The sequence below is a fragment of the Aphelocoma coerulescens genome, chromosome 28, assembly GCF_041296385.1.
Source record: "Aphelocoma coerulescens isolate FSJ_1873_10779 chromosome 28, UR_Acoe_1.0, whole genome shotgun sequence".
In the NCBI taxonomy this organism is placed as follows: Eukaryota; Metazoa; Chordata; class Aves; order Passeriformes; family Corvidae; genus Aphelocoma; species Aphelocoma coerulescens.
In genome coordinates, this window is record NC_091041.1 from 3,196,860 (window position 1) to 3,406,160 (window position 209,301).

Below are 209,301 nucleotides of genomic sequence, written 5' to 3' on the forward strand. Positions count from 1 at the left end.
ACTCTCCCAAGAGGTTTTTCCAGTGGCTCTCCAAAGTGTCACCATGTCCCTGTTCCTGCAGTCCCTCTGTGCCCTCGGAGCACTTGCACCAAACTTCTGTTTTCAAAGGGGAGACTGTGCCAAACACCCATCTCCCTTCATTTTTGTAGGCAGACAGAGCTTGAAAGCCCCTGGGATGGGATGTTCTTCTTTGAACAGAGATGGGAAAATCCACAAGGCAGAGGGATGAGCACTGGGAACTAGCAGGGTGGGATGGGGAGGCAGCAGGGGATGCATTGGAGGGGCCTGGAGGAGGAGAACAGGGAACAACTGCTTGGGATTTCCCATTCCAGAAGTGAAGGGCTCCCAGTGCAGCCATCAGGCAGCAGGAGGGCAAGGGGGCAGTGCCAGAGGGCAGGGCTGGATGGGATCTTGGGAAGGAACTGTTCCCTGGGAGGGTGGGCAGGCCCTGGCACAGGGTGCCCAGAGCAGCTGGGGCTGCCCCTGGATCCTTGGCAGTGTCCAAGGCCAGGCTGGACACTGGGGCTTGGAGCAGCCTGGGACAGTGGGAGGTGTCCCTGCCATGGCAGGAGTGGCACTGGATGCTTTTTAGGGTCCTTTCCAACCCAAACCCTTCTGGGATTCTAAGAGGAGGTGCTTTTCCAGCCAGCACTAACTAAACAGAACATTGCTGCCGTAGAATATGACCACAAAAATAACCTTCAAATGGCTCAGATAAACATGGGCAGGACTGGCCTGTTGTGACTGGTTAAACAGGATGGCCCAGGACCTCCAGCTAAGGAAGTATTAAATCACTGACCACCAGAAGATGGGGCAGGAGGCAAAGCTGTGCTCTGCCTTCTTAGGAACTTCCTAAGGCTCCAATTCCCCTTCCTGAAGCAGAGGCAGCAGCTCCTGCTCTCTGCCCAGTGGGGAGCAGGGAGCACAGAGAGGCCGGGGGTCTCCTCGTTGAGACCTCAGAGCCAGCCCTGCATGGAAAAGTCTCTGGTTCCCAGGGCTGGTTGCAGACTCTGCTATCAAATCTCTCCCAGGACTTGCACAAACCTCCAGGGTCTCCTGCCAAAGCTTTGCGCCACTCGGGGCAGGATTGCGGCGTGGGATAACACAGCTCCCTGGCTCTGAGCTGCTGCCAAGGCCCTGCCAGCGGGGATGGGGAGCTGCAGGCTCAGCCCCAGCAAAAAGGAACTTTCTCTTCGTCCCCTTCCATTTTCACATCTCTTCAGAGTCAGCATTCAGGCAAATGTGCCATCCTGGAAGTGTTCAAGGCCAGGAGCAGCCTGGTCTCATGGAAAGTGTCCCTGCCCATGGCAGGGGGTAGAATGAGATGGGCTTTAAGGTTCCTCCAACTCAAACCCTTCCAGGAGTTTATGAAATAAAGGTGACAAGTTGCTGGGTGCAGGGGTTTGGTTTGGTGAGAGCCTCCTCCCTGCTCTGTGGCTGCTAAATCCGAAACCTCCCGGGACTCCAGGCAGCCCTGTGGCTGAGAAAGGCCTGGCTGTGCTGTGCACGGCCAAGAATGAGGTGATTCTTCTCCCTCCTGATTTAGATGTTTTTGTCTACAAGAAGGGGAGAACAGGGCAAGTCCCTGCTCAGCCCCTGCAGCTGCAGCAGCTCCCTGGGAGTTACACAAGGCAGAGCCTCTCCGCACACATCGCTGTGTTGGAGGCACATGTGACAGATGACAGTGCTGGGAGAACGTCCTTTAATTACTCCTGTTCTCGCTGTCACCATCAGCAATTATGGCATTTGCTTTAAACCTGTCAGGATTTCAAAACAAGCCCGGGGTGGTCAGATTGACAAAGCCTCCTGGGCTGCCCGGAATGGCATCCTGCCTGGAGCAGAGATCACGGGGTGCCTGGGAGATTGCTCAGTGCTGAGGGATTGGTGGGGAATCTCTCCTGGACCCCGAGACCAGCCCTGTGGGGCCTGACAAGGCTTGTGCCGTGGCCCTGTGGAGGCTGACTTGCACAAGGTGTTGCACAGAGCAGGAGTTTCAGGCACTGGAGGCTCCAAAGCCACACCTCGTGTGGGGTGCTCCTGGCTTTGCTGCTGGTGCTGGTGCTGGTTTTTGATTGCCTGGAGCCCCTGCCCTGCCTGGTGAGGAAACACTGAGATATTTCCAGGTCTGCAGATGGGAACAGGAGTGGGGACATTGCTCCTGAGGGGCTCTGAGGCAGCGATGGAGGCAAATGCTGGGCAAGGCACATCCAGCATTAGCACATCTCCTGCTGCTCTTGTTATTTCTTCCCCACCACAATTTGTTAAACAGCTTCCCAGCCAGGCAGAGGACAAATTCCTGCCCTGTGGAGCCAGGAATGAGGGGGATTATCTGACTGTTCAGCATTAGCAAGGTTCCCAGGTCACTTGCCTGCTTTTTTATACCTGGAAGCAGGAAATTGCAGTCCTGGAGCTGAAGTACCAAAAGCTGAGGCTGGCAGTGGGATGGAGCCTATCCAGGCAGCTCCGGGGCCTTTCTGGGCATGGACAGAGTGATCAGCAGGGCAATAACGAGCCAAAATGCCTCGTTTGCCTTCCTGACTCGCCCTCTGCTCGATGTGAGAACGGAGCGAAGTCATTTGTCTCCATCCACGCCAGGGCTCTGACTCACCCGTGCTGAGCTAACAGCAGTGGGAATGTGGGATGCCAGCACTCCCACCTCATCCTCCCTGCCCTGCTGCTGCTGCCCCTCTGCCCAGAGCAGCCCAAGCAGTAAATAAACACACGTGGCCCTGAACCGCAGCTGCTGCAATTGGTATTTCTTAAAAAAAAAAAAAAAATCCCTCACCAGCAGCAGTTCGGGTGGAAATCTCCATCCGAGGTGCCACAGGACAAAGGAGGTAGGACCAGCCTCGAGTGAAGCAACTGGATTCTCCCAAACTCGCCTGCCAGAGTCCCCTGTTCGCTGGTTTTGGTGGCATCAGCAGCAGAAGTGCCTGCCCAGTACGGCTCGTGGGCACACAGCCATGAAACCCTGGCAGCTGCGCCCTGAGGCTGCTGGTTCGGCTCCTGTGAAGCCCCTGCTCCATCCCCCAGCTTGGAGGAGGCTTGGGACAACCTGGGACAGAGGAAGGTGACCCTGCCCATGGCAGGGGGTGGCACTGGATGGGTTTAAGGTCCCTCCCACCCCAAACCGACCGGGATTCTGTGATTGCACTGCCTGCTCTCAGCAGTCCCAGTGAGACCCCGGTGCCCACTGCCTGCCCCAGGGGTGACAGAGCAGCACAGGAGCCGGGACGAGGCTTTCCAGGTTAAACCCTGTCCCGTGTCACAAAGCCTGGGACATTGCCTGGGATCTGGGGTCTTGCAAGAGGGCATCAGTGCCAGGGAGCAGGAAGGGACCAGCCAAGGGGACAGGACAGTCCCTGAGGAATGCCACATGTCACCGACCTTCACAGAGCTGTGCCAAGGTGTCTGGTGTGAGGAGACAGGTGCAGAGGAGGCAGCAGGGCTCAGCAAGGAGGTGAGGACTGAGGGGGAAGCTTTGAGAGAAAGAAGTTTCAAATACAGGGAGGATTGGGACCACAGAGTCCTTAAGGCTGGAAGAGACCTTTAAGATCATCCAGTCTAAAAATCAACCAGCACTGCCACAGTGTTCATCACTGACCCCTGTCCCCAAGTGCCACATCCACACTGCTTTTGAGCACCTCCGGGGTGGTGACTCCACCACTGCCCTGGGCAGCCCATTCCAATGCTTTGCAACCATTTCTGTGGGAAAAAATAAGTCTCTAATTTTTAAATCCAATCTAAACCTCCCCTGGAGCAACTTGAGGCTGTTTCCTTTTGTCCTGTCCCTGTTCCCTGCCAGCAGAGCCCGACCCCCCCCAGCTGCCCCCTCCTGTCAGGGACTTGTGCAGAGCCACAAGATCCCCCCTGAGCCTCCTTTGCTCCAGGCTGAGCCCCTTTCCCAGCTCCCTCAGCCTTTCCTGGTGCTCCAGCCCCTTCCTCAGCTCTGCTCCCATCCCTGGCTCTAGCCCTTCACTGTCCTTCTGGTCACGAGGAGCCCAAATCTGCCCCCAGCACTGGAGTTGGGGCCTCAGCAGTGCCCAGCACTGGGGGGGGGGGTGTCTCTGTGTTACTCCCACATGAAGCCCAGAAGCTTCACCCTGTGCTCCCTGGGCACCCTCCTGTCCCCAGCCCAGCCCCATGTCAGCATCCCCAGCATGCCCAGCCTCCCAGGCCCTGCTGACCACAGGCAGGAGGATGTAAACACCAGCAGGAGCTGGGAAGGAGGACTCAGCAGGAAACCAAGCTCTCTTTATGACCTACTTATGGGTGAATCAGAGCAGATGCAGACCCGTGACACCCTCCCCAGTTATGTCCCCGCTGTGTGGCACAGGATGTATCAGGGATGCTTGGACACTTGGCTCACCCCAAGGATGCTGGAGGTTTTGGGGTGGGAAAACTCATTCTTTTCGAATGTTCACACAGACCAGGCATCACCTGTGTGGGTTCTTCTTCCCAAATCCATCTCTGCCACCTTCCCTGCCTCTCTTCCCTCCGGGATGGGCAAGTCACCGCTTGCTTCTCTGAGATTCCCTGTGGAACTGGGGAGCTCCTTCCAGCCTGGGAGCTCGGTGTCCTGCTTGCAGAGTACACTGGACTCCCCAGGATGTACCTTTGAAGGCCCTTCAAATAAATATCCACCTTTATTCCCTTATTCTTGTCTAGTCTTTGTTTTTAGGTGGCCTCTCAAGACATCAAGAGTTCAAAGTGAATAAAAAGCAAATCCACCCCCAACTCCCTCACCATCCAGGGGTGGGAGCAGCTCTCTGGCATCCCCTCAGATCCTCTGCTCCAGGTCTGTCCTAGAAGGATCCCCAGCCTGGATTTAGTGCCACGTAACGGAGGCTCCACCATGGTGCAACATCAGCTTCAGTGGTTAATTACCCTCATTTCCAAATCCGGGTGGATTTGTGGGGCTTTTGTAAGCCCTGGCACAGCCCAGATCTCCCAAGGATGCTCCTTTTCATAGGAGTAGCAAAATAAATGGCTGAGCTTCCCAAAGAGCTTCTCCCCATGGCAAAGGCTGCTGTGTGATCCCTACTCTTCAGGAAGCGCAGGGACAGGGACATGGACACGGACAGGGACACCTTGGAGCTTGGTCTCACCCTGCCTGTGGTGTCTCTCCTGCTCCACCAGGAAGCACTGGCCAAATAATAAGTTTCATGTTTAAGAAAACAACAATTTCTCTGAACTCTACACGGAGGGAAAAAATGTTGTTTTGGGGGGAAAAGTTTAATTGCTGCCAAATTTCTTGAACGCCTGAATGAGGTCCAGGAGGAAAATATTTGCGAAGCAGTCACCCAAAGGTGTCCTGTTCAGAAAGTTCTTTAACTAAATAATAAAAAAAAGAAAGGCTAGAAGGAGTGAGATTTGATAACAACATTCTTTTTGATAATAAAACATTGGGAAAAAGTTGAGAAGTGGCTTGAATTTAAATCCTGAAAGAGGCAGCATCACCTTGCTCCGCACTTTTTGGTGAAAATCATTGTGTTGGGTGTTCTCCAAGTGCAAGGGAGTTTGTGTGGATGTTCCCTCCCCTGGGAGAAGCAGGGCCAGGGCCAGGACCAGGTGCGTGCGCCTGCGCGGAGAACCTGCCCGGGGGCACACCGATGATTTCAGGCTGCATTTCCACCCCGCTCTTCCAACCCTTCCAGCTCACACTTCCCTGCCCTGCCTCCTTGCCCCTGCCCATCCAGGGGCATGGATATAAACCCCTCCAGCCAATATGTTTCCTGTTGGGGCCCAGCTTTGCCTGGAGGGTGCACATGGCTCCTGTCCCATCCCGACGCTTTCCCTAGGGACGGAGCGAGGGGATTTTCTGGCGGTGAGCTCACACTGTGGGCACTCCTTCGGAGCTAGAGCAGCAGGGCAGGTTGCTGCTCCGGCTTTGCTGGAAACCTTGGAGCTTCTGGAGCGTGTGGAAGCAGTGCTGGTCCATCCAGGGATCACAGGTAAGCCAGGCTGGGAGGAGACACGAGCAGCCAGTGCTGGGTGCTCCATCACTGCTTCCATTTTTCTGCTCCTTCTTCTTCTTCTTCTGTCTCCCCATCCCTTCACCATCTCTCAACTGACATCTCTTCAGCCATGAGGTGGGACTTGCCATCCTGGGTCCGATTCTTTTTTCACCTTGCCTCGCTGTAGAAGCGATGAGGGATGAGGAGAGAGTCCCTGTGGTGTGAAGGAGCACATGGAAACGCAGCACGAAGAGTCAGCCTTCAAACCCTTCTGCCTGCCGCCGATTTTATTTGCCTGCTGTAGCTGTGATCTCAGCTCCTCTGGGAAGCAGCCAGCTGGGATTAAGGAGATGCCATTGTTAACTTGTAGTTCTAAAGGCACAGTGGAGGTTCACCCCCGAGTCGGTTCGTCTGGTCGGAGCAGGAGCTGCAGAAGAGCTCATTGGTGTCACCCTCCTGTGTTTTCTCCCTTTGAACTGCTCGGGAAGGGAGGCAGAGGAAGCTGTGGGAGCCTCACCCCGCTGCACACCCACGGGGACTGCTGGGCACGGTGCTGGCTCAGCTCACCCCGCTGCAAACAGGGAGTTTCTCCTCAAGAACATCAGCTGATGAGTGGGTTTGGGATAAACCTCCCTTCCCTGTGTTAGAGCTGAAAAGACTTTCAAAGAGAAGCAAAGAAAGCTGTTTGCCACCAGTGCCTCGGGAGCTCAGAGGTGCCACTGAAGCGGTGTCACCTCAGCACCTGCCTGGTGTCACCCCAAACCTGCTCACTCTGCAGAGCTGGAGCAGTACGGACAGGTCTACATCCAGGGACAGAACTGCTCAGCTCCAGGGAATTTCTGTCTCTGTTTTGTACCAAAAATCCAGCTACTGTGGGTTTGGTGGTGCTTCCAGATGCCTCTAAGGTTGGTGCCCATCTTCAAAAACAGCTCTAAAGTCTCAAGGATCTGAAAAAAAACCCCACCAAATAGGAAACTTCTGATCAAAATAGAATCAGAACTTCTGGTTTTTCAAATTAATGAAAGAGTGCTGAGAAGCAATGAGGACAGGAAAATCTTTAACAGGGGGAAGAAAACCAGGCAGAAGGTTAGATTATCTTTATTTTTTGGAATTCCATTTGTAGCTGTGGCTTCTGCCACTACCAGAGGCCGGGTCTGGCAGAGGAGAACCCTCTGGAGGTGTCAAACTGCGATCCCTGTCACTGGGAAATCAGGATGGAGATTGCTGGGGAGTGCACTCCAAGTGAAATCCAGTTCAGAGTGAAGAGGCACCTCCCAGCACTCCCAGTGCCCCAGGACTCCAGTAATGCCCAGGGTCTGCGCTGGTGCTCCTGGGCTGAGCTCCCATGAGCTGAGTTCCAGCCCTCGGGAAGATGCTGAGGAACGACTGCGGAGAACAGAGCCAATGAGCACCAACCTCTGTAGGGTTGTCCACTCCCCAGAGGTAACTCAGAGCACAGGGAAGTCCTCCTGGCAGGAAGGTCTGAGTCATAAAGAAAGTGAGGAGAAGGGAGAAGACGGGGTGACAAGGACTGGGCTGAAATGGGAAAGCGCCGTGTGGCAGCGACGGCACCTGACGAGAGGTGTTAATGCCATGGCTTGGGGACCACCCTCAGAGTCTGAGAGCATTTTCTGGGGCGATTTGCAACTCCTGCATCGAGGGGAGAGAAGAACTGTTCTGCAATAAGATGTGTGTTGGGAAGAGGATGAGTCCTTGGTAGCTGGGTAAGGCTGTGCTGGGCTGGCTGGTGCCACACGCGTGAGCAGTGGGGTCCCCTTTGGGTGTGCAGCCTTCCCTTCCCTTCCCTTCCCTTCCCTTCCCTTCCCTTCCCTTCCCTTCCCTTCCCTTCCCTTCCCTTCCCCGTGCACACCACTGACCTGATCCTCTCCTTTCCCCAAGGTGCCCGACGATGCCGAGCATATTTTCCTACCAGAGTGCTGAGGTGGATTGGTGTGAGAGCAACTTCGTGCGCTCGGCGGTGATTGCTGAGTACTACAACACCGTGAGTGGCTGAGGGAGGCTGGGGCCGGCTCCAGGCACCCAGGAGCTGCTTTTGGGATCCACATAGGATGGGACATCCCTGTTTCCTTTCCTTCTCCTCACTCCTTTGAACTTCCTGGTGCTGGAGGGTGCTGATATGGGGAGCGTGTTCTGAGCTTCAGGTAAATCACGGGACTTACAACTGTCTCTCCCCAAAACGTGCTGTGCTTGTGGTGTGTCTGTGGGGTTGATTCCCAGTGAGAAAACTCTGGCAGAGCTCCTTTGCAGCCCAGATCTGTGAGATCCTGTTATACCAGTCCTGCAGCTCTGCTGCCAAGCGGGGTAAGTCCCACACAGGGCTCATATACTCGAGCTAAATGTACAGGAGTGGCAAAACAAGAGGCAGCACTTCCATGAACCGTGTCAGGCAGGTTGGGAATCCGGAACTCAGCGCAGAGGGAAGCTGGTGCATGAGCCAGTTTCACCTCCCGTGATCCTTTCTCACCCAGGCTGCATCCAGTGCCAGTGCCATGGCTGGAGCATCCATATCTGCCTGCAGAGCACTGTGAGATAAGCGGCCTCTCCAAGCACATCCTTCTCCCTCAGAGCAATTAAAGGCTCTCAGGGGTGTGAGGCATGTGGATTTACAGCTTTCCACAGGCCTTGTTTACAACTTTTGGCAATTACTGTCTAACACTAGAAGTTCTTGTTCTCATGGAAATGGCTCTTCCTCTTTTTTTAAAGCATTTCCTGCTTTTAATAAATTACCTCTAATAACGATAATTCCCCAGCCCGAGTCCTGCAGGCTCTAATTGCCCAGCCAGGGTGTCAGAGGAAGGGGCTGTGTGTAGTCACTGCTCTTTGAGGCACTCAACAAAGAAAGATCTGCCAGTCCAGCCCAAATCCTGCTTCCCTGTGGCATCCAGCTGTGTGGTTTTGCTGTTTGCTGTTTACTGCTGCTGCTGCATGAGCTCAGAGGTGCAGAGCAGGGCATAACGAGCAAGGAGATACAGAAATCACTCAATGCTCACATCAGCATCTCAGATCTCAGGGCTTGGAGCAACCTGGTTGAGTGGAACATACCCCTGCACATGGCAAGGGGTGGAAGGAGATGATCTTTAAGGTCCCTTCCAACCCAAACCATTCTAAATGCAGCTGGAAGTGCCCAAAGCCTCTGTGCTAACACCGGAGAGGGGCTGAGTTCCACCAAGAGCACAAAAGCTGAAAGTGAAAGTTTTGGTTTTGGTCTGAATTCCTTCCAGGAGATAAATTTGCCTCATAAGTTTGGTACCTAAGGCAGCTTTTTTAAATGTCTTTGGAGCTGAGACACCGTTTACACCCAGACTGGCAAAGAGCTTGGAATCCTTATCACACCAACAGCTATCTCAGGAGCTTTCAAAAGCACTTCTGTGTCCAACTCCTCTGCTGGACACCCATTGGTGTGGCCAGGTGCAAGACTAACTCTTGTAGGCACTCTTAATTCCCATAAAACATTAACTCTCAGCTGCCTGGGCCGTTTTGTGGCACAGCTTTCTAAATTCTGTGGCTATTCCTGAAAATCTTACCCGGGTGCCCAGCCCTGGATGGAGGAGTCACAGCCACCTCCCAGGTTTCCATACCACACCACTGGGCTTGTTGGGATGAATTCTCACAGTGTGGGACTCCGGCACAGCTTTCCTCCAGGAGAGGAAAACCTCTCCAATGGATGTTTCCATGCAGATAAAAACGAGTGTGACACAGAGGGACAGAGGGATGTGGACAAGCAAACCCTGCAGGATTTTTTTTCCAGTGGTTGGACTTGCCCTTGTCTCCTCTATGTAACACTGGGAACCTCTTCCTCAGCAGAGAAAAAGCTTCTTATCATGTCCTTTTTGCCAGGCTCAGGAGATCAGCAGAGTGCCTGTGCAGGAAGGGAGGGAAACAATTCTGCAGCCTGTGTCTTAGGATGTGATTCCTGAGCAGCAGGAATCTAACCCTGCCATGCCAGCTGCCTGCCTTGGGCTGCCAGGTGACCTCCTGTCCAGACAAGGGGTGGCAGATGAGCAAACCCTCCTAAAACCTGCCCTTATCTGAGCATCTGACAACAGCCCCGAGGTTGCAGTGTGCTCAGGGCCAGACATTGCCACCAAAAGTGGGCAGGAGCCTCACTGACGTGGGCATCACCCCTTCCTCAGCCTGCACATCCTGGCTGGCACTGCCTGAGTCCCATCCTCGGCTGGCACTGCCTGGCTCTCACCCCCTGCAGCAGCACAGGGACCCCCCTTCCTGCACTGGGATCTCCCCCAGGATCAGGTTCTTTGTGATGTGCCCTAAAGGGGGGATTATAGAAATCTGACCAGGCTGAGATCTGTAGCTATCCCTGCTGGCTGCATCCTGCAGATCCAGCTGGGGTTCAGGGCACTATCCCAGGTGTGAATTTAACAGCCTGCATCTTCTCCCCATTCATTTGTTCCCCATATTCAGACTGCTGCCTCTCTGCAGCAAGCTTTACGGGCCCGCCCTGAATTCATTATACCAATATTTACCTCAATGTCAATTTTCCAGAGTTTTAGACTAGCTGGGAAGCCAGCCAGCTCCTTCCCAAGCCTCCTGGATCACTAAATCAGCAGAGTTTCCTCACAGAGCATCCTCCTCAATGTCTTCTCCCCAGCCCTGCCCAGGGCTGGAGCGGAGCAGCTGTGTGCCAGCAGAAGCAAATGTGCTGCTGGGGATTGCTCTGTGCCAGCCACATTCTCTCAGGCCTGCTTGGCTTGGATGCTTTTTATTAGAAATAAGCACCGGGGGTATGAGAAAAGAATGTAAACAGTACCTTTAAGTACCTAATAATACATGGTGGCTCATGGCTGGATGCAGTTCAGCAACAAAGCTCTATTTATAGTGACTCAGTGACCCAGAAATTTATTGTCTTCTGGCTGCTCGGGGGAGAGCAGAATTGTGCTCCAGGAGGGTCATCAGTCAGGGACTTGTCTTTCTACCCTCGTTTCTTTGCTGAAATGACTGATCCAGGGTGCTGGTAATGACACCCACACCTCAGCAGTGTCACTCTGACACTGCTGCACACCAGAGCTCCTGGATGCTTCAAGTGGTGAAACAAAGGGTGCAGATCCACCAGAGCAGGGCTCAGTGGCAGTGGCAGGGCTGTGTGGGGTGTCCTGGCCCTCTCACACTCTAACTAATCCCATGGCTCTCTTGCCTGCCCAGAAGGCTGTGCTCAGGAGCCCAGCCCAGCATGCTGCAAACACTCCCCAAACTGCTGCTTCCTGCCCCAAAGCACTGGCACTGTGATGTCAGGACCTGCAGCCTCGTCCCCTGTAACGCAGACCTGACTTGCTGCACAGGTCTGGAGAGCCTCAGAGGTGTTCACTCTGTCTCTGGCCCTGTGGGTTCCTCTGTCAGCTAAAGCTCGTTCACTTTGAGTGAGAATGAACTCTCTGCCGTGAGCCCTGCAGGAATCTCCTTCCACTGCAGAAAGTGCCTGGCTGGAGTGAGGAGCAGCCCAGGCCTCTGCTGCTGTGCTCAAAGCAGCACCTCCTGCCTCAATCCATATCAGAGGCTGGTCTCACCTGTCACAGGTGAAGGTTCTGTCCCTCTGCCCCAGGCTGGAGTTGCACAAGTTGGGCTCTTCTGGATGATCCTACCAGGATTAGAGCCGTGTTGCTGATCCCAGTCTCGCTTCTCTCCTGGTAAAAGCAAATAGTTGGGCTCAGCTGAGGCACCTGGAGCAATAACTCACACTTGCTGAGGAGTGGGACAGGCTGGGAGCTCAGGCAGGGGGGTTCTCACACGTCCTGTCACACCTTGGCTCCATCACCACTCCCTTATCTCCCCGACACCCCGGGCAGAGGGAGCTGCTGCCTCCTGGCCAGCGTGACCAGAGAGGTTTAAAAAGAACCTCTGCTAGAGGGTCCCAGCCTGAGCAGAAACTCCAGAAAAACTGCTAATGGGTGTACTGGGAGCAAAACCCTCCTACCCACACCTGAGACTGAGCTTTCCACATCCCAGAGGGAAGACAGAAAGTCAGCGTTTACAAATCAGGGCTTGGAGCCGACGAGTGATGAAAACCCCATGTCCCCCACGGGGGTGGGAGCTGTCCCCTAAGCTCCCAGCTTGGCTGCTCTGCAAGGAATCCCTGTTATCTTCCTGACCCTGTTGGCTCGGTTCCCCCGGTTATCCCTCCCCTCTGCAATCTGATCTTGCACATCTCGTCCTGAATTAATGAAGTGATAACGCAGCTATCATGTAATTAATGGCACTGTTGCAATGCCCGGTGCTCAGGGATCCGGAGCTCTCCCGCGTTTCCTCACTGCCGTGCGTGCTGGCACTTGCACTCTCCTGCCTTTTCCCCAAGCGTTTTCCCTCTCCTTGCTATCCCTGCCTGCCTTCCAAAAGCCTCCTTAATCATTTCACGGGAAAAGAAATGTTTGAAGCGTAGTCGTCGCTTGAACACATGGTTTGATTTCTCGGTCGTTTCTGAACAATTTGACCTCGAGGGTGCAAGTGGGAGCAGCACTTCTCTTTTCATGGCTGGAATGGGAATAGGCCTGGATTTGGCTCTAAGCATCTATGGAAAACCGATCCATTCGGCCTGAGAACTGCTGCTAATGGGAGCATCAACTTGTCTCATGGAGGCCTTAGTGAAAATCAAGATGAATCTGCGGTGTTTAAGGGAATAGAGACCTCACATTAGGCGTGAATTGTGTTTCCCTCTGGAATACCAGAGGGTGTGTTCCAGAGAGATGACAACATCCCGGTGATTTGCAGCCCTGTTACCATAAGCGGGGATCCCAGGGGACACCACAAGCCCAGAGCTGATTTTGCCGTTTACCTGGTGCTGCTGAGGAGGGGAGGCTCCAGCTGTGGATGCCAAATTCCAAGCGTGGGGTCTGGGTCAGCATCGAGCTGGGAGATGAAAGGAAAAGGATTGTGAGGCTGAGATAAAAGTCACCCTGGTGGTTTGCCAAATGGCACTCAGCAGATGGCTCCAGAGCCCCAAAGAGCTGTCTGGCAGGTAAATGCAGCGCCACAATCCCAACCTTTCATAAGCAAGAACGATTTTCCCTGGGGAGGCCACGTTCCCCGGTGATATCCCTTCCCTGAGCTTGCAAAGTCAGGTGAAAAAGGGAGGGTAAGAAGCCACAAAGGGCAATTAAATTAGTTCAGGTTTCCCTCCCCCGTGCTGCAGGGTGGAGGGGGCCTGGCCCAGCAGACAGGTCCAGGTTTGGGCACTCGTTGGTCCTCTCCAGCTCCCAGATTTGGCCCATCAGCATCTCCTCTCCCTGAAGCACTGGCACCTTCAGCCAGTCCAGCAAGAGGCAGAGCCCCAGAGCCATCCCCTCCACCCCAGACAAATCCAAGTCCATCAGAGAAGGAATTTTGCAGCGTTGGAAACCAGAGCAGAATAATTCCTCTGTGTTCATTTGCCAGGTGTGTTCAGAGGAGGTTTATGACCTCATGTAATTACCAGTGTCCAGAACACCTCCCTTCCCCAGGCCAGGTGGCTTCACACCTGACACCACAGGATGTCACCTCACTCCTGCCTGTTCCCACCTCCTGATGTCCTGCTGCTCTCCACCACACCCACTTCCAGTTCAGGATGTTTTGCTGACCATGCCTTGCTGTGCTGGCCGAGCTCCTCACACCCTTCCAAGCCCTCACAGGGGAATCACTGCTGGCTGGAAGGGTCAGGAGCCGTCCAGGCAGCTCCTGGAGGGTCTGGGTTGAGAGGAGAGGGAGATGGCTGCAAACAGAGGAGTTGCTTGGAGGCACTGGGCAGCTGAAGATAAACCAGCATCACCCAAAAGGGACACAGCAGCTCAGCCTGGGCTTGCTGGCCCCAGAGCAAGAGCAGAGGTGTCTGCAGCCACTGCTGGCACAGCAAGAGCCTCCCTGCCAGCTCCAGCCTGGCTTCTGGAGAAACCCCTCTCCCCTCTCCCTGTGCCAGGAGCAACCCCTGCTTCCACACGAGGCTCTCCGCTGACGATCAGGATCCTCACACACCGAGACACTGAGGCACGAGGTGGGATGGGGCTTGCCCAGGACCGTGCAAGAAGCTGAGTGTGCCTCTTGTTTTCCAGATCAGCAATGTGAGCTTCTTCATCCTGTCTCCTGCGCTGCTGTACCTGAACCGGCAGTACTGCCAGAAGAGGGCCGTGCCCCTCTACTTCGTCTCGGGGCTGCTCCTCCTCGTAGGTGGGTGCCAGGGCTGTGGGAAGATCAGACAGGTTGCCAAAGTACCCAACATGAGACCTTTGGAGGGTCTCAGTGGCCAAAGCACAGGGAAAACCTGGGTGGGCAACCAAGCAATCAGGTCTATTTGAAGCCTGCAGCCCATGGTTCCTGCCAGCTGTGGATATGCAGCTTCCAGCCCTGTAAATCCCCACAGTGTGAGTGGACTGACTCAGTCTGGCCTCCCTGAACACCAAAATCCATGCCCTGCTCTTCAGGAATGGTGTATCTTCAGGAATGGCCCCCAAGAACCTCCCAGGGCTTGTGGGAGGATGGAACTTTGCCATCTCAAGTTGGATGGAGCTTTGCCATCTCAAGGTGTCCTTGCTCCTTGCAGGTCTCTTCTCCATGTACTTCCACATGACCCTGAGCTACGTGGGACAGCTCTTGGATGAGCTCTCCATCCTCTGGACGCTGGCTGTGGCTTATTCCTTCTGGTACCCACAGTGTTACTTCCCCAAGTGCATCAAGACCAGGTATGAGCCAGAGGGACATGGTGCAGGCTCTGAGGGGAGGGATGGAACACTGACACTGAGGTGTGGGACCCATAGATCCCCCGATTCCCCTGCAAGGAGTCAGCTCTGAGGTCACTGAAGGGCTTTAGGACCAGGCCCTCCTTCTTTTGGTGCTGACAGAGGAAAAGTCAAAACCCTCCTGTGCTGGGCTCCTCTCAGCTGGAGATGTTTGTGTTTGTGTCACTGCAGAGGAAGCTTTGCATGGAGAATTTCAAAATCAATTAGGAAATGAAATGTTCCTGAACATTACCATTCAATCACTCGTGCTGTCAATCTGTTCCAGCATCCTCTGCCATCCGCAGAGAGCTTTCCCTGAAGGCTGAGGGGGTTTCTCATAGGACTTGTTACACCCCTCATTTCAAGGAGGGCTGGCTGGGCTGGAGGAGCTCAGCAGAAAGGATGGGGGCACGGGGAGAGCATGGACCAGCAGAAACGGGAACCTAGCAGGGCTTTACTCAGAGGATGTCCCCTCCTGGCTGGAGCCAGCCGGGTCAGAAGCCTTGCAAAGACCTGCTCCAAATCTGCTCTTCCCATGCCGAACAGGAGGTCACCAGGAGTTCACCGTGGCAGGGGGAGAGGGAAGGGTCTTGAGAAGGGATTTGCATGTGAAAGGCCCCTCTGAGCCCTATTGTTGCTCATCAAGCCCAAATCGGTGTGTTTGCACAGTCCTGCCTGGCAGCCCTTGCCTGTGAAGAGCCTTTGCCTCAGCCCTGGCATCACCACGGAAGTGCAGGAGCCGCCTTCTGGGCTTTGCTTCGGGTCTCTCACGGACCCACTGGGGGCTGCTGCCTCAACCTTCCTGCCAGGACCCCACAGACACTGAGGTCAGCCTAGTGCAAACAGACAGGAGGTGCTGGAGAAGCTTTTCCCCTCTCAGGACAGGAGCAGGACCTTTCCCATCCTTACCCTCCCGTCCTGTGAGCCCTGGGGGTACTGACACTCACCCCAATTCCCCTCAGGAGGCATTTCTTCTGGCTGACTGGCACCACCACCGTGATCAGCACTTTGATGTCGTTCGTCAAGCCGACCCTCAATGCCTACGCGCTCAACTGCATCGCCTTCCACCTGCTCTACATGACCTGGCGGGAGCTCAAGAAGTAAGGAGGGGGCTCAGGGGTTACCTGCAGGTCCAGCTGTGCTCCTGTTGGGCAGTGACTCTGTCCACAACAGTGAATTGAGCCCGAGTCTTCAGCAGCCACGTGTACTGGGGAGGGACCAGGCAGAGGCCCAGGCAGGACAGTGGGCAGTGGGGTATAAGAAGGGCACCTGGCCCACGTGGCCGTGCAGAGTGGGGACAATCCATGGGACCATGGTGGAGGCATCATCCCTGGAAGTTTCCAAAAAGCCTGTGGATGTGGCACTTGAGGACAGGGCTTAGTGCTGAACATGGTGGTGGTGCTAGGTTAACAGTTGGACGTGACGATCTTAAAGGTCTCTTCCAACCTTTACAGTTCTATGGTTCCATGATTCTCCCCCTCAGCTGCCATCTCTGCAGCTCCTTCCCCTTTGTGGGGCATTTGGGAACTAGTGTGGGGCTGGGAGAACCCACCAGGATCTGGAGACAAAGACAAGAGTGCACTGGCATTTCCCAGCATCATCCTCACACCCAGAGTCGCACTTGCCCCGTTCCTGTGGAATTCTGAGGAATACTCTCCAGAAGGAACTTGCTGGGGTTTGCACTGCTGCATGTGCAGGCAGGAACCAGCCCTCTTTAAAACTCCCTTTCCTTCCAACACAATTACTCTGCTCCTTGTCCCTCGCTGTGTCTTCCAGGTGCAATGACAAGCGGGTTCACCGGATGGCCGCGGTCATGGTGATGTGGTGGGCACTGGCCATCACCAGCTGGATCAGTGACCGGTGGCTCTGCTGGCTCTGGCAGGCCATCAACTTCCCCTACTTCCACAGCTTCTGGTAAGGGCTCCAGGAACCCCAGCCCAAACATTTCCAGGGCTGAAATGTCCAGGGCAGAGAAACAGCAGCCGAGATGAGACACTCAGCTGCATTATTTCCCCACCCTCTGCCCCTCTCCTGTCACTATTGGTGCTGCTCCTCACTCAGCCCAAGGATTCAGCCCTAACCACTGTTTCATGTCCCTCTCCTCCTCCACACCAGCCAAGCACTGTTTTGCAAGGGAAAGTGTTCCAGGAGTCCCCCCAGGCGGGCAGCTGGGTCTCAAAGGGCCGTGGCTGCTCCCAGGGCGCTGTGTGAAGCGCAATGTCCTTGGAAATATTTTAACAGCCAAACTGAAAGGCAGGGCTTTGTTTGGGCCTGTCCAAGTGCTGCACACTCAGATCCATCCTCACAAAGCACTGGGATGGCTGGGACAGACAACTCAGCCAGGAAACAAGGAATGGTTGGAGTGAGTCCCCTATGTCACCTCAGCCCCTCTGCACCAGGAATTGTCCCCAGCCCAGCTCACGGAGCTCTGCCTGGATTTCCCTGTAGGCACAAACCCTGCAGGACCCATGCTCCCTGCAGCCCTCATGGGACCTTTGGAGGCTGCAGCCTCAGGGTGACCATGGCAGCAGGCAAACACAGCTTTTTGGTTTCCTTGGCAGGCACGTGCTGATAGCCATGTCCCTGCTGTACTGCTGCCCGCTGGTCATCTACTTCAACGTCAGCTACGAGATGCCCTCATTCAAGCCGAAGCTGGAATACTGGCCCAGCGACTCGTGGCCTGTCGTGGTGCCCTACGTCACCCTGGAGGAGCCCCACAAGCAGTGCTAGAGCTGGGTGCCCTCAGGCCTCCCTGGGGTGTGGGGTGTGTGATGCTCACCCTGGGGAATATCTCGGCTGCGTTCCTGTTCCTCGGGCAGGGGCAGCGTGGTAGCGGAGGGGGCAGGGAGCAGCTGAGGCCTCGCGATGCTGGGCATGAAGCAGGGTGGGAGCCCACAGGTGCCTTGGAAGGCTCTGCCCAGACTGGTGTTCAAGGAGCTGGAGATTTTCCTCCAGCAGATCCCCACGAGGAGGGGAGGGACACGGTGCTGCTTCTGTATCCTCTGTCTTAGTCAAGCACCAGCACCCCTTGCTGACAAGGGCACAGCGAAGTACACTGAAGCCAAACTGGTGACAGCTGGGTTTGTTGGGGCTGCTCTAATTATTATTATTAACTCTATTTATTGATATATGTGGTCTTGCTCAGGAGAGCTGTCCATTAAAGCTGTGGACACTGACTTATACTGAAGCTTTTTTTTCTTCTGACTGCACCACATCCTCTCATCTGCCAGTCACTCCCACAGACAGGGTGGCCAAAGCTCTCTCTGACTTAGGGAGAGCTGTTTATAAAGAGAAATCCTGGGTGACAGGCCAAAAGAGGCTCTGCTAGCCCAGGGCCGAGGGTGCTCTGCCCCAGGCTCTTCCCCCTCCTCAACCCCCAGTGACCCTTGTTCCTCCCCAGCTCTGACAGTCTCCAAAGGCCACAAAGGTAACTTGGAGACTCCTCCACTTTCTGGAAGGGCTGTCTGGGGGCAAGATGAGGTAAGGAGCCAGGATGGTCAAAGCTGGCTGAAGGAGGGGATTGTCCCGCTCTGCTCTGCACCGGGGCAGCCTCACCTCCAGTGCTGGGGGCACTCTGGGCACCACAAGATCTGAAGGGGCCAAAGCTGTTGGAGAGTGTCCAAAGGAGGGACACGGAGCTGGGGAAGGGTCTGAGGAGCGGCTGAGGGCACTTGGCTCGTTCAGCTGGAGCAGAGGAGACTGAGGGGAGGCTCCTGGGGGCTGCAGCTCCTCCCGAGGGGAGGCGGAGGGGCAGGGGCTGAGCTCTGCTCTGGGACAGGGACAGGAGCCCAGGGAACGGCTGGAGCTGGGTCAGGGCTGGGCATGGAGCTCAGGGAAAGGTTCTTCCCCCCGAGGCTGCTGGGCACTGCCCAGGCTCCCCAGGGAATGGTCCCGGCCCCGAGGCTGCCAGAGCTGCAGGAGCGTTTGGACAGCGCTCTCAGGGATGCCCAGGGTGGGGTTGTTGGGGTGTCTGTGCAGGGCCAGGGGCTGCACTGATGATCCCTGAGGGTCCTTCCAGCTCAGAGTATTCTGGGATTCTAGGATTCTGTGACATTAAATAGAAATGCTGTTACCTTTGCAGGAGCAAAGAGATGTAGAGCCTCAGAGAAAGACACTGCTGTTCTTTCCAGGCTGTCCCCACAGTTGCTCTCACAGCTATGGGACACTCTCCTGTTCCCTAAACCTTGCTGCTCACTGTGACAAGATGAGCCTTTTGGTGGGTCTGGGTCCTGGCCCAGCCTGCAGGGACTGTCTGTGGGGAGCACCAAGTCTGGCAGGGTGGCTGAGGTTGGCTCCCTGCAACGCAGCCACACCAGAGTAATGTCACTCCAGGGACCGCTTTTGGGCCCCTGCGAGCAAAGCAAAAGCAGGAGCACTCAGGGGTTTGTCTCTGAGAAGATGATGGGCAGTGCTTTCTCCCACGGCCGCGGCTGCCTCGTCGCTCCCTCTTGCAATGGTCCCCGGGGCCACTAGATGGCAAATTTGGCTCATGAACCCCGAGCAATATTTCATCCGGGGAGAGGGATGCCTTGCCAAGGACTGGACTCCCAGGCCTGGTCCCTCCGTCCTCTCCATCCCCCAGCACCGGGCTCAGACACCTTTCCCGCAGCACGGCCACCCATGAGACACCTGCACAAGGTGCAGGGCACTGGGAACTCGCATCTCCAGCCTGTGCATGCCCCTGTCTGCCCGTGCTGGTGCCCACCTCGTCTCTCTGCCTCTTTGTCTCCCCTTCGTGCCCCCACTCCCACCTCTCCCCTCATCACCCCGTCTCCCTTTCGCTGACCCTCCCTGTCGCTCTCCCCCCTCCTCACCCTTTCCCCGGCCCATCACATTCTTCCTCAGCCTATTAATAACTTCTGGGCAATTGCACCGGGTCCCCGCTGGGCCCGGCCCCGCCGCCGCCGCTGCCCCGCGCAGCCACTGAACGCGCCGGCAGCAAGTTCAAAAGTGCAGCGGGGCTTTCACAGCCCCGAGCCCCGTCAGGGGGTGGAGGAGGCCGCTTCCAAAGAAAAGGCGGCGTTGCCAGGGAGCCCCTGGCACAGGAAAAGGGGGTCACCTTCACCTCCGGCAGGACCCGCCGAGATGGACAGGCGCCAGCAGCCCCGCGGGCCGGAGATGCTGAGAGCGGCCGAGGGGATGAAGGGCCGGGCCGTGGGCGAGCGGGGCTAATTGGCCACCTCCGGCCACCGAGCCCCGGTGGGATGCTCGGCCCAGTGGCCAAATCCCCCCGTGCAGTATGGAAATAAGGGAGGTGTCCCCGGCGCTGCTGCCTGGAGAACAATGTTGCTGCAGTTGAGTGACTGTAACAGGCCCCGATGACAGCCGGGGCCGCGTTAAAAATGCCTATTCAAGCAGATCAAGACATTGAGAGGCCTCGCGGGGATCTGAAACCCTCGGGGATTTCTGGATGAGGCCAGAAGCTGAATCCCCAGCCCTGGGAACCTGGGGAAAAAAAAAAAAAAAAAAAAAAAAAAAAAAAAAGAGAGAGAGAGAGAAGAAAAGAAACCCACAAAGCAGCTTTAAAAGGGCGGCAGCGCCCGAGGCAGGGCCTCCTGCTCCAAGCTGCAGCCTGAGAAAGCAAAGCAGCCCCGAAACCAGCGTGTGACGGTGGTCTGGAAATCCCCAGGGCTGCACAGGGTTATCTGAGGCTGGGTCTGCACCTCCAAAAGGTCCCCGAGCTGCTGGGGATGCTCTGTCCTTCCTGCCGGGGAGCCACGGCTGCAGCTTGTGGGGCAGAGCTGAGAAACACCACTAAAAACTGCCAGGGGTCCTGCAAGGATGGCCAGAACAAGGAATGGGGGAGTCCTCAGGGGGTGAGAGGCAGCAGTGGCCCCTTCTCGACACCCTGGCGAGTTGTGAGGGTTCCCTGTGCCCCGGGACCCGCGGCCGTGTGGGTGTGACGGGTGTGACACCAGCTCAGCGCTGGAAAACAAGGCAGGGCAGGAGGGCCTGCAAACCCCGGTGCTCAGGGGGCTGGGCTGGACTGGCCAAAAAGAAACCTCTCCTTATCTTTGCCACATCGTTCCCCTGCTTTGGTTCTCCATGTGGCTGCATAAACCACAAAAAAGAGAGGCAAGAGGAGGAGCGGGAATGAGGAAGAAGGATGAAGGCTGCTCCTGTCAGCTGATGCCAGCTTGAAGAGGTTGGGAAACTACAGCATCAGTTGAGTCTATTTGGTGCAATTGCAACACAAATGAAAGAAAAACCTTGATAAGGCACCAGTCCTGCAGCATCAGGGATTAACATTTACCTGTTCTGCTGCACCAGTTGCCTCCCGCTGTTTCAGATTCCCAGGATTTGGCTCGCAGACTGGAAACTTTTCAAGGCAGAGTGATTTATCTGTAAAAGATATTGCACATTCATGGACCTGCATAAATAATGCAGAAGTAATTAATAATAACTCGGTCCCTGCTCTTAGCAATGCCAGGAAAAGAAATTGCTTCACCAGAGTGTCACTTATGCCTTTTGGAAAAGATCTTTATTTGTTAAGTGTCTCAGAGAGAAAGGATGGGGTAGTTTTGAAACAGGGAATGGATGTCACACAGTCCTGGGATTTTGGTGACAGCCTGGCAATCTTCAGGACTGATTTAAGGAACCTTCTGCTGGAGTCATGTGAAACCAACATTGGTTCAACTTTGATTTTATGTTTAGTTTTAATCTCCTGTGTCTGCAGTCAAAAGTTTGAAACCATGAACACAAAGGGCTGAGAAACCCAGGAAGAAAAGAGATAAGCTCCAAGAATTATTCCTTTTAAAAGTCTTGTCCTTTCAACTCTGAGTGTAACTTTTGAGGTTTGACACAGGATTTCCAACTCTGAATCCAGCAATCCTGTCCCAGCCACTTCAGAACTGCTAGGAAAGATATTCATTCCCCCCCCCCCCCAAGTGTTTTCCCTACATCCTTGCTGGCCACTTTTCTTAGAAGACAAAATTAACCATAAATGCCAGGATTTCCCAGATATTGGTGGCTGTTCTGGAAAGGTGGAAGCTTCAGGTCCTGACTAGCTGACAGGGAATACTGTCACTATATTCCAAGGAATACTCTGTCACTGTTTTTGCAGAGTGTCGAGGTCCCTGCCTGTGTCCTTCTGCACCCACAGCCAGGGCTGGGTTTGACCAGGGATCACAGAGATGTGGGGAAGGAAAAGCACAGCCATTACCTGGGCAAATAAACCAGTTGACCAAAAAATGAGGTTTTAATCAAAAGATCAAATAATCTCTTTGGCTGTTTCTATAAACCCCCATGGTTTGGTTCCACTTGGGAAGACATTCCCACTTCTGCTGGCAGAAGAAAAACAAGCAGCTCCCTTCTGTCTGGCAAAGTGGTTCAAATAACTTCAACTCTCTACTAACGGCTGCTATCAAAATACCTAAAATGGAAGGATTAATTTTTCTGTGCCTTCCCATTACAGCTCAAAACGTGGTTTCAATTAGGGTCAGTCTCCACTTTTTTTTTGCTCACTTTCTATGAACACTCAGTCGCTCCTGTCCCTGTTCATGAGCTCAGTTCTGCAGTGGTTCTTCACAGATGTGTTCAAACATAAAACTGGACTGTCCTGAAATGTCACACTTTGCTTCACTGGCACAAGTACTTAACAAACAACGAAGTTTTACCCGAAATGCTGAAATATTCAACATTAAGTTGTGCATGGGGTTATAAATTTCACCATCTGCAGTAGATGCTGCATTTATTTAGATAGGCCTTCAACAAGAGACCAGCTGTCTCAGCTCACTGAAATGTTTAAGCATATGTTTAATTTTAAGAATATGAATAATTCCATCGATATCAATGGCACTTACTTACACTTAAGAATATATTTTGCTGAGCTGGAGCCAGGAATAGTGCCATGTAATGCCAATAAAGTGCAAATTGCAATATCTCACTAAGTGCTTTCTGGGACCAATTTAAAAATTAATCAATGAAGATCTGTCGTGTGAAAATGCAAGAATTAATATATGTGAGATTTTGCTGTTTGCTATCCTAATATTGCCAAGTATTAACATCCACCAGAGCACTGACAAGTGAAATCAAACCCAAATCTGTGAAACAGAGCAAAAATGGCAACAAGTTGCATGTGTTGTTCATCATGAATCATCCTATCAGGCTTCACGATTTACCCATGTAACATTAAATAACATTTACCATCCTTACAGGCAGACACAGCTATAGATTAATTCTAATTAAGATTCGGAATCAGATGATCTTTAAGGTCCCTTCCAACTCAAACACCCTCAGGGATGCACAGGGTGGGATTGCTGGGGTGTCTGTGCAGGACCAGGGGTTGCACTGATGATCCTTGTGGGTCTCTTCCAATTTGGGATATTCTGTGATTCTATGACTCTTAATGATTAAAATATTTCAGAGAAAAGGGTCAAAAATAACATTATTTTCCTCTTTTTGCCTCTTACCCTCCACAAAACTTTGTTAGGAGGATCAAATAAAAATTTCCAGGCACAAACACTTCAGCCATTTGTATTTGCTGTCACAGTTTTACTCCTCAGAAGCCCGACATCCCTGACATTGCCCGTGACCTACAGAGACCTGGGCCGTGCCCCTCTTCCCCTGGGATGGTGTCACCAAATAAATAACTCTATATCCATATGCAAATGATTGCTGTTTTCAAGCTGTTCCCCAGCGACCTCACACGCTGCCCAGACGGTGCAGGAATATGTTTCCCACATATGTCAGATGTTTCGTGACACATTTCACACGTATTTAAAATAGATCTCCTGGCCTATAAAAATGCCCAGGCACCCAAACCAAGCGGCCTGCACCTGCAGTGTTTTCCAAAATTGCATTAAATGTGTCCAAATTGATTGTATCCTCCATCCAGCTCAAGTATTGATGGTTTATAAGTTTGCAAGTGCAGTGGATTCACTCATGTGAGGGTATTACCTGGCTTATTTGATGGCTGAGTAACAAAGGGAAAGAATTTGTTACAGCTCTGCATCCACAGTGACAAATCTCAGTCCTCCCTGTGTTGGTCAAAACAACATTTGTCACATGTGGTTGTCACTTTATATTCCAGCCTGACTCCCTTGGAACTGCACTGGCTGTGCTTTTATGCAACAAAATCCAGCTCCAGGGTGTTCGAGATGTGCCACGCTGCTAAAAAATGGTTTTGCTGCAATCAGGGGCACTCCTGTCTCACAGGTAATGATGGCAGTGATAAAGCTGAAGTTTCAGTGGGCTGAATTTCAGCATGGCAGGGCCAGCCAAATGCCCTGAGTCACAGCACGTTGGCATAGCCCCCATTGCAGCGTGGGGCACTATCTCAGCTGGTATCGTACCTGAACCAGGTAGAGCAGGGGTGATTTGCATACATTTGCATATGTGGCAACCCCTCCTGCAGTTGCTGTGCAGACAGGTGAAAGCTCTTTTTACACCATTCCAGAAAAATAGTTTAGTGGAATCTGTCACGGGAGCAGCTGACCCAGAATCCACAAAAGAATCAGAAATTCTTAATAGTTTCATACAATCACAGAATCAGTCACAATGGTTCAGATCATTGAGTCCAACCACCAACCCAGCAGCACCACCATTTAAACCATGTCCCCAGGGGCCACATCCACAAGTTTTTTGAACACTTCCAGCAGTGGTGATTCCACCACTGCCCTGGGCAGCCCATTCCAGTGCTTTACAACCCTTTCCGTGAAGAGATTTTCCCAGTGTCCAACATAAACCTCCCCTGGACCAACATGAGGCTGTTTTTTGTCCTGTCCCTGTTCCCTGGGAGCACAGCACCCTCCTGTCAGGGAGTTGTGCAGAACCAGAAGGTCTCCCCTGAGCCTCCTTTTCTCCAGGCTGAGCCTGGGAATGCTACAGGCTCTGAAAAACAGCTCCAGGAGCTCTGGGTTTGCCTCACAATATGCTCTGAGTGCAGAGAGCATCACACACCACCAGGCTGGGGATCCACTGCCCTTGGAAAAGGCCAGGTGCTCTCAAAGCCACCAGGCTGAATTACTGGGGTTGGAAATAGGCAGGACCACCAGATCCAAGAGGAGAAGGCTCCACACAACAGGAGAAGAGCTCAGAATGCTCAGAACCAGGGTAAGCATGAGTGTGCAGCCACTGGAGTGCCACATTAGAGCCCTAGGAATCTCCAAGCACTGGGAGTGCCTTGGGAGAGCTTCTATCTCAGTGTACTTGTAGAATCATAGAATCATGGAATGGTTTGGGTTGGAGGGACCTTAAAGCCCATCCAGTCCCACCCCTGCAGTGGGCAGGGACACCTTCCACTGTCCCAGGGTGCTCCAAGCCCTGTCCAACCTGGCTTTGGGATGGGGCAGCCACAGCTGCTCCAGGTAATGTGGGATAGCAATCCCTACTCACTTTTTGGGCTCCTCAATCCAGAGCACAACTCAGAACAGGCTCTTTGGTGCTGGTCAGACTTCCCTACTGATCTCCTTCTGTCATGTTCTATTTTTCAAGCTATTTTTTCCCCCATCTGGTATTTTTCAGTGGCCTAAAGGTCACCCTGCTGAGGGTGACAGTCCCCAGTCACAAGGTGGCCTCTCTCTGATCGTGCAGATGAGCACCTTTCAAAGACTTAGGCAGCAGCCAAAAGCCACCCTGTGCAGAGCAGACACCGATTTCAGCAGTGAATCTCCCTCCCTCCTATTGTCCCACGATTGTGTTTGCTCCAGTGGCCACATGAAGTGCCTGGGCCCATCTTCTCCAGCTGTCCTCGTGCCAGCAGTTTGCATTCAGCCTGGGACAAATCCAGCCAGGGAAATTCTCCCTGTGGCAGGTGTGGCCAGCTCTGGCACCACCAGGCCGTTACATCACTTGGCCAAAGCTGACCCCTGTGTGCAGAGCACAAGGGGAAGGTGCCCTCACCTCAATAGCCAGCCCCCGAGCATTGATGGGTGTCACTTCAGCAGCGCATTATAATGCCAACCTCACCTTTGGTGTTAATGAGGCCCCTTCATTAACAGCCTGGAGCAGAGGGGTCAGGGGCTGAATGGTGACAGGCTCCTTTCTCCCCCAGAAAGCTGGTGCTGCTCATTCAGAACTGGATCACGTTGGCGGGGCAGTTCGAGGACGCTTGTGCTGCCCATGTTGCATCTGCGAGGGACGTGACGTGTTTGGGACTATTCATCTGGCTCTTTTCACCAGCACTAAATACCCAGAAAGAATAAAATAAATTCTCATTGTGTTCCCACTTACTAAGAAAATTTTCCCTCTTCCTTCTGGTTTGGAGGGTTATTGTACATTTAAATCCTTCTGCATTTTTCAGTAGCTATAGCATGCTATAATTTAGATTTTCCTCGGGCACAAAAGAACTTAGTTAAGCTAAACTGTATTACAGTGTGGGTTGGGTTTTTTTCACAAAGTCCTTCATTAATAAGGAACTAAAGAATTTCCAAGCTGTCTGTAATTTTTCCCAGATGCAGCTAGTAGTTGCTAGGAGTATCTTTTTGGCAATCAGAGTTTTTGGTTATTAACAATCTGGGCTTTTGCTACACTACACCAGTGTTAAATATGTTCTGTGAACACTGCAGTGTGGAGTGTGAACTGCAGAAGGAGAAGGCAGACAACAGGCAAAAGAAAATCATTTTTTAGAAGAATAAACACTGCTGGGGTTAACAGCTGATTGGAACAGGCACAGGATTCCCTGCAGGGATCCCAGTGTTGATTAACAAACCAGGAGCCAGCGTGGCTGCAGCCCTCACTCACCCCTCACTCACAGCTTCTCCCTGTCACCCTGAGGTGACCCTGTGCCAGACACAGACCAGAGCAGTGCCCAGGCCCCCCCAGAGAAACCAAATCCTCTCTCAGCTTCAGGTTCAGGACATTTTCCAAGGCTGCACACAAGGACATGACGCTGCTGTTAGCAAAGCCTTGGTCCACTCCAGGAGAAAGATCTCTGCCCCTTCTTACCTAAATATCACAATTTCTGGGTTTCAGCTGCAGATTTGCTCATCTTAGGAACACCACCGAGCACTTGGCTCATGGGATGTGCTTTGCAGAAGTGGGTGAAGACCACTGTAATCACTTTGCAGCTGTAAGAGAAGGCAGTGAAGTCACTGACATCCAGAACTTGAGAATCCTTCCACTCAGGCACGTTGCACATGGGCACAAAGTGGAAGAGTGAATTTTCTCAGAGAAACCCTGCTCAAATGCGAGGTTTGTGTCTTAATCTTTAAATCCTTTAGAGCTATTACAAGATGATCGTTTTTCTACATTGCCTGATTCTTTCCGTGCTGGAATCAGCCTTGCTTGTTCCCTGGCTGGTGCCCAAGCCACTCAGAGCCCAGACTGACCACAGAAGTCATGGTCTTCAGTGCAAGAGTGGAAGCAGGGAAGGCTGCAAGTAAATTAGTAATGAGAAAATAATAATGAATATGAAAAACAGTGAAACAAACTTGTTTCTCCAGAGACAGGAAGGGCAAGCCACAAGCACAGACATACAAAACCATGACAGGGACTTGCAGTCGATGTGCAGTTGATGTACAGCCCACCTCGCAGTGAGGGAGGCTAAACCTACGGGAAAGAACTTTTGCTGAAAAATGAGCAATTCAGGCATCTCAGGCTGCATGAGAACGGTCTGGAGGGGCTGCTGGGGAGGGTGGGGGGCTCTGTGTGTGTGTTTGGGGGGTCAGTGCTGTGTTCCTGCAGAGAAAGGGAGCCAGGGGGAGGGAAGAGGTGCCTCGAGGAGCAGTTTTGTCTGCAGTTGCCTGCTCCTCAGATTATCCCAAGAGCCGGGGTGGGCTCTGCCACAGGTCCTGACAGTCTGCGGGGACTGGGGACACCTGAGTGAGGGCTGCTCTGTCCGGACTTTCCCCACTGGAGCACCGGGACTCATCTCAACGCCCCTTTACTCACACTCCCCAGGAACAGCCACGTTCGGCCTGTAAAGCATCCATGGTGTGCACAGGCAGGAGAGAGAAAGAACGTGTTGTCCTTTCCCAGGGCTGGAACCTGGGAAAACACCCCTGAAATCTTTCCCATCCCTGGCCAAGACAGGGATAAGCGCAGTGCAAAGTCTTTTTTCCACTTTATTTTCCATCATCCCCAACTCTCACGGGACAGAACCAGCCCTTGGCATGGTCTCCTACCATGGGCCAAGCCAGATTAAACACACACCTTTCAGTCCAAGACAAGGATCTTTGAGGCAAGAGTCTGGAAAGAAAAATTAAAAAATAAAACCCAAACAAAAATGAAGGAGAGCTGTCGCGTCTCATTTGCATATTTGAATATGCAAATCAGAGCTGTTTCTTATCCATTGGCACTGGCCCTACTGTAGATGGCAGCAGCACAGCGGATCTCTGCCAGCATCCAGTGCCACAAAGAAAGACGCTAATTGGATTTGCAGACGCTTATTGCAAAGCCCAGAAGTTGCTGGAATAGGTATAAAGAACCAGGAGCTCAGCCCACGGCTGCCTCGGGTGCGAAGGCACTCGGCTGACAGCTCGTTAGCTTGAGATCTCCCTGCAAAATTAGGAGTTTGGAGAAGCCTGGATGGCTGCTGGCTCCGGCGTCCCCAGCACCCGAAACTCCCAACACGCTCCCCAAGAGCCTGGCAAATTTTCTACCCTTGGCTGTGATTTTTTTTTTTTTCTGTTTGAGGGGAGCTTGAAAAGAAAACCGGGGTAGGTTTGATCAGTGGTTGCGCTGGAAACGGTTCAGGCTGGGAACTGCTAGCGGAGCAAAGGCTGGTTCTAGGAATTTCTCTCCTTGAGTGTTTTCGCAGTTGAATGTAAAGAGCCACCCCAGCACATTTTAAATTAATCCATTCACGCCACTTCATCGAATATCCTGAGTTGGAAGGGATCCACGGGGATCAGCAAAGTCCAGCTCCAAACTGCTTGTCCCAGCAGAGAGTGCTTGGAGCACCAGCTGGTGCTTACCCCGAATGGGACACTCCAAATTGTTCAGTAAAATGTGGTTTAATGCCCAATTATTGGGCTGCCAGCATGCATGTGGAAGCTGAGGCACTTGGCTCTGGGTTTCCTATCTTGGAAGTGTCCAAGCTCTTGCTCAGATCCTGCCCCTGAAAGCCGGAGGAGAGACCTGTGTCCAATCCAGAAGTGGGAAGGCAGCTGTGTCCTGCACTGGGAGAGCACAAAAACAACCATTAACACCAGGCTGGGCAAAAATAAAGGCACGGGAAAATTGCCATTGAGGGAAATTAAAACAAAAAGCAAATTCTAATGGTGTTTCAGAGGAAGTAACAGGCAATTTTTCAGGAAAAAGCTCATGGTCTGGTGTGTCTGAACAACATCTCTTGCACAAGGTGGAAATTCAGCAGAGCAACAGCAAGCTTGGGAAAGACGAAGACATTCCCAGGAAATATTCAGCCCTGGGAGCACGTAACCACCGAGGACTCTGATGAGGCTGTGAGTGAATAGCCAAGATGGGGAGGTAGAAAATAAAAAGATTTAGACCCGAGAGTCACGTGCATGGGAATAATGTTCACAATTAAAGATATCAATGAGAACTCCCAGAGAAAGAGGCCCTGTCTCAACAGAGAAGAAAAGGGACTGTCCAAGGAGATGTCTCTTGGGACTGCATCAGACAGAAACATGGAAAATTAAAACTGGAGCACTTAAAGGGACCCAAATCAGGCTCTTTTTTGTTGTTGTTGTTGTTAACTGAAGCGATTAAGCATTTTGCTTCGCTAATATCCCCTATCAGGTTGATGAGGTAAAGTGGCTCTTTAGAACGATTTGGGAACCGATTAATCCTTGCCTGTGGCGATCAGTCAGCGACACACAGAGTTATTGGCTAACACGGGGGTTTTCTGCTGCCTCGAAGAGATCAACAAACTATTTCAAACAAGAAAGTTGCACGGAGGAAAAGAAATTCTGAGCGAGTTTGCTCGGAAACAGTCACCAATTGCACTTGTAAAGATAAGTCCCGTGTTCCTTTAGGGCTGGCAAAATTGAGAGCTATAACTTGTCACTTAAAACTCTAAAAAAAAGGGTAAAACTCTCCCCAGGAGGGAGAATGATGGAGGGGGAAAGAGGGGGGAGAGGGGGAAGGAAGGCGGGAAGGGAACTGCGGGGGAATGAGGGACAAAGGGGAGAAATGAGGGAAGTGGAGGGGAAATTGGAATCGAGAGGAAATGTGGGAGACTGAGGGGGAGAATGAGGGGAAAATGAGGGAGATCGAGGGGAAAAAGGAGAGAAACTGAGGGAGAAATGAAGGAGAGTGAGAGGAAAATTGAGAGGAATGAGGGGAAAATGAGGGAGACTGAGGAGGAATATGGGAGAGTGAGGGGGGAAAAGGAGAGAAACTGAGGGGCAAAATGAAGGGGACTGAGGGGAAAAAATCGGCGGAATGAGGGGAAATGTGGGGAAATTGGAACCGGAGGAAATGTGTGAGACTGAGAGGAGAAATAAGGAAGACGGAGGGGGAAATGAGAGAAACTGAGAGGGGAAATCTGGGAGACTGAGGGGAAAAGGAGAAAAACATAAAATTAGGGAGACTGAGGGGATAAAAGGAGGAAGACCAAAGGGAAAAGGAGGTAAACAGAGGGAAATTAGGGAGACCTGGGGGGAAAATGTGTGAGACAAAGGGAAAATGGAAACTTTAGAGGAAATATGGAAGATTGAGGGGGGAAAGAAAATGAGGGGGTAAATGAGAGAAACTGAAAGAAAGTGAGATTGAGAGAGAAAATGAGAGAAAACATGGGATACTGAAGGGAAAACAGAAACTGAGGGGAAAATGAGGGAGACTGAGGGGAAAAGGAGAGAAAATGAGGGGGGAATGAGGGAAACTGAAAGAAAATGAGGGAGACCAAGGGAAAAAAAGAAACTGAGGGGGAAAGGAGAAAAACAGAAAGAAAAAGGAGGGACACTAAGGAGAAAATGGAAACGGAGAGAAAATGTGGGGGACAGTTGGGAGAAATGAGGGAGACTGAGAGAAAAAGGAAAGAAATTTAAAGAAAATAAGGGAGAGTGGGGGCAATGGAAACGAGAGAGAGCAAAGGAAAAATAAGGGAGAACAAGGGAGAATAAAGGAGTAAGGGAAAACGGGGGAGAGAAAGAGCAAATGAGAGAAACTGAGGAGAAATGAGAGATAGGCAGGGGGAAAAGGGGAGCACTGAGGGAAAATGAAAGACAACGAGGGGAAAAATGAGACGGGAACGTGAGGGAGAGACGGGAGAGAAAAAAAGCGCAGGAAGGAGCGAGGCTGCGGGAACAAGGCGAGCCCTGCCCGGCCATCCCGGGCTGCCGAGCCCGCCGCATCGGGACCTGCGGCTTCCCTCGATTCCCCTTGTTCCCGGCTCATTTATGTGCGGAATTAACACACCGGCGGGGAAACGTGGACCGAGGGCGGGATGGGAGGAGAAGGGGCGGGATGGCGCGGCCGGGAGCGCCCGACGAGGCCCACTCGCCTGGTGCCGGTGTTGGTTGTGCACTAAGAGGGACATCCCGGGGGACAGCAGCGGGGACAGCAGCGGGGACAGCAGCGGGACAGCAGCCTGAGCAGCGCAGCCGCCGCATCGCCCCACACGGGGCTGGGGGGGGGGGGCGGCCGGACCCCGCTCCCGCCCCCCGCCTGACCCACTGCGCTGACCCCGCCCACAGCCCCGCCCACTCAGCAGCCCGCCCGCCGCTCATTGGTGGAAGCGCCTGTCCATCACAGGGAGGAGGGCGAGGCCCCGCCCCGCGGCGTGCGGCGCGCGGGCATTGGCGGCGCGCGGGGGCCGCTGTGGCGCTGAGGCGGTTTCCGGTTCCGCGGGGCGGGCGCGGGGCTGGCGCTGCCTGTGAGTGACACACAATGAGGCGGGCGGCGGGGCCGTGAGGGGCCGCGACCGAGCAGGCGGCGGCCGAGGCGGTGGGGAGGGGGGTGGGGGGGACGGACAGAGCGGCTTCGCTCGTGGACAGAGCGGGGGAAGAGATTCTCTCCCCCCCGCCCCGCCGACCGGGCAGCGAAACCGCCGCGGCGGCGGGAGCGAGCGAGCGGGGCCCGCGGCGCTGCTGTGCCCAGCCATGGACAATCAGGTGAGGGGAGCGGCCGCGCCGCGCTGCCGGAGGGGTGGGGCGGTGCCGCCCCCTCCCCAGAAAGGGGGGCACGTAGGGGAGGGACTCCCTGGGAGGGGGCTCTGAATGGGGGGGGTGTCCCTGTCCTCGGGAAGGGGGGGCTGGGGGGCATCGCCCCCCTTTTGGGGGGGCATATCCCGTCCTCACAGTCTCTTTGGGGGGACACACCTCCTCCATACCCCTCGTTTGGGGGATACATGTCCTCCCCGTACCCTCTAAGGGGCACATCTCCTCCCCATGCCATTTGGGGGGGGGGGCATACCTCCTCCCCAGCCTCTTTTGGGGGGCAGACCTCCTCGTCAGTCCCATTTGGGGGGCACACCTCCGCCTTCCCACACCCTGTTGCGGGGGCACGTCTCCAATCCCATTTGGGCGGTACACGTCCTCCTCACACCCCTTTGTGGGGGCACACCTCCTCCCTACACTCCCCACTTCGGGGGCCTGTCTCCTCCTCACACCCTTTCGGGGGTGGCACATCCCCTCAATCCAATTTGAGGGGTCACATCTCCTCCCCACCCCCCATTTGGGGAGGGTGCACGCCTTCTCCCCACTCCCCTTTTGGGGGACACATACTCTTAATCCCATTTGGGGGGCATACCTCCTTGCCGCACCTTTTGTGTGGGCACATATCCTCCCCAATCCCATTTGGGGGGGGGGGCACACCTCCTCCGCACCCCCCATTTGGGGGACACACCTCCTCCCCATACCCCTTTGAGGGGGTACATTATCTCCCCAATCCCATTTGGGGGGGCACGTCACACCCCTCATTTGATGGGCACACCTCCTTCCCACCCTTCATTTTGGGGCTTACACCTCCTTCTTAATCTCATTGAGGGGGGGACACCTCCCCCCACCCTTTTGGGGGGGGTCTCAGCCCTGTCCCCTCCGTGGGCGGCCGCTGCAGCCTCGCCCGCGGCGGGGGGTGTGAGCAGCATTTCCCGCAAATTCCTGCCTGGGATTATTGCCGGGGAGGGAGGTGCCGGCGGGGCGACCCCCCCCCGAGGCGTGCCGGAAAGGGTTAATGCCACCGGGAAGGGTTAATGCCACCGGGAGAGTCCCTGCCGGCCCGGGGGGGTTCCAGGATGGATGCGGGAAGTTTACCTGAGGTGATGGGGATGGGGAGCCTTTTGTGTGCGGGGAGCGGGTAACAGGTACCTCCCGGGCTGGGGTTCGGGAACGAGCCCCGCTATCCCGGATAATCACCCGGAGGAGCGGGAATGGGAGCTGCTGATGGCTTTCAGGCAATTAGCACATCAAACAAAAACCAGAGCAGCCTTCAGAATGTTTATTGAGAAGTTGAAAGCGGGCTCCTTTGTATTATTACAAATTGTTTGAATAGGATCCTGATTTCCCTTTGTTGAGAGACACGCTTGGAAAAAAAAGGAAAAACCCTCCATTTTCAGCGGAGCAACTTTGGATGCTGGTTATGTTGGGAGATCTTATTTTCAAATGTGTTTCAACTTCTGGCTTAATTCACAGCGATTGTTAATTGGAGCGGGGTGTGAGGAGTGCAGCAAGTACAACTTTCACTCTCAGTTAAACAGTTCTCTTTTATGTTTAATTTCGGTCTCTTCCACACAGCCCCATCTGGTTCTCAGCTCCCATTTCTCAGCCGTTTCAACTCGGAAAGGCAGATTTTGTAGCCTGACAGTCATTTGCACTTCTCAGGAGAGGGGTAGTAACTGGCAACAGTAGCAGGATTTAAAGGGTAATTATGGAATCGATAACGTGAGGCTGCGGCACAGACTGGCTCAGGGGATGTGAACACTGTGGGAAGCATCCCAGATAAAGCAGGCCTGCAGGCACACTCCAATGTGAGCTTAGGATTTCGGCAGGCTGGCTCCACATAATGCTTTTGCAGCGTTGGAGGGATTGCTGTGCTCGGAGTGAAGCACACCTTGCCTTTCTTCTCAGCCCTTAATGCGACATGAAAGAACAGCCGGCCCTGGGCCTTGGTTCTTAGCGCAGGAGCGAGGTGGAGCTGGTGGAGATAAGCCTTAAGAACAGGAAAAAATGGCTTGCCAAGAGAACTTGCAGAGGAAGGTATCCCAAAGAAATGCTGTAGCAATAATGGTGGAGGAATTAATTAGATGAGCTTGTCCCCGAGCCGTAGGATTGATGCGTTTGGTGGCTGAAGGTATTTTGCTGTAAAGATTTAAACTGCCTGAAAGAGTGTGTTAAGGCTTATGGTTGAAATTGGAACTGGACTGCAATTTGGGAGGTCAGGCTTTGATGCCTGGTGCTCTGCAGACCTCCTGTGAGAGCTTTTTACAAAGACAAGAAGGCTGAGATGGAGTCACTTGTGCTTTTTCAGCAAGTATTCACCGTGCTCTGGAAAAAAAAAGTCAGGTTGGAGAGATGCAAAATATTTTTTGGGCATTAATTGTGATCACACTCCTTGCTGCAGTTTGTCAGGGGGGAAAATAAGGGTGATACTTTCCCTAAACATTTGTCTGGAGCTCGGGAAGCTTTCTCTTTCCCTGCTCATTGTCTGATGTGCCCTTGGTTTGGCTCCAGGTCAGCATGTAATATAGGTAATGACAAATAATGCTGCCTCTCCCAATGGTAGTTGGGACTTGCTAGGAAGAGCAAGACACTTATTTTTCAAGCCTGAAGTGAAGAATGAGGTAGGGACTAAAACCAGCCCCTTTTTCTATAAGCCTCCTGGTGCTGAAACTGGATTTTGGTAGGTTTAATTTGGAATCACTGCTGCTGCTCTGATTTGTGTAACAAATGTGCACAAAAGTAATGTACCTTGAGTGTTATTCTCTGTCTACAAATGTGGCCCTAAGATTTCCTTGATTTATCTTGTGTCTGAATCCCATTTGCCTTTTCCCTGTTACATCTGTTTAATTCATTTCCTTTCTCCTGGCTGTGAAGTCTGCAACACTACGTGGATTTTCACCATTAATTTCATTTGGTTTTTAAGGCACTTAATGGGATTTTTGTGCTTTGAGCCAGATATGGAGTATACCTTCTCTGTTACTCAGTGACCAGAGTAGGATTCAGGAGTGCAAATCAGAATTAGGTCAGTTTAGTATTGGACATTGTACAGGCAGGTATGTTAACCTGGTCTTTGAAAGTGTGATAATAAAATATATTTAGAACCATACAGGAAACATAATTTTCTTCTGGTGAGTGATATATTCTAGAGAATATAATAAACCACCAATTCATGAACTGATTTTTCCTGTTTCAAGATGAGTTTTCTGTCAGTGCTGTGAATTCTGTAAGCTGTGAACATCAAGTTCTGTCTCTGACACTTTCTAGAAATAAAGATTCCTCAATTAGGACTTTGCTGACAATTTAACTGATAAGTGAGGCAGAGAAACCGATCCCTCTTCTAGAGCTGCTTTCTCTGCAATGTTAATATTAGGAAGAAAATAGATATGATACGGTGCTGGGAGCTATTTTCGTGCCACCTTTGCCAGTGATAACACCGCTCTGCAGTCTGAGGCTGATCCCTCCATGGGAGCTGTTGCGTTCCCTGATGGATCTAGCACCTTCCAGCAAGGTTTTGTGTTGTCTCTGCTGACGGTCCCACCTCTGTCCCCACACAGTGCACGGTGCAAGTGAAGCTGGAGCTGGGGCACCGAGCCCAGCTGCGCAAGAAGCCGACCACGGAAGGGTTCACCCATGACTGGATGGTGTTCGTGCGGGGCCCGGAGCAGTGCGACATCCAGCACTTCGTGGAGCGCGTCGTCTTCCGGCTGCATGAGAGCTTCCCAAAACCCAAGCGAGGTCAGAGGGGTTGGGGATGTTTTATCTCTATGAAAGAGCATTTTGCAAGTCGAGGTTGTGGCGAACTGTCACTTTTCTGTGAAATATCTCCTTAAAGAGGAGCGAAATGTCCATTGCGTGCACTCCAGCTTTAACCTTTCCCCCACTGTGTTTGAGGAAGGTCAGGGAGAATGGGACCTTTCTTCTGCTGAAAGGGCAGGAGGTGAGCTGCTTTCTCCTCTTATTTAAGCATTAGTATGGGCAGGTTCTCAAGACACAAGTGACAGCAGAAGATAATTAATGTTACAGAATGGGAAAGATGGGTTTGATTTGTTAGAATTCACCAGCAAAAGCTGGAAGCACATGAGAGATGCTCTAATATTGGGCTCAGATATGTACTGGGTATGTAGAGTTTTGCAGATTCTTGCAATTTCTGGTCTCAGGTGCCAGTTCAGGTAGCTTTAACCCAGCAGAAATCAATGCTGCCAAGGGGTGATGGTGTCTTTGCTGTACATTCCCCCTGCAAGCCCTGTGCAGTCACTGTGGTTGGGGAGAGTATGGATGTTATATACTGTTATTTTCTGACTTTGTTTTCTGACTGTGTAGCAAAATTCTTGGCAAAGGGCAGCAGGAGCTCATGAGGTTGAGGAGCAGGAATTGCCCTTTTCAGGGGCAGTGCAGTTACGTCTGTGTAAGATTGTGTAACTGAAGCTGCAAGCATTAGTGGTTTAAGAAATACAAGCTGCCCGTGAGAACTGTTGTAACGTGCATTCTTGGAAATACTGCTTTGGAAGCAGGACACTCAGGATGTCTTAGGACAACCTATGACTTTGGGTATTTGTGGGAGTCCATGGTGGAAAGGAACTCGGAGGTGCTCAGCATTCACAAGGATGTGACTCTGGTCTGTGTGTTGATAATGTGTCCTTCAAACTGATCTGTTAAAACTGATGTCTGATAAGCAGGTGCAGTACTGAGCTGAAAGCTGATTTATAGAATAAAAATGCAATCTGTGGATTGTTCTTGTCTTCTGGTGTAATTAATGCATTACAAACAACTGTGTTGGGATAGTACACAGAATCCTGGAATGGTTTGGGTTGGAAGGGCCCTTAAAGCCCATCCAGTGCCACTCCTGCCATGGGCAGGGGCACCTTCCACTATCCCAGGCTGCTCCAAGCCCTGTCCTACCTGACCTTGGGCACTTCCAGGGATCCCGGGGCAGCCCCAGCTGCTCTGGGCACCCTGTGCCAGGGCCTCCCCACCCTCCCAGGGAACAATTCCTTCCCAATATCCCATCCAGCCCTGCCCTCTGTCAGTATAAAACCGTGGCCTTTGCTCAGTCAGTTGCTGTATCATCTGCCTTTACAGAGGTATTTTTTCCCAGTCCCTGGTTTTTCCATGCTTCCTTGAGCTTGCTCCTAATGCCAATGTGCCTTTGACCAAGGCGTGTCTGGGTTGTACATAAGTACTGTGGCAAATACCTGCTATTCCTAGGTTTGTTTGAAGGGTTTCTTCAGATGATCCCCTCTTGGAGCAGATCCTGGTGCTGAAGGTGGGCTTGTGCTGCTGGCAGATTGCTCTTGGAGCCCTTGGAATTTGTCAGTATAGAGTGGCAGAGGAACAAAGGCTGCTTGGCAGATAGGCTTAAGATTCCTGCTGCCATATTGGCACTGCTCTTTGGTTTGGGATTTTTCCCTCTAAATGACAGGGTTCTTATATGAAATTCAAGTTAAAGCAAGTCTAGAGGTTTTTGTTATTTTTAGTTATGCCCTTTTTTCACAGTTGAATTTGGAGTGCTGCTTTCCAGCACCTTAATGATGGTAGAAGTGCTTAGAGCTGGGTGGGGATAATACAGCTACATTAAAGGAAAATAATTTGTGTGCTTTTAGGTTTGATGTACTGTTTCCTAATCATATTAATTACTTGGAATTCTTAAGAGAAACTCAAAAGATTTGCGCTGAATTCCTCTAATTACCTAATTGACTTTATTTACATATATTGTAGTGCATAAATTATATGCAAGTGCATCCGGTTCCTGAGAGGGAGAATATCTGTGTGGGTCTCATGTTTCTCCTGGCAGCTGCTGTGTGCTGCTACGTCATGGCCAAAGAAAAGATCCTGGAATCCTTCAAGTTGGATATCCTGGAATGGATAATAGGAAGGATTCAGGAGCATGAAGCCGCACCAGGTAGCGGGACAGGGGGAACTGAGGCAGGGACATGCAGATTAATTTCTGAGAAGCAATTAACTTTTCTAATTGCTGTTTCTGCAGTAAGCAGCTCTGACCTTAGCAGCAAACTGGTTCACCTTCCTCCTCATGTTTCCTTGTGCTCACCTGCCCTTCAGGTTTGTTCACCTCTGGGGGAAGCAGCAGCCAGGAGTGTGGCCGTTACCCAATTAGGAGCATTGAGGAGTGCAGGGGAGTATTTCAAGGCAAAAATAACCACTTGGTTGTGTGTGGTAGTGTTTTGATTCACAAATATGGGCGTCAAAGTAAACTTTACCTTTCTGTGCTGTTCCACCTTTTGGGTCTTGGCCTTTCCTTGCCAAGCACTTGGAACAGGCAGTTTGTGTTGTTGTGGGACTGCCCAGGAATGTAATTGTATCTCTCTGCACGGGAGGGGAAGGATCTCAGTTAGACTCGGGCCTGGAGTGTTTTATGTTTCCGTTCCATGGGAGGAGCTAAGAACAGATTTCATGTTATTAACTGAGCCTGTGGCCACCATCTTACTCTGTGTGGGCTTTTCCACAAAGGTCAGTCTTTTAACTGTGCCCTGAGTCGACAGAGGCCCAGTTCTCCTCTTGCATCTCCTTTTTCGCTCAGAGAAAGTTGTGCTGAATTCAAGTTCACATTTATTTGTTCTCTTTCAGTGTGCAAGGAGCCCCCCTACAAGGTGGAGGAGTCTGGCTATGCTGGCTTCATTATGCCCATTGAAGTGCACTTCAAAAATAAGGTAGAATCTGATTTCTGGTCTTCTAATTGTTTTGAGCTGTGCCAGAGCCTGAAACTGCCTGACAGAAAGACTCTTAAATTATGTGACTGTTTTATGTGTGTGTTTTTTATTAGTCTAATAAATAGAATTTAACTGGGAGTTGGAAGCTCCTGCCAGACTTCAAAAGAAAGCTTTTGGCAGAAATGGAATTGCATAGAGAGGTGATAGCAGGACAGTGGATGGCCCTGGAGATTCTGAGCAGAGATTGTACCACTTGTAGCTTCTTTAACATGGAGGATATTAAAACAACTTAAAATATTTTATGTACATATGGAAGTAAATAAACATGAAACACTGATATTATAAAGATTTGTAAACACTGTGTTGGTTGTCAATATATTAACAAATCTACTTTTAAATTTGCAAGCTTATTACATTTAACTATATAGGTATGAAATTTTTAGAAGCCCAAGACAAACATTTGCATGTGTAGCACAAGTATTTAGAGCTGTGTTAAAGATATCCTTGTTCTAAACTCAGTGCTCTTCCAGAATGAAAACACTAAATATTTTAAGTCTTAAGATGCACTGCCAGCAAGTATATGAAAGTTAAAATTTGGGATTTATTGCTTGCTTTAAGTCTACCACAGAGGTCACATGCTGTAGGTTATAAAAACAGGGAATTGGGCACTTGTGTTCATATTACCTCAGTTTCAGTTAAATTGTTTTGTTAAACATGAATAATGGATGTTTCTGGGTTTGATTACTGCTTAAATAATAAAATAAAAACGAATGTTTTGCTTATGATCCCTAAGAGGGAACCGAGGTAAACTAAAATAAAAATGTTGAGCCACATCCCTGTGCTCTCCCACCCCCTCAGCTCTCCAATGACAAGCCTTTACCCCAGGTGTGTTGACAGCAGACCACATGTAACAGCCTGATTCTATTTAATTTCCCATCCTCCTTTCCCTGTCCCTCCCACAAACATCTGTCTGCTCTTTCCTTCTGTCCCCACTCCAGCTCAGGATGCTCTCCTGGCAGTGTCATTTTGTGAATAATTAGCATTTTGGGTTGGGTTTTTGGCCTACCACATTGCTCTGACCCCACTTTATGGGTCAGAGGAACAAGCCAGATAATGGGACTAAGCCACAGAAGACAGACTGCACTCCTAAACCTGGGAATGTTTTGCCCACAAGTTGTTTTTTGGGTGGGTTGGGTAGGGTAAGCGAGAAGGCTGGGAAGAGGAATAGCAGTCAGGGGCTGGGGAGGTGAATGTTGTTGATGAAAGCAATTTTTTTGGCAAACACTGAGAACTACGACTTGAGTGCAACAAAAACACCTCAAAAGCTTGAAAGTAGCTCTACTTCTGGTGGCTTTTCTGAGGTTTTAGATGGGAATCAGAAAACTCTCCATCTGCACTAAATGTTGGCTTAAGTCAGGTTCAAAGTCCTTTACACTCCTGACCAAAAAATGTGAACTTCTCCATGCTGATTCCTTAGAAGTGGAACCTCTAATGCCTGGGAGGGGTGAGCTGTGTTTTAGTTCTGCCTTTTCCTTTTATTTTCCCTTCCTTTCTTCACCCAGCCTTTCCCCACACTTCCCTTTTCCCTGCAGCTCTCCAGTGGTTTGTCTTTCACAAATCCTCAGGTCTCCCTCATTTCTGTGTGTCTTTTTGTAGGTGCTCATGTTTGCTTTGACTGCCATCTACATTCCTGTGGCTTTTTTTTTCCTCTGTCCCTCATATTCCCACGTTCCTCACTGAATATGGAGCTGGCAGCTTTTCTGACTAGAACTTGGTTTCACACCCACTGGGGTCATCACTCCTCATTGTTTCTCTACGCACGTGACTGCAGAGTTGTTCCCCAGCACTGAGCAGAGAGGTGGCTTTTATAAATAAGGGAAATAGGTGGGCTCTGTTCTCCCTGGAAACAATGGAAGGAGCTGTTAATTTAGGAGAAGGCTCCTTGTTTCTGACATTTTGGTCTTCAGGAACATGACAAATAAATAGGAGAACAGGTTGAGTTGCAGACTTGTTTTCAAATCTACAGATCTTCAAAATTTTCATTTTTGCCCTGTTTTTTAGCTGCATGTTTTCTGGAGAAGTTCTTTTCCATTTTTAAGCTGATTAACAAATTGCTAATTTAGGAGTTTCAGGCAGCACCTCTCATTATTTAATTGGGGCAAGGGGTGGTTGAGGGAAAAGGTGACAGGTTCCGTATCCCAGCACATCACGGGAACAAAGGCATTTTCTCAGATTCAACCATGAACTAATTTAGGATTGCAGGGAGCTCAGAAGCTGCTGCTGAGGGGGTGAGCAGGGACAGGACCTCAGGGGATGGCTGGAGCTGTGTCAGGGCTGGGCATGGAGCTCAGGGAAAGGTTCTTCCCCCCGAGGCTGCTGGGCACTGCCCAGGCTCCCCAGGGAATGGTCCCGGCCCCGAGGCTGCCAGAGCTGCAGGAGCGTTTGGACAGCGCTCTCAGGGATGCCCAGGGTGGGCTTGTTGGGGTGTCTGGGCAGGGCCAGGGGCTGCACTGATGATCCCTGAGGGTCCCTTCCAGCTCAGGATATTCTGGGATTCTGTGTGAAGAGTTGGGCTCCTCTATCCATCACTGCCCAGTGATGATGCCATCTGTGAGTTTTAAGAGCAATGATTATTTTCGGTAAGTGGAGTTGAAGGAAATGTAAAAGGTAAATACTTCTCCAAAGATAGAAATGCAAAGACTGGGATATAGTGAAAATTAAAAAGGTAGGGAAAGAGGAGGACGAATGGCAAAGGTTTAGGACACAGCCTGTGTTCTCCTGAATTAGAGAATATGATGTTAAAACACCAAATAAATCAAAGTCTTCATTACTTCAACACCATGATTTCACTCTGATCTGTTTAAACCTGTTGACACTGGTGGGGATCAGCTGGTGTGTGTGCAGCAGATATTGTGAATTGATTACAGCATTTGGGACTCATCCTTGAGTAATTCTCTTCAAGTAGATGTTATGGATTGATTCTGAGATTGGGGTGAAAAGGCTCTTTGGAGGTGACTGGGCAGGAGGAGTTGAATGGGTTTTGTGGCCATATGTTCCTCACATTCTGACACATTTTTGTTGATGTATGTCCTCAGCTGAAACCAGACTTGCAGAGGCTTTGGGATTTGTTTATCAATGCATGTTTAGCTTTGTGAAGGTGAGAAGAGAAAGGATTTAAAGAGGGAGTGAGCCAGTCTGTGGAGATTGATCTTTGCTATGGTTGGCTGAAATGGGTTTTTTTTCCACAGTTTAAGCCTCCTTTCTTAGCCATTTCCTTTCCCTGTTCTTATTTGTTCCTGGGATGACAAATCCTGGCTGTCAGAGCCCGTGTGCTCTTTGCTTTGGCTAAAGAAATACCAACCTGTGCTCTGGGAAGGAACAGCTTTACTAAGAATGGTTTTAATGAACTTCATCAGGGATTTTTTAAGCAGCTTGGCATAAAATTGCCCATTGACTCTTTGTGTTGGAGGACTCCGTTTTTGTTATCATTGTTGTGTGTTTGGAGCAGCAGACTCGGTGCTCTTGGTGCCTTTTTGTCAGACAGGGAAGCGTCAGCAGAGTGTGAAAAAGGTCTAAGAGCCTGTTCTTATTCTCTATCAACATCGCTGGTCTGTGTTTGTCCTTCCTGTGCTGCAATCCAGCTCCTCCATGAGTAGGTGCTTTCTCAGGGCTGGAATTTGAATTGCAGAATATGAATTGTGAATATTGCAGTGAGCCTGGGCAGTTCGGGGCTCTGAGCAGCCCCAGGACTCGCAGTCTCCTTTAACACTGGCAGAGCCTTTGCTGCTGTAACTGATCCTGAAAAACAAATGGCAGGGGCTCAGCAGGTTGATTGATAAAGCTTTTGAAAGTCGAGTTGGCTAATGACAGCAGATCATTTGGACTGGAAATGTTAGTGTGCTATTTTTGTTTTGAAATCCTTTGTGTTCCTGTAACGAGGGCTGCTGTGAGTGGCTTCTGGTGCTCAAATCGATACAAACCGGGTACAACAAATGCGTTGCTGTTTTTCTCCTGCTCTTCCCCTTCCCTCTCCCCCTCAATTTCAACAGTCTGGAGGCTTTTTTTTTTTTCATTGTTGTCTCCAAATAAATCTCTTCTAGTGGTACACGTTGTAATCTGGAGGCTGTAATACAGGTCTGGCTTTGGTATTCATTCCCTGTGACATTTTTTGCATCCTAATCAAATTAGATCAATCCTCCCCACAAAGCTAAAGGTCTAGTAGATTTTCATGTTATTCTGATATAAGGCAGATGATATTAATGCAACATGGATAAGATGTTGTATTAAAGTCTCTTTAAAGATGCTACCTCCTAATTTTAGTGCTGGAGATAAAAGCCTTCCAGGATTTACATAATGGATACATGGAACTTGGGCTTTTCCTATTAGTGAGAAGGAGATAAGCAAAGAAAGCAGAGAAATCCGTTTGATTTTTCCAGTGAGGTTCAAAAGAAAAATATGCATATTTTACCCCTTCTGCAACCTTTGTAGGTGTGATAGAGAAAACAAATAGAGAAATATTGGAAAAGGGAAAAATTATTTGTGTATCAAAGAAGGGACTCAGCGGAGACGTTGTAGGTGGGCTGCACGTATGGCAGGGGAGGTGAAACGAGATCAGCTACAGCTGGTGTCAGGACTGTGCCATCAGGAAGGGATTGGCCTGGGAAATACTCCTAGGGAAGGTTGAAGAGCCTGTGTTTGCATGAGACATTTGATTTTACTGGAATTGCCATTTGGGGCAGGATGTGCCCAGGTTTGAGAGGAGGAGTAGCTTTAACCTGTTGGTGTTTACTCAGTGTTGCTGAAAGTTGTGGAAGGAGGAGTAAAACTTGTCCTTTTGTCTGCCCTTTAAGGGAAGCAATTTAGGTCTGTCCTGTACCATCTTCCCTCCCAAACATGCAGCAATTCCTTTTGTCCTGCTGCTGCTGTCTGGTGAATCTTTTCTTTTACCTTTTTCTGTCAGAAATTAGGATGGATTATCAATTTACCCATTCCTTTATCTGAGCAGGGCCAAAACCCCTGGGCTGTGTGTGTTTGAGTAGCCATTCAGTGTAGCACACAGGCACCTCGAGATGCTGAAAATACATGTAAATATTTTTATATATATATTTGCAGTGTGTGGCAAGGATGTGTTTGCAGCTTTATCAGCCATGCCAGCTTCATATCATGTATTTGTAAGAGTTGGTAGATTATTAAGTGCTGGTCTTGGAGTAGTGAGTAGATAAAGAGATATATTTACACTCATCTATGTTATTTATACTCATGTATTTATTGTACTCGAGATATATATATATATATATGTATATAATAAAAAAAATATATTAGGAAAACCTAATTTTCAAACAAAATAATAAGCTTCTGATGGAGCAAAGTCCTAAATACTTAACCCAGGAGAATCTTCCAAAAGATAAGGGTGGTTCATGGATTCCTGAGTGGAACATAAGGCTGTTTATTTCAAAATGTGAATATTGGGCTATTGCTTTTCTAATGCCCAGTCTGGAAGCAGCTCCAGGACCAGTCAGACGGGTTGTACCAGCCTGGGAAGGGGTTTCATTTCTCCAGAGGTTCCGGATAAATGCCTCTGTCAGGCTGGATCTATGGCAAAAGGGAAGTGGTGTTAGATGTTATAGTTATTGAATAACCATGAGCCTGCTTCCTTGGTGTGCTAGATTTTTGTAGATAATTTTGTTTTATGGCTTTCTAAAAGTGATTTATGAGCTTTATGCGCACGCTACCAGTGAAATTCTTTTGATTTGTGTTAAGTGGCAAAGGGCACACCCTGCCTTAAAAACAAGACAAGGAAATTTTAACAAAAGACTTTGAAAAATTCCTCCTCTTACAAAAAGTGCCAAAAGAACTTTAACCCATTACTTCAGAACTCAAAGGAAAAATAAAGCAGCTTCAGAGCTCGTAACAGCGCAGTGGCAGGCGGTGCAGACAGGAAGCAGTAAAAATAAAACCTAATGTACCCAGCTCAGGAGATTGGAGGTGGAATAGGGGGATTCACGGGATGAAGGGAAGTTTACAGCAGCTGCAAATAAAAGCCCTGGCTTTGTGGTGCTCACTTGTAGTTTACTTCTCTGGCATCCTGGGATTTAAGGGGCAGATGTAAAGTGAGGTTCTGAGGTGCCTTGCTGAGACATCCCTGCACCAGCTTAACCATTTCATGGCTAAATGCACCACTGAATTTGAATCTGAACAATTCATATCTACCAGTTAGAAATGGACATGATCCATCTTTTTTAAGGCTTTTATTGGAAGTAGGTTCCTTTAGAAAATCTAACAGTCTTGGGAGCAGCAAAATACCCACAGAAACAGTCTTCCCTGGTCAGTTTTACTGACTGACATCAAGGAATATCAGAAGGTGGAGTTATCTAAGAGCAAAGCCTGGATTGTATGTGAGTTGCTACTGAAGCAGGAGTACATGAAGGATGTTGTAGGATTGTCTGGACCAAAGTTTGTAGGCTGAGAAAGACCCTACATGGGGGTTGCAGTTCCCAGCAGCAGGATGTATGGATTCCAACATACTGAGAGAGGCTTTGAAGTGTGGCACTGTGGATTCAGCCTGGCTTTCCATTTAAAGTTAGAGGATGGGTAGGTCTGGGTCAATTGAGGGAGATTTTCCTTGGGTTTCTACCCCCCTTCTCCCCCTTGATGGTTGTTTGGGGGAAGAACCTTTTAGGGAGGACCGGATGGATTAAGCTTTGGAGTGGCCTGAGCTGTAATCATTAGCTGGGCAGTGAGGGCAGTAAAGGAAAGAATGTTTATTTGCAGCTTTTTTGCTTTGAGACTTTTGTGGTGGTTCTTTTAGGAGTGCTGTAATCTCAACTATTCACTGGGGGGGTGGGGGGCTCCTTATGGCCTGGGGGATACAAAGGAGATTTTAATGATCAGGGCACTCTGCTGGGGCTCATTCCCAGGGCAGTTGTGATCTCTGAGCTGGAGGAATATCACATTAAAAACTGCCTTAATTCTACAAAAATTCAATCGAGACAGGATGAACATTTTGATGGTTGTGAGGCTGTATTAAAAATGGGATACCCAAGGTGAGAGGGAGCAGGATCTGCTGCCTCTCTCCTGCTCGGAAAGCAAATGGGCAAATGACAAAGCAGAGCTGGTAATGGGATGGCAAAACAGCTCCTGACCAAAGCCTGCGCTTGCTGATAGAGCCAAGATTATTTACTCTGTTGTAAACCAGGGAAAGCATTTTAGAAGCCATTATTAGGCCACATTTGGATTTCTATTCATCCTTCATTTCAGTTTATTAGACTTTGAGGGACCCTGTGCAGCTGCTGTTTGAACTACAGCGAGCGCACACGCAGAGCTCGCTAATGATTCTGTTAATGAGAACGGGCATGGAAAAGAGGCAAATGACAGGGCAGTGTACTTTGCAAGGATTTTTCTTTTTCCTCCCATCTATCTGTTTTAGTAGACTCCTTTGAGGAGCATGTGGATTATTCAGGACTTTCCCAAAAGAGGGTCTGAAGACCTGGTGCTGGCAGCACGTTAATCTGAGACTCTTCCCTGTGTCTGTTGGTGCCTGCCCCTGTTTGGGGGTGAGGATCCAAGACCTCGACTCCCAGATGAGCTCAGGGTACTGACTTTGATGTAAACCAGGTGTAGCTACCACCCTTTGTGTTATTAGAGGTGTAGTTTGTCCAAGGAATAGCCTCTGGAGCAAACAGCAGGAACTGGGGTGGTCTGAAGCCGTTTCAGCCTATTTTCAGCAAATCTAATGGCTGAGGCTGGGAGCCTGCAGCGCCTGTTCCCATCCAACAATGCCACTGCACCAGGAAATGGAGCTGCTGGATGGGAATTCTGGAAAAGACTGCTGTGCAGCTGCTCGGTGCTGCGCAGGGAATGAGGCATGTGGGATGCATTCATGGAAATACGCAGGGCACCGCCGGCCTTGCTGGGCCTCCCAGCAGAGTCTCTCTTGCCACATTGAATTTCCAGCTTGGAAATGCAAAATGCAAGAAACACCAGGCGGTGTCCTGTCTATATTTGTAATACACAAGAAGTGTATTTGCAGTTTTGGGGGGAGGGGGGGTGGGGAAAGGGGGATTTCTTCCATTCTGTGCTGCAAACACAGCAGGTGGAACAGAAGCAGTGAGGCGCAGATGATCCCCCCACCATGCATACAAACTCTGGATTGCTTGGGTGAAAGTGCCCTTGGAAAGTTCAAAAGCCTGGGATATCTTCCCATTCAGTCCCTGCAATATGCATATTGAAAAGGATTTTGCAAACCAAGCCATCCTTTTCCCATTGCGTTTAATCTTTTCTCAGTGCCTGCAGAGATCCTGGGAGTTCAGAAGTTGTTCCTTCTCTAAAAAAGGATTATGCCTTTCTTAATATTGATACTCAGAGTTTGCTTCCCAAAGGAGATAGGATCTGAATTTTGGTGAAAACAGAGTAGTGCATAAAGCTTGTGAATCTGCTTTTCTAGGGAGACTTGAGCAGCTTTAAACAGACTTATTTTCATTCAAAATCTGTGTCCATACATTGCTTTTGCATGACAAGCCTCATGCCTGAGTTCCTGATGAACAATGTTAACTTCAGGCACAAATAGTTTAATTTCCAGCTCTCTGATCTCATGGTGAAAAACTCCATGAGTGCAACACTTAGTGGTTTATTTGGGATTTTCAGGAGTGACTGTTCGGATCCCCAGATTTAGTGTGCTTGCCAAGCTTCTTCCAGTTTCCCAAAGCCTTTCTTGTTTTTAGGAGGAGCCCAAAAAGGTTTGTTTCACGTACGACCTGTTCCTAAATCTGGAGGGGAATCCACCTGTGAACCACCTGCGTTGTGAGAAACTGACTTTCAACAACCCCACCAAGGAATTCAGGCGCAAACTCATCAGGGCTGGAGGGGTAAGTGCCCAATTTGGGATCCTAAATGGAGTGAGCTCATTTTGCTCTGAGGTTTCTTTTAGCCCAGCAGGCTTCAAGCAGTTTTCTTCATTCATTTAAAAGATGAGCCCACCACTTTTGATTTGTGGTTACAGGACTGCAGCACCTGTAGCAGAGCAAACCTGCTGGTGGTGTGTGATTGGTGACACTTCATTTGTAATTTAAATTGTGAGCATTAATATCAAAGCACTGAGCCCCAGTGGAAAACGAGATCTGCAGTGGATGTTGCAGGCTGAAGTTACCTGTGACCTTCCTGGTGCCAGGAGCTGGATCAATGCAGAAAAGCTCAAGGAAAGAGAATGGCTTCCAAACTATTCCCTATTAATTTTTTCTAGCTTATTAATTTTTTGTAGGTAGTGCTTCCTGGTCAATAAATGACCTCTAAACTTGGCATCAGCTACTTGTGGCTTCGACAATAAAAAATTAATGAAAAATTGGTCAATATAGAGTGAAAAGAGGTGTGGGGGTTGAAAAATAGGTATTCTCTAGAAGGCCCAGTAAAGTATGGGTTGTTACAGTAGCTGAGCCCTTCCATCTGGGAAGGCAATAAATAGTGATAGACTATAGGATGATTCTCAAATAACTACAGGATCTGGGCAAATCAGTCCAAGCCACAACGGGCAAGAAGTTTTTAATGAGCCAGAGGATGTCAAGGCCAGGTTGGATGGGGCTTGGAGCAACCTGGAATAGTGGGAGGTGTCCCTGCCCATGGCAGGGGGTGGAATGAGGTGAGCTTTGAGGTCCCTTCCAGTCCAAATCGCTCCATGATTCCTGTTCCTCGTCGTGCCAGGGCTTTCCTGTATTGGGCACACAGAGGAAGGTGCTCATTTCAGCCCTAGGATGGCTGGAACATCATCTGCTCTCTAGGATTTTCACAGTATGTTATTTGAGTCCTTGTGTACTGAGGTGTTTCAGCTGTTAATCACTTTTGATGCCCTTTCTCTGGTGGCAGTTTTCCACAGAATTATCCTGACAATGCAGGGGAGGTAAGAAGGGAATTGTTCCATGGAGCTCAGTGCTTGGTGTTAGGATTTTGTGAAGGGAGAGACCCAAGCCCTGTTTTTTTTTCCTTTTTCCCCTGAAAGAGTGAATTCAGTTTCTCCTAAACCGAGAAAGTCTTGCTCATTCCTTCCAGATTTATCTCCCTACTCTTTTTCAGGGGAAGAGCATTTGCAGCAGAACACACAGTTCTTGTCCAGAGCTTTATTGCCTGCCTGTGCTCAGAATATTGGCATTCCCTTTGGGAAAGACACTCGATATTGCATTGCTGCCTTTCAGTTTTTGTGGGTTTAATATTCTGTATTTGAGGAGCTGCCTTGAAACTGAGCATTCCATAGACAATATCTTTTTATGGCCTTTAAGCAGGAGAGGAAAAAAACATTGAAAAGATGAATAATAGTGTGTTAATTGAGCAAGTGGCTTAACATAATCATGTGTTAATAGTTAATAGTCCGTGAGATTTTGCTCAGACATAATTTCCCTCCCCTTTATTCTCAGGTAATGGTGATGCCAGAAGGAGCAGAGACTGTTTCGAGGCCTAGTCCCGATTATCCGATGCTGCCCACGATACCTCTCTCTGCCTTCTCTGATCCCAAGAAGACCAAACCCTCCCATGGGTCAAAGGTCAGTGCAGCACACTTTTGGGTCAGCCCGAGGTGAAGGAGTCTTTCAGGCCAGGCTGCTGAGAGCTTGTTCAGCAGCTGTTCCTGGCTGCTGCTAATTCTGAACCTCGTTGTACTCTGCAGTTCAGTAGTTAATGGTCTGGAACTTCCCAGCCTTTAGGAGGCTTTTTTATGATCTGATAGACTTCTCTCCAGGGAAGTTTTGAAAAGAAAATTAAATGTGCAAGACTGGGAATTTTTGGCGAATTGTATCTTCCTTAGAGGTGGATGAAATCCTCTCTGAGTGTTCTGGTTGTGTCCTCGATGCTGAGGATGGATTCTGTGGCTCTCTCAGTGTCTGCCATGCCCAGCTGCACTCTGAGTCCCTGCACCTCTTGGCATGAAGGCTGAGTGGAAAGTCAGCCCTTCCTCTGTCCTCAGGGCAGTGCTGGAGAGAACATCAAATATGCTTCACTTGGTCAAACTGGTGCTTTCCAGATTCGATGTTTGCATCCAGCAGTAGCCAGTTCTTGAGACTTCCAAAGAACCTCAAGTTCTTTCTTTTTTTCCCTTATGTACTGAAGCTATTTTTGTATAATCCTACATGGGAGAAACGATCCCCAAGCACTGTGTTTTGGAGCAGATTACATGCATTTCATCAGCCTGAACAGTCAGAGGTATTAGCAGCAATTCATTTTCCAGTGTAATTCAATTCTGATACCGTGTTCTTCAGGGCTCTAAACACTCTGGCACTTCAGTTATGCCTTCTGATGTTATGAAACAGAGTGAAGATGACTTACCTGTTAGTGGCTGATTTCATTTTGGTCAGGAATTAAGCATTGGAAAACACAGGAAACAGCAGAGAAATAAAGGGCTCTGAGATGAGCTCTGGGGAAAATTGCCAGTTGCTAAAGAGACAACATTCTCCTGCTTCCCTTCCTCCAGGGTGCCCTCAGAGGTGCATCTCTGTTTGCATTCAGTTTAAACCTGAATTAAACATCTCTAGATGTTTCTAGACTTTTGACAGACCCAGGAAAGGAACATGTTTCATCCTTTCCTAAATGTTGAGTGCCCACTGTCAGTTTGTGTCCACCAGCTTGAGGGAAGTGTGGATGTTTACCTGGGCACGTGGGGGTGGATTTCTGCATGAAACAAACCTTGCTATGGGATTTATGAGGATGTGTTTTATCATTCTGTGCAGAGCTGCAGTTTCATACCCAGCTTGTATGTTTCTGTTGCTGAATTTTAGGATGCAAACAAGGAAAGCAGCAAAGCATCCAAGCCACATAAAGTAACCAAGGAGCACAGGGAGAGGCCCAGGAAAGACTCTGAGAGCAAAAACTCCTCCAAAGACCTTGAGAGAGAACAGAACAAGCCTCTGAAGGACTCCTCCAGAAAACCAACCGAGAACAAACTGCCTAAGGAGGAGAAGGCACCTCCAAAAGCTGCTTTCAAGGAACCAAAACTGGCCGTGAAGGAGACCAAACTGGAGAACACCTCTCCAAAGGGGGGGCCACAGCCGGAGTTAAAGTCTTCCAGCAAGAGGCCCTCCAACGTGGAGTCACCAAAGCCTAGTGCCAAAAAACAAAAAAAGAGTAGCTCCAAAGGGGTAAAGAATATCCTGGGGACATCTCCCAGAACCTCGTCTTCCTCATATCCAGAGAAGAAACAAACCAAGGAGAAGATGAATGCCAAAGTGGAAAAGGTAAAATCTGAGAGCGAGGCCAAGGAGATCAAAAAGCCCATGGAAATGGAGGAGTCAAACTCAGAGGATGAAACTTCTTTCAAGTCAGAGGTGAGTAGGGATTTATCCTTTACCACAATTTGGAAGGATGATGTTAAATCCCTGCCTGAAAAAGATGTTAAAAATAATCTCACCGAGAAGATAGAGAAGCAGATTGGTAAATGCTTAGGCTGGGTTGTATCTCAAATGAAATTCTTCTTTGAAACTCTAATCAATATTAATTGTTCCTACTGTGTGGTTTAGCTCTTGCTTCAGATACAAACTTCAAATATATTTGGATTTATGTGCAGGCAGAGTTACCTAAAAGTCAGTTTAAGGTTATGGTCCCTCATTCATCCCTGGCAGTGATATCTACAGAGCTACAGGAGATACAGAGACACTTTTCTGCCTGCTTATGGTAGCAATGTTTTTGAATGTGATCTAATTTCAGAAAAGAAGGAAATCATCTCAGTTTTGGTAATGAAAAAACCCCAGTATTAAAGTGTAAATAAAGCCCCTCTTCCTGTCATGGCCTATAAGAAATGTGCCATTGGCTGAAGCTCAAAATACAACCACATGCCACTAAATCGAAATAAGTTGTCTTGTGAAACATAAAACAAATTATGTTCTTGTACTACTATTTTTAAAAGCTGTCTAAATATTTTTTCATTTTTACAACTGAGAACATTCCTCATCCTCTGTTTTCTAAAAAGTGTTTTCCAAAAGAAGGCAAAAAAAAATGTAAGAAGGGACAGACAAATCCAAACTGTTGCTACTTTTCACTTGTATATTTGTTATAAAGAAGCCATGTATCTTGTAGTAGGGTTCACAGGATAATGTCATGGGAATTCTGGAACTGGTTCCTCCTGACCACTTTAAGAAAGGTTTATTTTATTAAGATGAATGTTCTAGGGACAGTTTGTATTATGATTTAATCAGCACTGTGATACAGCAAATACTGATGTGTTTGTCAGGAGGGGTTTTTTTCTGCAGGATTCCCAGTAGAAGAGTTGATTGGGGAAGTGTTAGTTCCACTCTGCAGAGAAGTAACATCCCTGGAAGTGTCCAAAGCCAGGTTGGACAGAGCTTGGAGCACCCTGGGATAGTGGAAGGTGTCCCTGCCCATGGCAGGGGATGGCATAGAATGATCTTTAAGGTCCCTTCCCACCCAAACCATTCTGGTATTTTATGATTTTATTTCCCAGATGGATTAAATACTTACATTGGGCATTAAGAAGAGGCAGTTCCTCCCCTCTTTTAGCCTTTTGCCCAAAGTGCAGCAGTGTACAGCAAGCCCCACATCTCAATTCCACACCCTCCCTGCAGACCCGTGTCCTGTGCTGATCCCAGAGTGTCCTTTGCTGTCCCCAAGGTGTCCCCATCCCCTCGTGAGCCCGGGCAGTGTGAGCTGATCGTGCTGCCCGGCTGTCCCTGAAGCCACAGCCTGTGGCACTGGAGCCTCAGCATCTGCTGCAGCCCGTCCTGCCCCTGTCCTCCCTGGCTCCAGCTCCTGTTGGGTGCTGGGCAGCGGGATCTGGGAGGGCAGGGACACTCTCTGGGAGGGACAGGGAGCGGTGGCAGCTGCTGCTCCCACCAGCTGAGGTTCCTGTGGAACCTGAACCCCAGGGCACAGCTGCATAAAGCACTGGCAGCAGCACCCAGCCTCTGGAGTTCCTTGTGCACCCTGGGGGCATCTCCCTGCTCCCAGCACTGCTGGTTGCTGCTCCAGGGTTTCTCCTGGCACAGCTGTGTGTGGGAGCCACATCACTAAAGCGAGGGAGCAGCTGGAGGTGGACCAGGGCCCAGAAACTCTTAAATCAGCTCTGCTGCTGTAGCCAGGGATTGTGCAACAGCTCCGGGGCTGCAGCTCCACGGTGGCTCCTAGCTGACATCTTTGAAGGCTGCTGTGCAGAGGAGCAGCCCAGCTCCCATTTGTGCTCCTGGCCTGGGAGCTCAGAGGGGGACTCTCCAGAGGGATGAAGGACTTTCTCCTGCTATTTCAGCTCTTGCTGGAAGTTACTTGGCCTTTCTTTCTTTTTTTTACCTTTTTTTTTTTTTTTTTTTTTTCCCTTCAAGTCCAGTTCCCTGAAGTGGCCTCATGCTTGGCTGCCTCAGTGCTGACAAAAGGGAGAGCAGGGATGTGAGGCAGCGTTGCTTTTTGCCATTGTCGGCGTTGCTTTGGTCACATCCCAGCGACAGTCACGGAGCACACGGAGCGTGTCCAGCTGCATCCTCCTCTGGCTGAAGGAGCTGATGGGGTTAATGGCAAAAGGAGAGATGAGTTACCTCCAACTTCTGCTGCTTAGGTCCTGTTAAGTCATTTTAAGGGAAGACCTGCAGATTACCAGGAATGAGGGATGTAGGATTGGAGCTGTGGGTCAAACACAAGAGCTGTGCTCCTAGCTTGAAAATATTCATAAAATCCTGGAATGGTTTGGGTTGGAAGGGACCTTTAAATATCATTCAGTTCCATCCCCTGCCATGGGCAGGGACACCTTCCACTGTCCCAGGCTGCTCCAAGCCCTGTCCAGCCTGGCCTTGGACACTTCTAGGGATCCAGGGGCAGCCACAGTTTCTTTGGACAACCTGTTCTCTCTGCTCTCCACTTCCGTGTTGGAATTTCCCTAAACAGCCAGGGCTGCTGCAATGTGCCAGTAGATCTGATGTTGGAATTTTTAAATTATTCTCCTTCACTCTTGAACCCTTCCCAAAGGTTGTAATACCATTTTTGACACATTTTCTCCATATTACAGTGGAATAAATGAAACTCTTACCAATACTTGGGTGACAGTGTGGCCAGCAGGACCAAGGCAGGGATTGTTCTTTGTGCTGGGCACTGCTGAGGCCACACCTCGAGTGCTGTGTCCATTTCTGGGCCCCTCACAACAAGGACACTGAGGGGCTGGAGCATGTCCAGGGAAGGGAACAGAGCTGGGGAAGGGACTGAAGCACCAGGAGCAGCTGAGGGAGCTGGGAAAGGGGCTCAGCCCCTGGGGACCTTGTGGCTCTGCACAAGTCCCTGACAGGAGGGGGCAGCCAGGGGGGTCGGGCTCTGCTCCCAGGGAACAGGGACAGGATGGAGGAAATGGCCCCGAGCTGTGCCAGGGGAGGGTCAGGTTGGACACCAGGAAGAATTCCATCATGGAAAGGGTGGTCAGGAATCAAAAGGGGCTGCCCAGGGGGGTTTGGAGTCTCCATCCCTGGAGGTGCCCAAGGAAGGCCTGGACGTGGCACTCAGTGCTCTGGGCTGGGGACAAGGTGGGCATCAGGCACGGGGATTCTGTGATGAGTTATAAAGAAGGGTGGTATTGGAGTGAAAAATTTTGCTGCCACTTTCATTTATCAATTCCCAAAGCTGCCAGTGTGCCTCTTTGTGCCTGTTACAAAGTTTTTTTCATATTAACCTTTTTTAACAAACTTTATTTATCAGTGGGAACGTGTGATCGCTCCAGTGTGAGGATTTGGCAGCAGTAGTAATAAGTTGCTTCCTAGGAACGAAACAGTGAAACTGAAATGCTGATTTCCAGGGAATTACTTTTAAAAAGGCAAGATATTACAGTACGTTGAGAATCTTCAAACTAGAACCTGCCTGAGCGCCAAATAAAACCATTTTAAGGGGGATTTTAGGAGCTGTTTGGGGATGGAGGGAGTTGCCGTGGCCTCTGCTGCCCTCTGGCGGTCCCCAGGGCTATTGCAGGTGATTGCTGTGCAGTATCGGATTTACGATTAAAATTTCCCAATCTCACCCAAATTTCCTTCCTGGATGCTGCTGTTACCAGTATTCATTTACTCTTCACTTACTGCACAGGATACTCCTGGTACTTCTGCTGAGTGCTGACGGAGGAGTTGGGGTCGCAAGGGTTGAGCTGGTCTCTGTTATGTTTGCACAATGTAGTGGAGCCAGTACAGTGGATCACTCAAACTGGTGTAGAAATAACTGGGTTTAGGGGATAATAATAATTTAGAATTAATTTTGGAGTCATGTGAGCTAGTTGGGAAAGACATCTCCATGTCTGTGAGGAAAGGGATAGGGAATTGGGATTGTTCATTGGAGAAGAGAAGCTTTGGTGTGAGACCTCCAGTGCCTGAAGGAGCCTGCAGGAAAGATAAACTGTTTGTAAGGGATGGAGGGACAGGACAAGGGGGAATGGCCTCAGACTAACAGAGAATGGGGTTAAATGGGATATTGGGAAGGAATTCTTGGCTATGAGGGTGGGGAGGCCCTGGCACAGGGTGCCCAGAGCAGCTGTGGCTGCCCTTGGATCCGTGGAAGTGTCCAAGGCCAGGCTGGACATTGGGGCTTGGAGCAGCTTGGACTGGATTGGATTAAATCATCTTTAAGGTAATTTCCAACCCAAACCACTCCATGACTCTCTGAGTCGGTGATCAGTCTGAGGCTCAAGGGAACCTTGTTAGGTACAATAAATGCACTTTTTAAGAGGGTTTGGGTAATTGAGGGTTCTGTGCCTGTCATCTGTCACACTTCAAAGTAAGGGCTTTTCATTTAAATGTTTTTCAGATGCTCCATATCATCAGCTGGGGGGGTTTGAACCTTGTGGTGTGAAGGGGTTTGCTGGGGGTCCTTGATGTTGCTCCCAGGAGTGCTGAGCTGCATCCTGCCAGACTTCCATAAATGTTTTTTTTATTCACCTCACATTTCGTTTGTTTCCATAATCCCGAGAACTCCATTCAGCCATGGGTGATGTTGTAGAGTGCTCAGATGCTCCTGTCTCACAGTGCTTTGTGCTCTGCTTTTCTGGATTAGAAAGATTAAGATTCTTTTTCTTTTGTTTCCCTTTTATGGGGGGTTAAGTCTGTCCAGTCCAGCCCTTCCAACTCCAGCTCCAGCTCCGACTCCAGCTCTGACTCTGATTTTGAGCCATCTCAGAACCACAGTCAAGGTGTGTTAAAACCTTCCTTGTGTAACCTTAAAAGGCTCAAGAGAAATAAATCTGCTTTTCCAGCACTATAATAATACAGTTTCTTGCATGCAGCCATGTGTTGGAGCTGTGATGCTTCAGCAAGAAAAGGCAATAATGTCATAACATCATGAACAAGTATTTTTCTTCTCTTGGCAGCTAATTTATGAGTAGGGAATCCCTCTGGATTTGGTTCTTTCCCTTCTGGCTTTGGTTTCTGTCTCGGTTTATAAATGTGTTGCTGCTGCCTGGTGTGTAGAATCACCAGAACAGTTCTCCTCCAATCTCATTTATGTTTTATTAAAAATTATAAATGTGCCATTCATCACTTTGCCAGTGTGTAACAGCTCCTTTCTCAGATCCCTCCACTGATAACCCAGAGAGGGAAACTCTGGCAACAGTGAATGTTCCAACTGCAGCAAATGCTGTGCTGCTGCTGCTGTCTCCAGTGACATTTAAATCAGCCCCACATGCATGAAAAATGTGTCCTTTTGTTCTCATTTGGGAGGGAGGGGAGGCTTTGGGGAAGGGAGGGAGTTGTAAAGTTTGTCAGCTCTGCTTTAGCCCGGAGCCTGGGGCAGGCTGTCCTTTCCCAGTCACATCTCACTGGCAATCAGGATGTGTCTCAGCTGAGATGCAGGGGTTGGGCTGGGGCTGTGCTGGTCGTGTCCTGGTGCTGAATTCCCTTCTGCCATCTGCCCCAGGCCCCCTGCGCTCCATGGTGGAGGATCTGCAGTCGGAGGAGTCGGATGATGACGACAGCTCCTCTGGAGAGGAGGCAGCAGTCAAAGCAAACCCCGTCAGCCGGGATTCCAGGTGGTAACAAATCCGGAACAGGGATGTTTGCTTGGCTCTCAGCCCTCTGCATTTGCTATTTTAGGGTGCTCTCCATTTGGAGGGAGGAATTAAAGAGCCGGGGCTCTGTGTGGGAGGGGAGGAAGGGCAGATGTGTGGGGTCACTCAGCACAGGGTGGGGACACAGAGCTGGGGACAGCAGCGTTGGCCGAGGAGCACAAAGAGGGGAAGGCACTGGGAAGTGCTGAGCTGAGCTCCAAGTGTCACTGACTGACACCTTCAAACACCTTCACCTGATTGTGACCCTCAGATCTCTGCAGAGCTGCTGGGGTGTGGCACCTTTGATCTGCAGAGATTAGGGACGTGTGGGGGACAGGCAGAGTGTGCTGCTCTGGCTGCCTGTGACTGACAGGGCTCAGGAGTCACTCTCTGCCCACCCTGTGTCTGCTGCTCCTCTCCTCTGGACTCAGTGACAGCTGTTTCCTGCTCCAGGCCCCAGAAGGAGTGGAACTTCATCCTTCTCCCCTCAGGAAATGCTGCTACAACCCAAACCTGGAGTCTCAGTGAATTCTTGAATCCAAGTGCCTGGCCCAGAGAGTAGCTGCGAATCAGAAATTCTGCTGGTGGTTACCAAAACAAATATCCATTTTTGCACTTGTCATCATCAGCTAAACAAGGATGGAGAGACTTTGAAGGGTATTTTTGTAGACCTTTAGGGGATAACCAGTTTTCAAGTTCATCACAGGTAGGCTACCTGCCATATTTATAGGGCCAAAAGGAGAAAGAGAATAAATAGGAAATCTTAGAGGTCACACCAGCAGCAGCACTAAATGCATTTTTTGTCTGTGGAGGTGTCAGTGAGCCTTTCATGCTCTTGGTGAGACTGGGAGGAATTCCTGAACTGAACAGTTGGCTGTGTGTGAAAATCAAGTGGTGCTCAGCTGTTCTAGGGGACTCGTGTATGCCAGAGTTGAACTGCTGCCTGTGGTGTGCCACCTAAACCTCCCTGCTCTGCCTGCCCAGGGAATGCCAGGTGACATCAGCTGGGAAAAAAGGGATTCTTGGAATCTCCAGTGACCCATTCTCCCAGCCAGTGCAGGATCTATGACATAAAAGAGAATTTCACCCAGCTCTGTGTGGCTGAGCTGGCAGCTGATGAGTTTGCTGCTCCCTGGTGATGCTCATTCTCTGCTGGGGGTTTTTCAGACTGAGCCTCAGTGACAGTGACAGTGACAACAGCGCCGACTCCTGCCCTCCCAGCCGGGAGCCACCTCCTGGGCAGAAGCTGCCCCCAGCAAACAACAAGGTATGAAATCCCACCTTCCCACAGCTCTGCTTCCCCCCTCTCCTGCTTCCTGCGTTGGAAATTCTCACTTGCACCGAATTTTCCCTATTCCTGTCCTCAGCAGACAGGTGATTCCTCCCTTTTCAGTGCTCTGCTGGGACACCCCTGTGGTTCCTGAGCTAATTTTGATCCTGTTGTTGGTTTCTTTTTCCCCTCAGGCATCTGGAAGGAAAAGCCCAGAGTCTTGTAACAAGCCAGAGAAGATCCTGAAGAAGGGAACGTATGACAAGGTGTGTCCTGTGGAGAGGGACCTTTCATGAGGGACAGGACCCAGGGAATGGCTTCCCAGTGCCAGAGGGCAGGGATGGATGGGATCTTGGGCAGGAATTGTTCCCTGGGAGGGTGGGCAGGCCCTGGCACAGGGTGCCCAGAGCAGCTGGGGCTGCCCCTGGATCCCTGGCAGTGTCCAAGGCCAGGCTGGACATTGGGGCTTGGAGCAGCCTGGGACAGTGGGAGGTGTCCCTGCCCATGGCAGGGGTGGAATGGGATGGGCTCTAAGGTCCCTTACAACCCCAACCATTCCAGGATGCTCTGATTGAGGAGCTGAGTGTCACAGAGCTGCTGGGCCTCACCATGCACAAAACCACCTGAATCAGCCCAGCCTGTTCATTGTTCTGTCTCAGCAGGGTAAAAGCTTGAGTTTAACAAAAAACAGATGTTGAAAGGACAGACTTTGGAGAGTGACACTGCAGAAATTGTGTACAATACGTAGCTGAAGCCCCAGGTGGTGTTCATAGGCAAAAGGTTAAAATTGTATTTATTTGCCCTTTGTCTGAACCAAGGGCCTGGGCACTGCTGCAGTGTTGGGGCACTTCATTAAAAGGCAGTTTCACCTGGCTTTGATCTTATAAATTAAATATTATTTGCGGCTCTGCTTTGCAGGTTTAGTTGGAACCTTTGCTTGTTCAGTGAAATTCCCTCCTTCCTTGCCTCCAAGGAGAGCAGATCCGTGTTCATTCTGTGATTCACTGATTCTTGAATCAGTTTTGCTGATCCAGACCTGTTGTTGGCTGTCTAATAAAAACTAAAATTAAAAAAGAAACCCAAACCACTCTTACCTAAGAACAATGAACATGTTGAGCCTGTGAACAATCCTTCATTTCCTGTTGTGGTGTAGGTAAAACTACCTGGGACTACAGTGCACTCCAAGAATTTTTCCTTACCTAAATGCAAGTCATTGCTCAGCAGATTGCTGGGCTGTTGGTCACTGATGCACCTGATGTTTTCAGGTAATTTGGAGTTAATTAGGAGAATCCACTGATGAGGAGCTCACATTGAGGGTCACCAAGGTGAACTTCACCTCACTGAGGTCCTTAAAGGTTCTGCCCAGTTCTTGGAGCTGGTTACAGGTGTGGGTGTCATTAAATTAAAAAATATGGCCTTCAGAGTACTTGTGTTTAAGGGAAGTCTTCAGTACTTGAGGAGGAGGCAGTAAAAAAAGTAGGGAAAAATTGGGAATGTCTGAAAGGGCCTCAAGTTCTTCTGATCCCTCACTGGGGAAGTCCCTTTGGCAGCCTTCAGACACTCCACGGGTCCCTGTTTGTGTTCCAGGCCTACACGGATGAGCTGGTGGAGCTCCACAGGCGGCTCATGGCACTACGGGAGCGCAACGTGCTCCAGCAGGTACAGACCTGTGGCTGGGTGATCTGGGTGTCCAGAGGGCTCAGCCAGGCCCTTCCAGAGAGCTTCTGCTTTGCTTTGAAAGCAAAAATATGGAAAATAAAATAAAATCAGCTGTGCATGCGGTGTTTTTGTTGGAAATAGTACAGGAGTGTGGTGTGGGCACCTTCCCTTTGCCATCCTGGCAGCAATCCCTAAGTTGGGATCTCCTGGTCTGATTGACAGCTTCTTCCTCGGGGAAGGGGCTGAGCTCTGCTCTGGGACAGGAGCCCAGGGAACGGCTGGAGCTGGGTCAGGGCTGGGCATGGAGCTCAGGGAAAGGTTCTTCCCCCCGAGGCTGCTGGGCACTGCCCAGGCTCCCCAGGGAATGGTCCCGGCCCCGAGGCTGCCAGAGCTGCAGGAGCGTTTGGACAGCGCTCTCAGGGATGCCCAGGGTGGGCTTGTTGGGGTGTCTGGGCAGGGCCAGGGGTTGGATCCATGATCCTTGGGGGTCCCTTCCAGCTCAGAGGATTCTGTTATTTTATGATATAAAAGGACAGAAACGTGCCCACATCACTGTCCAGACTGAGCTACTCAGGCATGCAGGAGGAGTTGGTTTGCTTTCTTGGGGAGAGCATTCCTTTCCTGTTATGAGCCTCTCCAAGGCCGTTCCAAAGGGGTGGGAAAGGCCTGGATGGGCTCTGTGTGCCCGCTGCCCTCTGTGCTGTACTGATGTCCATCCCCCTGTCTCCAGATCGTGAATCTCATTGAGGAAACCGGGCATTTCAACGTCACCAACACAACCTTTGACTTTGACCTCTTCTCCCTGGATGAGACGACCGTCCGCAAGCTGCAGAGCTACCTGGAGGCCGTGGCCACATGACGCTGGGCCTGGGAAGCTGGCTCTGCTCTTCAACCAGAGATCCCCTCCACTGGTACAGGAAACCACCCCATGGAACTAGGCCTTCTTATCCTCCTGCCTCACCCGAAGAAGCACTGCCTTAGAGAACAGCCATGCTCTAGGAATGCTCAGCCAGCTGCACTTTTCTTGTAGGCTTCAAACCAGCGCCCGCCTTGCTGAGTCTGTCCCCCCCGGCTTCGTGGGCCAGGCCCCGAGCAGAGCAGGCGTGCTGCACTTAGGCTGCACAGCGCAACCTTTTTGGTTTCCCTTCGAGCAACTGTGTTTCAAGAGCACATTTTCCAGGCGTCTCTGAGCTCTGAAGGAGCGTGGATGCTGTTCCCTTCCCCCGGAGCTCGGGACCAGCCTGCGGAGAGCTCCGGAACTCGGAGCCCTCCCGCTCTGGGTCACATTGACAGAGCTGGCCCGGAGACTGGGGACACAGGAGGCTCCTGGGGGTCCTGCTGGTCTGCTGCAGAGGAGAGGGGCTGCATTCCAGCTGCATTCCAGCTGGGATCACCCACCGACTCCCGGTGGGGGCAGGACCCTCAGCTCCCTGCAGGGACACTCTGTGCTCGGTGAGGAGGCCTCTGGAACCTGCTGTCTCCTGCTGGGGTTTGGAGATGTCTTGTTTGTTGATCTGAGCTCCTAAACAAAGTCCCACTCCTTTCAGTCTGCTTTAACTGTAATAGGACTCCAAAACTGTAAGCTGTATATTTTATATATATATATATTATATATATGTATGTACTGTATGTATAAGAAGGGCCTAGTTGGGTCTTATGATCTTAAGGGTGTGTTTTTCTGTCGTTTTTTTATGGCTCTGGCAGGGGAAGGCGCTTAATAAGATTTGACTCGTTTTGTTCAATGCCTCTTGTGGACAATTTGTAGTGTAAGGAAGCTGGACAGCAACCTCCAGGCATCCCATGCTCCAGAAGGGGCTCACCCGTCGTCTTTCCATTTGTCAGTGTTTGATAACTTTGCCAAAACATGTGATTGGTTTTGTTCTGTGTTCTCAAAGAGGAATCTCCTTGCAGTGGCCCCTATAGTAGTGGCTGTACTTTGGGAAAACCAAAACAAGGGAGAGCTTAAATCTTTGGGAGATGCTGATGTAAAACACGGAGTGGAGTCAGGTTTGTTCCCTCCTCCCTCTCCCACCATGCTGCCTGTGCAGGAAAAGGCAGGAAACACAAACACTAATGCAACCCCTTCCCTGCATTTCTAGTTAAACTAGTATTGACCTCCAAGTGTTGTCCAGGCGGGCGTGGGGAAATCCCAGCGCCTTCCTCAAAGCTGTGTTACACTCCTGGTCCCTAAATTCAGTATTTTCCCAGGAATTGCTCGTTTTTCCGAGGGGTGTGGGAAGCTTTTGCCAAATGTCCGTGGGGCACAGGCGGTGTGGGAGCAGCGGTGCTGGGGAGCCCCTCTGCTCAGGGAGGGTTGCACCGCTCCAGGTTTGCTGTCCCTTGTTTTGGGTTCCCCCTTTCTTTATCATGGAAATGTTGCAACTAATCAACTGAAGTGGCAATATGATGATAAGCTTGTTTGAGTTGGGTCATGTTGACCCGATTCCCATTAATTTTGTCCTTGTACCACCTTTCATGTGTTGTGTGTGTGTATATATATATATATATGTGTGTGTGTATATATATATATATATATATGGAAGTTCAAGCTCATGCCAGGTGCAAACCCTGTCACACCAGTGATCTCAGCTCTTTTCTTTCGTGCTGGACGATGCCAGGGCTGGAGAGAAATGCCAGAGAAGGTGGAGGGCAGTGGGCAGAGGAGGAGGTGGCAGCAGGACACCCATGGTGGAGGCCGGCGGTCACAGCCCCTGGGTGGGTGCTGGGTGTCTCTGTGGGGCTGTGCTGGGGGAGGCAGCTCTGTGCCCACTCCAGGCACCCCCGTGCTGGGTGGGGTTGGTGACACTGTCCTGTCCCCAGAGCAGTGGGGGTGCCTGGGCTGACCCAGCTCTCCCGAGGTCTTTGCTGCCCTCTCCACCCTGGTCACTCCTCCCACAGCTCCGGCCCCAGCACTTCCGGACTGTCCACAGCCTCCAGAGCTGCCCCTCAAGGGACTGGAGGTGCCACCTCCCTCCTGCCCCTTCTGCTGCCAGTGCCCCGTGGTCACAGCTCCCAGCCAGCCCCAGGACCCACGTGGGAGGCTGTTCCTGAGCGTGGCTGGCAGCACCGTGGCCACGGCATCGTCCTGTCCTGGAAGTGACTTTGTTGGTGAAGTCTGCTGAGCATTGATAGGGATTTGGTTTGGTTTTTATAAGAAGTATTTTACACATGAATTTTTTTAGACTGTTTATAATCCCCCTGAAAACCCGAGGTAGGATTGTTCCCCAGCAATAGTTCCTCTCCATTGTGTGCACATGCTGATTTGTTACTAAAAGGTTTTTGCAAGTACTTAGTTGTTCTACAGAGTTGATGTTTTTTGGGGTATGTGGTAGCGTTGGGGAGCACAGGAGGAATGACTCTGCAAACTAAGAATGGTCACGTTTGGGCCTCATCTTGTGTCCCCTTGGAGTTCCCTGTGTAGATTCCCTCTAGGCTGGCTGAACGCTGTTCTGAACATGCCGTGTACAGGTTTTTGTGGATAAAGTGTTTGTTCTTGTGTCACTCTTGAGAGCATGGATGGATTATTGTACTCTAGGAAGGAGGGGGCAGTGCTGCTGTGGGCATTGCTTCAGGTCCTCGAGGATGTGTAGTAGCTTGCGTTGTTAAAAAAAGGAAGAAAAAAAAAAAAAGAATCCAAAATTGACTTGTAGCCATAATGGTTTTTCCAAGGAAAATGGACAGGACTCTGTTACTTTTCCATGTCCTTTGTGGTGGTGCTGCTGGCACAGACAGGTGCTGGGCAGCCCGAGGGCTTCCCGAGTTGAGTTGGAATCGTGTTGGAGGTGGGATCAGGACTCGGCTCCTTCGTCCTTGGCCCGGATCAGAGGCCAGGGAGGGGTCGGGAGCATTTTCCTGGGTCCTGGTCTGCGATGTGTTGAGCCTTGAGGCTTTGATTACTGACATGTACTATTAAAAAAGCTAAAAAAAAGAAGAGGAGAGGAAGGCTGGCTGGCTGCAAAGCCCGGCTGAGGCGTTTGGGCCACGGAGGGAGCGAGGCTGGCTGAGGTCAGGCTGAATCCATGGAAGTGCAATGACTCTGCCACCCGTGGGATCGTGGGGTGCGGTGGGAGCATCAGAACGAGCCAAGCAATTGATGCAACAATCCAGAAGCAGTTTTTTTGTCAGATCTTGGAAGGTGTTTGATGGTGAGAGAGGTTTAAACGTCCCTTACGGAGGGGCCTCTCCACGAGCAGAGCCCGGAGCGGCTCCGGTTCCGCAGTTTTCCATTGGGGATGTGCTGGAGCCGGCTCTGCTGGGATGAGGCTCCTCCCTGCTGGCCCGGGGGCTGTGGTGACGCTGTGACACCCCCGGTGCACCTGGGCCAGGTGTGAATTAGTGCTGGAAGGACCCAAATCGGTGTTGCTTTCCTGGGGCGCGGAATAGCCATCAAAAACTGACAAGATGAGTTTGCACTCCTAAAGAAAAATGTAAGTACTTCAACTTCTAGAGAATTTTTAATTGTATTTCTGCCTAGAGCCGAGGTATTAAATACCTCAGCACCTGAGGATTTTAAAAGTTGTGTTGGGAGAAAGTTCTTCACTCAGCTGGAAGAAATGCAGCTGAGCCAAGACTAACTGCAAGATTTAAAAAAAAAAACCACAAAAAAACTCATGTTTGTAATACGTTACAGGATTGTTTGTCCTGAATTTTAAACTTTTTGTTAAATTTGTGGAACTATGGAGGAATTTTCTAGAAAAAGTGAAATAAAGTAAGATGGAAAAGTAAAACTCGGAAGTGTTTTTCTGTTGTTGTGTTGTTTCTCCAGGGATGGCCCCGTGGCTTTCCCAAAACCTCTCCTCCTGGCACAGCACTGGGGCTGGGAACACCATGGGGCCTGGGAGGGGAAAAGCCAGGGAAAAGGGAATTGTTCTAAGCGTGGGATGGCTCCAGCATCCCCTCATCCATCGGAGCTTTGTCTGCTCAGGTGAGGGGTCCCTGCCCTGGGGGGAGCTGGAGCAGCAGGGCCCTGGCCTGGGGCAGCACCCCTGGCAGTTGAGGGGGCCCCGCTGCCCCAGGACGCGCCAGACCTGGGCACAAGGACAGAGCCCTGGCACGGGCAGTGCTCAGCACAGGTGAAGGGTGGCACCGTCCAGCCCCTGAGGCCGTGGCCGTGGATGCCCAGGGAGCGCCCCAGGCCCAGCTCTGGCCACCGCTGTCCCTGCCCGGGGCAAACCTGGCCCAGGCCCGGCCCCGCTGCTTCCCAGGAATGAGAGAGTGGAGAGACACAAAGGGAGGAGTTTATTACACATTCCTCTGCAAACACACACTGGCACAGGAGGAGCAGCAGTTCCAGTAGTGCATTCCCACCCTTCCACCGGGCACTGACCCAAAGCAGAGACAGGTTTAGGTTTAACCCACCCTGAGCCCAGCCCAGCCCTGCTGTGATACCAGCACTGAGCTGCTCCCACCTGCCCCTGCCCCTCCTTTCCCTGGGAAATGGTGCTGGGAATCAGCTGGGCTGCTCTGCCTGGGTGCAGGGAAGGATTCCTGGTTTGAAATAAGCCATTTACAGGCAACCCTTCATGTGCCATTGGGCCTCCCAGTGTCCCTGGGTAGCCTGGAATAAGCCCTGCAGAGAGCACCAGGAGCTCCTGGGTCCAGGTGCTGCCCTCCAGCTTTGCAGGTGGGTCATTCTGTGTCCTCCAGACTGAATTCACCATGAAGGACCCTCACAGCCCTGGGCTGGTTGATCACAGACCCTCAGGAGAACCAGCCTGGGCTCCCAGCACCACCTCCTCTCCCCAAGCACAGGGACAGAGCCTCAGCCCACCCCCCTCCACTCCAGAGTTCCCCAGTTCAGACACTACAACATTTCTGGATTTTAAGACACAGACAGATTTCACACATTGTACACAGCCTTATAAATAATCCGTGGAGTAAATCAATTCCCAGAATACCAGCCATAGATACAACTTCAACAATACAATTTATGGCTTCATTATAACTCAAAAAGGTAAAACAAACTCAAAATATTGCACAGACAAACCCAGTTCATGTGAGGTTCCACCTCCACTGCTGTGTGTAGTCACACAGCATTTGTCATCTCAGACAGGAATAGTTTGTGGGAAAGGAGATGTAAAATATATGGATGCCATCAGCATGCAGGGAAACGGGCAGCAGGGAGTGAGGACACTGCTGGAAAATGAAATCTGCCTTTCTCCCTCAGCAGGAAAAGTGCAGCTCCTGATTTGCAGCTCCTGGTTTACATTCATCTCAGGGAAAGAAAACTTTAGTTAGAACGTAACATGTCACGTGGATTTAAGGTAAACATTGTATTGCCCTTATAAAAATGGAAATAAAAAATACAAAGTTGAGATATTTGGGATATCTCAGCATGGGACACAAGACACAGCAGAACATGGGCAGGACCACGCTCACCACACTGCAGGGCCAGGACATGACAGCAAAGCAACGCCGAGGGGCTGCCTGAGGGCTGAGCCTCTTTATTTCAACAGGATCCAGGGAATCCTTCCTGGGCAGCTGGGAACGCCCTCGGGAATGGTTTCAGTCCAGGGCTCTACGGCCGGGTCGAGGGCTCCCCCGAGGGGGTTTCGATGTCCGTGTAAAACTGAGAGATTTGGTCCTGGTATTTCTGAGCCACCACCGGCCTCTTCAGCTTCATGGTGGGGCCTGTGGGGAACCAGCACTGGGGTTAACGGGGAGGGAACCACTGGCAGCACCCACCAGGCCTGGGGTGAAGCAGGGCTGGAGGGGAGAGGAAGAACACGGGAACAGTGACCAGTTCTAAACTTCTCTTTGGGTTTAATAGAATCTCCCTCCCTCCCCTGTGAGCAGAAGCAGCACAGCAGCACCCAGAGGCTGCTGGGCACTGCCCAGGCTCCCCAGGGAATGGTCCCGGCCCCGAGGCTGCCAGAGCTGCAGGAGCGTTTGGACAGCGCTCTCAGGGATGCCCAGGGTGGGCTTGTTGGGGTGTCTGGGCAGGGCCAGGGGCTGCACTGATGATCCCTGAGGGTCCCTTCCAGCTCGGGATATTCCAGGATTGCAGGAGGGTAAGCACTGCTCACTGCTCCCCTCGGTGCTGTTGGGCAGAAGTGGGAATTCACCCCAGCTCATCCCACCCCAAACTGCCACGTGGAAAAGCCACAGTGAGGAAAGGCTGGGGGCAGCTCTGTGCACTGGGGCTCTGGTGGTGTTCAATAGCCAGGGAAGGGGTGCAGGGAAAACCCCAGACACCTCCCCCACCACTCACCAAGCTCTCCACCGAAGAGGGAGAAGTCTTTCTCCAGCAGGATCCACTTCTGGACTTTCTGGGCATTGGACACAGCTCCCTCATTGACAGCAGAGATCCCTTTCTGGATGGCGGCGTAGACGGCCTTGTCTTTGCTGCTGATGATTTCTGAGACCTTGGTGGCCTTGCTGCCCAGCTTCTGACAGAATTCCAGAGCTTCTGGAGTGAGGTCATCTCCAGGCTCGCCCGTTTCTGCATCCACAACGCACTGCAGGACAGGCAGAAGGGGCAACTGTGCATTGCTGAGCACCTGAGGCCCTCTGCACTGAGGAGCCTCCAGCCCTGGAATGGTTCCCGGGCTCCCTTCCCTACCCTGCTCCAACCCCATCAGCCCCTCAGCTCTCACCCAACCCCTGGGTGCCAATGGAAACTGGGGACAAAACACAGATCAACCCCTGAGATCTCTGCCTGCTCAGGAGCCACCTTGGGGCCAAGGAGCAAGCAGGGTACAGAGCTCACCTGCCAAATTCCTCCTGTGCTATTCAAAGTTAATCACTTTTTCCAGACCTTTTCTGGAGCACAATTTACTTCCCTACACTGTGCAGCAGCATTCTTGGAAGTCACACACAGCACTCGACCATGACAAGCACAGCAGGGCCACCACCAGGGCCACTTCCAGGGCCACCTCAGGTCTCCTGCCCCAGGCCCAGGCTGTTGGCCTCGGTCTCACTAAGGGGCAATTCCAACTCTGACAGTCAGCACAGGCCACCACAGATGTGTCCTGTTGGAGTTTAAAGCCAGAGTCTGACAAAGAAATCCCTGACAGCTTTTTACCTCCCAGACTGCTCTGGAAGCAACTAAAAGAGGTGAGACCTGAAAGGTTTCCTTTTCCAGCCTCACTTCTGGGTCTTTTCCTTCTGTTTCCTCCTGCCCTGTGTGGCACAGAAAAAGCTGCCCTGAACAGCAGCAGGGCCTGACAGTCTGAGCAAGTGACAGCTCTGTGCTTTCAGCTGCTCTTTGCAGCTCAGCTACAGCAAATTGTGCTGCGGGTTCCTGGCTCCACGAGACACTAAGAGTGTGTAAAAGCTCTCCTCCTCCCTGGATTTAATGAGATTCAGCAGCACAGGTGGTGGATTCCCATCCTGTTTTCCATTACCTTTAGTGTCAGAAGCATAGCAAGGAATTTGGCTTTGTCTCCAACCAACATGGCGTTGCTGATGATGGGAACAGCATTCTTGACAGCGTCTTCGATTGGAACGGGAGGAATGTTCTCACCTCCTGCAGTGATGATGAGCTCTGGAAAACAATCAAATCCTGATTAATGCTTGGAGCTTCTTCCCTTCCCACAATCTGAAAGAACTCAACTGCTCCTTTGTGTCTGCTGATCAAACAGTGAGCCTGTGTCAGCAGAGCTGGAGGAGGCAGCACACCAGGCCTGGGAAAGTCACAGGGTGACCATCCCTGGAAGTGTTCAAAAATGTGTGGATGTGGCACTTGGGGATGTGGTTTAGTGGTGGCCTTGGCAGGGCTGTACCCAGTGATCTTACAGGGCTTTTCCAGCCTCAGTGCTGATCCCATGACTCCAGCCAGGCCCGGAGAGAGGAGCAGGAGCTGTGCACACACAGCCCTGCCAGAGCTGCCTTGGTGCTCTGCAGGTGTTTGCAGTCTGACAATACAGAGCCCCTTGGCACCCTGGCACAGACCCCTGGGGGTCTAAGGCACCTAAGTGGGCACCAAATTGTCAGAAATTGAAGTGAAAGATTTTCTGGGGCAGTGCTGGAGGTTCCCATGTGCTGCAGAGCAGAGGGGAGCCTCCCCTTCTCAGTTATCTCCTGCTCCTCAGAGCAGCCCTCACGTGACCACCTCTCTCTTTCTGAGGGCTGAAGTCTTGCATGACTTTGGCTTTGTTTGGGGTTGCTCAAATCGCTGTCCCAAGAGCCACATTGCTACAAGACACTTGCACAACAGAGTTAAGCTGCTGTTTTCCTTGGAGGGCACCCAGCAAAGCTCCTGAAACTGAGGGAGCTGCTGGTAAAACAAGCCCACAAAGCATTAACTCTGCTGGTGCTGAAATCAGAGGGCTTCTCCCTCACTCTGCAAACACACCCTGGCTCCAGAGGCTGCCCCTCTCCTCCCACCACACCCCGCAGCCACATTCACATGGAAACTCCAGGAGGAGAAGGATTTAAATGTTCTTCTGTGCAAGTCACAACCACACAACCAGCAGAGCCTCCCCTGCACCAGGGGAGGTTTAGATTGGATACTGGGAAAAATTTCTTCACTGTTCAGCATTGGAACCAGGGCAGTGGTGGAGCCACCATCCCTGGAAGGATTTAAAAGATGTGACAACTGGAGACATGGGTTAGTGGTGGCCTTGGCAGTGCTGGGGAACAGTTGGGCTCCATGAGGCCTTTCCCAACATTAACAACTTCTATAGGGCTGCACAACACCAAGGTAAAGTCAGGCGATGTGTTACCTTTAATTCTGCCTGTGATGAAGAGGAATCCATCCTTGTCGTGCTTGCCCAGGTCCCCTGAGTGCAGCCAGCCGTCCTCATCGATGGCCTCTTTGGTTTTGTCCTCCATGTTCAGGTAGCCCATGAAGATGTGCCTTCCTGAGAAGCAGATCTCCCCAACGCCATCCCTGTCGGGTTTATGGATCAGGGTGTGGCAGCCCATCAGCTCCTTCCCACAGCTGAAAGTGACACAGACCAGGGATTAATTTATTTTAAACTGAATTCAAGCAGAGGTTACAGCAGCACTTCTCAAGCTGAAGGGGTTTGAACAAAGCCCAGCAGCTTTTTAGCACGACAGCTTCAGCAAAGAGCTTCAAAGGCATCTGCTCATGGAAGGGCAGCTGCAGAAAGAGCTGTTATTGCAGAGACCAGTGCTCACACACCTGCTGGTTTGCACTCATTGTTCTCAACACCTGAGCTTTGAATGAGCAGATTTACATCCTTGGCAGCAAACTTTCACTGTGCAGACTGAACGAGCCACCCAAAGACACCCTGCACCCTTCAGTCATTAAAGGGAAGGGTAGTTGGAGTTACCAATTCTTCCTTCTTCCCACCAACCCCTCACTTTTTCCCCAGCTCCTACAGAACCCAGCCAAGGTAAATTCACACATCCCTGCTGCCTCTGCCCTCAGCAGATCTCTTCACCCATGATGTGGCTCCCCAGTGACCTTTTAGTGGCAGCAAGGCTCTGGGGATGAGCTGTGCCAGGAGAGAGGGATGTGCCAGAGGCAGAACACACCACTCCCTCTGCTCCCAGGAAGGTGCTCACCTGCCGAGCTTGAAGGCGTGAGGTAGGGAGACGGTGTGAGGCCCAGAGCTCTCACTCATCCCATACAGCTCCAGCACGGGGATGTTCAGGCTCAAAAAGAACTCCAGGGTGTCTCTGGTGATGGGAGCAGCCCCCGTGTAGCACTTGGTGCAGCGGTCCAGCCCGATGGCCTTGCGCACCTTCCTGTACACCAACTGCCTGGCCAGGCGGAAATTCACCGGCACCTCGGAGCACCTGCGGGAGGAAAAGGGGCACACGTGGAACTTCTCCCCCTTCCTCCTTTTATCTTCATCCTACTTTAGTTTATTTAATAAAATAATAGATGATTTCCCCCCTCCAGCCCTTGCTGCTCCCCCTCAGGTCCGAGCGCCACTGGCCTTTCACATGGGACATAATCCTGGATGGAATATAATCCCTGGGTGGGATATTATCCCTGATCTGACAGTAAAGTTCTCCTAAAACTCATCAGCATTCCTGAAATGTAGCTCATAATTACCCATTCATCCTCTTCAGGTTGGTCTGCAGCCCCACTCCCTTGGCCCACGATGCCACCTTCCTTCGGAACGCTGAGGATTTCATGCCCACAGATTTCATTTTCTCTTCCATTTTTTCCCAGACACGAGGAACTCCCAAAAAAGCAGTTGGCCTCACTTCCCGCAGGGTCTCCACCAAGCTGCCCTGAGAGAAGAAGGATTTAATGCAGTTTTTAGAAGTGATTCACTGCAGACTTCAGGCCAGCTCTGGTCACTAGCAAAACTTGGGACTCTGCCATCAGTTTTGAGGAATTGTTTGTTTTTTGCAGTGGCACCAAGAGAAGGGAACCCCAGGGGCGTTCCAGGGGGAACTGGGAAGGGAGCAAGGGTCGATGCTCTCAGTGCCAGTGCTGACAAAAGAATCCTTTACACCCAGGACTCAGATTTAGCTGGGGCCATTGTGCAATGTGGGCAGAGCAAAGCTGTTGCTCAACCAGATCTCGATGTGGGACCAGGTATCAGGTGAGAACTCAGCAGCTCCCAGTTGAGAAGTGCTGGGTCAGCTTCTCCCAGTCTGTGACTGAGTCAAAAGGTGATGGTCAGAGCAGCTCCACTCAAACCAACAGGGGCAGTTGGTCAGTGGACAAAGTAAACCCAGTTAGCAAAGCTGACAGAACTACGAGATAACACAGCCTTGTTTTAAGCACCCACCCCAGCTCAAGCAGGTGGATGCGTGTAAGTTTATCTTTTTTTTCTTTTACCTTCAATGCATCTGGTTGGGCAAAGTAAACTTGCACTCCAAAGGTCATGGCTGACCAAATATCAGACATTTGTGCAGCGATGTGGCTGAGGGGCAGGTAACTGACCACCTGCTCCTGCCTGTCCTGGGCATCGCTCAGCATGATGAAGCGTCCGGCCGCCGCCGCCGTCCACGTCAGCTGCAACAGGGACCCACAGGGGCTTCAGAGCAGGGACAGCACAGAACACACAGGCACAACAGAGCTACAGCATCCTGGGATCTCAACAGCAGGACTGGAGCAGAGCTGGAGCAGAGGAGACTGAGGGGAGGCTCCTGGGGACTGCAGCTCCTCCCGAGGGGAGGCAGAGGTGCGGGGGCTGAGCTCTGCTCTGGGACAGGGACAGGAGCCCAGGGAACGGCTGGAGCTGGGTCAGGGCTGGGCATGGAGCTCAGGGAAAGGTTCTTCCCCCCGAGGCTGCTGGGCACTGCCCAGGCTCCCCAGGGAATGGTCCCGGCCCCGAGGCTGCCAGAGCTGCAGGAGCGTTTGGACAGCGCTCTCAGGGATGCCCAGGGTGGGCTTGTTGGGGTGTCTGGGCAGGGCCAGGGGCTGCACTGATGATCCCTGAGGGTCCCTTCCAGCTCAGGATGTTCTCCCTCAGCACCCCCAGGGGCACAGTTGCTGGGGTGGCTCTGGGCACTCACGTTGTCGTGGCTGAGCATGACGCCCTTGGGCTGCCCCGTGGTGCCCGAGGTGTAGATGAGGGTGCAGCACTGGTTGGGTTTCTGGGCCGCGATGACCTCGCGGAGCCGCGAGTCCGGCACGTCCCTGCCCAGCTCCATGAACTCCCTCCACTGCAGAGAACAGAAGAGCTCGGTCACTTTGTAAGGTATCACCCACATGAAAAATCAAACCCTTTGCTGCACACCAGGACAAGGAAGCTGTTCTCCCTGCCCAAACCTCTGGAAAAGGCTGTAAATCCACAGTCATCCCACAGTGTTTTCTGGCTGACACAGGGAGAAGCAGAAAGGTCACAGACCCACCCCCAGTAGCTTTACAGCTCTGTAGCAACTCCCTGGAGTAACTGCAGGGCCCGAGGCTGCCTGGCAGAGGTCAGTAGGCTCACAGCCCCCTTACAACATGGATTATCCAGGTTGCACAACAGCAAACTCCTGCCCACCACAGCCAACACGAGCTCAGGGGATCACAGTGACAGAACCCCAGGCTGGTTTGGGTTGGAAGGGACCTTAAAGACCATCTCATTTAAGGTCCTGTGGAAGGTGACAGGTACTTGCAGCCATCAGCTGAACACAACCAGGACTCACAAGCAGTGAAGAGGCCCAGGACTTACTGAGTACAGATTGGGTCTCTTCTCTTTGATCTCCTCTCCATACTGGACAATCCCCTTCAGATGAGGTAGTCTATCTTCAATCTGTGTTAAGAAGAGAGATTCATGAGAAGGAGCAAATGCTGTTTGTCCCTTTCAGGCCTCTGTAACCCCCACTTAGCATCTCCTCATATTTGCCATTTTATGTAAAGCTAAGAGAATCCCATCTGTGCTCCTGAAAGAATGGGTTTGCCTCACTAGGAACAGTCATAATTTGAGCTGGGATGTCACCAGACAACCTAGAGGATGCTCAGTTGCTCATTTTGGCTTCTCCTATTTTAAGCCTAAGGCTTTAAGAAGTGGAAGCACCACTTAACCTCTTGTGAGATGTAGTGCCAGTGCCAGCTCACCCAGCTGGAGCAGGGAGCACACCAAAGAGTTTCCCTCTGCTCTCAGAGCCAGCATTCCCCCCAGGTAATGCCCTCCCACAGCATTTTACCCTCCCACATCTGTCAACAGGCTGCTGTAACCCCCCAGCCATTTAAAAAACATAATTACTTCTAAGATTTTTTGCAGCTGTTTATGATTTTCCACCACTATAACGTTGGCACTGCAGTTCTCTGCCACATAATGACAGGCCTCAGGAGAGTTTGTAGTGTAGATCCCAACAGCAAATCCCCTGCAAAGGAAAAGGGAAAAAACAAAACAGAAAAGCAAAACACAGAGTTAGAGGACAAGCAGAGCTGCTGTCAAAATTCAGACCATTTCAGAGAAAAAAAAAACTGTAAGAAGAATATCCCATAAAATGTCAACAAAGAGGGGAAGGCTTAATTCCAAGAGGAAAGATTCTGTTCTGGGGCGTGGGAAATGTCAAGAGTGGCGTGAGGGACCAAAATGTCTCACGTGGAAGGCAGATATTACAATCCAGCCCTGGGATTCTCTGGCATTTCCCACCATGTTTTAATCACTGTGTACATAAGAATGCTTTTGGATTAACCTACTGGTCATCTTATTTTGAGAGAAGCAGCTGGCTGAAAAAAAGAATTTAACTCTGGTCTCATTAATTCATTATGAAATAGTTCATGTTCTACCTACCTTCATTAAATTCAAATATAAGCAGTTGGGTTCAGGGGGTTTTTTGTTTGTTTTATTGGGGGTTTTAACCAAAACCTGCTCCTCATGACTGCAGTCACTCTCTGCCTGCCAAAGCAAAAGGCATGGCAAGAAACAAGACTCTTACCCTGCAAGGATAGCTCCAATGTCAGCAATGAACCACTCTGCAGAATTAAATCCCAGGATGCCCACTCCATGGAAACGCTCCAGCCCCAGCTGCAAACAAGAGATGACATTACAGCAGCCTGGCTTCTCCTCTGGACAAAGCTCAGAGTTCCTTGCTCTGAGCACAGCACTGAGGGAAAGAGTTCATGTTCTTACACGGGGTAATTCCCACTGAAAAACTTCCCAGGAGCCAAGATGGAACCAGTGAAAGTTTCACACCACTGTAAGTGGGCAGGAAAATAGAAATTTGCTGAGGTCTGCCCTTGGAAAGACTGGCTCACTGGCACTAACAGGAACATAAACCTGCAATCCAGGGAGTTACCAGTTCCTGGGGCTGGGAATGAGAAGGTGAGAGGTGATGACAGACAACACCTCCTGGGACATTTGGTACAAGTTGGGTATGTCAGACATCAATAATGGCCAGAGCAACAAGCTCCAGGGACAGTGACACTTGGCTATGAAATTCCAGCTCTTGGAGTCCCAGCCTAACTCCCTGGTTTTGTCCCAGAGTGGAATCCCACCACAGGAGTAAAACCAGGCTGACCTTAACTTGAAGAGATAAGACTTGATCCCAACAGTAAGAACAGGTGATGTTGGTTTCCCTCTCCAAGTCTCCTAATCCCAACAGCACAGGCAAGGGCTGGGCCACTTGGGACATTTAAGTCTGGTTTGTAAGCATTCCTTTGTTTTTTTCTTAGAAAGATGAACTTTTCCATGCCTCTGGAGGGGCAGTGTCCAGGCTTACCACACATCTCAGTTTAAATGTTTCCTTATATGCTTTTTTTCTTGGTTAAATGTGGAAGCAAAGGTCAAAAATATTAAATACCAAGGTGTCCATAGCATGTTCAGGTACTTCCCTGTCACTAAGATTCATCTGCACTCAGGGAATTTGCAGGTTTAAGACAGACCTGAATGCAGCCATTCCAGCACTTAAATGAGTGAACATCAAACTTGATTTTTTACACAGTGGTAGGAAAAGGGAGAACAGTTTTAAGTTAAAAGAAGATAGATTTACATCAGATATTGGGAAGAAATTCTTGGCTATGTGGGTGGGCAGGCCCTGGCACAGGGTGCCCAGAGCAGCTGTGGCTGCCCCTGGATCCCTGGCAGTGCCCAAGGCCAGGTTGGAGCACCCTGGGACAGTGGAAGGTGTCCCTGCCAGTGCCAGGGGTGGCACTGAATGAGCTTTAAGGTCCCTTCCAACCCAAACCGAGCTGATTTTAGGATTCTGTGAATATGAAAAAAGAGAATTCAACACACTCTTACCTTCAGAAAGCTTTTGGCTGCTTTCCAGCACTCATCATAGTACATCTTATACGTCAGCTTTATCCACTGGCCATCTTTTTTGGATGCAAGGGCATAATAGTCACTGTATTTATTCACACTTTCCTGCAAGAGCTGGTGCACAGTCTTTGGGGCCTCGCTGCCAATGCCCTTTTCTTCCATCCTCAGCCTGACCTCTCCATCACGACGCGTTGTCCACACGCAGGAGCCAGGAGGGGGGGAGGCTGCTTGGAAAGAAAAGTGTTCAGCATCTTCGATTAGAAATTTCCTGCTGCCATAACGGCAGTAGAAATACAAGTACCAAGCACATGAAAGCAAATGCTGTTACACCCCCTCCCACAGCTCTTTTTTGACCTTTTCTTCTTGGCAAGTTTGTGACCCCCAGTATTTTAGACTGGAAGCCTCTAGAGCACTTTCAAATTTTGTCAAACATCTCCCACTTACATCCCCTCTAACCTGCTCTGCTGCCCTAAGGCTCTTGTACTGGTAAGGTGAAAGCTTCCTGCATCTTACACTCTGCTATTTTTAATTCTTTTCTTTTAAGGAGGACTGAAAGCAGGACACTGGTAGCTGGTAGATGAGCATCAGGCACTGACACTGCCTATTTAATCTTTGAAGCACAGCTGGGCTCTAAAGTCTGAGTTCAAGACACTTCTGCACAGCCCATCCTGCAACCTGAGCTGCTTCTTCCATTGTCATGACAAATCCTTCTCTCATTGCAATAATAATTTCATCCACACCACAGTCACCAAACTTCCATCCACCCACCTTTGGGACCGAGTGAGTTCACCTGACATTTCTCCATCTTGGAATCTTCCCCTGGCTCGCTGTTGTGTGGCTCAGCAGTTCTGCAAGGCAAGAGGAATTATCCCTGGATGAGAACACTGAGGGCTGCCTGCCACAGGCAGGTTTGCTCCACCCCTTAATGTCACTCAGTCCTTGGATGTCAAAGTGACTCCTGATGTTCTGCAGGTGACTTTATTAATTCACTGCCCTGCATGGCCCCAGCAATGGAACAGGTCCCTCAGAGTGTGCAAGCTCTGCCTGTTTCGAACACGTGAGTGTTGTCCTAATTGCAGCTTTCATTGCAGACGAGCTGCAGAAGAAATCCATAAACATCATCCCAAAAACAGCCATCATTTAATTCCTAAGGTCTGCTCCAGGTGCCTGAAACAAAGAGCCTGCAGCTGGGAGGAGGAGAAGGAGGGGGGCAGGAAGGGACACATGGATCTGGAGCTCATCTCCTGTTTGCAGTATGTGAGTCCAACAACAGGGAGGCCCTGGGGACACTCTCAAGTCACCCCATGGGGAAACCCACAGAGATTTCCTGCAAAAGAGCAGGAAATTGATTTAACAGGAAATCTTGTTCTTAGGTATTCCTATTAAAGCCAGGGCTCCCACCAGATGCTTGGGAAGAAACGGAAAGAGGCTCATCCCCATGTGCTTCAGCCACGCTCCTCCCAGCTGAGTTTCAGCTCCCTTTCACTTTCAGCCCTGCAGGAGCTGGTGCAGCACCACCTGCCTGGTTGCAAAACTGTTCTTACTCTGCCCCTTTCCAAGCTGGACTTTCTCACAGCCCTAAGTAAGGAGGATAATCAAGTCTCATGTCCCACTTGAGAGCAGCAGTTGGAAGCCAGACCCAGTGAGATTTGGGAATCCCACCCTCCAACCAGGCAGCCGCTGCTGGGTTCCCTGCCCTGGGCAATGCCCTGCCAGGACCACGGGCACAGCACTGAGGTCTGAGTTTTAGCTGACTTAAGATTATCCTGCAGAGACCCAAACTCTCCATCCTGCCCTGCCCTACCAGGGCCCTTTTGCCTCAGCCCATCACACAGGTGTTGTTTCTCCAGGCCTGTGTTTTCCCTTCCCCACAGCAACACCTGGCTGCAGCACTAAGCCCAGGCTCTTCCAGAAGGGCTGCAGGGCCCTGACATCACAATAACCCCAACACTGCAGGGGCAGCTCTGGGGCAAACAGGAGCCCTGACTCTGCCCCTCACAGTCACACTGCACACAGGTGAGAGCTCCTCTGGTCCCACACAAACTCCTCAGCCTAAGCCAGGCAGGGCTCCCACCAAGCCCCACCTTTTCTTCCCTTTCTACCAGGCCAAAGACAAGAAAATCCAGCACAGGCACTGTGTGAATTTCAGGCTAAGGGGGAAATCTCTTCCCTCTAATTTACATTTACTCTGAATTTCTAGGGAATAGTCAACTATCACTGCTTTGGGTATATGAGGAGGTTTAAGACCATGGGAAGATCTGATGTGGCTGATCCCATGTCCTGTCCTAAAGCAGAACTGCTTCTCAGAACTAATCTGCAAGCCAGCAACCAGAGCTGAGTAAATAATTTCTTTATTTCCCCCAAAGGGATTATGAGATGTTCCCATCTCCGTGCTCCCTCCTCATTATTGAGAACATTTTTCAGCACAAATTAATCCTCAGTTGCAATAGTTCTGCATCGTTTCTCCATCATCTTTTGTGATCAAAGCATGCAAATGACCCAGTAATGTGAGCAGAAAAGCCCCAGCTATTTCCCTCACAGTCAATCAAGTCATCTTTTTCCCCCCTTACAACATGTAATTCAATGCAGCCCAAAAAATTTAGGTAAAGAGGTTTTAGACAGCTAGATCCTATTATGCTGTGGTGAGATATAGACCCTAATCTGCTCTTTAGTCTGTAAATCTAAGCAGCCTCTTACCAGCAGGAGTTTGAGATCAGTGTAGGTACTGCACATGAGCCATTCCCTGCAGAGGCAGGGCTCTTCCAAAATCACTTTAATTAATCAAAGTAAGCATGATAGAATATGAACTATATATACAGGTCACAACAGGATAAATAAAACCCCAAATTAGACAAACCTGGGTGAAGAGTTGAGCAGCACATCTTTCAGTGACACCTCACAGGTCCCTTGAGGAGCTGAATTGCAATAGGCCACGGGGACTGGTTCTGCAAGTGCCATCCTTTCGTCTGACTCACACAGCACTGTCCCTGCGAAAACAGGTTTGAAAAATTAAAATACAGTCAAACGTCAGAGCAAAGCAGCTCCACTGACGTGAGCGAGGCAACCCCAAAGACACACAACTCGAGACTGCTGCATTTGCACGAAATAGGGGAAATTCTGACAGCGGGCACGCTCCGGTCGTTGCAAAACCCCGCAGCAGAACCAGCGTGACACCCGCAGCTCCCCAAGAGCACCACGAGCCAAACAATTTCAATTCCAACTCCCTTTGCCCCAAATGCTCCCGCTCGGCTCGCAGCCCCCCCCGACCCCTCCAGCCTCACCGCGCATCGCCGGTCCCGCAGCCTCCCCTCCGCAGCCGCTCCGCACCGGCGCCGAGCCCGACGTGCAATATCCTTTATTTTTAAACTAGCGCCCAGGAGGCAGATCTGGAGCATCTTATGTCATGTGCTGCTGCCTTGCAATTGGAAGCGGCTCGTCACCCCACACCGCCGCCTCTTAAGGAGGCTCTGGCCCCACGCCTGCCCGTCAGCCTCGGCACACCGGGGATTTCAGGTCCCTCCGGGGGGACACAGCCCTGGGACACCCCACATTTAGCCTGTTCTCATCAAAATAAGCGCTTTGCAGCCGGTTTTTTTGGTGGCTCTCACGCTGCTTTCAGCACCTCGTCTTGGGGGATTTCATCGCCTAAACGAAGCGTGTTCTAAACGCTGATTTTATTTAAGGTTTACACTCATCAAAAGCCTTTGGTGCTTATGAGTTGCCAGGCTGAGCTTTAATTGTTTCAAGGGATTTCAAGCTGATTAGAGATGAATCCCATTATCCTTGATCTCTCTAAGAAGTGGATTTTGTGCTTGCTATTTTGTGCCTGCATTAGACAGACTCATTTAAATCGTATGATGCGAGCAGCATGTTTTTTAAATTTAAATCCTATGTTTGAGGAGCATGTCGATGAGGGACAGGAGAGAAAGGAAAGAGTCTTTTTATCTCATAAATGCGACCCAGCCACGCTGCAGCCTCCTGCCTCTGCCGGGAGGGGAAAGCCACGCCAGCCACAACTCAGAGACGTCCCCCTTTCCGCTTACTCATCTGCGCAAGGACACGTTGCTGCTCACGCCGCTCTCTGCTACAGCCTGCGAGTCACCACGCCAAAAATAGTTTAATTCACGAGCAGCTGAGAGGGGGATGGCTGCAAAAAAAAACCCCATTCCGAAGCGCCGAGGTAACTGGCAGACGCTGCCCCACACCCCGTTCTGGGCTGGAACACCAGAGCGCTTTATTGGGAGTGTGAGAAGAGGGTGTTGTATCAGCAGCCCCGTGCTCGGAGCAGCCACTCAGACCTGCCCAGCCCGGAGCAGCCCAAACGCACCCGTGGCAGAGCAAACGCACCCGCGGTGCCACCCGAGCTGTCCCCACGGCCTCTCTTGCTCAAGGAAAAGCCGAGCAGAGCCCAGGAGGGACGGACCGCAGCAGCCGCCGTCACTCCTGACCCCCTTTCGCAATGCTGCTCCCACTTTCCTTCCCAGCACCCCAAAGCCAGGGGTTCAGGGCACCCCAGTGCCCCTGAGGGAAGCTTTGGCCTCTGCACTAATTACAGCGTTTCTCTTGCCAGCTGTGCTTTAGTGCAGCAACGCAGTTTCAAGGGAAAGGGGGAGGCGTTCTCACTCCAGCTATCAGGGAATCACAGCATCCCGGGATGGTTTGGATGGGAAGGGACCTTAAAGAATACCCCATTCCCCACCTGCCGTGGGCAGGGACACCTTCCACTGTCCCAGGCTGCTCCAAGCCCCATCCAACCCGGCCTTGGACACTTCCAGGGATCCAGGGGCAGCCACAGCTGCTCTGGGCACCCTGTGCCAGCCTGGGCCTCCCCACCCTCACCCACCTGCCCTCTGTCAGTGGGAGGCCAATGCCCCTTGTTCTGGCACTCCAGGCCCTTTTAAAGTCTCTCCCTCTCTCTCTCTAGTTTTCTTGCTGCCTCCCTTCAGGTCCTGGAAGGCCACAATTAGGTCACCTCAAAGCTTCTCTTCTCCAGGCTGAACAATCCCAATTCTCTCACCCTTTCCTCACAGCAGAAGTGTTCCATCCCTCTAAGTTTCATGTCCATGGTAGGCTTTCTGCATCACCTTCAGTCACTCAAGAGCAAAAAGCTCCTCCCAGTGGAGACCATCCCTGTGTCCTGCCCTCACTGTGCACAACCCTGGGTACACTTGCACCAAGAACTGAAGTCCAACCTGACTGTGCAGCTTCCCAAACCAGATCCCAGACCAGACATACATTTTATCCAATAAATTCAGGTTAGAAGCAAATATTTACTAATATATACAGACTCTTCCCTAGCTCTGCTCAGCACTGCAGCTTGGCCCTTCCCTCCCTGATGCTTAGTTACAAACACAAGCCACTGGAAATCACACGTGTTCCAGGGTTGGGAGAGGATGATCTTTAAGGTCCTTTCCACCCCGAAACAGTCCATGGTTCACCAGAGCCAGGTGTAACTCTGGGACCCCAAATGCTCCTCTCCCACCCCATGCTGTTCCCTGAGGAATTAACACACCATGATGTACCATAGGTGTTCGGGAACATGGGGAACACACACCCAAACAAAAACCTGTGGGGAGAAACGTCCCTTTTAATTAAGCCTGTCTGACTCCTTAAATAATTTAAATAAAAATGTGTTCTGCTTTGAGGGAGCACCGTGACCCAGAAGAACTGGAAGAATTGGAAACACTATGGGGCTTCACTGACAAAGCAGAATAAAGGTCTGAGGATGTGCAGACTCATGACAGTGAACGGGGCAGGCAGTGGAGCTTTCATTTCTAACAGGCTTTGGACACACCTTTACCTAAAACACACAGAGCTTCAACAACACCAGTTCAAATTCAAATTACTGAATACGTTATCAGCCACTTGACATTTTCCAGCACGGCCCCACTCGGCTTCCTGTGGCTGATTTCTTTAACCAGTAAAGGCACCACATCCGCTCTGCTCCAGTTCTCGCTGTCCAGAGCGGTTCCATGCAATTGCCACATCACCATCAAAAGTGAAACTTGGGCCTCTTTGTTCCTTTGTTACCTTTAAAGATTTACTAAGCGAGGAAACAAAAGCTGAGCAACCCACTCTTCTTCCTCTTAAATAAACTCAGTTTCTAAAGGAGGCGGTGATAAAAGCTTCCTGAGCACTGAAGGTTTTGTCCTTGGCAGCACCACTGACCACATGTGCTGGGGTGGAGAAAACAGGAGGAAAAGTAACTTCAACCTCTGTAAGGACAACGAGTGACTGTCACGACTGCAGACAGGCACCTGCCTCCACCACAGCACCTTCAGAGCTGAGCTTTGGCCGGAGAAAGCTGCCCACTGCCCATCACTTGGTCAGCCAGGCCCAGCTCCCCGGCCACGCAGACAAGCACAGAACTCTCCATTTCACTGCTTCTCCAGGACAGCGGGATATTCCAGGTGAATTCCCCAGCAGTGTGACTCACCAGGAGGCTGAGCCAGGCTCCTCTTTCCTAAGCTTTTGCTCCACCACACCATCTGCACGGTCGCCGGCGGGGGGGAAATCCCCTCAGGCCGAGCAGGAAAGCACGGGGCTGTGTTTCCACAGAGGCACCAGCTGTGTTCCGCCGGCTCCCACGCGTGGCTTTGTGTCCGCTGGGAGCTGGCACAGGAACATCCCGAGCACTCGGGTCACCTCACAGCACCCAAAACTCTCCGAGCACCTCACCGAGCATCCCGAGCACTCGGGTCACCTCACAGCACCCAAAACTCTCCGAGCACCTCACCGAGCATCCCGAGCACTCGGGTCACCTCACGGAGCACCCCCGATCCCTCAGGTCACCTCATAGAGCATTCCCAATCTCCCAGGTCACCTCATAGAGCATCCCAAACTCTCAGCTAACCTCATGAAGCGTCCCCGATCCCTCAGGTCACCTCATAGAGCATTCCCAATCTCTCGGGTCATCTCAGAGCATCCCAAGCTCCCAGCACACCTCACAGTCCCTCACGATGGGTTCCTGGACGGCACAGGGGAAGGGACAGCCCTTCTCCTCAGACCACCTCCTGCCCTGACAGGGGGCTAGGGGGGAGTCGCCCCCAACCCACCCCCTGTTCATTTAACCTAAAACCACCAAGAATTTCCCCACCCCGCTGCCCAGACACCCACCCACAAAAGACACATCACGAGAAGCATCTGCCGGCATGGTGAACCCCACACTGCAACCCCCGCGGCGGGCGGGCACCCCACACGCAGCGGGGAACACCCAGAGGGCTTGTGTGGAGTGGGGATCCCCCTTCCCTCCCTCAGCCCCGGGCCGGGGTCGGGCTTTAGGACCGCGCGTTACCTCCGGGCCCGGCGGGCGCGCGCGCGGCCCCTCAGCAGCTCCCGCGCGCGCCCGCCGGGCGGAGCCCTTTAGAGCGCTCACCCTCGGGGGCGCGGCCATTTCCGTTCCGCCCCGCCCACCCCGCCCTTTCGGAACACCCCATTGGGCGAGACGGCGGTGGGCAGAGGTGAAGCCACGCCCCATTGGCGGGGGGTGGAGCGCACCGCCGCGCGATTGGAGGAGGCGGCTGTCAATAACGCCCAGGACACGCCCCCTCCCTCCGCGGCGCGGGTTACCCGCGGTCAGTGCCCGGCGCGGTGTCCGGGACAGCGGCAGTCGGGGATCGGCGGTGCGGGACACCGGGAATCGGCTGTTTCTGTGCCTGGAACACAGCCCAAACACTGCCCCAGGCTGTGCTGGAACAGCGTGAAGCTCTGGAGCACCTGGGGTGCTTTGGTGGTCGCAGCAGAAGTTTTCGGGAAGAGGAGGATGATAGTCGGGATGCTTCTGGAAGCTGTTTTTTTCCCTTAAATGAAGTGAGGTTAAGGGCGAGGTTCAATAGGACGAGAGGAAACGGCCTCAAGTTGCGCCAGGGGAGGTCTAGATTGGACATCAGGGAAAATTTCTTCATGGAAAAGGTTGTAAATCATTGGAACAGGCTGCGCAGGGCAGTGGTGGAGTCGCAATCCCTGGAAATGTTCCAAAAACACGTGGATGTGCCATTTGGACACATGATTTAGTGGTGACCACAGGCTGGCAGTTGGGTTTGATGGTTTTAGAGGTCTTTTCCAGCCCTAATGATTCTGTGATTCTGTGAAAAAGATTTTCAAATGGGGCCCTGAGCTATAACAACACTGACCAAATGAAACAGGAGATGGTTCATAAAGATGCTCTTGGGCCATTCTGGACAGGGCAAGATGTAAAATGTGCTCCAACCACAGGTGGAGCAGAACAGTCCAACGTGGAGCAGAAATCTCCAGGGAAGGATCAAAGTGGGTTTTTAGATTTAGGGATACAGGGGATGGGAGGCCCCCTGTACTCCAGGGAGGAGCAGTGTGGGGGCTGGCAGAGCACAGCCCTGAACAAACCAGCCCCGTGCTGTTGTTTTCCAATCAGCACAAACCAAGGACACGGGCTGGAGCTGCTGAGCAGCACCACAAGCACAAGCACGGGGCAGCTCTGGCCGTGATGTCCAGGCCCCCATTACCAGACTGGGGCAGAACCTGTGGTCTGGTGGCAGCTCCACCATCTCCTGCCCTCCCTTCTTGCTTGTTTAAGCTGGAGTCCAACAGTACATATTTATTTATTTGTTTGTTTGTTTTTAAGGGTTATGATCAGGTGGATCCATCTAACTGTTCTCAGTTGTTCCTGGCTGATAAAGCTGCAGAAAAGCCAGGATTTTGTTTATCCTGTTAGGAAAACAGCTGTATCTGTGAAATGGATTATTGCTGCTATTTTTCTGGTGCCAGGCCAAGAATTCCAAGCCGTTGTTTTTTTCCCTGTGAATTCTTCTCTGCCTCCTCCCACTGCCCAGAGACATTCCCCACTCACACAGGGAGGGGAGGGTATGGTTCTCACCGTTCAGCTGATGAGCAAACCTGAGGAATATGTAATTAGGGAAGCTCCTGCCAGAAGGTCAGGCTGCAGCTGGAGCAGCAGCAGGGCCAGAGGACAGAGCCGTGCTGGCGATATTGCAGCTGTAAAACAGCATCAGCACAGCAAGACTGGGGTGCCAAGGCAGCCTCAGGAGCCCTGCACTGTCCTCTGGCCCAGGCACCCCCAGTTCCTGCTGTGTTGGCTGTTTCCCATTTGCACTTTGAGCCTTCCCTTGCAGCTCCTCCACGCTCCCATCTCTCCCCAGCTGTCTCACCTCCTCCTCTCTGCAGCCCCTCCAATGTGGCTCCGCTCTCATTCAGACAGTGAATTTATTTTGAAGAGGAAGACAAAGGAGCTGTTGGTGAGATCTGTAAAATTCACAGACTCCTGACCCTCACACTCCAGCCTGCCCTGATCCTCAGCCAGGACCTGCTGTGCTGATGAGGGGCACAAAATTCCCAGTGAACCAAGGAGAGCTCCAGGGGCACAGCCCAAAGGTTAACTCAAGTGGCAAGAGTCTATTTTTGGCCATTCCCTGAGCCAACAAATTACCTCGGGTGAGCGGCTTTTTTAGTGCTCCCTGTGTCCTTGCCCATCAAACCGAGGTTGCATCACTCCCAAGATAGATCCTGTGGTGGTTGCTGAACTCCTGCTGGTTCTGGGGCCAAAGGGGACCACGCTGGTGGTGAGGGACCAGGTTAGAGCAGAGATGAGCCCAGGTGGTCCTGGGGCAGCCCTGCCGCAGGCAGGAGAGGGGTTAATACTGTGGAGTTATTATTGATTGGTGATAACACAGCCCTTTATAAACAAACAGGGAGTTGTTAGGCTTGGAATAGCAAATGCACCGGAGTGACTGGGTCTCTGGTCAAACAGCTCCTTTGCTGGCTCTGTATTTGCCAGGAATTAACTCCTAGGGAGCCACGGGGTTCTCGCTTTCTGAGGCACCAGGAGCAAGGTGGCTCCAGCAGCTCCAGGAAAGTGAAGGAACCAGGACCAGGACAAGCTGGCGGTGACCCAGTGGAGAGCAGCTCTGCAGGGAGGGGATTACAAACCCAGGAGGGACAATGGGACCCTGGGAGCATTGGGAAGAGTGTGGCCAGCAGGATAGGAGTGATCCTGCTCCTTGGTCCTAGTGAGGCACATCTGGAGCAGTGTCCAGTGTTCAGTTCTGGCTCCATGGTTCAAGAAAGACAAGCAGCGACTGGAGAGGATCCAGCAGATGCCACAAAGATGATGAGGAGTCGGGAGCATCTCAGATGAGGAGAGACTGTGGGAGCTGAGCCTGGTTAGTCCAGAGAAGAGAAGGCTGAGAGAGGATCCCATCAATGCATATAAAATATCTCCAAGGCGGGTGCAAAGAGGATGGTGCCACTGCTCGGTCGTGCCCAGTGACAGGACGAGGAGTAATGGGCACAAACTGAAACACAAGACAAACACCTCAACATGAGGAAGAACTTTATGTTGAGGGTGGCTGAGCACTGGAACAGCTGCCCAGAGAGGTTGTGGAGTCTCCCTCTCTGGAGACATCCCAAACCCATCTCGGCGCGTTCCTGTGTCACCTGCTCCGGGTGACCCCGCTTTGGCTGGACTGGGTCATTTCTTGTGGCACAAGAACAAGAGGGAGGAGGTGGCTGCAGGTTCAGCAGCCTCTAGCTCTGCTGATAACACAGGCTCGACCTCAAGGGGAGGACCAAAACCTCCACAGAATCCATTTTGCTCCTGTTGGTGAATGTGTGGTGAGAACGCACACAAAGCCTTCAGTTCATGGTCTGCTGGGGTGAGTTACAGCAGTGTCTGGGCTCTCTGTGCTGGGATGTTACAGATTTTTGCCTCTGTGATAAAAGTCACTTTTTTCCAAGTGTAGACACCTTCCTGGAGGGGTTTAAAAGATGTGGAGATGTGGCACTTAGGGCCATGGTTTAGTGGTGGGCTGGCAGTGTTAGATTATTGACCTTGGCGATTTTAAGGGTCTTTTCCAACCTAAATAATTCCATGATATCTTCACACTTCTGCCTCACCTTGACATTTCCAGCTATTTCACATGACTAAGGCAGGGGGAGATGCCAGCAGGGACAGAGCTGTCCCTCACAAGAGCATCAGGATAAGAGCAAAGGCCCAGGATAAAAGCAGACTGGGGCCGTGGGGATTCCAGGTTTGTGCATTTCAAACCACCCCACTGTGGGTAGGGACGCCGGGGCACAGGTTTGGTGGCGAGACACGGGCTGGCTGCTGCTTCTCCTTCACCTCAGCCACGGCTTTCCTGTGCCCTACAGAACATCACCCCAGTGAAATTTCCATTTGCAAGTTCTTTCCTTTCCTACCTCAAGCAAAGCATCATCCCTTCCTGTGGACACAGAGAGTGGAAATAAGTTTCTTCTTCAGCTTAATCATTCCCCGTACGGAACAAGCCCTGTCTGACCATCTGAATTGCCCAAGACAGTTTACATAATTCTCACTCTTATCACCAGCCCTGGCACTGGATTTGGGAGCTGTTCTGGGCTAGCATTCCTCTGATAATGCTCCCGAATTCCCAGCTCCAGAGTCGCTGGTGGCAAGTGACTCAACCCGAGTTGTTGCACCTCAGGACGTTGACTTGGAAGATAACAGGGCATGGGGGGAAATGAAATATTTCAGCAATTTCCACTTGAAGCTGGACACAAGGAGAAGATGGATGTGATGAGGAAACAGGCTGGAAACCTCGTGGTCACAAGGCAGGAAGGGAGACAGAAGTGTCTTTATACTTGAGTCATTTGTAGACTTCAACTGCTCACGGTGTCTTTCCCATCAAGGCCTTGCAACATCTTTTCTGGTCGTGTGAAAGGGTCTACAGGAAACAGGTGTGGGAAATACTGGAAAACCCCAAAAAAACACGCAGCCCAAAAGCACTCAAACACAACAAAAAGGCACACACACACTAAAATCCCCACCAAATTATGCTCTAGGTTAATATCCAACTCTCAACTGTCATAAATCAGCAAAGCCAAGGACTCATCAGCAGGACACACCAGCTGATAACTGACCTTTATCTGCCTGTCTGTGATTAAATGAGTCTTCTGCAATTCTCATAAACAAAACAGGGCAAAAACTACTTACCCTGGCCTGTAATGGGCATAAACTCCTTTTTAATTTTTTTAAAATACTCATTAAAAACTGCACACTCGTGGATTTTGAACACAGAGAGGGCAAAGGCTGTTTATGCAATATGCAAAGTGTAGTGTGTGGAATACGTATTTATAAAGCCTGAAAAGCAGTGGAGAATTAGGATTTCTTGGCTGTATAATTATTTAGTTTGCTGTTAGATATCACCTCATTTCAGAGGCTGTGCCTATATCCTCTGAACATTAAACCTAAACCCAAATTGCAACACTAACTATGCCCACAGGTAATCCCAGTTTTGGAAAAGAATTCTTTGGAAAGCCATTTGCTCTAAAATGAGATGGATACAGAAGTTGCACGGAGAAGAGTTGCTTGTAACCTCAGAAACAAATCCAACTGCACCACCAGAACTCCAGTAAAAATCGAATTCTGTCTTTTCTCTCGCTGCTGGAGGCCGAGAGCAGCGGGATGCTCCTCCATCCCCAAGCCACGGGACTTGGTGGCAGTGGTGCCACAATGTTTGCCAGGCAGGGCAGGGCTGTGCCCCAGCTGCCCTCCCCACTCAGGCTGTGCTGTAAGCAGGAAAGGGATGAACGAGTGACCAGCAGCAGTGGCACAGAAACGTCCCTTGGTGACATGGGCCAGGTGCTGCCCCAGGAGCCGGGGGGCAACACAAGCTGACAACTTTCTGCTGATGGTTGACTGAGCTGGAGTGAGGTGCGAGACCTCTGCACCTGCAATTCAGCCCGAGATGTTAATAATCCACAGGGCCACTTAATCATTTTCTGTGGTTTTTAATCATGAACTCACCAGAGTAAAACAGTTACAGAGCTTTAAGACTCTCACAGCCACGAGGATGTTGAGCTTCCCCTTGTCAACAAACTGAACCTTTCTGCTCAATATTCAGATTCCAAGCTTCCAGCAGTGTGCCCAGGGGGCCAAGAAGACCAGTGGCATCCTGGCTTGTACCAGTGGCCAGCAGGATCAGGGCAGCACCCTCCCCCTGTGCTGGGCACTGCTGGGGCCACACATCAAATCCTGGGTTGTTTTGGGCCCCTCATAATTAGAAGGACATTGAGGGGCTGGAATGTGTCCAGGGAAGGGAATGGAGCTGGGGAAGGGTCTGATGAGGAGCAGCAGAGGAGGTTGTCTCCAGGTGCCTCAGAGGTTCCTCTTTATTGCCGTGCAGGTGCTGAAGGTGCCACTGCCGTGCGTTTTGCTGATTTTGTGCCCCCTCCCCACCACATCACCCAGGCCCCTCATTCTGATCCCATCCACCACCCCCTCAAGGCTCCTGGTCACTCTGCTCTCAGCCCCTGTGGTTTCCTGAGGAATGAGAGGAGCCTCATTCAAGCTCACTCACCAGAAACCCTGTGCTTGGGGCAGAAATTCCATTTAAATCCTGCACGGGGGCTATTCAGTCACCGAGGGTGTAATTCCACATCTGTTGCCTCCATGCAGGAGCTGTGTTGACAGAAGCTGCGTGGATTTAGTCATATCAACATGACTGCACTTGATTACATCCAAGTTGTGGACACATCCTCCTTCCGTGGGCTCAGGAGGCTGCAGCTCCCTGCAGGGAGTGGCACACACAAAAACCCACAGGCACTGTTTTTTCTTTTCCATGACTTTATCCAGTGTTTTTTGTGGAATTTCCAGGCAGCTACGGCCAAACCAAACAGATAAAACTGCAGATGAATGTTCGGTCCTTTAAATCTCATGAAAGGAAATTTCCAGAGTGGGGTGGGGGGGGGAAGAGAACATTTGGGGTTTTAGCTGTGCTAAAAACTTGTTAGGGGGAAGATGTGAGGTTGAGAAGAGCGACCTTTCCAAATCCCACGTTGTGCAGGGAAGCCTCTGCCAGGGATTGTCGGGATACAACCCAAGTGAGGCAGGAAAAAGAGCACGGGAAGGGCTGAACACCCTCTCTGGTTTCTCCCACCTTCAGCACTCACCTGTTTGCTTCCAGGTTGGAGGAAAACAATGCTCTGGGCCACTGCCAGGACAGGACAGAGCACCCTGTAACAGTCTGGAATTCATTTTCCTGCTGGAGAGACACGTGGGCAGGGCACGACAGGGTACGGTGCCACTGGGGAATTCCAGCACGGCCTTGGCACAGCCACACTCAACAGATTTCTCCATTCAAGCCCAGCCAAAAGCACTGAAGAATGTTGCTGTCTGACCAGCAGCGAGTTTGTGATGCAGAAAACGCAGCCCTGGCGCCGTGCTTGGAGCAGGATCTCACCCAGGGTTATCAACCCATGGGATGTGGCAGCTCCCTGAAGGAAAAGCTGCAGCTTGCACCAGTCCCACTGGAGTTTCATTGGAAATAGCTGGAATGGAGATTTAATCTGTTCCAAAGTGCATCCCTGCCCGCAAAACCAGGACATCTCCCACATGCACCACAACTTGAAATGATCGTGAATGAAGTGATGGTGAGGTTTAATTTTATTGCTGGTGTATTAAAGGGAAAATCCACGCTCACAGGTGAGATGATCCTCGTAACTCGCATGGGATGGTGCTGTTGATCCTGTGGGACAGGGGACACAGAGAGGCTCCAGTTCTGGCTCCAAATGTTCTGCACTGAGCTCACCCAGCAGTAAAACACAGCATGGAGAGAATCCCAGAATCCCAGAATCACCTCCAGGGATGGGGGGGAGCTGGCACAGAAATCTCCCAGGTAGGAAAGTGCTCAGTGGGTTGGTACCTGTGTAGGAATAGGGATTCTCCCGTTTAAAACAAGCAAAAATCCCAAAGGCAAATCTTTAGGGTTTTTTGTTTTCAGTCCTCTGGGGATTTTTTTTACTCAGGAAACAATTCAAAGGAATAGTTTCAGTTAAGGTTTCATTTCCAGCACCCAAAACAATGCTATTTTTCATGGATAAACACAAGATTTCGAAGGATCCCACTACCTTTACAAGGAATTTGCTTTCATCAAAATACTCTTTTTCTGTCAAAACCTCCCTTTAGTGAAATCAAGTCAATCAATGAGATCTCTGGGCGGGATTGGGTTTGAGCTGAATTCCAGTTTGCTTTGAGGAAAGTTTGCCCTCCTGTGGGTAGCAGAGACAGCTGCAGCAAACTGCTCCTCTGAGAGAAAAGAGAAAAATCAAACTTCTCTTTCTTTACCAACAACTTTTTAAAACGAATCTCCTTCCCCCAGACCCCGGTACTGCGTGAGAGGAGTGAGATCTGGCTCATGAACAGGCTGGAAGAAACAAGGCAAAACTTACTGCCTGTGATCAGTTTGGCACAAGAGGTGGCAGACAGGTCCCTAATTAAAAATAACAGCGCTGTGATGATTCCCTGGGATCCCAGCAGGGAACTGCCTGGCTCCCAGCGGCTGCAGGGCTCTCTCCGAGGTGTGCTGGGCATTACCGAGAATTTTCAAGCGTTCAAAAATACGTGGCTGTGGCACTTGGGGACAGGGTTGATGGTGGCCTTGGCAGTGCTGGGTTGCTGGTTGGATTTGATGATCTCAGAGGGCTTTTCCAGCCTTAATGGCTCTGTTGATGCCATGAAGATTTTTGCCTTTTTCTTTTATACCCCTGTTATACCTTTTTACAACTTCTGTATTCCTAGTGCTTTTTGCCTACATTCTTGGACTTGTTTGTCAAGCTGAGAGACTCAACATTTTAGAAGCTTCATAGCCAGGGATCAGTGTGCCCCAGAGGCCAAGGTCCTCTCCAGAACACATTCTGTAAACCAAGACAGAACCAACAGGGGAAGGTTCCTTGGGGAGGGGGGCTCACTTGAGCCTCTCATTGGGGAATCTTTGATAGATATGCTAATTAGTAAAAACCTACAATGTTATACCCAATGTTGAGGAGGGGGACAGAGAGAGAGAGAGACTCGGCAGGGTGCATCTCGATGCACATGACCTGGACGTGTGCACCTAAGGATCCTTAAAATAAACACCAAGGTAAAATCCCTTTCCCCCTTCTAACTGTGTATGACTCTTGATTTTAAGGCCAGGAAAAGGCATCACTGTGATCGTGGGAATTTCAGGATGTTGTTGTCACCTGTGCTTTGGGTTTCACCCAATAATCGGCGCTCTGGGAAGAACAGGAGCACGTCCAAATGCGTTTTACATTTCTTTTCCAGAGGAACAGGCGCTGCTCAGTGGGGAATTGTGCCCTAAAAATTGAAGTGGTAACAGAGCTGCAACAACACACTGGAGGTGATACTAAAGGGGAGAGGACTGAGGAATTTCATTCAGCTCTCGGGAAATTTGAGTGATAATTCAAAATCAGCATGCTGCAATTCAGTGTGGTCGAACCCAATGCACGGTGCTCAAGCAGGAATAAGTGACCACAGGATTAAAAAAATAGCTGTTTATTGCGTGGTTTTTGGGAAAGGCCTAGATTTTTCCAGCGGGAAAACCAAAGGATTGCTTCATTTGTAAAACAAGAGATTGAGGGAAGGAATGAGAGCAACCTTCAAACACACCAGGAGGTTTTAAGGCAAATCTATTAATCTGGCCTCAGTTTCCAGGAGTAAAGGTGGATGTTTATAGGTACTAGATGACTTCTCAACAACAATTCCATCTCTGTTTTCTATTTTACTGTATGTTTCCCCTCACCTAAAAGCTGTCCCTTTTAAATAACCATGGCTTAAGCATCTACAACCCATTAATTTTTCCAGTGTAATTCTTGGGATAATCTCTCAAAAGCAGGAACAGCAACCCCAAATCTGCAGATGGACCACACGCCAACCAGTGCCTCCCATTTATATTGCCTTGCTCAGTCACTTCCTTTTCCAGTAACTCCTTTCCCGAAGTGTTAGGTAAGAAAAGTAATAATCCTGTGGTGTTTGGAGTGAGCTGTGTTATTGGAGTCTCCATGGGTACAAATTCCACACACTTCCTTGGCTGAGGCTGGGACATACTTTTCAGAAAACGTTGCAGAAAAAATACATCATAAAAGCTTTTTTTTATTGCATGTCAGGAAGGTGATCCTGGAAATCGTGAAATTCCTGATGGGGATTTTTCAGAGCAATTGGTGGTGATTCTGCTGAGTTTAACTGTGGGGGAAAACCCATAAAAGCCCCACAAACAGAGATATTTTGTAAGCTTTGTAAAAAATGCTGCTTTCCTTGGCAGCACCTGCATTCAAAAACTATGAGAGCAACCTAGAGCCTGGGTAGGGTTTCACTGACAAAATAAAACAGGACAGGATGTGGGCAGCAGAGGACCATCCAGCCTGGCCTTGGGCACTGCCAGGGATCCAGGGGCAGCCCCAGCTGCTCCGGGAATTCCATCCCAGCGCCTCCCCACCCTCCCAGGGAACAACTCCTTCCCAATATCCCATCCCTCTGGCACTGGGAAGCCATTCCCTGGGTCCTGTCCCTCCAGGCCTTGTCCCCAGTCCCTCTGCAGCTCTCCTGGAGCCCCTTTAGGCCCTGCAAGGGGCTCGGAGCCCTCCCTGGAGCCTTCTCCTCTCCAGGTGAGCACCCCCAGCTCTCCCAGCCTGGCTCCAGAGGGGCTCCAGCCCCTGGGAGCATCCCCGTGGCTTTCTCTGGACTCTCTCCAGCAGCTCCAGGTCCTTCTGTCGCAGCCCCAGCACTGGGCTCGGTCCGTTTGTCCCTAGATGACGATTCGATGTCACAGGGCGCTGCTGCAGCCTCTCCCCTCAGTCCCCCCGAGCTCCGGGCGCTGCCGGGGCCGCGATCCAGGACGGGAGGGGCCGGGCCCGGGGGCGGAGCGCTGCAATTCACCGATATTCCCCCTCAATCCGCCCCAAATCCCCCTTTTCCCACCCGCCCCCGTGCGTTGTTGTCGGTGACGTCACGCCCCGTCGCCATGACAACGGCTTGATGTCATTAACAAAAAAAAAACCAAAACAGCGGCAACGGGAGAAACCGCCAGCCCGCCACTCTGTAATGTTTAACAGCGGGAAAATCAACTTTCTGGGGGTTTTTTTATTGATTTATTGAGGTGAAATCATCGAGGCGCGCGAGCTGACCCCGCCCCCCCCCGCTCCCCCCCGCTCCCCCCCTTCCCTCACCGCGCGCGCGCGCGCGTCACGCGCCCGCCCCGCCCCGCGCCGAGGCGCCAAACCGCGCGCCAACCGATGGCCACGCCCCCTCCGCCACGCCATTGGTCCTCCCGCGCCGAGTCCCGCCCTACCCAATGACGGACAGGCGCTCCACCAATGGACAGGGGCGAAGCGCTGGGCCCGCCTACTGAGGGGCGGGGCTGGGCGGTGACGCGCGGGGCCGGGGTAGCAACAGTTGCCTCGAGACCCGGCGCCCGGCGCCATAGTGACCGTAGCCCTGGAGACTGTTACTTGCCAACGGCGGCAACGCGCGGCCCCGGCGGCCGGAGCCCAGCGCAGCCCGCAGCACCCGGCGGGGACGGCAGGTGAGCGGGGCCGCCCCATGACGGGCTGGATGTGGGACCGCGGGCGGGGGGGGTGGTGCAGGGGATGTGCGCGGTCTCCGCGTCCTCCGCGGGGCCGGTGCGGGCCGGGCCGGCAGCGCGGACCCCGCTTGTCCCGGCGCGGGATGCGCGGTCCCGCCGCGGCGGGGGGCGCCGGTCGCGCCGCCCCCGGAAAGTTGGGAGCGGGGGAGCGGCGGAGGCGGCACCGCCGAACCGCCCCGGGATTCCCCCTCCCCGGGCCGGTGCCGCTGCCCCGGGGCACCGCCCGCAGCGCGGCCCCGCCCGGGCACGGGAACCGACACCGCCCGGCCGGCGGGGGGGGCGCGGCTCCGCCGCTCCCGGCGCGGGGCTTCCCGGAACGCCGCGCTCCCGGCTCCGCGGGCGGCAGGGACGCGGCTCTGCCGGGGGGTCCCACCCGGCTCCGGGGGGGTGCGAGCCCCAAAGTGTCCGGTCAGGGTCGGGAGGGGGCACAGGGCAGCGGCTCCGCTGGGTTCGGAGCCGGCACCCCTCCGTACTGTCCCCGTGCCCTTCTCCGTGCTCTCCCTCTCTCTGTGCTGTCCCCGTCCACCTCCCTGTGCTGTCCTCCGTCCCTCTTTCCCTGCTGTCCCCGTCCCCCCCCGAGCGCTCCTCCTCCTCTTTAGGGGTGGAGGGAGGTGGTTTCAACTCCAGCTCATCCCTGGAGTTTGCCAGAGCTGGGAGATCCCGGCGTTCGCTTTCGTGTCGGTCTTAGAAACGAGGGAAAATCGCAGCGAGACCTATTTGCAAGCATCTGCCGCCTGTTCTTGACGCGGTTTCTCCTGTTTGTTTTGAATAAAGTGTGTTGTGAAACAAGATTCATCTCCTGCTAGAGTGGGATTTTGTGGACCTGCCTCTTTCAAGCGTGAGTTCCTGCTGCCTGATTAAATCTTTCCATTCTTTTTATTTAGACGGCACTCTGAAGCCTTTATTTTGGCTTTGCTATTGAAAGAGGCGAGGCTTACTAATTAAAGAGCAGAATAAATAATAATTTTTAAAAATATTGTTAAATCTACTTTACCTTTTTGCATTTAGAATGTCCTTAAACTGAGGCTTTAACTGGTAGATTAAACTGAGAGCTCAGCTTCAGAATCGTTTAGTCGAGGCTTTTTGCATCTGCTTCTGCCCAAACTTTTCAACTCTATCTTGGTTACAAATCATTTGAGAATGGAGAGTAACGTCTGGCTTAGAAAAAAAAGGGGAAAAAAAATCAGTCTTAAAATACCGACCTTAAGCTCCTGGGCTTCCCTCTCCGCTTCTGCTGTTTCACTTTTCGATGTGAGTTTGCTTCAGTCAGTTTAGGATCAGTTCAGTCTCAGGTTTTATTTTAAAATGCCACGTTTAGTAGAAGGCAGTCTGTGGAAGGGGAGGCATTTTGGGAGGCTCTTTCATGGTTACCTCGGTTCAAGATGGGTTGAATCAACCTCTGTGTCTGCTGAGAGAATTTGGGATGAACAGAGTTTGATTTCTGGGTGGCAGGTGAGGCAAAACCCCCAAGGCAGGACCATGTAGGACTTTGGAAGACCATCCTGTGGGGAGTTGGATACGTGAAAATCTTAGTTCAGGTTTTTAAAAAAAACATCCAGCTGTGTCTTTACCTCTCAGTGTCGCTGTCCTGAGGGATGGGAGATGTATTGGAATTCTGTGAGATGTGCTACATTTGCCTTGGGGTTGCACAGCTGTGGGCAGGCTCTGGGGGTTTGTTATTTTAAGCCGTTGGAGTTGGTGTTCTCAAAGCTGTTCCCGTAACTGTGGGGTTTGGAACTGCTCATCTTTTTAATCGGCATCTGGGTTCTCAGGTAACAACAGGATCTTGGCCTGAAGGCTGAAAGCACAGACAGAAGGGGTTGACAGCTGGAATTTCTTTGTCCCTGCTTGCTTCCTGCAAAACAGGAATGATCCCAGTGTGCTTTGGGGATGGGGATAGGAGCATCCACTGCCACCGAGGAAAGCCAGAGCCAGGTCCCTCGCAGCCACCGGGGACTCCCACAGACAGTCCCTGCTCTGCATCTCCCTGCTGGGCCATTTGCATCTCATGAATTCCTCTCACAGGAGCGTGTCCCTGTGCTGGGGCCCTGTGTGCCAGCTCTGTTCCTGGGGAAGGGTCCGAGCCAGTGGGAAATCCAGAGCACCTGGAGAGGGGGTGAGACCTGCAGGCAGCACACTGGGGCCATGGCCAGCAGCAGTTTGTTCTCCTTTAGCATCAGATTTGCACTCTTAGACTGTTTTGTAGGATTGCCATATAAATTTGTAGGATTGCTTTGTAAAGCTGTAGGATTGCCATATGAATTTGCAGATTTGGCCCATAAATGGAGGCCCCTCCTTCATCAAGGGACTTGGCACCACGCTGAGCCCCTACAGCCGGGCTGGGAGGGAAGTTTGGGGTCACCCATCCCAAGAAGGCTGAGTGTGGTCTAGAGAAAGTCGCTGTTAAATCGTGTATTAGGTATGTGAAGGTACATCAGAAATGCACTTTCTGTGTCCTTTTGTGTGTGTAAACACGATCAGACCCATCCCTGGCAGTGTCCAAGGCCGGGCTGGACGGGGCTTGGAGCAACCTGGGATAGTGGAAGGTGTCCCTGCCCATGGCAGGGGGTGGAACGAGGTGGGATTTCAGCTCCCTTCCAACCCAACCTGTTCTTCTGTGATCATTGAGCAGCCAGTGTCTCTGATGACGTCGTGTGTCCTGGCTTTTTGGTGGAAATGCTCCAACTGAGGGTATTCCCTGCCACTAAAAGTCACTTTCTGCCACAAAATAACTTCGGGGCTGCCACAAAGGCGGCTCCATCGCGGCAGAATAGACGGCGCCAGTCATTGTCTTTAAATAGCCCCCTGCTTGTAACACCTCGGAGCACCGACAGCTGCCACGTTTAATCACAACATGTTTTCCCTGCTGATACAGGCCCATAAACAGAGCTGCTTTCGCGTATTCCAGCCCATTTCCCCCGCTCACTTTTAGCCCTTCCCGAGCTAAAAGCGGAGTCCGAGCGCGCTGCTGATTCAACAGGCGGATCCCGCCCGCTCGGCTCCTCCGCCGGAGTTTCTGCTGGAGGCTATCGAGTTATATTTAACCCAAGCTCTCCCTCCTCTCCCTGCCTCCCTCGGAACAAATGCCAGCGCAGTGCAGGGCTGGATCCCGGCCAGCGGGAGCCCAGCGTGCCAGGGCTCGCCCGGACTCAGGGATTGGGATCCATCGGGATCCGGGATTGCGTTGCCGATATTTGACACGCAGGGAAGGTTTCTGTCTGTAATCTGCGCTTTCAGACGCGTTGTTTTGTCTTCTTTGGACTGGCAGGTCTTTATTCCTTTGTTCAAACACTCACAAATCCAGCTTATTGTCTGGGAACGTGCCGGCTTTCCCACGTCGGGATGTGTCTGTCCGAGCAGCTTATGGGGCAATTCTCCATAAATACATAAATAGATGACAAAACCTTCCTTCAGCACAAACCATGGACCCCTTAACGCACTGAGCAAAGAGGAATCTGAGTATCTTATGGACTAATTATCCATAAATTCATAAATAAATGACAAAACCTTCCTTCAACACAAACCTGAGCTCCCTGAGCAAGGAGGAATCCTTTTGTACAGGGCACTTCTAGAGTCACTTTTCTTAGCCCACAAAGCACAGAGGAAATTATTTCAGGGTCAGATTAATACACAAATTATTTTCATTCGGGGGGAAAGCAGAAAAAACAAATCCACCTTCAGTTTTGGGCGATGTTTTATGAGAGATGGCAATGTTTGCATTTCAGAAATGATTTCAGGACACATTAATGCACAAAATGTTTCCAGGTAGGGGGGGAAAGGAGAAAGAAAACAAACTTACTTTCAGCTTTGGGTGATGTTTTATGAGAGATGGCGATTTCTGGAGAAGTTTAAATGTTGTTAATTCAGCTAATTGAGTTGTTAAAACAATACGCAGTTATGTCTAGACATGTGATTTCATGTCAGTGAGTGAGAAAATCTTCCTCTTCCCACAGTATTCCTGCTCACTTATGTCACTGCAGGCATCAGGCAGTGTCTACCCAGCAATAAAGTTACAAGGTGTATTTGAAATTGCAACAGAAGCACAGAGTTTCCCAAACAGAACTTTACTTTAGAAACTGTTTTGGTTCGTTGATCTGGTCATAAAATCACAGGAGAACCTTTCCCTGAGATCCATCCCAAACCTCCCCTGACACAACCTCGTGTCATTCCCTTGGGTATTTCCCGATGTTCCACAGGAGTGAAGAGCTGTAGAAATCCCAGGTGAAGGCATTTGAAAAGTCATTTAAAGGCGGTTCTTAAGTTTGCTTTTTTCCTGACTTAGATTTCTATTAAGAATTTGTTTTTCTGGGCTTCATAAATGCCAGAGAAGTCTCGGCATTGTACAAATGTGTCGTGGGAGGAAGCTTTGCAAGAGGTTGATGACTGAACATTGCAGTCAAAGGAACAGGTCACAGAATGCTGCACCAATAATGACTTTTATATAAAGAATATGCAAACAAAAATCAGGTGCTTTGTTTTCTTGTCCCAAGTCTGAAAGAAATCCTCAGTGTCTCTAGCAAGAAGCTGACAGAAGTAATAATTATATTGACTGCAGAGATATTCCTCCCTGATGATGCATTTAGCTCACTGCATATTCACCATCCAGGTTCCACAAATCATTTTTTTTCCTGTGTGAGGGGGTTTTTCTTTGGCTTCATGTGCAGAATGTCTGGATGTGTGTGAGGACAAACACCAGCAGGTACCTGTGTGCAGGCTCTGAGGAGGAGCAGCTCGAGACACGTCCCTGTCTCCCCTGGCAGGGTGACTCCAAACTTCTTCAGGGCATCTCTAATCCTTACAAAGCCTCATCCTGGCAAAGGAAACGTGGAACATGAGCAGGAACAAAGCAGAGGGAAGAGGTTCAGGGGATGGCACCGTGTAGCAGCATGTCTGAATCAGGAGCTGGAGTGGCAGGACAAGGGGGAATGGGTTCAAACTGAAAGAGGGGAAATTTAGGTTTGATAACTGAAGAAATTCTTCACTGTCAGGAGGGTGAGCCTCAGGTTTTCCAGAGAAGATGAGGCTGCCTCATTCCTGGAAGTGTCCAAGGCCATGTTGGATAGGGCTTGAAGGAATTTGGGGTAGTGGAAGGTGTCCCTGCCATGGCAGGGGGTGGAATGAGATGAGCTTTAAGGTCTCTTCCAACCCAAACCATTCCATCATTCTGTGTTTGCACATAAAATTATATATTCTCCATCCCTTCCAGAGAAGAGGATCCTGGCTGGATTTCTTTCTCTCCCGTGCACATTTTCCCTTTCCCATCAGGAGCTGAACCCATGCTCCAAACTCATAAACATCCCTTTTGTAGCTGTGCTGGGGATGAGGGAATCCTTGTGGACTCCACACATCAGCAGTGAATCCGGGTGTGAAGAGGGATGGTTCTGCCTCCATGGCTGAGTTTTGGAAGTGCCCCACTCGTTTGGAAGCACGAGGATGAAGCCAGTGCTGAGTCTGTGTGGGGAGGCAGCAGTAATTCAGGAATTTCTCTGGGATTACGTGGCTGGTGGTTCTTTGAGGTTAACACGAGGCAAAGGGTCCCGCTGAATGGAGCCCGTAATTAAGGATGCCTCTTCTGGAGGTGTCAGGAGTTAAGACTGACAAGAAACATCAGGGGAAGAGGAGAGAAGGGAAGAGGTGGGGGTGAGATGATTACAGGCAAACAACCTCAGCAGAATTACGATTTCCTTAACCACCACCTGGTTAGTCATTGTCAGACTGTTCCTTAGTATCAGCTTAAGATCCCATTGCCACCATGACAACCCTCTAACTGTTCTGGAGAATTTCTGGCTTAACACACAGCTGATTAAACATTCACCCTGCCCAGGGAATTATATCAGTTATTCTCGTTCTTCTGGCCTCTGGTGTCTGGGAGTCCTGGAGGCTTTAGATAAAGCAGCCTCACACTGACAGGTAAAACCCCTGCACTGCCCTTGCCCTTGTGCAGCTGAGCAGGGACAGAGTGGGACACCTGACAAGGACTTTTTTTTCCTCTAAGACCGTGATTAGAGGAACCAGGGCACAGAGCACTGAATTTTTATTATTATCATATAGAGACATCCAGCAGTGCTACACAGCAACACAGTGATGGCCTCAGTGCAATGCTGGTGGAAGTTACTGCGTTTCCCTCATTTTTGAAGGTTATTTATGATGGGTGAGTGTCTTCTGGAACGGTCCTGAGCATCTGGAGATGGCTTTTGCACAGAGGATTTCCCAGGCTTTAGGTGTTGATGGACTGGAGCATCGACTCATGTGAAAGGGAATGGTTTTAAACTGAAAGAGAGGAGGTTTAGATGAGATATCAGGAAGGAATTGTTCCCTGTGTGGGCGGTGAGGCCATGGCACAGGTTGCCCAGTGAAGCTGTGGCTTCCTGGAAGTGCTCCAGGCCAGGCTGGATGGGGCTTGGAGCAACCTGGTCTGGTGGAAGGTGGCAGGAGGTAGAATGGGATGAGCTTTAAAGTCCTTTCCAACCCAAACCATTCTGGGATTCTTTTTCTGTTTCCTGTTTGGCTTCCTCCAAGATCTGATCCTGAGCTGAGCTGATGCTTGATGATGTGTGGGTTGGCTTAGTGCTGATCGTACCTAGGATGGGTTCAGTTACTGGCTGGTAATGGACAGTTCCACAATTAGATGATTTATTAATTATCCTTTACTTGATGTATGAACAGAGGCTGCTTAACAAGGCACAGGAACTCCAAGTGCAAGTGGCATTTCTCTCTCCATCACCTCCTGACCACGGTGGGACAGGGTGCAGTGTCTGCAGTGTCCAGGACAGAACTGTGTCTCCACCTGGACAAGGCAGGGCTTTGCTGGGGAGCATGGAGAGAGCAGCATGTCCTTCCTGAGCCTGTTCCTCACTGCTACCAAACCTTCCCTCCAGCCTGCTCAGCCCTGCAGGGATACAAACATGGGGAAGGGTCTGAGGAGCGGCTGAGGGCACTTGGCTCGTTCAGCTGGAGCAGAGGAGACTGAGGGGAGGCTCCTGGGGGCTGCAGCTCCTCCCAAGGGGAGGCGGAGGGGCAGGGGCTGAGCTCTGCTCTGGGACAGGGACAGGAGCCCAGGGAACGGCTGGAGCTGGGTCAGGGCTGGGCATGGAGCTCAGGGAAAGGTTCTTCCCCCCGAGGCTGCTGGGCACTGCCCAGGCTCCCCAGGGAATGGTCCCGGCCCCGAGGCTGCCAGAGCTGCAGGAGCGTTTGGACAGCGCTCTCAGGGATGCCCAGGGTGGGGTTGTTGGGGTGTCTGTGCAGGGCCAGGGGCTGCACTGGTGATCCCTGAGGGTCCCTTCCAGCTCAGGATATCCTGGGGTTCTGTGAGCCCAGGCTGGAGCAGAGGAGCAGGAGGCGCCTGGAGATGTGTGGTGAGGTGGACAATGGCCCTTCTCTGTGCAGCTCATGGGAAACAAGGCATGGAAACGAGGATGGATCCTGCACAGAGCTGGATATTCCAGTGAGTTCAGCCAGCTCTGGGGCCTTTCTGACCAACAGTCTCATGTTTTCTGTTACCCAGGCTGTGCTCTTGTTTGAGCAGTAACGGGAGGTTGTGCAGAGCCTCTGATAAGGTGGGAGGAAGCCGGCTGAGATAAGCCCAGGCTCTCCGTGTGCTGGAGGTGCAGTTGTCAGCGCTGTCACCTCGCTGCTCTGTGCAAGGCTATCTTTCTCCTCCTCCCCTGAGCTGTCTGGGATGGTCCCATCTAAAAAAAAACAACTCAAAATCCACCTCTGGGCTGTGAAGTGTGGGGGGAGATGGGATGAAGTGCACATGGACTGGTTCTGTCTCATTTATCCTCAGTCCTCACATTTAAACAATTTCTTGTGCTGTTCAAACCCCCACCCTTCCCCCCAAAGGAGATGAAATGCAGATCTTTTCAAATATTCATGACCTTAAATGACCAATCATGGGAGGAAATTTTTCTTTAATAGGTAATAAATAATAAGAGAAATAATGGCTCCTGGTCACCAGGCTGGTCTTCAGAGCTTCCTTCTTCCTAGCAAATATTTATTCTCCTTAATGTGGCAGATGTGCACCATTGTTAGAAGACTTCCACCTGCCAGGAAGGTGAAATAGCCTCCACAGAAGATTTCTTCAAGCCCCTTGAAGAACCTGGGCCTTGCCTGCAGGCTGCCCAGCCCCCTCAGCTCCTTGTACTCAGAATGAAGATTTTTCTATATGAATCACCTCCCCTCAAACCAGAAATGCAAAGTTCACCCCCATATTTTAGGCACCTCCTCTGTCACACTGACCTGCACTGCTGTGACCTCAGCTGGGCTTGCAGGAGCAAAGTTGTTGCTGCTCCTGGTGTAGCTTTATAGATCTGTTGGGGTCCATGTTTTCCTATTGGAATAGTATTTATGGGAAAATCTGGGAGTTTCCATAAGATCATGACTGGCACAGGGTGCCCAGAGCAGATGTGGCTGCCCCTGGATCCTTGGCAGTGTCCAAGGCCAGGCTGGAGGGGCTTGGAGCAGCCTGGGACAGGGAAGGTGTCCCCTGCCCATGGGATGGGATTTAAGGTCCTTCCCACCCAAACCATCCTGGGATTTTATGATTCTATGAATATTCCCTGCAGGAAGCACTCAGAAGGGTAGAACTGCTGCTTGTTGTGCTAATAAATGGACTTATTTAAATTTCAGAGTATTGTCTTGTGTGCTGCAGCCATCAGAGTTAGTTGTGGAAGGTGAGGAGTTGTAAACCAGATAATTCATGTTTTGAATTGTACTGGAGCAGCAAAAGTGCTTTTTGATTCTTACCACTGCTGTTTTCTACACTTTCATTCCTCCCAGTGTAGACGCTGCCCAGAATGTAAAAATCTTTAAAAAACAACAAAACAACCTCAAAACAAACAAAAAACCCCAAAACATCCCCCACACAAAACCCGCCTCACAAAACCCCAACTTGGTTTTAGGTAAAAAGTGCAGTAACTGTTTTTGTAACTTTTGTAACAAGCAGTAAACTCTGTGTTCCCAGAGGTTTACACCTGGCTCTTGAAATTTGGACTCAGTTCATTATTTAATCTTATCAAGTGATTATAAAACTGATAAAGTATAAAACTTACAAACTGATAAAGTGAGGTAGAGGCACTTAAATAGAAATAGCTTTTTTTTGGTCTCATTATCTAATACTAGTTAAAAACCATAATTTTTTGACTTGTGTCCAGTGCCAGGAACCCCAAAATTACCCAGAAAATCTGTTATCCTGGATGGGGTTGGGTCTGGGAGGTGCTCTGGGAGCTTTCATGGGAGAGGCAGAGCAAAGATCGTCTCACGCCGAGGACGGGGGTTAATTATTTAATTATCCTGTGCCGTCAGCTCCTTTCATCCGTCACAGTCACAGAAACCTCCCCTGCAATCCCCATCCAGGACATTCCAGCGCAGCTGCGTCACCCCGGGCTGTTGGGATGGGCTGTAGCCACAGCCGCGGGTTGCTAGGGAAGAGCCCTTGGAGTGAGGAACCTCGGGGCTCTTTGAGTTACATAACCCTGTGAATTAGGGAAAAACCCCATGGACTGGGACCTGCTGGAGCCACCGGGATGCTCCCAAGGGCTGGAGCCCCTCTGCTCTGGAGCCAGGCTGGGAGAGCTGGGGGTGCTCACCTGGAGAGGAGAAGGCTCCAGGGAGAGCTCAGAGCCCCTTGCAGGGCCTAAAGGGGCTCCAGGAGAGCTGCAGAGGGACTGGGGACAAGGCATGGAGGGACAGGACCCAGGGAATGGCTTCCCAGTGCCAGAGGGCAGGGCTGGATGGGAGATTGGGAAGGAATTGTTCCCTGGGAGGGTGGGCAGGCCCTGGAATGGAATTCCCAGAGCAGCTGGGGCTGCCCCTGGATCCCTGGCAGTGCCCAAGGCCAGGCTGGACATTGGGGGCTTGGAGCAGCCTGGGACAGTGGGAGGTGTCCCTGCCCATGGCCAGATGGTCTCCAAGGTCCCTTCCAATCCAAACCATTCCATGATTCTGTGATTCCAGCTGAGCCAGGGAGTGGATTGCAGAGTGAGTCCCTCTGTGGACCAGTTTTTCCTCTTCTGCCCCATTTTCATGGATGAAATTTGTCATAAAAACGTGATGCACCTTGCCATGCTCCCTGACTGCTGCCCTGTGGGGAAATGTGCTTTGTCTTTAGCCCCACAGGTTCCTTGCAGGCTCTGGCTTTTTGAAAATCAAAATCACCACTTCCTTTGCTGGGGACTGAAAGGAGACATTTTCATATCAAAACATCTGAGGGTGTGTCTGTCACAAGAAAACCTCTGGGTTTGCAGGCCCTGGAGGTGCAGCTGAATCAGTGCCTGGGATTTGAGTTATTTTCTAGATGTTTATACTCACTTATGTATAAAGTACACCTGTATTTTATACATGTACACGTATACAGACACATGGAGAGAGGGTGAATTTCCAAGAGTAAACTGTGATCAAATGCAGTTCCAAGGGTGTTTGTTCCACATTTCTGATGCACCTCTTTGCCTTTGGATTCCATCCTCAGTGGGGTTTCTGTGCCACCTTAGACTGTCCTGTGCCAGGAGTCCCCCACACTCAGGCCTGTGCCCTGAGGCATAAATTAATCTCTGATCTCACAAGTCCCATCTTTTTCTGATCCACAGTCCACATCCACTGGCACTTCAGATCTGTTTGGGAAACCCTGCTTTATTTGCTCTGTGCTTTCATTTCCATTTTCCATCAGGGAATAATTCAATCCCTGCCTTTTTTTTTTTTTTTCCAAGAGCCAGAAAGTTAAGATGGGCAAACTCATAAGAATTAATATTTGTAAAGTGCTTTGAAAGCCTCAGGTGATTGTTGCTTTACTCACTGATCAAAACAAGACACACATTTTTTGGGGATGGTGTCATTATTGCTCTGCTTCCATTTTTGGGGGGATGGTGTCACTATTTTTCTGCCTTGTGCCCTCCTGGAATATTTTGTGCAGAGGCACTTAGAGAATCCCAGAATGGTTTGGTTGGCAGGGACCTCCTGGCTTCTTTCTGCTCCTTGAAGGTGATCCCTCAGGAAACGCCTCTACCCAGAGGATTTTCCTGTTTTCCTATTTAAAACTTTCCTCCCCCACTTTGCTGGGGGTGGAGATCCTGCAGGGCTTGAGCTGGTAGAGATGCAGAGATGATGCTCAGAGCTGTGTTTTGGTGCTGAAAAAATTGAGAGAGGGAAAACAGCCAACAAACCCCTGGAGAAAGGGTTTAATTAGAGAAATTTGGGGAAAAGAGTGGTTGGGGCATTTTTTGCTGAAGTGGCTCCAGTATCACTCTTCAGGCTGTTTTACAATCCAAATGAACACACAGCTAGAATGCTCTAAAAAGGGAATTTTGGAACAAAAATGAACTGCAGATGAGGAAAACTCTGTTGTTCCATATCGCTCAGTTTGCAGGACCCAGTGAAACTCAGGATATTTCTCTCTTTGCACATTTAAAAAGTCAATTTATATCACGGGTTAAAGTCCTCCAGCTGTGTTCTAACCTCGTGTCCTTAAAACCCAAGCTTTTTTCTTCAACTGCCACCAAATAATTAATACATGATACACTGCAATTCTAATTCACTTTCCCCTAAGAATTACTTAATACCTTGGTGATGAGTCTCTCCTTAGTCAGTCATGAAGGAATTTCTGTGCTAACTTCTCACTTTGGCAGCTCCGTGCCTGAATTTATATTGTGATGTTTGGGCAACGAAATGTTCCACACAGTGAACATTTTGAATGCATTCTCCTGATTTTGGAGTGCTTTCTTAACATACGAGGATCGAATTATGTGGTTAGCCAGAACGTCGTGCAGTATTCTGCTGGGGAGAAGTAAATTGTCTGTGGATGAATTTCCACTTTACACTTCAGGTTTATAACCAGCCTAGCACAGCAGTGAAGTGGAAGTTGGTGACAACTGACAGCCTGTGGCCACTCTGCAGTGATTTTTAGGCCTTTTTCTTTCTCGGGTTTATAAAAATTTTACTAATTTTTCCTGCATCAGAAAGTTAATGTAAGAGTTGAGCTACTGCCTGTTCCCTGGAAGAATGATTTCCCCCCCCCAAATCAAGAGCATGTGCTGACTGGTTAGAGGAGGTGGGCAAAAATAAGGTCCAATAATGTAATAAAACAGGATTTTGACTTTAAAAGTCTGCCCCCCTGCCCACCCCCAGCTGGGTACAGCGAGTTGTGTCAGTCCTTGGAGGGTACTGAGTGCCTGGCTGGGGGGCCAATCATCCCTAGGGATGCCATTCTCTGAGTTTATGACCACTGGGATTGTTTTCCCACTGCAGAAGCACAACTGTGGCCCTTGCACACACGACTGCAGGTGCTCATGGGGCTGGAGAGCCAGGCTGCAAACACCACTTGATTAAATATATCTTCTCTTCTCTTCTCTTCTCTTCTCTTCTCTTCTCTTCTCTTCTCTTCTCTTCTCTTCTCTTCTCTTCTCTTCTCTTCTCTTCTCTTCTCTTCTCTTCTCTTCTCTTCTCTTCTCTTCTCTTCTCTTCTCTTCTCTTCTCTTCTCCCTTCCCTTCCCTTCCCTTCCCTTCCCTTCCCTTCCCTTCCCTTCCCTTCCCTTCCCTTCCCTTCCCTTCCCTTCCCTTCCCTTCCCTTCCCTTCCCTTCCCTTCCCTTCCCTTCCCTTCCCTTCCCTTCCCTTCCCTTCCCTTCCCTTCCCTTCCCTTCCCTTCCCTTCCCTGTTCCCCTCTCTCCCCTTCTCTCCCTCCACAGCTGTTTCTGCCTCTTTCCTTGAGGCATCACCACCTCCTGTGAGCTATAAACTGCTCACCCTTGCTCCTTTGAGTCCATTTCCTGAATTGTGTCATCCCAAGCTCCCTCTGTACCTTTGTGTCACTCCTGGAGGGAGTCACCCGACTCTTCTGGCACAAAGTGATTGTGAGAGACAAAACCCCCTCAGCTGTGAGTGCAGAACAAGGAGCATTATTCCTCCTGGAGTGCTTTCTGCCAGAGCACCTGAGTGCAGATGCAGTGAAGATGATGGTGCTCTCTTTTTTACTCCCTTCCATCTGCAAAGTAAAACTTATCCACTAAAAAAAAAAATCAATGTCCTACTGATTGTTAAAATTTGCTGTTAATGTCTTGATTGCCGGACTCCTCTGCCCTGTACCACCAATCCCATTCACTTTAGCACCACGTGGTGAATAAGAGCAGAAAATGTCCCTTCTCTTTTGGAAGGTTGAACTGGAAATTCAGGATTAACAAAATCTACTTGGTTTTTTTGCCTTTGAAACAGGCAGATGGGATCATTTAACATATCATTCACTAAAGCTTATTTTGACTGAAGTCTGATGTTAAGTAGCACCCCAAGCAAATATTTCAGAATAAAATACCATATTTCTGACTTACAACTCTGTTGCTGTTGGTTTAAACTAACTATGGTGATAAAATCCCTCCTATTGGCACAGGTTCTGGTAGCAGAGCAGTAATTGTTTGTATATAGAATTTGAAAGCACTCGTGTTTTCCGCTGTTACGTTAATGGAAAACATATTTTGACATCTTCCCCTTAGCTCCCTGCCCAAACGAACTGGATGTGGAATTCCATCTGGCTGCACAGAAGAGACTCTTCCCTCTATTCCCCACCCAAATGTCTCCTTGGTAAATAAAGGAGCCAATGAAAGGTTAAGTTTTTTAAGAGAACAAATCATTCTGCTGTTAAAATTGGCAGCACTGTAGTCTTTCCTGGCTACCTGCTGGTCTGAGGCTCTCCAGAGCTGCTGGAAGCTTTTCCTAAAATGCTTTGAGATGTTGGAATACGTTTGGCTCATAAATACCTCCAGCTCATGGCCCATCAGAGACCTGTGAGTCAGGGAGGAGGGAAGGGTTGAGTGTGGATGTTGTAGAAACCCCAATCCCAATACCTCAATAACAGAATAAAGTGGAGTTTCATGCTCTGCAACTTGTCCTCTCTCCCCTTCCTACAGGACTTTTTTCCTTCTTTGTCTGTTTGGGAAGAATGCTCCAAAGAGGGGATTTACCCTATGGAATGTGGGATTAGTGTTAGGTTGTATCTTTTAAAATAGAGGTTTGTGCACTTCAGTCACAGAGGAAAGTTAAGAGAGCAGTAATGGGTTGATAATCAAACAACTCATCATTTTAAAAGGAAAACAGAGTGAATCCCTAGCACAGTGGAAGGACTGAATGCTGCCTGATTCCTCTGATCCTTTTGAAACTGTGCAGCTCAGGCAGGAGAATCAGCTTGAGGTGAGTTGATCAAGCCTTCCCTGCAATCTCTCCTATGGAAAAAAATCCTTTGAAAGCTTCCCAGCCCACACAGAACAGGGTCTTGGCTCTCAGTGCCTCACACTGCTCTCCCTCTGCTTAATGTGATGACAGATCTTCAATATTCTTTGCAGCAAAGTAAGGGTGGAAAGCTGCTGCTGCTGGTTCGGTGTTCCTTGCGCTGTGATTTTGCAAAATCCAGAACGGGTCGACGCCTCAGGCAAGTCTGGGAGGTGCTTAAACCCAGCAATATTCAGCTGCTGCTTCTGGAGACACAGATATCCAGGAGCTCCAGCATGGACAACATCCTCCTGCTTCCTTTGGTGTTCCAGAAAGAAAAGATCTGCTCCTGGTTCTTGAGCTTTGGTACAAAAGTCTTTGAAGTCAGCTGTGGTGTGGCTGGGAGGGAGGCTGGCCTTGTAACAAAAACGAATTGAGTTAATCCTTGCACTGGCAATTAGGCTCCTTGTGGGAATTTGCAAACATCTGGGTGGCCAAGAGAGTTCTGTGAAGCTGGCAGAAGAGCCCTGGTTCCTCCCCCAGCGCTGCCATCTCCTTCATGTGCTCAGAGAATTAAATCTGGGCAACTTTTACTGACAGGGCCTGAGCCCGTGCAGGCCATGGCGGTGAGATGAACTCAAGGGCACGGCTTTGGGGGATGGAGTGGCACAGGAGAGACCCCTCTGTCCCCGTTTAAACTCTCCCTGAGCAAACAAGTGAAGCAGGAGACTGGTACTTGAAATATCCGTGGAAAAAAAGCAGTTCCAGGTGTCCCAGCCTGGCTGTGTCAGAACCTCAAATGATGCTGAGGAGATTCCTTCTCCCTCTGCCTTTTCTGCTCCTTTAGGAGCTGCTGAACCCTTTCAGCCTGGACATCAGGAGGAATTTCTTCACTGGAAGGGTGATTAAACATTGGAAGGGGCTGCCCAGGGAGGTTTGGAGTCCTCAGCCCTGGAGATGTCCACACCTGGACATGGCACTCAGTGCTCTGGGCTGGGGACAAGGTGGGGATCAGTCTCAGACTCGTCTTTTCCAGCCTAAATGATGCTCTGTTACAAACCCCTTTTTCCCCACAAGAGTATTCCTAGAAAACCTTTCTCTTTGCTCGCCGTGCTGCACTTCTCCACTGATATTTGCATTGCTGATTATTTGGCCTTAGGAGAAGAGTTGCTCTGCTCTCAGCAGCTGGTGGCTTTCCTTTCCAGAGGAGATGGATTTGTTTTTTCCATCCCTGAATAATTTAGATACTATTCATAGCTTAAAAATATTACTTTGCAGAGTAACGAGGTGCTTGTATGAGGCTGAAAATGAATGTTCTGATGTATTTCCACCTGCAAATTACAAAACTGCTGCGTGAAGTTTGCTGTGACAAAGCTTTAGGGACTCCAGTTCAGTCTGCATTTAATCAATTTGTTTTGTAGAGGAAAATTTATATCAAATCTGGCAGCCCTTTTAATGGGTAGGTTGCGGAAATGAAATTATGCCTGATTCTGGTTCCAAATGTGCTGTGACATTAGTGTTAAAAAAAAAAATTAAAATGACAATTTTTGCTTCTCTTCCTTGTGAAATGGGCAGGCATTGTGTATAAAGAGATTTGTTTCAGGTTTTTAACCTTTTTAAAAGGTCTTGTCATCCTTTAAAACCTTTTTGAAAGGTTTGTTATCCTCAACTGATACTGGTTAGGAGTGGAGCCCTAACCAATATCAGGAAATGTCTCATAATTTGAAAACCAAACATTTTCTGGCTGGCCTGCATTGAAGAAAACACTTGGCCTGGACTCTTGAATTGGGCTGGTGACATAAATCAATGGGATGCTCCCAGCTGAGGCAAATACTCATTTCTTTGTTTGGAAGGTGCGAGGTGGGACCCAGGTGGGACCCTCTCCCTCACATACATGGAGTGTAAAAATATCACACAAAAGATACTGGGAAGGAATTCCTCCCTGTCAGGGCAGTGAGGCCCTGGCACAGGGTGCCCAGAGCAGCTGGGGCTGCCCCTGGATCCCTGGCAGTGCCCAAGGCCAGGCTGGACATTGGGGCTTGGAGCAGCCTGGGACAGTGGGAGGTGTCCCTGCCCATGGTGGGAGTGGCACTGGATGGGCTTTAAGGTCCTTCCACCCCAAACCATCCTGGGATTCTGTGAACATTTCCATTGCTTGGCAGCTCCTCTGGAGCCTCCTGCAGGTCTGATATCTGAACCTTCTGCTAGCAGGACCTGCCCTGTGCCTGTGCTCCTGTCCAGGCTCTGGAGGTGCCTGTGGGATGCTGCTCTCTGCTCCAGCTCCTGCTCTTCCCGCTGCTGCTCAGTTCAGTTCGAAGTGGAGGCATTCTTAGCATTCCTTCCATTCCGAATCGTAGCTACACAACGTCTAATCACACTTCTCCACAACAACTGGCCTGTAAATTAACATTATAATGGATCGAAAGGGTTTGTAATTACTCAGAAATGTCACTGGGCTGGAAGCGTGCAGGGCTCTGCCTGTCAGCAGCCTTCCCTCTGCCGCTTCTTGGAGTCTTCCTGCAGGTGAAAAATTCATTTTCCTGAGGTTTTGTTGTACTGAGCAGCACCTTCCTCCTCTGTTGTAAAGGATTGTCCTGGTAATGGGTACAGGAGCATCACCAAAGTTTGGGATGAGGCTGAGGGGAGCTTGGTACGTCACTGAATTTCTTTGTTGAGCTGAAGTATCCCAGCCATTTCTAAACACCACCAGCTTCTGCTTTCTTCTGTCCCATCCCGATTTTGATGTTTATTTCTTCAGGCAAAACAGCCCCTGGAATGGCTGGAAGAGTTGCCTCTGGCAGGGATGAGGATGCTGCTCCTAGAACAGACTCTCAGAGAGAAGGGAGCAGAAATCCTTGAATTGTATCTCAAATCCTACCTTGGGCAGGGCAGCAGCATCCTTCCTGCTGTCCAGCTCTGGCAAAACCAGGGCTTATTCCCACAGGAGAATCCCCACCTCCAGAGGGACACAAGGGCTGGAGCAGTGGGGGTGTTTGCTGCTTCACCAAACTGACACCAGGAGTTTTGGCTCCCTGTGTGGGCAGCGCTGCAATTCCCTCCAGAGCTCAGCTCGGAGCAGCTGCATCTCCTGGTGTACCAAAAATGAGTTTTTCATCCCCTAAGGAGAGCCACCAGGTGGGTAATGCAGGGTGGTGGATGCATCCCATCCTGGAACTAAACTGGAAATATCCACCCCTTACACAGCTCCATTCCCAGCCAGCATTCCCTTTTGGGAAAAGAATTATCTGCCAGGAATTGAGGCTGCTGCCTTTTTGTGGAAAGGGGGAAAGGAATGAAATAATAGTTAATACTTAATGCATATGAGCAGCGATGCTGCTGGGGTTGCCTAGCAGCCACTTAGACAAGCAAGAGAATAAAAAGGGCTGAGTGAATGTGTTTGGAGCTGGTTCCTTGGTCTGCGGGTGGAATCTGACCCATGCAGCCCAGTTTTTTTGTTTTTTTTTTTTTTGGGAGGGGGAGGAGATGGTGGAATTTACCACTAATGGATATTTTAGCTCTGTGGATCATCTCTATCCACTCCCCCACCCCCATCTGTTTTTCCTTTTCGTTTTTTGGGGTTTTTTTTCAAGTGTAACTTGGAGAGTTTTAGCCAAAGGGAGGTGTTAAAAGTTTTGTGTGGTTTTTTTGGAGATGGAATAGGCAAAAAAAAAAAATCTCTTTGAGAGATTTTTTCCTTCTATTTAGGACTGTATCTCTGGCAGTCTGGAGATCATTAGCATTTCATGGCCTCTTCAGTATACTGCTCAGTAAATGCTGTAGAGACTGGAAATAGCTCCTGCAGTCACACTTAACACTCCTTGCCTTGCTCTTCTTCCTGCAAGAAGTTCATTTCATCTCTGAAAAGCAAAAGTAGAAAGAAACTTTGGGGGGGGGGGGGGGGGAAAAGGAAGGGGGTTTGAGCTGCTCGGTGAGTGCAAATAAACTCCTTCCCCCACGAGACCAGAAATTCCCCAAAGTATAAGGTTGGGTTAGAACCCACTAGGAGATAAAAATAAGGAAGGCTGACAGTTTAAATAGTGATTTTCTGAAATCATGTTCTTCTCTTTACTTTTTTTCCAGTAAAAGTTGGAAAGCTGGAAACCCTTTTCCCTGTCAGGCACTTGTGGGAGTTACAGGACTCCAGCAACTGGAATCCTAAAACCTCCGCTGCCATCCACACTTGAGAGGTGTGAACTCTCAATTTTAATGCGTTTTCCTCATCCCAGCAGTAATTTTTAGCATATTAAAGCAGGGAAAAGGGCACTTAGGAGAAAGGAATGAAGTGAGAAGCATCTTGGACTTAATTTGGAATAAATATAGCGGGTCTTTGAGGGCAGCTGGGCTCTTTTACACTCTGAGAGGAGCTGATGGCTCTTGGGTCAGTGCCAGCAAAGATATCCCTGTAGGAATTCTGGTGGAAGGAGCACGAGGGTCTAGACAGGGAGTTTGGGCTGGTTTTACAGGCTGGGCTTTGAGTGAGACCAGAGTTGGCAGGAGGTCGGTCACATCCACCTTTGCTGCTTCTGCTGTTGTGACCAGAATTCTCTTTTGAGGTGCTTTACTTAGCCAAATGTCACAGTGCTAAAGCACCTTTTAACCATTTTCACACAGTTTGGAGGCTTCAGTGCTGAGGCTGGCCTTAAAGCAGTGGGCAAGGGTTGAATGAGCTTGGTTTGATTGACTTTTTCATTAATGAGTGTAAATGCTCTCAGATCACCTCAGAGAGCTGCAGGTGCTGTCTGTGTTGTTCTTTTGCAAGGGAAATTCTTCAAATTATGCCTTTTTAATTTCCAGTTGTCATCTTTAAGTTGCCAAAGACTCTCACCTGTCTTCCATAAGGAGCTGCTCTCTGTCAAATGCTGCTCTGAACATCTCCAGAGATGATTTGCCTCCTTCAAAATACTTCTGGGTTTACTCTTCTCGTGTGGGGCAGTTCCCCTGAGAGGGAGATAAATGCTGTAAGACCAAGGAGTAGTTTGGGGGTTGGGTCAGCAATAGTTGAGGGGGAAAAAAATCTTTAAACAAAGAACCAAAATTTTGGAAGGCTTTATTTAAAACGTGCCCAGGATTGTGATTTTTATTTTTCATCCAGTGGATGAGTGATTCCAGCTTTTTATGTGCCTCAGAGAAGTGACTGCCTCAGTCCAAGCTTGTACAGTGCCCTGGGGGACTGTGTGTTCCTTCAAAGGCTGGGCTTTATCCTGGAGGCCTTTTCCCAACTTAGTGATTCTATGATCAGCAGAAAAACACCTGGAGAAACACCCAAGGAAGCACTGACAGCAGCCACACCTGGAAATCACCAGCGATGAGCTTTTATTGATCGCTGCCAAGGTGAACTGAAGTGATGCCGCAGCCTAAGCTCCAATTGCAAAGTTGGAGAGACAAATTCTGCCCCAGATCTGCTCCTCTTGAATCTGGGAACCTGTGACAGCAGTCTGTGGCCTCAGTGATGATCTGCAAGCACAGCAGAACTTTTATGTGCTTGATCAGACCACGGCACCCAGGACAATGATGTTTCCACCAGCCCAACAAAAGCTTTTCTCTATTCTTTATTTCCCCAGAGCAAGCTCTCCCTTAAAATCCTCCAAGTGTCTCTACATTTTTGCTTGTGATTAATTGCCTCAAATTCTAATGTAAAAAAATCGATGCGGAGAATTTAAATTAGCTTTCCATGTTCATGGCACTGGAAGAAAACATCCCTTTGATTAATTTCTCCTCTTCATCAAACCCGAGGACACTCCAAAACCACACACACGCTCTCTCCCAAAAGCTCATCTCCCAGCCAGGCTGCCTTTCCCTGGGCTCACAGACACCACCAAGAAAAGCAAACCTGGTTTAAGTGAGCTAAACCCTGCTCGAAGGGGATCTAAATTCTGCTGGAAAACTTCGAGGGATCTACAAATAGGTGGGGGAAAAAGAAGAAATAAGTTGGAAGAGAACTCGCTGAGGTGTGTGTTTGGGGGTGCCTCTGGCCATGGGCTGCGCAAACACCGGGAGTCGTTTACTCCCAGCTCCAAAAAGCTTAACTCCTTCATATTATTTTTTTTAGAAAACCCAACCAAACAAAAAGATTTCTCTCCTGAGCATCTGCTTTGAAGAGCGCTTCCCCAGCCCGCTAATCCGTTTATTCTGAAATAACAATTAAATAAAATAAAACCAAACCAAAACAAAGCCGCCGCGGCGCCCGCGGGCCCTTCCCCCCACCCCTCCTTCGCAGTTACCATGGCAAAGGCGTTATTTGTCCGTCCTGCCTTCCCCGGGCTCCTGAAAATACCCGCTGACATATTTAGTGAGGCGGGAGCGGGATGGGGATGTTTGGTTTGGGAAACGCTCCCGGCGTCGCCCGGCAACGCGCTGGGCCACGGGAGGGGACCGGGAGGGGACCGCGTCACCCCTGGCAACCGCTGTTGCTCCCCAAACATCGCGGCCCCACAGCCTCCCCCCCACGTCCTCCCCGCCATCCGCGGCTTCCTCGCCCGCCGGAGGGATTTGGGAGCCTCCCCTCCAAAAGCGCTCGGAGGGGTCTCGGAAATAGCAGCGAAGATGCTCCCCCCCCCCCCCCATTTATGGTTCAAAAGGGTTTTGAATCTTCCCCGCTCGTCCTGATCTGTCAGGAGGCTCTGGACTGACCCGTCCCGTGGTGGGGATGGTGAAATGAGGGGGGTTTTGGGTGTCATTGGAAGCCCTGTCCAGCCAGACCAGAGACAGAAAGGTCACTGGGGCGAGCTGCCCGTCACAGAGCCACCCACTCGTTCTCCAGGCCAGAGATGCTGCCCACAGGAATTTATTGCCTGGATAAATGATCTCACTTGGTTAATTCCAGTTCTGTAGCAGTCAATTCTCTTTCTTCGGGACAGTGGGAGCTGTTGGAAGCCTTTATCTCCTCCCATTCCTGTAGGATACAGTTTGTCTTACTGCTGTCCTCACCAAGAAATCCACCAGTGCCGTTCTCCGAGCACAGAATATTCAAATCCATATTCCCAAACCTCATTTCTAGGACAGCAGCCTTCTGTTTGCCTCTCCAGGGAGAATTGCCTGTCTCTGGGTAGTTTCTACCTTCTATCTAGGGTCTTGTTTAGTCCTGGAATCTGCAGTGCCAGTCCCCAGCAGCTTTATGAACCTTAAATTCCCACAGAAGAATCCCAGCTCCTTCTCCCTGCTCACTGGAGCAGTGCAGTGGTGGGGAAGCAACTGCTGATGTCCCTGTACTTGCTGAGATGTGCACTGGACACAGCGATGGAATGGCTGAAGAACTGCTCTGAGTTTGATTTTGGGCCCCCCTGTGTGACTGAGGAGTGGCTGGAGATCTCAGAATCATGGAATGGTTTGGGCTGGAAAGGTCTTTAAAGGCCATCCAGTGCCACCCCCTGCCATAGTCAGGGACACCTTCCACTATCCCAGGGCGCTCCAAGCCCTGTGCTTGGACACTTGCAGAGATCCAGGGGCAGCCACAGCTGCTCTGGGAATTCCATCCCAGCCCCTCCCCACCCTCACAGGGAAGAATTCTGCCCAATATCCCATCTAACCCTGCCCTCTGGCAGTTTGAAGCCATTCCCTGTGTCCTGTCCCTCCAGGCCCTTTTCTAAAGTCCTTCTCCAGGTCTCTTCTCCCTGACTCCATTTTCTGTGGAGTGCAGGAGCAGAGCTCAGACTTTCATGGTGGTTCCTCCCCAGTAACACCAATTGCTGGTCAGAGCAATGCTCCCTGTGTTGTGCTGAGCTGGGACAACCTGGAACCTCCTCCTCTTCCTTCTCTTTTTCCTCCTTTTCCTCTTCCTCTTCCGCCTCCCAAAGTACAAACCCCCAGTTCATCCCATGGTTCATCCCACAGTGGGATCTTCTGGAGGTTCAGAGCCCTGACTCCACTGATGCTGTAAAATCTGAGACAAAGTCATCTCCCCTCCAAACAGCCCCAGTTCGTGTTTGTTGCTTCTGCTTCCCTTTGTGAGGCATCACAACGCTCCTGAGTGCTGCTGTGTAAATAAATAGCAACACCCTGGGCTGTGCTGGCAGCGGTTCTGCTGTGCTGGCTGCAAACAGCTGCTGCTGCCGCCCCACATCTCCATGGAATACTGCAGCCAATGCCCATGGAATACTGCAATCAAACTCCATGGAATTCTGCAGCCAATCTCCATGGAATACTGCACCCAAACTCCATGGAATACTGCAGCCAATCTCCATGGAATTCTGCAGCAATTCTCCATGGAATTCTGCAGCCAAACTCCATGGAATTCTGCAATCAGACTCCATGGAATTCTGCAGCAATTCTCCGTGGAATACTGCACCCAAACTCCATGGAATACTGCAGCCAATCTCCATGGAATTCTGCAGCAGTTCTTTATGGAATTCTGCAGGCAATCCCCATGGAATACTGCACCCAAACTCCATGGAATACTGCAGCCAAACTCCATGGAATACTGCAGCCAATCTCCATGGAATACTGCAATCAAACTCCATGGAATTCTGCAGCCAATCTCCATGGAATTCTGCAGCCAATCTCCATGGAATACTGCAATCAAACTCCATGGAACTCTGCAGCAATTCTCCGTGGAATACTGCACCCAAACTCCATGGAATACTGCAGCCAATCTCCATGGAATACTGCAGCTAATCTCCATGGAATTCTGCAGCTAATCTCCATGGAATACTGTAGCAATTCTCCACGGAATTCTGCAGCAATTTGCCATGGAATACTGCAGCCAATCTCCATGGAATTCTGCAGCCAATCCCCATGGAATACTGAAGCCAATCCTCATGGGATACTGCAGCAATTCTCCTGCTGCACACTGAAATCCTCAAAAGGCTGCTTGGTGTTAAGGCCACTGAAGGGTTGTTTAGTGTAAGCAAGTTAAAAATGAGGGCTGGTGAACTACAGGTGTGAATTAAGCTGATCTCTTGGAATTAATTTCAAGTAAGTGACATATTCCATAGTTCTCTGATGTCAGACAAGCTATAAAAGCCATAGGACAAGCTATAAAAAGCAGCACCAAGGTTTGCAGTTCCTTGTTCCAAAAGGAGCCCAATTCAGCCAGAGGAGGATTAGCTGTGCCCAGGTACCTGGGATTGTCCTGGGAGCAGGCACCAGCCGAGCCACGGACTGCAGGGGACAAGGAACCAGAGATTCTGGCTTGGCTGATGATGGAAACTTTTAGATGTGTCCTGGAAAGGAACCTTTGAAATGCTTTTGTGCCAGATTTTTCCTAGAGACTGTTTTCTCACAAGGGTCTGGAGGGACAGGACACAGGGAATGGCTTCCCACTGCCAGAGGGCAGGGCTGGATGGGAGATTGGGAAGGAAATCCACCCTGTGAGGGTGAGGAGACCCTGGAATGGAATTCCCAGAGCAGCTGTGGCTGCCCCTGGATCCCTGGCAGTGTCCAAGGACAGGTTGGATGGGGCTTGGAGCACCCTGGGGTAGTGGGAGGTGTCCCTGCCCGTGGCAGGGGGTGGAACTGAATGGGCTTTAAGATCCTTCCAATCCAAACCATTCTGGGATTCTATTTCCTCTGTTGAATCACAGCCCTGTGAAACCCTTACAATGCACATACTAAAAACATGGGGAAACAATAAATTCCAGCCCAGAGTTCGTGCTTGTTTCCCCCAGGCAGCACCAGTGTGTGTGTTACAGCCCGGACATGGAGAGAACTGGAGTGTGACTTTTAATTCCTCCTTCCAAATGTGACAGCTTCCTCACTGCTCAGCAGATACCCAGACGTTGTTTCTTGGCTAACATTTGCCATCATTGTAGCAAAACTTTTCTGAAGTCAACGTTTAGGTTGTTCATAGGGAAGAAATAAGGAGTTCCACTTTTTGATAGGCCTGTGAAAATCTGGAATCTTTTGGACTTAGCAATAAACAGCTGGGAGTGTTGTGGGTGAGTCTGTGAGAACCCCAGGGAACGGCTGGAGCTGGGTCAGGGCTGGGCATGGAGCTCAGGGAAAGGTTCTTCCCCCCGAGACTGCTGGGCACTGCCCAGGCTCCCCAGGGAATGGTCCCGGCCCCGAGGCTGCCAGAGCTGCAGGAGCGTTTGGACAGCGCTCTCAGGGATGCCCAGGGTGGGGTTGTTGGGGTGTCTGTGCAGGGCCAGGGGCTGCACTGATGATCCCTGAGGGTCCCTTCCAGCTTCCAGCTCAGGATATTCTGTGTTCCACAATTCTCTGTTGGGTCCTGAGGGTGAAGAGCAGCAGGGCAGGAACAGGGACACTTCCAGACCTGAAGGAATCCAATCCTGGCTTTTGATGCTTGGAGAATGTTCCTGTTATTAACCCAAAAGAAAGCAGGACGGGTTTTTGTATGGGAAGGATGTTCCCAACAATACTTTGCCCCTGTTCACATCTGAGATTCCTGCACGTGGGGTTTGGACTTTGCCAGGAACCCCTAAACTCTTGTGGCTTCTGCTCTTCAATCTCATCTGGCTCTTAAGGAAACTCCAAATTACAGGGCCAGCACAGATCCATTCCTGGCTCTTTTCTGTCCTCAAAGTTACTTTTAAAGAAACAGCAGAGATTAGTGAGCAGCCGTTACACAACAGCTATGTGTGTATATAGATATTACTTGACTTAATTCTGTGAAATCTAATTAAAGATGGAGTGTATATTTGTATTTCAGTATATTATTAACTTGCTAATAAAAGCCATTTCCAAATTTGTATTTTTCCATGAGGACCAGGTTTCTGAAAAAAAAAAAAACCCAAGCCCAGCTATAGTTCCTGCTGCCCTTGAAAAGTGTGTTTTGGGTTTATCTGTGTTTCCAGGTAACTGGAGCTCATAGACAAGCAGTGTTTGCTTCTGTTTTAAATTAATTTAACCTAATCAGTGGCAGGGTCTGGTGCCTTCTCTTGTCTATAACATTTTGAAGCGGTGTAATGAGGAGTCTCTGCAGAAAGCTTCTTTTCAAGTTCCTTGGCATGTTTGCTTTCCACTTACAACACTTGTGGAAAGGGTGAAGTTGACCACACGTGGTTCAGGACACTGTGGGTGAGCTGGTTCAGGTGCCACTCCCACCAGCCTGGAGTTCAGCTGTGAGGAGACAAGGACATGTCCTGTCTGTCAGAGGTGGCCCAAACCTCTCCCCATGGGCTGTGAGGGGTGGATGGTGCTCCATCCTTGGCATGGGACAGTACCTGGGGGTTGCTGCTGCTGTGGGGATGCCAGGCACTGTCCTGCCCTGTCCCAGCTCTGTGGGGTGGCTCGGTGTCACCTTGACGTGGGATGGGGGTTCTGGTTTTGATGAGCCAAGGCTCTGTCTGGTCTTAACCTGCTCCCCTATCCTTCCAGGGTCTGAAGGGGCTGGCAAGGAAACTGGAGAGGGGCTCTTTGTCAGGGGCTGGAGTGACAGGACAAGGGGAATAGTATCCCAGTGCCAGAGGGCAGGGCTGGATGGGATCTTGGGAAGGAATTGTTCCCTGGGAGGGTGGGCAGGCTCTGGCACAGGGTGCCCAGAGCAGCTGTGGCTGCCCCTGGATCCCTGGCAGTGTCCAAGGCCAGGCTGGACACTGGGACTTGGAGCAGCCTGGGACAGTGGAAGGTGTCCCTGCCCATGGCAGGGGATTGGAACAAGATGAGCTTTAAGGTCCCTTCCCACCCAAACCATTCCATGATTCTGTGAGATTTCCTGGCTCCCTCCAAGATCCAGAGTAGCAGCTCATCTTCCAGGGCTTTCAGAGCAGTTCAAATCCCAGGAACTGCTGTCCCCAGTTGCTCCCCCGAGCCAAGGGAATATCACGATTGGCAGCTGTACAACACCATGGACAGGGATTGAGTTCAGGTGCTGAACACCCAGGGGCTTTGAGCTGCACCCACTGCTCACAGCCGAGGTGGGAGCTTTGTTCTCTCAGCACCCCTGTGTGGTCTGAGGAAAAGATCACTCCTAAAGGGGAATGTTGGGCACAGAAGGCTCTCCTTGGCTCAGCCATCAAAAGCGAAGAGTTTCTTTTGATTTCCCAGCTGAGGGAGCTGGAATCGTGTTTTTCCAAAGAGGATGCACAGATGGGAGCACCCCAAGGTCTTGGTTTGGAGCCGTGTCCTGCTCCTGTGCTCCTCCACCTTGGGAGCTTTTTTGGGCTATGGAAAACATTAAATTGGTATTTTCCTGATTGGAATTTCAGAGGAACGCCTGTTACTCCTTGGAGGTCTCATGCTTTGGAGACACGAGCAGCAGGGATGAAGGATGTGTGTGAGGCAGGAGCCAGGCTGGGTTTAACACAAACATTTGCCTCAAAGGAGGGAGAAGTCACTCGATCCATTTTCATTCACATCAAATAAACCAGTTCCTTCTTCGAAAGAATGAAACACTTCCTTTCTGTGCCCTGCTTCAAACACAACCAATGCCTTTTCAGGGCAAGTTATTACATCGAGACTGAGCCAGAAATGTTGAATGAAATGGAAAATATTTAAGAAAGTTTTCTTTAGTAAAATAACTGTGACCTAGAGTGTGGTGGATGAAGGAGATGGATACTTGCAGCTGCTAGAAAATAATCAAAATCAGCCATTCCTTGCATTGCTTTTATTATTTTCAGTCTGTTTTGAGAGTGTTGAGAATTCTCAGTAGTGAAACCATTAAATGTAAATTCTCTGGTTCCTTTTTCTGCAGTCAGGGGAGAAAATACCATTTAGAGCCCATCTAGAACATGATGGTTAAATAGCATTTTTATTTCTCCTGCGTTCCGTTATTGCTCCTCTGGTTTTCCCATTTATCTAAGCTCCAAGCCAACTAAACCTGAATAAAAGTTCCAATAAACCAAACAACTATTTTTAAATGTAAGCCTTCCCTTCAAAGCAGGCAAAAATTGCACAGAATCAACCAAAAACCAAGGAAAAACCTGGATTTCAGTTTTGATCCTTGCAGGTCACTGTTGCGAATGAGAAATAGTTCAATTTTTTTTTTTTAGTGAAACTGCAGCCTTCCCATTATTTTTAGTAAAATAACAGATATCCGGAGATTTCTATTAAAAATTCATAGCTGCATCATGGACTTGCATATGGAAATGGGATTGGATGAGATTCCCTGGGTAATTCACCCCCTGGTCAGCCTGAGATCCGTTCGACAGAAGGAAAACGTGGAGCACAAACTGTGCCAGCTGAGGCTGTTGGCTGCACTAAATCTCATTAATTCCTGATAATATTAACGTTGAACAAAGGTTATCTGCTGTATTCATTTAAGGTGAATTCTCCTGGATAAAATACAATTGGCAATCCCATCCAGCTCCAGGTTTCCTGCTACTCTTTTAGCTCTACCATGGAATTTTTAAGGTTGGAAAAGACCTCTAAAATCAAGTCCAATAAATACAAATCTTGCTGTCACCGAGCTGGTCTCTCTCCCATGTCTGTAGAGATTTTAGCTGCAGATTTATTCTCAATTCTCACGACGGGAAGTGTCTGACAACCTGCGCAGGTGATGATTACAAATTCAGGAAGCCTGAGTTTACCTGGAGAGCCAAGGCTGTTGGCATGTGAAGAACACCAGAAATAAAAAGCCCAGCATCATTAGAGCAGCTTCACCTGGAAAAATAAACTTTTCCCCGCCTTTAGGTCTTAATTTGGAATAAAAGCCATGAAGTTTAGTGGTGGACTTGGCAGTGGTGATGGTTGGACTCGATGATCTTAAAGGTCTTTTCCAACTGAAATGATTCTATAAATACATCCTTCAGGCATCAAAAATCTGATTTAATGTTTCCTGTACTTCAAGGCAGTCATTTTACTGTCGGATTTTTATGCCCCACATTTAAAATCCCCTTTGAGATGAAGTTGTTAAGCCCATTTATGAATGGCAAGGACAGGGGCAGTGGATTTCTTACCCATGGAGGTAATAACACCCACCAAGGTTTACTGGGAAGCTTAAATATAAGTAGCTGTAAGAAACTTTGTCCCAGAAGTCGAATAACTGATTGTTCTTAAAACTAACAAAAAACTCACTGAGGATATTTTCCTTTTCCTCATTCATATCCCAGTATTATATTCTATTTCAAACGTCCTGGCAGAAATAAAAGGATGTAATAAAGAAATTTGAAAAGTTTAAATAAGATCAAAGGATGACCAACCAAGTAAGCTTTGAAAAGCAAATTAAATAAAATAGTTCGTGATCTGTTTTGTCTTCAAATGAGCGAGTGATTCACTGGAACAGCAACAATTTTAATGTTTTGAAAGCAGCACTAATAGAAATTTATGATTCTGTAGAGAGGAAATTCCTCCCTGTGAGGGTGGGCAGGCCCTGGCACAGGGTGCCCAGAGCAGCTGGGGCTGCCCCTGGATCCCTGGCAGTGCCCAAGGCCAGGCTGGACATTGGGGCTTGGAGCAGCCTGGGACAGTGGGAGGTGTCCCTGCCCATGGAACAGGGTGGAATGGGACGGGATTTAAGGTTCCTCCCAACCCAAACCATTCCATATTCCATGATTATCTGGCTTGGCTGCTGCTGCAGGGTAGCTCGTAGGTTTTACATTTTCACCTTCAAGAAATAAAGATATGTAAACACAAGACCTAAATACCCCATGAGAACCAAGGCCATGCCAGTCCCACCTCTGATTTATGTGACCTGCTCTTAAAAAACAAAAATAAGGTGGAGAGGGAGTTATATCCATGTCCAGTGGTGATTTTTTCTTCTAGAATAAAAACAAAAACCAGTGTGGCTACAGTTACAGCAGAAGTGACCCTGGGCCTGAGGAAGGCAGGGACTTAAATCCCCTTAATTTGGAGTTGGGAGCTGCCTGGGATGGATGCTGCTGCTGCCAGATGTGCTGCAGAGCGAGGACCAGATCACCAAAGACAGATAAACCAAACATTTCCCTGAGCCCTGCTCTGGCTCTGATCACCAAAACTCCTTCTACGTTTGAGGGCTTCACATTCAGCTCCAAATGTTTGTGTTTGAGGGTTCAGGAGCATTCTGTGGAAAAATCCATCTCCTGGATGTCGGAGCCCATGGGCTGCAGCACAGAGAGAGCACTCAGGGCCAGCTCTGGCATCAGCCCCCTCCTTCCCCAAACTCTTTTGGGGTGCAGGGGATGCTGCTCCATCACTTGAAGGAGTCACCCTGTGATCTCCCCCTGCTGCCTCCTCCTTTCCCCCCACCCCCCCTGCAAATTTGAACGTAGAGAATATTTTGAAATATTCTCCTCCTATCCTCTTATCTCTGTTTTCCCAGCGTTTTGGAGCTGCTTTAGGCAGGAGAGATTAACAAAGGCAAGGCCATTTACATGGAGGCAACGGTGCCTTATGAATGAAACGGTGACAAGCCGAGTTTTTATCAGCCCTCGAGGCTTGTGCTGGTACTCCTTGTCTTTCTGAAAGGCATTCAGGCTCTGACAGCCCTCAGAGACCAGTTCTTGAAAAATACCTTGCCTAGGGGAGTATTTGTGGCTTTTTTAGGAGTGGGAAAATTGAAGCACGGGGAAAGGGAAGCATCCTGTTCAAGGTCACGGAGCGAGCTGGTGGCAGAACCAGAAATAACCCCCAGAAGTTATTAGGGTTTTTTTTTCTTGAATTTCCTTTCCTGTCCCTGCTGTTTGCTTGGATACCGGGATAGCTGTGTGTAAACAGAAGGTTTCCAGCAGCAGCAGCCTTGTTATCTGCCTGATTCATTCAGTGATGATGCAACCTGGAATCCAGATGTCTGTGATGCCTTCCAGGGCCCTGGTGGCCCCGTGTGACATCACCGGCCACGTTGAGCAACCAGAGCTGTAAACTTGTCTCTCCCTGAAATGCCAATGTGCTGAACAAATCCACTGTAAGGAGACCTTGTAGCAGCTTTTTAGTGTCCAAAAGGTACCTGTGAAAGAGCTGGAGAGGCACTTTTTACAAGGCCATGCAGTGACAGGACAAGGGGAATGGCTTTAAGGTGAAGGAGGGCAGACTTAGGTTAGAAATTAGAAATTAGAAATTAGAAATTAGAAATTAGAAATTAGAAATTAGAAATTAGAAATTAGAAATTAGAAAGGAATTGTTCCCTGGGAGGGTGAGAAGGCCCTGGCACAGGGTGCCCAGAGCAGCTGGGGCTGCCCCTGGATCCCTGGAAGTGTCCAAGGCCAGGCTGGACATTGGGGCTTGGAGCAGCCTGGGACAGTGGGAGGTATCCCTGCCCATGACAGGGGATTGGAACAAGATGAGCTTTAAGGTCCCTTCCAACCCAAACCATTCTGGGATTCTCACCACAATTTTATTCCTTTTTCATGGTCAGGTCCATCTGCTCATATCTCCACAACAACTGACTTTTTTTCCTCTTTTTCACCTGGTAAGGACCCCTGGAACTGAGAACATCAACTGTGGATGCTGCTGATCCTCTCTGTGACCCACCAGCAGCTTTGTTGATTATTAATTAACTTCTCAGTTTGCAAACTCCCTAGTACCAGGGGCTGCCAGGCTGTCAGAGGCCACCAGACACCTTTTAATGGCTTCTGTCAGTCCCTTCTGTGAGAGAGCTACAGGTGGGATAAACCTGTCTGTCTTAGGCTTGATCTAAGAGGAAGAAGCAAACCGTAGATCTTTGGGAAGCAGGAGGGCTGGCTTTTGAGCCAGCGAGTTTCTGCTAAGAAGACGATCAAGAACACTGTGGGAGGTGAAAAGTGGGATGGGAGGAGAGCAGGGAGTCCTTCCATGGGCATTTGCTTCAGGGATGTGGCAGAGCTGCCAAAGAGCTGCACGAGGCTGAGGGAGCTCCAGGGTTGTTCTTTAGCCTGGGACTGCTGAGGAGTTTGAGATGGGAACTGCCCCTGGATCCCTGGCAGTGTCCAAGGCCAGGTTGGACGGGGCTTGGAGCACCCTGTGGAAGATGTCCCTGCCCAGGGCAGGGGTGCAGTGGGATGAGGTTTAAGGTCCCTTCCAACCCCAACCATTCCAGGATTCATGAGTTGGAGCTGATCCAAATCCAACCACAAGTTCCCATGACTGGACCATCAGCTCTGGTGGCCTTTGGAGCAGAGCAGGGGCTGCCCCAGCTGGAAGAAAGAAAAACCTCCTGGCCCTTTTTCCCTCTCTCCTCCTTTTCATGGAGCCACTTGTCCTCCTCCCACCTTCCCACAGTTCCACATCACCCAAGACACTCTTTGAGGTGATCTCCCACAGACAGAGATCATTCTGACCTCCAACCCCACAGGTCTAAGAGCTGGTGTTTATTAATGGTCCATAACGATCCTTCCTGCTCTCATCTGCAGCAGAGACATCCCTGGAAGCCCCAAAAAGTCTTTCTGTGGCCCTGAGCCTAACCTGGGATAGTGGGAGGTGTCCCTGCCCATGGCAGGGGGTGCAGTGGGATGAGGTTTAAGGTCTCTTTCAACCCAAACCATTCTGGGATCAGGTGAAGAGGAACAAGCAAGACTTTGGGTGCCACATTTTCTCTCCTGCTTGGAAGCCAATGCTTTCTCCACCCTCTGGAGCCTTGGCCCAGGTGCCAGCTCACTTGGCAGCCGTGCTCCCAGGGCATCAGCAGAGCTCTGCAGCACCTTGTGCTGGTTTCTGGGAGCGCAGGAATTCTGTGTGTGCTGTCAGCTTTCCATCAGCGCAAATTAACGATAGCAGATGGCACACACAGATCTGAATCCAATTCTCAGGAAGCGCAGGATGGCTTTAATGAGAAGTGAATGATTCTTTCTCCAGGATGTTGCACTGATAAATAAAATAATAACAAGTCCTGTACATGTGGCTTGGCAGTCCAGGACTTCTCTGTCTGTCTACCTTGTCTGGAAGTGCCATCTGCAGATTTCCTCGGAGCCTTTGTGTCTGGCGTGGTTGTCATCACTGCCTTGTGGAACAAACCTGAAAATCACACTGGGGATTTATTTTGGCAGCAGACAATTCACCTTCTGCCCTGCCCACGTCTCTCTGCTCTCTTCTGGTCACTGAGGGAAAGCAGAAGACAAAATGTATCAGCAAAGATGAGTCGTTGGTGATTTGAATGGTAGAATCATGGAATATTCTGGGTTGGAAGGGACCCACAGGGATCACCAAAGTCCAACTCCTCCATCGTTTCTAAGTGTTCTTTTCTGGTTATAACTACACTTAAAAGGGACCTTTTGTAGACCTAAAATGCCAAGAGCTGACCCAAGAACCACTGATAGAAGATTAAAATATCTTTGTCAACTCACCCACCTTTCTTCTGTAACCTCAGCACGCTGCATTTCACACTCAGAAAACCCTGCAAAGCTGCAACCCATGGCCTTGGGCACAAAGGAGAGACAATAAACACTTCTGGAAAAGTTAGGGGAGTAGATGTGCTGAAAGTGCCCCCCTCTCCTGCCTGAGCATCTCCACCTGAGCATCCCAAACCCGGCAGCTCTGGCTGAGTGTTTAATTGCAAATAATTTGGGGCTGTTTCCCTCCTTTACTGGGAGAATTATTATTTCCCTGATCCCACGGCGCTGTTGCAACTGGAATCTTCTCGTGGGGAGGTTTTGGCTAAAACCCAGGCGGAGGCAGTGATGGGGAGAGGCAGGTGCTGCCTTTATATAGCAGAGCTGCGGTGATGGGGGTGCTGAGGGCAGCTCGGGGGGCCTGATGGGGGACACAGGAGTAAATATTGATTTAATTTCCCTCGTTTCTGGCTTGTTGGATTCATCTGGTAGCTGTGAGTCTGTGGGTTCTCTGTCTACTCTTTCTCCCAGGTGTGAGAAAAATGATGGGAGAGAGAAAATTGTTTGCAAGCTCTGGGGTTTTGGGAAGGTTGGGAGAGTAATTGTGATTTGCTAATGGGAGTATGGATATTGGGGGAAAAAAGCCCTTAAAAACCTGTTTCGTGGAGAGTCTTAATATTTGGGTTTTTTTGTCAGTGGCTGAAGGGATAAACAGGTAAACTCTGTGCCTTCACACCACCCTTGCATTTCTTCTGAGCACAGATGAGCAGGGTCCAGTGTCCCTCAGTTTCTCATTTCTCCTTTTGCCTCTTAACTTGCACAAAGTTGAGGGAAAAGTTTAAATATTGGAAGGAGAAGGGAAATAAAACAAAGACATCATAATGTTGTTTGGAGGCTCAGCAGCGAGGCCAAGAAAGCAGAAATGACACTGCCCAAAATCTGGTTGTTTTTAATCTTTTGATTTTGAAGTGACAGCAGAAACCCTCCTAAAATAGTTTATTAAGCGGGAAGTTTCACAAGACACTGAGGAAAAAAGGCTCCCCCACCCCAAAAAGAAACCAAAATGCCATTTTGTGCTGTTGGGAAGCCCCTTCTGAGCATCCCTCGGTGTCCCCAGGGATGGACACAGGCTGGGACAGTGCCAGGAGGGAGTGCTGGGCCACAGGGGTTTGAGGATGCCAAGGGCACCATCAGCTCTGTAGGGTTGTGTGGCAGTGGAGGGTGATGCTGTGGCTGTTTGGGGACCTTGGTGGGATTTTGGGGCGAGGGCAGGAATGGGAGAGTGGAGATGCTGCTTTGGGGGTTCTAAAATACTGGTGAATCGCTGCTCTTCTGCTCTTCATCCTTGATTATTTGTGGTTAGAAACCCAAGCTGGCCACCCCCACTTTCCCAGTGAGATCTTAGCTAAACTCCAGGCATGGGCTGAGGTTTGATTAAAAGCTTTTTTGCAGTAGTTAAACGTGATAAAGCAGAGGGGGAGAAAGCTTTATTTTAAAAATATGCCCTTACTCTTCCTGATCATGTGTGATGCTCACTGTGACACAATAATTTTCCAACGCCACTTTTCGGTTAAATTTAGAAGTGCATTTTCTGTTCCTTCCCTCTCCTCTCCGTGAAACAATTGTGCAACTTTCTTTTTCCTTAATATAATTCTGCATTAAAATTAGCTCCAGGACTAAAACGAGTCCCGTGTGTAGGACGGGAGCTGCCTCCCTTCCCAGCGCTTCCCTCTGGATCTTCCACTGGGATTTTGCCCCCGGTTAAAGGGGCTGGGGGTGTGTGGCTGTGCTGTGCTGCCCTGCCTGATGTCCCTGTGCTGTCCCCAGCAGTGAGCATGCAGAGTCCCGAGGGTGGATCAGACTCAGCAGCTTCCGTGGCGCTTCACACGTCGGCCTCAGCCCAGGCACCGGTGGTGCAGCCAGTGCCAGCGTCTCAGCAGGTAATGTATGCACAGCTGGGGATGCTGTTTCCATGGAGAAGAGCCCTGTTTTCCCTGGCAGATGTGTTTTAATCCCGGGTTTTGATAGTGGGGAGAGGATTTTTTAATCAGCTCGTTGAGATAGTGGGGACAACCTGTTGCTGGACTTGGTGTTGATAAAGGCCCTGTGGGTTTGAGCCCTCGCCATCCACCTGCAAGCTTAAAATGTGGGGTTTGGGGTTTAATTTTGGTCCCCAGGGGAGTCACTTCATGCCAGCTGGGTGTGTGCTTTGGATTGATTTCCTGTTGTCATTGTTTGGTGTGTCAGTAAAAGCAGGGGAAGATGGAACAGCCCTGCAAGGTACTGAGGTCATGGGAACAGGTGAGGGCAGAGTTGGTGCAGGAGAGGGTGGAGGAGCCACGTGCTGCATCCAGAGAGGAGTGGCCAGCAGGTCAGGGAGGGGATTCTGTTCCTCTGCTCTGCCCTCCCGACCTCCCCCTGCACTGCTGGGGCCGGGTTTGGGTCCTCAGCTCAAGAAGGACATGGACCTGTTGGAGAGAGTCCAGAGGAGGCCACGGAGATGGTCCCAGGGCTGGAGCCCCTCTGCTCTGGAGCCAGGCTGGGAGAGCTGGGGGTGCTCACCTGGAAAGGAGAAGGCTCCAGGGAGAGCTCAGAGCCCCTTGCAGGGCCTAAAGGGGCTCCAGGAGAGCTGCAGAGGGACTGGGGACAAGGCATGGAGGGACAGGACCCAGGGAATGGCTTCCCAGTGCCAGAGGGCAGGGCTGGATGGGAGATTGGGCAGGAATTGTTCCCTGGGAGGGTGAGGAGGCCCTGGCACAGGGTGCCCAGAGCAGCTGGGGCTGCCCCTGGATCCCTGGCAGTGCCCAAGGCCAGGCTGGATGGGGCTTGGAGCAGCCTGGGACAGTGGAAGGTGTCCCTGCCCATGGCAGGAGGTGGAATGGGATGGGCTTTAAGGTCCCTTCCAATCCAAACCTTTCCATGATTCCATGGTCTCTTCCTTCAGTAGGTGGATCCCACCATTTTAATTTGAAGGGGGGATTTGTGATTAATATCCATGGATATGCTGCATTTGGGAGGCTCAACAGGACACAAGAGATGGCTTCAAGTGATGAACGGGAACCACCCAGTGCAAAACGGGAAGGATTAAGTGAAACTGGTTCCTTTTTGTTCCTTTTTATGCCATTTGGGGAACTTTCAAAAGAAATTTCTCTCGCAGGAAGCTGGAGGGATGAGAGGATGGGTGGGTGTAACTCAGCTACATCCTTCTCCAACTCCCAAGTGAGCAGCAGCAGCTGCCATTGGATGCTGATGAAAAGGAACAATTAAAGATTGTGAGTTGGGAGGAATATTCCACTCTGCAGGAGCCCTGGACATTCCCATCGGGTGATCCAGAGCACTGCTGTCGCCTCCCAGCCTTCCCATCCATGGAGAGCATTCCTTGCTGGTGTTGCAGTGATGGGGACAGCACTGGGCAGCAGTGCCAGGTGTCCCAAGGATCAGTAGCATGGATTTGGCTGTGAACAAAGGTTGGAAAACTTTTGGATTATGAAATCACCCATCCAGCCTTTGCCTGTGCTGCCATTGGGATGTGGAGCATCGAGAGGAACTCTGTGGATTAAGGAAAATCCGGGGCATAGTGGAAGACTGCTGAAGAGGAGGAGCATCCAGAGCCTTCCCTTCTCACCAGCAGGACAAAGAAAATACTGGGAATGAACTGCTGGCAGAAGGAATGGTGTGAGGCTGAAGCCCTCGGGGTTGTTGAGCACTGGTGCCCCTTTCAGTGTGGGCAGAGGCTGTTTGAGCAGGATGGCCTCACCTTACAGGTTGGGGATGATTCCTTCTTTTGGCTGGAAGGTAACAGGAGAGCACTGGGACAGGCAGTGAGGAGCTGAGCTGGGCAGCTGTGCCAGGGATGTGCCATTTGGCAAAAGCAATGCCAGAGAATGAGGGAAAAAGTAGGAGAAAGGAAAGAGTCTTTGATGTAAGTGGCACTGCCAAGGCCTGACTTCAAAAAGGGCTGGTGATGTCCCCATCCTGCTGTGATGACAGCCCCTTCTGGAGGGAAAACGGGCCAGGTGATGGCTGACATAAGTGTAGGTGTCCTCACTGCAGGATCTCCAGGGAATGCAGCCTGGGCCCTGGGGATGGAGCAGCTTTCTGGAAATCTGGGCAGTCGTCATAAACCTGTCATTCTGCTAGGACAGGATTTCTGGTTGTTACAAAGGCATGTTGGGAGGGCTAAAAATCATAAATATCCATGTATAAGGTAGCCAGTAATTATCAAGGTTGCTCCTAGAAGTCCTGTGGGATTGTTTTCTGGCTCTTTGTACTGTGGCCCAGTCTCCTGGGTGTTTTTAAAGCCTCCAACCACAGAGGATGTGTCTCCTTGGAGAAGGTTTAAAAGGCCATGGAGATGTTTGGCTCTGTTCCTGCTGAATCCTTTCTTTCCATCCACCACATCCCCACATTTGTTTTGCTGGATCTGAAGGTGCTGAGCACTCTTGAGATGTGTTGACAACCTCACACTGAATGTGAAGTGTAACACAGGGATGATGGATGTGACAGAGCCACCACCATCAAATGTTCCTGTGCCCTCAGTGGCTCTGCAGGGAGCTGCAGAACCACCTGAGCTTTGGTGCTGGTGGAAGCTTGGTGGGATTTCTTGTTGCAGGAGGCAGAGTGTGGTTGGGTTTAGCAGCTCTAAGAGAAGGAACTTTGGAGCCAAACGTGGATGTGTGAGGAGAGATTCTTGTTTAGCTGTGGCTGAACTTACCAATGAACTGCTGTTTCCTTTTGTGGAGGTTCAAAGACGATTCCTGTCAGAAATTTTGGGTGCAGCTTTGCCCAAGTTCAGGGGGCTGAGTTCAGGCTGGTGCACCCCCCTGTGAGGGTGGGGACCACAGGGACACTAATTCCAGGGTGCCACTGCTGCTGCTGCTGTCAGAGGCAAGTTATCCATGGAATTTTGTTAGAGAACACCTGGCTCACCTGTGTCATGGACTGAGTTTAAGTGTCTCTTCCTGTATGTCCTTCTTGCAGAGGGTTTTGGTCCAAGCCACAGGCTCCGCTCCCAAAGGGGCGCAGATGCAGCAAATCTCCGTTCCCAGAGTCCAGCAGGTTCCACAACAGGTAATGAACCCTCTGGGGAGAGACACCACGCAGGGACCCCTGCATCAGCAGGTCCCCACGTCCCACACAGCTTTTGGAACTGTGCCAGATCTAGAAAAAATCTTAATTAAAGTTTTATGGGCAGTCAGAGACCTGGGATCACTTTCTCCAGCTCTCTCCTCCTTTCTTAGACTGATGACAAAAGAAACTCTCAAGATATTTGAAGTTTAGGAAGAACCTTTGCTGTAGTAGTTGTCTTTCATGTATTTGAAGATTTGATGGATTCATACATCTGAAGATTTGATGGATGCTTTCAACTGCCATTTAAAAGCATTTATTAAATCAAAGCTAAATTAAAAGCAATCTCCTTTGGTAAAGGTTTTTTTAGAGGTGAAGTTAATTACACAAACAAATTTACTGACTGCACGTGGCTCCAGAGAAAGGTTTGGTGCCAGAGAGCCGTGCAAGTGTTTTTATTTATTTGAACTTTGCCTTTTCCAGGGCTTGTTTCCTAAGGAACCAGGGATATGTGGTGCTGTCCCATGTGGACAGCGAGTCTGACCCTCCTAATTTTTCTTCCTTTAGTGATTTTTTTATTTGGTTGCTCTGTTTCAGGGGGGAAAAAAAAATTGACAGAGGGCAACTCCATCCCTCCCAGGGCAAAGAACAAGGGGGCTGGGGTTCAGCTGGACACTGCCAGGCTCCTCTCTGAAGGAAAGGCTGCAGCATGAGCTCACCCCTATTAGTCAGCCCCAAGACACGTGTCCAGAGGAAACCCAGCTCCATTGTTTCCACTGCTCATGGAGCAACCACTTACTTATCTATTTTAATTTGACCTTTGAAAAGAAAAACTGCCTTTGGGATTCCTAAGCATGGAGGGGAGAGGGGGGGAGAGAGTGTTTTTGGTTTGGGGTTTTTTTTCCTTTTTCTTTTGAAAAGAAAGCTTAAATGTCAAGGTAAGGTTGGAGTTGTGTAGTTTATCCTGAAGTTCCTGAGCAAACCCTGAGTTCTTGCTGCCTGTTGCAGGTGCAGTCTGTGCAGCACGTTTACCCAGCCCAGGTGCAGTATGTGGAAGGAGGAGAAGCTGTTTATACCAATGGAACCATGTAAGAGTCTCTCAGAGATGTTCCCCTCCCACCTCCCAGCCCTTCCCTCCCCCCAGGCTCCTTCCTCCCCTGTCCCACGATGGAAGGAGGAAGAGGAGCTGTTTCAGGTGTTCTGTGGGGTGTGAGGGTGGTTTCAGCTGGATTCCAGCCTTGGGGGTGTTGTCCTCATGGAGGGACTGTTCTCCAGGGAATCCTGCTACATCAAAGTACCTGGTGTTCCCCTGTGCCCAGCAGGCTGTGGTGACGTGGGCAGTTTTAGGAGAGGAACTTCTAGAGGGAAAAGGGGATGTTGTAGGATTTTAGAGAATCAAGGAATCCCAGAATGGTTTGGGTTGGAAAGGACCTTAAAGCCCATCTCCTTCCAACTCCCCAACACCTTCCACTATCCTGGGCTGCTCCAAGCCTCATCCAACCTGGCCTTGGACACTTCCAGGGACGGGGCAGCCACAACTGTGCCAGGGCCTCTCTACCCTTAGAATTCCCTCTTCCTCCTGTCTGCCATGCCCCATTTTGGGCCTTCTTTTGGCCTTCCTCACCCCAGTTCCCTACAAGAGCTCCAGGCTCTGCCCTCGCCGTGAGCTTGTGCTGCGGGGCCGGTTAATCCCAGCTCAAGAGTCCCATTCCAACAGAGCAAACCCCACCAACAACACAGGGGGTTTTCTGACACTTGTCCAGCTTTCACAAACCACTGACCATGGGATTCCCTCTGCCAGCTCCTCTCCATGTCCCCTTTTGTCCCCTGCACAGACGAGCCGCCTACTCCTACAGCAGCGAGGCGCAGATTTACGCTCCCGCCGGCGCCGCGCCCTATTTCGAAGCGCAGGGAGGAGGTGGAGCTCAGGTGACTACAGCGGCATCCTCTCCTACAGCCATTCCCTCTCACAACATGGTGGGCATCACCATGGACATTGGGGGAAGTCAGATCCTCTCCGGCTCGGGAGCCTATCTCATTCATGGGGGGCTGGAGAACTCTAGACATTCTCTGTCACACACCTCACGCTCCTCTCCAGCAACGGTATGTAGCCCTGCAGGCACCGCAGCTCGGGGGCCAGGAATGATTCCAAAGGGAACTGAAAAGCCTTCAGAAAATAAAACTGACCTGTCATTATCGCTGTATATGTCTGTGCCATGCCATGAGAGCAGGGGAGAGAATAGACACTGGTGTACTACACTTATCTTTTCAATTGGTGTTTGGACTGCCCCTCTCGCTCAGCAGATCACTGAAATTGTGCAGCATTAGAGAAGATTCTCTGGGGGTTTGGTTTGGGTTTTTCCCCCCCCCCCCCAGCAAAATATTTTGGCTTTTAAAGATTTGTCTCTATTTACGTTTTCTAGTAAGTCAAACATCTCACACATGCTAAGCCAAAATATTGAGATATATCTTCAGTTATGAAGAGACCTGAAAAATCCTTCATTAACCCAGTGGATAATTAGCACATAACTTACGTCAAGCTGATCATGCCAAGTGCACAGTGATCAAAAACTCTTTGTGTGTGTATCTCCTACACCATTGTGTATTCTGTCCTTGCCATATGTTTAGAAAATGTCTTTTAGGGGTGATACTGATCAAACAGAAATGGTTTAAAGTTCCAATTTCTTTAAATCGTGTCCCTCCAGCTGCCAGCCGAGGTGGCAGGTGCTGGAGGCTGTGCAGCTGTGTGGGACTGAGGGCTCACAGCTCTTCACCCAGAACAGCCTTTTTGCAGTGAGAAGCACCAGGGCTTTCATTTGGGAATCTCCCAGCCCTTAGGAGCTGCCAGGAGTGGTTGGAGCTCATTTCCTGGGACACTGCTCACCTTCCTCTGCAGATTTCTGTGTGTTTGTACATTCATATATAAATATAAATACAAATGTAGGTGTAATTCAGGGCATGTAGCCAGAATTTAAAATGTGAGCAGCATCACCAGGGAGAAAAACAGGAGCTGTTGCTACTGAGAACTCTTGTAAATCTGGCCTGTTAAGTTGTGCTTTCTTCTCCCACTGAGTTTTAGAGTATAGACTTTATGTTTTCTGAATCTTTGTGCCTTGAAAGGTTGCTTTGATCCTGTGGTAAATGTGCTCTGCCTTGGGTAGGCATAGGGGAAAAGTCCTTAGTTTGGGTGGAAGAGAAAATGACAGATGCTGGGGTTCTTTTCTTGGGTGAGAATTGTGTGTGTGTGCATGTATTTTAACTGTTCAAAGTTAAAAATTAGCACTGGACCATTTGATTTTTGCTCAAAGTTATTGTTTGGAAGCATCACCTGTGTGGGACTGCGTCTTGCAAAGCTGCACAGCTTTACTCTGGGATTTTTGGGGAGGTTTTTTTGTTGTTTGGGGTTTTTGTAATTTCCGTGGTGATGAGCACATTATAAAAGCCCAAGTAGAAAACGTGTCAGTAGAAATGTCCCATGAACAGATTTAGTTTGTGGTTATCACATGAGATAAGGCTGTTCAGGAAAAAAAAAATTTAGAAAGCGTCCTTTATGAAAATGCATCAGAGATGAATTCACTCTTTGGCATGTAGGAATGAACTCTGTGAAGGTCTTTTAACACAAAATAGCTGAGGAAGGGCTGAAGAGGGTGGAGAAGAGCCTGGCAGGCAGTGCAGGGCTGTGTCTGTGTCTGTGTGGCTTTCAGTCCTTCTAGCCCAGACCAGAGTCAGAGGGGATAGAGCAGAGCCTTGACTGCTTGGGATTTCACATAATCATGGAATCGTTTGGTTTGGGACCTTAAAGCTCATCCCATTCCACCCCTGCCATGGGCAGGGACACCTTCCACTATCCCAGGGTGCTCCAAGCTCTGTCCAACCTGGCCTGGAGCATTCCAGGGATGGGACAGCCACAGCTTCTCCAGACACCCACGAGGAAGGATGGGCAACTTCAGGAGAGCAGGGACTGAATCAAAGCCATGGGCAGGAACTTTGTTTTCTGTTAATGTCCAGCCTAACCAGAGGCTGGGAAAGCCTGGTGTTAAAGAGGCCAGAGGGGCTCAGGTAGTCATGGCAAAACATGGTGGGGCAAGGTTAGGAGCTTTGTGGGAGGAAAGGAAAGCAGAGCTCGTGCAGATGGAGCCAGGGAAGCCAAAGTGTTTGCACATGGCCCTGGGGATGGACATCAGAGTGGTCAGCAATGAGAGGGCTGGGCAGTGGGGAAGGAGAGGGATTGGAGGCATTGAGGGCTTGAGGAAGAGACCTGGAGAGCAAGGAGGGCACCTCCAGAGGAGAATGGAAACAGGGGAGTGCTTCAGGATTAGCAGTGGCACATGAGCTGCTTCAGGAGGTTGAGAGATGTTTGGTGAAGTCTGTGTGCACAAAGAAAAATCTTCAAATACTTAGAGAAACCTTCTTAAGAAACCTTCCCTATCTGCTGGAATAACAACGTTCTGCTCCATCAGATGGGCTGGAGCAGCACAGGGAACAGCCCCATTCAGTATCTGTGCCAACACAGCACTGTTAATCTTCACCTAAATTAGTCTGGACCAAGAGAGGAAATCCTTGAGACCTCCTATAAGTGGGTCCTCAGAGCTCTTCACCTTCCTGCAGGGCTGCTGAAGAGCTTTTAGTCTTTCCCCTGTAATATTTTTCATTGCAGATGCAAGGTGTCCTTTTGGATGGGACACCTGCCAACAGCAAAAGGCCAGGCAGCATTTCTGTGCTTGCCTCAGAGCTGTTGCTCAAGCAGCCCCCGAGCAGAGGAAGGAAATTGGGTCTCCCTCTAACTCTGACTCATTTCCTGAAGGCTGTGTCAGCACTCGGGCTTTGGTTCCTCGTGGTCCCTCACGGTGTGAGGCAGTGTTCTCAGAAACCCCACTGATCTGAGACTGATCTGAGGCTGAGCTCGGTGATAACCCCTCGAGAAGTGCCACAGTGGTTCCACTGTGGGCTGGAAATCAAGGGACGTGTGCTGGAGGTGGAGTGTCACCTTTACACCAGGCTGAGGTTGGTGGCTGAGGTTGGTGGATGTCACTTCAGCAGCTGGGTCTGATCTGTTCTGCTCTGCCCCCTGCACCCTTCTGTGACAGAGCCTGGGTCTGTCAAGGGCTGGGTTTATCTCAGCCTTAATCTCCACCGTGGGGTGAGTCAGTGCAGGCTGTGAATGTGGGAAGGAGGCCATGGACAGATCATCTGCAGATGCTTTGTGCCTGTGCCCACAGAGGTGTCAAATGAGGACAGAGGCAAGAGAGCTGCTGGCTGCAGGTTCTGTGTGCTGCTGCCTTGTCCTGCCTGCACCCACAGGGCACAGATAACGCAGTTTGAGAATGTCTGCTGGAGAGAAACAGGAGGTTCTGCTCCTGGCAGTCTTTTATATGGGGTTTTTGGGGTTTGGGGATTTTTTTCTTGCAAAAAGCTTGAAGAGGAGCGCTGGAGTTCTGGGACCAGCAGCCATCTGCTAAGGAGTTTCGCAGATTCTGCCCCAGTAGCAGAAAGGAGAAGGCAAGAAGGGTTCAGGAGAGGGTTGAGGCACAAGGCAGCAGCCACAGCTGGGCTGAAGGTGGAACAGGAACCAGACAGAGAGTGAGGGGGCTCCTCAGGGGCCAGAAGGCCTCGCCTTGGCTCCTCTGAGATCAGTAGAAACGAGCACAGGTAGCATCAAATGTTCCACCCTGGCTTCTGGGGGAGAACTCACCCAACTGAGACCTGGCTCCTCCCTTCTTCCTTTTGTAGTTCTCAGCATCAGAGAGCCCTTATCCATACCAGTTCATGCACTCTCCTTGCACCCCAATTTTATTTAGTTTTTTAGGGTTTTTTTGACAAAATCTGAAGAGGTGACAATGACCAAACCATCACTGCCAGCTCTCCTTGAGAGGCCTGGGTACAGCTCTGCAGCCAGTCTCTGACCCTCTGCAGTGGATCTGTCTGGCAATGGTTTGCTCTCAGCAGGAAGGGAAAAAGAGGAGCAAAATTGCTTTTTTTTGTATAACTGGGCAGTGCTTTTAGTGGAACATAAACCCCCTCTGGCCTCGCTCTGTCACCCCCCTGGGGATTCCTGCTGTGTGTCCATTTGCATGTCCCAGTAACGCCTCTGCAGCTCCATCCACGCCGACTGTGCTCATCTGTTTGCCTCTTTTCCACAAGCTTGTTCATATAAAGCATTAATCATTCAAATATTAATAAAGAAACAATAATCCTGGCTGTTGCTAACTATCTGATTTCCTTTCTTTTTCCTTTTTTTTTTTTTTTTCTCTCTCTCTCCTGTGCACATTTTTCTTTAGCTTGAAATGGCGATTGAAAACCTACAAAAAAATGAAGGGATTACATCACACAAAAGCAGTTTGCTCAACAGCCATGTAAGTTACAATCAGAATTTACAACCTTTTCCCCTGCTTTGATAGGAGAATTATTTGTAGCTCTTTGGTGTATTTAACAGTCACTCAAAAGCAGCCTGTGATTGAGCTGTGCTGCCCAAAACAGCCCATTCCCAAGGAAAATCGTGCCGTGATGGTAATGTTTGCTGCTGAGGTGCTCTGCAGTCTGTTAGCTGCCTCTGCCCTGTGTTTATTTATTTCATCTGCCTTGCAATGGAAATTGCTGGCAATTAGATAAACACATTTGAGGAAGTTCTTTTCCTTTCACTGCAACTGAAAAATGGCTGGAAAATGACTTGTAAATCCGCAGCCACGACTGGGTGTGAATTGTGACAGATTCCCCTCAGGCAGCACGGACCCAAAGCCTGTGAATGCCTTTTTTCCCTGTCTCTGTGCCTCAGGAAGCCCATTGCTGTCACAGTGCTGTGCTGAATCCATGTGCTGGCCCTCTCTCTCCGTGCTCTGCCAACGATTTCCCTGCTTTGTGTGATATTCCCACTGTTCTGCTGGGCCTTTGCATCCCGGTTTGTGGTTCCCATGCAGGAACACTGAGGGGTGAGCACATGCTTGGGTGAGATTTGGGTTGATCCAGGTCATGTTGGAGTCCTTGGATTTGCCTTGGCTTCCCTGTGTTTGGATTAAGCCCAAGCATGTCCTGCACCCATAAATCCCAGTGCACAAAGTGGTGCTTCTTTATTCTAATGGATTTCCTCTGTGTTTGGGGGCTGGTTTGTTGGCATTCTTAGGTCCTGCAAAAAAAAAACCAAACCAAATTAAAAAATCTTTGGCTTCTTCACCGTAGATAAATAGCCTGAGACAACAAAAGGAACTTTAAACCAGTCTGATTCTCCTCAGCTGATTTCAAACTCCAGGCCAGGGCTCCTGAGGGAGCTCAATCCTTATTTCAGCTGGTGGAGAGTGAAGGTTTCTGGTTGTAGTTGGGGGAGCACAAACCTGCAGGATCAGGCAGTTCCTGTTCTGAGCATCTCCCTGCATCCCTCCCACCCCAGGCTGTGCCAGGCTCACACTCCTGAAGTGCTGCACAAGGATTGTGTTGCTCTGCAGGACTTTTCTTGTTCATCCAGGACAAGGTTTGAAAAAACTCAGGAAAAGGGCAGAGGAAAGAAAGCAAAAGGTAGCAAAGAGATTTCACTGCCCACAGGCTGTGCAGGATGGAGTTGGGGCCTGATCCAGCCTCTGATCACACCTTCCCCACCCTTGTCCTGCAGGCTGGAAGTGCAGAACTTGATGTCCCTGCTTCTGGGTCATGGGTCATAGCTTGGCATTAGGTTTAAATGCTCTTACAAACTCTGGAGCAAACAAACTCCTTCTGAGCACGTGTGACACATCCACCCTCAGCTGGTCCCTCTGAAGGTGCTGCTCCAGGCACAAGGTGCTGGTCCTGGGCAGCTCCAGAGCTGGGTGGGTCATTCCCTCCAGCACAGAGCCTGAGCTGAGGAGCCCCAAGGGGTCCTTGCTGTCCCATGGACCCCCAGTGTCCCTGCTCAGCCTTCCCAGGGCACGGGGAGGTGTCTGTGGAATAACAGGAGGCATGGGCAGTGCCTGAGGGAACACAGCACACTGGGGAGCCAGATCAGGCAGCTCCAGAGCTGGAGGAATTCCAGTGCCATTGCCCAGGGAGGCTCTGCAGCCTCTGTGTGGGGAGGTTCTTAGGACTCATCTGAGTGAGGAGTGAGGGACCTGAGCCCCATGGAAGTGAGGCCTGATTTGAGTAGGAAGCTGGACCAGGATGGTTTGGGTTGGAAAGGACTTTAAAGCTCATTTAATTCCAACCTCCTGCCATGGCCAGGGACACCTTCCACCAGACCAGGGTGCTCAGAGCTCTGTCCAGCCCAGTCTTGGATGTTCCAAGGATGGAGCAGCCACCACCTGGAGACTGCAGATGGCCAGAGCTGGCTCCCAGTGTGGGTGTGGGACATCCCAGTGACCACCAGTGCTGTGGCAGAAAGGTTTCTGCTCTCCAGGGTGTTCCAGTTCCCACCTCTTCATGGCAAAGAACAAAACCACAACACCAGGGAGAGCATTACCCATCCCAAATTCCCCATGGCTGGCACACAGGATTGTCAGGCTTGTGCTGGAGGAGCAGAGAGGGAAGCAGCAGGTGACTGCAATTTGTCAAGGCTGAAAGCAAATTCCAGCTTGACAAAAGCAAGAGAAAATGGGGAGATGATGCTAATTGCACTGAGTTGTGGCTTAATTGCTCTGAGTCTTAAGGTTGAAGAGTTCTTCGTTGTCTTCTGTCCCTCCTTTTAAATTTGGCATTTTGGAAATGTGCAAATCCTCGGGGCAGTGGGGTTTATTTTGTTACCATCAGCAGATGGTTCGTGCCAGGAATCTTTGGGGTTTTAAAAAAAAAGTAAAATAAGAGGACAAATAAAGGTATCTCAGTCCAAAGGGAATTCTCCCCATAATTGAACTAAAATCAATATAAAATGGAGCTTGGTAACTGAATTTGGCTTCCAAAACTCCCTGAGAGGTTGTTGAAGTGCACTTGAAATACCCAGTGGGGAAGGTGAAGCTCCTGCTGGTCCCCAGTGACACGGGATGGTTCTGATGAAATCATGTCCCTGTGTGACTGCAGCAGAGAGTGGCTGAGGCCCTGGGTCAGAGGATTATTTCTTTGCCAGTTATGAACTTGCAAATGGTGCAAAGAAATCAGAGAAAAGTAACTCCAATTTTTGTACACGAGTGCCTGAAGTTGGAGGAGTTGGGTGCCTGAGGCCCTGTGGCTCTGGGATATCCACAGCACGAGTAGGAGCAGGGGGAAAATGTAATTTTCCCTCATTGTCTGCAAAATGAAATACCAAAAAAACCCACAAAACAACCCCAAAAAACCCCACTGGAATTCTTTCCTGTGAGGGAATGGCTCTGTCCTAACTCTGAGCTTGAGGGAGTGGAAACTCAGGAACCTGCTGCTCACAGTCCCAGCTAAAAACACCCTAAATATGACCACATATGGTTTCTTTTTTATATTTCATAGAAACGGCCACAAGAAAACTTCTCCAAACCTGGACCTTCAGGAAAAGGTTTTTATTTTCTCAGCCAGCCCCAAGAATGGCTTTTTCCATCCTTGGATCGAACAAGGAGGAGGTTTTTTCTAACGAGAGTTGTTTTCAAAGGAAACCAAACAGTCAGATAGAAATAAAGTTAAGGTAGAAATGAAAATTAAATGTTCCCCTGTAGTGCCCATAACAAACACAGCAGCATATGGCTGCAGAGTGATTTTATTGGAACCTGATCGTGGCATAAACAGAAATAAACCAGGGAAATCTGATTGTCACAACTGAGCAACGTTCAGAAAGCAAACAGATAAAGGGATACAAATGGAAAGAATCTTTAATTTTCTCGTTTTAAGTGCCCAGTCTGTTATTAGTAGTGCAGGAAGAGCAAAAATCATGTTTGGGAAATTATTTCTATTCTGACAGGTCTTTGTTTCAAGCTCTTCTGTGTGCTTCATAATAAATTTCTAATTCAATAGTGGGAGTTCATATTGTGAAACTCTGCAATGTTTAAGGGAATATAAAAAGACATTTGCAGGAAAAGGAAGCTGGGAGATGAAGGGAATCTTCTAGAAATATCAGGGATTAGAATAAAAATGCCCAGGATCAAATTTAAATGAGAGGATTTTATCTGTATCTGAGTTTTCCATAGTAATAGGAGACTTTTATATTTTTTTTAAGGCTTAAGGCTTAAGATTTAGGAGATAAATAGCTGATGCACATTCAGTATCTTCCATAGCATAAATAAAATTAATGGTTTAAATTTTTGAAAGAATCTTAAGCAATAATTTTTTAAATGTAGGGGATGGGCCAGCATTAACACAGACGTGGACAACTTAAAAACTGAATTCTTGCTGGTGTTTTATGGCAAAACCACTGGGTTCCACTTTTGTTAGAGAGAACTGAATGGCTGGGGGAGGCTCAGGGCCACAGAAAGACTTTTTGGGGCTTCCAGGGGTGTCTCTGCTGCAGATGAGAGCAGGAAGGATCGTTATGGACCATTAATAAACACCAGCTCTTAGACCTGTGGGGTTGGAGGTCAGAATGATCTCTGTCTGTGGGAGATCACCTCAAAGAGTGTCTTGGGTGATGTGGAACTGTGGGAAGGTGGGAGGAGGACAAGTGGCTCCATGAAAAGGAGGAGAGAGGGAAAAAGGGCCAGGAGGTTTTTCTTTCTTCCAGCTGGGGCAGCCCCTGCTCTGCTCCAAAGGCCACCAGAGCTGATGGTCCAGTCATGGGAACTTGTGGTTGGATTTGGATCAGCTCCAACTCATGAATCCTGGAATGGTTGGGGTTGGAAGGGACCTTAAAGCTCATCCCATTGCACCCCTGCCATGGGCAGGGACACCTTCCACAGGGTGCTCCAAGCCCCGTCCAACCTGGCCTTGGGCACTGCCAGGGATCCAGGGGCAGCCACAGCTGCTCTGGGAATTCCATTCCAGGGCCTGCCCACCCTCCCAGGGAACAATTCCTTCCCAAGATCCCATCCAGCCCTGCCCTCTGGCACTGGGAAGCCATTCCCTGTGTCCTGTCCCTCCAGCCCTTGTCCCCAGTCCTTCTCCAGCTCTCTTGGAGCTCCTTTAGCACTGGAAGGTTCTCTAAGGTCTCCCTGGAGCCTTCTCTTCTCCAGGCTGAATGAAATAGTTTTAATTGCAGAGCTTTAACTGCACGGTTTTGGATGCAGCTGACTTTGTGTAGCAGCAGTTTAAATTTGGATGTGTGAAGGAGACCCACAGAACACACACTGAGGGTGCTGCAAAGCCTCTGTGAGCACAGAGTGGGATATGAAACACAGAAACTGAAAATAGCTCAGAGGAATGAGGTGCCAGAGATGTCATCACACAGCTCAGGTTGTCTTTCACAGAGTTACTGGTGTAGAACTCCAGCCTTGTGGTGAACTGGGACCCTGGAGTGTCACCAAGAGAAAATGGGAGGAAAGGGAGGGACACTGGGGTGGGAGTGGAGAGGGTTTGAGTGTAGATCCATGGGCTTTGTCAAATCCCACTGATTTCTAGACTAAACCAGTGCTCAGTTCCAGTATGTGCTTGGACTGTCAGTTGTATGGAGGTGCTGTGGCTGATATTTGGCACCCACAACCCGAGTGCATTTTGCCCTGATCTGCTGGGAATGCAGTTGGATGCATCCTGGTGCAGGGATGGAGGTCTGGGGTGAGAGGGAAGCCTGAAAAATGTTAATCCCAGACATTCCTCAAGGCAATGGAAGGGCTCTTTCCAACCCTGTTGATATTAGTCCATGTGTACATCCAGCTCCTCCCAAAATTCTCTTATTACAACACTCATTTTATTGATGCTGAAGTCATTTACTCAAATTAAAGGAGATTGGAGGCTTTGCATTTGAATTCCTGTGCTGACACCGTGTGCTGGACCTGCCCTTTCAGACTATCTAGGTATAAATAATTTATATTAATTGCAAATTTTAATCAACAGCCATGTCAGAAGTTCAGACAGTAAATTTTGCAAAGTAGATGGATTCCCTCAGATTTTGAAGGTTGCTTTGGCAACCGTTAATTTTATTGTTAAGGGAGCCGTTGCAGACATGCCAATCTTCAAATTAATAAAGACTTTGCATCAATTTGCTTCCCCTAAAATTTATTCCTCTTAGGCAGTATCTCAAGATCTCTTTTCCTTGGAAAATGCGAGTTTTTACGGCTTTATTTTGGCTCTGCAGGAATTCATCCGAACCCGAGGTGGACACTGAGGTGGCAGCAGGACTGGGTTGTAATGAAAAATCTGACAGTGGTTTTGTTTGGGCTGGGGGTGCTTTTGCCATCCTATAAAGTAACATAAAGTTATATCGATTATAAATGATGTGAATTAACTGGTATAAATTAATTACTCCGTTCTCTTGACCTCCTAAACCTGACGGATGTTTAAGCGCTGACCCTGCCTGACGTCCCAGCCCTCTTTAGACTTGCATGTTCTTTATTTTTCCCTGCCTGAAGCTGCAGTGGCTGCTGGATAACTACGAGACAGCAGAGGGTGTGAGCCTCCCCAGGAGCTCCCTGTACAACCATTACCTGCGGCACTGCCAGGAGCACAAACTGGACCCCGTCAACGCCGCCTCCTTCGGGAAACTCATCCGCTCTGTCTTCATGGGGCTGAGGACTCGGCGCCTGGGCACCAGGTTGGTGGGAATCTGCAGTTAAAGAAACAAAACCCAACCCTCCTGCAGCTTCTCTCGTGCACTCAGAACCTCCTGAGCATCTTTTTTTTTTATCCTGAGGTCTGCGGAAACAACCGACCCTGAGCCGGTGGGAAAATGTTTTATTTGAAGCTAAGCTGCTTCTCATCCTGTGAGGATCATGTTACCCCAGGGAACGGCTGGAGCTGGGTCAGGGCTGGGCATGGAGCTCAGGGAAAGGTTCTTCCCCCCGAGGCTGCTGGGCACTGCCCAGGCTCCCCAGGGAATGGTCCCGGCCCCGAGGCTGCCAGAGCTGCAGGAGCGTTTGGACAGCGCTCTCAGGGATGCCCAGGGTGGGCTTGTTGGGGTGTCTGTGCAGGGCCTCAATGATCCTTGTGGGTCTCTTCCAGCTCAGGATATTCTGGGATTCTGTATTGTCTGAAAAAGATGAGGTAACTCATCCTCACAATTCCCACTGCAGAGCCCAAAGTTCTGGCTCAGTGAAGCCGTTTCTCCCTTTGGGTCCAGTGAAGATCCCCCATGACAGACCCTGTGCCCACAGCTTTGATGCAGACAAGGTGCAAAGCTGTAAATGGTTTATTTCTGAAACACCCAAAGCATCAGGCTGAATCTTGGGAGAGGGTTTTTTCTTCTAATCCATCAAAGATCTGTAAGACGTTACAAGCAAAGTGTAACACAAAAAAAATAAACTCCTGTAATTACAGACGTGTCCTTCAAGGGAGCATCTGCACTGCTGAGTGTGCACTTTATCCCAGCTTATAATATTAAAAAAGTGGGTAATGTACTGCCTATAAAACAGTCATTGCTCTGATTGTTGAAGATTTTATAATAAAATTCAAGCTTAGATATCTGAGCTTTTAAATGAGAACAAAACCAGGGCACTCCACAGCTGGAATGTGAGGTGGCAGTTGTAGGAAGAGCAGGGGAGCATTTGGATTTCTGTAGATTGGGTCAAGTGCAAGAACTCTGAAATTACTCGGAAGTAATTTCTTTAGAGGAGAGAAATTCTTTAATCCCATCGAGGATTAAAGAATAAACAAGCGAGCAAAAAAAACCACTGAAAGCTGGAAATGTGCAGGCTGGGAAGGGGACAGTGAACCTCAATAAGTATTGAGGAAAGAGCTGACCCCCATTATTTTCTTACTCATTGTAATTTTAGGTTCTAAAGGCAGCTTTTATTTGATTTGCAGGCACTTAAATCACTTAGGACAGGGCTGAGTGTGTAAAACCCTTTGGTGCAGTGACAAAGACCCAACAATTCAACCCCATGAAAAGAGCAAATTCTCCCCCCCCCAAAAAAGAACCCAATTTGATAAATACTCCTCTCTTATATTTCTCTAATTTTCCAATGGGAAGCATCTTTGGATTTAAGGTGCCTCCAGTCCCAGTTTTAGTGACACAGCAGTTGCATTTTAAGCCTTCACTCTGTGCTCTGCAGATGCTGCTGGTGCTTCCCTGGCTTGGTCTCCTCTCCCTCTGAGGACTCAATTCACCCATTTTTGGTGACAAATGTGCTGAAGCCAAGTTGGACACACTGTCACCATGTGTCCACGGCTGCAGAACTGTCCTCGCTCCCACTGGGACTGAAAAATTCCAGTTTGGTGGAAAAACTTCAGCTGACACATCTCCCTCTGATGTGATGGAATCACATCCTCCTAAGGAGCACCACAGCAGCAAAGCAGAAGGAATTCCAGCCCCTTGTTCTTGGAGAAAGCTCTCAGTTTTTACAAAACCTACAAAAATGAGCAGCTCCAAGGACAAAACCACATCAAAGCCTGGTGCTGTTGCTGCAGAAGTGCTGGCAGCAGAAAGACATTTTTCTTTTCATAGTGGGCCATTCAGTCAGGCTCGTTTTATCCAAGTCTGGATAAAGATGGATGCTTGTTTTTATGGAAAAAACAAATCCTTAAACCCTAATCAAATAGCAAAGTGTCCCCTGTGGTCTTCCTGTCACTCTGTTTAATAACATTTTTTATTGTAGCACTTCCCTCCTCTCTTCCTGAGTTCCCCATTTGGAAGAAACCTGGCTGGGTTTAAGTGTGGATGTCACTGGACTCGGCCACACGTGGGTTTAAATTTTCCAGGGGATGATGGCATCTCATTAGCTCATCCCTTCAGCCACTCAAGAAGTGCTTGGCAGCTGCAAGAAATGGGGTGTATTGTCCAAAAAACCAGGGCCACAATGTCCCTTCCACTGACAAAGTTGGTATTTCCAGGGGGAATTCCAAATATCACTACTACGGGATCCGCCTGAAGCCGGAGTCGCCGCTGAACCGCCTGCAGGAGGACACCCAGTACATGGCCATGAGGCAGCAGCCCATCCACCAGAAGCAAAGGTAGGTGCTCCCAGGCCCTTCCCAAAACTCTCAGCAGGCCCCATCCCGGGATTTGGCTCCGCTCGGGAAGTTCACACCCGGTGTTGCTGAAGTGCCAGAGCCGAGCTGTGGAAGGGTCACTGCCTGCTCTGAGCAGTGGAAGGGTCCAAAAACAATTCCAGTCGATGCCCCATCCCTGGGAATACTCAAGGCCAGGTTGGATGAGGCGTGGAACAACCTGTTTTGGTGGAAGATGTCCCTGCTCGCTGCAGGAGGTTGGGCTAGATGGCCTTTAAAGGCCTTTTCCAACCCAAACTCTTCTGGAATTCCGTGGAATGGGATTTATCTGCCTGTTCTCCTTGCCAGTGGCACGTTCCACTGTATGTGCCACCTTTGACAGCCTCCCTGTAGCCAAAATGGTTTAGGATCTCAGCTATGGAGATGCTGGTGCCAAATCAATGTGAAGGACCTGAGGGCTTGTGCTGTATTTGGGTGAATTTTGGGGTTTGAGGTGTTTTTCTGTGCGAAAGTGCAAGTTAAATAGTGCTGTGTTTAATCTTGTGCCTGAGTCATTTTAAAGATGTGCAAAGGGATTTGGAATTGCCTCCTGCAAGCACGGACACTTCTGGTTGTTGCTGAAGTGCAGAAGGAGCAGAATTTATTTCTGCAGCTCCCAAACAGAAAGTAAATGCAAAAGTCAGTGCTCAAGACAGAGTCTGCTCTGGAACCCACTCCAGCTCTGCTTCTCTTTTGATTTTTTGGTGTCACCAAATTTCTTAACCCTTTAATTCTGTTTTGGGGAAGCTTTTCATAAGGAGCTTCTCATTTTCCCTCCACTGGAGTCCACAATATAAATGATCAGCCTTGAGCGTAACCTCGAGTACCAAACACTCCATCAACTCACAGGTCTGTGTTGTAAATATTGTGTAGGTGTTTTCTCCTGTCTGTGTGGGTCCTAATCCATCCTAATGCTTGGGAATTTAGGTACAGAGCAGCCCAGAAGATGGATGGGATGGCAGAGAGTGCCTCCAACAGCAACCCCCACACCACGCCTGAGCAGTCAGTGGCTGCTCAGAGCCAGCACCATCAGCAGTTCATAGGTGAGGAGACTCCTTTGATGATGAGTTATCCCACACCTGGGATTTGGGCTTTAAGGGGAAGGTCTTGTCCAGCAAGTCCTGATTGTTGTGCATTTGTTTGCTTTCCTAATAAATCTGCAGTGTTCTTTTTTTTCAGACACATATATTTTATATATAGCATGTTTTCTATAAACTTTGGTAGTGTCACACTTGCTAAGTTGATCTGCTGGCTCCAGTCCCTCAAGGAAGGCTTTTTCCTTGAGCCCACAGCTCTGTTGGGTCCCTCACAGTATGCTTTTAATCCATCTGGTTTTATCTAAATTTCATGGAAAATGAAGGTCCTGCCAAGCCTGGCCAGAGGGGGAGAAGCAATTCCCTTCCTTGCAAAGGCTGCAATGGGGTCTGAGATGATCCATATGAACCTTTTTCTATTGGGACAGACCCTCTGGGTTTGCTGGTCCTGGATCTGTGTGTCTCCATCACAAATCCCAGCTCCTGACACCTCTACTGCCCAATTCTATTCCCCACTGTACTCTTAAAATACCGGAGAGACATCTTCCAGGCTTCAGAGAAGTTCTAATGGAAGAGTGGCAGATGAGGACAGTGTTTTCTTGTTTCTTTTCTTACCAACAGAAAGAAAACATTTTCCTTTCCACACTGAATCCACTGGGCTGTGGTTGTTGGGTTTTTCCCAGTAAAACAGCACGAATCAGGGAAAGGATGGAATTATCAGTCTCATTTTCCTGTTTCATCCCAGCTGGAGCACAGAAGAGCTTCCAGTGACAGCAGCACTTTGTGCTCACCTGTAGTCTGAGCTTTCCTAACCCTCACCATCTTTCCCCATTTTTTTTCCCAGATGTAACCCATGTCTTTCCCGAGTTCCCAGCCCCTGATCTTGGTAACGTCCTCTTACAAGAAGGTTTCACCTTGAACGACGTGAAAACTCTGCAGATTCTCTACAGGAGACACTGCGAGGTGATTGTTTGCAGTATTATTTGGTGATAATTAGTAATGGATTTATTACCTGTGGGACATCATTCATGTGACCATCTCATATCCCACCCTTAGGAAAAGCTGGAATACAGTCAGGAATGCTTCATTTGCCAGGAATAACAACTCAAATATTGTGCTTTATGTGGTTTTTTTCATCGTGTGACCTGTTTTATGTTACAAAAACAGTGCCAATTCCGTTGTTTTTCTTGTAAATTATTTACTGTGAGTGGCAGCACTCGAGCTGTGTGCTGACACCGTGGTGTTTTTGCTGTCAGGCCACTTTGGATGTTGTGATGAACCTCCAGTTTCACTACATCGAGAAGCTGTGGCAATCCTTCTGGAGTCCCAAGGCACCCCCTAGTGATGGCCCCACTGCTCTGCCTTCCAGGTACTCCCGGCCTTCCCTGCTCCATTTCTCAGTGATCTGTTTCTTTTTAAGATGCATGAAGTGTTTTTAGGCTCTTTGAGTGCTTTGGAGAATTTGGAAGTGTTTTCTGCCCTGCAGAGCCGTGACAAAGAGCGTCAGAAGTGTTTAATATTGTAACACAAAATTCAAAGCCCTGAGGAAAGTGAATGCTCTGATTAGAGAATTGTGGGCTCACCGAGGTTGGAAAAGCCCTCCAAGATCATCGAGTCCATCCATAAACCCAGCACTGCCGTGGTCACCACTAAACCAAGTCCCCAAGTGCCACATCTGCACGTTTTTTGGACACTTCCAGGGAGGTGACTCCAGCACTGCCCTGCACAGCCTGTCCCAGAGCCTGACCACTCTTTCAGTGAAGAAATTTTCCCTCATATCCAATCTAAACCTCCCCTGGGGCGACTTGAGGCCATTTCCTCTCATCCTGAGGCTGGACATCCGTGTCCCTTGCTCCTCCTGTAGCAGAGAAGGGGGTGCTGCTCTCCCAAGTGCTCAGGAGCAGACACTGATGATTCCCTGCCATGAATCAGTGCCATCCTCTGGCTCTGAGGTTTTAGGGACTCTCTGAGGTTTTAGGGACATCCAGACTGACTCTCTGCCTTGCCTGGCTGCCCAGACCTGTCAGTGCCTCGTGTTTTGAGGCAGATCATGGCAAATGAAGCTGCTTTAATCTTTTCACTCCTGCCTGGCTCGTTGCTGTGCCTCTTCCTCATCCTTTATGGATTGGGAGCTGCTGCCAGGGGAATGGAAATAAGTGAAAACAGAGAAAATTGAAAAAGTGAAGGTTTCTTCTTAAAATTTCTATCACAAATCTGTCCACTCTTACTGATGCTGTAACAACGAAGGTTCTCTATTCAGAAGAAAAATGGTAAAACATTGAGTAATAAGCAAAAATCCCTCAAAAATCAGTAGAATATGGCCCTGTAGATGTTGCCCAGGGGATATTTCTCTGCAAGGAATCACTGCAGCTGTGTTTGATTGGTTTAAAATCTCATTTACTTGAGGGAACAGCTCCCAGGCAGATTGCAACACCCCAGGAGCTGTTTCTAGGCGCACAAGGGAAACCAGAGGCAGCTTTTCTGCAGGGCTCTGCCACCTCCCCACACCTCTGCCAGGAACCCAGGGAGGTGAATAACACACTCCCTCACCTTCTTCATATATAAATATAAATATAGACTCCAAATATTGGGGAAGGGGCACCCTGAAAGCGTGAGAAGATGCAGAACGTGGGTGCACTTCCCAGCAAGTTTCACGACCCGTTTCTCCACGTGGGATTTTCCAGGAGTTATGCCCATGGAGTTCATCACTAAAATCCTGCAGGCTGAGGCTCAAAGTGCCCCTTTAGAGCATGTCCAAGGCTTGGCTTCAAGGATTTTGATGCAATGCATGGGGAAAGACCCTTCCAAATTCCCAGTTCCCAGCATAAAGTGTGAGTGAGCAGCTCTGCTGTGATGCTCTGGCAGTGCATTAAGGTTTCAGCTCTCTCTTCCTGCTATGTAACAAATATCTTGTGCCTTTATACATCCACAGAGTGAAAATAATGGAAGCTGGATTGACCTCAGTCAGTTACAGACAATGTGCTCTGTTCTCATCCACTCCTTCCTTCTGAAAACATTCAGCATTTGGAGGTGTTCAACACCTTGAAAACATCTCAACATCAGCTAACCTGCCCCTACACTGGCTGCAGAGTTTTTGTCCCCAGTGCTGTGGCTCAGGAGGTTGAGAGCAGAGGAGAGAGGGGTGGGAAGGTTTTGGGAACAGCTGGGGCTGTAAGGAGGATCCAGCTGAGCCCTTGCTGGCTGAAATGGCTGTGCTGAAGCTCAACTCCCACGTGAACAGGGGGTGTGAGAGGCAATGAGGTTCAAAATGGAAGAGGGGAAGGCAGGGCAAGCACCAGGAGCGTGGATTTGAGGGAAAACTGCTCCGAGCTCTGGCCCCAAGGACAGGGAGGTGCTGGCAGAGACAAGACCTGCACAAGCAGCCAAACATTTCCTTTTGCAAAGCACACAAACATCTTTTTTCTGCTGAAAGTTGGAGTCATAAATGCAGAGGGAAGGTGAAAGCACTGAATGCAAACCTACTGCTAACTCTGTCTCCTTCCTCCTCCTCCTCCTCCTGCAGTGAAGAGGAACCTGAAGGGACCCTCCCAAAGGACAAACTGATCACTCTGTGCAAGTACGAGCCCATCCTCAAGTGGATGAGGAGCTGTGACCACATCCTGTACCAGGCCCTGGTGGAGATCCTCATCCCTGACGTGCTCAGGCCAGTGCCCAGTGAGTACCCACAGCCCCATCTGGGGACCTGAGTCTGATCTCACTCTGGCCACCACTTGCCACAGAGATTTCCACTGTAAAAACCAACTTGCAGGTGTTTGTTGTGGCTGAAGTATTATGGCAACAGCAGTGTTCCCCCTGCAGCATTGCTCTGGGGTGAAATTTGGTACCCCCTGGGAATTCCCATGCCTTTTAAATTTGGGGTGTTGCAGATCACATCGCCTGATTTTGGCCAGGAGTCAGGTAAAAAACACAGTTTGGAAATGGGAACTCCTTGGGATGTGCTTCCTTGGAGGTCTTTGTTGGCACAGGACCATTCTGTGCATCCCTGACTGCACTCCTGGGAATTAGGGCTCAACTTTTTGGGACATTAATGATGGAATATTGAGGGTTTTCCCTCTGATTTGGCTTCCCAAATGTCCCTCTGAGGGCTGCCACAAGCTGGGGCACGAGGGTGTCTTTGAAGAGCAGATTTCAATGCTTGAAAAATGCTCAGAAGGGCCATGAATAAGAAAAAGACGAGAAAATAAGAATAATAAAAACCATAGAAATGCTTAGGTTGGAAAAGACCTCTAAAATCATTAAGTCCAATTGTCATAAGGATAAGAGTAAGAATAAGAGTAAGAGTAAGAGTGAGAATAAGAATAATAAGAAGAGTTTGAGTAATAACATTAAAGAATAATTTGAGTGCATCAACCCAGCTGATTTCCTTGGTGCTGAGTTGAGATCTCAGCTAACCAGACCATGGGCTGTGCTTTCCCAACACTCCTAAGCTAGAAAGTGGTACCCAAAACTGCTACAGAGCAGCCTTTCTGACTTTGCAGCCTTCTTTGCAGGCACGCTGACACAGGCAATCCGGAATTTTGCCAAGAGTTTGGAAGGGTGGCTGATGAATGCCATGAGTGAATTCCCCCCGCAGGTCGTGCAGACCAAGGTGAGGAGAGGTGGGCCCAGGGTGTGTGTCTGCATCTTGCAGTTTTCTGCAGGGATTGGAAATCCCTGCTGGGGTTTGGCCACCTGGCACAGGGTCATGATTGATCCTGAACCCAAATCAGCCAGGAGTGGGAGGACGAGTGGGGCAATTCCTTTGTACCAGAAGCTGATGATGCTCTGTCCATGGAGCCATTCCTGTGTCCTGAAATTGCAGATAAAGCTTTGTGGGAGAAAATCATGGAGTCACAGAATATCCTGAGCTGGAAGGGACCCTCAGGGATCATCAGTGCAGCCCCTGGCCCTGCCCAGACACCCCAACAAGCCCACCCTTGGCATCCCTGAGAGCGCTGTCCAAACGCTCCTGCAGCTCTGGCAGCCTCGGGGCCGGGACCATTCCCTGTTATCTCTGCCCTGGAATGAGGCTGTCTTGGAAAGCACAGGAGTGAGTGGCATTGCCCCAAGGCTCCTGCTCCTGCTCTAAACTAAACCTTGTCCCCAAGCTCCACCTCCACTCGTTTTTTGAACGCTTCCAGGGCTGGTGACTCCAGCACTGCCTCTGCTGGTGTGTGCAGGGCTGAGCAGGGAGCAGAGCGTGCCCTGCAGCCCCTCTGCTGTGTTGCAGGTGGGGGTGGTGAGTGCCTTCGCCCAGACCCTGCGCAGGTACACGTCCCTCAACCACCTGGCGCAGGCGGCGCGCGCCGTGCTGCAGAACACGTCCCAGATCAACCAGATGCTCAGCGACCTCAACCGCGTGGACTTCGCCAACGTGCAGGTAACCACGGGCTCCTCTCCTCCTCACCTCCTCCACAAGTGGGGCTCCACAGCCAGGTTCTGTGCTGGTAGCCAGCGTCCAACAGCCAGCACTGAAACCCAGCTGGATGAACGAGGTGATGGGTTTGGTGTTATTTTGCCGGGTGAGTTTTTTGTCTCGCCGTGAGCAGTGGAAAAGGAGCTTCTGTAAGACTCACAGAACCACTGAGGCTGGGAAAGACCTCCAAGACATCCAGTCCAATGTTCAGCTGAACCCCACCATGCCCACTAAACCATGTCCCCACGTCCTCTCATTTTTTGAACACTTCCAGGGGTGATGACTCCACCACTTCCCTGGGCAGCCCATTCCAACGCTTTGCCACTCTTCCAGCGAAGAATAAAGAAGTGCTACCAACAATTACATAGTTCTAAAATTCCCATGGTTCAGACAGGTCAGAGGGGACATGATTTAGAGCGGGTTTGCAGCCCTTGCCTGCTAGAAATGAAGTTGAATTCCTGGGTTGGGATACAACACCATGCAGGCCTGGCAGGAGTAACTGTGAACCTTTTCTCTTGAGCAGGAGCAGGGCAGGAGTAACTGTGAACCCTTCCTCCCGAGCAGGAGCAGGGCAGGAGTAACTGTGAACCCTTCCTCCCGAGCAGGAGCAGGCCTCGTGGGTGTGCCAGTGTGAGGAGGGCATGGTACAGAAGCTGGAGCAGGATTTCAAGCTGACTCTGCAGCAGCAGAGCTCTCTGGATCAGTGGGCCAGCTGGCTGGATAACGTGGTGACTCAAGTGCTGAAGCATCACGAGGGCAGCCCCAGCTTCCCCAAGGCAGCCAGGCAGTTCCTGTTGAAGTGGTCCTTCTATAGGTACGTCTTCTTCCTCGTTTTGGGGCTATTTCTGCATCAGGCTTGCAGCATGTTAAGAGCTCCTTGAAATCCAAGGCCGAGTTCTTGACCCCCATGAAACTCTGGTTAACTGTGGTCCTGGTATCCTTTCAGGATGGGGATAGGATGCTCCATCACTGATTTCCTAAAGTGTTTTGATACTTTGGGGTCAGAGGCAGAGCAGTGTTGAGTCCCACAGTACCTCCAGGGTCCAGAATTCACATCAGCCACGGCACAGGTGTAAAACTCAACCCAAATTTCTGGGTTTTCCAGCTCCATGGTGATCCGTGACCTCACCCTGCGCAGCGCCGCCAGCTTTGGCTCCTTCCACCTGATCCGCCTGCTCTACGACGAGTACATGTTCTACCTGGTGGAGCATCGTGTGGCCCAGGCAACAGGGGAGACCCCAATTGCTGTCATGGGAGAGGTGAGAATCCTTTATTCCCTATAAACCAACCCAAAATAAGCAGCTCCTCCAGAGACACCGTTGGTTCGCAAACCACAGCGTGCCCTCGACATGTTTTACAACCAAAAGGATTGACTGAGTTGTTTTGAGTGCCTGGAACAAGGACAGAGCTCCTGGAGCATCTTCCCTGAGCTGGTGGATTTTGGATTTGAGGTGGTTGAGCATCAGCTGGGCTTTGGAGGCCTGGAGGAGGGAGGGAAAGGATCTCCCCACTTCCCTGCACAACCTGTGACTGCCAGCCCTGACTTTGGGATTCCTGCCAGGACAAAGTCCATCTAAACCAAGCAAAAATGGTTCAAAAGTTGCTTTCAGCAACTGAACTTCTCCAGGCCTCTACAAGTTCCAGCATTACATGCACAGTCAGCCACTCTCTCCATTTTTGAGGTGAAGAAGAGGAGTGATGGGGTTGTTTGGGCTGTTTGTAAGGGTTTGGGGTGGTTTTTGTTCACCAATCAGACACTGAGTCTGGTGCCTGGCTTGCAGGCAGGTCCTGTCCTGCCTAGCTGAAGCCACATCCAGTTTTTCCCTCTGAAATACAGAGTAAAAAGCCCCAGCTGAATCTGTGACAGCAATATTGAAACTACTGCGAGTTCAAAACTGAGCCCATGTGCTCAAAATTGATCTCATTTGCTCCTTGAAGCTTCCACAGAGCTCATGCAGGGAGCCAGGCAAACTAAAGCCATTTGGTTCTGCTTTCCCTTCCCCTCCCACGCTGCTCCAACTGCAGTGCTGAATTCCCACTATTCCCTGCAAAACCTCTGCCTCTATTGATATTAAAGGAACATGAAAGGCAGAGAGTGGCTCCCAGCAAAACCCAGCTCTGGGAGGCTCTCATCCCTCAGGCTTTTCCTTGTTAAACCCTTGCAATATTCCTGGTCTCCAGGAGGAGGCTGATTCTTTCCAGCAAAGGAGGATGAATCGTGTCCTTCCATTCCCACTGAACTTTGTCATTCCCACTCTCCTCAGCTCCTGCTGCTGCCCAGCTTTCCATGGCTTTCCAGCGTTGTTGTTAAAGCAATTTGGTGTCTCAGACCCCATCACTGAGAGGGACACCACATCTCCAGAACCAAGGAGCTCTCTGGTTCCACTTGGCACCACGGCCTCGCTGGCCAAACACTCTCTGACATCGCTGTAAAGGCTTTGCAGAGAGGTGAAGGTGGAGTCCAGGAGAGGGGAAATGCCTGAGAGGTGGAAAGGGCTGGAGAAAAGGCACCATCTTTGCCTGTGGCAGCACTTGGTCATCACTTGGGAGATGGAAAAATTTCTCCCTTCATTCCAGAGCTCAGTCCTGCCCTGGATTGTTGTGTGTGGTGTTTGCCCAGGGCTTTAAATGGCAACAAAAGGCTTTTCCCCCAAAGCCTGTGGTTGGTTTTGTTTTCTGCTCTCCACTACCAGCACTGATGCTCACAGTCTCTCCTGGGTGGTTGAAATTGTTTGGTGATTCCATCGAGCAGGTCTGGCCCCTTGGCTCCCCAAATCCTCACTGACCCTGTAACTCCTTTTCCTTTCAGTTTGGTGACCTCACATCCCTGTCCCCGACACTGCTGGACAAAGGTACCTCCCCTCCCTCCCGGGGAGCTCTGCTGGGTCAGGGTGGGATCGCTGGGGGAGGGGGAACATTGTGCTGTGCTGGGAAGAAGCTCCTGGTGCCCCCATTCCCTGATCTGATGCCGTGTCCTTTGCAGATGACATCGGCGAGCTGGGCACTGAGGTGGACCCGGAGCGGGCGCTGGGGGAGCCGCTGGTGAAACGGGAGCGCAGCGAGCCCGGCCACTCCCTGCAGGAGATCTGACAGCAGGGCTGGGCTGCTCCCAGCTGCACGGAGCCATCCGGAGCCAGGGTTGGTGCCCCAAGCCTGGGCCTGCCCGGATCTGCGTTAATATAGTGCCTCTTAGTTTCTCTTTCTGTTTACTTGTGTTTGAGGATGGGCTCCGGGCTGAGCCGGGGCAGGCGCTGGGGACGGGGCTGGTTTGGCCACCAGTGTCCCTCCAGTGTGGAGGGAGAAGCTCCAGAGTCTGCTCCCAAGGGATGGAAGCCTCTGTGGCCAGCAGCCCATGGGATGTGCCTGGCTGGGAGAAGCTGTCCTCGCTCTCCAGCCGGAGCGAGGCGCACAGATGAGGCTTTCTCTGTCAGGGAAGGTGCTTTGGGTTCCTTCCCCGCTTCTCAGACTTCACTGTGATACAGACTTGAACCAATCAGTGCCCAAGAAGAAGGAAAAATACCTGGCCCTTCTCCTGCAGCCTTTCCAGACAAGCTGTCCTGGCTCTGGCTTTGCCAAATCTCTTGTACCAGGGAGCACAGGACAGTCGGTGTCTCTTGTCCCCGCCTGGGGAGAGGCTCCAGGCCGCACATCCCAGCGGACACAGGCGTGCTCTGGGACTATGGGATGAGCATTCCCACCTGCTTCCACGTCTCCCCAGCTTGGCACTTCACCCCAACGCTCCCAGGATGCCAACTCAAGATACCAAAGGACTCCGAGGCAGTGGCAGCTGCATGCAGAGCGTGTTCCTTGCCCTGTGCCACGATGCCTGTGGGCAATCCTGTGGCAATCCCATGGCAATCCTGTGGCAATCTCATGGCAATCCCGTGGCAATCCCATGGCAATCCCGTGGCAATCTGCATCCTCTATGGTGCCCAGGCAGAGGGGAACTGGTCCCACATCCTGGGGTTTGTGAAATTGCCACTCCATGTCCTTCTCTGACCTTCAAGGAGGGTCCGGAGCAGGGGCGAGGGTGTGCGACCGCAGTGCCTTAGGGTGGGCCTTGTTCCCATTTCCCCCGCTCCGGGTGGGCCAGCACGGCTCAGACTGACCCAGCACAGCTCAGACTGACCCAGCACGGCTCAGACTGACCCAGCAGCACATCCCAGGTGGGGAGGGGCTGTCACAGACCCCGGGGGGGCTCAGCACTCCAGTGACATTTCCCTCTCTGGATCCCTTTGCCTTTTCCTGCAGAGACAGTGCAGGGGTGGCTCCCGTGGGGCTGAGCTGGGGGAGCTCAGCAGGGTTTATCCCCCTTTCCCGTGTCCTATGGGGTCTGTGCTGACATGGATTACCCAGGGATGCTGTGGACTACACTGGGGTGCTGTGGGCTGCAGGGCAGAGGAGGGGGGGGAAATCTGCCATCAAACTAAACTGCAAAAACAAAGCCCTGGGGCAAATCTTTCTGTGAATAAAGGCTGTGTCATAAATAGCTTTTCTTATGATGGTTTCTAATGATGCAGTGTTCAGTGTGAGCTTTTCCAGGGGTCTCGTGTACATTTGCCTGGCAGAGTACATTCCGTCCAAATCTCTGATTTCCTCATTCCCAGTGGCACTGAGGCAGCTGTGACACTTCCAAACATTCCTAATGGCAAAGTGAAATGAGATGGTGTGAGTGGCACACCTCCCCTCAGTCCCCTGCTGTTGTGGCAGGGTGATGTTTGTCTGTGAATGTCTCACATGGAAGTGGCAGGAGAGAAGTGAGAGAGGCAGATTTAAGTGTAAATAACCACAAAAACTGCCCAGGTCAGAGTCCACATTTCAGATCCTGCTGATGAGATAAGAGGGTCTAAAAACACAACTGAGCAACCAAATCTTAACTGCCCTGCTCCCACTGAGGGCCGTAGGAGGTTCAGCTCTTCCACTGAGGGAACCTGGCATGCAAAGGAGCTGCTCTGGAGCTCTGCAGCAGCATGTGAGGAGGCTGGAGAGCCCCCCAAGCCCCCCTGCACAGAATCCCCAGCTAAACCCGAACAGCAGTAAACATGTACCCAATGCTCAGGCCTGCACAAGGAGTGTCGTGGTCCCATTTCTTCTGTGATCCCTGAGAGGTGCCAAGAGATGCTGCAGCAGCCTCAGGGGGATGCAGGAGCTGCCCAGGGCAGAGCAATTAAAGCAGTTTTGGGCAGGGATCCGGGGTCTGCAGGAAGGCAGATTCCCCCTGGAGCAGCAGCTGTTGTGTAGGGATAACCCCTGTCACAGCCAAGCTCTCAGAGGAGATGAGAGGCTGAAGGATCAGGCTGAGCACAGGGCCACAGAAGGATTTTCTAATTAAGCTTCCAGACTAATTGAGAGCATGGGAGCAGTGAGGATGGGAGGGATGTGACAAGTGCTGGGTCATTCCTGCTCTGACCCCTCAGAAGAAGGTTTATCCTCAGCCTCTTGTCCCTGTGCCTTTGCTTTACTCTCCCTCTGGATTACGCCTGGTCTGGCTGGAGCAGATGGAGCCTCTTCCTTTGGGAATCTTGGGTCTGGAAGCAGGGGGTTGTTTCCCTCAGGGGAGCTTGGCAGCACCTCCTGACCCTGAGGAAATCTGCTTCTCAGCACAAAGCAAACACAGCTCAAAATCCTCCAGTCAGTACCTACACCCCCCACGCTCAGCCTGCCTCTGCCTCCACCACCCCTCCCAGGTGGGCAAATCCTGCAGAGATTTCAGCACAAGCATCCCAGGACTTTGTCTTCCATCTCTTCCCAGCCAGCAGAGAACACCAGGAGGTGGCAGAAGGGGAGATGGCCGGGGTGGGGGGTGACTCCACGCCCAGGGAAATCAGAGGGGTACAACATTCCAGGGGCTGTTGGACATTGCCAGTCCCTGTGGCTCATCCCAGAAGGGCAACCTTGGGGCTGGGCAGGGTGGCACAGCTCAGGGATTCCTTGGGAGCAGCCCTGCATGGCTGGGGCAGGGGCTTGGGCAGGGGACACTGCCGTGCCACCAGTCTGGGGACAGCCAGGACATCTTGGAGAGCTTCAATCTGTGCGTGGCTGCCAGGAAGCCAGGGGGGGATGAGCCCTGGACTTGCCTCCTGCTTGTCCCCTAGGGAATGTGTCCCCTGGCTGGGATGTCTTTGGGGTCATGGTCAGGCACTGGCACTCCTGGATTGTCCCCACATTGTCAGAGAACAGGCACCCACGTCTAGGAAGCCTCCCTGGGACACAGGGACTTGCAAGGAGAAATGAGAGAAAGTTCTCAAAATGAACCAACGCAAAAATACGGATTTGCAAACAGGGGCCAGAGTAACCTTCTGTTGTTTGCTTGCACCTTCTGTCATTCTGTCTGAAACAGCATCTCCTCTTGTGCCAGTGGAGCCCATGTGGCCACAGGGCACGGGAACATCAGCCAAACCCTGCCTGGGCTGGCAGGAGAGGCTCAGGCGGGCTCCCAGCATCAGCCCTTCCAGCAGCAGCTCCAGTTTCCATCCAGCTCCACGGCCCCCCATGCCCTGGCATCGTCCCCAGCCCAGTGTCACCCCCTACCTGCCCCTGTCCCCATCCCTCTGTGTCCTCACCTTCCCCACACGGGGCTCAGGCCACGGGGATGTTTCATTCCAGGCCCTTCCCCATGGAGCTAGGGGCCATCCTGCCCCCCTTGCCCTGCCCTGCCCTGGCCTCCACCCCGTCCCTGCTCCCTCACTGGCCTGGGAGATGCTTCTGCAGGGACAAGGACCTTTCCCTGCTGCTCTGGAAGCACTGAGAGCCCAAAGGATTCCCTGGATAGAAGCTTCCCTCCCCCTCACACACAGCACAGACCGAGAGGCCTCGTGGCTGCCATTCACTGCCCCCCCGGGTACCAGAGGGGCCAAGTTCTGCTGGCCCTGCCCTGCTCTGCCCTGCCCGGTCCCGGGCCTGGCTCTGCAGCCAAGGCAGGAGGAGCCTGGCTGGTCCCTGGGCTCAGCTGGGGCAGTTTGACCACAAACAGGTTTCACCTGGAGCAGGCAATCTGGAGGCAGGTCCACAACCACCCCTGCAGTTCCTTCAGGGTGTGTTTATAAACCCACACCCCCCCCCTCAGCCCAGGGGCTTTCTCTCTCTCCTTCCTTTTTTTTTGGTTTTTGTTTTTGTTTGGTTTTTTTTTGTTTTTTGTTTTTTGGGGGTTTTTTTGCCTTTGTGTTTTGGGAGCCTCAGTTTGGAGCTGGGGGGAATTTGGGAATTGCTGCCTCAGGGTCTCTGGGATGTGCTGCTAGAACTTTCCACCCTTCCAGTGCTACCAAGCAGGTAAGGACACAACACCCAGCTCCTCCACTGCCCTGCCCTGGGCTGGCTTTGGGGGCTGCAGCCCAGAGCGGGGCTCTGCCCCAGGGCTGGAGGTGGCCGGGGCATCCCAGCCCTGTCCTTGTCCTGTGTTGTGTCCCAGGTGAAGGATGATGTCTTCACACAGCTCTGGAGTGGCCTTGGAGCTCGATGCCCAGCCCAGCTGTGGCACTCCAGTGCCTGTACCGAGGAATCCCTTCCTGGCACGGCCTCTCCCTCCCCCATGGAGCTGCTCGCTCACCCTGCTCGGCCAGGAGGACATCGTGGAGAGCTACAATGGGTACGTGGCTGCCAGGAGAGGCTGAGCCCCGCTCCTTCCATGTGTTCATCCCCCAGGGAACGTGTCCCTTGTCCGGGATGTGTTTGCTTCAGGTCTGGCTCTCCTGGGAGGCTCCCAAGGCTGGTGTTGTTCCCTGTACCCAGGACAAGGCTGGTGGCAGCCCTGGCTGTCCATGGTGTCTGTGCTGTCCCACCCTTGTGGCCCGGGCTCCAGCTCACCCCTGTGTCCCCACTGCTGTGCCAGGAGCTCCTGTGAGCTGGGGGTGGCTCTGCTGGACTGCAGCTGCTCGGCCCCCGACCCGCAGCTGGTGCGCAGGATCGTGGCCCAGGTGGAGTTCTACCTGTCCGACGAGAACCTGGCCAAGGACGCCTTCCTCCTCAAGCACGTCCAGAAGAACAAGCTGGGCTTTGTCAGCATCAAACTGCTGACATCCTTCAAGAAGGTGGGTCCTGGGTGTGCGGGGCTGCTCCGGCTGCCTCCCGTGGGTGGGTGGGGAGCTCCAGGCTGTGTCCTGGTGATGCAGAGCTGGGCTCTGCCCTCAGTACCCTGCAGCAGCTCTGCTCCTACAGAGGGTGGCTGGGGGATTCCAGGGCTGGATTCACCTCTTCTACCCATGCTTCCCCCAGACTGCTTTGGAAGGGATCAACCCTTAACCAAAAAATCCCAGGGAAGTGCTGGTGGTTTGGCTCAGGGGGAAGTTGTGGCTTCTTGCCACAGCCTGGGGGACACCAGGGACCGTCTGCAGATCCCAAAGCTGCTCCCGTAGAAGGGGGATATTGCCTTGGGGGATATTGGATGGGTCGCAGCCTGCCCGGAGGGTGGGTTTAGGGTGGTCCCTGCCTGGGGAGAGCGGGGGATGCAGCCTGATGGGGATTCCACCCTCTCTCCACAGGTGAAATACCTGACCCGGGACTGGCGCCTCACCCTCTACGCCCTCAAGTTCTCGGCGCTGCTGGAGGTGAACAAGGAGGGCACCAAAGTGAGGCGGCGGCTCCCGGTCCCCGAGTACCTGCTGAGCGTCCCCCCCAGCAAACTGCTGCTGGCCTGGGAGCTGCAGCCCCTCGAGCAGGACCTGCCGCTGCAGAAGAACTTCCTGGAGACCATCACGAGGATGTTCAGCCCCTTCGGCGCCATCGCCTCCATCCGCATCCTGCGGCCGGGCCGCAAGCTGCCCTCGGATGTCCGCAGATACTCGTCGCGCTTCCCCGAGCTGCTGAGCCGCTGCTGTGCCCTGGTGGAGTACGAGAGCCTGGAGAGCGCCCGCAGCGCCTTCGAGAGCCTCGGGCACCGCGACTGGCACAGCATCAGGGTGGTGCGGCTCTGCGGGAAGGGGGGCACGAAGAAAGCCGGGGAGGAGCGGGCGGGCTGGAAGGTGCCGGCGGCAGCCCTGACCTTCCCCCGCAGCCTCGAGGAGTCCCTGCCCAGCAGCTCCCCGGAGTCGGATGATGCCTCAGGGTCGCTGTCCCTCCTCCTGAACAACGACCTGGCGGCACCGACCTGGCCTGGCAGCGACTTCAAGCCTGGAAATCCCAACGCCTTCACCGGATCGCTCCTCACCGGCAAAGGCTTCCCTGCGCTCGGGATGGGCTTGGGCTGCTCCGGCACCGAGAGCCCCCGGGGGTCCTGGACACCGTGGGGCAGCGGCCTCTGTCCTGCTGCCGAAGCTGCTCCCGGCGATGCCCTGGCAGCACAGTGGGTGTCCGAGCCCCTCGGCCTGTGGGACGGGGTCCTGCGCCTGCCCCACAGCCCCGGGGGCACCAAGGGCTTCGGCAGCACCTTCGGGAGAGGAGAGCTCGTCCTCCGTCGCTGAGACTCCTTCAGATTCGGGGGTAGGGTTTATTATTTTCTTTCTTTTCCCTTCTTCTCTCGAGCAGAAGAATCTCCTATGGCCCTGAGAGCTGTGGGCAGTGGCAGTGCAGCTGATCCAGGGGCAGAAGTTTTGGGGCAAGGACGATGCTCGAGGCCGATGCTGAGCAGGAGCTGTGCCGTGCTGTGCTCATGCCAGTGGGACTGTGCTTGCTCAGGGCCCAGAGCTGGGTTTGGGGTCCAGGTTTTGGATGAGAAATGGACAATAAAGAGAGATGAAGTTTCCAGGCACTCTCTTGTTGGTGCTGTGATTTATTTTTTTTTCCCCATCTTTCCAGCGTTCTTGTTGCTGCCTGAGGTGCAGCCAGACAAGGGAAGGAGGATCCCTGCCTGCCTGCAGCTGCCCCCCTCGCTGTTCTTGGGGTGGTGGGGGCACTGAGGGATGCCCAGGACAGGTGGCACAGGTTGGCTGAGCCTGAGACAGGAGCCATGGCTGTGGTGGCAGGGCCATGGTTCCTCCTGGCTGCTCAAAGCATCTCCCTGGATGGAATGTGGGGGTTTCCTGAGTCCCTCCTGCTCCCACAGGATCCTCTGGGAAAGGGCTAAGGGGGGCTACAGGTGGCTCTCAGGGGTCTGTCAGTGCAAGTGCCCTTGGTCTGTAGCCAGAGCTGGGATCTTCTTAAGATCAGTTTGATGGGGTGGGATGAGTCCCAGGCCTGCAGAGCTGGGATGGAGGATTCAGGTGGGAAGGGCTGGGGAGGGGGTGGGGTCACACCTGGTGTGAGGAGAGGTTTGAGGGCACAGCCCCTGCAGTCGTGGGTGATGTGGTTGGGAGCCTCTGGGTGAGGATGAGGGGGATGGAAAACAAAGCAGGTGGGTGCTGGTGCCCATCACCCAGCCAGGACCCAGAACTGAGGACCTGTTCTATAGGCAGGGAGGAGAATTCTCTGGGTCAGGAGTTCTTGTCCTCGTGGTGGATTTCAGTTTCCCAGACCCCAGCTGGGCATGGCCTCCTGTTGGGGTGAGCAGGTCTGGGAAATTCCTGAAGTCTCTGGGAGAGAACTTCTTGTCACAAGTGCTCAGGGAGCCACCAGGAAAGACACAGTCCTAAACCTGCTGGTTGGGAATGGAGAAGGACTGGTGGGAACTGGGATGGTCTTGGCCCCAGTGCTGCTGAAATGGTTGAGTTTAATGCTGTCAGTGCGAGGAGAAAGACAGACACCAGAGCTGCTCTCCAAGACTTGGAGAGAGAAAATGTTCTGCTCCTCCGTGAGGTGCTCAGCAGAGTTCCCTGGGAATCTTCAAGGGGGTTCTTTGTGAATCTCTGGAGCATTCCTGGGCCTCGAGGCCAGTCCCATTGTCCGAGTGCCCAGCTCTCTCTCCCCTTCCCACTGTGGCAGGGCAAAACCACCCCCTCCCTGCTCCCCCCAACACCACTCCAGATCCTGGTGTTTTTCAAAAAAATATCCTTTTTATTGGCCTCTCTCTCGGTGCTCCCACCTCCCTCAGCGCCTGCAGCCAGCCGGGATCTTCGGGGCCTTTGAGCCCCCACAGGCTTCGGGCTTCTCCCCCTGCCAGAGAGCAGCCAGTAGAGCCCCAGCAGGGATGGGGAGGTGTCCCCAAGCCCTGCTGTCCCCCCAGATCTCCTGTCCCACCTGGTAGAGCTGGCAAACCAGCCCCAGCAGCGAGGCCTGCGCCTGTGCCTGCAGCTCGTTCGTGTGCTTCTGTGGGGGGATACAGGGCCAGTCAGGGGGGTCCCCACGGTGCCCCAGCCCTACCTGGTACCCTGCTTCCCCCCTGCCATACCCCATTGACGGTGATCCAGGGCACGTACTGGTGCGGGGGGTCCAGGGCCTCGGTGAGTTGGGCGTTGCGGTGCATCAGGGCCACCCCCGTGTCCCCCTGCACGCAGGCGGCGATGCGGCCGCTGTCCAGCTCCGGGGCGTAGATCTGCAGGCACTGCCGGGGGCAGGGGGGCGGTCAGGGGGACAGGGATGTCCCCCAGGGTGGGGTGTGAGGGGCGGGGAGGGGGACATACAGCCTCCAGGTTCTTGGTGACGGAGCTGCCCGACTCCAGGCAGAAGATGACGGGGAAGTAGGTGCTGAAGTTCTTGGCCTCGTGCATCAGACAGGCCTAGGGGGACAGGGCGGGTGGTGAGGGGCCGCTGGACACCCCTGTGCCAGCACTGTGGGAACAGGGACCGTCACCTCGATCATGTTGCCCAAACATTCCTCGGGGCCGTGCTGGCACTGGAAGTCCAACTTCCCGCTGACGTTCCTCTCCTGCGGGTCCAACTGGTCAGAGCGGGGCCAGCGGCACCGGGGCGAGCGCCCACGGCACTGGGAGGGCCGGCTCCTACCTGGGCGTTGCCATAGGGCACCAGGGTGATGTCGAGCATCTCTTCGGGCAGCAGCAGCCAGGTGGAGAAGAGCTCCATGACCAGGAACTCGCGGCACGCCGGGCACAGGCTCTCATAGTACAGGCCCAGCTCCACGGGCGCGGCCGCGGGGCGTGGGAGGCTGGGGCAGCTGCTCTCCACCTGCACACGGGAACGTTTCGGGGTGCACGGGGGGGATACGGCTGCAGCCCCCCATCCCAGTATCTGTAGGGATGGGGCAAAGCTCCCGGGATGCAGGGAAGAAGGGGGATGAGGGTGCGCAGGGCTAGAGGGAAGTGAGAGTGGCCAGGGCCTTTCTGCTGCCTCAGGATGCTGTGTGTGGCTGACACCCAGCACTGGGGCTTTCCACGAGAACTTCCCCAAAATATTTTAGAGGAAAACAAATTTAGACCAGGATGTGCCTGGGTGGGCCCACCACCCACTGCCAGGGGGAAGCTGCAGCCCCGTGGGGCTCACAGGGCGCTGGCACCGCCCGGGGCTGTTTGGGGCAGAGCAAGCTGAAAAGCGGTTTTACACTTAAAAAAAGCAGAAGTGCCAGCGGCAGCTGCGGAGGGGCCGGGGTCAGGGTCCGGCTGGACCGCAGCCATTCCCCAGGGATGCTGGGGAATGCCCGTAGTGCCCGTGTGGCACCGGAGGCTCTGAGCGTCCCTGCGGATGTGCCAGCCTGTGCCTCAGCGGTGCTCGCAGCTGGCCCTTGCTCCGTGCATCGTGGCCAGGCGATGCCCCAACCCTGTCCCCGCGTCCCCCGTCCCTGCTGCCGGGCAGGCGGGAGGTGTCCCCGCGAGCCGGGTGACCCTGCCCGTGTCCCCAGCCCCGGCAGCAGCAGCGGCTCTGACCTGGCAGGCGACGGCGGCGTCCCGCGAGCTGCACCAGCGGTGGGCAGGGTAATCACAGCCGGGGGCCACCCCGAGTCCCGGGGCCACCAGGGCCACCAGCGCCAGGACGGCCAGCGGCACCGTGGGGGCCATGAGGACTCCGGGGTGACGCGGAAATGAGCTCGTCCCAGCGGGGACTTTTAAAGCTCGGCCGCGCCCGCCTCCATGCGCCCTTCCAGCCCTTCCTGCCGCCCCAGCGGCCGCCTCCCGTGACGCCGCCGGCCCACGTGGGGCCGCCCGGCTCCGGCCACCGAGTCCCCGCTGTCCCCTGACCCGGAGCTCTGGGCTCACGGCCCCGCCCGCAGCCGCCGCTTCCCCGCAGGTTGTGGCAGGTCCGGGAGCGAAAGCCAGCCTGGAGCAGCCACGCGTGGAGTTCCCCGAGATGGGACACGGGGCTGGCTCCCGGCAGAGCCCCCGGGGCTGCGGGAAGGGGGTGCAGCCCAAGCCATCCCGAGCTCAGTTTTGGGGCCGAGTGAGAGGAACCTCGTAGTTTCCCCGTGTGTGGCCGCTGTTTCCGATCGTTTCTCAGCCCTGGTCCTCACGTGCGCCAGCCCTGCAAACCCAGGGAGCACAATCCTGGCAGGATGGGTCACATCCTGCACCCAGCCCAGGAACTGGGGCACAGCCCTACCACCCTCCCGCCCCCGCACAACCTCCCACAGCAATCCAGCAGCCTGGTTCATTTAACTCTGTTTATTTCTTTCTTCTTCTCTTTTTTTTTTTTTTGGTTGTTTTTTGTGGGTTTTTTCGAAGTACCGTACAAAAAAAAAAATCCTCTTACAGTAACAAATACTGGGTTTACATTAGTAAACATCAACAGAAAGAGCAGAGAGCACTACTGCTGGTAACGGTACAGCTCGGGGGGCAGGTTATTCTTTATTGCATATACCTAGAAACTAAAACCTCACGCAGCCGCCACGTCCTCTCCGAGCACAAAGCTGACACCAGAGCCCTTGGGGGTTAAATGGGGGAGCCTGGAGGCCCCCGAGCAGGGACATGGAGGGATGAGCCCCAAACTGTGCCCCGGGGAGCAGGAAGAGCCACGTGGCACCCATGGGACGCAGGTGTGTGGCTCGGCTGGGGGACGTGGGGGTCACAAGCAGCAAAGCACAGCCCAGCGCCTCGAAACACGGCCGGGTTCAGAACGAGCCAAAGCAGCAAAGGACAAATCACAACGAGCTTATGCTGGGGGAGCTCCAGGTGGGGCTTCCACCCCGGGGAGAGCAGGGAAAAGCTGCTGTTCAGGGAGCCAAGTGAAGCACCATCAGGGAAAGGCAGCCCTGCGGAAGGGCATCTTCCTCCTCGTCGTACACAGGACGTGAGCAGTGCCCTGTCAAGGACAGGCTGCCAGCAGGCAGGGAAGGCAGTGCTGGAAGGTGCAGAGGGGTGACCATGACACCCCTTGGGCTGCGGCTGGACAGCAGGAGGGGACAGCATGGGGAGAACAACAGAAATTCAGCCAAAAGGATAAAAACACAGGATAAAGAGAAGCTGGAATTTCCCTGGGCAGCAGAGCCAGGTGAGCACCAAGCGAGTGTTGACAGGTGACAGCTTCAAGCTGAGACTCTCCCGGATGCTCAGCAGGTCCTGGCATGAGCCGGGAGCAAACCCCCCAGCAGGACTGGCCCCAAGCTCACGTTGAGGGGTGGTGGTCAAAGAACGTGGACCCCATGGGGTGAGAGGCTGAGGATCCCATCTGCCTGCATCCTGTCCTGTGATGTGGGGATGTGGGGATGTGCTGGAAGTGCAGGGACAAGCACAGGACCAGCAGAGTCCCCAGGCTGAAAAGGTGTGGGACACTAATAAAGCTTTGGAGTGTTGGTGCAGCCCCCCTGGCCACTCCACAGGAGGCCTCTGGAGAGTGCTGTGAGGACTGAGCGTCCCTGCCCCAGTCCCATGTGCCCTCATCTCTCACATGCCGAAGCCCCAACTATTCCCTTAATTATCCCTGCCAGCTTTTCCCAAGTGATCCCCAAAACAAACCACAGCTCCCCCAACTCACTGCCTGCACCTGAGCACCAAACACTGACAAACGAGACCCAAAACCAGGGCCCAGGGCCTGGAGAGGACATGCAGGGAACGGGGGCTGTACAGTTGAGCATGGGAGAGCTGCCACAAGCAACCAGGAATGGGATGTTTGCTCCAGCAACCCCAGCTCCAGAAGGATCTGGGGACCTGCCCAGACCAAGGCAAGCAGCAGAGCAAGCCGGGGAGGGAGGGACAGCATGGTCCCCGACGCAGGTGGCACATCAAGGACAGGATGCAGGCACAGCACGAGCACAGAGCACCCCATGGATCCGGCAGAATCCAAGCTGCAACGGGAAACAGAAGCACCAAAGTCCATGGCATCCACCAGCCTGTCCCAAGGAGGAGCCTCTGAGAGGGAACGAGCCACTCTGGCAAATCAAGAGGACCAAGAATGCTCTCCTCCAGCCAGGCAGCCGAGATAAACCAGGAAAACAAATGCCACCACAGCCTCAACTCTCAGCTCAGCTTTTAAAGCTCTTCCAGGCCCACCTGGGCTGCCCTGGGGCCCTCTGAGCTCAGACACAGCGCCCTGCCCGCAGCAGCCAGCTGTGGTGGGCAGCCCTGCCCGGCCCCCATACAGTACCCACGATAGTAAGTGCTTTGCATTCGTAGTTCACCATCATGCAGATACACTTCAGCATGCCTTGGGCCCCGCAGACGTGTCCTCCTGCAGCAGAGAGGTCCTTCATTCCAGGTAGGGCTCGTAGTGTGTGCTGGACTCCGGCCCTCTCCTGCTTCAGCTGCAGGGCCCGAGGCTGTGGCAGCCTGGCAGCTGCTGCCCACGCTGGGGGTGGCACTGGGGGCTCAGCAAACACCAGCACCAGGGGAGCAGCCGGTCACAAAAAGAACCATATTTACAGAGCTACAGTCAGCTTCAACGGGTTACGTGTGCAGAGTCACCGAAACCGGCCGGAAACAACGAGCTGTGCATCCCACAGATGCTGCCAGGAAAAACACGGGTACCAACACGGATTTCACAGCTTCACTGGCACAACTAAGGCGGGAGATTCACGGCTAAGCTGATCCTCCCTGCCCAGGCAGCAACACTCCAGAGGTGGCTATGACAGGAGGGAATGGTGGCGAGGTGGGGCACAGCACGGAGCGAGGATCTCGGCCGGGGAGCCCCACGGAGGTTCTCCTTCCTAAGTGTGTCTCTGCATGCAAGAGCAGCACCCCTCGTACCAGACACCATCACAGCCTGCGAGGCCACCAAGGGAAGCGAGAGTGAAGGATGCACACACTCAATGGAGCCTCCTCCTCCGCCTCCTCCAGTGTCCAGGCAGGGAACCCCTCGGGCACAGCACCGAGGAATCAGGAACCAAAGCTCTACAGTGATGCATAGCGGGGCGACCTGCCAGCAAGAAGGGGATCTGACCTGCTTATCAGGGAAGGGGAGGGGGCTGTGCTTGCCCCCAGCAATTCAATCACAACTGGATCCCACCTCCTAGAGGCTGGAGCCCACTGGGAATCTACAGCCCAGCCTTTCTGTCCCATCAGCCAACACGGGTTTCAGCTACTGACCAAGAAGGACATCAGGAACGGTCACAGACATCTCAGAGGCTCTGAAGGAGCAGGAGCACAGAGACTCAACTATACAGGGTGCAAGAGTCCAGAGCCAGAAAGCAGCGCCCTGGGGAGAAGCTGAAGGCAGCTGTTGTGTTGTGTATGGGCTGCTCATCTGGCTGGTGGCTGGGAAAGGACCGGGTGAGCCAGCGTGACATTCAGGGAGTCATTGTGCTGCACCAGGGACGTGTGCTTGTAGTGCAAGACCAGGTCCTTGAGGGAGGCGTAGAGGTTGTAGGGTTCAGCGAACCCATAGCCCGTCGCTGTCTTGTAGATCACGCAGTGCTTGGTGTCACCATCCACCCTGCCAGGGAGACATGGGAGCCTGGGTCAGCAGTGGGAAAGGGACAGAGGAGCATGAGCAGGGCCACCAAAGCAATGTAAAGATACACCTGGCCCTGGCAGGAGAAGCCAAGGCAGATGGGAGCTGTCACCTCCAGGATCTGGCATGCGGAAGGTGGAGCGATGTGCGAACACAGCCCCGTCCAGCCCCATCCCATCCCATCCCATCCCATCCCATCCCATCCCATCCCATCCCATCCCATCCCATCCCACCCCGCCCCACCTGCACAGGGATACTCACACCACGGAGCAGGCGTAGCAGCCCTTCTGGCTGCTCTCACGGATCAGGAAGGTGCCGTCCCGTTTCCCGCACAGCATCTCCTCTGCCTGCACGCGGTTGATCTTCCCCACGTACCACGTCCGCTCCTCGTGGTGGGGCAGCTCCTCCTCGTCATCCATCATGGAGTACTGGCTGCAGTCGAGCACAGGCAGGGTCAGACTCCCTGAATCTGGGCACAAGGCTCCCACACCACCCCCACACTGCTAGCTACCATCGCCCATCTGGCAGGGAAGACATCTTCATCCCCCGGGCAGGAAGCTGGGATTTACCCAGGGCTGCAGCACAGCCAGAACCAGCTGGCAGCCCGCGCTCCCACATCCCCCAAACCCCACAAGCACAACAGCAGGACACTCACTCCTCTGTCTCGTTCTTGATGCCCAGCCACTCGTTGATCTTCTTCTGTCGGGCACCCTTCTGCGTCAGCCACCTGGGGAAGGAGGGCAGAGCTGAGCGCAGCTGCGGCGAGCCCCGGGCGCGGCCGTCACCAGAGGGCAGCAGCCGCCGCTGCCAGGGACCGCCGAGCCCCGAGGCCGTGCTGCGGGAGCGGCTCCGGCCCCCAGCGGGCTGCGAGCCGGTCCGACGAGCCCCGGAGCCCCGGAGGAGGCGGCCGGCTGGCTCCCGGGCCGCGCTGCGGGGGCACTACGTACACCAAGTACTGGTCCCGCAGCTTGCGCAGCTGCATCAGGTCTGGCTTGAGGCTGTTCATGCGCTTGTCGATCTCCCGGTTCTCCGAGGCTTGTTTCTTCAGGTCCTGCTCCAGCTTCATCTTGCTGTCGTGGATCTCTGTGATGCGGGACTTGAGCTTCTCAGAGTTCATGAGGATCCTGGGAGAAAGAGGGGGGTTTAGGCTGTGAGCCAGAGTGGGGGAGGTGGAGGAGGCAGCCTGCCAGCTCCAGCCCACAGCACGCTGCTGGAGAGACAAGGAGTCCGCGTGCCTCGGCTCTGTGCTGAGCCAGGAGGATCCTTCCAGCCCCTGGAGCCCTTCTCCAGGCAGGGCAGGCCACCACCACCCTCATCCTCACCGTTGCACCTCCTTCTCGTTGCCCTCCCTCCGGAAGCGCTCGATGTACTCCTTGCTGCACTTCTCCTGTGTCTGACACTGCTCCTCAAAGATCTTGATCGTCTCGTTGAAGGCCTCGATTGCCGTCCTCTTCATCTGCAGCTCCTGGGAGAGAAGGGAGGGAAAAGCTGAGGAACATTTCTGCACATTTGCATCCCCTCTTTCAACTTCCCCAAAGCAGCTCTGTCCTTGCTGCAGGCAAAATATCCCCCTCCTCAAAGCACATCCTCTGGGGAGTCCCTGCAAGTCCATGAGCTGACAAATGGGGCAGCAGGTGCCCAGTCTCTGGTCTCCCCTGTGCACAGCAGGGTGGCTGCCAGCACTCAGGGGGTGACAGAGCAGCCCGTGGGGAAGGCAGTGCCCACGTACCTGGGACGTGCGCGTGTACTCCTCATACAGCAGGTCGTACTCCCAGCTCTTGTCCTGGTATTGCTGGTGATAAACCTTCAGCTGCTCCCCCACAGCTTCCACGCTGTCCTCCTTCACCACCTGGTCCTGCCACAGGCACAGCCGCAGTCAGGACCTGCTCCAGCTGGTCCCACAAAACCCCACAACAAAACATCCCAGCACACGGGGAGAGGGATGGGACATGGGCATCTACCAAAGGGGCAGGGATGGATGAACAAACGCCCCTGGTTCAGGCTGTGCTTGCCAGCCGTGTCCCTGTATGCCTCACCTGCTGGTACTTGGAGATGGGGTAGAGCAGCCTGGTGTCCAGCTTGGCGTTGTACTGGGCGAGCGACTCGTGCCGGTAGTGGGTGATGAGTTCCACCACAGAGCCGAAAGTCAGGGGCTCCGAGAAGCCGTACTTGCCCTCCCGATGGAAGATCTTGATCAGCTTGTTATTGCCTCCCTTCCTGTAGTGGAGGGGAGAGGAGAGGGTGCTTACCACCACCCCAGCACCCTACACCAGCCAGAGATCTTGGCATCCCTGCAGCTGGGACATGTCCCAAGAGCTGCACCCCAGAGGCTCCCAGAGGATCCCAGAGCCCTACCTGAGCGTGAGCGTGTATTCCCCCTGGATCTTGCTGGAGGCATCACGCACCAAGAAGGTCCCATCTGGTGTGTCCCGAAGCTTCTCGTTCACCTCCTCCCTGCAAGGAACAGGATTGTCACGGCCTGTGAGGTGGCCCCAAGGCTCTCCTGATGGACAGGGCACCCCAGGTGTGAGCCTCCAGTCACCCCCTTACCGAGAAATGTCCCCCCAGTACCACTCGGCGTCCTGCAAGGGCGCGTTGTTCCCATTGGCCAGGCTGGCTGCGCTGGGCTTTGGCTTCGGCGGTTTGGGAGGCAGGGCTGTGAGAGCAGGAGGATTGAAACAGGGTGAGCCCGAATCCCAGCTCCCCACTGGCAATCCCTTGGAGTGCTGAGTCTCCCTCCCTGTAGTGACTGGCCCAGGAAGGCCCCTTGGCCACTACATTGCCTGGAGCTGCTCCAGGCACATCTCCAGTAGCTCAACACCTTGAGCCGGCCTCCAGGCACAGCTGGGCTATCAAAACGCCCTCAGCAACCCAGCTGTGGGGGCAGAGAGTCCACACCCACAAATGCCAGCGCCCCAGGCCCCAAGGAGGGGTATTGCAATACCTGGAGGCAACTGTTCCGGCTCCAGCTCCTTTGCCTGCAGAAGTGTCTCCAAAAACAGCACAGAGAAGTCAGGGCTCAACTCTGGGCTGCAGGGAGAGAAGAGGCAAGTTAAGAACAGCAGTTGCGGAGGAGAACTGCTCCCAGGTCCCCTGGGGTCAGCTGGTTCATCCCAGCTGCCAGACCCCAGGCTGACACCTCTGAGTGCTGCCAGCAGTTTAACCCCACATGCAGCCCTGCTGTTCCAGGCTGGACTCCTCATCCTGGCAGGCACAGTGGCTGATGCTGGGAACACTGCTGGAACCAAAAGCCTCACGTACCTGGCGCCAGGCAGCCGAAGGAGAAGGGGGCCGAAGATCTCTGCCAGGGCCCGAGGGTGGAGGCTGTTGCTCTCGGCCTGCTGCGATACCTTCCCCAGATGCCGGAGCAGGAACTGCAGGGTGAGCGTGTTCTGCAGCGGGACCGCAGGCGACTCCAGGGCCAGCTGCAGCTGCTTCCGGCAATTCTCTGGCTGGGGGATCTCTGGGGAGAGAACAAGACACGAGGGAAGAGCTGGGACAGCCGGCACCACTCTCCACGCTCCGGCTGCGTCACAGCGCAGGAGCGCTGGCAGCGGTGGGGGCCATGTGCCAGGCCCCAAAGGGACAGGGATTATTTTAATATCCCAGATGTGTCCATCCCGCCCAGCTGCCCATTCCCAAGGCAGCCAAGGGGAGGCCCTTACCCTGCAGGATGCGAAGGATGTCTCCGTGCACCGACACTGGCACCACGGGGGAGGGCAGGTCCTGCAGGTAACCTCGCAGTGCCTCACCCAGGGAGTGCACGTCCAGGGGCTCCAGGTCACCCAGGGTCCAATCTGCCAGGGCACAGATTTCCCATGGGAGGTGGACACAGAACTGCACACCCAGCTGGCAGCTCTGGTGCTGCCAACACCCATCCCAGAAACCATCACACACCAGCCAGCTATCATGGGACACAGCACCACGAGGGAGCTCAAGCAGCCCTCGGGCAGCCCATGTGACAGAGGATGCCTGAAGTGCACCCCTGAAATCAGCTGGCTCTGGGAACCCTGGCAGCTCCTTTGGGAGAGGGCAGAGGTCATTTTGGGTACCCACACCCTTTGCCATGAGCCCCAACACAGGAATTCTAGGCAGCCATAGCTTGGGTGAGAGTTTTACTCCCCACTGCCAGCAAGAGTTGAGCACAGACTGGGCAGCCACACACTGAACCGAACGGGGAAAATACCTCCCTCGAACACAGGATTTTGGGAAGCACATAAAGCCTGTCCCTCGCTCCTGCGAGAGCGCAGCCCGGGCTGACAGCACCGCGTGGTTGGGGTTTGCGGAAACGTCTGCGGGAGGGAACTCGCCAGCGTGGTGCCGGATGAGGCCCCAGCCCAGCCGAGAGACAGACGGCTCCCAGGGCTCCCCGGCAGAGACATCAGCTGCCAGCACCATGGAGCCATGGCTCCAGCCACCAAGCTGAGCTCAAAGATCCTCCCCTGCTTTTAGTGGCGTGACAGAGCCAGACGAGCCTCCAGCAGCCCATCAGCAGAGCACCCCAAAGACAGCGGGTGACAAGCACAGGGGTTCACTTGTTTGCCTGCAAGTCTCTGAGTAGCACCACATCCCTTTGTTGCCCCCCACGGATGGTGCCAGAATCCCCTCTGTCCCATCCCTTCCACGCAGGACAAGGCATTTTGGGATGGGGAACAGCCCAGCCCCAGAGGCAGCGTGCTGGGAGTCAGGAACTGCCGGGGACAGGCGAGCCTGGCCTGGATTGCATTACTGCTGGCGCTGTCACATCCACTAATCTCCTCCATCTGAGCCGATTCGCCTCCACCGCGCCGAGCTGGTTCTTACCGGTTCTCAGCGCCTGCCTCAGTTCGGAGCCAGATGTCCTGTACAGCATCTCGCTGTCCAACCCTGTGGAAGGGGGGACACTGCTGTCAGCTCCAGCACAGGCATCGTTTCAGTGCCAGCCAATGGCTGTGCCACGGCCAACCAGGCCTGGACGGTGTCCAAGCCAAACCCCTGCAGAGTCTGGCCCCTGGGTGGCCCCCCAGGACACCCGGTTCAGTGGCCCCATTTCTCCACCATGGCACAGATCCAGGCTGTAAGCGCTTCCCAAACCCCAGCACCCACCCAGAGTGTGTAGGTGCTCAAACCAATCACCCTCATAGGCCTCAGCAGCTCAACCCAGGGAGAAACATGAGAGCAGCTGTTTCCTGTGTGTCCTACAGAGCTCAGCTCCCATTGTGGGTTTTTGGGGTGTATCAGCCCCCCCAGTGCTCAGCATTGCCCCCTTACCTTTCTTCTCAATAGCTTCCACCAGCTTCACCAGGAGAGGCGGAGCAACCTCGGGAGGGCTGAACTGCTCCTGCAAGTCCGGGAGAGGAGACCCTGGGGGAGAGGGAGGGAGAGAAGGGCTCAGCACCAGCTCAGCCCTCAGCAGCAGAGCTGGGCCAGGGAACAACCCAGGCAACTCCCAACAGGAGCAAGGAAAGCCGTGGCCCCTGCTGTGAGGCTGTGACCCAGGCAAACACAGCATGGTGCCTGCGAGGAACCTGCCCAGGAGCCAGCACAGCCCTTGTTGAGCTCCAGCCCTGACTGGGTGTGCGCAGGGAGATCTCTACTGCTCCCTGCAGAGGCCTGGAGACAGAGCCCATCCCCCTGGGAACTCGCACCCCCCCGGGCAGGCAGGACAGGGGTTACCAGGGCTCCTGGAGCTCAGGGCTGGGTCCCTGCCCAGCACAGGGGCTGCGCAGGGCTGGCAGCGGAGCGGGGCCAGGGAGCTCGATTTGCTCGTCGTGGTGAGCTGTGATTAATCCAGCGATTCAGACAGAACGCCATGTCAGCAAATTCCTGCCCTTGATTGCTCGTTTAACATGGAAACCGGCCCTGTGCCTCCCCCTCCCCGTGAGCCCACAGCCTCTGTGCAAGCTGCTACAGGGCAGACAGCTACAGGGCAGACAGACCAGGGTCCCCCCATTCCTGGGGGATGTGCAGCCCCGTGTCGGGTGGTATTTCACTGCCACTTTCAGAAGATCTTGAGGTTCTGGCTCCAGGCACCCCCTTCCTCCGTGCATGCCGGGGCAGGAGCACACAGGCCTGGCTGAGGAGCTGCCAGCAGGAGGTTTGCTGAAGGATAAGCGGTGCCAGGCTCTATCCCGCTTCCAAAGGAGCACCAGCCGGAGCAGGAGGCTCCTCTGGGCTGGTTCACAGCACCCGGCAGACCCTGGGGAGCCCACAGTGGGTGAGGACACCCAGCACGCTCCACTCTGCAGAGGCAGAGCCAAAAGGCTGCTCCCCGTTGCGAAACAGCTCCGTTGTCATGGATCTGACCCGAACTCGCCTGGTGTGGTCTCACCACGAGGCACAGCAAGCTGGAACTGCGCACCCAGCTCAGCCTCCTGCACCCACGGGCTCGAGGGGAGATGGAACAGCCATGGGAAGGGAAGCACACGGGTCAGGCACCCAGCAGCTCTGCAAGAGCCTGTGCTACTGGGGCGGGGGGGACAATCCCCCCCTGGAGCGAGCCCCTGGGCACGGAAAGGGGCATGGTGCGGGTCGGGGTGGGGAAGCTGCAGGCAAGCTTCCAGGCTGGCAGCTCCCAGCCTGACCCTTGGGAAGGGCTGAAGGGAGAGTAAATACTGGCGCTGCCCACGTGGCCCGGCCGGGAATGTGCTGCTTCAGCAGGCAGCAGCTTGTCTTTTTTTGTCAGGCACAGAGCTGGAGCCAGCAGCGACTCCTGAGCCTGCCGGGCCTCCGGGCTGGGCTGCCGCGAACAAGGCTGCTCACAGCACGGCCCGGGCAGCTGCGGAAATATTCCCGAGCCGCATTTTCCGCTCGTGTTCTCTGCGGAAGGCAAACACCAGCAGCTCGTAAATCCACTGGCAGAACATGCTGGGTCTCGCTGCTCTGCGCGGCCAGCCCTGCTCCCGGGCTGCGGGACAGCTGTGGCACTGGCCCTGCTCCACGAGTGACACTGAGGGGCTAAGGGGTCCCTGCCAGCCAGGGCAGGACCTGGGAAGCAGGGAAGGAGCTTTGTGGGGCAGCCAGGAGACGGTTCTGCACCTCCTTAAGTGCAGACCATGAAGAAATAAGACAGGCTTGGCTCAAATATGGTTTTTCCATTGCAAAAATGTGTCTCCCCAGCAGAATACAGAATACAGAAATAAAGAATCACAGAATATCCTGAGCTGGAAGGGACCCACAAGGATCTTCAAGACCAGCTCTTAAGCGAATGGCCCATATGGGGATCAAACCTGCAGGCTGAGTGTAGAATGTCTCTGGGCATTTGAACTGCCTCCCTGCAGGCCGTGCCTGTGCCCAGAGTGGAGGTTGGCTCTGGGGATACACCCACAGGGGACAGGGACAGGCTGGCACTGCCTTCACGTGCCCTGGTACCCCACCCTCCATCCCTGGGCAGAGGCCAGCTTTTGGTTTCCTTCCCAAATTTATCTTTTCTGTGTTTCAGGAGCTTTGGCACGTATCTTTTTCCACCTCCCAGAGACCCCACCGGTGGCTTTGATGGCCCAGACACGCCTCCACCAAGCCCCCTTGAGAAGAGGGGAGAGCCGATGAGGGCAGAAATCCAGCCCCCGAGGGAGCACCGGGCTGGATGCAGGCGAGGCCAGCACATCCAGCACAGAGCACATCCCAGGCTCCCAAGAGAAGCTGCTTTCTTGGAAAGGCAGGTTGTGAGCGGGATGACTCAGGTCAGGCTCTGGCTGCCAACCCAAACGCACACAGGGCCCGGCCACATTCCCACCCTGCGGAGATGTTTCCTGGGGCCACCCCTCTGGCTCTGGGAGCAGGAGAGAGCGAGGCAGCTGCAGGGAGCTGCACCAGCCCCACAACCCCGGTTTCGTAAGACCCCAGAGGTATTTTCACATAGCCAGAAGTATCTGCCGGGGTAGCCGTGGCTCCCAGGCAGAGAGAGATGGGGAGGACGCAGCAATGCCAGCTGGGAGCGTTCCCTGGCACCCTCCCCAGCTCCTGCTGCTGACCCCACTCCTCCCATGTACACCAGCATGAGATCTTCTGCAAGGCATGGGAAGGCAAAGTGTGGCTGTCACCCCTCAGAGAATCCCGGAATGGTTTGGATTGGAAGGGACCTTAAAAGATCAGCCAGTTAAAACCCCCCTACCATGGGCAGGGACACCTTCCACTAGATCAGGTTGCTCCAAGCCCCAGCCAGCCTGACCTGGAACACTTCCAGGGATGGGGCAGCCACAGCTGCTCTGGGAAACCTGTGCCAGGGCCTCACCACGCTCACAGTCAGGAATTTCTTCCTAATATCTAATCTAAATCTCTCCCTCTTTTAATTTAAATCTTCCCCCTTGTCCTATCACTATCTGCCTGTATAAGAAGCCTCTCTCCCTCTTTTATATAAGCTCCCTTTAAGTACTGCAAGGCCACAGTAACATCTCCCAGATCCTTCTCTTCTCCAGGTGAGCACCCCAGCTCTCCCAGCCTGTCTCCACAGCAGAGGGGCTCCAGCCCTCGGAGCATTTCCATGACCTCCCCTGGACTCACTCCAACAGGTCCACATCTTTCTTGTGCTGAGGACTCCAGATCCAGACTCAGCACTGCAGGTGGGGATCTCACAAAGGAAGAGTAGAAGGAGGGAAACCAGGGGCTGCTGAGCCCTGGCCACAGGGTTTATGTGCCTGGGAGCCAAAAAAAAGAGGCTAAGAGCAGGCAGATGCCACAGCTCCACAGGCAGGGCTGAGGCACGTTGGCTCTCCCGGACCGGGTCCGTGCCAAGGCCAGGCCGGCTGGGAGGCAGCTGCAGGTGCAGGACAGCCCATGCCCAGCCCCAGGGTGGCTGCCCGGCCCCAGCGAGGGCTCAGCGACCCGCGGGGAGGGCTGGCTGCCAGGCAGACAAGCAATTAGCTCCAGTTCTCAGAAGCGCTCTTTTAGACCCTGACTTTTCTCCTCTTGCCCAGAGACAAGTAATTGTGTCTCTCAGCAGGGCTGAGCAGCTCTTGGCAGGGAGCACTGCCCCAGGCACTGCAGAGTCGGGGAGGTGGTGGCTGGGAGAGGTCAGGACTTACCCTGAAGGGAGGCAGCCTGGCAAAAGTCAGTGGAGCAGGGAGAGGGACCATGGGGATCCTGGCTGATTGCACAACAGAGAAGGAGAAAGATCTTGGAGCGGTAAGAGTGGGACAAGGCTTGCCCCAGGAAGCTCTGCTGAGCAGATTGGCAAGCTGGAGGAACAAAGTGCTTCTCTCTGGGCCAGGACTGAGAGAGGCCGGCTTTTGGCTGCGACTCAACTGCATTGCTGCTGGTGGGGCAATCCAGTGCTGCTGAGCTGAGGGTTTCACTGCTGTCCTACAAAGCCACTCACACACTCTCATCTGTCATACAGTGAGACTGGAGGTGTCCCGGAGCAACAGGGAACAAAGCAGGGCTTACCTTGCTCGAGAGCCTCGGGCAGCCGGCAGCCGCTGGCCCCCGGCGTGGCGGGCAGGGGTCTCTGCACTCGGGGTCGGTGCGAAGGGACGGCGATTTTCACCGGCCCCACGTACTCCACGTAGGTGCCAGGAAAGTCCCCCTTCTGCTTGGTGCGCTCGTTGACGCCCAGGATCCACCCGATCTGATTGGGGGTCTGCTCGTCTCCATCTTTGAAGCCCAAGGCTTGCAGGGCCCCCTTGCTCACGACCAGGATGTCTCCGGGCAGCAGGTCAATGTCCTCCTCGCGCTCCTTGCGGTAGGGGTAGAGCGCGCGGTACTGGAAGCCGTCGGTGCTGCCCATCCTCTCTGCCGGGGGAGAAGGGCTCTGAAGGGTGAGGCAGCACGTTCCAGGTGGGAGAGGAGGGCCCTCAGAGGCAGCTCTCCCCCATCAGCACTCTGAACTGTCTCTGTGTGAACCGGCACACCAGGAGCCTGGTCTGGGTGCCCCGGAGCGCTTAGGTGCAGCCCCTTTTCCTTAGCTTGAAACCACGATTCAACCAAATTATGGAGCAAAGGGAGAAGGAGACGAACATAATCCAGCACTGGTGAGCGAGCATGCAGCAAAGAAACCTGAGATCAGAGTCTGTTTCACCAAAAAAGCCAGTCTCTTGGGGTCTGGGGAGGAAAAGCACAGTAGGCTTCCAGCCTGGAATAGCGTGGCACGCTATGTTCCCCTTCCCAGTGCCTGCAAAGAGAAGAAGACTTGTCACTGCACAGCCAGGCACCCCACACCCTTCCAACACGCCAACATTCAAACTAGGGGTTCACCTGAGAGAGGCAGGACTCGTTTCTCTCCTACCTAGCAGCTGATGCTGAGCTCTGGATCCAACCAGGACATGCTAATCCCGATTTACACTCCCAAAAGCAAGTGAGGAGCCAGCGGCTGCGGGCAGGAATGCTGCCTCCTCTCTGCTACAGCCAGGCACCAGCTCTGCATCTTAAAGAGGTTCACCCCTGCTTCTTCAGCTTACCCTCCTCGCAGCACTTATGCAAACAAGGAGACAACAAGTGGGACAAAACAGCCTTTATGCAGGATAACTTTTGCATACAGAAAAGGGTGACCCTGCACCCACCAGCTGCAGGCCCTGAATAGGAGCAGAACAAACAGATTTAACCTTCCCTTGTTAAATCGATTAAATTTCACAGTTCACCTTTACATCTCGCCATGCAATCCCCCACAAAGGCATCTTCTGAAGAGAGCTGCCCACAAATGTAGGTTAACCATGCTTTCAGCAAAAGACGTTCGAGATGCGCTGCCATTCCCACAGAGCAGCACTTCAAAGCTTTGCTCTGAGCAAAAAGTCAATTTTTGAATTTTTCAAAAGCAGCAACAGCATCAAGCACAGGCACGGGTTCTTTTTGCAGAGATGGAGGCAAGAGGAGTTAAAATAATCTTTAGAAGCCTTCAAGTCTACTTAGAGCTCCTGACTGCCTTTCAGCTATTCAGAGAGAAATTGAATATGCTGCCTGCCCTGCCCAGAAATCCACCAAAAAGAATAAACCTGGGTTATAACATGTTGTTGAAGAGATGTACGAGCCGGGACGTTCCCACCAGCCAGGCACGTCCTCTTTTCCCATCCCCTCCTGGCTGCACAGGCCAGTTTTCCACCTCCCTCAGGCAAATCCCAGAGTTCTGGTTCCCGCAGAAATGGCGTGCGGCCGAGGACCGGACCTACAAGGCACCAGGGCAACCAGAAACCAGCCTTCCCAGGGACACCTTGGGCCTGCTGAAACGGTGCAGGTCCTGTTAAAGGCTTGAGCTGTTTTGGCCCAGAAACCACCAAACCCAGCTCAAACTCTTGAGTCTCATCTGAAAACTATTAATGAGCAGGAAGGTGCTTCTCAGGGCTGTGGGAGCTTGGGCAGAGGGAGGCAAGGAGGCAAAGGGAGCCAGGACAACCCTCCCAGAGGGGTCAGTGAACAACCAAGCATGGCACGAAGCCAGGGCTGCCGGTTGGACTCTGTGACAGGCACCAACGGTGGTGATCTGCAGGGTTTCAAAATAACCCTTCCGGGCCAGCAACACCTTACAGCTCATATCAGCTACAAGTCCCTCTTTCCTCCTGCACATGTTATCGCCCCTGCACGTGTCACCACACCTGCACGTGCTGCCACAGCTGCACGTGCTGCCACAAAGTCTGAGACCGGGGTGAGTCCCCCGAGAGGAGCCAGCCCCACCTCTCCACAGCCAGGCTCTCCAGCCCGGCACCAGGGCTCCTTCCCTTGACAAGGACAAAAGGCACAAAGAGGCCATGGCACAGGAATCCTGTGCAGCAGCCAGAGCCCGCACCGCCTGCCTGAGCTCGGGCAGGCGTCCCAGCCGGGCTGTCTTTGCCATGAATGAACAGGCACTGCCCGCGGGGAGGTGAGGCACTTGCGGCCAGAGGCGGGTGGGGAACAGGATTGAGCCTGATCCAGCTTGCTGGAGAGCTTCTCCAGAACTCCAGGAGCAACACCAGACTGCAGAATTCATGGAGAGACTCTACAGAGGTTTCTGATGTTCACAGGGGAAGCAACTCATCCCAGCACAGCTGCTGTGAAAGCTCCCACCATGCTGGGATGGCGGCTGCAAGGAACTCGCAGCAGGGCCTGCATTTCCCCAATCCAACCAGCCCCAGCCAGGAAAATATTACTTCATAATCCACAGCATAAAGAGAGATTTATGACCAGGCTTACTGGCTGCCCCTCTGAGTGCTGCCTGTCAGGGTCCCCCAGAGTGGAGTCACAGTGCCGGGGGCACTGTCTGACTGCCAAGGGCCTGAGTGGCCGCTGCCCGCTGGGCACAGCGCCGGCAGCTCCCCCTCTTCCCGGAGAGGACAGACCCCAGAGTGCACCCAGAGGCAGCAGAGCCCAACCCCAGCAGGGTCGATGGTCCCCCACAGGCACCCCCCCAGCTTCCACCTGCAGATCCCAGCCCCGACTCCAGGCACCTCCGACAAGCCGGTGCAGCTGAAGAGGCTGGAAGGACAAAATGCTCAGGCCTGGCAAACTTGTTCAGTAACTTTTAAAAGCAGATCTGCGTGGAGGGGTGGGAAGAGGAGAGTGACTCTGGAGCACCGAGTGTCTCCAAAGAGCAGGTCCCGCAGCTTCTTCCAACCGACTCCTTCCACAGCCTTCTTCCCTGGGGTGGGAACGCAGGCACAGCTCTGTGCCACCGTGCTCTCCACGTTCCAGCAGGTCACTGGGAACATGAAAAAATCCAGAGAACTCAGAGCCAGGAGATTCCTGGAGAAGTCTCACCTGCTTCCCCCACACTCAGCCCAGGTGGGCACTGAGTGCTCGTGAATATGGGTGGGGAGCCCCCCAGGAGACCCAAATTGTCATGGCTAATGCCAGCACAGTCCTCTCCAGGGGCAACAGTTGTCCTCTGTCCTGCCACGGACCCAGCCAGAGGCTTCCCTGGCTGAGCTGCAGAAAAGCTCTGCACCCTCGGAGAGCAGCTGACGGAGTTTTTGGGGACTGGGAACACACACTTCCCAAAGCCCTGGAACAGCTCTTTGGAGGGAAGGCAGCGCCGAGAGGCCGGGACACGCACGAGCCTGTCGGCTGGAAGCACACCTCCGAGCAGGAGAGAGGGAGCACCTTGCCAAAAGATTTCTGCTGGGCCCAGCTCCAGGTTTGCTCGGCTCTCAGAGAGGAACCTCGTGTGTCTGTGCTGGCGAGCACTTGCTTAGGCTGCTCTGAAAATCCCATGCATCAGACAGCTAAATACCTTTGGTAAATCTATCTCAGCGCCCAGAAACAATCCCTCAATTCATTAACTGCTGTCAATACTTGCTTTGTTTAATACATCGGTTTGAAACAAAAAACACATTACAAGTCTTTTTGTCTGTGCCCAGCACATAAATAAAAGCATCTTAACATTTTAAATGTGGTTCCTGTGCTTTTTAACCCAGTTCCAAACGCAGTTCAAAGTGCAGCTTGAATTGAAGCAAGATTGAGAGTTACTTTCCTTCCAGTGAGGGGAAAGAATGCATAAAAATATTTAAAAGAAGAATATGCTCACAACAGTATACACAGCTCCAACCTCTCCAAGTTACATCAGATCCTCAGCAAGCAAAACAAACACCAGATTGAGTTTTGAACTGCAAGTTAAAGACAAAAAGAACAAACTTTTCCTTTAACAAAAAGAGAAAATAGAACAATGCATTGATGGATAGGAATAAAAATGGACAGGGAATTGCCTGCCACCGTGACATCTGCTGCTGCATCATGTCCTTCTGACCCACACAGCCAGGGCAGCTCTGATGGCCTCACCTCCTGAAGCTGGCAGTGGCAAGCATGTCACAGATCGTGCTGTGCCCACCAGCACCCACAATGCCGAGTGGCAGAGGCAGGGAGGGTAAGAGCTTGGCAACCCCTGATTTATAGCCAGGACAAACAGCACAGCAAATCCCTGTGCTCCCAGGCAGCTTCCCGGGCCTGCTGCCTCCCCAGCAGGAACAATGACTGGAAAAACGACTCACAAGGCTGGAGCCATGAGCGAGGCCATGGAGGAGGCAGCAGTGCCACGAGGAGCTGTGGGGGAAGGAGCCGGGAGAGCCCGCGGGGAGCCGGTGCGGGCGGGAAGCGGAGCTGGACACGCTCCAGCAGCTGCCCCTGGGGAAGCAGCCAGCGGAGCAGGGAGAGCTGGAGCCTGGGCTGGCCACGGCGCTGCCAAGCCAGCTGGTATTTCCTTCCAAACAGGGAAAAGCTGCAGGGGAGGAGGGGAGTTATGCCTGAGCCGTGCCCGAGCCAGGCATGGGACAGCCGAGGCCGTTTTCGCCTCTTCTCTTCCCCAGAAATGCTTCCCAGCCAGCAACAGATCCCCAGGAGCAAGAGATCTCCCAGGAGCAGCAGCTCCTGCCCAGAGCCACAAGCCACTCTGCCAGGGACACAGAGCATTTACTGCTCATGCTTGAGTTTCATTAAATATTTTGCTTTATTTACCAAAGCCCGAGGAAGTGAAGGAATATCTGAAATACTTCACTGAAAAGGTCAATGTCATGGTTAGCAGGGACATGAGGAGCTGAATAAATCAGGAATGACCAACACCTTCCTCACTTTTGGGAGACCACTGGAGGTGCCAGGGACCTCCTGCTCAAAGGCTGGACAGCACCAGAGCACCCCAGGCAGTCTGCACACCGACTCCAAGACTTCTCATACTGTTCAGAGGCTTCTCCAGACACTGAACTTCCTTGCTCCAGCTGAAGCTTGTTCTCTCTTAACCACCTCAGAAACTTTCTCCTCCTCCTCCCTACAAGAGCTTTTTACTTGGCCAGAGACTTTTATTTGCTGGCAGCAAGCAGAGAAGGACCCAGCACCCAACACCAGCCCCATCACCTCACTCCAGGCTGCCTTTACACCATCCCCCATGCAGCAAGCACACACTAATTCCATTTTAGGAGCATTTATGGAGCTGGCTTTAGGGATATAGAAACTCAGGAGCTGTATTTTGGCAAAAAAATTACAGTTCTAAAAAAAACCTGAGTACATGAAAAAAAAAATCCAACTGCTCTTGCTAACTTATCTGCTTAAAATCACATTCCCCAGGGTATTTGGAATTTATATGATTTATTAGCAGCTCTGCACAGCTCAGCAATCACATGAAGTAACCGACGAGGTAAGAAGCACCCAGGTTAATAGACCAGCATGATTTGGATATTGGTGAGAGAGCCAAGACCTTCCAACTTGATAAATCCACCATCCCTTCCTCTGTCTGCTTTTTATCTTCCATTACCAGGCTACTTTAGCTCCAAGCTGCGGCTCCAGAGATTCCCAGAGGAATTAAAAGAGCCCTCGATATTATAAATACTCTTTTTCATTGTAAACACACCCCGGCACTCGGAGCTCTGACACGGCTCCAAACTGGCTCCGCAAACCACTCAGCTCCTCGCCACATTCCAGCTGAGCCGCGCTTTCCCTTCCAACCCAGCACTTTTGTCCAAGAGAGACCCAACTGCGGGCAGAAAGGATTTTCCTGTGTGCTTAAAACCTTGTTCCAGCGAGCTGGGAACGGGGGGTTTTGGGGCACAGATCAGCTTTAGGAGGAACGAGTCCGTGCCACGAACCACGCGGGCAGATGGAAGCACGAGCTGCCCACGTCAAAGAGAGTCACCAAAGAAACCAAACCATGGCTTGGACTTTCCCACATCGTGGAAGGCTGGAGCAGAGGCCAATCCAGCCTCGGGGACACACCAGCCCTTCACATGTCAGGGAAGGGTGGGGGAATGGCCAGGAAAGCAGTGATTTAGGCTATATTTACTCAGCTGTCTCCATTCTCTGCTCTCACAGAGAAAGTCACAGGGCCAGTTCCCCAGCGGCTCCAAGAGCTGCTTGGGAAATCAAAGCCGCACATTAATGGGAGGAGAGGCAGCCACGGCTCCATTGAAAGGCAACGCTGGGGCCACTCCAGCTCTTCACAGCTCTCATTTTTCGACAGTTTTGCCCCCTGGCTTCTTTATCTCCCATTGATCACAGAACCCCAATTTGGGAGGTACGTGACCATGGGAATTTTCCTCCTCAAGGCACTGAGAAATATCCACAGAAGGAGAAGAAATACAATGACCAACCTCCCTGGGAAGCAGTGGGCTGGCTCATCCCAGAGCCAGGGTTTGGGGGATACTATGTTAAGAGAAAGCAAAGACACCCTCGAGCTTAACTTGGCACGTCCAGACGGACAGGCACATCCCTGGGGCACCAGCTCCAGCCTGGGAACCGCTGGGGCCGAACTAACCCCGGGCAGGGGGAACAAACAGAGCTGGGACCTTGGAAGGCCCCTCTGGTTTCACCGCCCCCGGGGGTCCCCAGGAGCCACGGCGATGGGGACTGCACCGTGCTGAGGGGGTCCCTGCACTGTCACCGCTGTGGGGACAGCGGTACGGGGCAGTCTGTGATGGCACTGCTGGGTTGCAGACAACCCGGGGGGAGCGGGGGGCACAGCCCGGGCACCGGGGGGGACAGGGACAGCCCTGGGGGGGATCGGGGGGCACAGAGAGGACACGGAGACAGCCCTGGGGGGGATCGGGGGGCACAGAGAGGACACGGAGACAGCCCTGGGGGGATCGGGGGGCACAGAGAGGACACGGAGACAGCCCTGGGGGGGATCGGGGGGGACAGAGAGGACACGGAGACAGCCCTGGGGGGATCGGGGGGCACAGAGAGGACACGGAGACAGCCCTGGGGGGATCGGGGGGCACAGAGAGGACACGGAGACAGCCCTGGGGGGGATCGGGGGGGACAGAGAGGACACGGAGACAGCCCTGGGGGGATCGGGGGGCACAGAGAGGACACGGAGACAGCCCTGGGGGGATCGGGGGGCACAGACCCGGCACCGGGGGGGACAGGGACAACCCTGGGGGGATCAGGGGGCACAGCCTCGGCACCGGGGTAGACAGGGACAGCCCGGGGGGGGGATCGGGGGGCACAGAGAGGACACGGAGACAGCCCTGGGGTGATCGGGGGGTGCAGCCCGGGCACGGGGGGGGACAGGGACAGCCCTGGGGGGATCGGGGGGCATAGCCCTGGCATCACGACGAAGCCACACGGCAGTGGCACTGCCCTGGCAGTGGGACACCCTGCGCCAGTACCTCCCGAAGGGTCCGAGCACATCCTCGAGGCTGCCCCGTGAGGGACAGAACCTCGGCCCAGGGCCCACCCCGGTGCTCCCCGCCAGGCCCCGGGGCGCCTCACGCTGAGGGGGGTCCCGACGTTCACCCTGGGCCTGGTTCCGATCCCGGGCCGCTCTCCCCGATCCCGATCCCCCCGATCCCCATCCCGCCGTTCCCGGCCCTGTCCCACCTCTCCGCCGGCCCCATCCGCCGCCGCTCGCCTCCAGCCCGCTGCTGCCTCCGGCCCGGCGGAGCCTGGGACAGGCCCGAGCGCCGCCGGAACGGCCCGAACCCGCCCCGGAAACAGCCGACACTAGCCGAGAGAGAACGGAACTGCCCGAACCTATCCCGGAAATAACCGAGAGCGGACGACAGAGGACGGAGCTGCCCGAAGACTCCAGCCCCGCCCCTCCCCTGGCCCGACCACCATCGGGGCCCCGCCCCTCCCGCGAGCCGCTCCGGAAGGAGCCGAGCGGGACCGGAGAGAGAGCGCGGCGGCGCCCCCTGGTGGTGAGCGGAGCGGGCACCGCATCGGGCACCGGGATCGAACCGGGAACCGGGCACAGCACCGGGACTGAACCGGGAACCGGGCACAGCACCGGGATCGAACCGGGAACGGGGCACAGCACCGGGACTGCACCGGGAACCGGGCACAGCACCGGGATCGAACCGGGAACGGGGCACAGCACCGGGACTGCACCGGGAACCGGGCACAGCACCGGGATCGAACCGGGAACGGGGCACAGCACCGGGACTGCACCGGGAACCGGGCACAGCACCGGGATCGAACCGGGAACGGGGCACAGCACCGGGACTGCACCGGGAACCGGGCACAGCACCGGGATCGAACCGGGAACGGGGCACAGCACCGGGACTGCACCGGGAACCGGGCACAGCACCGGGATCGAACCGGGAACGGGGCACAGCACCGGGACTGCACCGGGAACCGGGCACAGCACCGGCATCGAACCGGGAACGGGGCACAGCACCGGGACTGCACCGGGAACCGGGCACAGCACCGGGATCGAACCGGGAACGGGGCACAGCACCGGGACTGCACCGGGAACCGGGCACAGCACCGGGATCGAACCGGGAACGGGGCACAGCACCGGGACTGCACCGGGAACCGGGCACAGCACCGGGACTGCACCGGGAACGGGAATGCGCTGGGATCGCACCGCGAACAGGGCACAGCACCGGAATTGCACCAGGGTTGCACTGGGCACCAGGACTGCACGGGGATCGCACCGGAACGGGGCACAGCACCGGGACTGCACCGGGCACCGGGACTGCACCGGGCACTGGGGCTGCGCTGGACACCGGGATTGCACCGGGAACAGGGCACAGCACCGGGACTGCACCGGGCGCTGGGCACAGCACCGGGCATGGGGCACTGCACCGGGACTGCACTGGGCATGGGGCACCGGGCACTGCACCGGGGACAGAGCATGGGGCGTAGATTTGGGAATGGGGCATGGCACCAAGCATGGGGCACGACCCTGGGCACAGGTCACGGCTCTGGGACTGCACCAGGGGTGTGGAACACTGCTCCGGGCACCGGCACTGCACCGATCACCCACGGTCGGGGCCCGGTGCCGGAGCCAGGCTGGTGCCAGCCATCCCGGTGCCACTGCAGGGCCACCTCCCCTCCCCTCCCACCTGTGCTGAGGCCCCGTTCACCCCTTGCCATCGCCCCCAGAGTGGGCACTCGCTGCCCTGCACGCTCCAGTGCCACCCCCCTTCTCTGGACACCACACTCAGCGCAAGGGACAATTTTAATCCAACATAAAACTTCCCGAAGGTACGAACAGAGCCGGGCACTGGGCAGGAAGACACAGTACCCTTGGCTTTTAAGACATTTTCCATTTAAAAAATCCTCTTCCCACCCTATCCACGCCACCGGTGTGCAGCCGAGCCCCCCATCCCACCGTGCCAGTGGGCAGGGGGTACCCAGTGTCTCCCCAAAATCCCGCTGCCTTCCCAAGACCTTAATACAGAGAGTGGAGGGAGAAGCAAAGGAAACACGGAGCAGCTCTGGTTGCTCATTTTTGGGGGGGTTTAACAGCACCAGTTGAACGGGAGAAGCGGGATACGGAGCCTGGCACAAACCACACGTGCACAAAAGAATCCAACACGCAGCCCAAAAATCCACCGGGGGCACGGTGATGCCTGATGGCAGCGGGGTCGGCAAACCAGGGATGTCCCCCTGTCACCGTCACGGTGCTCGGAGCACCACGGCACCAAACCACGGCGGGGGAGGGGGGAAACCGGAACATGCATCAACAAATGGAAACGTTTATATCCCAGAAAACGGTAGAAATGGGGGAGAAATGCTGGGTTGAGCTGTTGGTTGTTGGGTAAGGAGCAACAGGAGGGGAAAGAAAGGGATGAAATTCCCAAATTACAAGTGAGGCAGCACAGGCGCTCACTGGGCTGGGGAGGTTGTTTTTTTTAAAAAAAAAAAAAGAGAAAAATTGGGATCTTGTGGGTGTCTGTGCACTGACCAACCAACACCACGGGATCTGGTGGCAGAGAAATGGAAAGAGCAAAAACTGACCCTAAAAATTCCATTAATATTCCCATCTGGGGAATGTCTTGGGTTTTCCCACCTGGAAGAGCCAATGGAGCCAGGTGCCTGTAAAATCTCCAAATAAAACAATTAAACCCTTTTTATATCTCCTATAAGCTTATAAAATGATCCATATGCTTATCATCTGATGATCCATATGCTAAGAATATCCCGCCCTCTGCATCCCAGCCCAGAGCACCAGCATGTGGGGGATGTTGCTATGGATTTGGGATTTTGTTTTAATTTTAAATATTAGAATTACGTGTTTCTTGGGAGATCCGGGGTGTTTCCAGCTAGAATTGAAGTTAAAAAGTAGGGAAAAGCGAGTGGGTTAGAAAACAGTGGGCTGGGAGCTGGGAGACGCACGGAAAAGGCTGGGACTCCCAGAGCTGGGTTGGCCCCTGCGACAGTCCTGCACTGCCCGTTTAGCTTATAAAAAGTAATAAATTAATTAAGGAATATTTGCATCGAGTCCTTTCTGTACACAGAGGTCGGGGCCCAGCTGGGGAAACGCCGCCGCCAGAAAAGCTCCTGCGTCTCTATAAAAATATGAGCATCTTTCAGGGAGTACAAAAAGCCTTCCAGGGGGGCAAAGTGCCGGGGCACAGCCGGCCCGGCCAGCGCCAGTGTCCAGAGTGGCTCCGGGGACGTTTGTCTCATGGATTTGCCGCACAGGATGGGGTGTTGGGGAGGCACTGGGATGCCACAGGGAGCCTGAACCGTCCCTGGTGCCAGCGTGGGGCTCAGGCGTGCTTGGCCCCGCTCCACGTGCCCCGGGGAGCCGGGAGATGAGCACCCGGCGGCTCCTGGCCCTGTGCTGGCGCTTGCCAGTGGCCGCTTGATCCCTCCCTGCAGTTCCGCTGCTGCTGGGAGCCACGGTCCCGATGCTCACACCCATCCCACCACGGCAAGGAGATGCTGCTGTTTGGCTGCTCAGTGCTGCTGATGGGGTAGGAGCCCTGGCATTCCCACTCGGCCACCGCCGGCTCCTGCTCGTCGCTCTCCGAGCCCTGCACGGCGATCTGCGGGACCGTGCTGGGCTTTGGCTTTGGTGGCGGCTCCGTGCCACCGCCCTGGGCAGCCATGCCCTGCCCTTCTTCGCTCTTGCCACCGTCTTCGCTCCCTGCCGCTGTCTCCTGCTCATCAAAACTCACTTCTTGAACCGCCTCTTGCTTCTTGAAGGAGTCCCGGCGCTCCGACAGGTTCAGGCGCCGCATCACCACCATCTCCTGGTCCCGGTCGTGCCGCTCTCCCAGCCGGGAGCTGGCGGGGTGGTACCCGTGCTCCCCAGGGTACGGCAGCGTGTCTCCCTCCCCGATGGCCTCCCCATCCAGCGTGGACATCTCCAGCCCCAGCTTGCGGCCGCCGCCGGTTTTCTTCTCGGCCAGGATGGTGACGATCTTCTCGGCCGACTGGACGCGCTTGAGGAGGGGGGAGCGGGGGCAGTCGGCGCTGCGGGGCCGGGAGCTCTGCCGGACGATGGTGGGGGGGGACAGGGTCTTGCCCTGGAAGGAATGGGGGGTTTTGGGGTACCCATGGAGCGGCGATGGGGAGCGCTGGGGGGAAGGCGGGCGCTGGGCCGAGGAAGGGGTGCAGGCCAGGGGCGAGGGGGGGATGCTGCTGGTGGATTTGCGACGTCCCACTTTGTAGCGCGGCCCACCCAGTTTGGGGGCCAGCCCGTGCAGGGAGCTGGGGCGCACGTGGCCGGCGGGTGATGTTGGGGTGCTGGAGGAGGGAGAGGTGCTCTGAGGGGACACAGCATCTGCCGTACAAAGAGAAAAGGTCACTGTAGGGATGGAGGGACACGGCCTCCCCGAGGGACACGCAGCATCCTGCCCTGCCCCGAGCCAATATCCCCCCTTGGGGTACCTGAGGGCAGGTCGGGAGCGGGGCTGCGGCACGGCGTCGTGGGACCCGGGGACAGGCTGTGCGTGGGGGACTCCGGGAGGCTCTCGCTGGAGGACAGAGAGTGATGAAGACCTGAGGAGAAGCTGCGGCTAGTGTGCAGGACTGACGACTGCTTGGAGATCTTCTTGAAAAGGGATTTTCTCCTGCTGGGGGGGGACAGGAATAACTTTGGCTTCTTCTTAAAGCTGTTAACCTCAAGCTTGCTGACCTGGTGGCAGCAGGACCAGACCCCACTGGACATCCCAGTATGGCAGATCCAGAGAATCCAACCCAGTGCCAGCAGGGCCAGACCACACTGGACACCCCGGTATGGCAGATCCAGAGCATTCCCCCAGTACCCCATGCACTGGGACAAACACCATTTTATCCTGGTTTTACCTACCTGTCTTGGCCATCCCTTTTCCTGCTCTTTTTACTCCTCCGTGCCATTCTCGTCTTGGAGCTGTTCTTCCGTGCGGGACCGATTTTAATGGAGGTGTTTTCCAGGGCAGTGGTCCGCAGGGCCACTTTATTCCCACTCTGAGGGGTGGAAAAATAATCACCATAGCACTGGATCCAAACCAGCTCCTGCCTCAGCTGCCAGCAAAGGCAGTGCCAGGGAGCTGCTGAATTGATGTCCTGGGAGAGCAGAGCAGCTCTGGTCACCCACCTTCAGCAGCAGCTCCACGACGTCCCGGTGGACCAAACCCAGCACGGACTCGCCGTTCACGTGTGTGATGAGATCGCCCGCCCTCAGCCCGGCCTCCTGCGCAGGGCTCCCCTCCTCCACGCTCTACAACCCAAACACAAAGATTTTATTTGGATGCAGGCTTCCTCCTGGGGTTTTCCCACTGGGAAAGGCAGTGTCTGGCACCACTAGACCCCAGGGCACGTACCCAGACCATGTGGTGGACGGTGTAGACGTCGCTGTCGCCCATGTAGACGCGGATGGCTCGCAGGGTGAAGCCGTACTTCTTCCCCGAGCTGTGGATGATGATGGGTGGCCGCAGGCTGGCAATGGCCAGCGAGGAGTCTCGGCTCGGGGAGGAGTCCCGGGAAGAGGGGTTGGACGAGAGCGAGTGGGGCGAGATGGGGCTCATCAGGGCACCACCACCGAAGTCATCTGCAAGCAGAAGGAGCCGGCTCAGTCCGGCAAAACCACGTGGCAGTGGCCATCCAGCAGGAAAAATCACACAGCACACAGACCTGATGTGATGATGAGGGACAGGGCTGAGACAGAGGCAGATTTGGGCACACGGCTGCCCAGCGAGGCTCTCTGCCTCTCCGGCACATCCTTCTGGGTGCTCAGCCGACGGCCCCCGCTCGGCTCCAGGCTCCGGGGAGTCGAGTTCTTGGTGCCAGTGCTGTTGCTCCGCAGGCGGATGCGGTTCAGGCTGACGAGATCAGCTGCACAGAGGGGAGTAGGGAGAGTTTGGGGATGTGGAGAAGCCACCCCGTGCCATGCAGGACCCTGGCTGCCCCCAGAGCATCCCACACTGGCGCCCACAGCCCACACACCGGATAACGCCGACTGCTTCACCGCGCCGCCAGCCCCCGCGTCCGAGTCTCCCACCACAAACTTGGGTCTCTCCGGCTTGGAGGATGCCACGCAAGGGCTCTCATCCTCTGAGGAGAAGGCAAACTTGGGCATGGTGTCCAGGCTGAGGGTGCTGGGCAGTGCGGTGGGGCTGCGGCTCCGCTCGTGCCGGGAGGCGTACGGCGTGGCGCTGCCAGACGTCCAGGAGCGGAGGCTGCGTGGGAAGAGCAGGAGGGCTCAGGACAACCCAAGATGGGTGAGGGGGATGGCACTGAGCCCCTGCAGCACCCCAGGACATGTCCCACTGACCTCACTGAACCCTCAGTAAGGACACAAACCCTCAGTGCCACCACAAACCCATGATGTCAGCACAAACCCTTGGTCCTGGCACAAGCCCTGGGCACTGGCAAGAGCCCAAACCAGCAGTGCAGCCCCCCCTGAGCACGCACCGGGGCTCAGTGCCCGCTGGCCGGCTCCTGTCCTCATCTCCCGAGTGCCGGTCCCACCGCTCTTCTTTGTCATCACAGTGACTCCGGTCGGAGGAGGAGAGGCTGAGGGTGGAGTTGACGGCCAGGAACTCAGAGCTGCTGTACACCTGAGGAGGAGAGGAGCCATCAGCAAGGAGCAGAAGTTGGGGAATCTGGGTGCTCTGGTGTCAACCAAGACACCGATGCTCGGCCCAGCCGCACTGGTTGCGGTGCCAAAGTATTTTGGATGCTGCAGGAGGGACTGGAGCACCTTGCTGAAACGGTGGGAGCAGGAGGAGAACTGCCCGATCTCCACCGATGATTCCTCGTCATTGGTTTCCTCATCCTCCGAATCCAAGTGGCGATACCTCTCGGAGCGAGCTGAAAGCAAGAGCCAGAGGGGAAAGGGATGTCACCCTGCCTGCAGAACCCCATGTCCTGCCTGTAGGGCCAGGTGGGACATACACCCATGGGGTGACAGCCCAGTCCCAAATCCCAGCAGAGTTTTGGGGGGGAGGAAGCTGGTAAGGGTGAGCAGCCTGGAAAGAGGATTATATCTGTTTTGTGATTTGGGTTGTAAAGCAACCAGCTTCCCCCAGGAGATTTTCATCCCCCACGGGAGCATCCAAAGTGCAGCTGGGATAATGGATTGGCAGAGGGGGAAAAGGAATGGATTTGGCCTCACTGTCAAAGTAGCTGGTATCATCCTCCGACTCCAGCTGGGGGATGAACTCAGCCTTCTGCCGCAGCAGCCCGTTCCAGTCCAGATGGAGGAAGAAGGAATGGTGCTTCACCTCATGTGCACCTCCTGCCAGGCAGAGAAACCTGTGTCAGGGGCATGGGGCAGGAAGGATCTGGGATGCTCCTGCTCCCATCCCAAACAGCACAGTCTCTCCTCCACACACAGCAAATGGCTTAAAAAAGGACAGACAGGAGCCCTGTGCAGCCTTCCTGGGGGGAACCCCAAGCAGAAGACCTCCTCTGAGCACCCTCAGTGTGGTAGGACATGCTTTGGAGTCAAAGCCATGCAAGCTTGCTGAGAATGGAGGTGCCAGGTCACCCTCGAGGGGGCTGCCATGCGTACCAGTGCCCAGGCGCTCGAGGGGACACTGCCTCAGCAACCGTGTGATCAGGTCCTGGGCGTCTGCAGGGAGAGCCTCGTCCCCTTCCGGCCACATAATTTCATCTGCAAGGAAAAAGGAAAAGAGATTTGGGGTGGCTGAAAGGGTTTGGACACTTCTGGGCAGCAGGAAAGTCCCCCGGGAGCTGCAGCAGGGGAAGGGCCCTCCCAAAGCAGGAAGTCAAAGCTTGAGGAGCCTCCTCACTGTTCAGCCGGGTGTGACAGGAAGGAACGAAGCCTCCCACGTGTTAAAGGACAAGCCTTGGCTGCTGGGAACACAAACTTGCCCCTGACACTCACCACTGATGACCTGCCCGAAGAGCTCCTCGGGGGTGTCTCCGAAGAAGGGGACGCAGCCCACCAGGAACTCGTAGAGGATGATGCCCATGGCCCACCAGTCCACGGGCTTCCCGTAGCCCTGGATGAGGATGACTTCAGGAGCGATGTACTCTGGAGTGCCACACACCTGCATGGGAAGCAGGGCCTGACACCTCTGCAGGGACCTTTGCAACAAGTCCTGAGGTTGTCCCAGACCCCAGGGATGGCAGGTCAGCCACGTGGAGCAGGACCTCGTACCTGCTTGTCCATGAACTCCCGCGTGTCCTTCTCCATGTGCCCTTCGTAGAGGTTCGTGGTCATGTTCATCAGGCCAATCTTTGACAGACCAAAGTCTGTCAGCTTTATGTGGCCCATGGAGGTGATGAGCAAACTGCAGGAGAAGACAGACAGCCCACAATGCTGCTGTTTGCTCCTGCGGAGACTTGAGATGGACCAGCCACACCCCAGGACCTCTGGTCCTGATGCAACAGCACAGAACCAGTCTCTGGGCAACAAAACCCATTCTGCCCTTCCCTCTTGTCTTTCCCTTTTCCATCCAAAGCCAGCCCCACCCTTGCTCAGACCTGACCCACATCCTCACTTGTCAGGTTTGAGGTCCCGGTGGACGATGCCGTAGTTGTGGAGATACTCCAGGGCAAGGACGGTCTCAGCAAAGTACATCTTCGCCATGTCGACGGGCAGGGGGCCCATGTTCTTCAGCAATGTGGCACAATCCCCCCCTGTGGGGACACGAGGGGCTCAGAGAAGGCAGCGAGGTCAGCAGGCCCAGCGGGCTCCCAGCCAGCCCCTCTGAGCAGCTGATCCCCAGGCACAGGGCACAAACACGCTCCGAGGTGACCATGGCCACCACCTTCATCAAGGTGAGACTCAGGATCCCAAGATCATCTCCTCGTGCTTCCCTCTGCTTCCCTGAGCAAAGCAGGGCAGGAGACGTCCAGGTGTTGTCCTTGATGCTCAGACTTTGATATCCTCCCCTCCTCCCCGCACCCTCCAGCCCCGAGTCCTGCTCTCACCTTCCACATACTCCATGACCATGCAGAGATGTCGCTTCGTCTCGAAGGAGCAGAACATGCTGACCACGAAGGGGTTCTCAGCGAAAGTGAGGATGTCCCTCTCCACGAACACCTGCTGGATCTGGTTCCTCAGGATAAGGTTCTGCTTGTTGATTTTCTTCAGGGCAAAGCGCTGCCGCGTCTCCCTGTGCCTCACCAGGTACACAGCCCTGGAGGAACGGCCGGACCTCAACACACATCCTCCAGCCACCAGCACTGACCACCCCACACCCTGGGGCTCGGACAGGGAGGGCTTTGGAGTCATTTACAGGTGGAGACAACTGAGAGGAACTCCCCAACTCACCCGTAAGCCCCGTTGCTGATCAGCTTGATGGTCTCGAAGTCCCCCTCGCAGGGCTTCCTCCGTGGGACAGTGACTGAGGGCTGGCTCTGAAGAAGACACAGGTTTTTAATGTTTCCCATGTGCAAGCAGCAATTCACTCAGCACCATAAGGCACCACCTCCAAAAGCTTCTTTCTGCCAGAGCCTTCTCCAGCTGCAAACCCCAAACCAGAAGCCCAAGATGCTCTGCAGATCAAGAGCCCACTCTGAGTTCTGTCCATTCAAGAAGCCAAATGAGGGATTGTGAGATCTTCCCCTTAGCACACCAATCAGCCTTGAGGACAATCCAGATGAACATCTCCCAGTCTGGGACAGTTGCAAGGAGCTCTGGTGTGGGGTGAGGCTGGGGGAAGCCGGAGGCAGCAGGTGGCACATGCAGGTGGGACCACACTCACCTCACAGGTGTCATCGTTCTCCGGTGTGATGGTGTTCCCGCTGTCAAAGTGATCCAGCTGCCCCATTTCTGCAGGTGACAGGGATGGTTTTCACTTTCCTCATGCTTGACCCCCACCAAAATCACCCCCTGCCCAACCACTCTCCCTCCAAACTCAGAGACCCCGTGGGGATTTAGCCACATGCTTTGCTCGAGCTATCGTGTGGAGAAATTCAGGTCATGACGTTAAGAGGTTCAACACGAGGTTAAACATTTATATAATTCTTTTTTTGATAGTCATTCCTGCGTTCTCCAGGGATTACGATTCCCCCCCCCAGGGCCACGGATTAAGTGGTTTTGAGCTTAATCTGCTTTGCTGAACGTGTTGGAAGCAACAATAAGGGATGTGGGGCTGGCTAGAAGGACTTGGCCATCGTCCTGGTCCTGCTGTGACTCTCCCACCATGACACCAGCTCAGCCCTACAGGTCTCCCTGACAGCTCCCAGTGCTCGATTGTGATCACCAGTGGCCAAACTGGGAGTCCACATCCTGCTGCAGACCTCAGAGCCACCAGCCCAAGTGCTTCCCTACCCTCCAGTGGGTCCTTGACGAGCCCCAGTTGGCTGATGATGTATCGGGGAATATCGGTCTTTATTCCCTGTCCAACTTTGGCGTGTCCTTCTGCAGCTTCCAGGAGATGGTAAAACTCCTCTGGGTCGAACTCCTGGATGGGGAAAACCAAGCACAGTTGAGGAGAGAGATTTTGCAAAGTTAAACTTCTCCTCTAAGCCTTGCAGGCGACACCTGTAACTGGGGACAGGCCCTGGACACGTCGTTCCCCTGTCATTCCCCATGTCAAGAGTGATGGAAAAAAAAATGTAGCTCTGTGAGTTGGCTTTGGAAGGAAAACAAAGGGAGATGAAAATTTCATCAGGAACCACAGCACAAGGTGAATGCTTTAGATATTCAGCACATCAGCTAAAAAATAAAGCCCTGAAAACCACAGAATCAGAGCTTGGTTTGGGCCGGAAGAGACCTTAAAGATCATCTAATTCCAACCCCCTACCATGGGCAGGGACACCTTCCACTCTCCCAGGTTGCTCCAAGCCCCATCCAGTCTGGCCTTGGGCACTTCCAGGGATCCAGGGGCATCCTGGAGGCTTTGCCTCCTCTCCAGGCTGGCACAGACCACGAAAGACAAGACAGGAGCTTCCATGTCTTACCAGGCACTCCAGAAGTCGAGCAGGGCGGGAGATGATGATCAGCAGCTTCCTCACCAACTGGTCAATGAACTTCACCTCCTCGCTCTCGGAACGCTCCTGAGCCTGTAGGGAATGGAGACAGATGCCAGGTGTCCCTTGGTGGCCTCACAAGGTGGCACCAGGCAGGGAACTGCCCTGTACTCACGTCTCGGAGCATCTTCTCTAGTTTCTCTTGCAGCTCCATGAAGTAGCGGGAGGTGATGAGAGCTCCCTGGGACTTGGCCAGGCAGTCTCGGGCCAGCTCAATGATCTGGTGGTGGATGAAGCCCAGCACCCCATCAGCCAGGGGCAGGGTGCTGCTTGGGGAGAAGTTGGTGATGGTGTCCTGCAGGCGCTCCTCCATCTGGGCTGTGGCCTGCAAGGCAGAGTGGCTGGTGATGTCCAGGAACACATGTCCCCATGCCATGGGTTTGGTCAGTGAGGATCTCATCCCACCACCTCCTACACTGGGTTTGGTCAGCCAGGATCTCATCCCACCACCTCCTGCACTGGGTTTGGTCAGCCAGGATCTCATCCCAGCACCTCCTGCACTGGGTTTGGCCAGCCAGGATCTCACCCTTCTACCTCCTGCAGCTCAAATATGTGCATGCACATCATGACCCCACCTGGGACCCAGCAGACTGCAAAAAACTCCACCAAAGTCTCCAGAGACCTCTGCCTGCTTGTGTGATGGGGCAGACCCACAGGTTTATTGCATCTCCAGTGTCCCCAACACCGTCAGGATCCATCCACCCAGGCACTCCACACTCCCACATGGAAAGGTTGTTCTGCAGAAGGTGCTGCCAGGATGCCAGGGAAGCACTGACATCTCCCAGGTCCCAGCAGTTACCTTGGGGAACCTCTCCTTGTAGACATGGTTCATCATCACCACCTCATTATCAAACGTTCCGCTCGTCCGTCCAGGGCTGCAGAGGGAGGAAAAGTGGTGTTACGAGGCTCAAGTCATTGACATCTATGCAAATAGCCACTATCCCTGGAGAGCAATTTGTTCCCTCCTCCTAAATCCTGATTCCAAGCAGCTAAAGCTCATCCAAGTAGAGTCATCATCTTCAGGCCAGCACTCCCAGCAGCATCCCTCCCCGTGCAGGTCCCAGGGATGTGGTCTAGGGAAGCTTAACCTCCCGCAAACCCAGGGCCCCAAACACAAGTCACTTGGAAATCCAGAGCTGAGAGGCTGCTCCATCAGCCACTTGGCTTTGAAGAATGAGCTCATCCTTTCCTTCCTCTGGATCCCACAATTTCTCGCCATCGTTGCCCTTTCTGCAGCTCACCAGCAAACAAAATACCCAACCAAACCTCGTGGTGGACACAGCAACCTCCATTAAACATGGTTTTCCTCCTTCCCTCACCCAACACTGCCCCTCCCAGGGCTCTGCATGGTGATCCCGTTATGCAAAGCAAGTCACAGGAGCAGCCAGCAACTCATTAACCACCATAAAATAATAAATATGGTGATTAAAACCAGCCCCAGCCCAGCCCCAGCCCTGCCCCAGCCCTGCCCCAGCCCTGCCCCAGCCTTTGCTGTGCCAACTGCAGAGCTGGCATCTCCTCAGTGAAAACCTTGCCACCTACAAACCCCTGTCAGATAATTAATCTGATTTTAATGAAATTCCGGCCGGCAACACGCCGGGCTATGGCTCTGCTTCTGGTAGCAAAGAGGGTCGGGAGATTTTTCAGAGGGAAAAGAGGATTTAACCAAAATATCCCCTGCAAGAAGCACAGGTATCTGGGGCTGGACAATGTGGGTGGCTCACTGCAGGGTGTGACCTTGGAGCAGCAACGTGCAGCTCAGCAGGTCCAGCTGAGGGTCAGCTCACGCAGTGCTGTGGCCACTGGCTCAATGTTTTCTCCAAATTTTCCTCTCTCCAGCCCACAAATTCCCGTTCACCTGAACTCCTCGTGGGGTTTTTTTTGCAGAGGCAAAGGCCAGCCCCAGCAAACAAAAGTGATGTTTTCTGATCCAAGCCCAGAAATGGGATTTTTATGTTTTAACAGCAGGTCAGTCATACAAGGATGGCCACTGCTTGAGCTTCTGCTTGGTGGTCCCCTCCTCACCACCAAAATCATTCAGAAAACTGAGAAGAGGCTGCAAACCAACTACTGCGGAACAAATCCTGCTTTCTCCAGCTTCAGCCCTAGGACACAAGTATTGCCTGCTGCCAGGAGAGCAGTGCCACGTCCCAACAGCAGAGAAGATGCTCAGAACCAGATCTTAATGCCCATGGAGCATAGGATCACAGAATCATGGAACAGTTTGGGACACCTTCCACCAGACCAGGTCGCTCAGAGCCCCACCCAACCTGACCTTGAATATTTCCAGGGATGGAGCACCTACAACCTCAAGCCAAACTCTCTCCACTTCCCTGCAAGAGGCAAACCCATACCAGGGTTTGGAACAGGCTTAGCAGGACCAGGACACCCCAGGAGCAGCTCGTGAGAGGGCAGAGGATGCCCTGGATGTGCAGGCACCCGGTGTATTGTCCTGGCAGCTCCGTGGGTGCCTTCCCACCATGGGTGCCCCACCTGAGGCTCCTGGATCGTGGGCGCAGGCAGGGCGAGTGCCTGCCCTCCTCGTCCGTGACGCTCTCCGTACTGCGGAAATGCTTAGAAAGGAAATGCAGCTCGTCGGGGGTGGGCTGGTACGGCAGCTGGTGCAGGCGCTCCTGGGAGGATGAAGATGACTGGGAAGAGAGAGAGGGATGCAGGAGATCAGGGGAAGGGTCCGTGCTTCCTGGTGTTGGGGTGGGAACCAGCAAGCCCGTGAGGGAAGTGTCCCTTGGAGTCTCTTAGGAGGATGGAAACAGTGTCAGGCAGCATGGTCTGGGCTAGGGAGTGTGAAATGTGGAGAAGGGCAGTCTGGGGAGGTCTGCACTGCCCACTCCCAGCCCCAACTCCCCCATTCTCCCACTCAGTCTGGCTCCACTGAGCCCCATCCCTTGTAACTCCAGCATCCCTGCAGCTCAGTCCTGTCACACCCAGGGATGCTGTAACTCCCAGGGATGCTCTAATGTCCAGGGATGCTGTAACCCCAGGAACACTGTAACCCTAGGACACAGTGACTCCCAGGGATGCTGTAACCCTGGGGATGAAGTTAACCCAGAGATGCTGTAATGCCCAGGGACACTGTAACCCCCAGGGACATTGTAACCCCCAGGGATGCTGCAAGCCCTTAGCCAAGCCCTATGACTTTCTTAAAAGCTCATTTGGGCAGCAGGATGCAGCTAAAGCACATGGTCCTTTAGAACCCAGCACCGTGGGGCTCGGGAGGCATTTCACCAAAAATCCTGAGGTTTTAGGATCTTATCATCTATTGCCATAAATCATCTCTTGCCATAAGAAAGCAAACATTACCGAGACCGTGGAGCTGGGGGTGTTGGTCCCATAGCCAGAGGAGGGTAACGAAGCCAGTGACCACCTTCTGCCATCAGCCCTGCGAGCGCAAACGTGACCATCACATACAGGGGAAAAAACCCCAACATCTGAATGCAAATCAACAACATCAGAGCCAAACACTGGGGAGCAGGACACAGGCGTGGCTTGAGGAATAAAGCCCTGAAACCTCTTTTCAGAATGGACTGAAACTGGGTGAAATAAGGGCTTTGCAGGGGAGGGGGGCTGTGCTGAGGCCACGGTACGCAGGGACAGTGGCAGCCAGCAGGGTCACTGCAAAGGGACAGTGCCGGGACTCTGTGGAATCCGTTTCAGAAGGGGCAAAAAAAACTGCCTGCGAGAATCTGATTTTCAATCAGAGCAAAATTCAGCTTGCTGGGAGTTTTCTTGGTGAGAAACTGGGATTCCCAAAGACCCATCCTGAGACAGCAGGCGCCGGGGAGTAGAGCCTGGCCATAAACAGGAAAGGAACCGCTCATACGCAGGCGAATGCTTCCTCTCGGAGATGTTTCCAAGGGATGGGGACACGTCCAGGTCAAGATGAGGCCCTTCACCTCCCACTGCCATTTCCCGTGTGGGGTCAAGGACACCAGGAGCTGGCAAGGTGCCACATGCAGCTCCAGCACTCACAAACTCCTGACCCCACAGCCTGGCTGCTCCCTCTGTTACAAGTGTGCAAACCACCCCAGAGCCCCCGGCGTTTTTCCATGCCACGATCGATGGGTTAAAATCAGCCACCCGCCTCCATGTGTGCAATTAATTAATTAGTTAAACGGGGTTTTGGTGGCTGCATCTGGAGCAGCGTGGGCTGGGGAGGGGATTCAGCAGGATCTGCCTCTGTGGGGACCTGGATGAGCATCCGTCCCCAGGCTCTGCTGCGAATCCATCAGGAGCACTCAGAGCCCGAGATGGGGCTGAACACATAGCCAGGGGTGATGTGATGGGAACAGAGATATTTCTGCTCCCAGAGCTGAAGGGAGCCCAGTCCTGGTGCAAAACTTCCCCCCCAGGGATGCAGACAAAGAATCACAGAGTCCTAGATGGGCTTGCATTGGAAAGGACCTCAAAGAGCCAGTCCCAGTCCCTGCCATGTGCAGAGACACCTTCCACTTGACCAGGTTGCTCCAAGCCTTGCCCAACTTGGCCTTGAACACTTAGAAAAGAAGGTCCCTGGTGATGTGGAGCAGACACCTCCCCAAAATGCAGCCCCTGCCCAGTCTGGGTACTTGCCTGTCAGTCCGAGGAGCATGGCTGGGTGGTGGGAGGAACCAGTCACAGCAGAGCAAACACCACCAGGCCAGAAACCAGGCAGAAGGAAAGCAAAAATAAAAGCAAAACAAGTCACTTGAGATCAACAGAACAGTTCCCTGGTGGGGGAATGATCTTTGCTAGTGAATATTTACTGCTCTGGGACTGGGGTTGGGAGCTCACCTGCGAGCGAAGGGGAAGTTGATGGAGGTGCTGGCAGAGAAGTTCCGTGGGCTGTCCAAGGGACTGCTCCCAGCTGCAGGGAGAAAGGGGGAAAATTCATCCTGAAACCCACCCCAATACCACATCCAGGGGTGCTTGGGGTTGCTCCTTCAGGGAAAGAGTGTTTAAGTCACTTCCCAACCTATTTCCCCCTGGAAAAGGCACCCAGCAGCCAGGAGCCAGTCCACTGCTGCTAACAAGGTGCTGAAGCCCTCCAAGACATTCGGGTAATTTTGGGAGATGCTGCACCCATCTGCTGGGTTGGGTTGGGAGATGCTGAACCCATCCCTTACCTGTTGGCACGGAGAGCGGGGAGAGAGGCCGCGAGAGGGTCGGAGAGGGGGTGCCCACCACTAAGCTCTTCCTATTGCTGCTTCGGCAACTGGGGAAGGAAAAGAGGGAATTAATTTAGGGAATCAATGACAGCCAGAGCTGCACGGGCTCAGACATGGAAGGATCTGCCTGCACGTGAATTCCTGTGCCAGGGAGCACGGCTGCTGTCACCCCATTGATTACAGATCTCCTGCCATGGGAAAGATCCATCCCCAGGCCTGGCGCTGCTGGAGATGGGCTGACGGGGTTATTTTTAACAAAGAACTGTCTCGTCAAGGTCCCACTTCTAGTTTTGGCTCATGGGGGAGGACAGAGACAGGAGGCCCCTTGGGCAACAGCCCCAGGGCAGGAAGAGAAAAAGGGATGTAAAAGGAGGAAGCGGTGGAAATGCCAAGTGGCCACAACCTGAGCTGCTCCATTGTGTGGAAAATGCCCCTAGTTCCTATAAATCTCCCTACCCTTGGTGGTCCCCATGTCACAGCAGAGAGGACAGTCCCAACCCCCTGAGACTTTGCAGTGTCACCGGGAAGTGGTGGGAATTTTGCCCCGGCTGGGCCGTGCTCTGTCCAGCAGCAGGAGGGAGCCACGTGCACCAGCACCAGGTGAAAAGCAGCCCCAGCACCCTGACACCCCAAAACTCCACAAAAAATCCCATCCTGGTACCACATCCCACAGAACACCTCGGCAAGGCCACATCCACAAGCACTGAGTCCTCATATCCCTGTCTCCATTCCCACCCTCCCAACTCACAAGGTTTCAATCCTCACAGGAATTTTGTTTTTCCTTTCCTTTCAGCCCCGAGTCCAAGGCTGCCTTGCAAGGGTGGCTCAGCCTCGAAAATTCCCCCAGGGATGCTGCAGCCCCACTCCTGTCGTACCCCACTCCCACATTTCAACCCCTTTTAAAACACGATGGGCTCATTTAAGTTCTCCTTCACTCTGCCAAGAGGAAACTGCAAATATCCACGGCACAGAGCAGAAGCTCAAGCACGAGGACAACCCTCCCCTTCCTCTATTTCCGCTTCCTCAGGCTGCGGATTCTGCAAAGACACCGAGTTTCCTCACCAAGCTGGGAACAGGAGCCCACACAGATGCTGCTAATTAAAGGACATCGTTTAACACCATACCACGGCCACAAACACCCACAGCACGGAGGGGATGAACTGGAAGCGAAGGGATTCTCCACGGATCCCAAAAACAGACGCGAGTGGCAGATGTGGCATGAGGGTGTAAAGGACAATGATTCACAACAGGTCCCTGCAGGTGGATGTACAAGGCACTGACGAACAGCCAACGCCAGCAAGGCGTGGTCAGAGCTCTACAAGTGTGGTCAGAGCTCCAAACACATGGACAGAGCTCCACACGCATGGACAAAGCCCTACACGCGTGGTCAGAGCTCCACACCTGACATCCAGCACCCCTCACCTCCCTCTGGCATCTCCTCCCTGTGGGGCTCCTCCTGCTCTGGTTTTAGTGGGGCTAAAACCAGGAGCCCCAACTCTTTTGAAGGTCTCAGCCACCAGGGAGGCTGCTTGAGGTCCCCAGACCCCTCCTCTGCCCCTCCCTGCATCCAGGAGGAGGGGTCTCTGGGTGTCCCCCTGGGACACACATCCTGTGACTGCTCTGAGCTCACCTGGAGCTGCAGTGACCCTGGAGGGCTCAGAACATTCCCCTCAGCACCTGGGCTGAGCTGAGATGCTGGGGGGAGACAGAAACCTTTCCCTCCCTGAACATCTATCCCTTCCTGGAATCGCAGAATCCCAGAACGGTTTGGGTTGGGAGGGAACTTCAACATGGTCTTGTTCCACCCCTGTCATGGGCAGGGGCACCTTCCACCATCCCGGCAGGCTCCAAGCCCCAATGTCCAACCCGGCCCTGGACATTTCTGCCCTTGGACATTTCTTCCAGGGATCCAGGGGCAGCCACAGCTGCTCTGGGCACCCTGTGCCAGGGCCTGCCCACCCCCACAGGGAACAATTCCTTCCCAATATCGCATCTAACCCTACTCTCTTTCCTGCCTCCGGTGTTTGATTTTCTCACTTAAACACAGGCTTGAACCCCAGTTAGAGCTGCAAACTCACAGCCCAGCACCCACAGCCTCGGCTGCTGCCAGCTTCGTGTGCCGGATGGGAAACTGAGGCAGCGTGAGCAGCCCTGCTCCGCCACCGCAGCGGCACAGGAAGAGGTTTAGGAACCAGGAGGGCTGCAAAGAGCTGCCAGCTCTGGCATTGCTTCACTGCCAGCCCCGCCACAGGGACCGGGGCACGCGTGCTTCCGTGTCCTGAAGAGCGGACAGCCCGGGGGACGAGGGGCTCACCTCTCCTCCCTCGGTTTCATTTTGGAAGTGAAAACAAACCTTCCGTGAAGCAAGTTCCAGTAATGGTGACACGGAGCGAGCCCGACGTTTCCTGTTTCCGCGCGCTCCACCCTCGGCTCCCACAACCATCTTGCGCCACTGTAACCCCCCTCCGCCTGACACATCATCTACAGCTGGTTCCCATCCTTCCCGCACGGAAACCTTGGGCTAGAAACAAGCCCCAGGGCACAGACGAGCTGCTGAGACCCGATGGAAGGCGCTGGGGCTGCTGCCCGCTCTGCCTCCATCACCTAATTGCGCGTTTGGTACCAAAAATGGAGTGGAAAATCGCTGTCAGCATCTCCCGCGCTGCTCGTGCTGAGGCTGCCTTGGCTGTGGCGCTGCCGCTGCCATCCAGCACTTGTTTCAAGGGATGTGGAAAGTGTGTGACAGCCAGTGTGACCCCAAAGGCTGGAGCAAAATCGTGTGTCACCTGTCGGGAGGCTGCCTGTGAGGAGGAACCGGCATCTCCCAGCGCCTGCTGGCACCACACCAGCACCCGGCCTCGGCACGGGATGTCCAGGGGAAGGAGATGGAGCAGAACCTGGCAGCTCCATAGAATCCTAGAATATCCTGAAGTTGGAAGGGATCTACAAGGATCATCGAGTCCAACTCCTGGCCCTGCACAGGACACCCCAACAATCCCGCCCTGTGCATCCCTGAGAGCGCTGTCCAAACATTCCTTGAACTCAGGCTGGGTACCACGATCAGTTCCCTGGGGAGCTTCCCTGGAGCTCGGGGAAGGGCAGGATGCGGCTGCACAACGCTGAGGTCTCAACCGGCAAATGGCTCTGCCAGGATCTGGCGGGGTTGGGTGGCTCGGGGTCAGCACTGTGGAGCACCGAGGGTCAGGCAGGGAAGTGCACAAAGGGGCTGCAGCTCCCGCTCCTCTCCCGCGGGATCCGACCCTAAAACCTCCCAGGACAGCAGAGCCCGATGCCAGCGCGGTGTCGGACACTGCAGCCAGGTGAATCCGAGGCAGAAAACAGCCGGTTTGGGACAAAGTGGGTGCGGGGTGGGGGAGCAGGGCGGGGTCGGGCCGTGATAAGGGAACAGGCTCAATCTCAAAGGGCAGAGCAGGCGGCTCCGCTCCTGCTGCGTGACTGAGAGCACGTGTCTGTGCTCCCAGCTCCCTTCCTTGCTGGCTTCATGTCCCCCAACAGCTCTAATGTGCCTGGAGATTTGGGGAAGTGCCATGGATCACCACGTCCTGGAAAAAAAACCTGCTTTCCAGTGGGATAAATTCATGTTTAACTTTGAAACCCGCTGAACCCGGCAGCTGCATCCCAAGTTTCTCCATGACATTTGTCCTCCACGACTTGTGACACCGCTGAACTCGGCTGCGCCCAGGGATGGGGCTGGGAGAGGGCTGGAATGGGGCTGGGATGAGGATCAGGGTCTGGGTGGTGAAATGCAACACTCTGCCTGGCACAGACCCCACCACATCCTCACTCTGACCCCTCATCCCACCCCAGCCAAAAGCCTGGCACTGTTAGGAACCCACCCTGGAGCACCAAGCAACACATCAGGCACCTCCCAAAAGCAAAATCCCAAATCCTCAAAGGGAATCACAGGGTAACAAGTTGGGTATAGACTTATTTATTTCTTTGCACTGCAAAAAAGCCTCAAGAAACTGCCCAGCACCCTGGGGTGCATCCCTGCACGTCCCTGTCCCGCGGGTTCCCGGTGGTGGGTAGGAAATTGTACCTGTTAGGTTTGCTGGGCTGTTTCCCTGTGGTGTTTGGAGCTGTTTTCCTGTGGTGTTTGAGGTGTGAACAGCCACGGGCAGCATCCACGGAGAAGGAGAACCCCGTCAGCATCGACCCACCAGCTCTCCTGCCCTGCGCCGGCCATCTCCGCATCCCCCCACAGGAAATTAGGATCCCTCAAACCTCTTAATCCCACTAAATAACATCATATGCTTTCTGTTAAATAGGCCAGACCATAGTCCTCACCATGGATTCTAGGAATACCAATGAAAGAAGAGCAAATCCTCTGCCCTTCATGAGAATTACAGCCTCATCATGCTCAGCTGGAGACAGATGACTGCCTAGATCATCTTTCCAATTACACATCTCTCCCAGAGCCCCCCCGGCTTGGCCACCCCAGACTGGAAAACCCCATCCAGTTCCTTTTCTTAATAATTAAGGGTCCTCTTCGCCCATCCTCGCACACTGGCAGCAGGAATTCCCACAGCCCAGGTGAGGCAGGCGCCTTCCCGAGCTGGGATGGGATGGATACATTTGCTAAGCAACCGTGTTGCTTTGTGCCAGCTCACACTGACACTGACAGACACCAACAATGGGAATCTCTCTGCTCTGCCTCCGCACTGGCTTCAACACCTCTGTTACACAAAGCCTTGGGAGGGTTTTATGCCTGGGCCAGCTACAGCACCCCAAACCTGCTGGATGGAGGTCCCAGCCTGGGGGGCTCAGCGGGTGCTCTGTCCCCCTCCTCGGGGACACATCCCACCAGCCTGCCTGGGTCAGGCCTGGCCTTGCAGCTGGAGACCCGGGGTAGCCCCCCTTGCACCCCATTTATGCACCACCCCACCACTGTCCCAGCCCTGCTGCCAAAGGGGGTGGGAGTTATTTTCCCTCCTGGAGCCTTGGCCCCTTCCCACCCCTCCAGGCACCCTGGGGACCCTCACCCCGGTTCAGGCCATGTGCCACATGGGATCCACTCCATCAGCACTGTCCACCTTGGCACAGGGGGTCACAGGGGTATTTCCTGCCTCATACATGTAGGATACTCCCCCTCCCCAACCCACACACACCCCAAAACACCCCCTAATGCCCTGGGACTCTAAACCCCACATCCGCCATGGCACTGGGCTTCCAACCAACCCACCCAACGCTGCACAGCTCACCCCACCCCGCCACACTCGGGATCTGGAGGGTGTTGCCTCAATGCACAGCACCCCCCAAACCCTCACACCCACATGTGACCCCCCGGTGCTGATACTCCCCCAAAACCACACACCCTGGTGCACAGCCCCCCCATATCACACAATCTGTTTCTCACCCCCCATGCATTGCTGCCCTTCCCAAACCCCACCCTGCTGCACCCCACGATACACACGGACCCCCCCCAACCACACACCCCATTGTGCCTCCCAAGTGCTAAGACACCACCCCAAACCCCACACGTGGCCCCCCCCAGACCATACACTCCGCCCTCCTCCACCCTGAACACATCACCGCATCCTCCGCTGCACACAGACCCCCCAAAACACGCACCCCAGGGAGCCCCCGCGGGGTACAGACCCCCCAGCCCACGCACCGCGTGTCCCCCCGGTGCAGAGACACAGCCCCCCCGCCCAGCCACGCACAGCGCTGCCCACCCCCCACGCACGGTGCCGTGTCCTGTCCCCCCCAAACCACGCGCCCCGATCACCCCCGGTGAAACCCCCCCAAGCCACGCACCCCGGCGCGGCTCCCACCCCGAGCCCGTCCCGCCGGTGCCCCGCCGGTGCCGGTGGCGGCCGCCGGTACCTCTTGGAGCGCTGGAGGAGGGCGCCGGCCGCCCGCTGGCCCCGGTAACCGGGCGGGGCAGCTCCCCAGCAGCTCGGGTCCGACATCGCGGCCCCGCCTGGGCCCGGCCGCGTCCTCCGGCACCGAGCGGCTCCCCCGGCACCGAGCGGAGCCCCCGGGACCGTGCGGGGCCGCGGCGGGGGCCCGGAGCGGGGCCCGGAGCGGGGCCCGGAGCGGGGCCGGGAGCGGGGCCGGGAGCGGGGCCGGGCTCCCGCCGCCTCCCGCCGCCGCCGCCTCCCGCTGCCGCCCGCCCCTTCCCGCCCGGCGGCGACGGCGTTACCATGGGAACGGGCAGCGCCCCGAAACGGGGTCGGGGTTTCCATGGAGATGGGGGGGATCACCCCCAAAAGGAGAGGAAGTGGTGGGGGGGGGAGGGGTTTGCCACGGAAAGGAGGCAGTGGTACAAAACGAGGTCGGGGTTATGGTAGGGATGGGGCATCACACCAAAATAAGGTAAGGGTTGGCCTGGAGGTGGGGCAGCACCCCAAGATGAGATCGGGATTACCACAGAGACAGGGCAGCACCCCAAAATGGGGTCAGGGTTAGCCCAGAGATGGGGCAGCACCCCAAAATGGGCTTCAGGTTACCACAGAGACAGGGCAGCACCCCAAAATGGGGTCAGGGTTACCATGGAAATGCAACATCCGCTACTGATGCATTCGAGGGGCACAAATATCATCCCCTAAACCTGGGGCTTCCTGGGAGCACCTCCGAGGGCACCCACCCAGCAGCATCCTGGCAGTGCCCTGCAACCTCCTGCCCACACCGGCTTTCCTGCTCAACTGGGGAGATCCCAGCATAGACCCAGTGACACCCAGCCCCCTGTGTGGTGGCACACCATGGCCACTGGAACCTCCCGAGCTGTGTGGGATGGCATCGCCACACTCACCGGGCCAGCGCCACGGCCAGAAATCCTGGTGCTGCTGCCTTGGGCAGGGGTTCAGCACATTTCCCCTCAGCTCCTGCCCAGCAGCCATGAGACACCAGCACAGACTGCTTGTCCTTGTCCCCATCCTCATCCCCGTCCTCATCCCCATCTCATCCCCACCGTGAGCATCCCAAAACCTCTCTCCCCAAGGTCTCAGCTGAGCATTCACAAGGCCACGCTGGTTTTCCCACATGCTGCAATCACTACGGCGCAAGCAGTGGCCAGGCAGGGCTAGCAGAGGGGGACAGCGGGCAGGGCCCCCGGCTGCAGGCAGGGCACAGGAAGCACCAGGCTCCTGCCTCCCTGCCCGCAGCAAATGGCTCTGCCTGTTGCTGAGCAGCGGCAGAGCTCCCCAGCGGATCCCGCTCTGCCGGCACCAGCTGCTCTCCCCGGCAGGCGGACGGAGGCACCGGCGTCACCCCCGGGTGCCGGGCAGGTGCAGCTCCGTGCCGCGGGTGCCACGGGGCACAGGGCGGGGTGTGCCCGCCGGTGCCAGCACACCTGGTGCACCTTGTCCCCAGGGCAGAGCGCAGCTGGCACACGGAGCAGGGCCTGGCCACCACCTCCACCAGTGGGGCACCACAAGGGGCTTGTGGCATTTTGGGGGAGGGAAAGGGAGGGCACCCACCCCCCAGAGCAGCCCCTCCTCACCTTCAACTCACGGCGGAGCAGAAAAGGGTGACAAAGGAGGTTTCCCAGGCGCCATCCCCACTCCCACCCCGCTCCCACCACAGTGCCCTGCCCTGGCCCGTTCTTGAAGTCTCCCTTCACAACAGGGGTGCTCAGAGCCTGAGCTTGAGCTGCTGCCACAACGTTCCCATTGGGGCTTCCCAAAACGGACCAGTCAGCAGCAGAACAAAGCCAGCAGCACAGCCAGGCATGCAGG

The 209,301-nt window shown here is 52.6% G+C and overlaps 8 protein-coding genes and 1 long non-coding RNA gene across 19 annotated transcripts; 5 read left to right on the plus strand and 4 right to left on the minus strand.

The window, feature by feature from the left end:
- The first annotated feature begins 5,696 nt into the window (after positions 1–5,696).
- On the plus strand, positions 5,697–17,798 carry ACER1 (alkaline ceramidase 1). 2 transcript variants are annotated; one of them, XM_068997220.1, is made up of 7 exons: positions 5,697–5,954; positions 7,857–7,959; positions 14,012–14,126; positions 14,500–14,638; positions 15,637–15,774; positions 16,451–16,588; positions 17,236–17,798. In XM_068997220.1, exons 2-7 carry the CDS (start codon positions 7,867–7,869, stop codon positions 17,402–17,404), a joined length of 792 nt encoding a protein of 263 aa, XP_068853321.1. In that variant the 5' UTR covers positions 5,697–5,954; positions 7,857–7,866; the 3' UTR covers positions 17,405–17,798. The 2 variants fall into 2 exon arrangements, with proteins under 2 accessions (XP_068853321.1, XP_068853320.1); XM_068997219.1 differs by lacking the exon at positions 5,697–5,954 and adding an exon at positions 7,495–7,681.
- A 13,691-nt stretch (positions 17,799–31,489) lies between these two features.
- MLLT1 (MLLT1 super elongation complex subunit) lies at positions 31,490–63,978 on the plus strand. Its single transcript, XM_068996838.1, has 12 exons — positions 31,490–31,632; positions 35,232–35,412; positions 38,260–38,342; positions 47,063–47,206; positions 48,743–48,868; positions 50,096–50,641; positions 55,383–55,470; positions 56,193–56,304; positions 57,490–57,589; positions 57,787–57,858; positions 59,180–59,251; positions 59,982–63,978. Exons 1-12 carry the CDS (start codon positions 31,621–31,623, stop codon positions 60,108–60,110), a joined length of 1,665 nt encoding a protein of 554 aa, XP_068852939.1. The 5' UTR covers positions 31,490–31,620; the 3' UTR covers positions 60,111–63,978.
- Positions 63,979–64,470: 492 nt separating this feature from the next.
- On the minus strand, positions 64,471–82,159 carry ACSBG2 (acyl-CoA synthetase bubblegum family member 2). Of its 3 annotated transcripts, none has more exons than XM_068996990.1 (15): positions 82,118–82,159; positions 77,681–77,810; positions 75,592–75,671; positions 74,806–75,047; positions 73,502–73,590; positions 72,820–72,940; positions 72,286–72,366; positions 71,639–71,788; positions 70,959–71,135; positions 70,221–70,402; positions 69,725–69,958; positions 68,917–69,134; positions 67,597–67,736; positions 66,462–66,708; positions 64,471–65,881 (listed from the first exon to the last, which is right to left on the minus strand). In XM_068996990.1, the coding sequence occupies exons 2-15, from the start codon at positions 77,779–77,781 to the stop codon at positions 65,769–65,771; spliced, it is 2,175 nt and encodes a 724-aa protein (XP_068853091.1). In that variant the 5' UTR covers positions 77,782–77,810; positions 82,118–82,159; the 3' UTR covers positions 64,471–65,768. The 3 variants fall into 3 exon arrangements, with proteins under 3 accessions (XP_068853091.1, XP_068853089.1, XP_068853090.1); XM_068996988.1 differs by lacking the exon at positions 82,118–82,159 and adding an exon at positions 81,940–82,039; XM_068996989.1 differs by lacking the exon at positions 82,118–82,159 and adding an exon at positions 78,105–78,207.
- A 2,383-nt stretch (positions 82,160–84,542) lies between these two features.
- Positions 84,543–91,542, plus strand: LOC138099667 (uncharacterized). The gene is made up of 3 exons (XR_011146753.1): positions 84,543–85,469; positions 88,758–89,468; positions 89,952–91,542. It is a non-coding gene; the product is annotated as an uncharacterized lncRNA (long non-coding RNA).
- Positions 91,543–93,031: 1,489 nt separating this feature from the next.
- On the plus strand, positions 93,032–156,742 carry LOC138099728 (DNA-binding protein RFX2-like). 7 transcript variants are annotated; one of them, XM_068997183.1, is made up of 18 exons: positions 93,032–93,149; positions 127,275–127,387; positions 130,428–130,517; positions 131,523–131,602; positions 132,350–132,617; positions 136,793–136,867; positions 142,868–143,049; positions 145,284–145,403; positions 146,367–146,482; positions 147,318–147,436; positions 147,730–147,842; positions 149,997–150,148; positions 150,985–151,082; positions 151,704–151,853; positions 152,495–152,703; positions 152,995–153,148; positions 154,699–154,741; positions 154,873–156,742. In XM_068997183.1, exons 2-18 carry the CDS (start codon positions 127,283–127,285, stop codon positions 154,977–154,979), a joined length of 2,181 nt encoding a protein of 726 aa, XP_068853284.1. In that variant the 5' UTR covers positions 93,032–93,149; positions 127,275–127,282; the 3' UTR covers positions 154,980–156,742. The 7 variants fall into 7 exon arrangements, with proteins under 7 accessions (XP_068853284.1, XP_068853282.1, XP_068853280.1 ...); XM_068997181.1 differs by having other exon boundaries at positions 93,070–93,149; positions 132,350–132,443; XM_068997176.1 differs by having other exon boundaries at positions 93,074–93,149; positions 127,278–127,387.
- Positions 156,743–159,015: 2,273 nt separating this feature from the next.
- On the plus strand, positions 159,016–161,595 carry LOC138099655 (la-related protein 6-like). Its single transcript, XM_068997047.1, has 4 exons — positions 159,016–159,158; positions 159,298–159,474; positions 159,718–159,916; positions 160,367–161,595. The coding sequence occupies exons 2-4, from the start codon at positions 159,305–159,307 to the stop codon at positions 161,282–161,284; spliced, it is 1,287 nt and encodes a 428-aa protein (XP_068853148.1). The 5' UTR covers positions 159,016–159,158; positions 159,298–159,304; the 3' UTR covers positions 161,285–161,595.
- Positions 161,596–162,731: 1,136 nt separating this feature from the next.
- Positions 162,732–164,744, minus strand: IFI30 (IFI30 lysosomal thiol reductase). Its single transcript, XM_068996983.1, has 7 exons — positions 164,516–164,744; positions 163,641–163,820; positions 163,489–163,563; positions 163,319–163,414; positions 163,087–163,239; positions 162,936–163,004; positions 162,732–162,851 (listed from the first exon to the last, which is right to left on the minus strand). The coding sequence occupies exons 1-7, from the start codon at positions 164,645–164,647 to the stop codon at positions 162,786–162,788; spliced, it is 771 nt and encodes a 256-aa protein (XP_068853084.1). The 5' UTR covers positions 164,648–164,744; the 3' UTR covers positions 162,732–162,785.
- A 488-nt stretch (positions 164,745–165,232) lies between these two features.
- Positions 165,233–185,751, minus strand: PIK3R2 (phosphoinositide-3-kinase regulatory subunit 2). Its single transcript, XM_068997358.1, has 16 exons — positions 185,649–185,751; positions 177,831–178,554; positions 173,718–173,810; positions 173,271–173,333; positions 172,133–172,264; positions 171,729–171,930; positions 171,412–171,497; positions 171,018–171,123; positions 170,823–170,921; positions 170,504–170,684; positions 170,197–170,322; positions 169,790–169,932; positions 169,415–169,591; positions 169,123–169,194; positions 168,729–168,899; positions 165,233–168,449 (listed from the first exon to the last, which is right to left on the minus strand). The coding sequence occupies exons 2-16, from the start codon at positions 178,168–178,170 to the stop codon at positions 168,257–168,259; spliced, it is 2,184 nt and encodes a 727-aa protein (XP_068853459.1). The 5' UTR covers positions 178,171–178,554; positions 185,649–185,751; the 3' UTR covers positions 165,233–168,256.
- Positions 185,752–187,214: 1,463 nt separating this feature from the next.
- MAST3 (microtubule associated serine/threonine kinase 3) lies at positions 187,215–207,534 on the minus strand. Of its 2 annotated transcripts, none has more exons than XM_068997357.1 (27): positions 207,449–207,534; positions 201,560–201,648; positions 201,228–201,300; positions 201,027–201,047; positions 199,758–199,836; positions 198,930–199,087; positions 197,236–197,311; positions 196,552–196,761; positions 196,368–196,469; positions 195,736–195,868; positions 195,167–195,234; positions 194,734–194,819; positions 194,391–194,599; positions 193,958–194,096; positions 193,615–193,747; positions 193,339–193,504; positions 193,003–193,104; positions 192,604–192,726; positions 192,190–192,299; positions 191,901–192,046; positions 191,433–191,665; positions 191,121–191,321; positions 190,811–191,037; positions 190,585–190,707; positions 190,318–190,454; positions 189,897–190,078; positions 187,215–189,789 (listed from the first exon to the last, which is right to left on the minus strand). In XM_068997357.1, exons 1-27 carry the CDS (start codon positions 207,532–207,534, stop codon positions 188,771–188,773), a joined length of 4,431 nt encoding a protein of 1,476 aa, XP_068853458.1. In that variant the 3' UTR covers positions 187,215–188,770. The 2 variants fall into 2 exon arrangements, with proteins under 2 accessions (XP_068853458.1, XP_068853457.1); XM_068997356.1 differs by having other exon boundaries at positions 189,897–190,081.
- Between the last annotated feature and the right edge of the window lie 1,767 nt (positions 207,535–209,301).

What these genes read in the sequence shown, in the direction of transcription:
- IFI30 (XM_068996983.1), bottom strand. Translation starts at nt 164,647, where the DNA reads ATGGCCCCCACGGTGCCGCTGGCCGTCCTGGCGCTGGTGGCCCTGGTG. An exon ending in TGCCCTATGGCAACGCCCAG is followed by an intron (nt 163,564 to 163,640) that starts GTAGGAGCCGGC and finishes TTGGACCCGCAG; the next exon opens with GAGAGGAACGTCAGCGGGAA. An exon ending in CCTGGATCACCGTCAATGGG is followed by an intron (nt 163,005 to 163,086) that starts GTATGGCAGGGG and finishes ATCCCCCCACAG; the next exon opens with AAGCACACGAACGAGCTGCA.
- LOC138099655 (XM_068997047.1), top strand. Translation starts at nt 159,305, where the DNA reads ATGATGTCTTCACACAGCTCTGGAGTGGCCTTGGAGCTCGATGCCCAG. An exon ending in ATCGTGGAGAGCTACAATGG is followed by an intron (nt 159,475 to 159,717) that starts GTACGTGGCTGC and finishes CTGCTGTGCCAG; the next exon opens with GAGCTCCTGTGAGCTGGGGG. An exon ending in TGCTGACATCCTTCAAGAAG is followed by an intron (nt 159,917 to 160,366) that starts GTGGGTCCTGGG and finishes CTCTCTCCACAG; the next exon opens with GTGAAATACCTGACCCGGGA.
- LOC138099728 (XM_068997183.1), top strand. Translation starts at nt 127,283, where the DNA reads ATGCAGAGTCCCGAGGGTGGATCAGACTCAGCAGCTTCCGTGGCGCTT. An exon ending in ACTCGGCGCCTGGGCACCAG is followed by an intron (nt 143,050 to 145,283) that starts GTTGGTGGGAAT and finishes TGGTATTTCCAG; the next exon opens with GGGGAATTCCAAATATCACT. An exon ending in TTGAAGTGGTCCTTCTATAG is followed by an intron (nt 152,704 to 152,994) that starts GTACGTCTTCTT and finishes TGGGTTTTCCAG; the next exon opens with CTCCATGGTGATCCGTGACC.
- ACSBG2 (XM_068996988.1), bottom strand. Translation starts at nt 81,976, where the DNA reads ATGCCGGCAGATGCTTCTCGTGATGTGTCTTTTGTGG. An exon ending in GAACTCACTCGGTCCCAAAG is followed by an intron (nt 75,048 to 75,591) that starts GTGGGTGGATGG and finishes CTTTCCAAGCAG; the next exon opens with CCTCCCCCCCTCCTGGCTCC. An exon ending in TCATGCTCAGCCACGACAAC is followed by an intron (nt 71,136 to 71,638) that starts GTGAGTGCCCAG and finishes TCCCTGTTGCAG; the next exon opens with CTGACGTGGACGGCGGCGGC.
- ACER1 (XM_068997220.1), top strand. Translation starts at nt 7,867, where the DNA reads ATGCCGAGCATATTTTCCTACCAGAGTGCTGAGGTGGATTGGTGTGAG. An exon ending in GGGGCTGCTCCTCCTCGTAG is followed by an intron (nt 14,127 to 14,499) that starts GTGGGTGCCAGG and finishes TGCTCCTTGCAG; the next exon opens with GTCTCTTCTCCATGTACTTC. An exon ending in ACCTGGCGGGAGCTCAAGAA is followed by an intron (nt 15,775 to 16,450) that starts GTAAGGAGGGGG and finishes TGTGTCTTCCAG; the next exon opens with GTGCAATGACAAGCGGGTTC.
- MLLT1 (XM_068996838.1), top strand. An exon ending in CTTCCCAAAACCCAAGCGAG is followed by an intron (nt 35,413 to 38,259) that starts GTCAGAGGGGTT and finishes GTTCTCTTTCAG; the next exon opens with TGTGCAAGGAGCCCCCCTAC. An exon ending in AAACTTCTTTCAAGTCAGAG is followed by an intron (nt 50,642 to 55,382) that starts GTGAGTAGGGAT and finishes TGGGGGGTTAAG; the next exon opens with TCTGTCCAGTCCAGCCCTTC.
- PIK3R2 (XM_068997358.1), bottom strand. Translation starts at nt 178,170, where the DNA reads ATGGGCAGCACCGACGGCTTCCAGTACCGCGCGCTCTACCCCTACCGC. An exon ending in GCCCGAGGCTCTCGAGCAAG is followed by an intron (nt 173,811 to 177,830) that starts GTAAGCCCTGCT and finishes CCTCTCCCCCAG; the next exon opens with GGTCTCCTCTCCCGGACTTG. An exon ending in TGCTACGCCTGCTCCGTGGT is followed by an intron (nt 168,450 to 168,728) that starts GTGAGTATCCCT and finishes TCTCCCTGGCAG; the next exon opens with GGTGGATGGTGACACCAAGC.
- MAST3 (XM_068997356.1), bottom strand. Translation starts at nt 207,534, where the DNA reads ATGTCGGACCCGAGCTGCTGGGGAGCTGCCCCGCCCGGTTACCGGGGC. An exon ending in CGGGACCTCAAACCTGACAA is followed by an intron (nt 193,748 to 193,957) that starts GTGAGGATGTGG and finishes CTTCTCCTGCAG; the next exon opens with TTTGCTCATCACCTCCATGG. An exon ending in GTCCCTCATCATCACATCAG is followed by an intron (nt 191,038 to 191,120) that starts GTCTGTGTGCTG and finishes TTCTGCTTGCAG; the next exon opens with ATGACTTCGGTGGTGGTGCC.